Source organism: Enoplosus armatus, chromosome 6 (genome assembly GCF_043641665.1).
Source record: "Enoplosus armatus isolate fEnoArm2 chromosome 6, fEnoArm2.hap1, whole genome shotgun sequence".
Lineage (NCBI taxonomy): Eukaryota > Metazoa > Chordata > Actinopteri > Centrarchiformes > Enoplosidae > Enoplosus > Enoplosus armatus.
This window is the reverse complement of record NC_092185.1, coordinates 6,022,482-6,265,139: the sequence shown is the minus strand read 5'-3', so window position 1 is coordinate 6,265,139 and position 242,658 is coordinate 6,022,482. Positions and strand designations below refer to the sequence as shown.

Sequence of the window (242,658 nt, the reverse complement as noted above, 5' to 3'; positions counted from 1 at the left end):
GCTGTCTTTACAGCCTGACCTCTGACCTCTGACCCAGACTGGCGAGGGAGTAGTATTGAGGTCAGAGGTCACTTAATCCTCATGTCTAATTCCTCTGCTTCCTTCCTTGTCCGGGAGATCCACTGGAGCTTTTTCCAAACTCTGAAATGTTAATGATCTGAGATAGAAATTTGGATGTCAGTTTATCTGGCATTGTATTTATTTAGTATTGAAATATTTTAATATTCTTTGATCTGTCATGAACATCCAGACACAAATTACTGCTGGAGAGTGAAATTTAAAATAGCTGCTGCAGTGCCCCCATGTGGTGTTTCAGAGAAGTGACCCACGGCTTTACTGTCATTTACTTAACTGTGTATTATTTTACTGGGGTGAAACGACTTTGAAGCTTGTTGAGCGTACAGAGACGTGGATTATAAATCCTGACAGACCACCGCCTCCGTCCTCTGATCCCAGTCATCTCTGAAGTCTTCTGTAGGTGAGCGATTCACACTGAAACATACACACATGCAAAGTGTCATTTTCATGACAACCACCACACTGCACATTCAATTAGTCACTAAAGCGTTTAATTGTAGATTTTTCAAATGAGTATTTAAGTATAATGAGAATTTACTTAAAGTATTAAAAGCAGTAAATTGTCCCCTGTGACTGTTATACTATTAAAGCATGTTAAACTATATGTTTTATCATTATTGTTATTTGTCATGCATTAATGTAAAAGCAGGATTTTACTGTAGTTGGTTGAGCTGGAGCTCATTTTGAACTATTGTATCAGACTGCAACTAATGATTATTTTCATTATGGATTAATCTGCTGATTATTTCCTCCATTGATTGATTGATTGTAAAAATTCTTAAAATAGTGAGAAATGCCGTCACAATGACCCAGAGCCCAAAGTGACACCTTCACAATGCTTGTTTTGTCCAACCAACAGTCCAAACCTCAACATCATTAACAACACATTACAATTATTACAATCATAAAAAGGAAAAGCAGCAAAGTTATGAGAATAATATGTCTGCAAAGTAACTAAAGTTATCACAATAATTGAAGCGAAGTAAAAAGTGCAATATTTCCCTCTGAGATGTGGTGATTATCAAAGTAGTTGCCTATTAATTCATTCATTCATTAATTTGGCATGAAAAGAAAAAGATGGACCATTCTGGTGATATTCTATATTTTTCTTCTTGTCATCAAGTCAAATGTTCAGACTCAAACCAACAGTGAATGTATCTACTAAGAAGTGTGCGTATCACAGCCTGATATATCTTCTTCCTCGGTGCCATAAATCAGTGAGCCATGAACACACACACTGTAGTTTATTTTGACACAGTCCCACATACACCGTCCTGCTGCCACCAATACTCACTGGAGTACCAAATGTGGATTAATCCGCCGCTGAAAATAGTCCCCCAAAAAATGCACTATTTCCTGTTTGTTTGAAACTACAGTGAGCTGCTGTTCGAGGAAATTACCGAGCCTTTTTAAACACGAAAATATATATTTGTGAGGTGTTTTTAAAGATGTACGTCTTCAGTAGGAACCAATGGGCTTGGAGCTGAGAGCCACAGACAGGAAGTCAGACAGTGTTGAGAGGCGGACTAACATGTTGTTGGTTTCTGAACGAGATTAATCAACACACAGGAAGAATTTAGAGCAACACTACGAATGTTTTGATGCTATTCGAGGAGACAACGTGTGTGATGATAATCTGATGTTCACTGTAATTAAAGACAAGTGAGGAGATGGAAATGTGTTTATTAGTGATTTTTGTATTACAGCCAGAACTACAATATGAGTTGAAAGAGAAACTCCAGTGTGACATCTGAACAGCACCATGTCCTTCCTCATCCTGCAAAAAAACTCCTACCTCCATCTTTTCCAGCCTGTAAGCGCGTCACATATAAACTCTTCACTTCAGCCGTATCGATCCACCGCGTGCACTAACATGTTACTGTATATTTATTCTCCAACAGGCAGCGTCAAGGTGTTTTCTACACAGGAGTCCAGCTCTGGTAAATCATCACCTGTTCTTTATCAACATTTCCGTCATACAAACACATCGTTTCACAGATTTGGCACAGAAAAACAAAATCATCTCAAAAGTGCAGAAGGATTCAGGTTCACATTTAGGGGAAGTGACAGATTTACTCTCAACATTCAACCTTTTAGGAGGAAAATGGCTTGAATTCTCCACTTAATAATTATTAAAAATGATATCGCAGAATACATTGTGAATTTAAGGCAGCAATTAGACTTAATCTGAGTCGACCTTTACTGATTTTTGTGTTTTACAGATGATATTCTAAATTCTGGCACTTTGTATATCTTTAAAAGTCTGACTTCTAATATTAGATATGAGATATGAATGAAAATGGCGAGAGAAACACAACAACTATAGAGCAGTGAAGTGGGCGGAGCTGCAGGTTCCAGAGGAAGAACATTAATTTGCATTTGAGAGTTTTCTTTAATTAATAACTTAAATGTTTCTCAACGTAGCAACACTCCTGGATAATTTAATAATACTTACTGAGGGATGTTACAACCATCAGATATACATATTTTAACTTAGGTTCTGGGTGGTGATGGAAAAAAAGTTTATAAACTGAGAACTTTCTTTATAAAGAAAGTTGTGCTGTTGCAGCTACAGATATTTCATCTTTTTTAGTGGATGTTTCTTACAGCAATGTTTCTGGGAGATGTAGTAGAATCTCTACCTGGGGTTTGTGTCTTTTTATCAAAGAGCCAAATATTTTCTAACACAGTTGTCTTTTGCACTGATAATTCAACCAGGCATAAAAACTGTGGACATAAAAACTGAAGGAGTCAACTACGACTCCCAAGGTGCACTTTGGCAGGAAACGTCCAATCACAGAGCTTCACATTCTGTTACGCGCACCGGTAACTGTCACACCTGACTGGCTTCTTCTCCATAGCAACAGCAGGTGAGGCTCATGGGTGAAATATTTCAAACTGGTGATCAGAACATAAACCTGTATGATGTTTACATTATCCAGGAGGCAGCAGCTCCTCCCAACTCCAACTCCTGTCTCATCACATCCAACAGTGTCTGCATAAAAACATGTTTAACCTGAAGTACTCACACAGACCTAACAGTCAGTGGGTATTAGTATAAGACACACACACACACACACACACACACACACACACACACACACACACACACACCAGTGATTTCAGTCTGCTTCACAGGAAAAATCTACATCTCAGTTATGTTACAGTTCGTTGTCATTTCTCCAGCCTCCTGACCTCCACGTGACCTCTACGTGTCCACTCAGACACTTTGTCCTGAGAGGTCAGAGCTCAGTCTACTGTGTCTGTTGACTATTGTGACGTCTCTATGGTAACCAGGTCGCGGCGGGGTCAGAGTTCAGCTGCTGACTGCCGCTGCAGTCGTCTGTCTCCTCCTGAGAGCCGCCTCCTCTCGCCGCCGCCCCCTAACGGGAAGTCTATGTAAGTGCAGATCTCTTCTTCTTTACTCCCCGATTGGCTTCAGCATCAGGTTCCTGTCCTCTGATTGGCCAGCCAGCAGGGCACCTCTCCACACCTGGAGAAAGGAAAAAAGCGTTTAAATAACTCTGTTAAACTTCATTTTGGTACAACCCATCGATTCATTTCCTGTGGTACAAAACAAGATCCTGCAGCTCCTTTTCTGTTTCAATGCTCTTACTTACATATACAGCAGTGGAACAAGTACTCAGATCCTTTACTTTAGTAAAAGTAGAAATGCATTAGTATAAGTATACTCCATTACTAGTAAAAGTCCTTCAAAATGTAAAGTATCAAAAGCAAAAGTGCTTATTATGCATAATGGCTCCTTTCACAGTGTTATATTATTATAGATTATATTACATGTATTTGTTAGTGATAAAAACAGAATGATATAAGAGCATTTTAATGTTAGAGTCCCTCAATGTGGAGCTTATTTTTGAGACTTTGTATACTACTAGTACCGTATGTAGTGCAGTAGAAGTATAAAATAGGATAGAATGGAAATAACAAAAATAAGGTCAAAGTCAGGTCAGGTAAATGTACTTAGTTACTTTATAAAATTATTCTTTCAAAAGCATTAAAAATACAATACTATAAGTTAGCTAACGATACAGATAATCTTTTAAGGGATGAAAAAAACAAAACCTGCTTTAATGTTTTCTTTAAAGTTTCCGGTTGGAAGCGTTTCAGAAGAATCTGTTCTTCAGCAGCCGCATTTAGAATACAGTTACAACATATCTCCTCTTTTACAGCGATGTTGTAATGAATGTACACTCCACTGCAGCCCTGGCTTTCTCTTCTGTGACGATAGACTTTAGCAATCAAGAGAAGTCAGCTAACAGAGCCAGGCTAGCTGTTTCTCCCTGCTTCCAGTCTTTATGCTAAGCTAGGCTAACCACGCCCTGACTCCAGCTCAGTACTGAACACACAGACGTCAGATCATGTCACTGTCAGGGAGAAAGCAAAGAAGTGTATTTCCCAAAATGTTGAACTGTTGCTTTAAAATTAAATTTTTTTTAGGTTTAGCAGCTAGGAAATGTCAACGAGTGTCCTTACAAATGTGTACATTTGTGTGTGTGTGTGTGTGTGTGTGTGTTTGTACCTCTCTCTCAGTGTCGGCTGGCTGCTCAGGAAGCTCAGCTGCTGCTCCAGACGACAAACTCTGAAGGCCAGATAGCAGGACGACAGGACCAACAGGAAGACACTGAGGGACACAGACAGGTAGATAAACAGAAATTACACCAATAATATATCAATAAATATGCACGCTACGACAAAAAAGACTTACTAAAGTTAAAGGAGGCCAAACCTGATCAAAGTGATGTAATATTAACACAGTAACTGTGTTTAGATACACACAGAGGAAACAGTTTATTCCACTGAGTGAAGCTGCACACTTTTTGACATAATATGTATCAATGAACTGTTACAGTCAAAAGTTCAAGGCCTCTTGCTTTCTGTCACATAGATAAATAATCATTTTTATTACATTTCTGAGACATGTGGCTGGAGACACAAGCGTCTTTTATCAAACAGGCACCGCAGCCTGGAGGGCCACCATATAAAACGAATAATCTCACTTTCTGCTCGTGGTTTTTAAGCCAGATAGTTTTGGTTTCATGTGCCAACGTGTCTCCATGTCTAAGAAACACTGACACTGTTTCTGGAAAGACATGTTGCTGTCGGGTTTGTGGTAATGCTTTATTTTACTGATCTGTTATTACCTAATAATTTCCTGGAAAGATATTTGTCATTAATAACTAATTATAAAGGGAACCAGACCAAGAGTCTGCAGTCATGCTAGCAGCTCTGATGCTGTACTTAGACACATTTCCTTCAATTTAATTCAAACCCCAGTAAACATTATTTATTATTAATGTATTAATAGATACTTTATTCTTCACATACTGTATATTGTTTATACTTGACTTCAGACAAACGACTAAAGACTCTACAGGTTAGCTAGCTTGGCATTTAATTTGACTTTATTAATTTGAAGTGTATTTCAAGCTAATTTCATAGCTCTTTACACTAAACGTCCTAGTAAATTAGACAGCGGCACACACAAAACTTAATTCCTCTCTGTTGTATTTGGGTGGAGACAGATATCTCAAAACCTGGACAAATAAAACCAAAACTATCTGCATGGAGAGACACAACAGACTAATATATAGTCTCACTTTAAAGTGAGACTGCAGTGCCCTCCTGTATTTTTGCATGTGGCTATATGAACAAGCTGCTATACAGAACATCAACCAGCAGGTGGCAGCACACACCAAAAATAAAATATATTTCAGTTTTTCAGTTTAGAGATCTGAGACAAAGCTGGAAAATACAGGAGACTGTAAACACACCTCAGACTTAATAACACTACTAATACTGATGCTAATATTAACACAACCTCTGCTGTTCTCTCTGTGTTTCTCGTTACATCCTGGATGTTTTTGGGATGATACATTTATGAGTTTGAAGTTTTGAATGAGGATATTTGTGTTATTATCTTATGTGCACAAGATTAAACACATTTGGGGGCTTCGTAGTTTCATCAACTTTTTGCGTGTTTTCTGAAGTTTTCTGGAGAATTCTGCCTGTTTCTGTGTGTTGTGTGTAATGTTCTGTGTATTTTCTGGTTAATGTGGGACTCACAGCAGGATGAAGAGTTTCAGCAGCTGGTACTCCATGTGACCCAGTTCAGGTACTGGTTCTGTCAGCAGGATCTTCTCTGTTTCCAAACTGCTGTCTACACACACACACACAAGGAAACACAGATTACGCTGCATATTAAAAGAGTCTCAGCATCTCACTGTCTGTAAACAGCAGGATTTCCTGTGACTGTTGATCGACAGGTGGGTGGGCCTACCGGTAAGCGTGTGCGTGCTGAAGGGCGCGTCTGCGGTGAGGCTGGGGGAGGAGTTCCCCAGCAGGTCAGGGAGAGACGAGGAGACGGCGGGGAGCGAGGGCTTCCTCCTCCACTTCAACACCTCTGGAAACTCGTCCTGACAGAGAGACGAAGAGGAAAGACAGAAAAAAGACAAACTTTCAATCCAAGAACAAAAATAAGAGAATACTGCAGTTTTTGATGTACAGTGTTGGGACAGGATACATCGGTGTGTTAGAAGTGTTTACGGTGCAGACTACTACTATAATTCATTGCAAATAATAGAGTATTTTATTATAGTCATTAAATCTCATGTTCAGACTCAAACCGACAGTGAATGTATTGACTAACAAGTGTTGTGTGTATCACAGCCTGATATATCTTCTTCCTCTGTGCCATAAAAACTATTAAAAATACATCAGTGAGCCACACTGTTGCACTGGGTGACATGTTCCTTCATTACCATGAACACACACACTGTAGTTTATTTAGACTCAGTCCCACATACACCATCCTGCTGCCACAAATACTCACTAAACCACCAAATGTGGATTAATGCGCCACTGAAAATAGTCCCTGACAAATGCACAGTATTTCAGGCAGAACCTGAAGGCAACGCAGGGAAAGCCTCTTATCCAGGGAGCATGACGGGGTCACAGATGGTCTCTGCGGGACCAAAACAACAGCTTCTGGTATTCCACTAAGCCTGTTTTACTGACTGGTGACTCATATCTAATACAACAATCATCGTCACGCTGAGGAGTAACTTCTGCTTCTGCTGTTTTTATATCTCATCCACATCCAACAGCACACGTTTCCCTCCTTCCTGTATTAGTCAATATGTATATGCAGAGCAGGACTGGGTATCGAATCTTAATCTTAGTCTATAAAATGTTAAAAAATAGTGAAAAATTTTAATTTCCCAGAACTCGAGATGCTTGTTTTGTCCGAACAGATATTCAGATATATCAAAAATATAAAGATATATATAAAATATAAAAAGACAAGCAGCAAATCCTCACATATGAGAAGCTGAAACCTTCAAATGTCAAAACAATTCATCGATAATCAAAATAGATGCGGATTAATCAAGTAATTGTCTGAAGTAAGAAAAGTTGGCACGAAATGGTTCAATTGGTCGTTTTCTTTACTTGTTCTTTGATCAGATAGTTTCTGATTTAAATCATAGAAATTTTAGACTTTATTTTATTTAGGTTAAGTTATTGTACGGCTGCTTGTGTTTAGACAATCTAACTTTGAAAAAAACTTCTTTCATTAAGTAAATCAGCAGATTAATCCATAATGAAAATAATCATCAGTTTCGGTCAGATACAAAATAGTTCAAAATGAGCTCTACCTCAACCAACAGCAGTAAAATCCTGATTTTACATTAATGCATGAGTAATAATAATGTAATGATATAATATATAATAGTATAACAATCACAGGGGACATTTTACTGCTTTTAATACTTTAAGCACATTTTCTTGATTATACTTACATACGTTTACTGAAGTAACATTTTCAAGTGTGCTGCTCTTTAGGGGCTGTATAAAGGTAATGTGATGTAGTTGGTTGACATATAAATGCAGTTTAATGTGAATGTGCTGTTACCATAGACAGAGAGCTGGGCTCCTCCAGGTACTGCTTCAGACTCAGACTCTTCCCGTTCACCTACGAACAGAGAAACAGTCAGGTGGGAGGTCAGGATGAAACTGGAATACATTCTGTAATATCAACAGGAGTTATCGACCTCTGTTTGTGCTGGGTGAGTCAGGTGTTAAACATGATTGGCTGACGGTGACTTGATTTTGATACTGAACACTTCCCCTCATCTGTTTATCAGGAGAATAGATGGAGACGATCCACAAACCTGCAGGTGAGTGCAGATCCTCCTGAGGACGTCATAGACACTGTCTCTGGACAGCAGGGACACAAATACATACTGCAGAGAGACAGACAGACAGACAGACAGGCAGAAACCAGGTTATATATAAAGTGTATATACCTCTATGAATACCCCACGAGAAGCAAGCACATAGCTTTAGGAATACCTGTGTCAGCTGCTTTGTTAAACTGTCAGTATACTCCCTCAGAACTACGCAGTAAGCACCTATATGTGTAATAATGTGGTGTCTTTGGTGTGTACTAGTACTGTGTGGTACCTTCTGTCCGGTGTCCATGGTGATAGCCAGGCCGTTTGGCACCAGACCGGCCGTCTTGTGTTTCTTCACCAGCCGAACTGACACCACTGGGATACAGACCTGCAGGTTCAGAAAAGAAAAATATTTCAATTCTACATTTTGGTGTGAAAGTCAGAAAAATCACTTCCTGTTGCCTGTTGCTGTTTTACAATAAATAAATCACATTACAAGCACTGATACTGAGGTGCATGACCTTTCACCTGGACTCTGGGCCAACAGAATAAACAAATGTCTAGATCAAACACAAACATACACAAGTTGACTCAGTGGAGTCATATGGGGATCATGTATGCATGTACAGTATGTTGGTCATTTACCATTTCTCCTCACTGGACAAATATGAAGCTGTTTTAAGGACAAGAACGAGTTGTAAGGTTTTAACTGAAAAAAAACAACTTATAACTTCGCTGAAAGAACAGCAGAACTAAACTTGGCTGACTAACTAAACACACACACAAGTAAACTAATATTATTATTTCACCATTTATGTAATGGGAGTTAATTCTTAGCTGACCTTGATGTCTTTACCAAACAGGTTTGCGTAGAAACACAGCCAGTTCCTGGAGATGTAGAGTCGTCCCTGCAGCAGGATGTCTCTCAACAACGCACACGAATACACTGCAGAAGAAGAAGAAGAAGAGGAGAGCAGGGAGACAGGAAGAGAGACGGTTGACTTTTTACTGCATCTCTGATCAAATCAGGAGCTGGAAACAAATATAAAAACTGTTCCAATAGAAACAACATACAGCACATATGAGCTAACACCAGCTGATAGACAGTGCAGCTGTGGTGAAACATCTATCCTGTCAGTTTGTTTGTTTGTTTAGATCCCCATTAGCTAAAGTAACAACAACAGTAGCTACTCTTCCTGGGGTCCATATAAACAAAAAAAACCCCCATAACATCTGACATCCATGAACACCACAAGACTCAACAATCCTGACGATAAACAACAGAATAATTTAAAATCAAGGATTAAGGACAAGAATCAAGGACCTATTTTCAGCTGCTCCATTTCTTGAGTAAATGAAAACAATCTTAAAACTTTATGAAAGCGTGTTTTGCTACTTTCCATGTACCTTTCATCAGGATCTCCTCTTTAGGGACGGTCTGGAACAGTTTGTGGTACTGAGAGTTGTACTTGCTGACAGTCTGTGGAGGAACAGATTATTGATTTTTAACAGAGTTAGTCACAGACAGATTCAGCTGTTTATGTTTCTGTAATTAATAATTATGTAATTTAGTGCCACTCAAGCCTAGCACTGGGAGAATATGGTTGAAATAAATATAATAAATTATCTGAAAATCATAATTACAAGGAGAACTTGCAGTGCACAGTAATGGGGTGCCACATGGGTCTATCCTTGGCCCATTATCATTTACATAATACAGAAATAACATTATTCCTCCTAATCAGTACTTCAGTTTTTATGCAGATTTTATTCCACACATCCATCAGTGTCTCTGACTGTCCTGCCACTCAAACTTTAATTGTTACCTGTATCACTCTTTCAAAAGTTAGGCATTTGGTTTAATGTACATATGTATAGAGGTAATATATAAATAACAATAAGGAGTAGATATGAATACGCTAAGATATGTACAGTATGAACGTGTGCAGCAGTTACAGTAGGAAGTGCCGGTAAGTATAAAATATACAATGCAGGTATAAGTACAAGTAATGCTAATAGTTAGACATTATATACAGAATAAACAGCTAGAGGTATAAGAAGGTTGATGAGGATGGATGGACTTCCTCACTGAGAAGAAGAAATAATTAGCTTGTGATATTTATCTACAAAACTCTACTGTTAAATCGACTTCACATCTCTTCTCTCATTTAAATCTTGCAGCCACACAATCTAATAATACTAAACCGTAGATATTCCTGACTATGAATATTCCTCACTCCCAGTCTTGTTCTCTGATCTCTGTCTCACAATCCGATTAAATAAAGTTAAATACAAATGTATATATTAGTCATATCTGTCCTATTATCAATATATATCACTATATGCCAGATGTCTGAGAGCTATTCTCTAGTTTTGAGTGGACTGATGTGCTGTATATCCACTTTAAATATATTTTGCTGTACTTTTACTTTAGTAAAGGATGTGAATACTTCTTCCATCTCAGCTGACTACAAACTAAACCACTACTTTCTGGAATATTCTGCCTCAGTATTGTTTTGGTTCCTAATATGTGGGTCAGATGTTACATGATCTAAACCCCCCTCATACACCTGTGTGTCTTTATTCTCTGAGACGGTGACTTCCTTCCTTCCTCTTCCTGTCTGAAACAACAAAGACTAAAACAACAGAAACAGCAGCAGCAGCAGCTAGACGCCTTCTCCATCTGAAGCCCCTGAGGCCAGTTTGAACATTTGGGTCAAACTGGCAACTTTGACATTAAAGACGTTTTAAAAAATGAAGTTGTGTCTCTCTTGATACTGGAGTTTCTGAGGAGCCTGATACATTATTTAAAACATTGTAAGGTCAGATCCAAATGAACAGGATCCAGTATGATAACACAGCCAAACTGCACAGCGCCTCAAGGACACATTAAGGAAGCAAAGTTCATAAATACAGAATTCATCAGTCAGGGCCAGATTTACTAAGAAATGATGCACAAGACAGAAGAGTGCAGCTGCATCCTGTAGTGAGCTTCAACAATCACAGTCATGTTCAAAATTCAAGTTGAATGATTGTTTGCTACAGAATGATACAAGTATTGCTCGACTTTTCTTTCTAAAAATCTGATTTTTGTTCATTGTTAATTATATCAGAATTTCTTATTCATTGATACAGTGCAGCTCTCTGAAGAATAAATAGGAAGTTCTCTTTTCCCCACCAAAACCTTCCTGGTGGCTCCTGTAAATCCCATCTGGGCTCTATTTACGTCTGCTCCTCAGATCCTCATTTAAGAGGGACGAAAACTGCGACTCCAGCCTGGTTAATGTTAATGTCTGATGGTAGACTGTAACTTTCTGTTTTCTGTCTGCTGAAACAGACCCCCAACCCAACACACACACACACACACACACACACACACACCCCTGACCGTGTTCCCATGGAGACGAGACAGACGCCGGAAACTTCTGCAGAGACTTTAAAAAAAGATTTAAAAGGACTCCTGCTGTCCTGTCGTCATCTCTGGACTACTGAAAACAACTACAGAGCTGAGTGTGTGTGTGTGTGTGTGTGTGTGAGTGTGTGGTTTTATATCAGCCACATGCATCTGTAGGTGTGGTGTGCTCAGAGCTCAGCAGTGTTGACATGTCGTCATTTTTAGGTCAGTTCACATTGTTTTGCTGAGTGTTTGTATTGTTGAGTGAAGGACTCACTGATCCTCTGTAACACTTCTTCACATCTTCGTAGGACAGGTCGTCGATCAGCTGCAGCCTGCAGGACACATCACATCACATCACATCACATCAGATTCTGTCAGAATAGACAAAAACTACAGTTTCTGCAGCAGGAGAGACCAGAACATCAGCAGTGAGGAGTGTGGTTTAGTGCTGGGTATCGAGAACCAGCTCCAGGCTGGAGTTTTTAAGATTAAGAAAAACTTCATTTTCTGACCCAAAGAAACTGTAATGTGTCAAAATCTTGGTAAAAAAGTTTTTTTCCCAATATAAAAAAAAACATATTGGATTACAAAAGTAGAATAAATATGTGCAAGAAGTACAAAAATACAAAAAAACATGCAAGAACCTGGGATTTGTTAAGAAACATATTATAAACATGGAGAGTGTTTATAATATGGCAGACCACACAGAGAGAGCTTCACAGAAGACAGAAATGATGCAGCAAAAATAATGTAACGCAGGGAGGAGGGAGGTCTGAAGCATTTCCTGCATTGTGTTGTGAGAATACAGCATTCTTACTTGATGGAATAAAGTGAACCAGCAGGACGTTCTCTCTTTAATTGGATAACAGAGGGAAACTGAAATATATATGAAGGTATAAGAGCCAAGTTGTGTGGCATGAAGACTCCTTCTTCATGAGTGAACAGACTGGGAGTCTACAGTCCTGCAAGCAGCTCCTAGTGCTAACGTCAGCATGCTAACATGCTCACAATGGCAATGCTAACAAGCAGATGTTAAGCAGGTATAATGTTTACTATCTTAGTTTAGCGTGTTATCATGCTAGCATTAGCTAATTAACAGTAAACACAAAGTGCAGCTGAGGCTGATGGGAAGGTCATTAGTTCTGCAGATATTTGGTCATAAACCAAAGTATTGGACACATGAAAATGTTGACCTGATGATGGCGCTAGATGAAAAGTCAGAGGATCACCAAAGTTATTACAGTTCATCCTGAGGGGAACATGAATGTCTGAACCAGATTTCATCACAATCCATCCAATACTTGTTGAGATATTTCAGTCTGGACCAAAGACAGACGCAGTCCTCCACAGAGCTGGTTTGAGGGGGGGCTCTGATGAAAGTTTGTGGGTTTTTGTGGCAGTGTTGCACTCTCAGACTTTTATTTATTATTTAACTCAATAATAATAATAACAATTACAATAACAATAAATAACTAAGTATGTTTTTTCTGTTTTAATTATTTCGTCATAAATATGTGACGTTACAGAGAAATACCAAAGGTTTCAGGGGGTTTAAGGGGAACAAGAATGTTATGAATGAAGATTGCTTGCCATCCGCTGAGGAGGACCATGTGTGTGAAAGCTCCAGAAATAACAATAACAACTTTTTTAAACTTTCAATTCACGTTCGAGGTAGAAAACCTCAACAGTGAATTAGGAGGAAAATTCTGTCACTTTAATCAAATCAGGGAATTTATTTTAAAGATTTAATACTGCTTCAAGGTTTTTAATTTTACCTGCCGAGGGTCAGTCCATGATATTTATATTGTAGAACACAAAGATTTTGTTTTACTGTGTAACATTTTTAGAGAAACTGAGGATGAATTTGTCAGAATAACTGAATGTTTTCGACTGCAGAGACAAACTCAAACACTCACTTTGACGAACTCTGTTTAATAACAAAAAAATCATACAAAATAACAATAATAACAAAAGTGCTTCACTCCTTAGGTGCAGCTGTCATATCATTACATCATGCAGAAGGTTAATCACACTGTTTCCTCGTGTTTTCAGGGGCCTCGTGAATGTGAGGATGTAAATGTGACCACAGATAAATGTGACACTGATGCGTCGACCAACAGACAGGCTGCACACATGACACGCTGTGACGGCAGCAGATCAAAACCAGCGGCTGTCTGAGAGGCTAACCAGCCAGTTTACTGAAATACTGCAGTTTGTGGATGAACAGGGACCACGGTTTATTCTTCTTTAAAGTTATAATCATTGTGTTTTCAGTCCTGGGTGAATTGGCGACACCTGTGGACAATGGTGGTAACAACGAGTGTGTTTTAATAATACAAGTTATAAACGATACGTATGTTGTTGTTCAATTAAGTTTAAATGACCGTTACTATTATGTTCCACTTCATTTTTTCAGCCTGACAAGGTGTTCATGTTAGGCGATTTCTGCTTGAGGGGGGAAGGGTTTTTTTTTTGTTTTGTTTTGTTTTAGTGCCCATCAGCACTACAGAGTGACACGTTCATCACGTCGACATCATTTTCAGTCGACACAGCAGCTGTTCAGTTTGACCTTTTTCACCTACTCTATCCTGTGTTTCATTGGCCTAAAGTAGTCAAATTCGTATATATTGAGTCGAAAAAAGTAGAATCTGTCTATAAAATACAACTATGTTTTTCCTAATTACCCAAAGGTTTCTAAAATGACCAGATATAAAAATACAAAATACACAGAACATGACCCCTATATGTTGTTAATGAAAGCTACACAGAGAGGCAATAACAGAATGCAAATACAATGCGCGGCTGTTGCTGGAAAAATGCCGACCATGTGTAACATCAAAAATGCGCTTTGATATCATGAAAATCTTCTGTATTATAACTTGAACTGTTTCCATAAAAACAAATAAAAGGGTTGTACAGATGTTTCTCCACCTGTCGTGTCTCTCCTCATCCATCCGGACTCCTGCTCTCATCCTGAGGTCAACCTTTTTAATACATTTAAAAATCTGTTTTTACTGAAGCACACACACACACACACACACACACACACACACACACGCACACACACGCAAACTTATTTGCATTAGATTTCATGGAAGATGTTCATGTAAATGGAGTCATGACAAGGAAGCAAATCAACATGAAGTTCATGCAAAAATAAAAACTGACAAACACTGAACACAGAGCAGGTCAACGATCAGACTATTATCATCATCATTAGTAGTAGTATTAGTATCAATAGTGTAAATGTGAAGAACATAAAATAGAAATGATGTGAAAATTCCCATCAGCCACTGGTTTTAGTTTCATGGAGTTCAGTGTGTGTGTGTGTGTGTGTGTGTGTGTGTGTGTGTGTGTGTGTGTGTGTGGGTGTATGAAAGGAGTGATTGTCCACAGGAGCTACTGGGAGGCAGACATGGTTTTCTCTCACTCACACACACACACTCACACACACACACACACACACACACACAGATAAAAGAACTAATTATGCAAACAGTTTCAGCCTGAATGTGAAAACTGGAGCAGAGAAAGAGGCCGTGTTCACACTCAGACAGACGGATCTGAAAACTGTTGTTTACGTGTCAAACAGGGTTGAGCTGACTGTTTTCTAAAAAGTGCAGCCATCATGAGGTCAGCAGCGTGGTGGGACAGACGGACACGTCTGGATGTTCTCGTCAGTCTCAGCCGTTCAAAGTTAGAAGATGATGATTTACATTTTATTAAACCCCATTTTTTAATTGCCCCTCTACAGTATAGTAGTTTCCATTGTTATTCGTCCTGCACGGGATTGAAAGTGTCTTCAAATGGATTCACAGGAAAAGATGCCTGTTCGTACTGGACAACGTTCAAGGCTTCGTCATCCTACGCCGTCCACTTTTTCACTAGTGAGGATTTAATCATTTAAAACGGATGTTTTGAAAGTTTTTTAAAGCCACGTTGTTTCTGAGCTTCTACTAAATAAAACTAAACTGGATTGTTCAGCGGCGGTCGCACTCGTCCACGTGAAAACAGTGTGGGGCGGGAAGTTTGGTGACTTCTCGCAGGGCTAGCTGGTGAGCTAACAATTAAGTCGCTAGCCAGCCTGACGGGGCTAATGCCAGTCAGTCACAATGGCTCCCACAGCTTCCCTCTACGCTCTCCCCACTGTTCTGTTTACATCCTGGCCTTTTGTTAGTTATTGAAGACTGAAAATACTCAACAGTATCTCATGTTGAGTACTTCATAATAGAAGTACTAGAGTCATATAACAGCAGAGGAGGTGTTTGCTAACTTTGGACACTTTCGGGTAATTGATTTTTAACTTGATACATGATTTGAGTTGTTTTAAAATCAAGACTTTAATTTAATAAACAGAGTTTGTTGGTTCATGGTCAGAAGTTTTGTTTATGTCTCTTTTGATGCATGAAAATCTGATATTTGTATATATTGTATTTGTTTTATATGTATTTGCCCAGACTTTTACACGGTAAGTTATATATGCAGCTATAAGGGAACAGTATCAGGTTTATAATGAAAATTGATTTAGAAAACCCTTAAGTTGACTTTGAAATTGCTGCTTTTATGTAATTTATGTTTCCAGCACACTTTAATATCTATTATCACTCCCAGAAATTTATTTTCAGACTCTCTTTCAAGCTCAACAACATCATTTATCAGGAGTTTGCTTTGTGTTTTTGTTGCATGATTCCCAAAAAAATATGAATTCAGTCCGACTGAACTTCAGCAACAGTTTGTTAAACACGCAGGTCCTGATGTGTCCCGGCCTTCAGTGTGCGGTTGTTTGTGGGTTTTAAGGGAACATTAGGTCCGTGTCAGCAGAAGTGAATTAAGGCTTTACACCACACACACACACACACACACACACACACACACACACACACACACACACACACCTCCTTCCCATCAGCCTCTCTGTCTCTCTCTGAGCTCTGCTGCCTGGAAACGTGAGCTGACTGCACGTGCTGCAGGCAAACACACACTCAAACACACACACACACACACACACACACACACACACACACACACACACACACAGCTTCTGATTCTGCAGCTTCTCCTGCAGCTTGTTTTGTACGTGACAGGAATAACAGAGCAGTGAGAGAGACAGTGAGGCTTTCCCTCTATGTGTATTGTCTGTCCTGCACGTCTCCTCAGCTTTCATCTCCTGCCAAACACCCCAACACACACACACACACACACACATACACACACACACACACACACACACACACACACACTTTGTCAGGACTAATGAGGGAGTTGGTTGATTACGAGGAGGGAGGGTTCTTGAAGTGAATCATCCACATGACGTTTGTTCACACTTGGTATCATGTATTACTGAGTCTCCGGCAGCCTTCCTGCACCAACATGCAGGTTAACTCAGCGTGTGGACGCCACTGTCTGTCCACAACATCTGGATTCATCTGTGCTCCAGCTGTGAGCCTTGTCCACCTCCAGCAGCTGCTGGAGGTTTCCACCTGCAGCCTGACCACATCTGCTTCCTCAGATCAAAACTGAGCGCTGCTTCTCTTTCCGGTGACCATATTGAGATCGTAACATGTGCCAGGAAGTATTTCATAACACAAAGTAACACAAAGCTTTATTCGTCACAAAAATATCTACATTTGTATTTGCATTTTTAAGCAAGTGGTCGAGCCCTACACCAGAAGTCATGGAGGTTGCTTTCCTTTCGGGGTTTTCTACTGCCAGATATGCTCCTCATATGTATAAGCTGCCAACAAAATAACATATTTTTAAAGAATGTACCTAAACTAATCAAATATTAAGATACGAAAGGGACAGGTGCATGCAGGTACTCTAAAAACAACAGGAAGTTATTGTAGTTTGGCTGCTTATCAACACAGTCAGCAGTTGGAGCTGCAGCGGTGACACACAGCACACATGGTTCACATATTCCTGGAACACTAACACTCATATACTGATATTTGCCCCGTGTGGAAGACTTATAAACTTGTTTGCACTCGTGGTTGCTGGGAGCATTTAACGTTTGTCAGGTCGATCAAATAATTAAAGTTAATCGACTTACAACAACCTCAACAGCCGTACCCCCGCTCCTAATCCTGCCTACAAAAATCATCTTAGTTTGAATATTTCTTTTATTTCGTCAGGTTGCATCCCTCTGATTGCTTGGTGTTTGTGGTTAAACTGCAGCTCCTCACCTGAAGGGCAGGGGGCAGTGCCCATCCTCCTCCCTGGGGGGCTCCACCTCATGGGGGGTCAGGACGCTGACATCATCACTCTGCTCCAAATTCTCTGACATCATCATTATTGGCCTGGAAGGTCGGAGGGAAAAATGTCAAACAACAACAATTGGAATATTTCTGATCAGATTTATTCTGCAGGTAGATCCGCTGCAACGTGATGTTTTTAATGTACTGTGTGTCGCATTAACACTGTCCTGAAAGACTGTGAAATGATGAAGAGGAGGTGGTGACGTGGAGGGACAAGGAGGGACGCAGCATCAGATAACAAGCTCTAAATATAGAGGTGCGACCAACATCCAGTGAGTTAACAAAGAAGCAAACACGAGGGCGACGAGACGACCAGCTTCCCTCTGAAACCACGTAACACTGAGATTAACAGCAAACAAACAGAAACTCCCCTTTTCTTCTCGTCTACCCTGAACGGTTAGAGAGCTGCTGAGTAAAAACAAAACATATTAACCTGACAGCTTAGACGAAGTTCACACCTTCACACTGCTGTTTGTTTGTCCAACATTATTAACAAAACATTACAATTATTAAAATCATTTAAAGGAAAAGCAGCAAATCTTCAAACCATGAAATGATTATCAAAATAATACATTTTCTGTCAATCGACTAATCGATTTATCGACTAATCCTTCCAGCACTTGTATAAACTGTTGGAGTTTAATTTATAGCTAAAGCTGAACAATATTTCCCTCTAAGATGTAGCGGAGCAGAAGTAGAAAGTAGCGTGAAAAGAAAATACAAGTAGTAAAGAACAAGTACCTCAAATGTGTACTTGAGTAAATGTACTTACTAGGACTGGTGCTAGAGCGGGCACTTGCATCAGCTAGTATTAGTATTAGAGTTAATACTGGGGCTGATACTAGCGTGAGTAATAGATTTGGCACTGAGGTTAGTATGAATAATACTACTGCAGTACGCTCTACAATTAATACTATGATCGTATTAAAGTAAGTACTGGATTTCAAAGTGGAGCTACTACAGTTAGTTCTAGATTTTTGGTCGATACTAGGTCGAGTACTGGATCAGTACTACAGTTGGCCACTAAACTGAGTCATTAGAAGTAAGTGTGGCAGAACGGCGAGTACTTGTACTTGTATTGGTACTACGTTCTTTCAGTGAGATGTCAAAGGGGTGTAGACGATGAAGAGCTCTGATTGGTCGAAGGACTGCAGAGAAAACCTTTGATCTGGAGCTCTGACGACGCTCACAGACGCTCACAGACCCCCTCAGACACTCAAATCGAACACACGCTCAAACACGTGCCGAACACCACACATGGCAGTGAGGATATTCTCTCCTCTGTTGCCATGGCAACGGCATGAAAAGAGGCTGTTCAGATCAAGCATTTTAGCTCCTCGTCTCCGTGTCGGCAGAATTCGGGGCGGAAAAGCAATTTTCTAACACACATCTACAAGATGACTGTGAAAATAAGATGAAGTGTTTACTGGTTTGTGGTGACCTGATTTCCTGCAGCGACTCGAGTTTACATTTGTTCTATGATTGGATCAATGCCCAGAGGAATGTGTTGTAGTTTATCTCCCCCAAAAAAAGAGCACTTCTCATATGAATGTATTTCATTCACTCGTTGTGGGTTTTTTCCACCCCAGCGACCTCGGCCATGCTGCTGTTTGTGTATCAAACAGCTGCTTTGCATGCCCTTCGCTGGGCGACCTCTGTGGTGAATGTGTAAATCAAAAACAGAAAGGACTCAGACTGAGGTGTACACATGTCAAGCCACAACAATTTGAGACAGTCGTGTGATCTGCTAATCAGGTTCGGTTTACTCCAATTTCAACCTTAACTTGACTGAGATTACTACTGTTCAGGATTCTCTCTCCAGAGAGTCCTCCAATGTAAAAGTACCGACACCATGATGGAAAAAAGTACAGTTACTCGTAGTGTAGAAGACCAGGTTTAGTGTCCTCTTCAGGTAAAAACCTCACATGCAGTTTGGGGGATTTTCTGCTGATTCCTGATGATACATACATACTTTTACTATTTTCACAGTGTGGTATTATTACTGTTATTATTAGTAAAGGATCTGAATACTTCCTCCACCTCTGAAAAAGAGTGTAGTTTTCTCGTCAGGTAACATATGGTGTGACATAAAAGTCCATCTGGGATTTTACAAGCATTTATTCAGGAACTGGAAGGTTTCAGTGGATCTTTAGTTGAGTGTTTTTGCAGCTCTGTTAGATGAATGGTTCGTTTACCATCATGGTGACCCACTCTGCCCCCGGATACATACAGTACACCTGTACATACAGTGATCAGCTGGGTCTGTCGTCTCAGCCTGCTGCTGCAGACACATTTCACGCTTTCACGTTTTGCAGATGATTGGCAGATTGATGAATCTTATAATCTTTGACGGCGACAGAAAGTTACAGTACATACTGTATTTCAGCTTCTATGTACTTACACACATGCAGAGAACCAGCAGCTGGCTGTGATGAGGAGGAGCAGCAAACACCTCTGAAGAGATGAATAACTAATCTTCACAGGACGAGGCTACAGCTGATTTTTCATTGTGAGAATTTCTTTCAGCAGCTTCACACTCGCCTGTTTCTTATCCTCCATTTTCAGGAGACGAGCTGTGCACAAATTTTCTGCTTCATAACCTGAACGGAACCTTGAATCAACATTTATGCACATTTGACCTCCAAACATCCAACAATGAAAAAGACCGTGTGCACATTAAGACACAGGAGCTCATACAAATCTCATGGTTCGTGTTATCATAACAGAGACTGAGGTGAGCAGTAGCCACCACAGATGTATTTGGAAGCCAGATGTGACACAAAGATCTTCATCAGGACCAAACTTTGAATATTTTATGATGATGAGATCTGAGGATGTCGGCAGGTAACTGATTCCACCTGTGCAGACATTTCTACAACACACTGAGGGACCAATGGTGGAAATGAACCACAGTTGCCATGGTGATAGGCATGATCTTCACACACAGCTGACAGCAGGTACTTCTTGTCCTCCCCCCTCCTCCTCCTCCTCCTCCTCCTCCTCCTCCTCCTCCCCCTGGTTTCCATGGAGACGTCTGTTGGTTCCCTCTGGAAGGAGTCTCACCCCGCTGATTAAATCAGGCAGCACCTCAGGGAGACGCAGGGCGTCTGTTGTAATGGGAACACTTTAGATCTTCACTTAGACGTCCTGCTGTCATGCATCAGGTTGAGCATTTATCTGAGAAAACGGATCAGGTTGACTGAGTCTTGCAGGACGTCCCATAAAGTCTTCTGAGAACCAGACGGAGAAAAGTGCTGTTAAAAACGCAGCTCGAAGCTTTAAGTTCTGTTTCCAGTCTCATTATCAAAGAGAAACGGCTTCATCATAAAGCTGCATCAACATTCAACAGTCGCACAGGGAGACGGTCATTGAAGACGCACAGAGACAAGTCTGATCCTAAGACCCTGCTGAAGGTCTTCAGTCATTTCAGAAACCAGACTGCGAGTCTACAGCTCTGTGAGGCTGTACTTAGACCCAGCTGTGCTTTTTGGCTATATGCTAACATGCTAAAGTTTAGCAGGTATAATGTTAACAGGAATATCTGTGCTTCCAGGGTGTTATGGGTCTTCCTCCGGTCCAGGAGTGATCCTGATCAGATTCTGAACCACCTCAACACCCGACACCTTTAATGCAAAGGACCTCGAAGCTCCTTCCAGATATCTGAGCCCGAACACCACGCAGAGGAAACACCTTCAGTCTAGTTGTGTCTCATGCTTTTGGTCACCTTCTTCTTCACAATGACAGCCCGGTTCATGTGTGTATTGTATTTTATTAATATTACATTTTTTATTATGATTATTTCTTGGTTGCTTTTATGTTCCTGACTGTTGACTGTTGTTGTTCATTGTTCCTGTGACCTGTGTGTTTAGTGTCTAGTGAGTGGACCTTTTAATTTCTAAGATCAGGATCAAGAACGTTCAAGAACAAGAAGTTCCAGAGTAACTATGAAACAGCTGCTGAGCTCGTGTCAACAGGTCCGTCTCCATGGCAACAGTGCAAACCCCAATCATCTGATGAAGATGATGTGATGTGGTTGAAAGCTCTAGAAAAAGCTCTAAAAAGTAAATGGACCTTCAGTTTGGACTTTCTGTATTATGTCAACATTTCAGCCTCTACGAGTCGTTTTACACTTCTTCTTCTTCTGAAACTTCTTTGGTAACTTTTTGATGCAGTGGCATGCGAAGACGTGCTTGAGATACTGTTGAGTACTTCATAATAGAAGTACTAGAGTCATGTAACAGCAGAGGAGGTGTTCGCTAATATACACAAGTCTTCTAAATTGATAAAACAAGACTCTAATATGATATTTGACACTGTGTGTTGGTCTGGCTGCTGATGTGAAACCAGTCAATTTGCTTTTTTCTGATGGTTAGACTTTCTCCACCACAGCAGCGTCCTCTTCAATGAAATGTATGCAAACCATAAGAAAATAATATTCCTCTAAAACCACAATTCATTTTCACTTCCTCTGTCCAAACAACACAGTTCACCTCACGAGGTCTTTTATAGCGAAGGACAGAAGCTTTTAATGCAGAAGTCCGGAAACCAATAAATCTCATGTTGAGACTCAAACCAACAACATGTTAGTCCACCTCTCAATACTGTCTGACTTCCTGTCTTCCCATTGGTTCCTACTGAAGATGTAAATCTTTAAAAACACCTCACAAATATCTAGAAATGAGATCTCATTAAAAGATCACTAATGAGAGACTTTAAAGGGAGGCAGTTAAGGAGGTGATGAGTGGTAACAGTGAGTAATTATCCAGGTGATTTGAGTTTATCATTGACCAGAAGAGGAGGTGAAAGCGTCTCTCTGGTTGGAGGACTGTGTGTTGCTCTGGGATGCCTGACTGGCTCTGCAGCTCCTCACTGAGAGAGGCGTTGTGTTTGCGGTTCTCGACCGCCCCGAGAGCCTCTGAACGCACACCAGGCAACAGAAAACACACCGCGGCTGAACACCCACAGCGGGCCGAGCCAAAACACACGAGATGCTGCGTATTCAGAGCCGCTGGAGCGAACGGAGGCCGAGAGCTGCATGTTAACTCCTGCAGCCGAGAGGAGGCCACACAGGGACGGAGGGCTCCCTGGAACTGGTTCATAGTGAATCTCAAATACTAGGACCAGAGAGTCGCCTCTCAGGGGAACCACCAGCTACAGAAACTCTGCAGCTGAGTGTATTTATTAAGTACCGCACTTCAGTATTTCCATTTTCTGCCACTTCATACTTCTACTTCATACATTTCAGAGGGAAATGCTGTTTTATACTTATTTAACAGCTGTAGTTACGAGTTACAACCCAGCAGCAGAGCTCCACCTTTACCAGCTGTAATATAATATGTAATATTCTGAAATGAGCCATTCTGCATAATGAATACTTTTACTTTTGGTACTTTAAGTATGTTTAGATGCTATTATTAGGTACTCTTACTTGAGAAAACTGTTGAATGCAGGAGTATTTCCACACTGTGGTAATACTACTTTTACTTCAGTAAAGGATCGGAGTACTTCTCCCACCTCTGCAAAGCACCATATGGTAGTAATCAGTGGTGGGAGAAGTACTCAGATCCTTTACTGAAGTAAAAGTAGCGATACCACAGTGTAGAAATACTTTGTTACAAGTTCAAAATTCTACTTGAGTAAAAGTACAGCAAGTATAATCAGCAAAATGTACTTATCCATAATCGTATCGTACGCAATCATTTGTGCAAAAGATAATATTGTGTGCACACAAGTTATCATCTCGTACAAAAATATAAATTATTAATATTTTCAGCGACTCTGTTAGTTTTGTTGCAGGACAAATCATCTTTACAAAAAATAATTTTGTTTCTTGACAAATCATTCTTATTGGTGAGCTCACGTAAATACCATAATACGTAGTTTTGCACAATTTCAGCCTTTAATCTATAATAATGCATCATATTTTATAGGTTAATCATGTGTTTTGTGTGTCGAAATTAAAGTAACCAGTAACTATAACTGTCAGATAAATGTAGCCAAGTAAAAGTACAATATCTTTTATGTGCTTTGCAAAGATGGAAGAAGATATTTTACTCAAGTAAAAGAAGTAATAGCACAGTGTAGAAATACTCTGTTTCAAGTAAAACGCCTGCAATCAAAATCTTACTAAAGTAAAAGTACAGAAGTATTATCAGAGAAATGTACTTAAAGTACCAAAAGTAAAAGTAGAATGACCCATTTCATGACAATGTATATTACAGGATTATAACTATGGATCCATCACATTAATGTTCTTGGATACAGCTGGATAGTTTAATCTTTAATCATCATCATCATCATTATTTGTTGATTATATTTTGTATTAATAACCTGAATCTGTAAAGTAACTAAAGCTGTCAGATAAATGTAGTGCAGCTAAAGTACAATATTTCCCTCTGCGATGTGGTGGAGTAGAAGCAGAAAGTAACATAAAATGGAAATATTCAAGTACAAGTACCTCACTGAAGTTACAGTACTTGAGTAAATGTATTTAGTTACTTTCCACCAGCATCTGCTGAGCGAGCTGTTCATTGATACAATTACTATATATACACATATAATTGCTATTAAAACTACTACTCCCAGTACTGCTACTAATACTACAGATAACTTAATGCTGCTTCTTCAACAATACTGCTGCTAGTAATATTATTACTACAGTCGATAATACGTGCAGTATCTGTTACTGACAGTAAAGGGTACCAGCAGTACTACTACATATACATCAGTGATGACATCAGCGGCGTGTGTCCTCACACACCTACATGTTTACACAACAGAGACAGTCTTACCTGTCTTTACTATGCAGTCTTCAATCAGGTCCGCTGAGGTATAGCAGGGACTCGGTCTGTCCGGTGACCCTCCGTCCGTCCGTCCGTCCGTCCGCCCGCCCGACAGCACCGACACACCGACCGGAGCGAGCCGCTGAGTCCGCTGCAGCAGCTGAGTCAAGTTCACACCATTTATCAGACACAATACCGGAAGTGGCCGGAAGTGGCCTTCAGAATAAAAGCATGTCGCATGGGAAAAATCCAAATAAAAGCGTGGGAAAAGGTGGAATAGTGACCAGACATGGCTGGAGGTCGACTGTTACATGGGACATTACTCTCCCTCTACATTGTCTCTCTGTTGAGACTGATACACAAGGACTGCACCAAACACACGTTTATTATACTTTATAACATATTATGCTATATTTATAATTCAGTATGTATTAGTTATACTATAATATGTCAATTTGTTATACTGTTTTATTACATTATGGACTATATTACATTTCTATATTAATGGAGACATATGCTATCGTATCATTACTTAATAATGTTGTATATGACTCTGGTGTTTGCTGTTATAGTATCATGTTACCTTTACGTATACTATACTTTGCTGCTACTAATCTCACCACAGTACTGCAGCATTAGTTTAAGTACTGTGTGTATGTGTACGGCTCGCCTTGTCATTTTCAGTATTTTTTCATAGTAATACTATTTTTCTTTTATACATTTTTAATTATTTATTATTTACTTTTCTCTACTTATACATAGTATAGTATTGGAACAGATAGACTTAAAATACTGACATCACCAAACTTTTGCATTCTTCTTTTCTGATGCTTTTCCAGGCATCCCTTCAGTCTCCTCTTTAGCAGGTAAAATGCATGCTCCATAGGGTTTAAGTCTGGAGATTGACTTGGCCAGTCTAAAACCTTCCACTTCTCTCCCCTTTGCTGTTTTGGCAGCGTGTTTTGGGTCATTATCTTGCTGCACGATGAAGGATCTCCCAATCAGTTTGGTTGCATCTTTCTTTAAATTGACAGACAAAATGTTTCTGTAGACTTCTGAGTTCATTTTGCTGCTGCCATCATGTGTTACATCATCAATGAAGATTAATGAGCCCGTCCCAGAAGAAGCCATGCGAGCCCAAGCCATGACATTACCTCCGCTGTGTTTCACAGATGAGCTTGTATGTTTGGGATCATGAGCAGATCTTTTCTTTCTCCAAACTTAAGCCTTTCCATCACTTTGGTAAAGGTTAATCTTTGTCTCATCAGTCAGTAAAACAGAATTTTTCAAATTTCAGCTTGGACCTCCTGTTCTTCTTGCTAATGAGCGGTTTGCATCTTCTGGTGTAGCCTCTGTACTTTTGTTCATGAAGTCTTCTGCGAACAGTAGATTGTGATACCTTCACTCCTGCCCTCTGGAGGTTGCTGCTGGTGTCACTAACAGTTGTTTTAGGGTCTTTCTTTACAGCTCTCACAATGTTTCTGTCGTCAACTGCTGCTGTTTTCCTTGGTCTACCCGTTCGACGTCTGTTACTTAGTACACCAGTGGTTTCTTTCTTCTTCAGGACATTCCAAATGGTTGTACTGGCTATGGCCAATGTTTGTGCAATGGCTCTGATTGATTTTCCATCTTCTCTCAGCTTCACAATTGCTTGTTTTTCACCCATAGACAGCTCTCTGGTTTTCATGTTGGTTACACCTCTAACTATAAATGCAGTCTGCACAGGCAAAACCCAAATCTGAAACTGAACGTAGACATTCAGCGCTATTTATTGTTTGAATAATCAATGTAATAGGACACACTAGGGCAACAAAACACACCTGTCAGTCACATGTTCCAATACTTTTGCTCACATGAAAAATGGGTGGGTTCAAACAAAAGGTGCTATCTTCTAAGTTGTGTATCAGATCCAGATGTAAATACCTGGAAATAAAAGCTGAAATGTTGACCTCTTGTCTCATCCTTTGATGTCAAACCCAAATGTTTTCAGTCTACAGCAAAAATAAAGGAATTGGCCTCACTGTTCCAATACCTTTGGAGGGGAGTGTGTGTAGTTATTTGTGCCCTTGTGCTGCTGCAGCACCTGGATTTCTCCTCTCACTAACGTCTCATAAAACACTGAACTTCAGTGTCTCTGCAGGCTAAAGGATTTTGATAATATGCTTTAAAACATTTAAGACTCACAATATTATCAGAAGGTTTCTGGAATCATTTCGGAGAACAGAAGTCTGTTGTTACAGAAGAGAAAACCACATTTTGTAATCTTGTTCTAAATCTGCACTGAAACATCCTGTGAGATTACAAATAACTGAAAAGAAGCTCGGAGGCGAGCAGAGTCAAAGTATCAACAACAGATAAATCCCATAATCCAATGCAGTTAGTGAACCACCCAATTCACAAAATAAACTCAAAACATTTTCTCCCCGAGACATGCAGATAGTTTTATGAGCTGCTGCCTCAGAATATGGAGGAGAACTGGATTTTGTTTGCTCCTCATTATATTGGGGTCCATAACTGTCTACATGGCTACATAAACTTGAGGTAAGTGGGAAAATACAGCTTCGTTTATATGTGTGTTTGTAAGTGAGATTTGGGTGAACTCACCCTTTAATCGTTCTGCTGCTGAGACATTTAATGGAGCAGCAGCGCCTCTCTGAGGCTAAACAGCCACACTATATGAGAAAATGTTAGACCCCCCCGCAGGCAGAATTAACCCTCCATAACATGATGCTTTGTGGATGTAAACAGGCACTATAATGTCACCATGGAGTCATTTAATCATGCTGTGGGCTACAACTTGAGCCCATATTTGTTTACATTTAGTCAGATGGTGTCCAGTAAAAGTACGCTGAATTAGCTGTTAGCATCTCCTGTTTGCAGTGCACACATGGACGCACAGACAACTCAAACCTGATTACTTTGACACTGAAAAAAAACTTAAAAACATGATGATTCTCAGGCAAGTTCTGCAGTTATAAGGAGCGTCTTTTTTTCTGTGATTTCTAAGTGGATTTATGGACATTTATTGGAGATGGACATCAGAGACAATTGTGTCTTCAGGAAGTGGAAGTCACACTGAATCTAAAAATATGTGTTTCATGACTGTGTTCAGATTTGACTGAGTTATGTTGGTGAGCTCACAAATCAGCAGCCAAACTACAATAACTAACTTCCTGTTGTTTTTTTTGTTGTTTTTCATGCACTTGTCCCTTTCACCTCACACAGTGTCTCACCTCTCTCCCTCCTGGGGGAGATGTGTCACAGTTTAAAAAAAACCAACCTCTGATTTAGAGCAACAGGCTGCAGAGTAGCTCCACTCTAAAACTCAGCAGATCAACATCTGTGCTGCTGTAATGTTTTCTTGTCACCTGCTCACCATCCGGTTTTAGTAGATTTTAAACATTTTAGTGATTTTCTCTCCTTTTAAACTCTATATAAACTATATGAAGGATTTGAAGACTCACAAACTTGATATTCATCGGACAGAAATTGCACAATATACATGCCGGAAATTCTTGACAGATCACTTAGAGGGATTTTTTCATTTAAAGGTGCAGCCTATCAGCTCATACTGAATAATTAGTAATAATAATAATAATGAGCCACAAACTGAGACTTTCTGTATGTACATGTGCTGTTAAAGTCACTGGACAGTCTTCTGCTGCTGCCACTCTGTTTCTAATAAAAACATGTAATCGTAGATTTTATGGTACATAAAGGCGTCGTGGAGCCTGTTTAACTGCCGCTTTAACCTTTATGATGCCATGGAAACGGAGAGTACTTGTTTTCTGATTGGCTGGCTGGTGTCGGTTTAAAATCATACGACAGGACAACTCAAACAAAGACCAGGTCAAAAGTTTAACCAGTTTTACATGAGGGTGTATTAAAATTGCAGGTTACTATAGCAACAGGGCTTTTGCTTCACAACTCTCGCTGAAACTGAATTAGATATTAGAGAACGTTATAACAGAGGATGATACTGAACAGAGACCAGCTGTCCGAGTGACAATCCTCACGACTGAATAAACTGTGTTTACTGTATAAACATGAAATCTAAAAACTCTCAGTAACTCAGCAACCATGATGATGATAATATGAAGAACAGGATATTAGTTTTTCATTAAGTTTGTCTTTGCTATAAATTTTCTTTTAATCAGTTTCAGTATCATATTTCAACATCCATCTTACAGGTGACTTCTACGACAGGACCACTCATGAAATTTGTTCGAATCTGAGAGAGAAAATCTAATATTAATTTTATGCCAAGAGCCACTGAAAATAAAGCTAACCACTGAACTTTGAGGAAGTAGCTAATGAAAAGTATTAAAACCAGGTTTGCAGTCGTCACTGAAAACAAAGACCCCTTTTTGACCTGTTTTGAACTGTTGCAGGAAGTAAAGTAGAAACTAAAAGTCCCCTTTTCACGTTCCACTTTGCATTTCCAGACCTGTGATCTGTAGAACTGTGAAGATTAGTCCGATAACGATTACAAAGAACGTTATTTGACAAAATGTTCACTCACACTCACACACACACCTGAACGTGCACAGTCATCGTGGTGTTCACTGTTTGAATGACGAGTGATGAATGGATGCAAAAGGATGTTTTGGGCTTCAGGAACTAAATTCAAAGCTGAAAAAGTTCCCGTAGTGGAAGCAGGCGATAAATGTACTACTTTTAAATTAATTTGACTCTGAAAATTGTTGTGACGTGCTGATTCATAATCAAGTTGATTTGCCTACATTCTGTATGGAATTTGATTTTAGTAATTAGCAGCAACATATTTTGATTTTCATTGTGCAGACACTAAATACACCACTGTCCCAGCTTTTATTTTGAAAGAGACGTCTTCACTTCCTGGTCAAATCAAAGTAATTACGCTCTGGTCTCAGTTTGAGTTTGTGCTTCAGACAGCCTCAAAAAAGTTTTCAATGATTCAGTACTGATCCTCTTTTTCCTCATGTGAATATAAGTCTGAGCCTGCTCACATTTGTGTCACCGTCTCTCCATCCTTTGGTCGGCGATTTACTTCCACATGTTTCGGGGGAATAAATGACAACACTGAGCTTGGGCGCCGTTCCACCAGCTACAGGTTTAATATCAGATCAACAACAGTAGAAAAACAGAGGCAGAGGCTACCAGACAAAAAGAAGAGTAGGAAATCGAACAGCATCCAACAGGCTCTTTAAAATAATTCCTCTGTACAGTATTTACACACACACACACACACACATACACGCACACACAGAGTACAGTACAGCTACACACTGAGGAGGAGTCTGACACCGCCCGTCAGTCTGAGGATGCAGCGTCAGTACGAACGCTGCCCTCTGATTGGTCCGTCCTCCTCCGTCCACAGTATTTTTTATTTCCTGTGACGCTGAGATTCTTCCAGGCGAAAGTGTGACGACATCCGGTGGAGTCCAGGGCTGAGTCGCTGGTTCTCAGAGAGGTCAGAGGTCACTGCAGATATAGTCTGGGGGTCAGAGGACGTCGCGGAAATGTGAGGAGAAAATAAAACCCGTGAGACGACGTGCCGTCACACGACACAGAACTGAAGGCTCGGCGAGACAGGAAGTGACTGCCCCGTCCTTCCTCTACCGCAGCACAACGCCAACATGACTCTGAACGTCCCCCCGCTGCTGCACAGAACTGTCCCGACCCGCCTCCAAAACAACAGCAGCTGCTCCTCCGTACATCCCAACAGCACCAACGATCACCAGCATCTCATCATGTCTCCACCCACCAGGTTCTCTTTGTCCTCAGTCTGTGAGCCAAAACCCACCCGCCCGAGCACCATGGTACTGTCTGGAACCAGCAGGACCAACAGGACCAGTAGGACCAGTCGAATCAGGCCTTCAATCCTCCTGAAGTCTCAGCAGTCCAGCGAGGGGCGGAGCGGCTGGCTGGACATCCAGGCAGAGAAATCAAACGTACACAAACACCATTGAACTGATGTCGAAACAGAAATGCTTCCTCATGTGATCCAGTCACATGACTCCAGGCAGGGTGGAGGTCAGCCAATCAGGTGTGCCTGCAGACAGGTGAGAGGACATTATTGGTCAAAGGGGACGAGCACAAAGAGCAGCCTGAAAATCACATCAATACCCACAATTTCTGTTTCAGGTCTTTTCCACTACAGGAACGTAACACGAAGCCAGTGTCACGGGTTCTGCTTCTGTTTCCACTGTAGGTGGAGGAGGTACTAAATCCAAGTTATGGGGACCAGCAGCCGACCGGCTCTGGAGAGCTGGTCTGGAGTCCCATGCCGACTGCGGGTAGTAACGATACCGACATCTAAAAGTCACCACAGGTAAATGTTTCTGCTCCGTTTCCTCCGTCACTCAGCTGAGCTGCACGCGGCACACTCGCTTACCGAGCAGCGCAGATAAACGTTGACGTAGGTCCTGGTGTCTCCATACCATGTCGTCTTGTCAATGAAGTATATTAGAAACATTCTGGTTTGTACAACAGTGGAAAACAAGGCGGAACCCGGAACTTTACAGGTTCTTACAGGTTGAGTTTATTTAGTCCCAGTGGTGGAAAAGAGCCGCCATCTTCAGCTTCTTCTACTGATTATAAACTCACAATCTCCATTCACAGTTGGACTTGTGCTTTCATATACAGCCTGACTGGTACTTCAGGCGCAATTCAGACTAATTTAACACCTATGTTGTCTATGCAACAATAAGAACTGTTGCACCAACGTTTGAGCTCTGAGGGTTCAGGATTCACATCCAACACTGATGTAAACTTGTACTAAAAGTGCAAAAAGGGAAACATTTCCACCACATTTTTGAAAAAGATTTCTTGTCCTTCAGGAGAGCTGCTGATGTTTGCCACCAGGTGGTGCTACAGACTGTGCTACAGATAGTAAAACACATTCACTCTAGTGGACAGCAGAGGGCAGGAAGACACAAGTAGGTGTGTGTGTTTTAGTGCGTCTCTCTGACCTCTTCAGATATTTTAGTCAAAGTGAAGATGTTCTGTTGGGATGTAAATAATATAAAGTTTATATGGAGGAATATACAATAAGATTATAAAAGACGTAATAAAAAGGTGAGTGTGTCTTACCATTCTCACCTCCGTGCGGGGGGGTACATGGACGGAGCGGACGCTTGCTGACTGGCGACGATGGCTGAGGAGGAGAGGCCTGTGGGAGAGAGCCAATCATCAAACAGACCCAACATGGCTGACACATCACACTGACGAGGTGTGTCTGACTTGTTCAGTGTGTCAGGTTATAATTTCAGTTATTGTACAGTAAGACTTTATTTATCATGGAGGAGGATGTCTGTGCTCATTACAAGATCAAAGCCGCCCCATACTGAGCCTTCTGGTTCCCATAGAAACACATCAAGTGCCTTCATGAAGATTTTCTTTCAGACCCTTTTAAAAAAATAGTATCTACTAGTTTGACAGACTCTATGGACTAAAAGTAAGAACATCTCGGCCTCTGCTGCTTTGATTTTGACCATATAACGTTTTAAATCCAATCCAGCTTTATTGAAGTTAAATTTCTGGAGGAACCCTTAAAAACTACAAAGAACAAAGAAGAAAATACTTGTTTTTGGCAGTTTCTTTCTTTTTGTCTGACTCCAATGATCGTTGAAGATCAGTGCAAAATGGCTCTGAAAAGACTTTCTGATGGACTGACACTAACCACTAACCCATTCTCTGCAATCTAACTCAACTGCAGCAGCTGGAAATATCTGAATGTGTCGTCTCTTTTGTTTCATTGGCCACAGAAGAATGAACAGAAACAGTTGGACAGACTGACGTCTGTGTTACAGTGTTAACGAGTCTCACCTGAGGCGTAGGACAGGTCGTACTGTCCCGACAGCAGCGGGTATCCCAGGTGATGATGGGTAGGCAGCATGCGTTGGGACGGTGAGGATCGCGGCCGGTCGCCCTCTCTCTCCCGGTCTCTCTCTCGCTCCCTGTCTCGCTCTCTCTCCCTCTCGTGCGGGGTCTTGTTGTCTTGGATGGACGGGGATTTGCTCTTGTACTGGCTGGCGTGCTGCTGCAGCAGGTCCAGAGCTTTGGCCTCGCTGGGTGGCTTCACCGTGGGACTGGACCTGGAGGGCTTCTCCCCCTCCTCCCCTGCCGCCACCTTCCCTCCGTACGAGGGGAAGGAGTAACCGGCCGGCAGGTACGAGCCTGAGGACAGAGACATGTCTTAACGAGAGACGCAGCGTTCACATGCAACTTCGCTAACGATAAGTCTGTAGATTGTAGAAAACTTCCATCACATCCGACACCTGAGCCCAAAGTGAAGTAAAAGAAAGTGAATGTTTGCTTATGAAATGACAATGTTGTTGATTAAAGGATCAATATTTTGTAAAATTTGTTTCTTTCCTTTCTTTCACATGGTTACATGTTCGGATGGATATCAATCTAATGTCTACGTGTTAAATACAGAGCTTGAGTCAAGATGTGGCTAGCCTGTAAAATCCACCTACCAACACCTCTAAAGCTCACTAACAAGTTAATTATATTCTTTTAACCTGTATATATAAAATAATGTAAAAACTTCTATCTATTTGACAGCTAGCTGTTTCCCCCTGCCTCCAGATTTGATGCTAAGCTAACCTCATCCTGACTCCAGCTCTGTACTGAACACAGACATGAGACTGATATCAATCTGAACATTTCATTTCAGAGAAAGCAAACAGGCATATTTCCCAAACTGTTCCTGAACAATTCCTTTTATTTTTCTGTCGGTCGACTGATGTTTTAACACTACTCTTGTGACTCTCGTTGAGTAAAATAAACGTTATTTTAAATCATAAAGACACCTCTACATCCCTCTTCTTATTACCAGGGTAGTTCTGCATCATGACGGAGGGCATGCCTCTGTAGCCGGGGTGGCTGGGCTCGTAGCCATGGCTGTAGGCGTAAGGTCCATGCATGTAGGGCATGTAGCCCTGGTGCTGGGCCAAGGGGGAGGAGAACTGCATGTGGGGGGGACGCGGCTCCTTCCCTCCCCCCCGGTGTTCCTCTGGAGGCAGCTGAGTCCTGCCCTCAGCCCCTTCCTTCGCCTCCTCTTTCTGGAGGCCCTCCTTCGGCCGCTGCCTCTCCTCCTTCCCTTTCCTGTCGCGCTCTCTTTCCCTGTCGTCCTTCCACCTGTCCTCCTCCTGCGGTTTAGGAGCGTCTGAGTATTTGTTGGGGTAGACGTACGGCCACAAGCGCGAGTCTGGCTCCTGTGTAGAAGAAGAAATGTTAGCAAAGACAGCTGACGATGGTGATATCTGATGAAGATCTTTTAACACATTAACAGCCAATGTCCACTAGATCCATCTGTGTTACGGCTGCGGTAATGTCCACCGCCTCCGAGAGCAGAGCGTCTCACTCACGACTCCTTTCTCGTTTCGCTAAAATGATTTGCAAGCACGGTTTAAACGCAGATAGCAAATGGTGACCGTGTCCCGTTTCACAAATTGCAGATACATTTGTGAGACCCACAGTCCTCTTGCACATGCATAGATCACACACTGGTCTTTATCTTGATCAGTTAAACACGTCAAAAGTAACGTGAGAAAAACTGATCTCAAGTTGCAGCTTGTATGTTGCAAATTTGGTGAAATGTGCCAAGACATAAAATTTATGTTTAAAACAAGCTTTTTGTGTTTGTGGTTATTGAGGAAGACAGGGCGGGATTCTCAGCTTGTTAAACCGCCGTTCAGTTTCCTCCTGAAGTGAGGCGCACTGACATCACAGAAAGCAACATAAGGTCGTCATAGTAACGTACAGCCATAAAGCATCGGTTATCACATCTACATGAGCTGCAAACATGTTCTACAAATATGGCTACTGAAGAACAGACGATCAGCTCCTGATCCTTTCCTGCTGACACTGAAATCATGACAGAGCCGTGACGGGACACAGCTAGATGCTGAGGGCATTCAGGGTAAAAATGCAGTTACCTGTCTGTACCACATGGCAGGCTCTACACCTGCCGGCCTCCCAGACTCCACCCCTGGCTTGGCCTCCTCTTTCCCGTGATGCCCTGCCTCACTCAGCTTCATCTTCAGACCCTCAGGCTGGGCAGTGGGGGGCTTTTGGTCCTCTCCCTTCGCCATGATGACCGACTTGGCCTGTTCCGAAGCTGGCGGGGGCTCTTTGGGCTTTGTCGGGTTCAGCCCCCCCTTACAGCCCAGGTCAGTGAGGCTGGGGGCTCTGGACAGGGTGGGGGGCACCGAGGCTTTCTGCTTCCACTCCTCTTTCCCACAAGCTTCCCGCTCTTTGCCCTCGGCCTTCTTGTCGACATGACGCTGCCTCTCCTCGTACTGCTGGCGGTAGGCGGGGTTAGAGGCCAGCAGGTGGGCATGGTAGGCCTGGTCAGGTGAGTAGGAGTAGGGGGGGACGTAGTATTGGTTGTAGTACAGAGGCTGGGTGTACATATTGGAGCGCTGCTGGATGACTGACGGCTGCTGAGGCCCTGGCTCTGCCTTCCTCTCCTCCTGAGGCTCCACCTTCACTCTGCCCTCCTCCCCCACCTCCGGCTGCTCCTCCTCCTTCTTCACCTTCACCTGAGCTCCCTCCACATGAGGCGGCGCCGCAGGTGCTGCTCCTGGGCTGGGGTTGGGGTAGCTAGGAGAGTAGTAGGAGTCATAGTTGGGGTAATATGGTGATTCCTTACTGGGAGCCTGAGGGGGGAACAGTGCCTTTTTGGCCCCTTCACGAGGCCCCTGGTCAGGCTCAGTTTTGACCTTCACCCCCTCCGCCCTCCCCTCTCCGTCCTCCCCTGCATCAGAGATGTCAGAGTAGGCAGGGCTGCTGGTTTTGACAGATGCGTTGTCTGCCCCATTTTGGTTGTGGTGGAGGGGGGGCCCGAGGCCGGCCTCGATCCTGCTGGCCACGCCGATGGATGGGCTGGGCGCGTTGTCCGAGAAGCTGTACACCTTGTCGGCCTCGGCCTTGATGCTGGCCAGCCGGCTCTGATGAGCTTCTGAGGAGCCGTTGAGCAAAGCGTCATTCGCCTCCGAGTATGGGCTCTTCCCCTCCTCTGGCCTCCCCCCCTTACTCATCGACTTCGGACTGTCCCCCTCCTTCCCTCCCTCCCTTTTCTTCTTGTCCTTCTTTTTCTTGTCCTTGGCGAGGGTGGGGCTGGAGGCGGGGTCAGCGAGTGGAGGGGGTTTAGGTTGGACGTTCTTCAGCTGGGGGCTCTTGGGGATGGATTGTACCACTGAGCCCAGAGCAGGGGAGGATGCCTGCAAAGCGTAGGGTGAGGGGGCGCTGGGGGCAGCAGGAGCCACAGGGCGGGCCGGCTTTAAGCCTTTCTGGGTCAGTTTATCAGGCTTGCCTCCGGCTGCCATCTTCTTGGCCTTTCTGTCGTCCATCCCATCGTTGCTGGCCTCGTCTGTCAAACACGCCCCCTCCTCGCCGCCGTCCGTCACCTCAGGCTCAGCCTCTCCTGCCTTCTTCTTTCCCTTTGACGTCAGCTTCCCCGGTGAGGGGGATGGGGCGTCGAAGCCCCGTCCTTTCGGTGTAGTGGAGCGGGCGGGGGAGATGGCGGCACCATTGCAGGAGGCAAGGTCAGGGTGGAGGGCGGGGTCATCCCCATATTCACTGTCGCCATCCTGGTCCAATCGGACGTCGTGGTCGTTATGGGCTCGAGCCTGGTGGTACTTCAGTCCATTGATGTGCTTGTACTTCTTGTTGCAGTTGGGGTGAGGGCAGTCGATGAGTATGGGGGAGGGGCAGGTCCGGTCCAGCAGTGGAGGGGGCAGGGGGTCAGATTTGCCTCCAGGGAGAGGGAGTGCAGCGCCAGTGGAGTTGGTTCTCATTCGCTTTGAAGCCTTGGTGTCCTCTGAGCTGGAAGTGGGCTCCATATCAGAGGCAGGTTTGGTCTTCCTCTTGGTGGAAGACGGGCTGGCCTTGGCATCCTCGGTGCCACCGGCCGTCTGGCTGCCTCTCCGACCTTTGCTGTTCGCAGCAGCGCCACGCGTCTTGCTGCTGCCGCTGCCTTTGTTGTCTGAGGAGTTGCTGTTGTCGTTCAACGGCGTGTTGCTGCTGGGACGCATCCTCTTTCCCCGACCACGTCCGCTCCGCATTTCCACGTCACTGGTGGGAGACTCACAGAACCTGAAAACACACACAAAGTTAGCGAGCAACAAACAGAAGCAGGAAGGCTGAGGAGGAAACCTGGTTTAGGTCATTCAGAGAATCTGAACAAAGCAACCTTCCTTCACCTGCACAAAAGGTATCTGAAACTAAACAACAGACATTTTACCAACTCTCAGATTTTACCATTTCATTTCCACTAAGGTAGCTACGGTTTAATACCTCCAGTGCCATTAAGCCCCCGCAGGAAATGTTGTAAAACCATGAGCACAACAGTTTTATGGCAATATTGGATTTACAGCTTTGGTATCAAGTATCTTGTTTGTAGGCATTTAATTCACTGGATTATCTAAAAACAGACCCTCACATACAATTAACTGTACAGGCACTCTATTCGGGTGATCTGTCAGAAGGAATAACAGGAAATGAGAGATGCCTCCTGAAAATATTTACTGCAGCAGCAAAAAAAGCAATCACTCGTAAATGGTTACAGGCTTCTCCACCTACAGAAGATAACTGGCTTGAAATTATCAAAGAGATTCATGAGATGGAAAAACAGAGAAATTATTTGCAAGACGGACTAAATTGTGTCAAGCTGCATAAAGACCTACTGTCCATAATAAATTATATATGATGTTTGTGATGTGACTGTAGTAGATGTCATATGTCATATATATTTACAATCTATTCATCATTTTGTCATCATGATTGTCCATAATGTAATTTCACTGTTTGTCTATTCTGTCCACTTACTAAATATTTCATGATGTATACTGTTGTACGTATATTTACATTAATTCAGTGTGTGTGTGTGTGTGTGTGTGTACCTTGGAGGGGCCCAGTCATGTCTCGTGCAGTCCAGCAGGGTTCCAACATACGTCTTGTTCCTCCAAGTGACGTTAACAACCAGCATGCCTACAGACAGACAGACAGTTAAACTACACATGTACATTTACTGAACAAACACCAAAAGCCATGAAACCCACAGAATGTGTTACTGCAGCAGGAAACACACGAGTCAGAGGAGGTGTCCCTCCCTGCTGAGAAGCAGATGTTGAAGGGTTTCATACTAACATCGCACCCAGCAGGTTTCTGAGGTCGAGTCACATCAATGGTTCAGTAACAGTGTGATTAATTGCAGAGAGAAACTGAGTATTTTAGCAGAACTTTCCACCAACAGGAGTAGATCAAAGTGTCCGGCAGCAGAAATAGCTCAGTGTGCAGCTGATGTGTGAACAGCTTCCTGCCAGAGAGAGCAGAGGTCTGTCACCTCCACTTTGTCTCTTCAACACCTGCCACAGGGCGCTTACTGTGTGTGTGTGTGTGTGTGTGTGTGTGTGTGTGTGTGTGTGTGTGTGTGTGTGTGTGTGTGTGTGTGTGTTGACAGGTATGCTGGTGCCTAAAGGGACAGAATGAGACAGACTGCCAGCCGGGATCTTCTATCATATGAAGGCGAACTTCATTAGACATGAACACGAGCCACTGTGTTTGGGTTTTTCTTCCCAGTGTGACGTCTTGTTTGACATCGTATGCTGTGACTGGAGCAACACTGTGGCACAGTCACCGCAGTTTTCTGGAGTTTTATTCACACCTGGCAGCGATACAGGTCCCACACTCATAATGTAGGTCCCACAACACAACTCTAGACAAACCATTTGTTTTGAAATTCTGGCCTCCTCGTGGCTGAGCCTAAACTAAAGGCTGACAGGCTTTATGCAGATGGACTCCTTGTGTTTTAAGGTGTTCATCTGAGTATTTGTACATATACATATACATTAGTACAAGTCCTAATTTTCTTGTTACTGAAGTTAGGGTTACATGCAGTCCAGAAAAAGAAAACGGAAAAGATAACATGATGTGAGTCACATGATTAACCCAAAGAATATGTTGGAGAGGAGTTGTGTATTATAAACCACCCTTTGTAATTTGTATGCGAATTGCTTGCCTTCATTATTCATCCTATTCTATTCTATTTTGGGGGTGGAAGTCGGGGTGTGGCTGAGAGGGAGATGTTTGTTTTCACGTCTCCCCCTTTGCTGTTGATGTTTTTTTTAGTCTATATAGGCCGTTAATCTCACCGTCCTCAGTCTCCTGCCACACGATGCCCTCCAGGTTGACGCTGGTGCCTGGCTCACAAGGTCCCAGGCACTCCGGCTCGGTTGCCAGCGCGGCGTCCGCAGTGTTCACCGCTACAGAGCGCGTGCGAACCATGATCTGCTCACAGGGAGACGAGATGTCGCTGTTGGCGACGGGAGTGAGGAGGTGGAGAGGAGGAGGAGCAGGGGTGGAGACCGGAGACTCCATCTGGAGGAGGGAGACAGAGAGGAGAGCCGAGGGGTGAGACACACGTTCTGATGGTCTTCTGTAACAAAGGCTCAGAGGTGGACATGTCCACCAACAGTTAATGACAGACCAGTATGCAAAGCAGTTACAACACTTGATGATGTTTGAATGACAACTCACTTCGCTCTGCGGTCACCGTTACACCACTGATGTATTAATAAGACCGATACAGTGAGGCAGACTCACATTCTCTGGCATATCACGGTAGAGCAGCAAAAAAAATCCCCTGAAGCTCAGAAAGCATTTACCTCACAGGTCATAAGATAAACTACTACTACTTTGTGTATGAACACAGTTCCCCTGAGCCCAGAGAGCCACCTGTGCTGTGAAACCACATCTTCACCAAGCCTGCCACACACACAAACAACGAAAATGTCATTATGTAATGTTGAATGAGTGGACAAACAGCACTGTTATATCACAGATATTGGGGAGTTGTTGTTTGACTAATAGGCCAAAAATCAGAAGTAGTTTTCACTGATATATTACCATACGTAAAGACACATTAAAACCACTCAGGCAGAATCAAATGAAGAAATGTGATTAATATGGATAAGTGTAGTTAATGAGAGCCATGTTCCTTGTTACAGCTGCTATAATCAATACTCTTATATTAACCATGGATCAAGTGACTCTGTAATGTGAAAGGTGTCACTCATATAGATGAACCAACAGAACCAACATCAGTTGACATTGCGTTTCCTCTCAGCTCTACAGAGCAGCTTTCAACTTATTGTTTTGCTTTTAGAGTCTGTAACATTTTCTTTGGTTCACTCTCATCAACTTCATTTCTAGCAGCAGCTGTTTTCTGATAAAGCCACTGTACACCACCTGCTCAGCAGCAAACAGCAGACAGACACAGTTAGAGACTAGCTGCTGAACAAAGTGGAGCATTTAGCAGCTAAAGAGCCAGATATTTAAGTCAGGAGCTGGTAGAGACCAAAAACAGAGCTACAAGAGAGTGAATATTGGGGACACAAACATGGCTCTAATGAGATGATCAAGTTGCTCTGTGTCTGCTGGATGTGGACGTAGGCAGCAGTTTGCAAACATGTTCACCATGTCAACGTTATAAAAGGTGATAAAGATATATATGATAACACATAAAATATCAATTAATGCTTGAACTACACTCATCATTCTGAACGGTATTTTTTGCAGTGCAGAATTCTTCATCACACATGACCCTCTCCCTTTGTCAAGAGCCTAGAGAAGCCTGTTGTGCATGACATCATGTCAGTGTAAAGCCTCTGGGGAGGTGAGATGGGCTGTATCAGACTCTAATTCCCATGTGCAGTGGGCCACACAATATGGCAGACAACCAGGAAGAAAGAAATACCTTCCTGGTGTATGCTGCGGGTGAACAATCCTTATTTGAATGAACGGGCGCCATCATGGAACACATTCCCATAATACATTCATGACCTACACAAATACCCCCCAAAGCATTCTGGGAAATGTAGGACAACTTAAGATGAAGAATATATAGCAGTTTGAGTGACAGATGTATTTTTTATTGTACATTTCTATCTAATTTATCTTACTGTGTGAAAAACCTGATTCTGAGGGTGAGAGAGGAAGATAAAAGAAAATAGAGGAGGGAGGACGAAGAGATCAGTGAAAGGAGAGGAAGAGGAGGAAATAGGACAAAGAAGAAGAGAGGGAGGAGAGGAGGGAGGAGGAGGAGTACTGAGGACGAACCTAACCCTGTAATTATCAGGTGGGAAGCAGCTGGTGTGGGGGCAGAGCAGGGAGCACTGCAAAGGTGTCAGCCGTCACCACGGAAACACTCCCAAACCGCCTCCTTACCAGGAGGCAGGAAGAGATCTGAGAGCAGCTGGACAGACAGTCCTATTGACCTTCATCCTGCCTTCTGACCAGAGGTCAAAAGGTCAGACCTGACTCACTGGATCATTTAACCGCGGAGGTGACAACAGCTCCAGTCACTGAGGACACTCACAGGATCAGTTCATCCGTCACTTGAGTGTCTCTGCTACAAGTTTAAAATCCCAGCACTTCTCGAAGCGTGCTGCGAGGTTTCAGAGTGATTACTACTATCGAGGAAACCACAGGGTTTAGTTTGTCTCAGTGACACTTACAGAGACTGGGAAAGTGGGTAATTCATCATTTCATCACCTCAGGATTTCCCACAGAAAATTGGTGAGTGGAAGTGATGCCTTCAAGGGCGTTCTGACATCCGAGATAATTTGTAAAAAAGAATTCAGAACGAATTCAGATAATAAGCAGATTATTGAATGTAGTGAAATGACCCAGGGAATCTGGCTGTTGCTTGTATTAAAAAGGTCACAGTTTGACTTTGAAATCTAACACGCAAGAGCATCGTTGAATACACAAACAGTGAGTTTTAAAACCAGTCTTTCCTCGTAACAAAAAACTAAAACAAACAAATCACTGGAAGTTTGTTTTCATGGCGTCCAGAAAATAATTTTTGTATTTGAATACAGTTAAGTTGCTACTTTAAAAATATTGAGGTTTGATACCCAGCAGTTCTCAGTTCTGCTGCTGCCTGAAAGTAGGACAGAAACAACTCCTAATGATTTCCTTTATCGATTAATTCTATTGATTTTTTTTTATTTTTAGGTTCATTGAATAATTGTTTAAAAATGTCCCAGAATTGCATATATTCAAATATAATGGAGAGAAAAGCAGCAAATATTACTTAGCTTTATACCCGTCTTAAATGATTAATCGATTATCAAAAATGATTAATCTTTTGAGGACCGACTAATTGATTAAATGTTCAGGGCTACTTCAGACTGTTGTCTGTTCTGCTGGGGCAAATCAGAAGTGCAGTTTGATAGATTTATCAGTTATAACATTTGAGGTTAATTAATCTGAAAAGTAAAAAAGTATAATTGGTGTGTTGATGTAGGAAACATTTGTAGGTTCAGGCTGAACGTTTTTTAGGCAAAATAAGCAATTTTAAGAAGACTTTTATCCTTTTTCTAACATTTTTCTAGACTAATTAATCGAGAAGAGGAAAAAAAGATCTGATGACAATAACCATTAGTTGCAGCCCAGAACACAGTATGTGATGACCCTGTTGACTCCCTCCACAGAGCCTGAGAAACCACAAACCTCCGTCACCTGATTCTGTGGGGAAACACACAACAACTCCTGCTACCTGAGCAACACCAACCAGGAAGTTACAATAAAAATAAAACTCCAGTCAAGACTCATCCTGACACTTCCTGTCTCAAAGTCCTACATCTTATCTGTCTGACCAGACAGACCAACAGGAAGTGAGACACAGCTGTTGTTACCTGGACAGACGTGTCGTCCTGAATGACTGCTGCCATGCAACAGAGGGAGGGGGAGAAGAGACAAAGAGATCCCAGGAGGAGTGCTAACCTGGCCAACACCTGAGCAGTGACTGACAGCCAATAGAAGACACCCGATGCAGTGGTGTCCTGGGAGTTTAGTAGTCTTTGTTTGCAACATACAGGCTGGAAAAATTGCACACGTTTACACTGATAGTGATGCTGCAAATCCAAGTTGAACAAGCGAAAAGCTTTTTTGCTTGAATTGATGTAAACGATTGATCCACTATCAAAATCCACTTGCCGCATAAATGCAACGTCACCAGTTCGATTCCAGCCGATGACTTTCTCTCTCCCTGTTTCCCGTCTGCCCCTTTACTCAAGCTGTCCAATAAAGACAAACAACAAAATAAATCTGAAGTCTGTGACAGTACCTTTTTGTGCATTATCTGTCCTCTGGGTTTGATTTTAGGCCAAAATACAGCAGCGTGTGAATGCAACGCCGTTTAGTGGTTGACTTGGAAATCCCAGATATCGGCAAAAACAAATGGTTCCAGTCATGAATTAAAAACCAAATCAAAGAACATGATCATTACTTGAACCAAGAGCCAACAGTATGTCGCTTTTTTAAAATAAGTTGCTGTCAGTGAAATCAAGTGATAAGACTACTTCCTTTGTAGGTAAATGCATGTTTTACCTTGTTTTTACAGGCTGTGACACATTGCAGAAAATCGTCTTCCTCCCTGCAGACGTCCTGACAGCAGACCTGGGGAACATGATGAAGACTGCCAGGCACTGGGTGTGTAGCTGACTGGTTTACCGACTGGTTAAGAGAGAGTTGCCATGGTAACGAGAGAGACCAGCTTTCCAGCTCCTATCCTTCTCCTCTTTAAGAACAAAAAACATGGCTGCCTAGAATGCTGGGAAACCCCCTGAAGAGCAGAAAACCCACCAACCAACTCTCTCTCACACACCCTCGACTCCTCTCACAGGGGGGAGGGGTCTATTTTATATCTCCGCTATTGGCTGCAGAGTTTAAACCAACAAACGCACTCACAGCTCTGATACGATGCTGCCTGGGCTGGGAAACACCAACCCCCCGCTCCTCCTCCTCCTTCTCCTCTCCATTCAGTCAGAGAGGTATTCATTACAACAACAAGCCACATTCCTTTCAAGGTCACTCACTCGCTGTGAGAGAGAGATTAGTGATACTGATCAGCACTTCTGAAAGACTCTCTGTCTCGGATGCAGGCGGAGAGTTGATGCTTGTTTAATGTGTCACTTAATAGAGAAGTGAAGTGGGCGAGGTTATAAGAGGCAGCCAGACTTCAAGAGATAAAAGTCCCATTTCATTTTCTTCTCTTAGATCGCGTTAGGTGGCTGTTCAAACATTTCAAACACTCAGAGGGACATTAAACTCTCGTTGTTGAGTCATCAGGACAAACAATGAGACACTGTGCTGAACTAATTATGGTTCATTGATAGTTGTGAGGTGAAAAGCACAAGACTGTGTAATAGATTCAGGGAAGAAATTAACTACAAGTCCAGGTAAATGCACTGCAGTAAGGCACATCCAACCAGCTTGGGGTATACCAAGGAGGCCCAGTCTTCAATTGGTGACAGTTCCTGATTTGTCAAAATCAGCGTATTGTGGTGATCGCTGCATTCTAACGCACACACACCCACACCCACACCCACACCCACACACACACACACCCACCCACCAGTCAGCTCAGGGAATATCTCTGCCGGTATTTCAAACCAAAATGGCGCACATCTACTCACCAGTAGAGGAGGCACAGTCCGTCCTAAGCATGTGCTACATATATATTTGTCTATTAAGCTGTACAGACTCAATTTCAATTATTTTGACATTTAAACATCGAGTCACTTTTCACAGTTTTTCAGTATTTTGAGGAAGATCTTGCAAGTTTACCATCAACCCACCTCTGATCGTGTAACTGTTATCAAGCATCACAGCAGAGACATTTTATTGCTGATGTCATCTCACAACAGAGAACTGAGCAGTCAGAAAACACCTGGAATCAACTGTTGTCCACTTGCCATGCACGAAATTAAATGAATCAAGAACCTCAATTTTCCTTTTATTTTCATTTTTTCTATCATCCCGCCCACCTTTTAGGTGTCACACAGAGTATCAAACAACTCATGAAAACTCAGACTACAGGGAAAGCTGGTTACTGGAAACCACGCGATGGCTTTGAACCATTACTTTAATATGGTTATTGAGAGTAAGCACATTATTTGTGTGCATATAAAATGACTATGACTCAGAGAGAGAGAGACCTTGAAGATAAGTGGACCACACATGGCCGCCCCCCCTCATAAAGACATTCTTCTCCTATCAGGAGTCGTCCTGGACACGTGTCCAGAGTGCCACGTCAGGAATGTTTCATGCATACACACATGTTGAAGGCCATGATGAGGAGGCCTTCAAAGGGAAGATGGGAGCAATAAGAGGATCGAAGCACGATTTTTCACCCCAAACATTCTCCAAGGACACCTGGAAATCCCTTAACATGTGCCCAAAATCCCTCAAGGCCGTTAAAACTCCCTAAAACCCATCAAACACCCAAGGAACTTCCTCAAGGACCTCCCTCCAAAACACATTCACCCCTAACCCCTTCGCTCAATGACCCTTGAAACCCCCACAAGGACTACTTTTCTTCATGTTCCTCATTCTCTACTCAGACGGCCTTCGCTGCTCTCACACAAACTCAGAGGAATGCTAGAAATGAACAACAGGTTGGCAGTTATTCCTCCACGGGATGCCGAGACACTGCAATAACATGTGGGCTGGAGGGAGGGAGAGAGACCTGGAGAGAACAGAGTGATCTCTCTCTCTCTTTGGATGGGGGCCCAGGACTGTAACTCCTAGAATGACAGTGTGGTCTGACAGAAAAAGAAGAAATCTAGAGGTTTCACAAGGCTAAATTCTTACTATTAAAACCTTTTTCACGGAGCCTGGGTATAAATTTAAGCCCAACTCAAAAACCAAAGTTAACATACGAGGAGGACAAACAGCCGACATGTGTTTGATCAGTTTTGGAACAAGTCTAAGACTCGACATCAGATCAGACAGGAGATTGAGTCAGATGAGGTCTCTTGTTGTAAAGGACAATTTCCTATTCTGAACAGGTTGTCCACCTCCTGCTGACTCAGGAGCTGTTGCAAGGTTCAGACATGTGACCTGCTCTGTTCAACACACTTCCAGGAACTCTGGGGGCCTGTTAGCTTCTCGAGATGCTTTACTTTTTCAGTGAATGCACTTCCCCCTCAACCCACCTCGTCTTCTTCTACTTCTATTTCCCAGAAAGTCTTTGGAGAACCCCCAGAGAGCAGAGCCTGCTGCTCTCTGCTGTAGGTTTAATGTGCAGTGGAGAGTCAGCCTGGGCAGGAGCCACTTCGTCATACCTTTATACCTTCCAGGCTGGAGTTTACGGTATTTGGCCGGTATTAAATGGTCTCTTTAGCAGAAGAAAAGTGAAACTGCAGTGGAAAGAAATAATTCAGGATATTGTCAGCAATACAAAAATATATGCTGAGCTATAAAAACAACAAGACTGAACTAAATCAAACGTCAAACGAACTGTGCACATACAGTAGATCCTCCATGAAGGTTTAATGTTTCAAAGACGTGTTGATTCAACTGTGGGATCATTTTGGAGGTTGTAGTTGGTGCTTCTGTTGTTTAGCCATCATTGATATAAATGAGGTGGACAAAATAATAGAGACACCTGTCAGTGTAACGCAATACAATTCAACAGCACCACAAAATGATCATACAGTTGAATCACCACGTCTCTAAAACAGTTTCAACACAAATTGAACATTATAACCTTCATGAAGGGGGAATTTACTGTAGGACTGTTGGATCGGACTACATTTGTTTTAGCTAGTTAGACCTAATAAACTGGAAATTGACTATGTCTGCCAATAAGTCCACAGAATGGGACTGTAAACTATCATATTCACTACATATTAGGGTTTGGTTCCAGAAGCCGGATGCATTAACCTAAACCTTTTATCTTTTCTTGTCCTTTTTCATTATCAAAATGTAGAAAACGTTCAGGTAGCAGCTTCTCATTTCTAACTGTTACTGACCATTGCTTTCACATTCACTTGCAAATGTTATACGTTATTACCTAATTAGATTCATTAAGCAGATTTGAAATTGATTTCAACTGCCATCCAACCTCAACTCTATTACTTATCTTCATAATTCTTTAAAAAGCAAATGTCTTTATTAGTTTTTTTATTTAATATCTGACAGCAGACTCGTAAAAACCCAAAGCTTAATCACAGTGTCAAGATAACAAAAAACCTTAGATGATAGCTATTTTATCAATATATTGGCAAGCTCCAGCCTGTTCACATTTTTATCTGATCTGAATCCAAAATAATTTATTTCTGATTTCATCTCTCAGCAGTCACTGCTTTAAGTTTGACTGAACACTTTTGTTGCAAGCTGTGCACTGCATGCTATCACCTCAACAGAGCAGCTTTGTTGAGGCATTTTCACAACTGAATTCACCCTCAAACACAGTGGAGAGATCAGCAATAATAGTGAAGCGTGCAAGTCCAGACTAGCTGACACTCATCGCTAAACATTAGTTTAAAACAGCAGCTCTAAAAAGAAATTCACTGAGCGACTAACACAAAACCTTGATGTTAATTGCCGTTTTAGATAACTGAAGATTAGTTTAGCTGTTGAACACCCCACCCCCATCTGTAATCTTTCCTGCCTGTCTTCATTGTAAACTGTCCAACGGGAAGAGAATGCTTCTCTCCTTTTCCACGGTCTTCACTTTGTGTTTAGTCTGAGTTTACGTACATGTGGTGTCATCGGCTTCTGTCGGTGGTGTTGAAATAGACTCGCAGTGTCTCCTGTCTGGGGTGATTTGGCTGCAGTGCTTCCAACAGAAAGTGGCACTTTGAAATGTCAAGCAGCAACACTGAACTATGAATCGTTTCTATTGTGAAATTTAAACAAGTAGTCAGCTGACAGCAGCTTGGTCTGTGTCAAATTAAGATACTTTAACACTTTGCCTCAGTTATGTTTCACAGAGTAAAACCACAATTTATCAACCAAAGACACTCGGGAGCAGCAATGCTTTGTTTAACCAGAAATTTACAGCCTGTTAACCATCATTAACCTTGAATCAACACCCCATTTAACCTTGAATCCAAAGCCTGTTTAACCCTAAATGGAAGGCCTACCAAGCCTTGAATCACCAACCAATTTAACCTTAACTCAACAGCCTGCATAACCTTGAATCAATTAACAGCCTGTTCAGTTAATTGACAGCCTGTTTGATGCTGAATTAACAGCCCGTGTAAACCGAAATCAACAGCTTGTCTGTTTAACCTGGACTCCACAGCCTGTTTAACCTGGACTCCACAGCCTGTTTAACCTAAAATCAACAGCTTGTTTAAATTTAAACCAGTCTATTTAACCCTGAATCAGCAGCCTGTTAAAAGGTGGAAGAGTTGGTTCAACAGGGACTGAACAGCAGGTCAGACAAAACGTTTCCAGGATCAGCTGGAAGGACCAACAACAGTAGCATTACCAAACAGTCAAACAGATCTGGGTTAGATTAGAGGACTCCGTAAATAGCTCATTCTCAGATGATGTTAGTTTTAGCTTCCACATAAAAACACATTTGTATACCAGTCCTGTGCAATAACTGCCTGGGACACAAGATAAGCAATGGTTGCACACTGTTTGAAGATTGTTGTTATGAGTTGTCACTTCTATTCATTAATGAAAGAAATGGCTTTCCACCTCCAGACACGAACAGATTTAGATTTAAACCTTTGACCCAACGTAGTGTGACTCAGGTGTTAACCCTGATTAGGACTAGCCGTCGTTTAGTAAACTCTTCACACAAGCTGCTGTTCACATATATTGCTACTCAATACATCCTATTGTTGTAATTCTCCAACATATAATGAACAGCTTAAAGCATGAAATTCCTCACCTGGGGGTTTATCTAACGGCATTCTGGGAAACAACAAAGTGAAGTAGATTGTGCACATTTTCCCAAAATGTTCATCCCAAATTAAATCCTGCAGTGTATTAAATATCACAGACTGACGAGATGTAACACAACAAGGAAAGACTTTGGGGATGTTTTCGTTCTAGCCAAAACAGATTAATCACATGATAGATGACAGTTTAAAGGTTTTGGTGGTCGAGCAATTATGAGGTCAAGATACTGCGACACCAGCAGCCAGCAGTAAAATCTGTGTGACGGACAGAGAAGGTCAGCCAGCTGGATGAAGGAAACAGAGCACAAGTGCTGGAACTTGGCAGCAGACTTCCACGGTGCTGGATAACAGGCAGCTCTGAACGGCTGATAGCTGCAGCCTGGAGCGCAGGCCAGCAGGACGGTTTGGCAGAGCGGGATACCTCAACACTAAGCTAAATTTGGTAAGAAGATGAGGAAAGCTGGGCTGAACAGCAGCTGTGGAGGAGATACAAGCTGAGGACTTCCATGTGGAAAACCACAGATCTGCATTAACAGACTAAATGGTGCGACTTTCCTTATCCCTTGCTTTCCCCTCAGGGAATACTTTTTTTTTTTCTTCCAAAAGAAAATATTCTGACATTTAAGGACCAGAATACTGTTGAAACGTCACAAAGCACAAGAGGATGATGGCAGCAACTTAAGGTTGTGTCAAATCTACTTTTACCGTTTTTCTGGAGTATTAGCTGTGCTGTTTATTTATTTGTTTGTTTATTTGTTATTTATTCTGGAGAGTAAAAATGAAAATGTAATAACAGCTTGTTTTGCTCAACAGACCATAAGGGAACTGCTCATTGCATTGTGTACACCTTGTCCATCTCTACAGACGGACTGAATTAAGTAAGAATAATAAAAGACCTGAAGCAGCTGCAAGGGTGTCATCATTATGCATATTCAAAAAATACAGCTACAGACTGTCAGTACCAGATGCTTCAGCTAAACAGAACACAGACACACACTTTATTAGTTTCAGCACAGGCAGAGCGGAAAAGTCCTCACACTAATTAATTGAACATACTCATACTGTGTACTTTTGCATATTCCTGCATGAAACTGTAGAGCTCTTCACTTCTTTAAGACAGTTATATTGTACAGATTATTTATCACATATTTTCTTATATTACGCTCTACAAACCAATGCACACAAAATGCAAGGGAATAAAGGGAAGAGTACAAAAGCAGGACATTAAAACCCACCATTTTACTGGGAGACTGGCACCCAAAACGTGCCCAAGTGTCCTTTACCAAGGCATACTGTACCAACAAGAGCAAGGAGTAATAAAAACGTTTGAATTCCTCTTACCTTCACACCGACGACTTTCTTCAGATTTCGGCATTCACCGTTGTCTACCTCCTCTTGCTCTGTTGTCATGGCGACAGGCTGGCCAATCCCTGCAGAGTCCAGTGCCATATTCCCAAGCTGCTCAGCTGCAGCTAACTCAGGGTTTTGTTGGCCCTCGAACGAGCCACTGCGAGGGGCCCCTAACGGCAGGATGGGGGCCACAGGCTCTTTCTCAGTGTTAACCACTCCTGTGGCCACAACCTCCATTTTCTCCTTCTTACTTTTCCCAGAAACCCCATCCTTGTCCTTTTTCACAGCAGGGAGGGTACGGGAGGGTTTACTAGACTTGTCAGTTCCTTTACTGGGGGTAGAGTTGGGGTTCTGGGGTGGTGGGTCCCCGGGGGCCCGACCCTGAACCTCCTTCTTAGCTCCGTCTGAGACCGGGGCCTTAACGCTCTCCTTAGAGTTTTTACTACGTTTGGATTTGGATTTGCTCTCTTTGCCCTGCGTGGCAGCTACAGGACTAACAAACTTTATATTGTCAGGTAAAGCAGCCACAGCGCTGGGAGGGGCGGTCATGCCCCCTCCCTCCTTACTGCTCGACATCTCTAGTTTGTCCTTCTCCAAGTCGGCGTCCAGGTCAATGATCAGATTGCCAACACCGATATCCCACTCATCGCCACTGTCGTACGTGTCCACCGCGTTGGAGTCCACACCTTTCCCGCCTGCAGGGCCGCTGCTGAGGGACATCTTAGTAGGAGCGTCCCGGAGCGCCGCAGGAGGGCCACAGGAGGGCCACGCTCCTCCCAGCCGCAGGACGCCTCCTCAGGGCTGGACCCCGCGCCTCCTCCCTGCTCCCCACATCGTCTCCTGCACACAGGACAAACAACAGGTTAGACCCAACCAGACAGACATTCTTGTTGTCCGATAACACAGCTGTTGGTATGTGACATCAACACTGGGCTGAAACGAATGAATGTCCCTTTAAAAAGGGACAAAAAATCCCCCGCTCCTATATAAACACACATCAGGAGCAATTTGAGGCTCAATGTTTGTTTACAAGCACTTAGTTACCAGGTTACTGTAAATCTGTACATACATGCAGCCAGTCAGCCAAGCATTTCTAACTTATTGACTGTATAAGGGATAGGCATTGCTTCCTTTATTTTGGGGCTGTAGGTCAGAGCCCATTCATTGGCCCTTACACAGATTATGATCACAGTGCACTGTCCATATAAAAATAAAATAAAAAGAACATGGTCTAGAGAAGCCAGAATTTAGTACAAATGTATACGCGAGATGAAAAACACACCCAAAACATTTAAAATTACTTTTTTATAAATGCATTCTCATCAGTTTCATGGTGTTATATGGAAGTGGTCAAAGCCCTAATCTTGTGATTCAGTAGTATATCTGAAACCTTAGACTGATGCAGCCCTAAAAAGCAGGTAACATTAGAGGAATAATTTTCCCACAGTATCCCATATAAGAAGGGGTCCTGGTGGAAAAACATTACAGATATGAAGTCAGCATGTGGATGAACCCAGTTTTTTTTCAACTGTATATACAGACAAGTTGCCCTGACTCATCTATACAACAGTACATGTGGGGGAAAAAAAAAAACATGCAGCCCTACACGAGTTTGATGGCGCATTTTTACGATTAGACTCTGCAAAGATTCTGCCTCCAAATAGCTTCCTTCCCTAGTGACTACACCGGCAAAGTAATTGTAGCTGCCATAAGTGTCAGTTTAAGTTAATTTAATGATTTTGAGTTAAACATAAGAATAATTTACATTTTAATAAGCATATTTTTGGTCATTAACATAAATACAATACAAGCATTCACAGAAGAATACATGTGTTAAAAGACCAACCTAATGTTTACCCTGCGGAACCAATGTTGGTGTGTTGCAGTGAGGTCCAGTTAGTAATTGGTGGCGCTCTTCGTATCGCCACGAGAGGCAGAGCGCCAACCAAGAGGAAGAGGTTTACATTGTTGCTGTAGTAATTCTCATGAATATTTTATTAAGTGAAGACTCGTGAAGTTTCCTTTACTCCCCTTGAGTTAATGTGGCCAATGAGGTATGGAACGTTTGTGTGTGTTTCTGAATTGTTTATGGCTAGTTGATATGTTAATTGACCTGAAAGTTCATGTGATAGCATACCTGTGTCACTGTAAATGTTCAGCAAATTAATTCTGTAAGTTTAACAGTTTATAGCCTTAAAGGTTAATGTCTTAAATAAGCTATATTTTGTTTGTGAGATATTCATTTAAAAAAAATGAAAACTGCACAACGCCATCGGTGTCTAAGTGGCATCGGATAACTGCATTGATTTGTCTGACTAGTGCTTTAAAAATAAGTTTATTGATTGAGATTAATGAAGCCATAATTAATTACTTAAACTTAGTTAATCAAGTATAAAAGTTGATTTTAAGACTTAGTTTCAATCATATGCATGCATAATCATATAAAAAAAAGAAGAGAGATGGCTGTAGTACAGCACAGTCTACCCACTAATCAGCTTATCACAGTCCCCAACCAGGTGGGGTTCAAGCAAAAAGATGATAGAGCGAGTCCTGGAACAGGAGAAAGCCACAGCCCATGCCAGAGGAGAAAAGCCGGCACCTTGTGCACACATGGCAAGACATCAATGTATTAGTCAGTGAATGAGTGAAAGCCGTGAAACTACTGCAAGATTTCACTGACGCCCTGTCTGTGGAAGCGTACATATGATTGTAACATGCCTTAAGTCAGTGGCAGTAAACAGGCTTGTTTGCAAAAAACATTACAAGCACCTCATGTATGGTTTTGTTATTTAGCATGCAAATAACATGTTTAATTTTGTTTTTTCTTCAGGGATATTTCAAGAGGCACCTTTTATTTGTTAGAAAAAAGGTTTGGTGAAATTTAGGTTAACTTAACTTCCTTAAATCCATTTGTCTTGTAGTGTTTTTAAAAAACTATTAAAATTGTGTGTGTGTGTGTGTGTGTGTGTGTGTGAAAAGATGGTATATTTTATTTGTAGGCTATTTGTGGCCCAGACCTACTCCGACGACTGTTTGTTGTGATCTGAAAGCAGGACTGTTACTTCCTGTTGTACATTTCCTTGGGACAGACTGGTAAGTGGGTGGAGGTGGTTTATTGCTCCCGACATAAAGGCTGTATTGACGATGGATCACAGCCATTCACTATAAGGCTTTTTCCCAGCAGCACTCTGCAGCAATCCAGTCCACTTATCATATGAATGGAGCAGCGTGACCCCTGACCTCCTCTGACAATACAGGGCTGTTGGCAGAGCCATGGGAGCGGATGGAGGGGGGGTAATGTTAACAGCCTACAGCCTGACTGACTCAACACTGATGCTAATTAAGGTTCTGATGAACACAGCATGAAGCAGAGACGACGCAAGAGTTTATTCAGGTTGAACTTCTACTTTGATTTTTCTCCTCTGAAGCTATTCGCCTTAAAGAGCGTTATTTACTCCTTTATACCAGAGAAGTGGGCAAACTGGAAGGTAGGCATCACGGGATTAAGTTTGTTAGATTCATATATGTCATCACATAGTTGTTTTTGTTTAAGCATGACCTCTCTATTGTCCTCTACCCACCCAATACATAAAAGCAAGCAATCAAATCCGCCTGTTAAAGGGCAACACATTATACTTAAAGACTTTGCTTCAATAGGAACACGCATTTACAGTTTTTGTGGCAAGTGTCATAGTTACATGAACCTGACTTATAAGAGCTGTAGAGAAATTATCGTAGCTTCAGAAACGTTTCACAACTCCCCAAACACACTCCTACTTGAAGCCTTTCAACAGGACTGCTTCAGTTAGATGGATTCTGGTCCGGCTGCATAAATAACAACATGACTTCATCTTTCTTTAGTTTATCTGTTTTAGCCTCCATCATTCACACCTGCCTCAGTAACCCTGATGCACACAGCCATCTGCCAAAATGATTACTCCACCTGAGGAAGGCATGTTTCCACCCACCACTGAGCCTGTTTGTCTGTCAGCAGGATCATTTGAAAACATATTACAGATCACCATAAAATTCACTTGACAGGAAGGCAAGGAACAGCTGATTAGATTAAGGCCTGACTTGGATTTTTTTATTTTTAGCCCAAACAAAAACAAAGATCTGATCCTGAATCCTGCTTGTTGTTTTAAAATGGCAAGAAATCAATTTCTAAAACTAAGTGATGCTAATGATGAACTGTTCTATGTTGTGAAGGTTTGTGTTTAAAAAAAGGGGGTTTTAGTGATTTTAGTCAGGACGCTGCTTTAGAACTTATAACTTTATAACTATATCATACCTTCCATAATAAAAAGGTGTAAAGTAAGTGGAAAGACAGTCACACTGAAACAATTGAAATAAAAACACAGTAAGGAGCTTAAGACTGTAATGGAAAGTCAAAGGTTAATTTCAATATATTTAAACCTCATGCAAAATTAAAACAACTACAAAATATATCTTTGGCATGATTTTAAGCCATTTTGTGCTCTAGAAGGCATCCTATTTTTGCTGACTCTACTTTTCAGGCCACACCTAGCAGGCTGACCTTTGACCCCGTGCGGCAGGAGCGTTACTTACCCTAACTGCTCAGCACGGCCAATCAGACGTTGAAGCCTGTGCCGCCTGTGGCTGAGAAGCCAGATGGTCAGACAGGAGGGGGGCAGTGCTAATCCTGCTGCTAATAACACGACTTCAAATGCTCCAACAAAACACACAGCGCGCACACCAACAACACAGAGCAAACACAGACAACACACACGGGAGCGTCAGGCAGACAGACACCAAACTGGACTGAACGGCTGTAAATTATGATCAATTTCATTACAGATGAATCTCTTGGATGTCTAAGAAAAATCAGTGTAGTCAATGTGCCAGGGCCTAAAGTGTCCGACCAACAGTCAAAACCGCACAAATAGTAAATTAACAATAATGTAAAACAGTGGGGCCGTGACTAATGATTATTTTCATTATCGATAAATCTGCTGATTTTAGTAAATAAAATGTCAGAAAATACAGAAAACATCCATTACAATCTCCCGACCCCTCGCTGATATATTCCAACTGCTTGTTTTAGCCGGACAACATTTTACAACCCAAAAGATATTCAATTTGCTACCAAAGAAGAAGAAATCAAATTAATTGATTAAGCTAATCGACTAATGGTTTTAGCGCTATAAGAGAACAGAGAAAAAGCAAAACATTCTGACATTTGAGAACTTGAACTTTGATAGCCTAAATGAATTAAACAATAAATCATTCATTTTATGTCGATGGATTAGGTCTGGGTATCACGCTTCAACACTTTTTTTGGAACAGGCTTAAATGTGTAGCACAGAGTAGGGCTGTAATCACAGTTTCATTATCAATGAATCAGACGATTATTTTCTCAATTATTCCATTGTCTAGCTCATAAAACGTTTCCTAAGATGACATCTTTGTTTTGGCCGGCCAACAGTCCAAACGAAGATGTACAATTTACCTTGATATAAAAAAAAATTGCAAAAGAAATAGCAAATCCTCACATTTTAGAGGCTGGAAACAGAGATTGCTTAACATCTTTGCTTGTAAAATGACTCAAATGGTTGATCAATTAGTTAAAATACTAACAGTGTTTCCAATTAATTACCTAGACTGTGGCGGCTCGCCATAAAACATCTCTAACATCGTGTTTAAAGTAAATGCAGGGCGGGAGCAGCAAGCTAACGTTAGCGCCACCCCTAGCAGCGAAGAGCCTGAGTAATACACACCCCAACATGGGAATAAGGGGAGTACTGGCACAATTGTATCATTATCACTGCACAACAGCAAACAGATTACAGATGTTACCTTTGATAATTAACGTTAATGTAACGTTAGCTTAGTTTAAGCAGTTCAACTCAGGTAACCACTTCATTTCTTTGATGGCTCAAATGTATGCTCTAGTCGATTTTGTGTTTTGACCATCACCGTTCATATCTATTCGACCAATGTGTTCATGACTAAATTGTTTACTAGAGCACAAAGTTCTTAATAGATCTAGTCTCTTAATTTTGCTCTCAAAGTGCACCAGATTGATGCATTTAACTTTGAAATGTACAAAATGTCCTTCTTTCTCTAACATTTCAAACAATACGCAGCCCTGTGATTGCTTCATTGATTATCATTTCAGAACTAAAATGCTGTAAACAACATGTAAATGTTATTGGAGGTAACTATGATTTGATCAGAGTTAAATGTGCTGTATCTCTGAATGGCAGCTGTGTTGTACGTTAAGCAGCCAACATGAACAAGTCTATAGAGTTCCCATGCTGAGCCTCTGGTGTTCGGACTTGCACACTAATTCCTAAGCTGCTTGTGTTAAAACGACTGAGTGGATTAGCTGGTGGCATCCAGACTGCAGAGCTGTTCTCAGATCAGACTTTCTGCTCAACTGCCCCTAATGCCACACTTAATTAAAGGCGGCATCGTGGCAGGACCTCCACAGGCTGCCCGCTCCTCTGAGCACTCCGCCCTGCTGTCAGCCGGAGAGGAGCCTCTTTATATGGAAATGAGCCTGAGACGCTTCTGCCCCGCCAAGCCCAGCCAGGCAGGCTTCTCACCAACAGCAGGACAAATCATCCAGGCTGCTCTGATGGAAACTTGGCCTGAACGATTCCACAACTCAACACAGAAGAGCCAGCAAGCATCTTCTGACTCTGCTGGGCTATAAACTACATGTCCCAGGCAGGGTGAATCCTCGCCCAGATATTAACACGCTGTCAGTACTCCTGATGATTTACACCAGACTGTGCTGCGCTGCAGGAGGAGGAAGACGAGGCTGGGAAAACGCCAGCTTCAGCTGCTGCTACTCTGGCTCTGTGAGGACTGCTGGTAAACTGGCTCTGGGTAAAACTGGTCCTATATAAACTGGTACAGAAGTGCATTTACCACTTCGGTTTCAGGTAGGACAAGTTTAGTGGACCACATCATCAACAACAGATTCCAACTAGTGCTGAAATGATTAGTCAGTAAATCAATTGGGAGTTTCATCTGATGGATACTTTAGCTGTCTGGAATGAAACAATTCAGACCAGAGTGTTTCAACCAGGAAATAAAGATTAATGCATTTAAGTAAAGAAACAGCAGGGAAGCAATGAAAAGTTGTTAACAAAACACTTCTCAAGTTGATGACAGCGCCGCCAACACAATTAACAACTATCTAATTTCACATGCTGCTACTGAATGTACAGCTACTAGCTACGATCATCATCATCATCACCAACAACAACACCTGGTGCTGAAGTGTACCTCTACAGTGAGCTTGCAGTATTTCAACCAGTTAGACACCACAGACCTGCACTCACCCTCTAACATGTCTCAATACGAGAGATAAATCAGCCTTATAGGAATTATAACTGCTGTGGGACACGTCGCTGCAGGCAGAGGTCTCACTGAGACGTTTGTTTGTTTAAGCCTCGGACATACGTTCACTGACAGATGCTGACTTGTACCGACCGTGATGCGCTTCAATTCATAGTACAATTGAGGGTCTGCGCCAGCCTGGCGTTCCACACTCCTTTCCAATGTGTGGCGGTAATGCACTATAACGTTTGCCAACCGCCATAAAAATGAAAAATGAAGTTTGTTGTTTTTGGCTAAACACGAAGAAAAAGGCAAAAAGAGAAAATATAATGTGCGACCGCTTAACGAGAATGGGACCAGGGACGGGGAATACAGTACATCGGTGCAAGAGAAGCATCAATGAGGAGAAGCATCACCAGTAACCTAGCGCATGTACAGTCGGCACGCAGCCCAAACTTTGTGAGTGCGCAGGCCGTACGCATTAGGGTCCACGCAGACATTGGCAGATGACGACATTTACGTCACGCAGACAGTATGAAGCAAGCTTTAGTGACACACTGCAGGATGAAGGCATTTGTAAATCGCAAGTCCACAATGAAAATGGGAGGCGTCTGTGAATTTATAGTTTCTAGTGTCATACTAGACCACAAAGTATATTAACATTCACTGTGGTCATATAATCTGATTGACCACAAGGACTCACAGATCTCACGCCTCAATGCATGACAAGTTAAAAGATTATTAGTACTTTTTTGAATTATCATATTTTCATTTCATAAAGCTGTATAATCCTTTTGTCTTTTGTCTGCATGGAACTTTTTTCCCTTGAGCTTCAAACACTTCAGTGAATATTGTCACATACTGATAATGCTAATACTGTGATGATTATAGCAAAATTAATTTGACCCATGCTCCAAATCATTACCAGTCAGCAAGTCTATTCTCAGACCAATTCATCTTGGAAATAATCTCAAAAGTAGAACACACGCTGAATTAACATTAAATTATTAATTAAATTAAAAGGTCCCATATTGTAGAAAGTGAAATTTCCATGTCTTCTTTGATTATAAAGCAGGTCTACATGCTATATATACAGCCCAATTTCGAAAATCTGAATAAAGACCAGATCCTACTTTACTGAAAAGACTGATCACAGCACTGCTCTCTTTAAAATAACACTAACTCAATTGAGTACACACATCTTAACCTTTTTCTGTGTAAACTAAATAAAGATTAAATTATAATGAAATGATATGAAACATTCTATTATTGACAGCCATTGTCAAAGGCAAAGCCAGTGTAGAAAGACACGGCTGACAGCAGCAGCGCCGTCTGTGTGGACACCACAAGCCTGCGAGACGCAGTAGTTCAGTGAGGTGGCCGTCACACACCGCTCATGCAAGACGTGTGACCCGGCCGTTAGATGTGTTGATAGGTGGATATCCAGTTCTTACTGCCTTCCCTCTCCCTGTAGGTCAAAAGGTCACACTTTAAGGGTCTGTTGTGCTCAAACCACCAGCTCTGCTCTAGCAGAGGTCAAAGGTCAGGGGTTAACCAATACTGCGTTACCTAAGGACAATCATGTTGGATGCCATGTCGAGCTGAACATAAATGTGTCTGATTCCGAGAACCAAAAGGACTGTGCTCTTCAATGTTTGTGTATGCAAGTATTTACCTACAGGATGTTGTTAACAGAGTATTACAGGGTGAATTAAATGTTCATTGTGTTGATTAAGACGAAGTCACTGGACCTCTGTTGCCAAGACTAACCACAGACGCAGCCTTTCTGTGGCTACTTTGCTAAATTGGCTAGATTTCAATTTCTATCAGAGTCTGCCCTGAACTAATTTTAACTTTTTGTTTGCGGTGGGCGATAAATCCCATAATCCACTAACCACTTTCACTCCTTCAGCAGCCTGGTAGATGTTTACACTGCGTCTCCAAATGATGTCTGCTGGCTGTTACCTGCAGGGACACAAACCGAGTTATTCTTCATATTTACTTACTGATATGAAACTTGCATTGACCTAGTATTGATCCCAGAATGACAAACTATTCCTTTAGCACAAAAGAACTAAGGATGGTGTGACGACATAGCAGGAGGATTTTCTACTTCGCACGAAATGAACATTTTCTTCAGAAATTCTCTTGCAACAACACTTTTAAAGTCAAAATGGCTTCAACAACTAAATTTATGAACACTGAGCTGCAACAAGGCACAATAACACCTTTTCTGTTTTTGTGTACTCACTCAAGGTACAAATAACATTCAACCTTTAACTAAAAGCTCCACTAACACTAGGTTAAAACAAGTCTAACATATCACCAACAAAACACAGGAAATCAATGTGATGGTGACACAGCAGCAGGGCGAGATGTCAACATAACGTCAGCTCAGAGCAGTGAGAGCAGTGGTTCAGCCCTGTGTTTTAACAGGAGGATCCTCCCTGCAGGGCAGCTCTGGGGTCAGCGCTCAGACTGAAGCAGCTAATGTTTCACACAGCCATCCTGCTCCGGCTCTGTCCCTGGTTTAACCCCTGAACCTGCTGATGTCCAGCCAACAACACATCCAGCCTGAGTCACTGCAGGGCAACACTCATGTCAGCCCAAGATACTTTATGGCCTTTTTAAAAAGAACTGTCAACTAAATACACACACAAAAAGCTGAGTTCTGTTCACAACAAATATGATAACCAATTAACCATGTTAATTTTGATCACCCTGCTCTCAGATCTGTGCAGTGGCTTTCTGTTTATCAAATAATTGATTTTAATACTACTGACTTGTACTGCTGGTTTATAAAACACTGAATGGTTTAGGGCCAAAATACATTTTCTGTCATTTTTGGACTCAAATTTGGGATCATTCATTTATATATAGCACTGCACTTTTGTGCACTTTGGATTGCCTTGTTGTTGATAAGTGCTATACAAATACAGCACACAAATGAACTTGCCTTTCATTCTAGCTTGTCCAGTGGGGGGGAATTGCTGCTTTTCTTTGTCTTATGTCACAGTAAACTGAATATATTTGGGTTTTGGACTGTTGGTCGAAAAAAACAAGACATTTGAAGACGTCACATTGGGAAAATGTGATGGTTAATTTAATTGACTAAAACATAACAAATGGACTAAAACACAAATAATCAGATTAACTGATAATGACAATCGATAGTTGACTGTTATTACTGTAGCAGCAACACAACAAAAGATGCATTTTCAGGCAGTGTTTTTAATCTTTTATGAACCCAACGTAATCTTGTTTACACCTTCTCATTCACGAAGAGTGACGATCAGTGCGAGGAGGAGGTTTGCACTGGAAATAGTTTTTGACCCTTTCGTCAACCTGCTACAGCAATATTGGTTTTGGCCTTGTTGACAAAAAGAAAAATATGGAACAGTAGCAGACTTAGCCTTTAAATACCAGCAACACTATCAGCAGTTGTATAAATGAGGAGCTCTCTGACCATTTTACTGAACTCTGAAACTGCACAGACATCTCAAAGGTAAAGTTTAAAAAGTTTAGACAGACAACTCCATCAAAGCAGCATAATGTAAAACTCACAGCCAATATAAAATATGTATTTACATTCTTTCTCTGTAAAATTCAATATTCAATGTGTCTGAAGTGAATGAAGACCTTTCTGAGTTTAGATAATTAGACCTGCAGACAGAGCTGCCTGCAAGTTTTCTGATTGAATCAGTATTCCCTGAAGAAGAAATGATCAGTAGGGGAGCTGGTCGACTTCAGATCTGTCCTGTTTCTCTCTCTCTGCTGTCTGTTTGTACATCGATCTGGCCTCCCTTCTGCAGAGCCCCGTTCAGACTGGTTGTTATTGTTTTTTTGTGTATGCAGGTCAGTTCTTGTCTGATACTGGCCACTTTGTGAACAAACAACCCAAACCATTAGACCTCAGAAATAACTTGAATTGAGAGGTGTTCTCGCTGTCTAAATGAACACTGACAGATAGAACAGGATATCAATCAGATCAGTTATCAGCTGTTAGACAAGTGCACTGAATCTTAAAACTATGAGCACCATCAATCATCCATTTGCAGGAAATGAAAGAAATATGAGCTACACAGCAAGTGTAAAGTGTTCATTTTGAAGGTATGACTGCGCAAAAGGAAAACACCGACGAATTCTATTCACAATTAATAAAAACTGATGTCAGGTGGGAAACGTGACACGATTTTATGTGTGTTGAACTGCAGCAGAGATCCAGGGCCTCTGTTTCAGACTCTGTGATCAAACTGTTGAAGTCAGAGCTTTCAGGACTGTTTGGATTCTGTGAGTAGCTCCTCTGGGAAAACTGTAGCTCTGCTTTCTACTGCTCAATCAGCAGAGTTGCAGTAAAGGTAGGTGAGGCAAAGTGTCGAAATGCAGCTTTAACAATACAAAGTAACCTATCAGGAAATGTGTGCTTGCCAGATGGAGTTACATTGAGCCAGGTTCAACCTTTTCGCCAGACGGCCCTGAGGTGTTTTGCTGGAGCCCTCTGTGTTGGCACTCCCGCTGCATTGACTGGGTGGCCCCATTCCAGTGAATGAGGACTGCATTTTTTCACACAAGGCTGAAGTCGGTCTGAACACAGCCTAAGGCAGACGACCACAACTCTGCTGTTCCACACTGAAGATCACATTCAGTCATGTGAAAGTATATTAGTACCCAGTACATCAATGCAGCTCACCACCAACATCATTAAACTGCAAATTACAGAGTTACAGCAGCAGACACGGTGCCATTTTCTTAACCCAATAGGTTCGTTTGTACTTCTTACTTGTAGTGGAGAGCTCTCGTATATAATAAAAGCATAGAATAGATATAGGTTGTTGTGTCTTCCCACTGAACTATCTTTGTAGATAATTTATTTGCAGATGCAACCATAGTACAGCAGCTCAAAAAGGGGAACCACAGGGTCATACTCTGTCTGTACACCCATGGGTAAATCCCAACTCTTGACGTTTGTGGAGGTTTGACTTATGGTGATGTCAACCGCTGTCAGTCAGACGATTGTTAACATATTGCCACACCCCTTGTATACATAGAAACACAATGAAAGCAGGCTCATAGAGAAGCTAATAAAGAAGAAACCACCAGCTGCACTGACACTTCTGCCTTCACACATTTTCACATTTTGTTGGGCTTTTTAAAAAAAAGGTGTAGCAGTATGCAGCTATCAGCACTGAAGACTGAACACCACACTGAGACTGACCATCCCGCTGGCAGTCAATCACAACCAACTGGGACACAGCAAAGGCCTTCTTCAGTCACAACTCCACTTCCCACCAGCAGCACCAATGTGCATTTGTTTACTAATGAGAGCAGGAGGGTGAAGGAAGTGAAAGCTAAACCACTACACCTGAGCCTCTGAATCAGGTCTCTCACTCTCTACATAAAAGGGGACATCCTCCATTTTGTGGATACGGTTTTCTCAAGAAAAAAAAAAGAAAAAAGAAAACCATCACCTGCAAGCTTTGTCATGCAGCTGCCACTGCCAGCGGTGGAAACTCCCGCATCCGGTTTCAGCACATACAGATCAATATGTGATAAGAAATGAAGTGAAATCAGACTTAAACAAACAAAATGAAAAAAGTTGTAATTGCTGTTCAAGTTTAAAAATAAATACAATGTTAAATCTCAGGCTGAGCAGTTTTACATGCTTATCTTGTATTAAACCTCTTCAAACTGGTACTCGACCATGGAAGCAACTCTGAAGCCTTGAAATGTGAATCCTCGACAGGCATGAAAACAACAACCCACAAACTCCACCAGCAACACAATGAGATCGCCAAAATAAAAAAGGCCTGGAGCCTTCGGCTGCTACCTGAAAAAGGAACCATATCATGAAACTCTGTCTCGATCTACTGTTGACCTGCTCAGGCAAACAGCTGCGGGGTCCAAAGCACCTCATTTAAATGGTATCATGGTTGTGTCAAGTGACTTGACTTTCAGCAGTTCCTTGAAACCTGTGAAAATACTGGTAGGGTTTAAAAATGAATGGGTGTAACATTGCTACTTTTTTTTTTGTTTTTTGTTTTTTTTACAGCTTTGTGCTTTTATCAATCCATTAGCAGAGGTGGATATATTCAAATATTTAAAGGTTAACAATACAGTGCAGCCTGATGACTAATGAATTACTGCAACAATTCATCAAGACTATTTCATTTAGACCCTTAACATAACGTCTATTAAAATAATACAAATTAATAGTGAAAGATTTTACACAGCACTAAAGACCAGTCAAGAACCTGAGGTTTGATACTAATGATGGGTGAACAAAGTTAAAGCCAGGTGCACACTTTGTTAATACTATTTATAGCTCAGTGTCACTGACAAACAGATCTGCAGCTGGAATTTTCAACTGCCTTATGTATTGAGTTTGTTTGATTGTTGATAAATTGACATCAAATTTCTATCATTACCTAGCTACCTAAACGTTACCGTCAAAGCAGCAGCAATGTTTTATTGAACTAGCTGAGGTTTAAATGGCCACAGACTGGGTATCCTGATGGCTAATCCAAGTCAGACCAGAAGGTGGCAAAGCAAACTTAATTTGCATGTCCTCATGAAATAGGCGTTTGTGCAAAGCTTGGTGAAGTAATGACTAGCTGGTGAGCTAACCTGTAGCATGCTAGCCAGCCGCTAACAAGCTAGCGCTGGTCAGCCATGTTAGTCTGGCGAGTTGCTAACCAAACAGTAAAAGTAAATCAATACAACATATTACTTCAAACCCTGCCTCTTTAGTGGAGCAGTTTATACTCAAACAAAGCAAAGCGGCTACAAAAAGTCTAAAGTGAAATGATATTCAATTGTGTTTTATGACAGACACGAAACCCAATTGCCCAGACAGTCAATTTGTTCTGCATCAGCAACCATGTTCAGCCTGCATCCATCAGGACTCTCTCTCCACTTGACATTACAGAGGACACTCCACCTTATTGATCATCCACCGGGTGTGTAGCTCCGTCAGCTGCTCTGCTCTCAGCACACTGCTGAGCTTTAACAGCAAACTTCATACTGAACATCGGAACATGGGAACCTACTGTTAAAGAGTTCTGCTACAAAATCAAAGTGACAATCTGCTCCACATGCTAAAATCTACATACTAACACAGAAAATGAGATGTTCTTAAGCCCTACACTCCTTATTGGTTTCAGATAGGAGTTTAAACTTAAGCTATTCGTATGTTAAAAGGAAAGATAAGCATGTTGATAAAGAGACGAGTCATGCAAACACACCCCAATCTGCTTTATCAGTTTAAGTGCTCCCACATGTATTCATTCTGTTTGTTTCCACCCTCAACCGTCAATACACATTTGGCTATGTACTTGTTATTTTAGTGATTTACCATCAACATATTTGTAATTTATCAATAATGAGCAATGTTGAAACACCAGCAAGACATTTTATATGAGTAGGGAACAAAGATGTTTCATCAACTTATATTTCAGACAATAAAAGACCTTTTAATGGCAACTGGAACTGAAAATAGAAAAACGAACGAATAGAAAACGAAAGCAACTGTTGACCTGATAATATCTTAATTACATTTTCACCGTCCACCAGAAAACTCAAGAAACTGAATTTAAGGTATAAAAACATCACTTTAGTGTTTTCAAATAATTAAAAGCCTTGAATTAGGAAAACAATGAGTTGAAATGAAAACCTGATGTTGGTTTCCACAATTATTTTCATTGTTGAATGATCTGCTGATTTTGGTGATTAATCAATAGCATATCGAAAAATTTCAAAAATTGGTTTAAACTTCCTGTCACAATTTCCCCAGAGCTGAAAGCTGTTTTGTCCAAAACCGAGAAACAACTCAGTGTTTAACCGATTTTCAATATAGTTGCCAACTAATTTCTGTTGATCATATTCAGTAATAAATGTTCCACTGTGTAACATTAACGGTCATCTTTCCACCACATTTGTACATGTTGGTGTATTCTTGAATTTCATGTTGCTGCATCTAGAAGTGATGGCATTCATCGCTGTCAATTGATTATAAATTAATGTCTTTCTGTTGCAGTGATAATGTGGAGGACGAACCGACAGCCATATTCATCTACTGCACCACTACCACTCCACCCAGCATTGTCAGTCTCTCTCTCTCTCTCTCTCTCGCTCGCTCTGAGGCGGAGTTCAGTCAGTGGCCAGGAGATGCAACAGCTAAACTCCAGTTAACACCCTAAGATCTGCACCGCCCTGGCCTTTATCTCCTTCTCACTCTCACATGTGACTTACAGAACATGTCCGTTTCTGAGTGAAACATAAATTATCAAAGCGTTTTCAGTTTAACTGCTTTATCTCCACCTAGTTGCGTAACTGCCGGTGAAACAGAGGCCTCAACACAACTGGACCAAAATGGAAGCATGTTCAAATATAGTGCAAGATACAAAGATGTGTAAATGTACTACAGCTTTGTTTGTTTAGGTTATGCTTGCTTTCTGCGACCAATGCTTGGCCATCTTTTCAGGTAAGATTGAAGATACTTTACTGAAAAATAGAGATGTCTCGAGCTGGGGTGATACATATATTAACGGATCAGGATGGGTTAACTCTAACCCCATCAAATGTAAAGTGAGGTTTTCAGCATTACATGTTAAGACGGAGCAAACAGCAACCACACTCTTAACATATAAAGGCTTCTGTTGTGTGGTTCCAGCCTTTTAAAATGTAAGGATTTGCTGCTTCTGCATGTCATAATGTAGGATGTGATGCAGCTGAAAACATGTCATGGTCATGAAAGCTAAGTCTGCCCCAAGTCTCTGTCATTGTAGCTAATGTTAAGATAACTAGCTGAGGCCAATTGTATATTTGCTGCGACTGTGACAAGCTGAGGCTGTGTCTGGGATTAGACTATGGACATGGCCATAGATTGTCATTGCTGTGACTATAGTTATAGCTATTGCTGTTATGATTAGCGAGCAACTGCGTGCCGGTGTGAACTGACATGGTTTCATTGCCTGAGAGTTGTGGGCGAGCTACTCCTGAACCCCTGCGGTGCATCATATTTGATAGAGGTACCAGGTTCAAATGCAGCCTGGGGTGTCTGGCTTTATAACGCGGTCTTGTCCGACCCTTCAGCGTGCTGCTCTGACTCTCTGGAGGACATGGCAGAGCTGCTGGTGTTTGCAGCAGTTCAACAGCTCAGGTAACTCCACTGAAATTTTTTGAGTCATTCAACACTGCAGCCGTCACTGAAGGACCTCCAGGGCTGTTTGTGACAGAGCGCTGGGCAGGCTGGTTGGGGTGATAGGAGGTCATGTGGCTCTCAGCTCCTCTCACCGCTCAGCAGTGCTTTCTTCCTGTCTGACCAGCCTCCCAGGAGGAGCAGACAGATCGGCTCATTTCAGCTTCCTGTTGGTGTCCTTCTCCAGGGCAGACTGGCTCAGCGATCCGGCTGTCAACCCGACCGTCACATAACACTACACAAGTTTGCACTGTGCTGCAGATAATAATAATCTGGAACTATATGTGTCCACAGCTATTACGAAGTGGATTGACGTCCATCATCCACACAGTAAGATTGACATGACTTGGCACCTGCTGTTTGAAGTGGAAATAAGTTAAATGTAAGTGTAATGAGTAAAATGTGTGGTAAAAAGTAAGTTCCCACTTTTCTTCACAAAGCAGAACTCAAACCTGCCTTGTACGTATTCACTGTATTATGATGAGCATTATAGAAAACTGAGATAAAACACTTTGCACCTAAGTTCAAAGAATATAAACACATTACTAGACATTACTTTATCCCAACAAAAGTGTTTCTGGTTGCTGGAGGACATATGTGTCTGTTATCCAACAGTAATGGAAACCAGTATGCAGACATGAACTTTTACAGCCATAACATGATCAGCATACAAGGATGAACCTCTAATCCTCCAGGTATGGGAATCTGAATTTTTACCTATTTATATTCTTATAGTCTCACAGTCATTCTGACTTCACAGTCAGAGTCCAAATAGTTTCTCAAAAGAAACACTTGAGAAAGTCTGTTGTAGCTTGATAATATTGGAAATTTTGACTATTTGACTATGCCGCCGGGTGTGTTTGCTGACTGACGCAGTCAAATTTATTTGTGCAGCAACCCCCACGGTATGACCCTCTGTGATTGGTTTAAAAAAATCACATGAAAAACCTCAGACAAGCCTCTCTCCTCTTTTGCGGTTCACCACTTTTGTTTACATTTTTCAGTACTTGGTGCAGGAAAAACAGCTTTATGATACTCCATTTCCTCTCATCGTCTACAACCATTGCCGCTGCTTTTGTCAAAGTGCTGGTCACTACTAGTTATGTTTCCTCTTGGTTACAATGCGTCTACATGCGTTCCACAACTGCCACTAACATACAGCATATATAAATGAAAAAATAAGACCAATGGCACTGTATTTGAGTGCATCACACTTCTGAGTTCAGGTTCATCCTTATGTACAAACTACCTCGACTCTCAAGGCCACAAATTCACTGGCGCACAATATCGAAAGAAGACAGCAACAAATAATTTAGTATCATACTGGATAAGCAGATTGAGTCATATGGTTCAACAGGACATAGTCAAACGAATGTCAGACACTTACAGAATACACCTCCCACAAGAGTAACCAGTATCCTGTATGTGTCAATATATTTAGTAGAAAGATATACATGCATTGCCTATTGTGTCCTTTCATGTTCATTCACAGATATAATTCCTTATACTGCTTCAGAGATCAATTAGTGTCCTGTTAGTGGATTTAAAACACAATGCAGCACTAAAAGGTGGACAAATATTGAGCTTACTTTAGGTTAAATGACTATCACACATCTTGTCGATGTAACTTTAAATAGGCATTTAAAATAAACTACTGCAACTGAGAAGTATTTTTCTTCCTAGCAGTTTAGCCTAATAACTAATGTTACAGGCCTTCAATCACTGTTATGCAATCACGCTCAAAATTGTATCCACGAGCCTATAGGTCATATTACTTGTAGCATGCTTTACTAACAGCAATAGAAACCGTATCTTTTGTGTCACTTGTGCTGCAAGTTACAAGTAAAGTTGAACCAGGTAACCCAGTTCAGGAGATATCTGTATCATGTCGTTAGCCTGCATTTATATTAGCCATGTTACTGATCTTTGGACGGTTGCCTGTTTAGGTCGTGGGGACAATAAACAAAAGAATTGCGTAAAATGCTAATAATCTGTGGGGGTTCCCTAGCTAATTGCATATGTAAAGAAACAGATAATTGTTGCTAACACACCAGTGCCATGGGGCTAACTAACCTAGCAACCGTTAGCTGAATTAATCGGAAGGCTAGCTGGCGGTGGCTGACTCGTCGGCCCCGATCTCACTACCCTTCAGCGCAAACCTAACATGCACACTAATAACGTCTTACAGTGGCTTTAGCTTAATAATATCGGTTTCAAATAAACAACACAACATTTAATCAAGAGTCCAGCATTGAATAATATGAAGATATTTGGAACAACTTGTGCAGCTAGTCCGAGGCCCACCGTGGCCCGCTACAAGGCTAACGAGATCCATTATCGGACGCCCTGCACCTTAGCTCCAACGGTGATATTTCTGTATTCTCGGTGTAGCTTTGCAGTGAACCAACCATTTGACAAGAACTACAACAGCATTTACAGCTGACACTACAGACGTCAAACCAGGTCTAAACCCTAACGTACAACGTTGTACAGATCGTTTATATAACTGTTGACCTAACGTCCTATTTGTCGTGTGATGGACAATTACCGATGCGGCGCTTTCAGCCTCCCTGTCAAAAATATAGATCCATTATCGGACAAGCGTTTTCCGAGATCTTCCTTGACCCTTCATGTTGTTTTAACCTATATACCACCGATTCCAGTTTCCAGCAGGTTTACTGCCATATTTGACAATAGAAGTATCCAGACTGGGTTAAATTGCTGATCAGGAGTTTATAAAACGCCACAATAGCTTGAAAACATGCTAAACGTCCCAGTGCTGGTTTAAACCGACGGTTACACAGATATCAAACGGGCATTGTAACGTAACGTTAGCAATTAAAATGTGTGACTAACTGTTACACACACAGTGAAACGTAGCTGATAATACGTTTAAAATGAATGTGGAGGTAGTGGTTCAGAATTTTCTGATAAAAAGGAAACAAGCAGGTCAGACGGGGACGTGTCCGATGATGGACGCATGCCCCTTAGCTCCCCGGTCTCTCCAGACAAAGACAGCAGCTAGCCTGCTGAGCTAACCCCCGGGATAGCTAGCAGGCTATCCCGCGTTTCAAAAAAGTGGATCCAAATCCCACCAAGAAAGCCAACTTCAACATGTCCACTTACCTCGTTTGAAATCCCTATCTGACAAATGTTCATGTACACTCCATAGGTTCGGATAATCCCAGTAAAAACAGTTAAGACAAGCTCCCAAACTGGTGGATTGAACAGGCAGACCAGTCAACGTGCTCCCAGTTCACTGGACCGCAGCCATCACACGGTCACATCCCGGAGAAAACTGGAAAACAGCGGGAAACACCGACATTTTGGAGTCAGTTCTCTGGTCTGGATGAAAATAAAACTAATCCCAGGTATTCCATGACTGGATGTGACATTCCCAGAGTTTCCAGAACAACGTCATCCCTGTTAACAGACACACAGACAGCAACAGACAGACAAACAGCACTGTGGGGCTAAATGGCTGTTAGGTACAATGCAACCAAACCCCGGAACACTGGATCATTGGAGTCACTGGACCTGGACTGGGTTCGCTGGATTTCAGGCACATACTGGACCTGGATTCAGTGAACGAAAGTCACTCACACTTTGGACTTGATTCATACCATCACATTGGACTGACCAGCTACTGTAAATAAAATATATAAATGGAAATGTACTATTTTACATTTCGTCTCCAACCCATTATTTTCTTTTGACTACTATATTTATGGATATCGGCAAAATGAGTGGTTTGATATGGGCAACACTTCATTGTAACTTCAGATAAACGTTTGAATACGTCTTTGCACAGAGCGAGGACTGTGGGTTTTGGCCCCCATCACTTCCATTGAAAGCCCATTAGGAGGGGATCTCTTCATGGCCAGTGTGGCCAGGAAGAATTATAAGCAATAAGCAGCAATTTCAGTGTTCATATGGAAACCTGACTATTGCTATATTGAGAGCTATAGTTGTTGAACAAACTGATTATTATTTTTGTTTATTTTGTTAAAAACAAGTAGACATTCACTGCCCTGAAAGAATTTACATGAAAAAGAATGATAATTGAAGGTTTGACTTTCAGTTTCTTCATGTTTCAAACCAAACTGTTTGCACATACTTTACATTACAGAGCTCCGGCTAATGTGCAAGCCAACGGATCAGACAGATGAGTCTCATGAGAAACATGTTTGAGCTCCATCTATTTCAACAGAAGCGAGGGTGCAGGTAGGGTAAGGAAGTTCTGTTCTGTGTTTTTTTTGTCACAGGGCACAAGATGAAAGAAGATGAATATTGTTAGATTAGTTTCAAGCTTTTACTTTTGAGGAAATAAAGCGTGGATTACACTTCATACCACATCAGGCTACTAATGAGCGAATCAATCTGCACGCCCTCCTGGGTTTCTGTCACAGCTGTAACTCGTCCTCACTTGACTGGACTCACTGGATTTATAGTCAACTGGTGTCATCATGTCCTGCTGCCATTTGTCTTTCCCACTCAAACAAGTCTCTGCTTTCTCTCCTCACACACACACACACACACACACACACACACACACACACACACACACACACACACACACACACACACACGCACTTGAGTTTAATGTAGGGATTCCAGATTGGTTACCCCAGCAACAAGGATATGATAGTGTTGCCTTTGACATGACATGACTATCTTTGTCTCTGTACTTCTTACCTCCTTCACACACACACACACATACACACTCACTTTTAATCAATATCCTCTGCAGAAAGAGAGAAAGAGCAACAATTACTTTTTTTATGTGAATCCTCTCTCCTTTTGTTCATTAAGGACGGAAGGTACAGAGCACAGTGAAGAAATAATAAAGGTATAATGAAGGAGTGATATGAACTGACACATATGGGTTCATGTACAGTTTTTTACACTATGAAACTGCTGATTCCCGATCAAATGTACAAGCATCCCACTGGTCAATCACTTTCTGTCCCATTTCAAAGGTCCGTCCAAATGTGGTCAAATGTGTGCCAGATATAGAAGTTTGAATGTAACGTCAGCCAACCCAACTCAATAAGCCTTGAAAAAACAGGAGAGAAGGGAATGTAACAAAATGGCAGCTAACACGGCTCACCTAAGGAGCTTCCTGGCAAGGAGTCAAAGGTAGTTGTTTAGATATAAAGAAACAGGTGACATTGACTTAAAACAACTGATTGATCTAACAGCAAAACAACAACCTTTCTAACCTCACAACAACATAAAAAAGAGCTCTGAACTATGTTCGGACTATATAGCTCACAGTACATTTACAGACATTTTAGTTTGCCCAGTACTTTGGTTTACGACCAAATACCTGCAGAACTAACGACATTCCCATCAGCCACCGCTGTACATTGTGTTGATAATTAGCTAATATTAGCATGCAAACATGTTAAACTATGTGGTGAACATTGTAAACATTACAACTGCTAAACATCAGCCTTACAGACTCTCTAGTGTGACTGAAAACTCTTAGACCCAGTCGACCCCTGAACCACTTCAGTAGGTGTGGCCCATGGATGTATTGTAACAACTGGATTCAGGACTCCAAGATGGCCCCCATTCATTCCAATATAAGTTGCTCACCCATACACCAAAATAGTTTTTTCTCTCTCTAGTTGAGTTCGGTGTTGTGCTGCCAGGTGGTCCCAATTATTATTATTATTATTACTATTATTATTATTATAATTTTTTTTTTTTACAGATTTTAAATCTTCATGGTTTAAAGAGTAATCATTGGCCTTGTTTGCAGTTTGAGTGTACCGCCAAGAGTTTTACAGACGTCTCTTTTATAATTATGATCTGTGGGAAAAATACTTTTTGGGTTGCAGGGGATTTTTGTTGCAGTACAGCTGTTTTCCACTGGGGCAAATCTCTGTGGTGTATCCAGCTCTCTACACCCCGGGCGTGGCCTCTCATATTCAATTTGACTGACGCACTGTTGATGTAAACAAATGGCAAGAAAATGATCTGGTTCCCTCAAAAACTTTTCATTTTTCCCTGAGAGGCATGTGTGAGTGTGTTCACATGTGTGGGAAGAGGTGATTGACAAGTTAATCACTTGCCACCTGAAATTAGAGTGTGAATCAATCAGGATTATGTTTGCATGGTAATTTAGAGTGGCAGTTTGTCAGAATGACGTCATAGACTTAGACAGATTAGCTGGAGGAGCTGCATAAGCATTGATCAGATCAGATCAGTGTAAACACACACTCGATCAGTGACTCTGATTACTCTAATCTCAGATTCCATTGATAAAAAGACATCTGAGCCTCAAAATAAAATGAAAAAATACTGCCTTCATTTTCCACTATAGTCATTGAGCATTGAGGCCAAACAGATTTCATCTCTCTCTCTCCTCCACTCCCCTAGAATGCCTCTCATCCATCCTGTCTCTCTCCACTGTAGAGCATAATAAGCAGACTTCAGAATAAATGGATTCCCCACGGCGTTTCATCACAGCAAGAGAAGAGAACACACACCCACTCAGTAGCAAAACATGCTCAATTAATCCTGCACACACACACACACACACACACACACACACACACACACACACAAATGGAATCAAAGGACATGGTGTCCTGAATGCAGTGCTGAGCAGCATATTGAACTATTCTTTGAAATCTGCTTCTGGCATCCAGTTTTATCTGTATTCAGAGGAGAAACTGGAGAATGAAAATTAGTGGATTTTATATTCCAGTCATTTCTGTTCTTCCACTCACGCCAACATCACAATTGTGTAATTAAACAAGTGGAAGAGAAGTCAAAGATCACAACAAGAAAGTCCACTCCAGCATTGTTTATTAGACGAGCTTCACAGAAATGTTTTTTTATAATTACACTGAAAAACAGTTCAGAAATGGACAGATCTCAAGAGTCTGCAAGGTCAAAGGTTCATGTGTCAGTGTCATGTTTACAACATATTGTACAGACCATAATTTCAAGCATGTAAGTGGGAAAAAAAGCTAAGTCCAATATTAACACATGTACAATTGATTCAGCCAATTCAAAATGAGGTCACACTTGTTTTCATTTGGTTTCACTTATGAAACCTGCGTTCATTGATTTATTGACCAACAGCACAACCAGCTGTAAACACAGCATTAACATATTATCATCTTATTAAGTAGTCGTGGTGAACATGTTAGTAAGCCAAAAGTCCTCCAAATAAAATGATGTTCCATTGTCCACGGCCTCGAGAACGTTACATAGAAGCATTTGCTGCATCTGACCCCTCTATCAGCAGAACCACATCATCTGTCTGTGTCTTCAAATACTGTTACGCATCACTGTGTCTTCTTTCAAACACAAGTATTTGTCAGTTTTAGAGAGAGAAAGGAAAAGACTAAATGGATGAAGACTAACTGGTTGGTTTGGCAAAAGCCAAGTTAACTTCCTCACCACAGATAAACAGCAGCACTCACCCGCTTCCCTGAGCTTTTCTATGGGAACCATCTGGAACTGTCTCCCATGCAGTGAATGAGACAGTCCCAAACGGAGTCACTCACTACTGATGGGTTAGGGCAAAACAAAATAAAACAACTGTCCTCCTCCATCATGACACGATGTCAGACGTCAGAATGTCAGCATGAATGAAGTGAAACAAAAGTATATTCTGTCTAGTTTTCAGGCTATCCCATCGCATGCTTGTTAGATGTTATGTATAACCAGCAAAGCTTTATGTAATGCTCTCATCCTAGGCTTTACCTTGCACAACATATGCATGCCTGCACGTTTGGGGGTGTGGAGTTAGAAAGAAGTGAGCTTACCAGACTTCTGCAGCCCGCTGCTCATCTCTGCTGCAAGCTAGAGGCTCCAGGCTACTTTAGCCGCTATTAGCACAAGACACCCCAAACTTCCACCCTACTGTCGGCGGTTAATTTGCATTGTGGGTAATGTAGGTGCCAGGTTTTGACAAGGAAGAAGAATGAATGTGTGGGATAAAAAAAGACGATATCTCTGGTTCTGCTGCATCGATTTTGATTCCTTTTTTTAAACTGTCCGTCATGAGTCTGACAATGTTATAGGAGTACAATGATAAATCAGTGAAGTACTTACCAAAACATCAACACCCGGTAACACTGAGGCACTTTAATTTTTGAAATACCCTACTCTGCCGAAAGCACCACTGTGTCCCTCCTGTAAAAATAGCCAGTTGGCACCTTAAAGGACCGTCCCACAAATATCTTACTGCAACCACCAAACCTGGCCGTCCTACCTGAATAATTATGTTCTCTTGGATGTGAGATTGGACTGAGGAGGCATCACTGAGGCTACAACTAACTGTGAAATAGATGACTGAGGTTTTGGTTTCATACCAGCTACACCTGCCAAGAAACACAGTCCTCTTCAGAGTGAGAAGCCTGGCTCGCTGCACAGATCTCTCCTTCAGTTTAACCCGAGCTGACGGCTTAATAAAAGGAGAGAGTTGTTTGTCTGTGAGCTTGTCTGTCGTCATTATTTCCGTCTCTGGGCTTCAGTCTTCATGGGGAGACTGTGTGGAGGAATCTCCTCGTACACATGGTCTCTGCTGAGTTTTGAAGTTAAACTCAGGTCACATTAATCTCTCTTACATCTCATTTATTCTGCAATAGACGCCATGATATGCTGTTTATTTTGTTTCATAAAAGAGGTAAATAAAAAAAAGACTTTAATAGGATGAAGTCACACAGAACATAGGCTTTCTTCCTACTGCTGCCAAGTTGAATTTACATCATATTTAGGCTTATTTTCATCAACATTTGTCCAAATTTGGGCAATGCTATTGTTTCAAAATCCCATTGTGTTGCTATTATCACATGTTTTTTTCTTCCATTCTGTTTGTCACTTTTCCATCTATATGGTCACAGATGTATTTACATGTCAAATCAGTGAAACAAGCTGACACTGATACTGAGAGGGAGAAATAATTGACAGTGTCAGGTTGCTGGTTCAAATCCCTCTGCAGGTCTGTGCACTCACACCATATGAGTGCAGTCCAGCAGACTGACTGCATGGCGCCCCCTATACAGCTCAACATGGAACTGCAGGAGAAACAATGACAGGCTGTAAAAATACAGGCTAAATATGATAACATGATGATTATGTCACAGGTGACAACAGTCCACAGCACAAATATAAAAAAACACTCACTGAATCACAGCAAACCTCATGTACAAACACTGCTCCTGTCAATTAGTGACAGTTAAATTTGAATAATTTAAAGAGAAAATACATTACATTAGATGTTGATAAAAACAAAATATAATCGATAGAAGTTCAAAGTAATAAATCTACAAGTGTAACTGTCAGATGATCATTTAATTTCTTTACAAATGTTTCTCTAAATGAGTTACATATTACATGTTTGTTAAAACACTGTTGATTATTGCCCCTAAGAAGTAAAATTAGCTTTTTTCTTTTTAACATCATCTTTGAGTCCAGGGTGTGTTCAGTCCTCAGTCTTCATTACGTCTTCAAGCCAGTTAGTGGAACATTTTAATGCATTTTTATACTCTATTATCTGACTGTTATTACACTATTATTATGTGTTACAGGATCTATGTCAGTAGTACTGAATATTATATTATATTATGGTCTTTCTTTCATTAATTAATTCTTTCCTTCTGTCTTTTTTCTTTCTTTCTTTCTTTCTTTCTTTCTTTCTTTCTTTTAAATGTATTCATTTATTAACATTTTTTCAGACTAACTTGTGGCATTTTAATTTATGGTAGTGTTCAATCAGGTCAGTTTGCAGAATTTAACCACAGAGGCCTTCACTTAGCAGGTTTTCCTTGTTTTATTAAATGTACTGCTTTGAGTGCATTTAGTTTAAATATTTTTTAGACTACTTTAGAGTGCAATATTATTCTCATCCAAATATCCAGATATCCAAAATAAAATAGTGGAAAAGATGAATGTTGCATGTGATGTTTAATGCTATAATCTATAGCCACACGTACGTAAATGAATATCAGGAGTGTATGAGTGTGTGTGCATGCCTCCTCAATTCAGTAATAATTAATAGGAACCTTATCTGGCTGCAATGAGATAAAGAGGGGTACATCTCCATGGTGACAAACCCCCAGGCCTGCAAACAACACACACACACACACACACACACACACACACACACACACACACACACACACACACACACACACACACACACACATCTCCTGCTGGGTTGGACTGAGAGTCTGTGAATGAGTGAGTGTGAGGTTATCATCAGAGGTGCAGCATGCACAGGTCCTACCAGCCGTTCAAGCCCGTCACCAACCGCTATCTGCAGCAGCGATGGGACCAGAACAACTACGAAAAGCACCGCAGGAAGGTAGGAGGATGAAGATAAATGCGGAGGACTGGGTGGGGAAGGACTGCTGGTCCTGCAGGCTCATGTGTTGGTGATGGAGGGCTGCTGAAGGATTGGCTTCCGATAGAGATGGAGTCTTGGCTTGGAGGAGCAGAGGGTTGGGGATGGATTAGTTTTGGTGTTGGACTTGTGGGTTGGAAATGAAGGTAAGTGTAAGATTGGTGGGTTTGACATAGAGGATTGGTTGGTAGGTTGCAGATGGATTAGTGGTGGGAGGTGGATTGGTTATAGTGATGGATTAGTGCGCTGAACTAGACATGATGTTAGATCAGTGGATTGGAAAAGGAGAGCTGATGGTTTGAAGGGTTAAACTTATCTAAACCATGTATGGGATGAACCCATATCTAATACAGGTGGCACTCAGGCCTGTTTTTGGTCTCCACCAACTCCTGAGGGAGATATCTGTCTCTTTTGCTCTTTAATGTTTCACTGTGTTCACCAGCTAGTCTCTAACTGTGTCTGCCTGCTGTTTGTGTTCAGTCAGCTTTTTTGCTAAAATCAACTGCCTGCTGAGGCTGGAAACAAGGTTGAATAGAGCGGTGAGAAGCTGTAAAACCAAACGAGCCAATGAGCTAAAACACTAAAACACATGATAGAGCTGATACTTATAAAATAATTTTGTATAGCGGAGGCTAGTGGAACAGAGACTAGCTTAAAACGAAGGTGAACACAGACTACAGTCACTAAAGTAACGGTACAATTACTTCATTAACAAACACAACATCACAAAATACAACAAGCCTATCTTTAACAGCGCATTCGCAGACTAACGTTAAATATTAACATTAATTGTGATCCTAAAATTAATTGCTAATATTAGTAACAAACATCTATATGAAAGACTGAAGATAAAGTTCTATCTTCCCAGACCTGAACATTTCACTCTTTGTTTGTCTCTCTTGGATTTTTATTTCACTTACAGCAGATTTTTATTCACTCATTCTGAACGAAAAGGAGTTAAATTGACCTGTAAAACTAGTAACTTGTTTGTGACCTTCCAAAAAGGAAGTGATGCATCTCACGTATGGGGACCTCAGTCTGGATCCACTGGCTGTCAGATCTTAGGTCAGTAGGTGGACCCTCTCGGCATTTTGTGATGAATAAACGTGAACTGCACAAACAAAACAGTGTTCAAATTTGTACAAATAAAGAAAATGGTACATTGCTTCCGTCTGAATGTACCGAATTTGAAAAACCTGAGTGTACATATAATCTGTAGATTTAGCAGGTTTGAGTTGCTGTACTTAGGCAAGTTAGGCCACATCCACATTGAGCTTACCTGTGGTTTTCTGTCCAGGTGAGCTCTGCCCTTCCAGAAGTGGACACTAAGGGCATGAGGACACCAGCTCACGTCCAGCTCAAACTCAAGAAACTGCAGGTTAGTGGACACACACACACACACACACACACACGCACACACACACACACGTGAGGGTTTTAAATGTCAGAACACGATGCCATCACAATCATCATCTCTTCAATTTGTGTTGAAATTGAAACAGCGTTGAGTCTCAGAAATCACATATGAGTTGGAAAGAAAACTGTCTTCTGGTTCTGGTGCCTTCATTAAAGTAATCAGTGTGAGTTAAATGTCATTCAGCCTTAATGAAGTGGAACGTGAAGCCTTTCGAAGTTGAAGATTTGTCCTTTGACTGTCAATCAATCCACCAACTTTCATTCAAATCAGGCCAGTGTCGGAGATGTGGTGTTTGACTGACAGAAAGAGGGTTCAGCCTGATCTTTATGAAGTCTGAAATGTCCTCTGTCTCTGTTTTAACTCTTGGTTTTTATGATTCAGCTGCAGGATGAGCGGCTGTCGATCATTGACAGAGACAACCGCCTCCTGGCCTCCAAACTGGCCGACATTGTTTGCTCTAAAGGGCTGGTGGACCATCGGAACCATTACCACCTGAGGAGGTAGGAACCTACTGACACATAACACACAACATACTCATGTCATGTCATGTCATGTAATGTCCTGTCTTGTTCTGTGATATTCTGATAGTTTATCCTGTCATGTCATCTCATGCTATGTCAAGTCCTGTCTTATCTTGTCATATAATGTCATGACATGTCATGAAATATTACTGCAATGATGATTATTTCCAATTTTCATGTGATCAGCAACACAGGCAGCCAGAGTATAAACAATAACAACACCTTATTTATATTTAACTGTATATTTCACAAAGGTGACATTTATTCTATGACTGAAAACCTTCATCCAGCTGTGCTGTTTGTATGCTGTCATGGTGACCTTGTTTTTCTTGACTCAGTGTTAAAACTTCCGTCTCCTCCCACTGAGGTCTTTAACATTGCTAAGATGATGCCAGTGTGCCTTGTTGGACCTTTAAATAATTGATGTGACCAGTCCTGCTCTGTTACGGTGTTGAATTATTGATCTGGATGTGGATGTGTGATGGTGGTGACAGTCTCTGCTATTTATCTGCCCTCACACTGGGCTGTAAAATATTTCTTTTGACAGGAGCTGTAAAGCTTCTCTGAAATCTTTTATTCTGTGACTCAGGGTAACTTAAAGCTGCAATAAATCCACTGCAACAACCAGAAACAGTAACAAAATGACTCTTGTTTAGTAAAAGAAAGTATTACTTTGGGTGTAGAACAATTAAGTTGTTAAAAATCTATCTCCTTGTGCTGAGTCAGTGCTTACAGTGGACCTACCAACCTGACTTCAAACTTAAACCTGCAATAACTTGGGGGCAACAGAAACAACTAGTTGGCACAACACACGACACGTGGCATCACCTTTTTGAGTTGATATGTCGAACTCGTCAGCAGACAGTTGCTTATTTCCGCATTCAGCAGTTACAGAGCAACATGGTCATTAATCTAGAGTCGTGTTTGTGTCAACTGATAAATGTAAGTCCAATATTCTCTCTCTTTTAGCTCTGTTTTTGGTCTCTACCAACCCCTGATGGCCCTTTAGCAGCTAAATGCTGCACTATGTTCACCAGCTAGTCTCTAACGCCGTGTCTACACAGGGTTTGTTCAGGCACAGTATTGAGTGTTTGGACCCAACACGCAATCACTGTGTTTATGCCAAAAAAATGACTTGAAAATAGACTTGAAGTGTAAAAATAAAGCATTTATGCACATATTGAGTCATATATCTGAGGCTGGACCAGACAGGAAATGTGCCTGTGGTTTCGTCTTGTGGTTTTGGACTTTCTTTTTGGTCATTATAAAGTAAACAAAGCTTTATGGCCTTCAATGCTATCGCAGGCTGATCATCTCCTCATAGCCATCAAAGTGCATTTCACATAAATGTATGCTGTATCAATACGCCTCTGAAATTAATCTTTCTCCTTTCACTCTTCTTCCTCTGTGTTTCCTCCTCAGTCTGAATGCTGACAAGAGGAGGGAGGAGCTTCTACTGGTCAGCCATCAGAATCAGGCGATCTACCAGCGGATCACGTCTCGCCAGTCAGAGTACCGCCGCCAGCTGTGGTTGGATGACTGGGAGAGGGTGGAGCATCGGCGGAACGACATTTCCCGATACTCCAGAGGGCTCGCAGATAAACAGGTGAGTCCAAACAGGGAAATATGTGACAACATTATGATTTCCTCACAGCTTTGAATATGTAATGTGCTGGTAAAATGCACAAACACACACCGACACCATACAAAAATAATCTCCCACAGACTTTTTTTTGTTCTTTGTGTCTTTGTAGAGATGCATTATGGGTAAAACTTCTGAATCTTTAGAAAGAACCCAACACATGTTACACATAATCCACTAAACAACATTTTCACATTAAGATTTCAACCGATTTTCAACCTCCCATTCAGTTTTCTTCACAACAAAATGCACCACAGAGTGAGTCAGCAAGCAGCGAGGACCACTTATGAAAGATTTAAGTTTCTGGTGGACTGAATGAACTCTGAAGTGGCTCTCACAGATTCATAAAAGGCCTTTGAGCAGGAAATGCAGTGGATCGATCTACAGCGCTCCTCCAGCCTGATTGTTGTGTGTCAGAGATAATGCACTTCAAACTGGTTGTAATCTCAGGATGAACCCTGAAGCGGAGGATGTGTGATCAGCGTTGTGTGTTTGTGTCTGCAGAGGTCGCACAGGAAGGTGAAGTTCGCAGCTGTGGAGGGCAGCGAGCGGTCGACGAGCTGCAGCAACACCGACACTGACGGGACCAATAGAGAAACCTGAAACACCAACAAACACACTAAATTAGACAAACTATCTTCAGCTAACTGTGCTATAAAAATATCCCAAATTTGACATGCATGGCTCAAAAACACACAGATTTCAACTACAGCAGAGGTAGAGCCATCAGTCTGCAGGTACTGACTCCAATCAGTAGGTGCACCTGCAGTCTGTCGGCTCTCCATCCCTGAAGTATAGCATCAGTTAGCACAGGAACTTGCTAATATTTCAACATTCAAACTGCTTCAACATTACATGCTAACCATGAGCATGTAAATCTGCTAATGTCAGCATGGTATCATGCTAACGTGCTTAACTTTGTGTCTGAACTTTAGCATGTTAAGATGCTAATATGTTCATGTTTTATTGTCCTTATGCTGTTTGTTTAGTCACTCTCCCTCAGTCCTCCACTTTGGTCCAGACTGAAATATCTCAACAACTATTGGATGAACTATTGTGATGAAATGTGGTTCAGACATTCATGTTCCCCTCAGGTAATAACTGATCCTCTGACTTCTCATCTAGCGCCACCATCAGCAGCCTGACAGAGCTGCTTGCAGGGCTGTAGACTAGTTTTGATGTGAGTTATGTGACTGTAAAAACGTATCTCCTATTGGTATTAATAAAGTTCTCTATTATAACTAAACCTATACACTAGTGGGTAAGATTTAAGAACAGGAAAGATCTCCCTCCATCTTTAATCTATCCAACAATTGTTGATGAAGCATGCTGTTATGTCCCATGTCCAAGTAGTCTAGCCTCGGAGATGAGGTGTTTTTGTGGTGTATGCTTATTTAAATCCAATAAAAAAGCTCCTGGTTTACTGGCTAAGAATGAATTCTATCACATCCTGACTTTTGGAGCCACTTTATCTTACTCTCCATCATGAATCTGGTCTCATCATCTTGGGAAAGGAGCATTATGTGCTGTGTCTCAGGCTCGACCACCTATCTGTGAGAGTGATAAATGGAGTTGTCAAGTTCTCATATTGCTTTATGCACGGTGCCCTTTAGAAGCACAGAGGATATAAATCCACAATGATTAGACATGATGGCACATTTCAAACCAATTAAATACATTTTTGCGTTAATAATATGCCAAGAAGACACCAATATATAGGCCTCATGCTGTTTTCTCCACTAGGTGGCAGTAAACACATGTCTGCTCTGCGGCGTCTTCTGTGGTAATTAAAGCTGAGACTGGGTGAGACGGAGGGAGAGAGAGAAGATTAATGACTGCTCTTACAAGGACAGGAAAGTGTTGGAGTGAAACTGTGCTTATAAATGAGACGAGCTCCATCCCTCAGCTCATTTGGTTTCTATTATCAGAATCTCATTAAACACAGAGGCCAAGAAAATGTGCTGAAAGTTCTGCAGAGACACAGCAACAGGGCCTCATATACTATCATGTCCCATTCACAATATATATTCTGTATAATTTAACATACACACTAAACATTCAGTCAATATATGCGCTACAAAAGTCTATCTTAAGAAATAATACTTTTATTAAACTGAATCTGTTTGGATTCAGGAATGTTGGTCGGACCACACAAGCAATTTGATGACATCACCTTGGGCTTTGGGAAATTATAATGAGCATTATTTACTATTTTTTGACATTTTATAGATGTTTAACCAATCAAATAATCTTCAGATTCAATAATAATGAAAAAGATTGCTAGTTGCAGGTGATCTTCCAACTTTTTTATTGTCATTGTGCTCTTTTCCAGCTTTTAACCAGCTTCACATTCAGACTAACCACAGTTTGATAGTTTGGAGCAGCTGAAGGTTCAGTGTCTTGTAACCTTATAAAACGTGACATTTGACAAAATAAATGGCAGGTGATATCACTTAGGTTGATCAGATGGTCACTGATGAGCATGGATGGAATCCAAATCTGAGTTTAACACGTGGACGCACCTGCAGGATTTATGACATCACGACTAGTTTGGAGCCAATCAGGGACCAGTATGAAACTTACACTGTGTGATGTGGAAACTTGAAGCCTCCAGGTCACAAACACTGAGACAATGAAGTAGGAGACATCTTGTGTCCAGCTGTTAAACTTTAGCAATCAACAAGATTCAGAGATTTGGGGTTTTTACATTCTTAATCATTTTTAATCATCATATCAGGCATAAATTATTATTCAAATAATTCTATATTTTTAAAACATGTCTGGAGGGGATCTTTAAGTGTTCTTATCATAATGAGCATAATAACTGATGTTCTTTTCCATACACACACATCAAGAGCAGTTTGTGATTCAGTATTTTGCTCAATGACACATCGACATATGAACAAACACCGAACCAAACCATCAAACCACATCATTAATGACTGATCATTGAGTGGCTGCTCAAAAATACATACGGTATCTGATAAAAAAAAAAAGACATTAGGCATCCCAGGAAAATTTCATCTCAGACTGACGACTACAAGCAAGAACATCAGGTGGAGACACTTCTTGCTTTGAGGCACAAAGAAAGAGAAAGCTCACTTTCTCCAACTACACCAAGTTTTACTACATCAGACTGAAGCAGCAGCCTTCAGGTCCTTCTCTTTTCTGAGTTGAGGATTTGTGATTGTGACAGTTTGACAGTAAAGTAATGAAAAAATCGCAGAGAGATTGCAGGTCAGAATAAAACCAGGAATGTCACAGATACATGGTTTACATTTCAAACCACTCAACCACTAGGAAAGTACATATACACAAATACTGTACTACAGCACAATTCTGAGGTACATGTTAGTATTTTAACTCTTTTAATTGTACTTTGTACTTTTTACTAATTACTTGATAACTTCATTTACCAGTCACTTTCCAGATTCAGATTGATAATACAAAACATAATCAACAAATAAATTGTGCATTAATTAATGCATCAAGAATGACAATATATATTGTTCTGAGATGGGCCACTTTTAAGTAAAATGCATTTTTACAGTATTTTTACACAGTGGTAGTAATACTTTGATCAGAGAACTTCTTCCACCTCTGACTACTTTAAAACAAGTACTTTAAATGTAGTTTAATCACTAATTTAAGTGTCAAATTAATGCTGTCAAATTTTTGCCTACAGCATCATTTCAGCTATTTTCATAGAATACAGTGGACATATCAGCTTGTGGAATATTTGTTAGATACTCCAAGTACTGCAAGTCGATTTATATAAAATCTCCAGCCCCTAACAAACAAAAATCAGATATATCCCACATTGTGTCCCACTCAAACATCCTCAAAATGCTGTTTCACTGTGACGTCACAAGAGAAATCGATTTAATGGATCACCATCCCACTTTGTAAACCAGAAAACATTATGATAATTTCTATTCACATTGCAGCAGAAATGAAGGGGTCAGTGCGATGAGAGAGTTACATGTAAGAACAATATGTGGAGTAAATATATGTGAGGTGGAAAAGCCCTTTAACGCCGTCAGTCTGTCCTGATGCCGAGCTCCACTGGAAGTCTCCTCAGGCCAGGACACTGGACCATCTGGGAACAGTTAACCAGCGTCTGTAGCCGGAAACCAGACCAGCTCCCCCCGGCACCAAACACTGTGTTAATAACCATTACTCTATTCTTTTCAAAGCTGAACTGGTGACATATAAAAGAGCTATAAACATACTGTACATATATATATATATATATACATTTATATATGTTTGCATCTGTTGCATATTTCCTCAGAAACATAACCAAGCAGAGCAGACAACAGTGTTATTGGTTTATTGGAGAGCAGTCGTCCTTCCCTGTTTTACAACGTTTCACTTTATTAAGATCAGAGGGGGCAGCACACAGACCTGCTCCACCAGCTTTATTAGAGCTGCTCTCTACAAACTGTAATGCAAAACACAGTAATAAACAGAGAACCTGCGACTGAAATAGATAAAAGCAGTTTGTGGAGTTGTAATTGTCAGCTCCATCTATGAATGAGTTACTGCTGCAACAAATAAAACAGCTGACGTGATCTACACGACAGGTAAAGGTGAAACAGTGAGCAGGACTTTGGACTCATAAAGGCTCCAAAGATCAATGGTGGAACGCTCAAGTACTGTACTTTTTGAGTTTTATTTCCAGTATTATATACTACTTTATACTTCTACTCCACTACATCTCGGAGGGAAATACTGTACTTTTCATTTATCTGACAGCTTTCGTTACTTTCCAGATTCAGATTCTTAATGCTAAATATAAATCAACTAATAAATGATGATGTAGTATTACAGATGAAACCACCAAGCAGTATATAAAGAACTCCACATTTACAAGCTGCATCATTAAAGTGATCACATTAATGCATCAATAATTATACTCCAATACTATAATCTACATTATTCTGAAATGGGCCATTCAGCATGATGAGTAGTTTACTTTTGGTACTTTAAGTATATTTTGATGCTGATTCTACAGTGTGGTATTACTACTTTTACTTGAGTAAAAGATCTGAGTACTTCTTCCACCTCTGCCAAAGATACAGTCCATTTTGACAATTCTGTAACTGGCCTATTTTGTTTCATTGTCTTTTGTTATGGTGTGTTCCACGGCAACTGTGCACCAGATTAAAATCTTCTTTGACCAAAAGTTATGTCACTGTTATCACATTCAAGCCTATAAGGCCGGAGCAACACTGGAGGAGGTTTGATATTATCAAATAAAACTGAACATTTGTCTGAGCAACAGCAGAGCTGCAGTTGAGTTCTGAACTGAAACTGAGTCCATCAGGATTTTCTCAAAACACAGGAGAGTTCAGCTCTACTCACTTCATACTGACACTTCCAAGTCCTGCTTGGTGTGTCTGTTGTGTGTCTTTATGCTCTGGATGGTTTTAGACCACAAGATGCACGATGCAGTAGAATATGAAGGAAAGAAGGCCGAGCTGGGGAAGACAGAGGCTAAAATTCAGCAGATGATCCAGAAGGGACGACTGAAGATTCAGGAGATCAAATGCTCAGATAGCAGATGGTGTTCAGGTCTTCACCGCTCTGAAGGAGTCTGTTGAGAGAAGCCAGGCTGAACTCATCGACACGATCAAAGACAAGCAGGGAAAGACAGAGAAACAGGCTGAAGGCTTCATCAAAGAGCTGGAACAGGAAATCTCTGAGCTGAAGAAGAGAAGCACCGAGGTGGAGCAGACTTCCTGGTGCATTTGGGGGGCAGAATGGAGGTGATCAGCCTGGACAAGCACTAAACATATCCATGTACATGGATCGGTTGAATAAAACTCTGTTACATCATATCAAGTCATGCTGTGTCATGTTGTGATTTTTATTATGTATATGTATATGTATATATGTATATCATGTCATTTGTCATGTTCATTCAAAGTATGTTAAAGAGCATCTTAACACCCACTGAACATCTTGTCTTTGCTGACCTCCGGTGGTTGATGTCACGGTGTACTCCAGTTCACCGTGACATCACTGTTGAGTGTGGTTACAGGTGCAACCATAGCTACTGTGATGTCACCCATTGGTTTGTGGACTACCGTTTGAAGCCTTCGAGTTTGGCGTTTTGTCTGTCGCCATTTTGTTTTTTTGGAACCAGAAGTGACCATATTTGGACGAGAGGGTGGAACTGGGGAACTGAGAACCCAAAGACAATATGTACGTCTACCTACACCGGCAACCTGACTGCACCTGGCTCCTGGCTACGCTGTGCGAAGCAGCTGCAAACAAAGTTACCTTGTAAATGTACTTAATCGAAAAAATGAACAGCCGACTCCTAGAGTGTCTTTTAGTGTAATCAAACACCGCTATCACAAGGTAGCCACGCCCTAAAGCATACCCTGCATTATTTTACTGTAAACCATAATTTACAAAATTAACCTCATGCTATATATATAGACTTGAAACTAGTGATTGAGACCATAAACTCATCAGGAAAATATTTACTGAGGTAATAAATCAAGTGAGAAGTAGGGTCATTTTCTCATAGACTTCTATACAATCTGACTTCTTTTTGCAACCAGTGGAGTCGCCCCGGGCTGGCCATTAAAAAGAATGCAGGTTTAAGGCACTTTCACAGTGGCTTTACTTTTCAGACCTGGAGGTTGGTGCTTGGGGGCAACAGAGGACACTTCTGACCACAGCCAACCACAGCCATCAGTGTTGCTGGGTGAGGTCAGAGCTGAAACAGACAGGGCAGCAAAACACTGACTTTAGATGAAACTCACAGGCCTGATGACACTTTTTGCAGTTATTTTTAAAATGTCATGTTAATCACCCCATAATACTTTTAAGGTTGTTAAGCTTGTTAACTTTGGGTTGAATTAAAGAAACAATGCATCTGACTGCTGCATTCTGGGATTGACGGTGATTGATTTAAATGTGAAGAAAAGTTAAACTTCCAAAAAAGGTGACATATTTGATCCTGATGAAGACTTCATTACCCAGAGTAACACCTTCACAATGCTTGTGTTGTCCAACCAACAATCAAAACCTCAACATTATTAACAATACATTACAATTATTAAAACCATTCAAAGGAAAAGCATCTGCACATTTCAGAAGCTGGAACCAGGAAATGTTTTTACAGGAAAAATGACTTAAATGATTATTAAAATAATACATTTTTAATTCAGTTTATACCTATAACAAAATATTATATCTTATAAACTCTTCTTATGTTTTGTGCAAAAACTTTATTAGTAAAGTAACTAGTAACTAAAGCTGCAGTGAAGTAAAAATTATTACCTAACATTTGTGCTGAAGTACAGTACTTGAGTAAATTTACTTAGTTACATTCCTCCACTGATGATGATGATTAACTGACAATTGATGGAGATTCCTCCTCCTTCCTCCTCCTCCCTGTTCTTCCTCACACTGTGGTCCTCCAGACAGCATCAAGCCCAAAGCTCCATTTTCTGTTGGAATGTAACATTCAACCAACATCTGCCATCTTTAACTGCTTTTCATTATTATTCAAGTTTCCTTCCGCCTCATAACTTGCTGTCAGCTGCTCTTTTTTAATGCTTCCTTTGTCTCTTTATTCAGGCTACGGCCCGTCCTGGTCTCTGTAGCTGCTGCCTGCATGAACACACATTGTGATTAAGCTAAAGTTAACACAGCGGAGATTATCTGTCACCTCGAGGCTGAAATACTTAAGTTTGTGCAGTGCTACTGTATCTGTAGGCCCTGAAGACGGCGATGAATGAATATTCATGGTCTGCAGAGGATGAACCCACATCATTTTGATGATGCCATGACCTTTCCTCTGGTGTCAGTGTTAGTGTTAGTTTATGGATAGTTGTTAGTTAGCTAACTGTTAAATAAGACATACACAGCTCCAGGCTTGAAGAATAGAGGGTTTTCTATGTTGTACAGATTTTAAAGCCTCTGAGACAAATGATTTTGGGCTACAAATGAAATGACTTGAGTGGACAGATGTTTTTTTTTCTGTGATGAACGTGTTATTTTTCCAATATTCAGTGGAGCTTGTTGAGTGTCAGGAAATTAAACAGCTCTGTTCAGACGTTCATTATGGCAGTATTTTTAGTCTGCAGTCTGGTTATTTGTTTTGTGGTTGAAATGATCTCAGAGCAGTTTATTCTCTTGGCTGTGACATTTTTGTGGCTGTTTGTCTGTATTTGTCACCAAGTTGTTGTGAATCAGTTTGTCTCTGAGTGTCTGACTTACTTCATGTTCATTTTGCTCTTTTTGTTTTGGTCTGTCTGAGTGTGTTACAGATGACAGGACTTTATATTTTCTACTTTTCCTGCACATTTATGAAAGGTTTAATCCAACTAATTCAAGACTAACTTGGTCACAGTCCTCAATCACATTCACTTTAAATAATTCAACTCTTGAACAGTTTGTTGTTGTTATAAATTCCAATCAGACAAAACCAGACAAAAGACATGACACTGAACTTAAAATGGTGGACATGTCCATGTGACATCACGTTATGTGATGTCCACAGGAAGAGGAAACTGGCACCAAACTATTAAATAGACAAATTAGATGATTGGTTTTAGGGATTTTATTTTATTTTCCTAAAATATCCCAGATGCTATTTGCACCGGGGGTGGAACCTGACTAGACTGCGACTGTTTCACAACGTTAACCACGTGGTTAATGTTAGAAAGCCTTTCCTTAGGTTAGGAAAAGATAATGTTTTGGGTAAACCCTGAACCCCAAAAGCATTAACAGTCTCCCAGGTGAAAGACCTGAGTTTGATCCTTTCATCCTGCTGGCGAGAGGACAGGTCAGCTCCCACCTGTCCATCAGTCCGTCTGTATGTACAGTACATGTGTTGGACAGTAACAGGGTGTTGTGTTCACTGACTGACCCTCAGGCTGATTTAAAGGTCGTTTTACCGTCTGTTTCACTTTAACTCCGCTGCTTTGACTCTGACTTTCCACTTGTTATTTCCAGCAGCCTGCTGCCGTCCAGCTCTCAGCACTGCAGTATCTTTTTATTGACGGGGAGGGAGCTTGTCTGTGTGTGTGTGTGTGTCTATTACTCTCATTGTTGGAACAAAACGATGTAGACACAATTACATCTGGGGACAAGAAGCTGGTTTTCACAAGGTTAACCATTCGTTTTATGGTTCAGACTTGGTTACTGGTTAAGGTTAGAATTACTCAGGTTTGTGTTTCGGTCAGCTCAAAGTGTGTTTGTGTATGCGTGAGTTGGCAACACATTATATTAGATCCCCCTATTTAGTTTATTAATGAATTTGTCAACAATTATAACTCCTCCTGTGGACACCTGTAAGTGGAAGCTTCTGCATTAACAGATAATGAAGGAGAATAATAGTAAAACACAGTAGAAGTAATACATTTCTTCATGGGAGAAGTTATAATTGTTGGCAAATATTGTACATTAATGTACTACATTATATTGTGTAATAAACTACTTAAATGTTTGTATACTGCTCATAAACACTAAATAGGGGGACTTAAGGTGAAGGATTTCCAGAACAGCTCCAGGACCAGCTGTCCTCCCACTTCACAGCTCTATAATATAGTTATTAAGTGATCATACAACAGTTTTAATGATTTATAAACGTATGGATAAAAAATAGATATTTAAATGTATTTACAACCACTGTACTGTGTTATGTGTATTAAGTATTAACTGTTAATACTAATACTCGTCCAATTTAAATGCTTCGTGGAGGGAGTTAAGGTGTTACCCAGGGGCTCCTCAGTAACCTCCTCTCCAGGGTTATTGGACTGATGTTAACATCTGGTCTTCTGTGTGATCACAGACACAAATGGAGGCATTTCCTGTTTGTGCACCAATCGGGAGATTAAAGCTCCTGTTTTGAAAAGGAAAGGTGAGGTTAAAGGCTCTTTAAACACCAGAGATCTGTGTGCGTGTGTGGAGCAGACACATCAGGGAGGAGGAGGTATGTTTACTGCGCTCCTCCTCCTCCTCCTCCTCCTCCTCCTCCTCTCTCTCCTTCATCAGAGCAGCAGAGTTAAGTACCAACCCACCAACACACACACTCACACTCTATCTGTCTGTCTGTCTCACTATTTCTTTTTGCAAACACACTCATGGATTATTTCCACCTTCTTCTGCTGCTGTGGACCTGCAGCCTCCTGCCAGGTGAGCAAGTGAGCGAGCGAGCGAGCAACACACAGCACAGATCAGAGAGAGAGAGAGAGAGAGAGAGAGAGAGGGAGAGAGAGAGAGAGAGAGAGAGAGAGGTGAAAGGATGTTTATGTCAGGCGGGTGTTGCTGATGGATAGTTGACTAAATGTGAGTTTCAAGCCTCTAAATTGGACGTCCTTGTTGGAAACCTGTTGCCATGGCAACATATTGATTACAGTATGGAGAGTACAGTTGAGGGTTGCAGTGCAGGTCCACATCCATGTTCACAAGATGCACAGAGGGACATGAAAGGTGCCATATGTTGCTTATATTTTACCTTGTTTTACACTTGAAGGAGCATCGAGGCTTAGGGTAGAAAAAATGAATATGATGATCACTTTTGGAGTGATCATTTATTCATGTCATTCGTATAGTGCATGGATTAAAAGTCTTATTTTGACACTGCATGGTCCTTTAGAGTTACAGCCAACAGCTGGTGAAGTACTCACACCCTGACAGAGTCTCCAGCTTCACTAACAAACACTCAAACAGCTTTATCTGATGTTCTGTGTGTTGTCCTCTGACACTGACTGTGTGTCTGAAATCTGAGTGTGAGCGTGTTTTCATCTGCACATGTGTTTTTGTTTCTATGGGGAGATCTTTAAAGCAGAGCACGTGGGTTTGTTCAAAGCAATCGTAAGCCTTAACAACATTTATTGGCCTCTGTAAGACTTTAGAAACATTTAGACGCCTTTCTAAGCCTCTAAAAGCCTTTATAGTAAGAGTTTACAACTAACTGTGATTTGACAAGCCTTTGTCATCAGTACAAGTGGATTAACTGTCACTTGTAGTGTAGCAATAAGAAGTTCTGTGTTGTGTTGGTGGTTGAAAGCAGTTGGGGAAGTGGAAAAACTGTCAAACATCCTTCAGAATTCATATTCAAATCGGTATATGTTTATTAAATAAGACTTATAAAAGTTCCCTTGAGGCTCCAATGTTCCTTACACCCAACAGAATGAGCAACATATTGATGACAGTTCATTCTTGATCTTGGAAACAGCAGGTGACAAAACCCTCTCAACTCAAGGTCATCTTACTTGCTTATTCTGGCTTTCAATGAGGTCCCCATCACCTGATTGAGTTCGCTGATGAGGACCGTGAGATCAACAACATATTGATGGTTTTTGCTATTTTTAAAGCATGTGTGGCTAAAAGTGTAAAGTTTGTCCTGACAGGTGATGTTCATCCTCTGGGGGGGGGGGGGGGGGGGGGTCACTGAATGTCACTACAATCTTCCCTTTTTTCAGATATCTGTTGCACACAGTTGACAGTTTGAGAGTGGTGCTAGAGAAAAAAGCTTGTATAATGTCCTCAATGGAAAAGGTTCATCCTGTGAGGAGCATGAATGTGTTCAGCAAGTTAAAAGTATAATTTGTGAATTAAGATCTCAGTAGGCTTAAAGCGAACAAGCTCGCTCAATGTGTCGTTTGATGATGTATAAAGGCAAAACTGTTTTAGCTGTTTCAAACGGCCACACTTGAAGGAACAGCGTGAAAAGCCGTCATAGAAAAGAGGACAAGATTAAATTATATGTACAAAGAGGAGCAGCACTTCTGGATTAGAGGTGTAAATTACGTATCACTTTGATTCAAATCGTTTCGTTCAGTTCAGGTCAAAGATTTGTAGTCACTCACAATTCAGTTCTTTCACTTTTTTAACAAGCTGAGCTATCACATCTCCATTCAAAGGCATTTCAGTATGAACAGCAGTAAGTGAACGCATCACAGCTCATATGGTGGCAACATTCAGCGCTGATTCTAAATGTCTTCAGGTCAGTTCAGGTCTGTTGCTGGTTCAAACTGTTACAACAACCCCCATTAGTTTGACTGCTAAAGTCTCCTTCTTGCAGTAGCTTACAAACATGTCTTGTCCTGCACTTTAGCTTGCTGAACGAAAAGTGCAATGCTAACGTCAGATAGCTAATTAGCTGGTTAGCTGCAGCACATTAAACAGCATGTAAACTGACTTGCAAATGTCACTTCGGTCCGTTCAGATGCCGCTGTGGTCCTCACTCTTCAATACCTCTCACAACACGCTGTCTGCTCATAGCTTCTGTAGCTGTAGTTTACTACAGAACAAGTAGTCTAGTTCCCCTGTCTGAGCTCAGCCGGCCTGCTGCTGGCAATTACATTGTGTGGGCCAAAAATGAACAAACGATTCTTTTCTCCTGATACACCGAGCACTGCGTAAATTGGGCGTGAATGTTGGATTGTTGGTTTCATAAAGATTGCTGGAGGCAGCCAACTAATTCTGATGTCAGACAGTTGTTAGATGCTGTTAGTGTGTTTGAGGCACACTGACGCCTTTAAATTACAAGATTACGGTTCTCTGGGGACCATGAATATTCACACCAAATTTCATGGAAGTTCTGGCTATGTTTTCTTCATACAGCATTTAAATAAGATTTCCTCTTTGCCTAAGGGGAATCCCCTTCTTGGAACCGTTAATATCATACTAAATTTCATGGCAAACTGGCAAGTTGTTGGATAAAAGTGTTGGACGAGATCACAGCTAACACAATCTTTAGGCACAGTTACCAGTGGAGCAAAATTGAGCAGATTTATAAAGTAGAAAACTTTAGTCCCAGTGGATGAAGTCAGAGCCCATTTTCCTGTTTCACTCTGATTAAATTGTGTTTCCATACATTGAAGCTGGAGTATTATGATCCCACTGGTCCCTAAATTGAATTTGTGTAGAGTTTGGTGCGAAGGCTGTGAGGTTCTGGATGTTTCCCTGGAGTCTCACCCTGCAGGTCAGTGATCTCTCTCTATGAGGTGATGGGTATTTCTCCAGGAACTCAGATGGTGAAATGGTTTTTACAGCACGTCGTGGCTTTTATGCCGATCGTTAAACTCGTGCAGCAGCACATCAGTCATGACGATGGAGGGCATCAGTTACCACCTGCCTTGTTCAGGCTAATACAGTCAAGCTTCTCCCAAAAATCACTCCCATACTATTATTGAAGTTTAAAGTTGACTTAAACTTAACTGTTAGCACCTAACTGTTAAGTTAACTGTTAGCAGTCGATTTAACCTCCTTGATGTCCCAGACAGGTGGAGTTAATCACCTCTGGAAACAGGGTCCTGGCAGGACAATCCGAGTAAATTGTCTTTGAATGGACTCAAAAACTATCCTGTGAATCTCTTGTATTGAACTCCACCCATGTGGCACTCCACTATTACAAAACAAACCATAATAGAAATATTACTTGGCCAGGTCCGGCTGCCAGCTTGGCATCACAGCTGCACTTCATAGTAACCACAGTCATGCATGGTGGTTTTATTTTGTCTGTAACGAAGACACAGCTCTGCTTCAGGGACAGAACAGTCTGATAAATTTGTCTTATGCATAAAAAAGTTTTATATAACTAAAGAAAATAAAATGAGTCTTTAATTTTTAAGCCAGTACTGGGAATAACAGAGTGTACACTGGATGATGATCAAGCCAATTCTTGATACGTGTCGTCTTATGTAAGGAGAAACTTTCACACCAAGCTTCATTCAAAAAATTCAGAATTTAAAGTGTCCTTGCTCACTGGAAAAGATATTTACCCTGCAGTATGTGACACAGCACGTTTTCTGAACCAGTAGAAGTCACTTTTAAATTCTGTGCATATAAAATGCAAAAAATGCAAAATGCAACAGTAGTTTTTAAGGGAAATTGAAGTTTAAAGTTGACTCCTAACTCTTGAAAAGTCATTGACAAAACAATCTTAGCAAAAGGTCCATTTAGTTGCTGTTCTGGAGCTTTTGATCATATCACAAACAAACACTGACTGTGGCTATATGTTATTGTATGAGTGGAAGATTCTTAAAATTAGTGCTGATTTTGCCAAATTTAAGATTTGTGACTAAGGATGAAAAAAATCTTCTAAAGTATATCACAAGATTGATTAGCAAGATGTCCAGAAAATGTCCAGTCTTTTTTAAAGGAGTTCTTCATGTAATGTGGTTGCCAGATGCCACCAGTCACATCCTGCTGCATCTGTTCTAAAGTAAATCTGACAGGTCAAAAAACATTACACAGGCTGTCGGTTGTGACCGCTGACCTCTGCTGCCTGTCAGAAAGGTGAAGGGTTATCTGGCTGTGGTCAACGTGAGCGTCAGGCTGCAGTGATGCTGAGCCAATAGAGCCGTCTGCCTGCCTGCTGGAGGAAGTGACACAGACGGCGTTTGGCTGCGAGCTGCCTGACAAGAGCACTGTTCAGTAAATCACTCCCATCTTTGACCTGATTAGACTTATTTCCCACTGCTGCATCTGATTTGAAAACTGGAGATTTTGCAAAAACAGCACAGGCTTTGTTTCTCTTTTAACAAAAATATTCTCTCGGTTGCTGCAGTAGCTGTAGCTGTTATTAATCTGTTTCCAATTAGGACAGCAGCTAAGACTCAACACACACACACATACAACAAAGTCACAAAGCCTCCTCGGCTGTGTAAAACATTAGAAAAATGTGTCATCAGTGCCAGGGAGGATCATTCAAATCAGTCAAATCATCCAGCGGCAGCGATAGGAGACTGTCAGACTTGGATCTGGATCTTGTGTGTCTGCTCTGCCAAGTCTCTCTCCGTCTTTCGCCAACAGCTCAGATACATTGAATTGGTCTTTGGCTCGGCTCAGACAGGAGCAGATTCCTCTCAGCCGCGAGGAAACAAACACTCCTCAAAGGCTGAGACAATTCACCCATCTTTCCTTTCTTTTCCAATGTCCTTTATTTTTGTCCTCTGCAGCCAAATTCATCACTGCTGCCTTCGCTGGCAAACAGCACGCAGAGTTTTCCGAGCGTTGTGCTCATTTACACAGCTGGAGGAGACGAACCGGAGCGCTTAAAGGAAATACTTCAGCACACAGGGAAAGACCACAAAGGTCGCAGGGTCATGGTGGGGTCGAGGGGTCACAGGCTGGTAGGAAATTAATGTCTGGCTCAAGGACACCAAAGCAGAAGCAGTTAAGAGTTATGATGATCAAGGCTGGCACATTTCATTCACAGGGAAAACCTCTCTATGGTTCTATTCTTAAAATCTGATGAATATGATCCCTGAAGAAGAATTCCACAAGAACTGATTCAATTTAGTTCAATAACTTCACTTTAGATTAGACTAGAATACAGAGGAGGAAGATTAGATGAGACGAGTTAAGACGTGATATTAGACTGGACAGACTATACTAAAGTATAAAATCAGATTAAATGGAAAGGCAATAGGGAATGTGATGAAATTAAATGAGTTGAGAAAATGGATGAAAGATGACATGAGATGGCATGGATTGTGAAAAAATAAGATAAGATTCGATAGTAAGTAAAGATGAAATGAGGTTGAAGTTGTGATGAGATGAAACATGTTGAGACTGGGTGAGATGCGATAACATGCAATAAGATGAGAGGAGATGAGTTGAGATAGATTTGTTAGATTACATGAATCAGGTTATGTAAATTAAAGTAAATTACCTTAAGAGGACATTAAATTAGAGAATCAGAGGATTACAGAGATGAAATGATGAGACAAATTGAAATTCGATTAAATGAGATTACGCAAAGATTAGAAGCAAGGATAAATTTAAATGTGATTAAGATCAAATGTGAAGAGGTTAGAAGAGATCAGTTGATATTAAGTTAAAACAGACGAAGTGAGAAGAGACAAGACAACTTGAGATAAACTGAGACAAAGTTCTCTCCAAGAAAGTTCAAATCAAATGAGACATAAAATGAGACAAGTTGATAGGAGATTAATGGACAGTGATATGAGATAAATTGGCAGGAGAGGAGATTAGGTGAGATGGGACCTGACAAAAGATTTGATGAGATGAGATGAACAGAGTTTAAATGAGAAGTGAAAACAACACAAGTCACTTTAAAATAGGATACAATGAGATGAGGTTAGAAAAGATGAAAAAACGAAGGTCCAAACGGGGCATAAGACACAACAAAGCTGACGTTCAAAACTTTGTTTAGCAGAAAGATGAGCAGTAACATTGTGTATGAACCACTGTGGACTCAAAACAGCTTTGTTCAGTGAATTCAGACTTTCTCTGATCCAGTTGGTGCCTCAACTGTCAGATTCATTTGAGAATCACTATTTGCCAGACATCATAACTTTATAACTTTATAACTTTATAACGTCATATCCCACCAACACTCTGAATTTATGGAGCTCAGCTCTGAATGTTTTTCTGCAGTGATGCAGCTACTATGCTCCAGACTGTAAATCAGATTTTAAAAGCTGTTTCTAATGGTTTGCTTTTCTCTGTGTCTCATTTACAAATCCACTCTGCTAATTATGTAGCGTTCATTAGAAAAAACAGATCAAATTATAATAGAAGTGAAATGTGAAAAATAACAGATATAACATTAAGATTTATATAATATATTATAAACTTCGGTCTTTGCACAGCTGCTGTTATTTCAGAGAGAGTGACAGTTTCTGGAGAGCTGCCTGAGCTGAAAAGAAAAAAGCTGAAATAGTTGGAAGGTCACCGGAGCTCTGAGCAGAAAACCATGAGGAAGGAAAAAATAAGACCCTCTCCTTCTATCGAAATCTGTTTTTTTGATTTCTCTCTTGGTATGCCACACAAGTCATTGTAATGATCTGACAGAGGAAGAATGCCTTAGTCATAATTTTTTTTTTTTTGTCCTCGTTCATTTGGATGATACAGATTGAATTCACCCTATTGGACTTCTGTTGAAAGGATGAAATCATCTCTTTCCTCCATTTTCCAGGATGTTCTCAGTTTCCTGTCATGGAAAATCAACTTGAAAAAGCACAGTGACGTCATTTTCATCATCCATTATTATCTCTGTTTTTGTCAGACTTGGCAGCGTTACAAGGTCTTCCAGTCCTCAGTCAACCGACCTTCCCGATAAAGATTTTAATTGGAACCAGAGGAAGAGGAGGAGGAGAGGAAGAGGAGGGAGGTGTATAAGAGCGAGGTGAAGGGTTTCTGATGAGGTCCTGTTCTCTGTCAAGCTATAAAAGAAGCCTACACCCCCAGGTGTCTAGTTCAGGACCGATTTCATTAGTGTTACCTGAGAGATCTACAACTTTTATACTTCATGTCTATGCTAACAGAGTAGATAAAGACATACTAACATGTACTTTTCATTGTCTCTAAAAAGAAAACAAAATAAATGCAGAGTAAAGATCAACAACGAAATAGTTTGTTACTGAGTGACAAGGAAAGAACGCTGATTTAAATTCTGCTATTCTGCTAACTAACTAACTAACTAACTAGCTGTATCTACTGTAACTAACTTATTAAGGGTAAGACTAAATATGTTGTACACTGATGCTACTTTGTGAAGAGTATAATATACATTTTTTTTGTTTAAACTGTGACAGAGAAGCTTCATCTCCACCTTATTATTTGTGGCGTTGTTTAATTGATTGGTTTCGTGGTTGTTTTGGATTTTACAGGAAGGTGTTCACACAATATTTTGTCCCTCCACATACCTGTGGGGAAGGACAAAATATCAGGGACACCTGTGTGTGATTTAGTATTTTCTTCTCTGTTGGAAAGTGAAGCAGAAACAGAATCTGGATTCCAGGCCAGAGGGGCTCTTAGAGGACAGTTTGATTGCAGGAGATCTTTTACTGATGAAGTGTAATTTACATTTTGCGGAAGCCATTTTCCCTCATCATCTTCTTCAATTAGAAGCTTTTCCTACATTCCCTAGAGTCCCCTAACAGGAAAATAAACCTTCCCCATTTAGCATTGGCTTTAATGTGAAGGTGGACAGAGTGAGAGTGATAGAGTGATACCAGAGTGACAGTTTTTCCAAGAACTGAACGCAATCTCTGTTGTAGCTGCATTTGAGTTTTGCTCTACTTCCTGCTCATGTGGTTGTAGAAATTGATTTATTTTTCTGTTGTCAAACTAGAGCTGCTGGAAAATCCACTGACCACTTATCCACACAAAGACAAAAGATACATTAAGCAGGAGTTTTCTGTAGTTATTGCTGCGATTCATGTGGACTGGTTATACTGGGCAACCTCCAGTTTTCAAAGTGGATGTTCCTTCCCTTGAGAAATAAAGTTAGAACAGCCAACAGCTGCTAGGAGTCCTTTGTGTCAGCTGAGTTTCTTCTCTGTCTTTCAGATCTTCAGCTCTGCTTCAACTTCGACACAAAGAACTTCAAGATCTTCTCTGGTTCTAAAGAAAACCAGTTTGGCTACACAGTCCAGCAGCACGAGGCAGGAGGACGCCAGTGGTGAGAATCCCAGTTCACTATTCATATTCACATTAGTCTGTTACTGTCCATTCAGATCTCTATGTATTAGGGTTGGGCCGATGGACGATGGCTGACAGTTAACCTACAGAGCGTACTCTCCTGTTTTCTCCCAGGAACCTAAATTTCAGAAAGGTAGGAGTCAGACTACTACGCCTACCAAACATGAAGCAAAGAAAACAAAAAAATCCTAATCATAGCAAAGTACGTGGTATCCTTTTTAGTGACCAAGTCTGACGCTTCCATAACGCCACCGTCGCTGATCAATATCCATTCATGTCTGCAGGGCTGACTGCCCATTCTTTTTTTCCCCCACTGGTATATTCTGCAGTTTCATCACTATGACTCGTATTTGAAATACTTTTTATAATCAGATAATCTACTTAACAAGGTAGTTTAAGAACAGGCTATAGGGAGGAAAAGGAAGGAAAGACCGGGTGAGTAGGTGGGCTGTGAATGGGTTCAAATGTGTAAAAATTAGAAATAGTAATCAATATTAAACACACATATATACATACATATAAAAAGGATAAAAGAAAGTATGAAAAAAATGATAGTACCCCAACCCCTTACAACGATGTCATTGCCCATCGTGAAGTTTCACCGACGTCCAGTAGTGTTTAATGACAAGTTATTGGATGGCTATAAACCATGACAGCTGCTTGAATTTAAGTTAATAACTTAAACGTACCCGTTAGAAAGCAACGTGTTCAAAATATTATAACATAATTTGTTATTTTTTGATGGTGTTTGAGTGGAAATTTGAAAATGGCAAGTTGGTTGAGCTTGTGTTTACAAGTAAAGATTCCCAATGGTCAGAGCGGGTTGTAGTATGTCATATTTGGAGAAGACAATAGATCTTGAGCTATGACTAAACTGTCCAAAATAAATGCTACCCACTCCATTACTAACAAGGCTTGAAGGCGTTGGATCATATTTCCTTTTCAAGTTTTAGATAGTATTTGGAAGCCTTGGTTAGTCCCCTCTACAAGTACCTTGAGGTAAAGGCAGAATAGACATAGTCTGTCTGTCTGTCTGGTTAAAAATGAAAATTGCTGTTGAATTCTAGGATTTATTGGACACTGCGGCCTGTCCAAAGCAAAGTTCCATGTCCTGGGAAAGTGAGTCGAAAAACCTTCGACTTAGAAATGTTTCCAGGAAAGTTGGTTGTTGGTTTCTGTCCTCCCCATGCCGAGTGTCAGTGAATCATGTTGAGATGTCAGAATCGTGTTGGGACGACACATTTTCCACCGATGTGTCTGATAAATGGAACATATCTGCGGAGCGGCAGGACGTTATTTATAGTTCTTTCTGCTATAAATTAGGATTTCATGATATAGATCAGATCCTATGGCCACATAGCTTATTACTCTTTCTCTAGTTCTCGTTCACTCACATGGTGCTGTACAGTTTGTCCTTGGAACTTCATCAGTCTGCTGTGAGTGTTTGTCTGGTCTCTCATCCTTCATCTTTATGTTTCCAACCTGCTGTTGGGTTCTGAAATACCAGAAGACACATGTAAACTTCCAGCTGCTGCTTTCTGCTGCAAGGAAGACGAGACGAGATGAAATTAAGTGAGATGAGATAATAAAAGAGAAGAAGTGCGATAACATAAGAAAACACGAAGTGAGGTGAGATAAGATAAGATAAAATTAAGTGAGGTTGAGATGAACTGAGATGAAGTGAGATTAGAAAGATAAGATGAAGTCAGACGACACAAGAGATGATAAAATGAAGTGAGCTGAGATAACGAATGACAAAAAACTCACTCACTCACCTGGACTTGTTTAATCTCTTTTCATCACATCAAATCTGATTTCATTTTGTCCCACATAATCTAGTTTTCTTGATAAATCAATCAGCATAACGTACTTTATCTTTTGATTTTATGCTAAAATCATATCTACTATCTCCTTAATATCCAAATATACCAGAGACAGAGATCCCAAAGTGTGATTGACAGCTTTCACACACATTTTTCTGAACTAAACCAAAAACATTAGATGTGAAAGCACCCGTCATTTCCAGTAATGTCTAATGTAATGCAGTGTAATCCAATCTAATGTGGGGATCCTATAACTTTTGTCTCATTTTAAGCGCAGCAAGGCGCCACTGAAACGATCAAGAGAGATGAAATTTGAGTCTGAGAATCTTTGTTGTTGTCCTTTTATTGTCTGTCTGCGGTCGCAGGTGAGATTGTGCAACATTCCCGGTTCTCTGTGCTGTCTCATTTTTTTTTTTTATCTGGAAACATTTCAGCCATGATGAATACCTTGCAGTCTTCCAGGATTACAAAATCTCTCTGCCTTTGAAGTCGCAGGTAAATAAGTGGAAAGTATTTGCGTTGGTCTCGAGACCGGCTTCTCCTGCATCCCGAGGCAGAGCGGCGGATCTGGAAACTATGTGTTGCGGTTTGTTATTCCCCAACCTCCCTCTGGGAAGCCCATCACTCACACACACACACACACACACACATGCTCTGTGTGTGTTTTTAAAGGGGGGGGATTTGACATCGTTATTCTGCAGAGTTGTTTTTCTACACAGCCTGGTGACATTTACATCTCAGGTGTCTCAGGATAGATGTTTCTATCCAGACAGACACGCTGCGGTGGAATGATCCTTGTTTTCTGTCGCTCTTCCTAATCTTTCTTCCATGGCGGTTCTCGGAAATATTATTTGTACCCATGAACCATCAGAGTCCTGTGACGCAAGTGACCCAAAGAGGTACGCCACTACGCTTAGTACAATAAATGCTGCCTCCACCCGACCGAGTGCCTGAAGTGTACAATTGAGGGGGGGGGTCACACATTTATGTTTACCTTAACAAACGAAAATCATTGAAAATAAATAGGAAATAACAAGAGACAGAAAAGAAGGACATATTTAACATATTTTCTACTGTATATTGGGGGAGGACACGACCCCCCCAAAGAATGTGTGGTTACGCCCATGGCTATCTGACTATGGCGTCTGGACTTCCTGGATCGTATTTCTTTGTCTTGTCTTTCTGCAAGTGTGGTGTGCATTATCATGTGTGTGTGTGTGTGTGTGAGAGAGAGTGACAGAGCTGCTTAATGCAAATGGAAATTAACAGTTGACTTTTCAAACAATGTGTGAATGTTTTCTGTTCGAGCCAAAGCCTCCTCTAAAGCTTTATTTAGTTACAGTTTCAGTCTCTGAGCGCTGGACAACAGCCAGATTAAGAAAAGATAAATAAACCTCTGGAAAACTTGTCCATGTTGAGCCATGTGTGTTTATTGGGTTTAACAATGTTGTTGTGTCTGTTAGAGGTCAAACCTGTTGACCTGTGTTGACCTCTGAGGTCAAACCTCCGGCGGTTCATGTTTACAGAGCGGTTTCTGTAGCCTGCCAGCCTTCATGCTGGGATCTGTGTGTGTGTTTGTGTCTGAGTGACAGAGTGTGTTTGGTCTGCTTTAGGGTTTTTTCTCCTCACACATTCAACAAGCGGACAGTGTTTGACTGACCAACTAACACTGCCACTGCTGAAACCAAAGTGCCAGCATCGACCCACAATTGGTCAAACTAAAGAAAAGTGAAAGTGGGCAGCAGCGTCTGCTGCATTATATCAACAGAAGGTCAGAAGGCGCAGTGAACTTGACCCGTTATGTGAGCTGCTAAATGCGACTCATTTTATATTCACATTAAAGCATCAACTGAATCCTCACACTGGAAATGAAAATACAACTTTTGTCCATCCAGATTGAAACAAACAAATCTAAATTATTCAGCCTATATTGTGTGCATTATCAAACCTCACTGCATCAGTTAACATATACAACAACAAAAAAATGGCGTCATCATCATCACCATCAAATTCATTTTACATCTACACATCCATATTGCTGTGGAGTATTGGCAAATTTTCCCAATGGTGAAGTCTGCAGCCCAAGTGGACTCTCTGGAAGTCCGCAGACCGTCTTTTCTCTCTCTTTCTCTCAATATTGTTGCCTCCACCTTTATATAAAACCCTCTGCTGAATCATGCAGGTCCATACCCCTCACAGGGCTGTTATTGGAAATGCAGGAAATCAGTAATTCAGTAACAAATAGCCTAATAAAGTGTTAGCAGAAGAGGCAGGTATAGTTCTAAAGCTAAATGATCTCATCACCTGCTGAGGAAATGATCAGCATGATGGAGTGATGTCAGAGGATCAGAGGCAGGTCTCTGTGTGCTGCTGCAGGCTGCAGGATGTGGACTCTGGACTTTGGGATGTGGTTTATCAGCGCTGCTCTGCACCCGTTTGATGTGGATGGGAGACACATTAGCAGATTGGAGGTTAGCACTCTACTATGGCATCTCCTCTGGTATGTGACTCAGCCGTCTTCCCAGAACCGCCGTCCAGGCCACATGTGGTGGTGTTTACTCCGGTTTACACTAATAACCTGCTCGCTGTGTGACACTGTGGCATCAGGATCTGGGTTTAACACAACCGCAGTTGATCTCCCAGCAGCTGCTGCTGAAACAAGGACTGACCTCTGAGTGCAGGAGGGGAAAGTACAACCCAACATTCAAAGTGTTTTCATTTTCAGTATATGAAATTAAATCAGACAGTTTATCAGGTGTCTGTCTACATTTGATAACATGTTCCACATATCGGGATACTGTGCTAGAATCCAACCCAGGACGCCACAGTTAAAGTCAAAGGCTAGGCTTGTAAGCTTGAAAAGTTTATGTCTTGCTCAGCTTTTATTCACAGAAGTTACTATGAATTTCAAAGACTCAGAGTCTCAGTGACAAAGAAATCATCACAATGTCCACAGGAACTTCTCAAACCACTCCTGCAACTGCTCACTGTGACCATAACACTCATATTTTTGCCAAAATATGGCTTAACACACAGCTTTGATTTATTGCGAGTTCTGTTATCTGTTTACATCTGTTGCTTGTGATATGGTGCATTTAATTTTTATTAGATTAATCTGATTATTCCTTGATTTTTTCGTCTATAAAATGTCAGAAAATAGTGAAGAGCGCCTTTCACAATTTTCAGTTTCTGATATAAAACAGGAAATCCTCAAGAATTCCAGAAGCTGTAACTTGGGAATGTTTCTATATTCATCCTGTATTTTACTATCATTTATCATTTATATGATCCAGTGTTTTTATTCCAGGCTGCTGGTTGGAGCTCCCTTTGAATCTACAGGGAAGCAGCAGACTGGTGATGTGTACAGATGTCCGCTGGATACCAGAAACTCTGCAAACTGCACCCGACTCCACCTGGGTGAGCAACATGGCAGATATACGACATGTTCATCAAACTCTCAGCAGGCGTTTGTACTGAGGCTGTGCAGAGTGTTGAAGAAAAAATGATTACAGTAAAACCAGATACTGACAGCTGCACACTGAAGCATTGATGCATTAATCCCATTTCTATTTCTCATGTAATACTACAACGTAAAAACAATCTGTTACAAGTCCTGCATTCACAATAAAGTACAATTCACTCAAGTACAGTACAGTAAGTTTTCCTAAGTACTAATTATGCAGAATGGTACGTTTCAGAGAGTTAAATGATGGAGCTCCCCTGGCCTCCTGAAAGATGATTTTTAAAAATCTTAAGTGCACAAGATAATATTTAGTTATTAGATTGTACAAAAAGATGAATTAATCCTAATTTCTCGGGACTTCAGGGTCTCTCCTGTTAAGTTTTGTTTGTTACGACCTTACAGCTTAAACCTGAGCAGCCACAATAACTGAAAACACCATGCAGGGCCTTTAATCTATAATAATGCATCATATTAGTTAAGTAACCACAAGTTAATCATATGGTTTTTTTTTTCTGTAAAATCAAAGTAACTTGTAACAGTAGCTGTTACAAACATGTAGTTCAGTAAAAAGTAAAATCTTTCCCTCTGAAATTTAACTGGGTAGAAGTACAATATATTGAATACTCAATACACAAGTAAAGTACAGACACCTCAAGATTGTACTTAGTTCTTGAGTGAATTTAGTTAGTTATTTTCTGTGATTAACTGTGATGTGTTTTGAATCAGGGAAACTTTCTCTGGACAACGTGTCTGAGAGAAAAGACAGGATGAGGCTGGGAATGACGCTGACCTCAAACCCAAAAGACAACAGCTTTGTGGTGAGTCACATGACACAAAACACACAGAGGCAACCGCCACATCAACTTGACCGCAAATACCTGACAAAATGAAACCATCTCAACTCCTTTATCTTTAATGGATCTGTGTCCGTCCAATCATGACGTCACAAAAAATGTATTCAGAATTGAGACAAAACCTGAAAAGGTTTACTTCTTATACTTAACACAGTAATATTGTAATGTGAGCACTATAATGAAAAGTCAAAATGTCTAATTTGGATAGGTCATAACAGTTCACTCCTCATTTAAAATATGGCTCATATATTGATTATATCTATATTAGTACATTTACTCAAGCACTGTATTTTGTTATTGTACTTTTTACTACATTACATTTATCTGACATCAGTAGTTGCTGGTGACTTTACAGAGATTTTACATAAAAAATATGATCAGTTAATAAAATATGATGCAATATTAGAGATTAAAATATTCCCCACAACAGTATATTAAGTAGTTAAAATTAGCACCTCCATGACCTACATGCTGCTTTCATGTTAATGCATCAATAATAATAATACAATACACAACAATATAACACTGTAATGAGTGATTCTGCATAACGAGTACTTTACTTTACTGGCTGTGTGTGAATGTGTCCTCAGACCTGCGGTCCGCTCTGGTCTCATGAATGTGGAAGCTCCCTGTACAGCACAGGAATCTGCTCCAGAGTCAGCCGAAACTTCAGACTGTCCCACACCATCGCACCCGCCCTGCAGAGTAAACAATACGCATCCATCCCTTTGTCCATCCATCCATCCATCTAACCTTCCATCCATCCATCCATCCATCCATACCTGTCCTGTATCTATCTTGTTTTTGTGTTTTTTTAATCTTGCAGGGTGTGAGACGTTCATGGACATTGTGATTGTTCTGGATGGTTCTAACTCCATCTACCCCTGGTACGAGGTCCAGGACTTCCTCATCAACATCCTGCACAAGTTCTACATCAGCCCAGGTCAGACGCAGGTTGGTTCATCACAAAATTTTAAATCCAAAGGGATTCAATATGCAAAAATATAAAATGATGACAGAGATGACAAACTTTTTTTCTTCTTTAGGCTCATACTGTATTTGGCAATTCTCAGTTTCTAGTGCATTTGATCTATTTGTTTACTGTTAAATAGTGTTTTTTTTAATACATTTGTGGAGTTTTAGTGTCTCGTCATGATCTAAATGCTGGGTCAGAGGCTTTTCCTCTCATACATTTATAGGGAATACTTGGAATTCTTTGGCAAGATACTTTAAAAATGTGAAGATATTGAATATAACCACAAACTCTCAGTTTCTGGCAGCTTTCAGCCCTGAGAGACAGTGATCGTTGGTAGCATTTCTCTCACATTTCTCAACAGTTTACCTGAAATCAGGGCTATAACTGCCAGTGAGGACGAAGGTCATGTCTTTTGTAGTTGTAGTTTCATGTCCCTTTCCATTCACAGCTGCTGACCTCTTGACTTCGTTAAATACCGACCTCACATGTCAACACACATTTTTTTTTCCCTTAGTGGAGTTACTTTGTTCCCCATAATAATGCATCTAGTCAGGAACAGACCATACAACAGATGATTGACCTGATTGGATGCAAACAACACACACGGGGCTGTTATTAGTGTCTGCTTCTAATTTTCAAGCTGGAAAAACATGGCTTCTGTTCTGGAAACGTTGTCACTTTTAAATCACCTTTCTCAGTCAGAGGAAAATGTAGTTGTACAATCATGGGGCTCATTATGTTTGGCTTTTATTTTTTGTTCACAGCAGGTCAGCTGAGCATGCATGCATGCATACAAGTCAACATAAATGAAAAATATTTTTCCAGTAATGATTTAATGATAATGGAATATATATTTAATTGGGTTTAAATTGACCATGTTTTGCAAGGGAATTCAACTTTGTAAACTCAACACAACTAAATAAACTAAAATAACTGTTATATATATATGTGTATATATATAATAATTTGTCTCAATTGTTCCTATGATTAGTACCAAATAACATTAGCTAATTAGCAATAAACACAAAGTACAGCTGAGGCTGATGGGAATGTCATTAGATCTGCAGGTATTTCATCATAATACCAAAGTATTGGACATTAAAATGTTTACCTGCCTGATGATGGCGCTAGTATTCAACAAATATTTTTCAAAGCATTTTATCTATAATCTCTAGTTTAGATAATTAATCATGAGGTTATGTCTCACGTTATGTCCCAACATGTAACTGAGAACTGGGAAATCTGCAAAAGTAGTGGAAGCAGTGGGTGATGTTTTGAATCTGCAACTGGATTTAAACATCTTGGCCAGAAGACTAAATAGAAAAATATTCTTCCTTCAGTTCCCACTGACATGCCCTTGAGCAAAGATTCAAAACTTTATCTGCTGCAGTTGAGTTACCACCAGTAGCAGACTGGTTTTACTGGAAGCTGACCAACAGGCCGACTGAGGAAAAGGTTTCTGAGTATGTTAGTTAGATGTTGCAGCAGTGGTGTGGTGCCTTTCTGTGCAGGAGTTCTGGTTTGGACTGAGTTTTGGTGTGTTTTGGCTGCAGGTGGGTGTGGTTCAGTATGGCTCCACAGTGGTCCATGAGTTCAGTCTGGGTGAGTACCAGACGGTGGAGGAGGTGGTGGAGGCTGCCAGGAGTATCAACCAGCGAGGTGGCGAGGAGACGAGGACAGCGTTGGGCATCAATGTGGCGCGGTACGACACATAATAATATCCCTTGTGAATAATAAAACCTACACACTAACCAATCCGGTTCACTCACACACGGTCTGTTACTTTTCCTTGCCGTGCAGGTCTGAGGGGTTCAAGCGTGGCGGCCGGCCCGGCGCTCAAAAGGTGATGATTGTGATCACAGACGGAGAATCTCATGACAGTCCACAGCTGCTGCAGGCCGTCTCTGACAGCGAGAGAGACAACGTCACCATGTACGCCATTGCTGTGAGTCCGTCCCTCTTAACCTTTAACAACCCAAATACCTGGCTGACCCAGTCTGACTTCCTGTCTGATCCTGATTCAGCTTTCTGTTCCTGAGAGTGTGGGCTTCCCTCTTTACCTGCAACCTAAAATTTACTTCCTGCTGTCCCCATTTTTCTCCTAGAACATGCAGCAAAACCACTGTTATTTTTTGTCTCTGGACTTTAAAAAGCCTTAGCCTCTGTCCTGAGTGTTTCCTCTGGGTCTCATCCAGGTTCTGGGCTATTACAACCGTCGGGGAATCAACCCTGAAGCCTTTCTGAAGGAAATCAAGTTCATTGCTAGCGACCCGGATGAGAAGCACTTCTTCAATGTGACAGACGAGTCGGCACTGAAGGACATTGTGGACGCACTGGGAGAGAGGATTTTCTCTCTGGAAGGTCAGCTGACCCTCAACATGTTAAATTTTTGTTGATTGGTTAAATGTCTGACGCTGCATTTAGTTATTTTTTACTTTAAAGCTAGAAGTTAGCTGTAACATGAGTTATATTATCAGTGTTACAAATTAAATAGAATTAAACATTTCAACTTTATGAGGTCATAATATGTAATCTGTCTAGTTCTTTATTTTCATAAATCGTTTTAGGTACAATCTGCTTATGTGAACTTTTATGCTGGAAGTGGCTGCTTTCACTTTTATATGGGTCAGATGGTGAAAGCTATTGTAAATCAGCTGTACCTTCAGAGACCTAAAGGCTGCAGAGAGCTGTAATGTGGGCTGTTGATTCCCAGTGTGATCAGCACTGCTGGCACCACTTGTGACGCTTAAAATATCTTTAAATGGCATTCATTAAAATGTGAAAGTAACAGGATGATGTTGTTGCTGTGTGAAGATCAGTCTGCTGTATTTCTTCTTTTTTGCAGGAACCAGCAGTCAGGGTCGAGGCTTTGGTCTGCAGATGGCTCAGGCTGGTTTCTCCTCACATTTAGTCAAAGTGAGTAGCTCACGTTCTACTTTACTTCCTTTTACGGTGTTCTATTAGTTTCCATTAGGTATTACACTCGCAAAATTTTTATTTTAAGAGATTCTGTGTGTTGATGTCAGTAAAATGGTCCTTCATGATGTGTATCAACTGAAAAAATGACACTGATGAGTCCAACTTTGTAATTCATTACTTCGAATTGGACTCTTAAGTTTGGATCAGCCATTTCCGGTGTGGAGATTTCAAGACATCACAGCAAAAGTTTAGAGGCAGCTTTGTTGAAAGATTAGTACTGTATACTGGATGTTGGTACCAATTACGGTTTCCTCCAGTTTTGTCCAGTTGATTCTGAATCCAATCCACTGGTATTGGTATCATCCTCAAACATCCAATATTGGTCTGGTTCTGGTCCTGACAGATGTCTGAAGTTGCAGAATAAGAAGCTTCTAGAAATATTTCTGTTGTTTCTCATCCAGGGAAAATTGTATTCGACTGAATTCCAACGTCAGGGAGTGAAAAGGGTGTCGTGGAAACTTTCTATGTGTAACACAGAGCAGATGGTTTTCCTGAACGTAAAGCTGCCAACAAAACACTTACACACATTAATACATGCAAGAATGCATGGCAGAACTGACAAACAATTATGCACACCATCACATATGCAGACAAATATGCAAATAGTTTCCTGCTCTTCAGTTTCAGGATTAATAGGTAAAAACGTGAAATCAGGTCGAAGTCAGACTGATGTGGAAAACAGACGTCACAGTATCATCTCTGACCGAGTCATACTGCAGGAAGACCATCCTCCCCTCCCTCCTACAGGATTACAAAAGCAGCATTTTGACATTTAACAGTGAATCTGCAGATCCAGAGTCAGTCCATGTGCAGCCCAGATCCAGCAGGCGGGGTGCTTTGTGGAGCTGCCGTTGCCAAGGATTTGGTCATTCAATGTGGTCCTTGACTCTCTGGCCCGTAGAGACTATGACTCAAGGCCTTAATAACTTTCATATCTGGACTTTACAGCCGCCTGAGTTCATCTGAGTATGCGACTGACTGCACACGTGTTGTGAGACGCTTCAACTTAGTTTATGGACAATACTGAAGCTGCTGATGGCAGTTCAGTATCTGTAAATTATTTTGTACCAGAAATGCTGACAAAAAGATCAGTATTTTTACTGCCTCCTCCCCATCCTGGATCATAAGGTGTGGGAGACTAGAGGTCTACAGCACCAAACCGAGACCTGAACCAGGCCCTGTAGCCATGTTTTTAAAGGAACAGTTTGACATTTTGGGAAAGAAACTTTCTTTGGTTGGCTTAGCTAAACTAAGGTAACCCGCTTCTAGTTGTAGTATCATATTAAGAGAGTAGTATCAATCTTCCACTGATGAATCCAATCGGGATGGAAAGTTTGCAAACAACAACAACCTCTGATCAAAGTTCAGATTCAGTGCTTCAATGCTGAGACTTCTTCAGTCATGGGACTGCCAGTTTATGCATATTGACTTGTTTATGACCTGAGATCCAAGGAACACTTGACACTTGGTGTACTGCAGTCCTGCTGTCAACACTCAGCTACTCAACTACATGACTTGATTTACAGTTAAATGTTGTTTTTTATCATGAGTATGTTAACTGAACTGGATACCGTGTTCTAAAATGGAGCTCAATCCTGGATTTCCGTACTTCTGCCACCGCTGTCCTCAGGCTGCCTTTGGGTCCATAGAGCATTAGAGTCCTTCTCTGTATCATCTGAGTCACTTTATTGGCCCTGATAGATCAAGTTCTGCGTCGCCTCAGAGTGTTTGTGATGCTCAGCTTTCAGATGGTAAAACTGTGTAGCTGGAACATTTCTGTGCTACTGGAGCTGCACAATGGGAAGAATTCCCAGTGAGCATATGTGAAAATAAACAGTAAGCACCAAAACATCCCACTTGAAATTACAGCTTGCAGAAGCTTGTCATTGGCTCCACTGATGGATTCATTCGATACTAAAAACATGAACACTTCCAGGTTTTTGCATGTCATCCTGCTCTTTCAGTTATTTTCATGTTATGCAAATGTGGTATATTATGTTTGCGGTATTACAGTGATTTCCATTAAAAATCCAAGTTTTCCCCTCAGGATGGTGTTCTGCTCGGGGCGGTGGGCGCCTACGACTGGAACGGTGCCGTGCTGAAAGAAACTAAACACGGAAAAGTCGTTCCACCAAAATCCTCCTATAAGGACGAGTTTCCAGAGGAGCTGAAGAACCACGGGGCCTATCTGGGTAATGACATGTAAAATTATAGAACCTGTACTGCACTTATCTCTATTCCCATATTTCTTGGGTCTTTTTACGTTTGATACCTGATTAGTTTGAAAGCATCTGGTAAACTGTCTGTAAAAAGTGTTATACAGTAGTAGTTTTATGCCTCTAGCTTAAAAATTAAGTACTTTCAATTGAACGCACAATGTTGGACACAGTTCAACCAACTGACCTACATCACCATCTTCAGGCTGTGTTCACAAGGAAACATAAGGGAAAGAAATGAACTCCAATAGGTTTTTGTTTCTTTTGTGGTTTCAGGTTACTCTGTGGGTTCACTCGTTTCGTCACGTGGCTCTCAGCTCTACGTGGCCGGAGCTCCAAGGTTCAACCACACCGGCAAGGTCATCATCTTCACTCTGAAGAACACTGGAAACTTGACCATCCTGCAGGCACTGCTGGGAGAGCAGGTCACACACACACACACGCACACACACACACCCACACACACACACACACACACACACACACACACACACACACTGACAAGCTCTCAATAACACCAACAACAGATCTGATGGGACTACTTTAAGGCGTTTTTCACACTAGAGCTTATTGACGAGGTTTTTCCAAATGTGAGGCTGTCATCCCTGAGAGTTCGGTGCATTTGGTGAAAGTTGTTATTGAATTTGGAAACAGTCCAGTCTTTTGTCCAGTTCAGTGTGCTCTGTTGCAGTTCGACAGAGTCTGCACAAAATGTAAAAACAGCTTCATACGTTGACAGTTAAACAACGTGATTGGTCTACATGACATATTAACGTTGCCCAATGTTGTGGTCTGCAGATGACACGGTGGCTGCTTTGAATCTGGAATCAAAGAAATATCCAAACACATATGGTTAAACGACTTTCTTAAATATTTAAATATATATATCAGCCGACAACTAAAAGTGACACATGATGCAAACTCTTCACCTGGTTCGTCTTTATCTATGAGCGACGCACCCAGTTTGAAGGTCAGTCCCTGTGGTGCGTGGTGTAGTTTCACACTCTCATGTTAACATTTCATTGGTATTTTAGCAACAAAACAGGAGAGATAAAATATCTAACTGAACTCTGAGGTATAACAATCAGACTCAGTGGAAAAACTGCCTTACTCTATTCATCACTACTTTATACTGCTCTAATATACAATACAGTGTACAGTACACATACATATATATACGAAGTTGCCATTGTTTTTTTTCTCATGTTTTGTTTTCTTCTTTTCCAGATCGGGTCGTATTTCGGCAGTGAGTTGTTATCGATGGACGTAAATGGCGACGAACATACGGACATACTGCTAGTGGCAGCACCCATGTTCTACAGCCAGGGCTGGGAGAGAGGGAAGGTTTACATCTACACTGTAACACCACAGGTACATACACACTGCAGAGTCAACCACAAGAGCATTTCTTAAAGATGCAGAAGCAAAACAAATATCTTACAACAAAACCACATGCCGTTATCATAACATCAACAAACAAAATAACTTTTTTGGACTGGACACTGCAGCATGCTGGTAAAAACACAAATGTATCATAACAGAAGGTGGAGAGAAAGAGAAAACTAAACTAAATCTTCTTGCTCTAGACATCATTCATCCTGCAGGGGGCGCTGGAGGCTTCTGACCGCTCTCAGAACTCCCGGCTGGGTTCCGCGTTGGCCCAGATACCCGACATGAACGGGGACGGGTTCAGGGAGCTGGTGGTGGGAGCACCACTGGAGGACGACCACCAGGGTGCGGTCTACGTGTTTTATGGCCAGGACAAAACCATCCAACACCAGTACAGACAGGTGACAGATGCTGAACCAGTTCAGTCAATAGAAGCTCAGAATCTGAGCAGAACATAAAAAATCATTCTCCTTCTCTCTGCAGCGTCTGTCTGCAGCTGGTTTCTCTGCAGGTCTGCAGTATTTCGGTCAAAGTCTTCACGGCGTTTTGGATGTCAATGGAGACGGGCTTGTCGACCTCGCAGTGGGAGCACTAGGAGCTGCCATCATCGTCTGGTCAGATCCTATTTTAGCTATGCTAGCAGCATGTCTTTATGGATAGTCAGTCCACTACTTTGGTCCGACTGAAATGTCACAGTATCTACATCCATTACATTTTGTGCAGACATTCATGTTCCCCAGAGGATGATTACTACAGACTTTGATGATTCCCTGAACTTTACTTCCACCTTGAGGTTGACATTTGCCTTTTTTAGTGAAATATGGATTGTCAGATACTTTGGTTTATGACCAAATACCTGCAAAACAAATGATATTCCCATCAGCCTCTGCTGTACTTTTTAGTGCCAATTAGCAAATGTTAAATGCTAACACACTAAAGTTTAGTGTGTTAGCTAAAATGCTAACATCAACATGCTAACAAGTATCAGGTATAATATATACTAAGATGGTGAACATGGTATATATTATACCTGATACTTGTTAGCATGTTGATGTTAGCATTTTAGCTCAAAGCACTGTTGTATCGAAGTACAGCCTCACAGAGCTGCTAGCATGGCTGTAGACTCTTTTCGTCACTTAGGTAGACATTACATTCCTTTACAATAATTCACTAAAGACTCTATGTGTGACCCTGAAACATATCCATACCACTACTAACCCTAAAACCTAATTAATCTCAGGCTAATTTCAACCTCAATCTCACAAAACCAAGTCTTAACAAGTGGACAGACAGGGACAAACACAAATCCCTGATGATGGCGTCTTCCTCCCTCCAGGTCTCGTTGTGTGGTGCGGATACAGGCCAAGCTGACCTTTGAACCTGAGAAGGTCAATATCTTCAACAAAGACTGTCGGCGAGGAGGAAAGGAGGTCACCTGCATGTCTGTTACTGTCTGTCTGAGTCTGGACTCCAGAACAAAGACCAGGACAAAGACCAGGATGGATGTTGGTAGGTGGGAGACACACAATAACATACCAGTTTCTCTACGAATTTGTGATTTTATTGTCACGGTAACTACAGATTCAACCAATTCAAGCAGTGATGAGATGGTAAGCTTGTTAAACATCTGTAACCCAGACCAAGTTCAGGCATATTTTTACAAGCAGGTTGGGTTCGGTCCTAAAATAAATATTACTGTTAAACTTCCAATGTTACACAACTATTTGTGGTGCTTCCAGTGTTTAAGTCAAGCTTACATTGCCTTACCGAATAGCACAGAATAACATCTAAAGTCCATCTTGATGCCCAAAGTGGGATTACCAAACCTGGGCAAAGTGGGCAACTGCGACGAGTCCTCAGGTATTTGGAGGTGAAAAGGTATATGTCCAATAAGAGCCCCCTCTCTTATTGAACAGGGTGTCAATTGGGCCCAATAGCTCATTGTCAGCCCAGGACCCCCTAGTGAGTTAATCTGTTATGCCACATTTTATTTCCCAGGCGCTTGTTTTTCACTCCTTTGTGGCCGTCATGAATCGTTGTGCTCTCATGGCTTCACATCAGGCCATTGTTCTCTAGTTTCCCTGCGAATCTCAATTCGCACCATCCTTGTTTCTTGGTGATGGCGGTAAACAGCTGAACTTGATGAGGAAAGCAATACACAAATGTACCACAGATTAACATCAATAAACAAGTGTCAAAACAGACCAGTGGGGGTAGACAACTGAACTCAGATTTGAACTCAAATAAATGAGCTCAATGTGAAAATCTAATATGTGCCGGAGGAACAAAGTTCACAATGACAGCACCTACTCTGTGTTTTAGAGCGTGTTTACTCATTTAGTTACATTTCATCATGAGATCATGCTGGAATTGATTTCACTTGGCCAGTCATGGTGTGACAGGCTCTAACACTCCCTCCTAAACCTAGCAACTAATGTTGATGTGCCTTTGAAAGAAGCATTTAACTCCCAGCTGCTCAGTAGCAGGTTGTGGTGGTACCCAGCAGCTTCCACTGTAAAGGAGTGGAAGTGAATGTTGGGAAGAAATTTAATTCTATATATTATAACAGCTGTCCGGCCTTCCAGCTGTGTGAACGTTTGTGACAAGAGAATCATCCAGATGTTTGGTGCTTCGACCGTTTGTATGTGGAAAGTCTTGTCGTGGTCTTTTCCGCGCAGCAGAGATTACCCACAGTGCTTTGTGAAGCTGTTGTCGTGTCTCTGTGTAATTGGCTGCAGATGTGCGGGCCGGCTGCATGGAAACCTCGCTAACATGCTAACTCCAGCCAGCCGCCGTTAAACTGTGTCACTCCTCCTCCCTCCATCACTTCATACCTTCATACCTTCCTCTCTTCCATCAGCTCCTCACTTTCCCCCCCTGATCATCTGGACCGGATTAGACACACACATTAAGACACGCACACATACAGAGGCAGAGATGCATGCACATGTACACGCCAACAGGCCACATGGTATCAAACGAACATGCTTCAATGGACAGATACAGGACAGGAGCCATGGTTGACGAAATCCGAGCCTTTGTTTTGTGCAGACGTGGCGTTTCAAACATGAACTGTGTTGGACTGAAGCAGCTTACCTCAGCTCTCTGTGCTCTCATAAATCAAAACCCAACATCAGTTGTTAAACAGATGAGAATGAGCTCTGCAGTTATGCTCTCAGCAACGGCACCAAACAACTAATAAGGAAGCAGGAAATGCATCACTTTATTAATCAGTAACAAGAAGAAGTTATTAGCTTATTTAAAAAGTAGTTAGGAACACAACTGATTATATTACTTTGCTTTATATTTGGTTCAGTGTGTGCATTGTATTTGGACTTATACAGCAAAATTACTGATGCCAAAGTGACTTCCAAAGTTTAGCGGACGTTAATTTGAGGCTTTAACAGTCTGAATTGTACTGCAGTCCTTCTCACTACTAACTAAAAGTGTAGACAATCTTTTTGACTGCCTGCCTCCAACAACAATGATTTTCTCAGTACCAGTACAGCCGACAAAGTAATATTTCTTGCTACCATTTCCTGTTACTCCGCTTCTCAAGAAAGACAAGAAAAGGAAGAATTAAAACAGCAGGGGTGTCCTGGGGGTCTAGACACAAAGCCTACTATGTATCCCAAGTCCAACCAGGGACTTTTCTTGCATGTCAACACCTTTTAAAGCTCCATTCATTAAATTTACATGAATGCAAAATTGGAAACAGAGAATAAATGATGTAAGTTACTGGTGCTTGGTTACATAATCTTGTTGCCTCCTCTTGAATACATTCACAATAATAATAGTTGAAGGAAACATTTACTGATACATTTTTTATTTCGCCAACTTTTCAGAAATGCCATTAAAACTTTTGGAAACATAATAAGCGCAGTTTGCACTAATGAGCACACCAGGTGACATCACTTTCTTTCATATCACCTGAAAGACCTGTAAAGTCATGTCCCTGTGTATTTACAGTCTCATTGTGCTGCATGTGAGCTGGATAAGACTGGATTGCTTTGCCGCTTTTAAGCCCCCTTTTCTCCTCCTCCCCCTAGCTGTTTGGTACAGTCTGGTGTTGGATGAGAGGCGTTTTCCTCCTCGAGCTGTTCTGGACGAATCAGAACGGCAGCAACCCAGGAGTCTGTTTCTGCAGGCTGGAGGTCAGAACTGCCAACGCCTTGGCTTCTCCATCCAGGTCAGAACACAAATCCTAATTGCCTGCCAACTAAAAAGTCAAGCGAGCCAAATTCTGTGTGAATCCCTAAATACACAAACACCACTCGCACTGTGGCTGACCGTTTCTCTCAACAGGAGACGACTGATTACGGACGTCCCATTGTGGTTGTCCTGGAGACGGGGTTGCAGAGCCCAGACGAGGGGCCGGTGTTGGACCCTGACTGGCCGAGCATCCTGAGGACCGAGGTGAGAGCTTGTCATAGTATTTAGATCCAGGTGGGGTCTCATTTGTCTCTCAGAGTCTGACGTTGAGCTTTTGTTTATTAAGCTCCAGAGGAAGCTGATGTTAGCATTTAGCTCAAAGCACCGCTGTGTCTCAGTATAGCGTCACAGAGGTGCTAGCGTGGCTGTAGACTCACTGAATGTGCCGTCATATTAGAGTGTTTCTTGTCCATCATCAAAGAGAAATGAGCTAATCCTTGTTTCTTGTTTCTAGCTTCCCTTCTGGAACGGCTGTGAGCAGGAAGATACCTGCGTTCCCGACCTCATCCTCCACAGTCACACTGATCTCATGGATGTTCAGTGGGTCTACATAAACACACATGTATCATTATTATGTATTAAGGAACCCAGGTAATAGTTTCTGTGTTTCACCTAAAGGCAGTTCTGCAGTTCGAGGGACCGGGCCGCCTGGTCACTCTGCAGCCATCAGGTGGCGTCAGAGGGCTCTGTGTATGTTGTGGAGACCGGACGGAGGAGGATGGTGGTGTTTGCTCGACTGGAGAATCAGGGAGAGAATGCCTACGGAGCCTCCATCCATGTCTCCACCTCCTCCAACCTCCTCTTCTCCAGCCTCATAGTCAAGGTGTTGTAGTGCACTTTCTTGAAACCAGAAATCTTTCATAAAAATAAATGTCTGTTCTCTTCTCTGTCTGACAGTAAACATGCATCATAATAGTGGTCCAACCTACATTCAGTTCTTCAAAGCTTTTCCATTTGCTTTTCTGAATATATGCAGTCTGGTAGCTCTGGTAAGGATTTGGGAAGTAAAATACCCTTCTTGTAGGCAAGAATTTTGGGTAACTTGCAGCAGGAGCATTTCTAACACTGTCCCAGGTTTGTGTTACTTAGTGATGGGGGCCGGGTGGCACTTGGCCATGACCCAACGTCCTGAATTAGCTTCGACGTGTTCTGACGCTCATGCATTCTGTAACTTTTATGGAAGGTGACTCTATGACTTAGCAGGCCCCTCTCCTTCCCCCGCAGGACCAATCAGATATTCAGATCGAGTGCTATGCTGGGGACAGACTGGCCAATCAGAGGAGCTGTAACATCAGCGCTCCATTCATGAAATCCTTGTCCCAGGTATGTGCTGCATCTATACACCTCACCTCAGATTGACCCATACTAGAGAGTGAAAGTCACAGTATTTCAGCCTTTGCTGCACAGATTTTGACCATTCGCTTTACTTTTTATCTCTCTTGTGAGTCAATAAGCCAATACTACATTTCTGGAGTGCTCACAACATAAATTCATCAAACATAAAACGTACAGAACAACATCAGACTTCACAGATAATCAACATTCTTTTAAGTTAAATATCAGTTTGCTATAATTATAACTGCAGACAGCTTGTAAAACAGGTGTTATTAGACCATCATGCAGCTGTTATACAGTCAGACTAATGATAGTAATTAAACAGAGCAGGAAAATGCTTCGACCGACAGCCATTGACTGAAATCCTTCATTAGCCTAATGACCGTCCTGTAAACATGATCACGGCCCCGCCCTTCACTGTAATGCCCCGGAGGGTCCGCTGTACAGATGCCTGTCTGAATAAAGTCCAGTTTATTGGTCCAGACTGTGGTGCAGATTATTGTCGGCTTCCTCTTAACAAGGCTGTGGCTGCTGGATCAGGTGAGACGTATCCGGAGGGAAACACATGAGGCACAGCGTCAGTCTGCTCACAGAGATGATCAGAGACTGGAAGATCTGCAAAACCTCCAAAACAACAAGTTTCACATGTTGGGATGATGGACCAAACAGTTTTGATTTAGAATTTATATTTAGACATTTAGAATATCGTAAACTGATGAGATCTAATGGTAAAAGAGGATCAGAGGCTTGAATATTTATTAATATTAATAAATATTTCTTATTGTTGAAGTACCAATATGTACAGTAACTGAATGTGGTGCCATCAAGTTATTTAATCAGAGAAAGTGTCATTGTTTTGTTTTTAAAGCAACCTGCTCTCTTCCTGTCCAGGTATCTTTCCGTCTGGAGTTTGAGTTCAGTCGTTCTGTCTTCCTGGATCACATACGGGTCGTCATGGTGACCAGGAGGTGAGACAGCTGACGTAACTCTGATGTTTGTTTGATTTCTTTTTCAACACAAAAAAGACTTTTGGTGAGTTGTGGGGAGTTTGGAAGGTAGGAGTGAGAGAGAAAAGGTTATTTGCATTAACCAATGAAGTCCTCATGAAAAGCCAATATATGTTTTTTTTTTTACTGATGTATTTCTTGTTGAAACAGGATGTTGAGCGGGAATATAATTAACGCAGGGATCTTTTAAAAATGTCAGCCAGAGAAGACTATAATACAAAATATTGATTTCATTATATGCCTATTATTTTCAACAACTGGTACAATAAGAGGTCACCATTAAAAGCACTCTCGAAGAAGGACATGAAATGGGATTATGGAGACACAGGAACATAAATTATTTGTACATCTTTTGCTTATAATTTTTCTGGGGGTATATTTTGACTTAAAATGTAGCTATCAAGGCGAAAATTACATAATTTCATTTAAATTATAATATTACTCTTGATTTGCAATGTTGAATGTTTTAATGTCAGATAATATTTAAAAAGAACAAGTTCAAGATGATGTGAGCAGCAAACAAAACAAGAAGCAAGACTCAGAAAAATCAGAAAGGTTTGTTCAGTTCATGTCTTCAAAATGTGTTTTAGGGCTTAAATGACTGTTAAAGGTTTGTGCTCCTCACAAGTATAGAAGTACTAATGTGTGTGTCTGTGTGTACTAATCACATTGTGGAGGTAAAGATCTCTTCTCATAGTCAAATTATGAGGACACACAGCAAGTCCCCACAAGGTAAACCATTCATTTTAGGGTCCATACATTTGTTTTTGATTTAGGTTAATATGAGGACTATGGGTTCCAGGGAATGAATGCAAGTCAGTACAATCTCCTCACAAATCTGTTTGTCTGTGTGTGTGTGTGTGTGTGTGTGTGTGTGTTAATCAGTGAGGGAGAAGAGGGATACCCAGACGACAACATCAATGACATCTTCCTCCCTCTGAAGTACCAAGCTGACCTCCTCTTCACCAGGTGAGTGACAGTGAAAAACTTTTCATGTCATTTTATTGATCCTTTTTATTGTTATCATGGCAAGAAAGTCATAGGATGCAACAGACAAATAGATTATATATAGATACCGTCCAGTATGTAAACATTAGGAAATAGCTAAACCATTCTAAAAAAAGGTATGAAACAGCTGTCAGTCAATGTTTTTAAAGGCTCAAACTGGCTGCGATTCAGACATGTTTTGGGTCAAATGGCCTTTTCAAGATGGCTCTTCCTCTCTTCTCCTGTCAGAGACCCCAACCCTCCTCGTTTTGAAATCAGAGCAGACAGCTCTTCTTCCTCCTCTTCATCCTGGGACCAACCAGACAGCAGCTGTCCCACCTTCAACCTCACTTATCATGTGAGTTAAAGAAACAGAATCACTTCGTCCAGCTGGTCCCTGGACAGTTACAGGAAGTACCATCTTACTGCAGATCGGACCAACAGTAGATACATTTACATATATCAGTCCAGAAATGTCACATTTTAACCTGTTATTTGGAAAAATTCACCTGAAACAACCAGCTATTGGTGAATTTATAGTTTTTTGGTACATTTGTTGATTTGATGTCTGTCCAATAGGCCTTTTTCACTTTCTCAGGATAAGCACATAATATAATAAAATGAAGGCTTCAGTTTCAGGGTCCCTGTTGTCCATGCTGCCTCATTACGAGCCACTGTTAATGTTAATTTCTACTATGACAAGTCAAAATGTCTTCTGTGAAAAAGGACTATACTTAAGTCTATAGCACATGGGATTTGCTGTGGATATTCATGTTCCCCCGGAGGATGAATCCTAAGGATGATGGTGACCCCCTTGACTGTCTTTACGTAAACATAAAAATATCAAAATCCAATGTGTTAAACTTACTGAGCACATTCATGAAGATGAACTCTTTCCATTTCATGACAAACCGTTTAACTGAGGCCAAAATGTTTTCTTATCTAATCATCATCATCATCACTAAAGTTACTAATTGCACTCATCCTCCAAAACAGAAGAAAACATTTTTAATGAATCATTCATGTAATTCCATCCAGCGCTATAACAACTCAGGGTTGTTAAAAGGAATTCTTGGACATGTAGGAAATCTCTAACGAAGGCAGAGGTAGACAAGGGAGACTCGAGGACTACGGACATGTTCAGCTGGAGCTCCGTCCAACTGGTCAGCCGTGGTTGTTTTGAGCAGAAGTGAACTGAAACAGAAGGGGTCAGCTTTCTCTTGTTGTTTCAGGCTGTAGCGCCCCCTGGCTGCTACACTCAGACTGCACTTTGTGCTTGTGTTGCATTAGTATGACACACTCCTGAGCGTAATGACATGTGAAATCGATCTTGTGTAGCTCGAAGCGTCTGCGTTCACGTACTTGCAGGGACCATGTTTGTGCCCTTAGACATCCCATAACATATTTAGGGTTTACTATAAGTTTTCTTATTGTGTTTTTATTGACGTCTTGTACTTTGCGTGCAGATCCAGAACCTGGGCATCTTCTCTGTGCAGGACGTCCTGTTCAGGGCTGATATCTGGGCTGTGACAGGGCAGGAAAACCAGCTAGTGAACATCACAGACTACAGCATTGAGCAGGTACCGGGGGAAATGTTTCAATGTATTTTAGTCTTTTTAATAAATAAATGTAGGGAAGTTGTCTTGTTGTTGCTGCTGCTGCAAAACAGCAAACTTCAGTGAAAGATTATAACAACAAAAATAAAAGCACTTAACAATACATTTTAAAGCTTCAAAAACAAAAGAAAATATATGTGTATATTTATGCTGCCAACAGTTTTATCATGTTGCAGCGTGCAGAAGGAGAGACAGAATGACTTACATGTGTCAGTTTACACAGACAATTTAGAGAAAATAATATAATAGTCACATTTTAGCCTCCTCCTCTTCCTCTCAGCAGGTAGCTGGATCTCACTGCATGCTGCCTCAACCCAGAACAACCAATCAGGTGACAGCTGAAGACCTGTCTCACCTGTCGCAGCTGGTAAGACTGACGACGTTTCATAAAGGGTTAATCTCAGGAAGCCCGAGAAACGTCCAGGAATCCGACTTTGTTAAAGAAAGCCGTGTTTTTCTTCTGTCTGTGTGCAGAACCGCAGCAACAGTGTGAGTCTGGCAGTCGGCTGCAGACTGAACCTGCCGGCCTCCAGAGAGCTGAAGGTGACGCTCAGAGGACGACTTCAGCTTCCTGCTCTGCTCGCTGTGAGTCTGGCTCCCTAAGGAATCTGCATGTTTCTGGTTTCTGAGAAAATGAAATTGTAAATATAGAACGTAGATTGCAACCAAAAGGAAACCCGGAGAGGTTCTTTGAGGAACATCTGAAGTTTGACCTTCAACATCCACAAAAACTCTGTTTTTCTCTTGTTTTCTCTTTATCTGATGCCTGACACAAATCCTTGATGTTCTACATTTGTAGCCTTCTGGGTGCTTTTTTAACTGTGTGATAATCAGACGACTGACTGACTGACTGTTTCAGGTGAGCTTCAGGTCCTTGGAGTTACTGACTGCTGCCTCCATCCAACTGGAAGCGTCCAGTCCCATGTTCCTCCAGGAGGACAGAGCTGTCAGACAGGTAAAACTCTCACCAACTACCGAATAAATACACGAGTGAATGAACTAAATTGGCTGAAGAGGGCTGAGATTTCTTCAGAGTGTATTTCTTTCTTTCACAGCTCAGAGCATGACTACTACATATCTAATGGCATTAAGTTAGTTCAGTGACAAAAGGAAGTTTAATTACACATTTTTCCTACCCAGCATGGACTTCTGTCAACATTTTTAATAAAATGTTCTCATAGTCATATCAACCAAAGATTAAGTTGTGGTGTGACATTACTGTTTTATTGTTTAGGCCCAAGTGTTACTTCAGGAGCATCTAATCAATATGAAGGCTAAAGCAGCACCATAGATACACCAAAACACCAAAAAACGAACACGTTCAAGCACCTGCTGCAGCCAAACCTCCGATACTAGATGTGTAACTTTGCTGCCATCTGCTGTCAGAAATGATTATTAAAGTCAGTTATGAAGCACAACAGATATTCAACTATGTACAACTTATTTTACCCACGCATTGTGTGTAAAACGGGGTGGACAAAAAAAGAGAAACACCAGACAACAATCACCAGTGGCTCTGCAATAACTTCTGCCCTCATGAAAGTTGTTGTTGTGTTGATTTAATTTATCACTATTATTATTATTTTTATAATTTTTTTATAATTTTTTAATGTTTTTTTAGTTTTTTTATGTCAGTGTTGCCTGATGTGCAGTGATGGAAGAAGTAGATCTTTTACAATACTGTAGTGTAGGAATAAAGTAAAAGTACAAAAGTATTAGCATCAAAATATACTTAAAGTATCAAGTACTCATGATGTAGAATGGCCTATTTCAGAACAATGTATATTATATTAATGGATTATAATTATTGATGCATTAATGTGTTCATCACTCTAATGTTGCAGCTGGTAAAAGCTCATTTTAATGACTTTATATACTTTTGGGTAGCTGATCAATAAAGTTTTATCTTAATCTATAATAATAAATTATTTATTTGTTGATCATATTTTGTATTATTTATCTGACCCTGCAAAGTAACTAGTCACTAGAAATATCAAATATATGTAGGGCAGTAAAAAGTACAATATTTCTCTCGGAGATGTAGTGGAGTAGAAGTATAAAGTAGCAGAAAATGGAAATACTTTACTACTTTCCACCACTGCTAATATGTATATGCCTAGATATTCTCTCTCTTTTTTTAAATTAATAATTATTATTGTTTCTTATGTAAAGAAATGCTTGTGTTGTGTTACCAATATGTAGGTAACAATGATATCGTGGTAAATGATCTACGACTTCCAACACAAACAATAATTAGCTGCATTATAAACTTAACCCATAAGAACCCATGGTGACACCAGTGTAACACACACTTCAAAGGCCCCAGAATCTTCCTTATACAGCTTTGTGCTTGATCTTAACTCATTAAGTCCCTAAGAGACATATACGTAACATCCTGGTGTGGTGGTCATGTCACAGTCATGTGACTGTGGCAGGTCAGGACCTTTTCAAAATGGTGGTGTGACATGTAAACACAAGTGAAGGAAGCAACTAATTTCAAAAAGCCTGTATTTTGATACTGAAGGTAAGTTAAAACCCATTTAACAATTCTAATGCTTTAATCGTGTGTCCTGTATACAGTCAACCTGTTTTGACCATTTTTCTTGAACAAATTAATATAAAACAATAAAACGTAATAAAAAGTAAATTTACCATCAACGCCCAACGTAACGTATATGTAATATCACAGATCTTTGACATTAAGAGGTAGTATAAAAAAAAACCATGAGAAATGTCTTCAATGTGGTCCACTTGGTCTGTGGTGTATTCCCCATAATTGTCCTTTGAGGGGAAATGGGTCTGGGTTCTTATGGGTTAATGTTTCTTTCGCCCTTACTTCCACTGGTTTGAATCTACATGATGTGATGTCTAATATATTAATTATTTATAGGATATAAAGGTGAACTCTTCACACTTCCTCCTCATCAGATAATTTATTCCAGCATGTTGGAAGCTCAGAGCTATCAGAAGGTCAGAAGAGAATAAATCAAATTCAGTCAGTGGATGATATGAATGTGTTCTGTAACTGCAGATAATCCTGGAGTTGAGGAGGGAGGAGGATTACATCGTCCCCGTCTGGATTATACTGGGAAGCTCACTGGGAGGCCTGCTGCTACTGGCCTTACTGGTCCTGGCCCTGTGGAAGGTACGTACACACACACACACACACACACACACACACACACACACTCCAGTCACGGGTTTTATTCCTAGTTTTGTTTCATCATTTTCAATCATGGTTTGGTTCAGTTTAATACAAAAACTGTCCTGGTTTAGTCCACACAGGCTGCAATTTGTCATACATGTCTCAAATAATAGAAATTATAACACGTTACCTTTGGATCCAGTCTGTATGGTATCTGACTTATTCTTATTAGTCTGTTGTGGTTAACGTTGCGCTGTTTTCTTCTCAGCTCGGCTTCTTCAACAGACGCAGGAGACAGGAAGAGGAGGAGCAGCCTGTAGCCAATGGGAAGGCAGCAGAGGAGCTATAATGTGTGGGCGACGACGATGCTGGTTCTGGTCCTGGTTAACTTGTAAAGTCACAAGATTTATCACGAGTTCTGTTCATGTGTGGTTTTGCTTATGGCATGAACTGGAGCAGTTAAACGCCACTGTGAGGACCAAATAATGGGGGTCAAGTCCATTGTTTGTTGTTGTTGTTAGCAGCCGGGGCGAGTGGTTCATTACTAAATGGAACTTGTTCCAGGCGCTTACACACAGAGTTCACCATTAACTGTGGTCTAACACGCCTACCAGCTGACTGTAACTTCCTAGTGGGAAATTTCCGACTTTATGAGGTGATGAGGGTCACCTGAATGCATCGCGAGTCTCCACCCGTCACTCAGGGACCCTGATGCCCCGCCCCCCCAGCCAATCGCTCAACCATTTACAACTGTGGTTAGCCAATCAGCCAGTCAGCCCCTAAACATATGACCATGTTTCAATCAACCAAAAGGGTCTATCTGCAGCTTGTGGCTCTGTGTCTCCTGTTTGATGAACAAAACACGTCCACAAGCCCAGTTTAGTGTAAAGCTCATGAATCAGCACATCGGCCGACCAGCTTCAGCTCCAGTCAGTCAGCAAACGAGCAAACTGCTCACCAGCACCAACCACAAGAGTTATTTTCTGACAGAACACGTCAAAGTTTATTTGAAGTGTGTTAATAGACCAACATGCTTTTATTCATATTGTACAGGTTTCAAATAAATCCCCAGTTTTACCAAATTATCTAAACCATTTACTTTTGTTTATAAATGTTAGAGAGAAAGACACCAGATCTTCAGTTACTGTGTGTTTTATTCATATTTCAGATGTATGTCATTTTTTTCCCCAGTACAGTCAATTGGAACTCAGCACCCATCAAACTTAAACATTATTTTTAAAAAGAAGTTTGAAACTGCAGCGTAGGACCATGTATTCAAGTCCAAATGATGGATGTCTTGTATGGCATTGACTGTACGTCCTCTGAAGGGACAGCAGATACAAACGCTAAGCTTAACGCTAACTCCGGGACTGTTATTTTAATTGTAATAGAGTCTAAACTCGGGAAACAATTAAAACAATTAAACATGCGCTGTGTGTTAACGTCCATATAAGTGGTTTGGATAATGCGGCAAAACTGGACAAACCTGTCTGACCACGTGTGTCACCTCACTCTTTATGATGGAGGGAAATGTCCGAGGTCATGCTGAGTGAAGCTACCGAGCGCTCGAATCTCAACAATGAAGCTGGTGAGTAAAACCGATGGGAGTGATTTAAATAAGACCCAGGTTGTAAAATAAAACTTTTAAGATCCAATACATTTTATTCACAAGAGACAAACACACTCTGTCAGGAAAACATTAAAACAAACTGATACTATTGAATTCTGAGGGCATATACGAATATATGAATAAAACAAAAATACATGCGACAACACAAGACTACCTAAGATGGCTGATTTTATTTTATTTTACTTTTTTATACTAATGGAAATTGTAAATGCATCTTATTGTAACACATATTGTATATTATTTCCAAATTAATATCTGATGCACTTTTGTTGTATAAAGTCAAACTTGAAGTTTTTGTAAATATACACGTGTATGAATTAATAAGGATAGTGGCATTATTGTTTGATATGAAGCTGTTGTTTCTGCAGTTTGTACTGACGTGTGATGCCGCTCTGCCTGTGGGTGTACTCGTTTCACACACGTTTGATATGTTCACTATTTGTAATTGTTAATGTAATTTGTTGATATTGGAATAAAGAAAGAAATGTATAAGTTGTGTTGTGCTTCATATTTAAACATTAGACTTTTATTGATTTTGTGATGAAATGTTATAATTTACTGTTTCAGTGAACTTGTCTTCTGTCAGTCAGCCTCTTTTATGTCTGCTTCAGTTGCCTTATTTGCTCACATCTCGGACGAGGCTGACCTTTTTAAACTTTTCAGTTTAGTGTTTGGGCGGAGAGACACAGGGACTGCATGGTAACGAAAAAAGTCTCATTAAAATCAATATGGTTCATTCCTCTGAGAGAATCGATGTGACTTCATCGCAATCGGCCGGAGAGATTCATCTTCGTGTAGGGAGTTCATGTCCTGTGGGTGGTGAAAGTCATGGAAGGTATACAAACCGAAAGGATTGATTCACTGGGGTGCATGAATGTGCTTACAGTCAGCCCATTAGAGTTTCATATTTCTTGTGTATAAATGGACATTTGGCCTCATGATGGTGCTAGAGAAAGGAAGGGCTACCAAATTCATTAGGATTCATTCTCTGGGGAGCATGAATATCCACAGCAAAAGACACAAGCGGAGACACAACTAGTCATGGACAAAAGTGCAGGTCAAGAGTAAATTTTGGCCTGAAATGATCCTCTGGTAACTGCCCACAGCAACATTCAGTGCAACTTGGTCCACAGGATTTGACATATTGTCAGTTGGTTCAAACGCCACATACTGTGTGGTGTTCTGAATACTGCAGCCATGCTAGCAGAATGGCTTCAGCAACAAATATTCAATAGACTGGCATAAAACTGTGTACATACATTCATGGTCCAGAGGATGATTTATAATAACTTTGATGATCCCCTGACTTTTCCTTTAGCGCCACCATGAGGTTGACATTTGTGTGTTTTTTGTGAAATGTGTCTCATCAATTTGATGGATTGTGATCAAATGTGGTTCAGACATTCATGTTCCCCTCAGGATGAACTGTAATAACTTTGGTGATCCTCTGACTTTCCATCTAGCGCCATCATCAGGTCAACATTTTATTGATGTGTCCAATACTATATCAAATACCTGCAGAGCTACTGACATTCCCATCAGCCTCAGCTGTACTTTGTGTTTACGGCTAATTAGCTAATGTTACCATGCTAACTAAGATGGTGAACATAGTAAACATTGTATCTGCTTAACATCAGCATGTTAGCATTTAGCTCACTGTATCGCACAGCAAAGACTTCAAACTTTGAAGAAACTCGGAGCTCGTCTTTCTTTGTGGTATTGAAAAAGTTATTTGTTTGTGAAACTCAAAATGTCATATTGACAATAATCTGATGTGACTCAAACTGGCAGCCTCCTCTGGACTGTTTCTGTGTCCCTCCATCTACTACAGCAGGGCAGAGCCTGTGTTGGCGTCAGGATGGTTTTGAGGTTCCCACCCTGCCGGATGTGGATCATTCAGAGGAAACTGGACCCAGACGGGCATCATAGTCTCTGGTTTAGTTCATATTTCCTCTGCAGAGGAAATAAATTGTCAAATTTAAAGATATCTAATCTAACAAATGTCAGAATCGTCCTTTAAATCCAGCCTACTCTTCTGTCATCAAAGTGTGGATCTGTAGATGAGTAAATAAACAACAGAACGCTGGTGGATGCGGACAGGAAACTTTTAATTTGACAGCATTCATTCTGCAGGAAGTACACCACAGCTGACATCTTATAAAGTTTCCCCACACATGAAGAGAATCTTTGGCTTCATTTCAGCCACAGAAAATCATCCATCAGGATACAAACGTGCTCCTGCAGTGTTAAATAAAAACTGTTGAGTTAAAAAGTTAAATTAGCACTCTGAATGGCACATTATCATCACCTCAAACCCTTAAAACCTCCAGGCAGAAATCCCCTCTGACCACCTGTAATGCCCGATCACATGGTTTCTAAAAACACTGAGCTCTGCTGGACAGATGCAGTTATTGATTAGAAGGATAGATGCTGCGTTTACATGTTAACGGAGAAGTCTGACACATGGGGCTTCAAAATGAGTTCCAGCAGCATTCACATGCGGTTTTTGTTCGGATCATCAAACCCTGACAACAAATATTAAACACACATGGGCGTCCTTTGCCTCGCAACGCCAGCGCACAATTTCATTTGAACTTCCTCCAGCTGATTATCATATGATCACATGAACTCCGGCTCCAGAAAAACCAGCATCTAAAGAAAAGTGAGGTGGGAACAACTGCAGAATCATGATTCATTTTGGATCTACAGCAAACAGCTAAAATAGGTGTTTACAAAGTTTTAAAGAGTCACACTGACCCTGCAGTTTGCCGAGTGGTCCACGTGGAGTTAGGACGCACAGTCAAGAGATATACAAACAAGAAAATAAAGATGTAAGACCAAGTGTGTCTGAAATAAAATGTAATGGGGAAAGGTTTTTTTCCAAGACTCTGAACCTGCACGTTGATGGGAATGCATCTTCTGCCTCATCACTGCAGCAGCTCAGCCTCAGAGGATGAATTCATCCGTGAGATGAGCTGCTGCAGTGAAAACCAAAACAAAGTGATTCAGATGTTCCCTCTGTGGATCTGACTGCGAGAGGATGTGCACCGATACAACCTTCAGTATCATCAGTCTTTCTGGTTCAAAGACCACGGCTGACACAACAGCCACTTTGCAGAAGCTAGAAGCAGAGAATTAGTGCTGAAACTATCCGTTAGTTGATTGACTGTACATTATTCTGCAACTTTGATAATTCAGTATCATTTATTCATCAAACAAAAAATGACAAACGTTCTCTGGTTCCAGATTCTCAAATGTGAGTTTGTGGCTTTTCTGTTTTATATCATTTTAAAGTCATTGAGTGTTTTTGGATTTTTGACTGTTGGTGGAACAAAACAAGCGACCTGAAGAAATCACTTTGAGCTTTGGGAAACTGTGACGGACATTTTCATGTCAGGTCTAGACTAAGCAATAAATAAGTTATTTGAAAAAAAAAAAAATCTACAGACAATCAATAATAAAATAAATAGTTAGTTGAAGCCCTCACAGAGAATGTCTCAACCTCATGTTTGAGAAATGACTAAAACAATTAAAAGGAAGAGTTGGGACATGTTGGGAAATGTTTGTTTTGCCAGCAGCTGGTTAGCTTAGCTTAGCATAAAGACTTGAAACAGTGGGAAACAGCTAGCCTGTCTCTGTGCAAAGGTAACACCTACCAGCACCTCTGAAGCTCACTGATTAACATGTCATATCTTCATTTGTACAAAAACCGAAGTGTAATCTAAGGTATCGGTGCACCTCTAGAGATGAGACTGTCTGTTTGGTGAAGAGCTAATAAACCTCCTATAAAGAAGCACTTTTCCTCCCAGCAGGTTTCCACATGTACTACAGGGAACATCGAGTAAACAGCTTTGTTTTCAGCTCGGCGGCGGCGCGTTTTATGTGCGATCTACCAGGTTTTAATAGGGCTACGTAAAGACGGCGGCTGGTAAAGATTAACGAGCCCTCAAAGGAGCTCCTCATCCTTCAAACTCCAACCTGAGAAGTTGACTTAAAGTTTTTCACAGAACAGCAAGATTTTCACTTTTTCTGTCTCTACAGTCACAGAACAGAGACTCTCAGACAACTCAAAGGGAAAAATCTCCAACATTTTAAAATACAGAAATGTCAGTATTCTCCATCACTAATCTGGATGAGTTGACTGATATCCTGCTGCTATCCAGTAGGTTTTTTTCACAGATTTAGATTTTGTTTGGAAAATGAAGAAGTGGGGAGTTTTGCATCAGCACCAACAGCCACCTTACAGAGACTAAAACCTTCCTAACAGAATATTCAGATAAGACGTTACAGTCCGGACGGACCCCACTTCCTCTTGTTCTTCTTGCGCATTATCGTTAAGTTCCTGCTCATGGAGTCTCAGTATTTTCGAAAAAATAAACACCCAGCGATGTGTGAAAAACCCAGCGGCCCCTGCTGCCCTTAAAGACTCATTGAACCATCTGGATGAAAAATATTCTGTCTGCTGCACCATAAAAAAGATTTTGAACAAGTTTCTCAGTTTGCATTTATATTTTCTATCCATGTAGCCGGATGTGACATATATTCTTGCTCGATTTGCACAACAAATGAGAAATAAACACGTTATTTTGTATAAAATGATCAAATAATACTATGTAACATAAACACATAAATAATGCATTACTCATTATAACCCTTCCTGTTCAGCATCTATACACACTATATATAAACATTTTCTTTATAACACTATAATGTAGCTGTAAGCAGACATGAAGATATTCTTACGTGATTATTCCTTCCTGCCCTTCTCTATGAAGACGTGATATAATTACGACTGCGTTTGTCATTATCAGTAGCCTCCACCTAATAAAACTCTTAGTTGTGTTTCACATCAATCTCATATTCTTTCATTAGGAAACAATGGCGCAATTTGAGAAATGGGATAAAAATCTTTTGTATTGTGCAGCGGATGAAATATTATTTTCTTTCTGGGTTTTTACAAAGATCACTAGTTATTCATATTTTGGAAAATCAGATGCTTCACTCTGCGACTCAAAAATAACTTTCTCTACAATGCTGCAGTGTTGAGTCCACAGCTTCGCTCTCTAAAACACTGATTAGAGGTCCTCACGGGTAAAAAAAAAACAGTGTTGGACATCATCCGAAACATACCAATGGAAAAGTTGAGGACAGTGAGACCTGGTCCAAAGATCAACTTGGACAGAGAGAAAAGAACACCGTGTGTCCCAAAAAATAAATAAATGCTCAATGTTAAGTCAGAGAAAATAATTAAAAAAATAAGTTGTTCTTGCTTCAAAGACTAATTTAATGAAATAACAGAAAGTCTCATTTCCACCTCAAATAAACATTCTGCAATGATGGAGACAAACCAAGTGACTGGAGCTGATAAAGGATCCCACATATTGACACACAGACCCAACACCTTTGGTAACAGAACAGGACCCACTCAAACTGAATCTAACTTGGGTCTGGGTCTTGGTTACTACAAACCGAGTGGACCCCTGAAGACCTCTACCTGTGATGTTGTATATACTAAACATTAAAATTTCTTCATGTTTTTTCCCCCAGACAAAATGACCAAAGCTAATGACAGCAAAACGTAAACCAGGTGACATCGTCCTCGACGTCCAGGACTTCACCGTTTATTAAAAAGAAAAAAAAAATCATTTAAAATGTGGATTTCCCTCTGCGAGAACATTCAAAGTTTCTGTGCTTATGTCCTCGGACACATTTCAAAACAAAAGCTCACGTATGAACACAATCAAACTGACGGTTTAACGACTAGGAAAAGTACACTACATGGCCAAAAGTATGTGGACACCCGAACTTTACATACCAATGCGTTGTTGAACATGTGACTGGGACACCATAGACATCAATGTGCTGCTACAACAGCCTCCGTCATGTGAAATCCATGCATCTCCAAAATGCTCAAAACAAAACGGCTTAGTGACAACGCATTTTCAATAATGGTTTGTTAAGTTGAAGATGTAGGAGATTTTTTCTTAAACCGCAAAGAAACAGAAACAGAAAAGGGACAAACTGGTGTCACATAGCTGGAAGAACACTATTGTCTAAAACAGGTTCCCAACAAGGTAGGAGAGAATTAAAAAACAGTATGCAAAATTAGACTCATAATTCTGACTATTCTCTAATAATTCCCCCTTTTTCTTGTTAAATACTAGACAGCTTGACCATATCGGGCCTCTGAAAATTTGTCAAATTAATAGGTTTGGGGAAAAGTCACTTTTTATTAACCAGTCTCAGATACTGCTTCGCTTTAAAGGGGATAAGGCAAAAAGGTTGGGAACTAGTGGTCTAAAGTATCATCGTATGTTCCTTCATTAGAAACAAGGGGAAGACGACAAAAAGTACACAAACGTAAATGGACAGGAGTGTCTGCATACTTTGTGTCATGTAGTGCAGTTTCAGGGAAACAAGAGAAGAAAAACAAATCACAAATAATTGTGAAATAAAATATTAAAATAAAATATTATGCACTAAAAACCTGATTGTTAGTATAAATTCTGCCCAGCAGTCATATCATGCGTCCTCATTCTGTCTTCTCAGTTGATGTTGTTGTTACAGTAAAAACTAAAGCCAGTGAAAACTATTTTTCATGTTAAAAAATAATGATGTGTGACGGCTGACCTGTGGGGTGAACAAATGGAAAGCGGGCGAGTTCGGTTGTCTGTTGGCTTCTCTATAGACACTCATTCATTCATTCAGTCTCTCTAGCTTTTTCTGATCATCTCTCCTTCACACTCATTGACTCAGACTGTGGAATCACAGTAACATGGTGCACATGGCGGCTCCCCGGCATGGAGATAAGGCAAAACAAGAAGCAGCGTGGGGATATCACTGCTGTCCTCTCTCTGCTCTCACAGCACAAACTTGCTGCAGTCGGCTGGAGGTTTCCTCTGACGTCTCGCAGTGAACGAGCTGCAGCCACAATCTGCACATCAGCCCCAGAGATGCAGACAGACAGATGGACTGCCGTCTATGGCTGCTGGTACTTAGCAATTAATACTTAAAATAGAAAAAAAGCAACTCACTTTTTTTTTTTATAAAAATGCTCAAAAACTTTTCGTACTGAACCATCATCCTCAGCACCGTTTGGATTTGTTAGAAAATTATAAGAAATTCTTTAAAAAGAACAAAGAGTTTGTCGGCTCTCAGGTTCGTTTCAGTGGAACTCCACAAACTCCTCCAGCGTTTTGGGGATCTGGTTGCGGTAGGTGATCTGGTGCTGCCGGACGGCACGCGCTGCCAGGCACTTGAGGCTCATCTTCATCTGCGTCTTCAGCAGGATCTCTGACACGCCGGTGGTGCTCTTGTCCAGCGGAGTCTTCTTCTGCTTGTTGGTCATGTCCGTGTGGGCGCCGGCCTCCACCAGGTTGATGATGATGGCGTGCAGCGTGAGGAAGTCGCTGATGGGCCGGTTGTACTGGACGATGACGTGCAGCGGGGTGTTGCCTTCATGGTCGACAGCGTTGACCTGCGCGCCGCAGTCCAGCAGCAGCTTGGTGACCTGCGCGCTGGGGAAGCTGCAGACGTCGTTGGTGTGGAAGTCGTCGACCGGTGTGGTGGAGCTGATGGCCAGGTGGAGCAGAGAGGAGCCTTCACGCGACCGTGGGTCCAGCTGGATCAGGTTGTAGATATGTTTGTTGATGCGGGCGCGCTCATCTTCACTGCAGGTGGTCTTGGTGGAGATGCAGGCGAGGTACAGAAAGGTAAAAACATTTGACTCGTAACTGTCCATGGACTGCGGCAGCTCGGATTCGGCTGCCGTCTCCACTCGAGTCATGCTTCGCTGGATCTCCACCACGCTGCAGTTCAACACCTGCTCAACAGCCGAGGCCAACACCTGCTCCTTCAGGTGGACCATCTGGGAGAACACCTGGGCGAAGCGCAGCAGGTCCTTGTGTGTGTTCCGGTTGCCTTTCTGTCGCAGACGAAGGGCATGAAGCCACAGTTTGATGCACTGTTCAAACTCCATGTTGTCAGCATATACGGCACCGCGGTAGATGATGGGGTGTGACACGTCAATATTGTCCGAACCCAGGATACGCTCCCTAATCATCAACCCCTCCATGTGCAGAGCGTCCCGGTCCACCCGGATGGCCTCCAGTTCTTGAGGTGTCCGGCACTCACAACGCCCTCCGTAGGCCTCGATGGGCGGCAGCAGCTCCTTGGTGATGATGTTTTCTGGGTCGCGGTAGCGCTCCATCATGGCCATGTGCAGGTAGTGGTAGGTCCTCTGGATGTCGTAGTTCTCCCGGTCGTTGGCGAACGAGGCACCCAGCAGCTCCAGGGCCTCGATGCGGCTGCGTGGGTCACAGTCTGCGTGCGCCAGCAGCAGCTCCACCACATCTGCTTTGCAGCTCTCTGCGGCGACCTTCAGTGGCGTCATGCCATGTCCGTTCACCACCATAGCTGCCTGACATCGCACAAGCTCTTTTACAATTTCCAGATGGCCCGCCTCAGCTGCAAAGTGTAGGGCGGTGGCCCCGCAATGGGCCTTGGCATTGGGGTCTGCCCCCTGCTCCAATAGGAACTTTACTACGTCCGTGTGGCCCTTATAGGCGGCGATCATCAGGCAGGTGTTGTTGTACTTGTTGGTGATGCTAATGTCGGCGTTGTGTTCCACCAGGTAGCAGACGATGTCCAGGCGCCCGTCGAAACAGGCAGCCCGCAGGGGGGTGGAGTTGGTGATTGTGGTGTGGTTAACGTTGGCATGGTGACTCACCAGCAGGCGCACCACCTCAAAGTGCCCTGCTCCAGCTGCACACCACAGCGCTGTGGCCCCGTCGATGACGTAGCTGCAAGACAGACAGGAGACAAACAGGAGACAGTCAGGACACACTCAGCTGTGATCAGTTTCACTTTAAAAATTCAGAATGTGGTTTTCAAGACCAGAAGGCCCTGGTCTCAATCTGAAACATCATTTTATACCCATTTTAATTTAACTACTCAAAGACAAATGTCAAAAAAACACGAGTATTATGTTTATTATCACAGAGCTTCCCGCAGGTTGAGGTGGACTCACACTTTCCATGCAAACAACTGAAGGAAAGACATAAACACAAAGAAATCTTTCTTTGGGTGGACTATTGGGTGTATTATTCCAACACCAGTCAGAGCCGGACATTTAATTTGAAAACTGGGTCAAAACATCTGCTGTGACATCACGGAGTGGGTGTGGCCAGCTGAAAGTTTCAGCTCACAGAGAGCAGAGCAACAGCAGGTTTCTCTGGTGCGGCTGAGTTTCGCTTACATTTTTTTCCAATAATAAACGATAACCAACTTTCAGTACTGATAAACAATACTTTTTTTTGACAGCTTACTTTGAGAAATATAAATATTTTCCTTTAAAAACCCTTTTTGCATTTGACAAAAGAAACCATAAGGCCTCAAATGTTAAATGTTGTCAAAACAAAAGCAGCCGTACAAGAATGTTGCCTAAAATAAAACAATCTAAATAATAATTAAAATAAATCTAAAACTGGCTAAATTACTGTCTGATCAAAGAATAACTGAACAAGATCATGAGTTTGTCTTCTGATGTCAGTTTTTGATACTCAGTGCAACAGAAACATTTTGGTCAGTGCCAAAGAGGCATTGAGGTTCGATATCCAGCCCTGTGGCTCTGTATTTTCTGTAATGGGGCTTCTTTTGAGGTGGGATATAGATCAATGGTCGTTTATCTACTGCCAACATAGCAATATCTTTACAGTCATACACAAGTTATGTGCGTTATAATGTGGGCTCTTTCTAATATTGAGTCTACCCTCATTGATATAAATGGGATGGACAAAAAACACCTGTTAGTTTAACACAACAACAACAACTTCAACAGCAGCACAAACTAAAACCTAAAATGATCAGTTTCAACAGAAACTGATGATGAATATTTCCTCACTTGCCTCTCTCTGGTTGTATCTGTCCATGCTGATAGTTTGGGTTATATTTGTCTCAATTGTGTCAGCTTACAGCGCTACATTAAAAAAAAAAATCAACAGCAACCTCTCTTCCCAGAAACAAAGTGCCTGTTTCTCGGGATAATCTGCAGAACACACTGTCAACAGCTTTTGGTAGAAAGTAGTTCCAGTGAAAACTGTTCACAGTGAGGTCTGTGAACTAGGATCATTTAAGATTCAAAATAAAACATTTTCATAAGCGTGATTTGGTACATTAGGCCTTGACAAAATGTTACACTGCTTTTTTTTGGAGGCAGAGATTTGATATATTGTTTCAGGCAGAGATGAAACAGTCAGAAGATTAATCGGCAACTACTTTGATAATTGATTAATTGTTTAAGTCATTGGTTTCAGCTTGTAAAATGTACCGATTTAGCTTCTCTGTGTTTTATATCATAGTAAACTGAATATCTTGGGACTGTTAGTCGGACAAAATGATATTTTACAGACCAAAGACAATGAACATAATCATTGGTTGTAGCCCTAGTCTCATTGCTTAATGAGATTAATCGCCTTATCTGTGTCTGAACATTGTTTGTCCACAGTTAACAAAGCAAGTAGTACTTGACTATACTAGCAAGTAGAAAGTGAAGAGTTGGTGTAACAGAGACACCGTTTCTGGAGAGAGGTTTTTGCAGAAATTTCAAAACCAGGACAAATAATTCCAAAATGATCTTTATGGCTGAATACCAGTGAGAAACTTAACCTTTAACTCTGCCAACATAAATGATAAAGTGAATACGGCAGCTCTTACCCGTCGAACCGAACCGTGCCAGTCTGTTCAGTGTCCACTCTGTAGTGGTCCAAGAGCAGCCGGACCACTTTGTCGTGTCCGTTCCGGGCTGCGATGATCAGAGGAGTGGACCTCTGACCGGCGAGCTGGGTCACATAGCTCAGCAGGTACTGGGTCTCCACCTCCGAGTGGTTGAGCAGCAGCGCGGCCAGGGTCAGGACTCGGCCCTCGCTGGCTGCCTTGTACACGTAGCCGGCCAGAGACTCCATCTGAGCCCGACAGGTAGCCAGGACCTCCGCTTTCTTTGCAACTGGCGCCCGCAATGTCCAATCCTCCAAAGCAAGCCGCCTCCCATTAAAATGTCGAAACCGGCCCCAGTGCACACATGAAAAATTTATTTTCTCCGTTATGGCTACAGGAGAAACGTTACTAATACCGACTGGGGAAGCTTTACAGCTTAATTGTCCGATACTGAGCGTCCAGCGACTGGGTTTCTGTCTTCGGACGCCGAGTATCAGGCGTCAGCTGAGTGAGCTAGCCGGTTAGCTAGTCTGCTAACGTGAGCGAGCTGGTCAACACACCGACACTCTTTAGCTCCAGGTTGGATTAAATTAAGCGGGTACCTTGTTGTTCGCCTTAGAAAGTCATCTCCTGATGGTGTTTCTGTCTAAAAAAAACCCAACGCGTCAAAGGAATCAAAAACAAACACAAGCACTTTCACCCTTCGCTATCTACTTATTTGCCGGAAGTTGACGTTCAACTTAAAAATACCTCCGACTGGAACTCTCTCCAGCAAATATGTGTTCCACTGCTCTGACTTCCTCTTTATTTCACCTTTCAATGAATAAAAAAATGTATAGAGGAATAAAAACAGAAAAATAAAGATAAAAAGTCCATGACACTATTTAAACAGTCCTAATAAATAATAAAAATAATAAAAAATAAATAAAAAGCAGGAGGAAGTTTAGATTAAAACATATTAAAGACATTTTTTAAAATACTATTTGTTAAGAGATGATTCAATAGACTGAAAATAACAACAATAAAACAATAAAATGTTTAGATAAAAATATAGTACCTTCTACTACAGCATTTTATAAAATCTGAGTCCTTTTTAAATTCCTTATTGGGTTCAGCTTTCAACAAACCATAACTCATGTGTGTTAACTGAGCTGTGATCAGCCAGATGTTGCAGACTACGTTTTCTCTCGGTCCGCAGTCTCTTCATTCAGCTCTCAGTTGACATGTTTACAGGTATTCATGGTATTTACAGTGAGCCCCAGTTGGAGCATAAGCTTCTAAATGTGTTCATGTGAAACCAGATTAATGCTGTCTAATAAAACATTGGGAGGAGGTTTATAGAGATTACAGGCTTAACTGCTGGCAGATCAACTTGCAGTTTAACTCCTGCACAGAGGCCGTGGTATTTTATCATGAAATGACTCGGCTCTGTTTCAGTCCAAGGGCGACTGCGAGGACCCGTGTTCAGCTTCAACACCGACGCAAGGACTCGTCAAGAGAGGAAACAATGAGGAAGGGACATTTCAGAACACACCACAAGACCGTGTAAAAGCTAATCAAGATCAATGACCGCAGTGGATGGCTATGTGAAAGCAGCAGGATTTTCACTACTGTTGATCTGACTGGCTCTCATTGAGATTGAGACACACACACTGCTTCAGGTGTGTGGTATCAGGCCTGTGATACTGTAGCTATTTCAACTGTATCTTAGTATAAATACCAAATTTTTAGTGAAACAAACAGGCGGTCAGCTGGGGAAGAGAGATGCAGCCATCCATCCGGAAGAGACAGACCTCAGCTCTGCATGCAGCAACTTTCATGTGCAGGTCCGTAAAATGAATTTTTCATAATTAGTCCCACCCTTAATCAACTGTTCCGGTCATCTTTAAGTAATCGCACAGCTCTGTCATGCTTAAATATGCACTTCCTTCCTGGTTTCATTTTGGCATCTGAACCACAGATGGTCCTCCTAGCTCTCTATTGAGAAACAACTCAGATTACAATTGTGTTTACAAACAAAAGAGTCATTTTTTACTCTGTTCAGGTGAAGTAAACCTCCTGAGTGGATGCTTTACAGGTCAAAAGCTGCAAACTGGTTTGATTGGATGGATTTCAGTCATTCTTCTGTGGTGGGACAAAACCTTACCATGAGGATTGGACGCTCTCTAGGAAAAAAACATGAGAATAAAACCAGATTGTTTGGAGAAAAAAGTCCCAATCTTCCACCTCTGCCACATTACCAGAGTTCGTGCATTTCCAACATCAAATTAACATAAAGTTAATGTTTCCATCCACCTGTTTTTATACATTTTTTCAATGTGTCCATAAAAACGCAGGTGAGGCACCGGAAATGAAAAGTCAAAATATTGCAATGGCTGAGGATAAAATCAGAAACAGTGAATAAATACTGATGTACATGAAGCATGTGACGTAAAGTGAAGAGCTGAAAACATCAGATCTGTGTGGAGAGATGAGGAAACTGTAACCTTCCTCACATTAATACATGAAACTAACAGAAATGTCATATTTCCATCATGTTCTCCACATTGTTTTTCATCGTTTGAGCTCATATATGATGGAAACAAGCAGCAAGTCATGTTTTCGTTTAAACATTTTCAGGAAATTCCATTAATATTTGTATTACATTTGGATGGGAACCTGACTACTGTCATATGCAGACATTTTCATTCATGCATCTCATCTCATGAAGACTGGACTATTGTAACGTGCTCTTCTCAGTTCTTTCACTCAATAAAAAACTCCTTTTCAGTCTCACTAAAACTAAAGTGACACTTGAGCACATAACACAGGATCTGTCCTCACTCCTCTGGCTTCCTGTTTCATCAGGTCAGACTGCAAACTGTGACGTATTACCTAGAAAACTCCTCACACTCTCATTATTCCAAAGATTAATAAGAAATCTGTTGCTGGCAGAGCCTTTTCTTCCACTGCTGTGGAATACTTTACCTCGACCAGAGAGACAAACATCACTTTTTAAATCAATTTTAAAATCCGGACTGAAAACCTAATTATTTCTGTTCTTCTATTTGTTGTTTGAACGTATATTTTAGTTTTATGAACTTTAAATTTTATTATCTTCTCTTTCTGTAAATATCTCTGTAGTGAGACACACCCTCAAAATAAACACAGTTTAATTACTTACTAACGTTAAGAGAATAAGGTCTATGAAGTTGAGCTTTTCTACCTCGTTGGTGAGAAAGATAATATTTCCTTCAGCTGTATTTTTTTTTTTTTACAGTTGATTTATTTTACAAAAAAAGTTATGACATTATTTTCATGATAATAATAATGACTTTAATCTCTGATTATTTCCCCAGTGTTTCCAATACTCTGACGTCCAATCAGCACTGAGCCCAGCTGAGTGTGTGACCTGGAGTCAGTTTAGAGTTTAAATTTGAATCCTTCAACATGACTTTTCACCAATATATCAAACTATTATTTTTGTTTACATCTGACTATAAAAAGAGAAAGTCTGAATGTTGTTCTGTGCTGCTGGTTTCCATCTGTTAAGTTGGTCCTGCTGATGTATTGGTGGCTGGCTCCTCTCTGAAAACGAGATTGTGGACGTCAGTGGGACCAACCTGATTACATAATGCTGAACCCAAATGAAAGCAGCAGGACATTAGCCTGCCCTCCGCTGGGTGTGTGACAGATGAACAGATGAGATTAAAGCTATTAGTTATTAAGAAAAGTTATTACAGAGTTATTACAGTTCATTCTGAGGGGAACATGAAGGTCTGAACCACATTTCATCACAATCCATCCAATAGTTGTTGAGATATTTCAGTAAAAAACACTAATGTTAACCTGCTGGTGGCATTAGAGGAAAAAGTCAGTTGGATTCATCCTCTGGGGATCGAGAATGTCTGCCGCTGCCACAGAGCCACACAGCTAGCAGAAAACAACATTATATTGTGTCTTGTGACTGTGGTGACTGCGCTCTCTTGATTCGACTTTTACATTTCAGAGGCTGTATCATATTTATTTGCAATCTATTATTTGGCTCATGTTTTTATTTTTCTTAGTTTGAGTTGATTTGGTGCTTTAATAAATGTCTTTGGATCTCATTGCTCTTTTTTGATTTCAGCTACATTTTGGTTTCTTTTGCGAGCTGCTGATCTCAGACAGATCCCATCACTGCATTACAGCATTTTTAGCTCCCCTTAATTGCATCTCGAAGGCAGTCGGAGCTGCTGAGTGCATAATGAGCTGCCGCTTTAGTAAATCAGATGCCAGTTCTGTTGAATAAACAATCTTTGTGCTCGCCTGTCTTCTGTAACATCATTCTGTGTTCTGCAGCCGGTCGGCTGGTTCTGCGGAGGTGGAGTCGGTTCTGTCAAAGCCTCGGTTCCACCTGGACCTCTGGCTCGGATTCACTGTCCAGAACTGGATCCTGGATGTGGGCCAGCCTGTTGTCATGGTAACAGGATGATAACAGGATGTGTTTAGTCCTGCAAGATGAATGTGTTGTTTTACTAATCAATTTGACTTTATTGAGGACATTATGTTTCCTGCCTCCTAAATCTTTTGCAGCTTGTCCTCCCAGCAGACTGGTTTCCTCTGAACCGTCCCAGTGCTGCAGAATATCTCCACATACTGTACAACATCAGCACACCTCTCATACTGCTCAAAGTAACTGAGACACATCACACCGCTACACACTCTGAATAATAAACTCATGTAAAGATGCTTTTGTTTTCTTGTTCAGATCACAGTCAAACATCTGTTCTCCTGTCGCAGATGCTTGAACGCAGCCCCAGAACGCTGCCCCGGCCCGCCGTCCACCTCGGCATCATCGCCGTGGTCATGGGAACCAGCCTCCACATGGCGGCCGACTCTATCACCCGACGGCTCCTGCTGATTGGCTACCAGCTGCACCTGTCGGTCAGAGAGAATCCACTCATGAAGAACCTCAAACCCTCGTCCCTGGTGGGTGCTGCATCGGAGAAAAGCTTAATAATAATATTGATATATTATTATTCACTAGATTTTAGAAGGAGGAAAACATATTTCTACCTCTAACACACCCAAAATCACAGCTGGGTGTAGTCTGTTGTACTTGTGACCACGCCCAGCAGTGATGTAGACTGGTGCTATAGTCCGATGTTACATCACAGCTGCTCAGGGATGTTGTCACCACTAGTGGGCAGGCCGGATTATTAGACTGGCTCTTTAGTTACTCTTTAACCTGCACTTTTACTTCAGTTTTACTTCAGTTCAATCTCCTACATTTCCCACAATGCCTTTCAACAGCCATCTGAAAACAGGTTTGACATTGACATTATTGTAATCATGACTTCAATCTGTTATTGACTATTAACTCATTGGTTTAGTCAGTTATCAAGTAGAATTACACATTTACATTTAGGTCCACTTACCAGCTTTTCTGGAAATGAAATTAATTAAACAAAACAAATGTTAAGATAAAAGTAAATGAATGAAATGTTTTTACTAATTCAAAATAATAATTGATAAAGTCAGTAACGACAATAAGGGTCAGATGCATTTCTGCTTTTAACTGTGAATTTTATGTACCTTATAGTATATGCACAAAAAGAAAATTAATTGGCAGCTATTTTGATAATTGATTCATCGTTTAAGTCAATCAGGTTCTCAAATGTGAGAATTCACTTCTTCTGTTGGTCTTATATACAGAGCCGTTTGAATATCTTTTGGTTTTGGACTGTTGGTCAGACAAAACAAGACGTTTGAAGATGTCACCTCTTTTGTAGAAGAAATTATGAATTTAAAATAGAGATGATGAAAATAATCAGTAGTTGCAGCAGAGCAATAAAAACATTTCCTGCTGTGGTTCCTAACTCAGTTTGTTCCTGCTGTCCCACACAATTGAGACTAAGTGCAATAAAATAACATAAAAACAAGACAAACAGAGAAGAATAAAAGCCACAAGTTTGACAAAAATAGTTTTTATATAATAGGGCCAAACAACACACCTTTTTTTGTGAAGTGCGTAGCAAAAAGTATAAAGCATTTGACAGAAAACAATAATTAAATGTAAACAGAAACAGAAAGCACAGAATTTCAAGGGCAGACATAAGAGACGGGTTAATGGTTACACTTCAGAAGAAAGAGATATCTGTATAATTATGTTTCCCTCCACAGCAAGTTATTCAGCAAGAAAGCAAAGTCATATTGCAATCAATTTATTATGATATCCAATTCATGTACAGTATGTGTCTGATGCAACCTCGGCCGTGTGGGAAATTAACAACTGAAATTGAATTTGTGAAACATATGAGGTGACCTGTGTGTGAGGACATGTCAGGAATAAGAACAACAAGCGACCAAACAACAAAACAGACCCTCAAATTCAGGTACATCAGTTAAAAGCTGGATTTCTCCTTTAAAGATACAGTAAAGAAAGAGATCAGCTCTGTTGAATCTCAAGTCTGTAAGAGTGATGAACATTATTTTATTTTGCAGATCGATGCTTTCGAGCTTCTGCTTTACTATGACGACACTCTTGGTCATCTGATGTGGTAAGAAAATGTGTTTTTTTTTTAAATCGAATTTAATTTTCAGTGCAATTTAGTGAATAGTCAGATTTGGTTTTACCTCTGAGGTAGTCGTCACGCTGTGGAGTCCAAAATGACTCACATTTAGTTCTTCTCTAGAATAAAAATTTCAGTGCTGGAGCCCTGTGGTGTGGTTTTCTGACAGTAGATGTTTGAACTGTGTGTTTTTGAAGCCCCTGCATACCTCACCCATGCAGGCAATCTCACCTCACCCCCCGAGATCACGCCTCTCCTCCTGTGTGGGTGTGTGCTTCATTTCTCTCTCTCTGCTGTTAGATGTCTTTCTTATTAGTACATTTCAATATATCTGTGCACCTATTGCCCTTACTGTAATGTATATTTAGAATTAGAATTAGATAGAATGGCAAATATCTACATCACTGCATATGCATAGCTTTCCTTGATATACATACATTAAATATCACACAAGAGACCATGTCATCTCAAGAGCTAACCTGTGAGCAAAAGCTAGCTTGCCCTGCCAGCAGGCAGCCACGTCTCCGAAAGCGCCTGAGCGAGTCGGCATCACTTTGTTTAACATCCTCTCCTTGATGCAAAACAGAAATCTTTTCTAAATCTTGTCAAAGTTCACAAAAGTGAGCTCCCAACGTGTCCTTGATAAAATGTTTGAAGCAAGAACTCTTTGGACCTTTCTCGGCTAAATGAGGACTTGGAATTGGAACAGTATTTGGGTCGTGACTGATGGCGTTACGTCAATTTGTCTTTCAAGTATCACCTGTGATTATTCTTTTTCTCCTCTATCTTTCTCCTCCAGGTATATTCCTCTGTTCCTCGTCCTCTTCCTCTTCTTCAGCGGTTGTTTCAGTGATGGGAAACAGGAGGAGAAGATGCCGCCGGCAGCGTGGGTGCTACTTGTTCCCAGCGCCTCCTACTACTGGTCAGACTGCTTTACAGCTAGATCACCCAGAGAGTCTGTCCTGTAACTGATGGCCACAGGTTCAGTCTCTTTAATGTTTACTGGGATCCCCATTAGTTGTTGTCTTGGCAAATAAAACACCTACAGTCAGCAATGTTTGCACTTCATTCAGTAAAGTTACAACATTAACTTTGCATCCAACAATAAAATGACATCAAAACGCTACATATACAAACCATTAAAACATTAACTCGACTGAAAAGTAACACTTTTAACCTCAGTTCATCTCAATATCCATATTACAAAAACATTTTTGTTTATTTTGCAGGCCTGTAGATATATTTCTGCAGCCACTGTGTCCTGTTAAAGTGGACGAGAGGTGCAGATCACTATAATTTCATGTGTTGTGTGTCATCTACATCTCACCTCAGAGGAACCGCTGTCACAGCGAGAAACAGACGGAGTCACTGAGGGAAACCTGTGTTTTGCTGGAAGTGGTGATTATGTCCATTAGCAGGCTGCAGGTGCATAAATCTACATTTAGTTTGTGTTAAGAGCGTTGTGCTCGTCTTACTTTCTACACTCATTTATATTCTGAGACGCTCTCATCCAGACAGACGTCCAGTGAGGCCAACAGCAGAAAGAGATCAGATTCCTTCCTCATCAACATAAACACAAGGACATCAAACTAGAAGTACTCAAAAGAAAATATTATAGAAGCCATGACAAGCTGTGAAGTTATCAGAAAACTACATGGAGGCTAATAACCACCGAGTGTGTTATTTTTTAATAATCACACGGGTAAGAGTGTGTTATACAGCAAATCGATGATTTGAGGTCATATGTTTTTAAATATGTTGACACTCTCTTTTTCAAGCTATCCTCCTCCTGCTGAAACCTTCCAGCTATCAGGATGAATTTAGACCACTGAAGGTGTCGATGATACTGCCGTGAGGTGATCTAAATATGATGCACACTCTCTGGCCAATCAGAATCCATTATTCTCAATGGCCATACTATAAAAAAGTGTGAACTAACTTTAGCAGGCTAAAGAAAACTATAAACATAGGCAGGTTAAAGTTCGGTTACATATTCAGGTGTTTATAGGTGTTTCTGTTTTTTTTTTATAATATTGTGAAGCTTTTTAAAACTCCTGTACAAATAAATGAGTATTGGATTACTAAATTAGGAAAATGTACTATATTCTGTATGTCAGTATGTGGTAAGTCTGCAGAAACAAACATTGCTTCCTGGCTTTAGGTTGACTTTTATTTTACAGTGTGGTGTTGCATTGTTGGAGAGGTGGCGTCAGACTGTTCACCACCAGATATCATCTGAACTGAAACTATAATGTCTGATGAACAATACACCAGCAGGCTGTGTGTGTGTGTGAGGCTGTGTGTGTGTGTGTGCCTCCAGGTGTTAGTAATAATTGATTAGGTAGTTCTCAGGTGTTGCTGACTAATTACTTTACTCAATGAGGACAGCACTTAAGGATGAAAGCAGAATTCAAGAACCACGTCAGGGGTTTTGAGTGCTTTTCCCTTTAAATACAAACAGTACATCCTTCACATTACTGCCGACTATAGTTTCCAAATTCATTTTTTACAGCCGCTACCTTTATAATTTTTAGTTTTTCTTTCAAAATCAAATTTCAACATCAACATCCGATGTTTCCAGATCGGCCAAATTGAAATGTGCTTAAAAACAGGTGGATGGGAACACACCAACCCTGTCAACGTCCTGCCACAACAGAACCAACAGAAGGTTCTTGTGAATACCTGATACACGGAGGCCATATTGTTATTGATATTTTGGTTTCAAAACACTGTGGGGATCGAACTTGTGACCCTCTGCTCACAGTACAGTGAACAGACCCACTGACCCTCCATGTTTCACCTGCCAGGTACCTGATCACTGAGGGACAGACCTTCATCCTCTTCATCTTCACCTTCTTTGCCATGACCGCCACAGTGATGCACCAGAGGAGGCGAGGCTTGGTTCCCGACGGCAACGGACTCTTTATGCTCTACAGGTACAAATGAGCAGATGCAGCTCTGAAAAGCAATGAAAGCTAACTTCATGGACTACATTACCCAGAAATCTTGTAAGGTGATGCGTCAGGGTGGAGGTGGCGAAGTCCAGGTTTCCCCCTTAGGTTTAAAGTTTGGATCTGTTACTTCCCGTGTGGAAAGAGTTCTCCAACATGAAACCAAATTTCATGACAATCCATCCAAGTTGTTGAGTCACTTTACACAAAACCAACAAAAAAGATGACAAATTCAGATGTGAAAATGTGTTTTTGCAGATTTGGTAAAGCTCTCTGGTTGGTAGCTTCTCTGCAGCTCTGTTCCTGGTGGCGGTCTGGGTGGTCTGTCTGTGGAACGACGGCGTCCTGAGGAAGAAGCACCCTGGGCTGATCTACGTCCCACAGCCTCGTGCCGTGTATACACTCCACGTCCGTCAGGACAGCAGGACATAACAGAAGTGCTCATTTAATAACAGCTTCCTCCAACAGACACACACTGTCAGTGACTCAATGTTTCTTTCATGCACCAGGTCCCAAATCTTGCACCAGCATTGTGTCTCTTTCTTTAAATGTCCTTTCATGTCTCTATAAAACCCTTCATGTAAAAGTCACGCAAGTCTGAATGGCAGGAAGCCATCACAAAAAGGTGAAGGCACTAAAGGTCTGAATAAAACTGAACTAATTAAAACACTTGGTTGCCCGACTGTGTGTGATGTTCAGCTGCAGTTTATTTAATCGGTGGTTCATCACAGCGTCACAGGAGCTAATCTCCGTTTCCTGCCGATATCTGTGTTTTCTCTGCTTGCCTGTTGATCTCTTTATGATAAATTACGTTGCTTATTTTTGAGGAGGCGTGTGGCGAACCGCAGCTGAGTCATTCATATTTTGGAAGGGAAAAACATCTTGCATATGGAACATTAAGGTGGATTGAATTCAGCGTCTATACGTTATATTATACTTTAAGAAATCCACCTTATAGAGGAAGCACAGACACAGATTACTACACCCACAGCAGCAGAAAATAGACCATAATACAGTAATGAGGATTGTGGGGGTTTGTTTATCTTACAAAGAGAGGACACACAATTTCTCCGCTGGCAAGGACACAACCACCTCTCCATCTCCACAGCTCAAAACATCAGTTCTTCAACATGACAGAATAAGCATATTTCTGAGTTTTTTTCCCCATTCGGCTGCTTTGTCCATTGAATATGGTATATAATGCACAACAAGTTTACATCTCTTTTCTGGGGATTGCATTCTGGGAAATGCAAGAAAAGTGAAAAGTTTTCCACAGATTTATTATTGCACATAATATTGTGGTTGGCCAGTTAAAAAAAAGGATTAAAAATCGATGCAGCAGAACCAGAGATATCATCTTTTTTATTCCACTTTGTCAAAACCTGGGACCTGACATCCATTGAGGACATTTATCAGACTTCACACAGCTCCCTCTGCAGACACTTTTTTCACATATGCAGTAGAACTCCCCAACACCTGGAAACACACGCTGATGTGGGAGTTCATGCATGAAAAATTAAACCAGGTCTGAATAAAGTGTCACACACTGAGCTCTAACAGCAGAGGGAGGGATGTGTCCTGTACATGTCCTGCCCTCCACATGGAGTCCCAGTCAGGATCCTCCATCCACTTCCATTACGTTCCTCATCTTACACCGGCCTGGATCAGTTTCCTGAGCTGAGTAACATCCGGCAGAGTTCAGACCCGCCGCCCGCTCACACACAGCCACAATGGTGAGATAATTACCGAGCCCTCTTTGAAGCTTCACGCTTCCAGATTTCACCTGCAACCTACTTCCTGCGTTTTCACCGTTCACTCATGCTGTTTTCCTCCTTTCATCCCAGGCGAAGTTCCTGACACAGGATCAGATTAATGGTAAGACTCTCATACATTTCACATTACACCTGGGTGGAGACAGAAATGAGTCATGACACGAATTACTGCTTCCAGTTAGTGGAATAAAAACAGCCGCTTTACAGATCACTGGTACATATCTTTTGGTGGAATAGCTTTTTTGGCAGCGCAGGGAACAAATTCAGTAGCTTTTATGAGATTATTTCTCTTTCACAGTCAAACCCAGCCAGGAGCAGCAGTGTTGGTATTTAATCAGACAGCAGAGTTTTCTGTGTGCCCGCCTCAGTACAAAGCAGCACTTGTTCCTGTTCAAGCTGAGCAGATTCACGCAGTGATCTGTTGGCTGACTTCCCTGACCTGCTAATGTGATTAAATATAAAGGTTCTCTATCTGAGCACAGTTTTTAGACTAATGAGGAGACATTAAATTCAGATTATTGTCTCTGCTTGAAAGGATACGGGAGCAATTGAGGGGTTTGTGGCTTTGTTTCTATGATAGTTCAACAGCTAAAAAAAGTTTGTATCCACTGGGTAATTAATTGGCAGTCTGTCAGGGACTGTCCTCGTTAGTCATCTAGAGGAATAGATTCATCATTTGTTAAATGTCAGAAAACAGGGAATAATATCCGTCACAATTTCCGGAAGTCAAATATCTGTCTGTATACATACGTACTGTCTATATGTTCACCAGCTGGTCTCTAACTGTGTCTGTCTGCTGTTTGCCGCTGAGCAGGTAGCGAATAATCCTCTCTGAGCCTTCATCACGTTTTCATCTCATGTTAATTCATTCTGGATGTGTGTGTGTGTGTGTGTGTGTGTGTGTGTGTGTGTGTGCTGTTGCAGAGTTTAAGGAGTGTTTCTCTTTGTACGACCGCCAGCGTAAAGGGAAGATTGAAGCCCAGGAGCTGATCACAGTGATGCGATGCCTCGGGTCAAACCCCACTCCCTCTGAGGTCCAACGGCACCTGCTGAGCTACAACATAGGTACGCCCACAGGCGCCTGAGCAATGGAGCAAGTGCAGCAAATGCATCCCTGTTATTCATTTAGGGGGAGCAGAGTTATGGTTTTGCCACCCCACGTTTTGTCTTTATGAAAATAAAGTTACGATCATACAGTTCCTGCAACCAGGTGATTATATTCAAGCAGCCTATATCGATGAACATTGTTTGAGATGATTACTATTTTCAGCAACTGACAAAAACAATTTAAAAAATCCCTTTGAGTTGGCTCAGTTGAACCTGTTCCGCTGACTGTCAGTCACAGCATGCTTTGGCTGTCAGTCACGGTCAATCCACACAGGAGTCTGACTGTTGACAGGTGAGAAACGTGCCATTTAGCCTAACTGCCATCATGGACTAAAGATAGAACATATGTATGTTGAATGAACCTTTTATAGGGAAAATTAATGGAATACCCCTCTACACTGTGCGATTCTGGGCGATGTTCAGAGACAGAAGTTGTCATTGTGAAAGAAAATGTGTTGAAATATTTGGTCATCACTCAAACTGTCCTTCATCTCACTGTGAGACACGTCCATCGATTTAGAGCTTTGGTGAACGACCCACATCTACAAACCGACCAATCCAACCATGCAATGGTGCAAAATATACCGGCCATCGCAACAAACGCTGTAAGCTTCACTTTTTGAAAAAAGGTGAAAAAAATAACTGTCCTGCTCTTTGGCCAAACATGAGAGTGGAGCAGATGCAAGTTGATGACGTGTCACTACTTCTTGTATATTTTCTTTCCTGATTGTACAGTCTGACGCAGATGATGACAGTTTGATCAGACCCATCTCACACAGTGTGATGTGCAATAAACCTGCCAGATCTGTCTTATCTCGCAGTGTGTACTGGGCTTTGGTTGTGACCAATTTATTCCTTGAGTGTATATTTCTGAGATGTAAACTAGATGTTTACTAAATGTAAACTAGGGCTGCAACTAGCAACAAATCTTCACATCTGAAAGTTGGAATCAGCAGATCTTTTGCTTCAATATCTAACCAAATATAAATTGTTGGTGGTTAATTTTCTATCAACTAATTGATGAATCAACAAAACTAATAGTTTCAGCTCTAATATGAACACACACACGGAGGAGAAGGAAGTCCAGTCATGTTGCATTAAAACGCTCTCCATGTCTCTGCATGACAGCACATGTCATCACCTCGCATTACAGTACACTCCTGTGGATGACTGCAGGGCTGCTCAACAAGACAGAGTTACAAATAAAGCAAATGATAACGTAACACAACACGACACCCTAAGGTGAACATAGGGGAGCACACACCGTGAACACACTGGTGCTTGTCCTCCTCAGATCACAGATCCTCTCTGATCTCATTTCAGCTGTTCTCCATCCTCATGATTGTGTCTCTGCACGCGCTGTCGTCATCCGTCGTCATCCGTCCTCATTGTAGGATCACAGGAAAACTCAGCAGGAGCATTGGCCTTAAATAACGGGAGCAGAAAAGACAACAGCAAAACGAACCTCTGCCAAGACACAATCCTCAACATTTGTCTTTAATTGTAGCATGAGGTGGCTGATTTTAAATATTTCTCTTATTATCCACAAATCTCATTTGCAAAACCAACAACACACCAATGTCTGTGGCTTTCACCTCCAAGCCCATTGGTTCTTACTGAAATAGTGCATTTGTTGGGGACTATTTTCAGAGGCGGATTAATTCACATTTGGTGCTCAAGTGAGTATTTGGGGCAGCAGGACGGTGTATGGGGGATTGGGTCCAAATAAACTACAGTGTGTGTGTAGTAATGAAGGAACATGTCACCCAGTGCAACAGTGTGGCTCTCTGATGTGCTTTCAATAGAAGAAACTTATATGCTTATATGTTGTCTGTTATTACCAACTTTTTTCAAAGCCAGTAAGATAAACTGAAAAACATCCGGACGTCATGCTGAAACAGTTTTCTTCCAAGTTCCTCTTAAATTTAATAAAACGTTCCCTTGACAGCAGCAATATATTCATTTCATTTTTATTATGGTTTTAATATTTCTGTCTGTGTACATAAAGGCCACTGATATTTGACTTCTTGTCAAATATCAGTGGCCTGGTATGATACATATACATATAAGTCTGAAGGGAAATTCTGTTTGCTGTAATACACAGCTCACAGTTTCCACCCATACAGTTTATTCAACATGTTTAAATTGTCACCAGCTTATCTAACAGCACCGCTCTTTACATCCTGTTTTATTGCTTTTCTGTTTGTACAACTAATTTCACATTCGCTGTGTGATATTACTTTTTTTTCCCTTCACTGAATCGTCTAACTTTTCCTTGTGCAGTGTCCTCATTTCTCCTGCAGATATCAATAAAGCGTCATCTTATCTAACCACCTGGTGACATTATAGATGATTGGACCTGTCATGTAAATGTAGATTTCTTCCTGCAGATTGGGGCGGAGAACTGGACTTCTCCACCTTCCTGAGCGTCATGCACCGGCAGATCCAGCAGGAGGCGCCGGAGGCGGAGATCCTGGAGGCCATGAGGATGGCCGACAAGGAGCAGAAAGGCTTTATCCTCGCTTGCGAGCTGCGAGCCAAACTCACAGGGCTGGGAGAGAAACTGACGGATCGAGAGGGTGAGAGTGGTGGAAGCATTTATACACACCTGAACATTTTCATCTTTTAAATCGGGAATTTAAATTAGAATAATGTCACATAGTTTTAATTTTTAATCCCCTGGGTTCGGTTTTTAATCCCCCTGCATTTTATTGTTTTGCTGTTAACTTTGTACTGTTGTTACGAAACATTATCTTTCTTCTATTATTCTGCTTTTTTAATCCTGTCATGTGTTGCCTCGTAGACATCCACAGAATTTAAGAGGTTTTAAATCTGGTGATAAACGATGAAGCTTCCAATTGGGGGGATTTTAATTACTGCAGATAATTTGAAAAAGGAGAAAAGTAGAACAGAAACATTCACATTAAATAAGAATATGTTTAATGTAAAAACTACTGAGGCCAGTCTTAGCCTCAGTCCAGTCAAAAGGAAGTTAGACAGATAAACATTTCCAAAAATCAACATTAAAGTCTTATTTTCTTAAAACAAGTGACCAGTCTGTCAGTGCTGAGACGCTTGTGACCCTTTTCCACTTCCAGCCCACCAAAGGTCATCACTGCATTGTCTATTAAAGCGTTCCACAGCGAGCACAAACACACTTAATTACTTTGAATGATGGACTTTAGTTGACGTGAGTTAAACATATTAGTTTGGGTTTCACGTTCTTTGGGTTTCCCAGTCGTAAAAGAGTGCTGCAGGAATGAGTCCTTAATCCCTGAAACTAGTTTGCATTTTTACACTTCTGCTTCCCTCGTCTCGAAATCAAGGGATTTTTGGTTAGATGCTTGAAATAAGGTCTGTGGTTAACACAAGCTTAAGAGATTTTCACGTTTTGTTCTACGACATAAAATACGCCACCTGTGAATTTTGAAGGTTTTATGTGTCTTAAAAAAGGCGGTGGCTAAATGAGACTACAGTTGTTGTCGTGGACATTAAACGTCTTCATGCCAAACACAGAAACTCATTTACTCACTAGTCCGCCTTCACAGCCTTGTTGTGTTTATACTCTATATCTATCTATATATCTATATCTATCTATATTCTCTTAAAAGTTGGAAGCTTAGTGGTGGTGACGTTTAAGTAATGCGACCGTGGTGTAGTTCGTTTATAGCCGTTAGCTTTTTACTTCTGGCGATTCCATTTACGCTTCAAAAATCATAAAAGTGGTGTTCATTTGTGAAGATTATCTTGCTGAACCAACCGTATCATAAACTTTTGTTTTGCCACAGAGGATGGATGGATGATGACAAGAGCATTGTTTGCAGGTGGAAACTGGTAATGATATGACATGAACAGGACACAAGTCTCTTGGCATATGGCCTCAACATGAATACCTGTACAAGTGATCGGAGGCGTACGTGCACACCAAAAAAAAACACAATTGAATGCATGCAACGGCTCCTACAATGTCATTTGAGAGTAGAATTTTTTAGGAACAAGTTAAAACATCAACATACAGTTTCATTAAACAAACTTTGATTGACAGCTGTGTCACTCTGCTTTCAGTGGACGAGCTTCTGAAGGAGGCGGGTGTTGGAGCTGACGGGCGGGTCCACTGCGAGCAGTTTGCTAAAGCAGTGACACGCTCCTGTGCAAAGCGCTGACGTCGCGATCAACATCACCGCTGCTGTGGAGACACCGAGCTGCTACTCAAGACTTTAGTTATAATTACATAAACTGAAAGAAGTCAATTACGTTTTGTTCCTTTTAATAAAGTTTGGATCCCTGATAGAGAACCGAAGCCCTGACGTCACGTCCAGGCTAACCTCTGTTCCCCTAGCAACTGTAACTCAATGCAATCTCTCAATTAGCATTTTTTTCATCTGTCATGCTGAAAAAATAAAGTGTGTTCCTGGACTTTCCATATTCGCAGACAAATCACCTTTTTAAAAACAGAAGAGTGTGTTTATCTGCACTCAATTATGCTGCAAAACGTTAGCATGTCCATCTAAGTAGCTTACCACCCACAGTAGTCACCTGGCGTTACTCCCAAAGCCGAGGAGCGCATCATGAGCTAACGTTACATTATTTAGTGACATAAGTTAAAAAGGTAGAAAATGCCCCAGTGAGGACGTGAACATCCACTGTGTGGCAGCTGGTCCTGGATGCTACATCAGAGGCTAACTTTAGCAGGCCTCTCCTAGATCTTTAGTCTGGTAAACATAACGCAATCTCAAGTAACGAGCATACACTTCCTCAAACACATACATCCTCAATCTCAAAGCCTTTAATGTGGTAAAGGTGAAACATATCGTTGGAATAAACAAACAAAAGCATACATCTAACCTCTCTGTCGCTTGTCCAAGCATGTCTTTCTATATACTTTTTGCCTGGGACCTGTTAGCTGTAGCGTCAGTCTTATAGCATGGTATCATTTATGTTGCCATCAAGTGCATATTGAAGACCTTTAAAGGGTTCAAGTTTTAAAACGAGCCAGTTGGAAACAAAAGTCAGCTGGAGTCAGACTTTTTTAAACCAGCTAGAGCAGATAAAATCTGCTTGCAACTGTTCTCATTTCAGCCATCAAAATCAAAGGGTTTTGGCTAGAAATGAAAAGCCTGTTTATGTTTCCTCCTGTCTGAAATCAAGGACCCATTGTTTCAAAAATGACGAAGAATTTCAAGTTTTACCTTAATTATTGTTGTTATTGTGCCGTGCGAGAACAGAAAGAAACAGGGAGTCGCGGATTAAAAGGTTAAATTAAATGGCTTTTTAACTTCAATATTGTAATGTGTCAGACTAAGATTACGGGAGACATTTTTATGGGAGATAATTATTTCATCAACCTCAGGCTTATTGGTGTTTCCAAGATGCAACGTCCCTGCAAAGTTTCAGGTACCTGACACATTGAAAACATCTTCTCTTTCTGCATGATGATATATTTGCTCTGCAAACACAGTTTGGAACATTTTATGAAGGGGAAGATTATTTCACTGTAAACCATCCCGTCATTTCCTGTTAGAAGAGCATCATGCATGGAAAACCCATCAGACGGGTTTTGACTTGGCTGTAGTGAGGATACAAAACACTGGAACCTTACTCTAGTAATTCACAGTGACATCTCTTACGGTCTTATGTAATCGCTCTAGCAGAGCATGGATTTAGGAATATATTGCTCTGTCAGATTTTTCTCTGGAGCTGGTTTGAACCTGTTTCTGAGGGATGTTCAGATGATGAAACCTCACTCTCCTTTCTAGTCGAATGTCTTTTCTCTCTTTGAGCCTTCAGAAGCAGCCGGGTCTGAATCTAGTTGTGAAGTGTGCTGCTTCATTATTATTCACAATGAATCACTGTCACCTCAAGGCTTCACCAGCCGGTCACCTTTGACCTCATAAATGCTGATTATTGGACACTTCACCCAGTTCATCCAGGCGTTACACTCAGCCAGACTGTACGCTGCCTTGATCTTCAGTCAGCCTGACTAAACCTGTCTCACACTGAAGTCACTGGAGGGCACCCTTTTGTATATTAGTGAAGCAGATTCTGAGTTAAAGTAATAATCTGCAACTGTGTCACAGAAATGCCAGAAAGGTTGGAGTCAAATCCAAATCCAGTATCGAATCCTCTTTGTTAGGACTGTACCTCCCTAGCAGTGTTCCCAGTGTTCCCAGTGCTCCCCTGTCAGTCTCTCTCTGTTTGTTTGTATCGGCGTGGGCTCTGATGGGTCCCGGCTCTGCTCTCCATACACACCTGTCTGCTATCAGCTCATCACCTCGCAGTCTGCTCACCTGCCTCTCATCAGTCCATCTGCCTGCAGTATGTATATCTGCACCAGCTCTTCAACCACTCTTTGCCAGATTGTTGTTTCAACCACAAGTGGTAGCTGTGCTTCGGCCAGTTAGTCGTATTTCTAGTAGAGCCTGAATCCTCGTGTTTGTGTGATGTTACCAACCTGTCTCTCCTGTGTCCCAGGACCATCGCTCGCCTTTCCTCCACCAGCAGTAACGGCCTGTCTGCCAGCCACGCTTCCCTCATTCCCTCTGCTCACGCCAGCTGCTCCGTCACCTACATTCCCACTGCCATTGGACACGGCTACCCTGCCACCGGGCCCCATCCAAAGTCCCCTGCTTCAATAAACTCTTATCTCTCCAACTCCACTCTGTCCGTGTCCTGCGTTTGGGTTCCTCCTGAGTTCATAACACCTCTCACTGAAGCCTAATCCTTTTGAATCTTGTCTGAATTAAAGTTCAGCTTTCAACATTTGTAAGCTGAACTTTTGCATTTCCTTTTTGGCTAAAATGTGACATATTTTGACAGCCTTTAGCTCCAACCTGAAAATTATATCAAGTTATGCAATGTTGATGTAACTGACACAATGAAATAACAGGTGTACCTTTACTTACTTCTACACCAAGCTCCAAATACAATATCCTGATCCACAAGTTGGTGATCTTAAGATTTAATAAGAATAAAAGTTTAGCTAACGATTCTCTTGAAATTGATGTGATCAGCTAGAACATTTCTTTAAAGATTTGCCATTCTGTTGTCTTCTACAGAATTAACGCTATAGCAACAGATAATATAATAATTTCAGCCTAAACCTTTGGAACAGTCAGTGCCAGCTAAACACGAGAAGTCTACGTAATGTTCAACATTTACTACATTGCTCTTTGCAAAAAAAAAATAGTAAAGAAAGATTTCTATGAAAGTGTTAGATCTTAGAGAATCCGGTACTTCACCAACTGGAAACCAGATCCAAAATGAAACACTTTATCAGAGGACCCTTTTTCCTCCAGAAAAAGAAATGCAGGCAAATAAACAAAAGCATAATTCTCATTTATTACAATATGGATCTTATGTAAAGAAAAAACAAAAAGAACTGAACTACAAATTGAATATCTGTGAGTTTCGATCTGTTGATTCAGGCCACAGCGCTATGTGTCGTGTTTGAAGCAATCTGAAGAGGTCACCATGGGCTCCGGGAACTGGTGATGTGAGTTTTTGCAGAGAATACCGGCGACAGTAACGGTGGATGGCATTGCTAAAATAATTGTTAAAATAATCTAACTTTTTGCCGTCCTCCACGACGGAATTTGCCACCGGATGTTACGTAGCTCCCTCACACAGGGAGAAAACATCTGGACAACGAGAAGCTAAAAATGTCTCTTTTTCAGACAAACATAAAGAAGTGCAGTTCTCTTTTCACTATCCATGTTGGAAATGAATGAAGGACCTCACGTCCTGGAGGGAATTTAACATTCACTTTAAGTTTGCAATAGAATATTAAGAGAAAGCTGCATTTTATAGCTAACATTATGCATTACTAGAATAATTACATAAGATAATACTCTTTTTTTTATCAAAATTTTATCTTTTCTTCTAAATTTTATCATCTGTTCTTGGTAAACAACACTACATCACCATAGCCGTCCTGCCATTCGGTCGGACTGTTTGTTTTTCCCGTGCCGTCCAGAAGGTGTTATCCGTCTGCCGTCTGCCAGAATCCGTGTGAATGCAGCATTACTTTGTCAAAAGTGTGAGCGAACACAACAAGTGAACCAGTGCGGAGTCTCAGTCTCACTCTGTCTCTCATATGTTGGAGGAGAGTCTTTTGCAGTCACTTTAACTTGAGTTAAAGAAGGAGACCAATGTTGGGGACCAAGTTACACCCACTGGATGTTTTCACGACACGATTCTACACACAAAACTCAGTAATTCATCTTATGAGGTGACAAAATCTGAAGCTCACAGCCACATTCAACTGTGAAAACACTTCAGACTGAGAGATGAGTTCAACTGCGAAAGGTTAGTTTTGGTGATAAATGAGGATGAAGTCACCTCAGTGTGACCGAGCGCTGGTGATGGAGGAGCTGCACCACGATGACAACGGAGACCTGCATGAGGTCTTCGCTTCAGGAGTCTCCTGTTGAGGTGGATGTATTTGTCATAGTTGACAAAGAGTGTTAACAGGGTTGTTATTGCGCCCACAGAGTTTCATATCACATCATTACTTTCAGATGGAACGAGCGCTCAGCTGGCCGGCCCACTGGCTCGGCAGTAATCATCGCTACCCGACATGACACATAAAATCATTCCTCTTGCTACATGAAACCTTGTTAGACGGCCGAAATTACGAGATGACGCCCCGGAGCTTTGACCTGACGGAGGCTGTATTTTTCACTTCCACTCAGAGTTCATGACCTGCAATAACGGTGAAGTACAAACACCAGGGGGCGACTGTCTGTCCACTGCCTGCCGAGGAAATAAACACTGTGTTGACAGTGCTGCGGAGAGAAGAACACATTACAGCACACTCGTGAGTTTGGCTTTAATGACACAAATACTCTCACTCTGACTCTGTCTCTTTATCACAATAAACACAATGCAGTTTTAGTTATTTTATAAGGTTATGAGGTAGTCTTAATGTCTTAATTACCACCTTGAAAACAAATGTCTCATCACCTTGAGATAACAGGGCCTCGTGGGCTCTCCAAGTCTGTTTCATCATGCAGACAACAGAGAAAGAAATTAATGAGGTTCTTTAACAAACACATAACGTTTGTGTTGTGACAACTGTTTGTTATCCTGAGATAATTAGATGAAGAAGGTTAAATTGTAATCACAAGAGAACAGTTGAGGCAACGAGATAAATCTGATCTCAATCGTTATCTTGGACTTAAAAGTTGACATGAGCACCACAGAAACGTGTTTCCAGAATTTACTATAAGCACCATAAAAACATGTTTCTGTTAAGTAAACTGTTGTTCAGTTTTCTTTGGTATGCTAACAGCGTGGTAATAAGACTCTAAAGCCACGCTAGCAGGCCACAATATCTACTCTTCACACACAAACGTACCCCCAATTACAACCAGCGAGCTTCACTTGGAGCTTACTTTGTGATGAGATAATCAAGTTGAGGTTAACAAATTCCAAGACAACAAAAACATAACAGAAAGTAATGTTTTATTATAATGACCTCATCTAATTTATCCGAGATGACAAAAGCTTTTTGGTATCTTGAGATTTAACAATATAATTAACCACAACCGCTCTCAACTTCCATGCTGTCCTATCATGTCTTACCAAAATATTTGTTTTTCTATGTGAGTCCTCCAGTCTAAGCAGCCCCTTGCTCAAGGACACTTCAGAGGGTTTGAACCCGTTTTGGAGGAGCAGCTGTGTCTACATCCAACTGTGAAGTGTGTTTTCTCCTGCTTTCATCATTCACAGTGAACACGCTCATATTTTCAGGGTCGGGCTAAACAACTTTCACTGCGAACAGTCACCTCAGGGCCTCAGCAGCGTGTTGTTTTTGTTCTCATTAATGTTGATTATGGACTGAAGTCCACAAGGGCACTTCACCCCGAAAACAGAGTTAATCCGGGAATTGTACGGTACGTTTGGCTTTACAGTAGAATCGGACTGATCACGCACTAGTTTCCTTGTTTCTGGGCCGTGCAGCTTTATGCGATGAAAGATTCATGGAGTCGCCTCTGCAGGCTCGTAAGGGAGGAGCAAAGTCCACGTCAGTGTTTATAGGCTGGACTGTCTTTACATAATGTGCAGTATGTGCTGCTCTTTGTTCTGTCCTGGTTTTATTCATCTAGTCCTGGATTGTCTTTTTTTATGTGAAGCCCTTTCCAACATAACATTTGATAAGTGCTTTATGAATAAACATTACGTTAGTTCCTGCAGCTCTCAAACAGTCACATGAGTTATTTTATCTTCATTACAACATAGTCTCCATGTTTTTCTGCATCCCCCAAATTATCCAAAAGTGAGAATAATGTGGCAGCATGTTTGTGCTATTAAAAATAACGCCATACTGGACAGACATGGAAAGAACTTATTTAATCAATATTTAAGCAATCTTCATTTCTTCCAACAGATGGAAAATGACTCTGCAGCCTGTTACTGCAAACATTTCTACCATTCAGCCTGAACTCATGTGAAGTTTGTGCTTATTTGTGTAATTTACATTTGTCTTGAGTGAGTTTTCTTTTTTTTGACATGAACCTGAAGACCAGCCTATTTATCAAACTGAACTCTAATTGGTTCACAGCAGCAGCTCCTCTATTTCAAAATGTAAATCAAAGATTCAAGGATTTCAACTTCAAATGCTGCAAAAAGGGTTGGCATGACTGGGCAGACATGGACAGAGCCAAGCAGGGTGCATTTAAAAAAAAACATCATACCAGTAGAAGGAAATTAGAAATGTACTCTTGAAAATGACTCTCTGTATCATTAAGGTTGGTTTAATTTGTGCTTATTTGTAAAAAACAAAAAACCCTTTCTTTTCAGTGAAGGTGAAATCACGACCACCCAAAGTCCAAATATCTTTGCATAACCTTTCCTCCCAAACATGAACTAAAAACTGGAAACTTTTTTGTACTAATTAGATGAAAAAACAGGTAATTCAAGATAGGGACATAACTTTTCACAGTGCATTTGCAGAAAACCACACATTTCTAATACAACATACATCTCTTCATTTGTTTGTTTTAGAGCTGAAATGATTAGTCGATTAATTGATTAGTTGACAGACCTTTAATTAATCAGCAATTATTGAGTCATTTTTTAAGCGAAAAAAACAAACGTTCACTGATTCCAACTTCTTAAATGTGAGGACTTGCTGCTTTTCTTTGTCTTATGTGATAGAAAACTGAATATATTTTGGTTTTGGACGGTTGGTCTGAAAGAAACAAGAGATTTGAAGGCATCAACTTAGGGTTTAGGAAATTATGTAGAAAAAAATCACTAGTTTTATTACATCTTGGACCAAACGATGAATCGAGAGAATAAGCGGTTAATTGAAATTAATTGTCGGTTTTTACTTACATTCATATGAACAATGTACGTGATGATGTTTCCCAATCATTGTAATTTAGTTAAAAGTGAATTGTTGGCATTCTATCAATATTTATAGCTCTGGGCCCTGATTGGTTGACAAAATGTCTAAATTAAACATTTGATCTTCAATGGAACAGAAGATATTTACATTCCCATCCCCTCCTTTAAGTGCCCTGCTGCCAACAGAAACACGAGTCTTAAACACTTAAAAATAAACATTTATCTTCATCTTCTCAAATGAAAGTCATCCCTGTTCAGCCCTGTTAGGATTATCTTCACAGCACAGGGAGTCAGATACAGTGCAGCCCTGAGGCCGCTGGCATGTAAACATTCATTCCCTATATTTTTGCCAGTAAATCAGATTCACAGACCACACAGACTGAAGCCCTGAGAGCATCACAGCCTGTTTCCAGATGTAAACACAAACCTTAAACAACACAAATTAAACATTTTATTCTCCAAACATTGTTTTTAAGGTTGCATTGGCAGTTGTTTTACATTCACTTACTCAAGCTTGTACATTTTACACATCAGCCACAACAAACGTCAATAATACTGCACAGAGCGATGCTTGAAGAAGCAGCAGCAGCAGCTGAATCCTCCCTGCAGCACAATGACCGGACAGTGACCGGACGTGGAACATAAAGTCTGCACAGAGAGCACTTTAGAGAGCGAAGCAGCACTGGATGATACACTGAGCCTTCATTCCATTTATAGTAAAGACAAAAAAAACAAAGAGTCAGCTTTCCAAACCAAACAACAACATCAGCATTACTGTGATGTGAGGTCCTCTTCGGACTCAGCGCTGTCCGGTGAAGCAGAAACGCAGCTGGATGGCTTTACGCACCGCGACTCCTGGCGCGCAATTTACGCGCGATTGTTATTTCTCTCCTTTGATGTTTCAAATCTTTTAAACTGTGATAAAATATATGAAATCCACTTGATACAAAGTCAAAAAACATCACATAAAATGTATCCCGTCCTTTGTTTTGGACGGGCGTTGAATTTGGCACAGTCTGCACGGAGTGTTCCGTTGAAAACATGAGACAAGAGGTCAAAACTCCAGCAGCACTTGTAGTATAAAGACGTTACTGTGTGAAAAGCTGAGACAAATCAGCAGGACTCAAGAGGAAAGTAGGTGTTCCTCGGAGTGGTTAGTTTGAGGCTTTTATAATATCGATCAGTCGTCATTCAGACGTTGATGTCAGCAGGTTTTCAATATCATCTGTTAAATGCAATGACGTTTGACTTTTAGTTTAAAGTCCGCTTCACCCCTGCCGCGCGTCTGTGTCGCACTGGTCCGTTAAAACAGACAGTCTGCAGTTCTCTGTCTCCACGTTGTTCAGCGGGATGACGATCTGCGTGTCGTCCGGCTCAGCTCTCACCGTCCCGGAGAACGGCCGCAGGGGGCAGGTGTTCGTCCCGGTGGGCGAGGAGATCCTCCAGAACAGATCCTTCATCTTCTTCCTGAACTCCCGGCGCATGAGGCAGTACAGCACCGGGTTCAGGCAGCTGTTGGTATGAGCCAGGCACACGGTCACCGGGTGGACGTACGTGTGCACCATGTAGTACGTCTTATCCCAGTTGACCACGTTGAATTTCACTAGGACGCCCCAGAAGGTGATGGCGTGGTTGGGCATCCAACAGATGAAGAAGGAGAGGACGACGATGGTGACCGAGCGGGTCACCCTGGACCTCCGCTTCACCTGGTTGTTGTTCATGCTGCGCAGGCGGACGAAGCGCAACAGCAGCAGGTAGCACACGGTGACAATCAGCATGGGGAACACGAAGGCCACCAGGATCTTCTGGAGGTGGTACAGCGCCAGCCACGACTGGCCGTCCGGGAAGCCCAGCAGACACAGCCTCTCCCCGGCCACGCTCTTCGCCGTGGAGAAAATAGCGGTGGGCAAAGAGGCCACCGTGGCGGAGACCCAGAGCCCGGCGATCACCCAGCGCACGGGGCACACCCGTCGCCGGGTCCGGTCCTTCAGCGCCGAGGCCACCGACCAGTACCGGGTGACGCTCATGGCAGTGAGGAAAAACACGCTGGCGTACATGTTCATCACGGTCACAGAGAGGATGATCTTGCACATGGCGTTTCCAAACGGCCAGCTGAAGTCCAGAGCCGTGTCCACCGCCCAGAACGGCAGGGTCAGCACGAACTGGAAGTCCGTCACCGCCAGGTTGAGGATGAACAGGTTGATGCTGGAGCGTTTCTTCCTGCCTCGGCGCACTTTCATCAAGAAGAACACCAGCAGGTTGCCGACCAGCCCGGCGGCGCACACCACCGAGTACACGATGGAGATGAGGATGCGCAGGGTCGGGGAGCCCGGCACGTCGATGTCATCCAGGCTGCTGAACCGGTCCTGTCCCGCAGCGGACCGGTTCCAGGAGGACGTGGTGTTATGGTTCCACAGCTCCGCCATCCTCTCCGGTAACAGACCCGACCCGAGTCCCACAGGGCGCATCACCTCCTGCGCTCCCGGAGAAAAGAAACTTCCAGCGCGGTCAGGTGAGCAGAGTTCCCGTCTTTCATGTCAACCCTGCGGTGTGTTTTCTCTTCCGCCCTCACCGGGCCCTCTGAACTCACCGGAGCTGCTCTCTCACCGCCGCTGGTTACCGGTTCACTGCTGAGCCCCGTGCGCGCGAAGCTCATTTTATGTTCTGCTGGTGCCCGAGAAGGCGCGTGCCCGACCGGGGACTGGCGTGTCATTTCAAGATCAAACTACAGCAGAAGGAAGAGCCAAGGCAGAAGGCAGGGCTGCCCCCAGAGATTTAAGGGCCTGAGGACAACTTCCTGTCCCTCCACCCACACCGGCCCCGTGTGTCCTATAAAACACCAGGTTAAGTCACCTGTTCAGAACTAAAAGGAAACCTGTAAATCATGCAGTAAGTGCATATTATATGAGGGACTGTATTGAGATTATAGTGTCTTCAAAATGACTTAAGGAGCAACATAAATGGAATTTATTTATTTATTTTTGGTGTAAAACTAATGTTTTGACCGTTTAAATTGCAGATTTATTCACATATATGAATAAAAAAATGACTTATGTGTCACAGCTGGTTTCCCACCTGTGTTCTTAAAGATACTGAAATAAACAAACCTTTATCAAAACATCAATAGCATATTAATTTGTCGAATATTATCTGTTATCAAAGGTCTAATCGTCTATCTGTCGGTCTGTTTACAGCAGCGTTTAATCAGAAATATGGACAAAAGTTGGACATTTTCCAGTGATTCAATCCATTAAAATAATCTTCCGCTTATTAAAGATGAAAATTTTCCCACATGAAGGGCACAATTACATCATTTCTCTGCTCTTTATGAACACACATAATAGAATTATATATTTCCTCACAGTTTCATCAGTAAATCTTTACATCAAATGAAATTAAGGCGAGCCAAGAGCTTAATGTGGCAGAAAACCATTAGAAATCTTTTTTTCTGGCAGCAGAGGGGATGAAAATGTGATTTGAGTTGTTATGAAATCAGTTGGATGGACAAAAAGTTAAGCCAATTAAAAATGAATATGTGCTTAATGTAGCTTTCCGCCTCAAACAGAGTATTCAGGAGAGTCAGGAAGTGAGTAAGTGAATTACTTACTTGACGCAGATTCAGTCAGTTAATGATGAATCCACACGGAGACGACAGTCCAGCAGCCAGATGGCCCACGGCAACATTTTCCCCCCATCATGCTCCTCTGTGATCCAGCTGGTTGGTGCCAACAGGCTTCACTGATCCCCGTCCACAGCTTCAACTCTCCGCAGGGAAAACTGGCCTGTAGGTTTCAGACTGGAGGAACGTGTTTAACACACGACAGGCAGCAACTCCACATGAAACGTTTCCTGTGCTGTTTTAATGACCAGATCTATTTTAAAGTGTAGAGGAAGATGTGATACATGCCCTCAGTTTAACACTTTCCCCTCCTTTTCTTTATTTTTAACACGCCTCCACCTCTTCTTCATTGTTGGACAAGCATCTGTAGTCTTTATCATTAGTTGTAGTTTTTAACAATGGTCCTTTCCTCCTTTACTCTATTCATGAAACTGAATGTATCTGTAGTAGTGAAGAAAAGAAAAGCAAGCCTCCACCAAACTGCATTCAAGTATGTCTAATATTTCAGTTGATTATCAGTTCATCACCACCCCTCTGCCATCAATCAGCATCTGTCTGTCCTTGACATTAGTTTGTTCAGGTTTGAATTATTGTTATTCTAAATCATTCTGCATGTTTGTGTTTTTCATTTCTCACCACCACTGTGTTTATACATTTTGCTGCATGTCCAGCTGTGCTTTGATACTACAACCCTTTGGTCCAGAGCAGAGCCACTAGAGAGATAATGATTGAATGTCACTGGTACAGAATCTGCACAAAGGAGACTGTTGAAGACCTTAAATATGTGATAATTGATTTGTGGCAAATTGTTTTTCTTTTTACACCAGGTTGCAACAATGCCGACTGTGTTAGCAAACAGCTCCTCACTCACCCAGCAGACACAGAGCCACATCATCATCATCGTCATTTGCAGACTTCTCTTTTTAGCTCTGGTTGGTGCTGGCCAAAACTGAGTGAACAAATCTTCAAGTTCAAGTTGTGCTGCGTCTGAACTGGTACGTACCGCCTCCAGGAAATAGCCACATGCTCGCAACATCAACATGACAAAAGCGCTTGCCTTCTCCCGCCTACTCAGCTTTTATATCTTACAAACTGCCTCATAAATGGAAGCGTTACAACCTTAAACAGTGTCACAAACTCACTCGAGTGCGGTCTGACACTACAAACCTGATTTAAACGCGTGATTTAAACACTTTTACCATCTCCAGGTTATTTCTTATTTCTGCTGCCGTCATGATGCAACATACATACAAGTTGGTAGATTTCTGTTTATTCACCTTAAAAATAAACACAATTATCACAGTAAGTTAAGTAATAACACTAATTGATTTCATAAGTTATCATCTTCATGTCGGCCACAGTTTCATTTTTTGGAAGGATAAAGAAGCATAAATTGCTTTACTTCCACTTGATACCAACACAATCTGTTTCCATTCACATTCACTCTTGTCGTCGGAGAGGTGTGCAAAGCTAAACTCGAAAGTTTGATATATTTAGAGGCCTGGACCCAAGTATCTTCCTGTCGCTAGTTTCCTGAGGGAATTATCAGGCTCTTCAGTTGCCAAATGTTCCACTGTGTTCACCAGTTGGTCTCTAACTGTGTCTGAGCAGGTAGTGTACAGTGGCTTTATATTTAAATTGTTTGATGAAAACTGCTGCTTCTGCTGCTTTTCACACTGTCTCCTCCTCTGCCGACCACCATATTGCCATAATTCCAACATATAAATTCCACAGCTGCATTAGTTTTTTAGAGGTCCTCAGTTTGTCCTGCAGAGCAGCTGGTGTCCAGAAGGAGAAGCAGCCACATTCAAGGACAACTATGTCCCCAGACATATTAGCTGTTTGGCAAAAAAGGAGTCAGGGCCCCCTGTGGCTCACATGGCAGAAAAAGACAAGTGAAGTGGAAATTCGTATCCCATTAATTTGAAAACTTTACCCATAAATCAGTTTGTGCTTCACATGAGGAGTTTGTGTCCCTGGACTTTTTCTTCAGATCATTAGATGAGTCCTTTGCCTCCCATTAAACCAGCACTAAGTAAGTCTGTTTTAATGATGCATCATTATGCACTAGGTGTCTTAACATAATTTAATTAATGTTAAATGTTAAAAGTAATTTCCTGGCTGGGAGCGGAGCCTCACTGACGAGCAGTCTGTCCATCCAACATTTTGGTTCAACTACTGGCCAGATTGCTTTGAAGTTTGTTGTGGACTTTCGCGGTCCACAGAAGTTCATTCCTTTCCATTTTGGACACTCCACCTCTAGCATCGAACTCAGTAAGGGCTATTTTGTGCCTCCTTGTCTCCTCTGTCCTCCTGCCTCTGACCCGGAAATCGATCTCAGCCCGCCACCTTGAAGGATGTCTCAAAAAGACTAGTATGTCAACAAGTATGTCCTCTGTGCTTGTTTTGACTTCATCATGATTTTAATTACCAAAAAGAAGAAATGTATGTTTTATTTTCTGCAGCAACAGCGCTCCCCACATTAGCGTCCTCCAGGGGGCATGAATCTTTGCTTCCTACTGACCAAGTTGGTGCTGTCATTTGATTGGTCCAATATCTGTGCAGACGGGCACTAGAAATACTTAATAACATGTAAATATTAATACATTCATATTACTACAGTTTCAATGGCCACAGAAGCCCCATTTGGACTGGATTTATTTCTGTAGGGGAGGGTGGGGGATTTTATAATTATATGAATTACATGCGCTGTTCAGTGATTTTAATCCCATCTGGAGCCATTTTTCACCCCCACCCCGCTGACATCACAAAATGGCTGAAGAGTTTGTCAGACAGGTTTTGTTTTCTTCTCTCCATCTGGGGCCTTACTACATCTCACTCAGCGTCAGCTGTGAACTGTATTTTGGTCAGCGGAAATGACTTCCCAGCGGGGGCCGGTCGGTTTCTTTCTGTATTTGGTTCAGGACTGAACTTCCCAGATGGTAAAACGTTTTTTTCTCTCCTGGCATGTTGCCTTTGTCTACTATTTGGACCCACATTAATCCCCCAAATGACAGAAATTTCAGCACAGATTGCTTGTGTGGCAACTTTTTGTCCCCCGCTGAACTTTCTTCCACAAGTCCTTCCCTTTTCTGCCCTCAGGGAGCTTTAGCTGGTAGAGTTATGAGTGAGTGACAAATCCTCAGCCAGAACAGAAGACGAAAACTCCAGAGACACTTGTAGTATATTTGAAACAATAGATTATTGCGTCCTGTCCCTTTGCACCTTTGCAGTGGGTGAAATTGTACCTGAATCTTATCTTTTAGATGAAAAGACTAAAGAACAAAAGCTCCAACCGCAGAGAACAGAGGTCTGCGATACAACTTTAAACCCTTTACAACATTTCATATTGGGAATAAGGTATTTTGTGTATCATGACTGAATGTCATCCTGAATACACCAAAGACAAGTCTGAATGGTTGCTTTATCCTCCTTGGTCTACACTGACATTAAAGGCATACTATGAAGGATTTTCCTAAGAATGAAACAAAAAAGAACAAATGTACAGACTCATATAAAATAATTCCTCTCAATCATCACTTATAACCCACTAGAAGTTTTACATTTTTTCGTTCTAACACAACAAACAACAACGTGAGCCATTTAAACACACGAATAAACAAACAATATATCTTCCAATCATGGCCTCTGCATTTATTTACATTTTGACTGTTTTGTAGATTAATTTATGGAGTATTTCTGTCAGAGATATTTGGTTCTATTGATGGAACAAGCAGATGGTTGTTTTGATACTTAAAATCACTTAAAGAAGAAGTGCTGTGTGTGGCAGCTTTGTGTCGCTGTTTGAGTCCACTGAGAATCTCAGAGCAAGATGTCTGATGTGCACTCAGGTCAAATGCTTGAACCCTCTTTACTGTAAATCACAAATGAATCTCCCAGGAGACCTGTTATTGTGCAGCGATGCGAGGACAAGCTGCTTCTGAATCGTGGGGACAATGAAACGCTCCAACAGTCAGTAATAACCAGCAGACGTGATTCTAAGACGCAGCCCCACCTGGAGAAAACACATTAGTGACTACCACTGCGACAGATAGTGGCCTTCAGTGGTCAGACTCAAGTGTTAGAGACGTTAAGTGCTTCCCTCTGCAGAGTCTAAAGGCACCGAGGACTGACGATGGGTGTTTTGTACCTCAGAGGGACACTTAACCCGCAGCCTTCATCCAACAACAGAGATGGACAGTAGCAGAGTTTTTGTGGAGCCTCTTTGTGTTGAAATACAACAAAGCGACAACAAGATTTAAGGCTCCATGAAATACATTTTTTTCCCACAAAATTTCCCATAAATTTCTCTATCATCTTTTTAACAAACTCACTTATTTTTTCCAGACATGCCTTTATGTAATGACGTTTTTATTACTGTCTTTAACATCTATTTTATGATTCCATTTAATTGCAGTTATTTATTTTCCTGGTTGACTGCTGTAACATATTTAGACTCACAATTCATTCAGATTAAAGCGTCATACTAATTTGTAAGTCAAACTGTTTCTCCATCCCGTACGGCAGGTCTGCACACATACATTTTAGTCATACGAAAGAGAAAACTACGATTGGAGGAGAGTGGTTCTTGCATGAGAAACACTGCATGTAGTTCATAGAAATCTCCACAGGACACCTTTAATTTTGTCTGATTTTTAGACTCTGCAAAGCACTTAGTTTGTGTATCAATGCACCAAAATCTTCTCCCCCTTCAATCTTCATCTCTAATCATTATATTATTCTAATTACTGTATTAATAACTGTATAATTATTCTGATTTTTCATCATTAAAGGGACATTTTCTGCATCAGAAATTAAAGAACGAAGCACATTCAGGGTTCATTCTGTCATCTATGACATCACCCTGTCCCCTGTGGAGCAGGTCCAGATTTGAGTTTTTATTTTGTTTTCACAGATATTGACCTGAACTGTCCTATAATTTAATGATGTTCTCAGCGGACGCCTCGCATCAGAAATGGCAGAGCCATCTCGTAGTGTCTTAGGGCTCCACGGGTCGATGAGGCAGAAGGTATGAATAATAAGCAAAATGTGTTTCTGTAGTTGGAAGATAGCCTTATTCTTACAGCCAAAAACCCCAGAGGGACCAGAGAGACACGGCAGAGCAGCCAGTTCTCTCGTCAGATTAATGCACTTAATAAGACTACGAATAAGAGACCCCCTGAAGGAAAACAAGGAGGACAACCACAGAAATAGTTCTACAAAAATAAAAAATTTCAAACACAGAAAAAGATTATGATAACAGCGAGGGTCTCACACTCATTTTCAAACATTTACTCACAACAGAAGTGTTGGGATAACAGTTCTTATCTGTTTCAGTTTGTGAACTGTTTCTAACACAAAGGTAACGTTATGCGTTTATTTCAAGTAGGCTGGAGCTCTTTCTCCTGGTATATCTAAAAGAGCCCGTGCACAACTCCAGCGTATTCAAAATGCGGCTGCCAGAGTCCTCATAAGTATGATCACATTACTCCAGTTCTCAGATCATTACACTGGCTTCCAGTCCGCCAGAGAATCAACTTCAAAATGCTTCTGCTTGCCTTCAAGACACAAATGCATCTCTGATATATTAATACCCTATGAACCCCCACGAACTCTCAGATCATCGTCTACTTAAAGTTCATTGGGTTAAAATCAAACGTGATGACACAGCGTTTAATTTCTCTGCCACATCTGCCTGGAACAGACTTCCAGAGGAGCTTAGATATGCTCCAACCTTTACCACTTTTAAATCTAAAATCTTTTCACTGCCTTTGACTCTTAGTCTGAGGGTGTGTTGCTTGCCATTGCTTTTAGTTAATTTTATTTTAAATCAAATTTATGTTAGTTCATTTTTATTGTTTTTACTCATGTTGTTTATGGTGTTGTCTGTTGTCTATTGCCTGTTTTCTCTATTGTTTTAATTCTGTGTGTCTTTGCCGGCTGCTTTTATTGTCGTTTCTTGTGCGTTTGCCTGTGAACTCTGCAAAGCACTTTGGGTTGCCTTTGGGTATGAAATGTGCTATATGAATAAATGGGCCTATTTTCTATTCATAGCCTGTTGTAAAATGTATTTTGATGTTTAAATTATCAAAAGATGAGGAGCACCGCCACAGACAATGCAGCTGACAGTGAACATGCAGCTAATGTAGCAGCTGACATGGATACCAGCGTAGGTTGTAATGACTGAATGACTGCGTACAAGGAAATAGGAATGAGGACCCAGATGCATACACTGACACAGAACGGGCTGAAGAAAATTATCAATCAGGTGCGAGACGGAAGTCCAAACAAGTAAACCAATCCAGGCACTCAGGCGGGTAATAAACAGGCAGCAGATATGAGGCAGAAAATCAGGAGTACAGGTACAGGTAGCTGGAACTGAGTGCACAACACTGACAAATATGACGCGCTGGCAAAGAGAAACACTGAAGGACTGAAGAGATAATGAGAGGCAGCTGTGGGAAGCTGCTCACAATTGCATGGTGGGCCTGGGGGAAGTGAGGAGTGGCTGGAGGCTGAGGGGCGGACTGAACAAAATTAAAACAATTGAGGCAGCTGTCGGGACAAAAACAAGATGACCCTTTTGATTCCAGCAGGAAAAGTTTTCTGCTAAATGTAATGTAATTCACAGAGAGATAAAGAATTTAACCAGCCAACAGGAATCTGATCAATGCCCGATGAGTGAGGGCACAGTGTGGATGAGACTATATAAAGTCCGCTCATCACGTCGCCTTCTCTCCCTCATGGCTGCTGTGAAAGAATATGGCTGCCAGAGGCCACTGAACCAATCACTGTCAAGAATATGAGCACAATTAATATGCAACAATCAGTTTCACTCGTTACTGATAAGACGTCGCTTCCTGCTGCTTCACAAGGCCACACTTTATCTGATGGGTTAAACGTATTCGAGAGTTTGTGGACGTGGCAGGATGGCTCTGATTGGTTGAAGCGTGAGGGAGGTCTTGGTCTTTCCTCTGGTGCCGCCCTCATGGCACATGTGGTCCAGTTCAGTGGTTCCCAACCTCGTCTGTTCCACATACCTGCCCAGAAGTCCTTCATCCACTCATCTGTGTTCAACTGACCTGATTTTCAAACTGGATGTTATTTCATACTATTAATTATTTAAAAGTGGTTACAGTCTCTCTTGAAAAAGAGACCAACAATTCCAGAGTCACTATGTCTTGTACTTTTTGAAACGAGACATAGTGACTCTGGAGTTGTTGGTCTCTTTTTCAACAGGTTCAGTCAGGTTTGCATTTGTAGCGCTGTCATTTGGAGAGGCAGCAGCTTCAAACATTCATCAGTTCCTTTTAGCTTTCTATACTTCTCTGCTCACTTGCTAACTGTCATGTAACTCTAAAAGGGGACATGCTATAGATATATATCTATATCTATGGTCTTAGTTAGCTGACTCTAACCATCTGACTCTCGGAGCCCGGGCCTTCTCCCGGCGGTCCAAAGCTCCTGAGCTGGTGGTGTAAACAACAACAAGAGCAGCTACAGTTGGCAGCAGTTAGCAGTTACTTTATAAAGCTTTCTGTTCATCAGGAAACTCCGTAAATCACAGAGAGTTGAGGCAGAGCAGCCGGAGGACATCAGAGGGAAAACCAGAAAACATTTTCTCCTTAAAATGAGAGTTGAATTCACCAGAATCAGTGAATAAAGTTGCGTGTTTTTGTACAGTAATCAGTGAGGCCCAGCCCCCCGAAACACTCCAGCAGCATCTATTGCTTTTCCAACCTACTTCTTGTCTCATTTGTGGTCTGATAAACAGTAAGTTCATCTAATTCAGTGCCCCATATCGCTAAAAAAGATATTGGATATTGAATTATTGTCCTGCCCTCGTGCATAGTACACAAGGAAATCTTTATGATGGGAGGCTGTGACCTGGGTATGTATTCTAAAATATTCCTGTATTTGCGGTACGTGAGGAAGATTCTCTTTACTTTATTCTGCTGTTTTGAACACATATTGAATCGTGGCACGACTGTAATGTATAAAATAAAACCATGAATTATGTAAATCTTAACACCCTGGTGGTGTACACATCTCCAGCCCCAGGAGTGGACAGAGCCATGTGGTCCACATCTGATAACATGACCCCATGCTGCTTCTTACTGTCCACACTGATTAGGAAGTGTCACATGTGGTTACATGTAAGCAAAAGTGGATGTGAATTTACACAAACACACTTACTAATGAGCGGTCATTACCGCTATATGTGCTGCTCGGAGAGCAGAGTATAGTTGACCCCAGTGGGACCTGAACATGCTGCAGTCAGAGCCTTTCTTTACATACTGTAAAACGGACCTCCCATTTATCATCAGTGAGGTTTGTGTTTAAGTCCTCTTGCCATATGTTTTTGACTCGTTAGTTGCTAGCTTTACTGAGTTCTGAATAAAATGTCTGATCTGGAAGAAACAAGGGAGTTAGAAAGATTTTTTTCCTTATATATTTTTTTAATTTAACACCTCTTGTACAATGAGAAATGTTTTTTAGTTTTGTGATGTAACTACAAAAAAAGTAGTTACAAAAAATGTGTTTCACATGTGATGAATTCATATGCTTTTTTTTCTTTCGATACAAGAAACAAATTCAGAATAAAACACTACTACTAATAAAAAATATTCAGACATGAAGTGATAGACAATAAAATAATATTTCAGTGCATGTGAGAATTAAAAAAGCCAAAAGGTTGCAGCCACTAACAGCATTAAATGTGATTATTGTTGGTGTAACAACACATGAGGGGTTAAATGTGAAGTGAAATTAAGTTGAGTCAGACATTCTGACTTGACACAGCTGTAACTAATGACATATCAATAACTGCACTGCTTTGCAATAATGGCTAATCGCTATTTGTTCCATTTGTGCTTTTCCTGCCATGACAAGTTAAAATGTCTGCTGCGAGGACATCAAGATTTATTCAGAAAGCAAAATGACATTTAAAGAGAAAAAGATGGCGAGAGTCTTGACAAGGAAGAAAAAACGCAGGTGATGCTCATCAATCAAAAATGTCAGTCAAATCCAAAATATGGAGAAGCCTCTCTTGCTCTCTAGTCCACTAACAATATTATGATGGAGCCTTGTGTCTTTATAAAACTGGCAGTTTGGATTTCATTTCAAATTGCATTTCAATTGCACAGCAGAGACTAATAAGAAATCTGTAAAAATAAGCATGCAATTCATGTTCTTGATAATGTTACTACCCTGAGACACCTGGGTAGAATGAATCAGCTGTTTGTTATTTGAAAGAGAAGGAACCTTTTAACGTCCTGAGTCAGATGTAAAAGCAGTATGAATTCAGATTTATAGACTAAGATGTGCGTCAGATTCAGGACCTTTTTAGATCTTTTAGTCAGAATTGAAATAGTCAGATTAAATGTGCTTAATTTTCTGTTCACTGTCAATAAAAGACAGATTTGTGTCACATATGTAAGGAAATAAAATCCAGGTATGGGTCCTTTTTAACCTGCAAACTGAAGGCAATTCAAGCCTTACCCCCACAGATATTCCCAGGTGGTGTTGAAGAGCTGCTTTTCATTGAGCTGCCGCCTTGACGTCTTGGCAGGTCGGAGCCGCTGAGTGTAATGATGCCACCAGAGGAAGCTAATAGGTAAAACAATAGAGGTAAGGGAGAACACGCTGGGTGTGGAGTTAACAGGTCGGTTCATCAGAAATAATGATGCCTCACCTGGTCCTGAAAGACAAGATTATATTTTCTACTCTGCTCTGAAACTTCAGTTAGACTGCAATGAAATGAAACCATGCTTCAATCAATCTTCAGACTTTTCAATTTAATCAAATCTGAACTACATTAAAGCCTCCACAATGTTCAGGTACAAGACAAACTCTAAATGCTTTTTTATTCAAACATCCAAACCTAAATTTAACCTAAATTTAATATGGGATTTTTGTTAACAGAAGACCAATGGAGGACATTTTACAGAGAGATTCAGTGAAGTCCTTCTGAGAAGCTTCTGTCAAGGCAGAAAAGCACCGTTCAATAACCACATTCACAGTGTAATTAGGATTTCTTTTATCCATCAATGCTGCACTGTGATGGAGGCCAAGTTGAATGACAGGAAGTGGAGCTGCAGGTTTCTGTTTCCTGCTCAGACTGTCAGCATGTCGAAGACCACTGGAGGTTTTAGGAGAGAAGCTGTAACTCATTGTTCGCTGTTCATTATTTTCATTATTAATATTAAATTCATATTAAGTTTTGCAAGACGAAGCAATATTTTGCCCCATTCAGCTGACACGACGTGGTTGGTATTTATGACTCTCATCCTCCACTTTCTGTCACTCACTGTGTGTTTTTTAAAGGTTAACTTTGTTTTCCTCTGTGAGCAGTGAAGTGTTTCTGCCAAATACCTGAGAACCAACATTACTTCCACACCTGCCAAGTGTCTGTGACCTCGCAGTACCAAAGTGGAAAAGCAAACTGCATTATCACAACTAACTGAGCTCAAACTATTTAACAATTAGCTCAGTATAGAAAGCACAGGTTGAAATGTGATGTATTCATTACTGCCTGTGTTGATTGTCCAGGTGACAATCAAAAGTCGTTGAGACAGAAAGGTCTGTGATGAGACGGCTCTTCATGAGGATCTTCAACCCTCCAGCTGGTACCGTGATATGACAAGATGACCACATGTAAACATCAACTCTGCTGTAACACGTGTACCAAACAACAGTTCAAAGGAGCTAAATAACCTCCAACAAGCACTTTGTTTAAAGCATACTGAGACCTTTGGTGTAACCGAAAAAAAATGATTGCTGCACAGCGTCAATTGTCCTCTTCAGTGTAAATTAACTTAATATTCCATCAGATTTCTGTGAAAAAGCTTGTTCATATCTTCAACATAAACTGGTCTTCTTCACATGCATCTCATAAAAGCTACCTTTTCAAGTTTCATCTGTCATTAAGAAATGGTAAAAGTGAAAAGTACATGAATCATAACTGTAGTCCTGCATGTGTGGACAAAGAGATTTTTGTGACACTCAGTATTTTCTACATTTTGTGAAGCGATTGCACGCGGTTTCACACATTTATTAAACGTTTTGTACAACACACTTCACAAATCCCTTCACAAACACAGGTCGAACAATGTGCTTATTCAGAAAGCTCCAACACTCAGTGAAATTAGCTCTCAACCTGAACTCAATTAACACTCAATTCTCCAGGCGCAATCTCTCACCTGTCCGCCTGTCAGCCTGAATGAAACAGGGCCACATCAGGGTGCGTTCAACATTCTGCGCAGCGTTTTTTCTGGTTGAACGATGTGTTTCCTCCCAACGGTGCAGCAGCTTTTACTGTGTTGACTCTCACTGATGTAGGTAACAAAGGTGAAAATCCATCGGAGCAGTGACGTGTAGAAATGCTGTTAGAGTACATTTATAGATTTATATTTACAGGATTGACTGCTTTGACACTAAACCCTCCCTATTTATCATTTTTAAGCACTATGTAAACAAGTAATACATGGTTTATAACACACTATGCTGCAACTTCAGTAGCTGCTCTGCGTCCTAACTGTATCCTACTTGTATCACGCCACATCTCAAACTAGGGCTCTGTTAATGATGCTGTTGGGGTGGATGAAATTATTCACTGTTTACATTTCCATGTCTGAAACACACATTTATGAGTGAAACAACTCTTCAGTTTCGTACTTTTTCGTCCCACAAGTGACATTGGATTTGCAGACAATATGTCATTAAAAAGACAATTAGCTCAGATGGAGTATTTATCAGATAATTAAATGTGCTACATTTACAGGTATCAGAATGAATAAAGTTCTTACTTCTATCTTCAACAGATTTATGCATTTTGCAGTTTCCGTGTTACAGCACACTGTGCTGTGTGCACAGGTAAACTGCTGAAAATACACAATGAACAAATTCATAGCTGCAACAGAAACTGCATTTTTTTCCTAACGCTGCATTTTAATGTGCTGCACATGCAGATCCAGTACTTAATGTACTTAACAAAATGCTGCTCAGGGAGTATATAAAATACATTTTGACGTGTCACAGCAGGAAAAGCACAAGTGGAACCAATAACATTAATGATGGCTCAGTGACATTCTTGTGTCCCAGTGAGCCAAACCAACGAAGCAGCATTCACAATACCAGGTCTCAAGATACACCTAAACAGGATGCAGCCAGTGTTAATGATATTAGTTCCACCTGTGCTTCTCCTGCTGCAAGAAAGGCTGAAGCTGTGTTTTAGTCCCTCAACACACTAACAGTATCCAGTATGTATTATATCAAAATGCTGTTTCATTGTACTTTACCATTTTGTACTGGAAATGATACATGTGCAGACAGGTGTCAATCAAACTGTGGCTTTAGAATTAAACTTAAGAGAAAGCAAAGGTTTTTCCAAAGATTTATTTATTTCTTAGATCTTCCTGTAGCAGTTTCAACGCCATTCACAACTTCCTACTCTGAGCAGCTCCTTCATTTCCTTTGTACATTTGGCTGCTCCTCTGTATGTACGTGTGCCCATTGACGACTATTTCCTCTGTTTATTGACCAACCAGGGCTTTGCAGGCGGAATTAACAATGGAGACGATATCTTTCTGCATAGCTAGTTAGCTACGTAGCTAAATACATGAAAACGTGCATCAGGAAAATGGACACAAAAATGTTGACAAGCGTGGATGAGATTTGGATTTTCTTTCCACTGGACAGAGACAGGCTAGCTGTTTCCCCTTGTTCCCAGTCTTTATGCTAAGCTAAGACAATCAGCTGCAAATCAGCAAATAAGTGTATTTCCAAAAATGTTGAACTTTTCCTTGAACTACCTTAATTAACTCCTTGCAACAGTTACAGAAGTTTCTGAAAGTGTAATGTCGTAGTAAGTGACTGCAGACCTGGGACAAAGTTTGAGAGGTTGTGTATATGCTGAAGTAATTAGTAAAAAAAGAGTTTGATCCTCCTATTTGCCTCCGCCCACAGCTCTTCGTTCCTCCATCAGTCGCGGGAAGTCGAGCAGCTTCTCCAGCCCACATCTATATCACCACATCACGACATCACCTGGAGAAGACGTAGGTGCTTGTGCAGTTGGTGGTCCTTTCATTAGCATCCTGAATACAACTCCTGCCTGGGACCTGGAGAGGGTGAATGTGGTGAGCAATCTGTGGACCAGCTGAGCATCAGAGCAGCCTGGAGGAAACTCAGGCTGTGACAGAGGATGACAAGCATTGACTGCTCTGTCTGCACAGCTGGTGAGACAACATGGTGCAGTGTCAACACAGGAAAGACATTGAAACAGTCTTGATTTAAGGCTCTAACTGGAGCCACAAACAGAGGATGATGTGGATGATGATCGCCATGGTTCTAAACAAAGAAAGAAGACAATTTCAATATTTTGCTCAGACAAATCATAAATCCAGCCTTTAAATCATGTTAAATATTTGCACATATAAGTACCATAAATATTTTAAAATAATGAGCCAAATGCATACTTCATCATAATATTATTTAACAAATTATGTCAAAGACTATCCATTAACCTTCATGTCAATTGTTACGCACACCATAATACCAATCAGAAAGAAACTGCTATCTACATTGAAGGTTATTCAAAAGAGGCAAAAGAGGTACAAGTACACTGAACCACCATTTGGTTACTCCTTGTGGAGATGAGGGGAAATAAACTTGCAGTTTCTAACAAACACAATATAATTAATTATAAAAGGCAAATTTTTGAAAACCGGCCAATTAGGTTCCTTCCCTGCTGACTTATTTTTGCAGGTCAAAGCTAAACTCAGCAGTTATGAGTCCTACTTCCCCAACACAAAAGACAGTTTTGAATGGGCAGCAAAATTAGTCCATCTACTGAATGAACTACCCAGTGGTGGAATGTAAGTACATTTAGTAAGTAAGTACTGTACTTAAGTGAAAATTGGTATTTGTACTTTTACTGCTGTAAAGGATCTGAATACTTCCTCTACTTCCCCCATCACTGGAGCTACCACAGTATTATGTTTCAGCTTTTAGAAAGACTGATTTAACAACAAATATTTAATTAATGTAACATTACACAGTTGTATGTCAGCACTTCCACAGATAGAAAAATAATGACAAGAAATATTAATATTAAATGATTACTGTGAAAATTTGAAAGGCATTTTAGTTTCTTCTTTCTGTCTATTAATCTAATCTGACCGACTTTAATGTAATCTTTATATCAGCAGGTAAAATCATATCGAGGCCTGATGAAAACAGCAGAAAAACATAAAGTTGGTGGTTGTGACATCCAAAACAATAAAAGAAAAAAATTGTATAAAAAGAAGACAGAGACAGATGGAATATGGCCGGGGGGGGGAAGACGGACGCTGAGGGTGGGCCACAAAGAGTTTCAGGTTGGCGATTTATCACAGTCCCTCAGGAAATTATGTCTCCGTCCGGATGGCTGACTGAAATAACCAGTGTGCAGGAGGGAAATCATCTCGCTGAGCTCCCCTGGTAATACTAATGGCATCCAGAGAGGGATTCATGCTGCATTCACATGCAGGTAAATGGACAACTCCTTCGGGACGGGAAAAACAAACAAACAAAAAGTCCGACGGATGGCAGGACAGCAAAACAAAACACCCATATGTTGCTATGGTGATGTTGTATTGTTTCCAAATAATGGAATAAAATATATCAAAATAATGGACACGAAATAATTTTATATATGTTGTATGTTATTATTCTAGTAATGTATGTATCTATAAAATGCAGCTTTTTAAGCAAACTTAAAATTTGTGTTAAATTCCCCTGAAAACACAAGGTCATTCAATCATTTCCAACATGGACAGTGAAAGCAGATCTGCACTCGTTTACGTTTGTCTGAAAAAGAGATGTTTTTAGCTTCTCGTTGTCCAGATCGCCCATGTTTTCTCCTTGTGTGAGGGAGCTACGTAACATCCGGTTGCAAATTCTGTGCTAAAGGTTGAAATATTTTAACTTTGGGTGGCTATTTTGTCTGTCGCCAGTATTCTCTGCCGGCCTCAGCTAATTTTACCGTCCTGCTGTCGTCCACTAAAATGATATCTGGTTTGCCGACTACCGTCTTCCTGAATCCATGTGAATGCAGCATTACTCTCATTTCTGTCCACTGAGGGCTTCTGACTCTCACCGTCCCTGCAGACACAAAAAAATACACCTTCACGACAGCTAAATTTAGTAATTCAGTAGTTAGAGTTAAGATCTCTGGCATTGCAGCGACGTCACCGCATTTGTGAAAATGTCTTCTGATTGGTCGGTACCTGAGTCCGTCAGGGAGGTGAAAGCTGCCAAAGCTTGAAGATCAGTCTGAACTCCAAGGTGTGATAATGAGGCCTGACAGGCCACATCTGCTGCTGACAGTGAAGGTGTCCTGCTTTGACGAACGGACGGAGAGGCGTTCAGGAGCAGATGTCACCCTGGCAGTGAGGAGGAACCCGAACACAGCCTGTACTAATACTCACTATACTTATGGTTATTTTCACCCTGAGGAAATGAACATCCATTTGCTGCACAGTTTGTTCTTTGTACACATTATCGCCGAGCCAGCCCACAGTGAGAGAAGATTATGATCTGGCAAAGCCACCGATAAATGTTCTTGCGATAGATGCCATCTATGGCAGAGTAGTAGATGACTGAAAATTCAGTAATTCACAAAAAGGAGTCTGTGCCGAGTCCTTGGAAAACGATAGAATTTGTCAGGGACTTTTGGACTGCATGAGCAATGAGGGACCACAGAGGAGGTGTGGAGCATTTTTCTTCCTTTTACTGTCAGCGACAGAAACCACAGATGAGAATGAACAAACTCAGTCGGCCTCTAAATCATTACTTCAATGCAACATTTCTTTGAACTTCACTTGTATTCATTTTCTTCTGAATATTTCTCGAGATGAATATTGTGTTTAGTGTTTTCTCATGAGGCACTTGGGCAATATTTGTCACATTACCTTCATACAAATAAAGCTTGTTGAAAGAAAGTGAATTTTATGTGTTTTTCTTTTTTCTTTTCCTCACATATATCCCAAATCACACATACACATGCATGACATATAACACACTTTCACACATGCTCACGATCACATAGTGTCAGTCACATTTTGTAGCCCGTACGTCTGTTTAATTTGTGCCACTGCACAAGTAATAAACATTATTCATAAGGCTTACGAGGGAGATTCATTAGTAAGCAGCTGGTAATTGATGCTGTGAGGCTGCCAGCTGTGAGGCTGAGAAACCACGAGCTGCTGTCTGCTGTGAGTGTTTTTTTGGGTCCGGCCAGGAGCAGAGCCACAGGAGGACGGATGGAAGTGAGGCGTTTTCTGTTTTAATGCTGAGAAGAGTCTTAGGAGAGTCTCACTTTGATCAGTTTACTTTAATTACTGCTCTGCCTCCGCTGTGAGTTTCAACAAGTCCTCAAAGCTAAAAGATGAAATTGCGCCGTCCAACAAATTCCCAAAATACAGTTTGAAAAATTAGCTTTTTGTGATCCAGGTCTGGTTTAGTTTAGGCAACTAAAACTACTTGGTTAAGGTTAGAAAAAAAATCACCTTCATGGTAAAAAGAGGCAAGAGAACAGCCATCAACCCAACCCGACCACCTCCATGATGATTTTGAGAGTAGTCATTATACGCACCCCTATAAAAAAGGCCAGGAAACAAAAACATAGTCAATGGTGGAAGAAGCACTCAGATTCTTTACTCAAGTAAAAGTACCAATCCAACAATATAAATACTCCATTTCAAGTCCCGCATTAAAAATCCTACTTTATTAAAAGTACAGAAGTATTATCAGCTTCATTTAGTTTCAGTATCAGCAGTAAAAGAACTGGCTCTGGAGTAAAATGTCTCCTGTGACTGATATCATAGCATTTGTGTACTGGGCTTTAAATATGTTGAGTGATTTAAATGCTACTTATTGCTTTGAAGGTAGTTAATTCTTATTCATGTTATTTGTAACTATACTGTGATGTTCCTTTGTAGACGGCTCATGAATATGAAAAGATATTATGGAGCAGGAACCATCCTGTGTATTGGTCAGTATGTTGTTATGAGTCATCCTGTCCTCAGCTAACCTTGCCTGAAACTGTCTTTCACTATATTGTATCACCTGACTGAGACGAGATACAGAAGAACAGAAGAAAGGGAATGAACAGGCTTTTTCAAGTCAAAATTGGCCTCGTTGAGCCTAATCAGAGTTGTGATGTTGAGGCTTTTGATGAGATATTGAAGCTTTGGTTCACTTTGAAGCAGTGGAAACATTAACAGGCTGCTCGTCCATCCAGTGCTGGCTCTTTCTTACCCAGATTCCTCTGCCGTGCCTTCCTGACAGAGCTGAACAGCTTCGTTCGCCCACATGATCGCCCTTCAGCAGCAGGAACTCCCTCCAGGATGTTGCAGGCCGATCACTGTCACTATGAGGTAAATAAAGGAGATAATGAGGTAAAATATTGGATTCTGGAGCATTGATACAGTTGTTTGGGCACAAAACACTGTGATTTAGTGCTTCCAGTGGCTTTAAATAGCAACAGCTCTTTTAACTTTTCAACAACTACTGTACTGAAAACTGCTGTGGATACTCCTGTCCACTTGCTCACGTTCCCCTGAGGATAAACCCTTTCACTTTTGGACACTCCATGACCTTTTCCTCCTTTTTCTATTATCAAAATGTCAAATTTGCAATTTCTAGATATCAAATAGACGGATTGCTGTGACGGTTCCTGAGCGCATTCATGCCGGCAAAGGAGATACATCTTTTGATTTGATACTGAATGTGATGAACGTAGTAGCCTCCAGAGGCCTCTAGAGCAGCGGTTACCAACCTTTCTTTGGCTTGTGACCCTTTAAAAAATGAAGCAATATCAACTCCTGACCTCTTCATCACAAGTGATGGCTTTAGTGTGGACAAGTTCAACTACAGAGTGACTTTTCCTTCTCAGGCTGGTTCATTTAAAAATGTTTAAAGGCACCGAGAAGTTGTAAAATAAACCAACATTTCACAAAGAAATAGACTAAGTAAACCTGGTTATGAAACAGGCTTTGGGAAGTAATAATTCCATCTCCGTCCACTCGCACTACTTGCTGGCTTAAGATTATAAATGATCAAACTTCCAATCCATTACTTCTTACATGTTATACCATGGCCACTGAGAATTCAGGATTTGGATTGGCTGAAGGTGTGAATTTACTTTTAGTAACCGGAAGTATATGTTATGGTATTTTAATCAGAAAAGTGAGACGAGGGGTCATGGTACAAGCTTTACATCGGGTGGCTCTGAGCCTCCGCGTCAACTATTACAATCATGGAGCTTGTCGGATATTATCCCTTACATAATCAGAACACATAATTTAATGAAAATCTGAAACATACGATGCTGTAAAAGTGAAATCCTGGCCAAGAAACACAAGACAATACCAAAGCTAGCAAGAGATCGGCGGGGTGGCGGTTCATTGTCGCCCCCTCTGTAGGTGGACCGCTCGGTCTAATGGTCCGTGATGATGTCTGTTGTCGGCATGTTATTTAACTGCAATCAAAACATAAGGATTCAATGGAGATTAATTCAAGTGAAATTCATTTCATGGTGCAGAGGCTTTTTAGATTTTGCTTTCAGTGTTTTTGGAGCAGCTGACAACAGCACAGGACAGAGAAGATGTCTAGACTTTTACCCACATCACAAAAAAATTGGGCTGTACCCGTTTTGGCTGTTCATTACAAATATTCGGCTATTCGTTTATTGGTTTTTTCCTCATAGACTGTCATATTAACACTTTATTTAACTGCCAGATTTTTGAACGGGGTTTGGCGGGACGTTCAGGGTGACAGCGACATTCAGTAATATAGTAAACAAGTCAGCCCTTCGACTTACCCCTATAGTGGAACAGCTGGAACTACTTTATTCTAAAGAAGTAGTCTACATGACAATAACAGTGTGTTATGAGGATTATCCAGAGTAACACAGAGGCTGTTTCTGTTGCTACATTGTTTTTTATGCTCTGGTGCTCCGGTGCTCTGACGTGTTGCAGTTCATTAGATGTTAGGAGGTGTTCCTGTTTTTGTGTCCACCTCCTCTCTTTCACGTTCTCTATGCAACCATTAAAACATTCTCCCTCTTTATTGAAACAAACACCATGTAGGCAGAAGTACTTTCTGACCTGTAGAGACAACATAATTAAACTAAACCACCGACTGATCTCCTGCTGCACTCTGCTGCCTGGAGGATACCGCTAATGGACTTCATTTTGAGATAAAGAGACAAAGAGAATATTTCATATGTGACATTCATAATCACTGATGTTATTTTCCAAGTGTATACTTACATACTGTGTGTGTGGAGGAAAGAAGGGTTTGAAGTATCTATTACATGCAGCTGTTTGGTTCAGTCCCGTTGCCCCCGTTGAATTGGAAATCTCTTCAAACCCTCCGGCAAAAAATGACAGTTACAGTTAACTTGCCCCTGCGCCGGGGATTCAGTGCTAACACGTCGTTATGGTGCATTAGGTTGGTAGATAATGATGTGGAATGGATGCTTCAGACCTGGAGGGATATAATGACACGCCGTGTTTGCACGGTGATTATGAGGGGTAAAGCGCAGGGGACGACCTCGATGAACCTCAAAGATGTTGCCACTCGACCCGAAAACAGCCCAAAATATCTGCAGGCGTCATCATAGTCAATTAAAAGATTCACCTTCTGTCTTTTTCAGATCATCATACACAGACCTCTTCGTCCTCAGACCTGCGCTGAAAGGCTCTCGTGTGTTAAAGGAACCATTAGTCACAATCTCCACAGGAAGAAGTTGGTAACCTTGTGATTCAATGATAGGTGAAACAATGAAAACAGGTCACAATGCAACAACTTAGACATGACAACAAAGACACAGAAAGTGTCTCTTTCTCTGGCTGTCCAGCTGCCAAAATCCAGATGAGAGAGTCGATACAAATATTGCAACACTCATCTGAGTTGCCTTCAATTATTAGTGTGCGCTCGGAGCAGAAAGCAGCCTGTGGAGAAGCCAGTTCTTTGCAGAGCTTTCTGGGGTTTTGCCTCACAGTCTACAAACAGGCAGCTCTGCCCTATTGATGAATGTTTTTGCGGTTGTTGTCCCTGCAGACTAGTCTAGCAACCAGACAAATCTGCAAGCTCCTGTTTTATTTGCTCTGGCAGATACGTCTGGCCCCCATCCCGTTCAGACAGATTTCCATCCGGCCGAATGTGGAGCAGTTTTAAGCGCCGTTGAGGCATCGTAAACAACCAAGATGGCTACCGCTGATGTGGAGCGCTCTGAATACGCTGTCACATCAGTATTAAACGAACTGGACGGCAGTTCACGTTGTGTACAAATGGTAAGTGATGGCTCCTCAATCATGTCAGGCCAAACGTCTAGAGGTCATATGAATTGGATGTTGGAACTAGCTACCTAACCCTGCAGCCCAGCACTACGTCACGCTTTTCCTTGCTCTGATTGGTTGTAGCGTCCAGAGCCGGCGGCCATTGATAACGCCCCTCGAAAATCAAAAATTTACGACTAATTTGCATTTGCGAATTGGTCTGGCGATGCCAGGCTACCTGCAGACACTACTCAGGCCTGAAAAGGAGCAGGCGAAGTATGTTTTTGTTTAACAGTTAATATTGTCCTTAAAAGACACTACAATAAGAAAATAAGAAAGTAAAGCTCAGAGCTCTTTGGTGGTCAAGATACAACAGTTATCTATCAGGAAGTATTAGGTATCTACAAAGGAAACAACAAATTCACACTAAATGTTACCATTCAATATTATATAATATACACAGACTGCATGTTTAAGGGTGTGTTATCAGTGGGGGGAGGATTAAAGACTTTGTCTTTGTGTTTTATGTTGGTCAGAGCTGAATAACTATTTATGTCTCAACATTTAATTGGATTTGAAACTGAGGCCGGATTTACGTTTTGTCTTTATTTTTCCTGGATGTACAAAAATGAATATCTTTAGAGGAAAACAGGAAGGATGTCTTTTAATTTTATTCATTTATTTACAAGGACAATTCTCATTAATCATCATCGCACAGACCACTTTGAGTTATAGACCTTAAGAGTGAGGACATTTTTGGAAAGTGACAACATTATGTTTGGTCCTCCGTCTATAAACAGCTGTTAGAATTCATTTCAGGTTCAGATCTGCTTGAGAGAAGACAAATGTGTTGTTTTTCACAGTGGAAATTTTTAACTTGTCAAACACAGCTGTGACCAATAACACCACTAATTGCCACATTGCAATATTTGCTGGAACAGAGCCTTTGTTAATGTTATCAGTTCCACCTGCACAGTCAAAATGCCTGCTGTGAAAAAGGTCAATAAAGAAACAGAGTGCTCTGATGCTGCAAGCCTTCAAGGTTCAGACTGGAGAGATTTATTCAAAAAACAAAAAAGTACAATTGTTTTTACAGGTGATGCTCATGAAACAAACAGATCAGTCGAATCCAAAATACAAGCTTGTGTTCACTGTCAGTGTAGCTGAAGAACAGCTGAAGGCAGCTTGAAAAGCAACATGCAGCTCGTGTGTGTGTGTGTGTGTGTGTGTGTTATATCAATGAAGGTCTCCACAAGTATAGAAGTGCAATCATTTGTGTGCCTGTATATGGAAAGTGCTGCCTGGAGCTCATTTTGTGAGCTGATCACACACCTTGTTTCCGTAACAGGTGTGTCTGATTCACCTGCTCAGTTTGCTACAGATTATTAAACAATATTCCTTTATACTAAAATAACCTGTTTCTCCACTGATGCTTTCCCTCTGTTTGACTTCGTTTACTGAGAAACAAATAGTTTCATCACCTGCTGCTTTCCTAAAAAATGTAATATTTCGTGGGTTTTTCTTTGAAGCTCTGCCAGAAAAGCAGCAGCCAAGTTCAGAACCTTTTAAAGACTGGACGTGTTTTTGTGTTAAATTTCTCAACCACGTCTTCTGAGCTGAGCTTTAAATATCTGACCAGCCAAACCATCCAGAGGTGTTTTTTTTAAAGCTCTGCCATCTGTTTAACTTCCACTTATTTATTTTCATGTCCGGCCTTGTACAGTCTTTTCCAACATTTTAATGAATTGGCTCTTTGTGAATGTTGCATTCGTATTCAAAAATGGCAGCAAGTGCGTCAGCAATTATTTTTTGTAATAAAAAAGGAAGCTACAAAGACATTACCTTACCTTATCCTTTGATATTATAAGATAGCACCTTTCCACTTTTTTCTCATGAACTACATGAGCTAAAATCACGTATGTTTGGATCCAGATTAAAATGTGTAAATTTTATATCATTAAATAGCAGATTTAGAGGACAGCCATGATGGAGCTTCTTTCTCTCCGAGTGTTTTCTAGTTTTGCCTCAAAAACAAGATGTGTTATTCCTCCAGAAGTGCATTTTTCTCAGGGTGGAAAAGCTTAAACTGGATTTGGACCATCATGGGACACTAAAACTCTCCGCTGATGCAGGAAATGAAATTGTTTCAGGATTAGAAGCTGCTTCACAGGGCACAAAGTAATTTTGAACGTTACCAAACCAGACAACTAGGCAGAAAATGAATTCTATATTATTATCTATATTACTACAGTATTCTGAATAATACTGGTCAAGTCTCCATCTGAAAGTACTATAATGGTCTTTTTGTGATATGCGGCAGTGCCTCTCAATACACCTTTGGAGATCTAATCTTAGAGATAATATCACATGTTGAGTGACATTGTGGAACCTGAAGAGAGTGTCACCAAACATTTGATCAAAGGCGAGTTGTGAGGGAAAGATCTTTTATTCATGCAGAGCAGCTTTGATGCCATATGATCTGCCCAGCAGCAGAAAATGAGACCGTGAACATGAAATACTGTATTACTTTTTGCCTCTGCAGCCTAATTCCAAAGGTTCTGAGTTAAAAAAAAAAACTCTTTGATCCGGAAATATCATAAAAAATATTATGTTCGTTAATCAGTTGAAATATTTGAGCAGAGAGATTGAATGAATTCAAATGAATTATATATATATATATATAATCTAGCCACTTCACATTTTATTTTTATTTCACGTCAGGGTAAAAATGAATGAGCAGAGGTTTCATCTCTTCTTGATTTTATCTCTCCATGTTCAAAACAACAGCAGAAATCCTTTCCTATGTCAAAAGTTCAGAAATATTAACCTGCCTTTGGGTCCATCTCTCATGTTGCAGCCAAATATTGTTCAAAACACTCTTGACAGCCGAAACAGGAAGACACATGAACGGTAACACCTAACATTGTGTGATGGGCAGAATAGAAACACAAGAAAGCTGGCTTCTTTCAACTCTTTTTTGTTTTTATAATAATTTCCAAGGAGGTGTACTGGAAAGAGATTCAATACCAGAAAGATGCATACTAATTACTTACTAATTACTAATTAAGGAAAATAGAGATTCATTTTAGTTAAAATTTAGTTAGTTGTGTTCAGTTGACAAGCACTTGTAGATTTCCTTGAAAGAACTGCTTCATTTAAACCCAGGTAACTATTTATACCTTATTCATTTATTATCAGAAAGACCACACACACACACACACAGACACACACAGACATACATACATGAGGTTTCTGATACAAATACGGCCTTCTGTGTTCAGACGTTTCCCCCAGTAGAATCTGATACAGTTTCAGTAGAGCAGATAAGAGTTCAGCAGGGGTCACACAGTATATGTGAGGCGATTAAGGAGACATTTAAGCAAAGCATTTTAGTTCAAGAGCCCCATTTGTGATCTCACCTCTCCATGATTTAGTCACGTAATGTCTCCTGAGTATTTCTGTGATCTGACAGACGTTTACAGTCAGCCTAGATTGATACCATGTCTGCTCAAGGCAAAACCAAGGTTTAAATCCAAGAATTCCACAGATGCTGCTCCACTTTGCCCTTCTACTTTGCTGGACGTACATTACATCAACTGCTTTAACCTGTCACAGTCTATAAAGTATTAAAACGTTGGTTTTACCCGATGCAAACATTGCAAATTCTAAATGTTTCATTGTACGGAAATGTCTAAAGAGGGCATGCAGCACAGTGGTAGATCTTTACCTCAAAACTGACTGAAAAACTCACAGACATCTTTTAAAAAGATTAAAATGATGAAAGAGACAGTCTGCCTGGAGCCAGAGCAACACAAGCTAACTTATGAAACCGGCACCATTTTGTGCCGTTTGCGTCATCGGTCGCTGTTCACTGAAGAGAAGACTGTGCTCATGTGGAACTGGTGTCTGTATGACTTGTTGAAGTGACACTGTGCCAACAGAAATAATAAATCCTGCAGCAGCGAGATGAGAGGTAAGCAGACATAAACTGTTGGGAGTTCAGCTGCCTCCAACAGCTGAGTCTGCTTCACAGACAACAATAGAAAAGAAAGAGCAGTGACACAACAGAGGGGGAGTGTTTACAATCCGTGTCCCAGGAGGTGTAGCACTGCTCATATTTTGGCATTATGCTGCTTTCTGTCACCAAAGAGGATTTATTTTTGCCAAAACATGTCTCACACACAAGCTTCACCTGAAACTGGGACTTCAGGATGTGAGGTGCGTTCACTGCCAGCATGTTTATGTGAACTCAGTATTTTCTCCTTTTGTTTGTCCAGGTGAGAGTGATGCCGTTTGAATCTTTTAGACAGAGAAACACAAAGAAGTCCAACAACAGAACTGCTGTGTGGCATATTAAGAGTGAGAACAACGCAATCACCAAACTAACCCTTTCTCCTTAAGCAATGCCTTATGGGTAGAGGGAGGGGGGCGTAGGTGGTACACCACGACTGGTTCATATGCGGATCGGGTTCCACCGGTATACTGTTTCCTAGTGGTAAGTATCTGTCAGTGCCCAGATTTCCTTTTCTTTCTTTAAATATGCAGCTGCATTTCGGGCACTAATGCAGCTCGTACATTGTTCGTAGCTCGTTTGGGTATGATGGATCTGCTCCAATCACAGACAGCTGTTACAGGAAGAATACAGTTGTTAGACTTGTTTTTGAAACAGACGTGGCTCTCAGACGTCTTTCAGCACGAAGTCTAAGATACATTTTCATTCCAACAACTCACTTTGCATTTGAATAAACATCTCATATTTGTTCCTCTCCTCCCGCCTGTGCACTCTGCGCTCTGCCCTGGGAACCTAAATACCACACAGACGGCCAAAGTCAATCTCAAGGCAACAGAAAACAGTCGAACATCGCTGGTCGAAAATATGTCGGGAAACATTCACTTCCACTTTCCTTCTTGTAATAAAGACTTTTATGTTCCCAGGATGTGGGCACAGTTCAGCCTAGGATGTTGAATGTGTGTTATTGACTGACATACATTTTGTACATGTCTCTGTTCAGTTTATTCACTAAGATTGAACATTTTTCTTTACCTTGGAAACAATAGTTGACAAAGCAGTCTCACCACAAAGTCGATTTAATAGCTGTTCTGAAGCTCCAGCATAGCTACTGAATAAGTTATTCATTGCTTGTAATGTGGACCACAGTAACTGGTGCCCTGCACCGAGCACCAACCTCAGGGTCTGAAAAGTGAAGCCAATGCAGAAGTGCTATAAACCTGCATTCTTTCTAATGACCAGCAGAGGGCGACTCCACTGGTTGCAAAAAGAATCCAATTGTATAGAAGTCTATGAGAAAATGACCCTACTTCTCACTTGATTTATTACCTCAGTAAACATTTCCCTAATGAGTTTACAGTCTCAATCACTAGTTTCAAGTCTTCTTCAATGCAGCATGATGTTCATTTTGTTAAATACGGTCCCATTTAGTATAAAATAGACGATAAAGTAGGGTATGCTTTACGTCGTGGCTAACCCTATTTAGGTAAATATAAGTATTGGATAGGATACAAAAAAAATTATTGGGCCTTCCACACAGGGATAAATGTCTGTATCACATGGGAATCTTTCAAATAACAGACCAACAAACAGACCAACGTCTCCATTCCTAGAAAAACCAATCACATTAAGGACGTTGCTTGATCATGCAGCGCTGCTTCCAGGACTTTCGACCTTGCAGCTTGTGCTGCCACTGCAGTGTCTCCAATTTATTAACGCGGCAACATCTGATCTGCTGCTGCTCACCTCCATTTTATTTAAGGGTCACAACAAGTTAGGTGATTCGAGTCGAGTGTTTTAAAGGGAGCAGGGATTATTTTCTCTTATTCTTTGTAGGCTCATACATTATGTGCAGCACTGATCATTCGTTTGATTGTCTTCTTCAGAGGTCCATCAGCTGGCAGTTTGATAAAAACTACAGTGACCAGCTGTTTTAGGAAATTACTGAGCCTTTTCAAAAATGAAACTATATTTGTGTGAGATGAAGATTTGCGTCTTCAGTGGGAACCAATGGGCTTGGAGTTGAGAGCCACAGACAGGAAGTCAGATTGAGGATTGAGAGATGCACTAACATGTTATCAAGAGATTTACTGACAGTAAGAAATATACAGAATAATACCAGACAGTGCTTAGCCAATCAAGCGCAGAGCAGATAATGGGAGGGAGGCAGAGAGCAGCACGGTCAGCTTTGGAAGTGCGGGAAGCGTTTTTCTAAAAGTTTGGTCAGTTCTGTTGCTTTTTATTACATCTGCTGCTGACTGATGTAACTCTCTGTTCTGCTGCCAGAGATGGGAAAACTGTGCTAATGGTGCAGAATTCAGTGGCTGCAGGCTTTTTAACTGGAGTTAAAGTCTTCACTTCAGCTCATCGGCACCGTCTGCCAGTTGGACTTATTGTCCCTTTTAAAATGTGACCGATTTGAAATCATCAAAGGTTAGACCCTGCTATCACAGAGCTTTAATCTGCTCCTGTCCAAATGTGTTATAGGTGCAAACACACCTATACTGACTGATCTATCCATATGTGTCTGGATATCTTATCTTTTATAGCTTGTGTCTAAATTTGTATTTTATTTTTCATTAATCTCCTGGAGATAACAATATTAATCTACGGCTGAAGTAAATCAGAATCAAGTTGACCTCGTATCGTAACACACACGTGTGTGTCTCCAGTCTCGTAGTTAAACAGATTTGATTTGCCAAATGAGTTTTAACACAAGCTGCTGTGACTCTGTTAGCCCTCTGACACAATCCTAAAACAGAATCGTTTTTATTCTTATATTAATTAAAACAACAATTGAAAGGTCACTTAACTCAGTCTGTTCCTGCTATCTGAATCTGCCATGAAAAACAAACAGTCCCTTCATTCATTTCAATGGGCTTCAGAGAAAAGACAGTGTCATACAACATGATGTCCGATGTCCTACATTTTGGTGCAGTTTTAAAATTGAGTACTATGTGTGTGTTTTTGTATATATATGTGTATATATATATATATATTTGCCGCAGATTTGTCTGCTTATTGATTGAAAATAAATGTAAAATATGGTATTGGTATTTGATAATTAAACTCATAGTTCTGTCACTCAAACCAGCCCTCCTGGATCTTCATCGGACCCGTACCTGAAACTACACGCACGACTACTCAGCAAAAAGAAATTACAAGTAGCATAATTTACTTTGGCCTGGGACACATCATGTTTGTTGTCCACCTGATTTGCACATTCACAATGTGGGCAGAATCGAGATAACAAGAACCCTTATCAACACCAGGCGTAAATACAAAGATCAGAAGGAAACATATCTAGAAACAGATCATAAGTTACCATGTGGGAATGTTGTCTTGTAGTCTCTATGTCCCTTTATGAATATTTCACATGCAATTTTAGTTATTTGTTTCTTGACTGTCACAAGCTGGCTCAAGGCTGGACAAAGGAGGGGAGACCACACATGAGTTCTAACTAAAACTGAAAAAAGTCAAATTAAAAGTTTATTTTACAAAACTAAAAGGGAAATCAATGAAAGACAAACTAAATACAACAAAAGGGTGGACACTGAGAAAGAGACTGAGTGTCTGCCACCAGTTTATATAATCCAGAGGTGAGCTGAATCTCCCTGACGACCCGAGAAACAGATGTACCCCTTCTAACACCATGCATGCACAAGTTTAGGAAAAATAATGAAGTGAAATTGAACCAGAGCCAATCAGCCTGAGAACAACAAGAGAAATTAAACTCGGGTCTAAACCTCTTGGTTCAATCATGTTTTAGGCTGAGAATCAGAGCTCTAAACAAGACGTATAACATGGAACAACGTGTGCAAAATATGAATTATTACAATTATAGAGACTGAGAGACACTTTTTCTTTGACACAGAATCTATATGAGGTTTTATGCATCAGGCCCCAGACAACATGCAGAGAACATACAGATTTGTATAATGTGACCCAGTTTCCAAATGAGGAAGAGAAGAAGAAAACAGAGTCTACGCGATGAAGCTTCATCATCATACCGGAGGTGCAGGAAAGACAGAGAGGAAATAATGAAATTCTGGGGAAGGGACAAACCCTGATATTGGTGAACTTATCTGCAGGTCTGTCATAATTTCTACCTCATAAATACTGAGTTCAGAAGTACATTATCCTGAAGATCTCCACTGGATGTGCTGACATTTTGAACTAAACTGTTTTAGCACTCCAATCGCTCATATAATATTGTCATTAGGTTTATAAATTTGGAGATTTATCAGCGCTGTTAAGTTTCCTGGAGGGATGAGATAGTTCAGCACATGGTTCATTTCTGTGTAGACGGTGCGTCTCCATCTGCACCGTCCACTTCATAAATCACTGACCTCGTTTTGGGACTACAGTGCTGCAGAATTAGTGTAAATTATTAAGTGTTATTCTTGGCTGTGAGGAGTCTGTTTCACATCAGACTGAATGAATAATGTAAAGATCAGTGTGAAAATATTTACTTCTCCATGTTCCGATCTACAGACGTGATGTATTAGTGCACACATGTTCTAATCAAAGTGAAAATTAAATCATGCCAGTTCCAAATATTTTTTTTGAACTTTAGAATAACAGAAATTAAATCTTAATTTAAATCAGACAAAATGGAAAAACTTTGTTTGCATCACATCAAATTAATGACATTAAGCTGTTAACTGCAAATTTGTGTCATATATAATATGAAAAATGACATATAGTATATCAGCGTTATTTTTTCAGCATCTTTCATTAGGGATTAAAAACATAGCCGGTTTGATTCCAGCCGGCAACCTTGTTGCACCCCTCCCACTCCCCCGCCTGGGGTGGGCTAAGAAATACCAGCATTTTACTGTGGATGACTAGAAAAAGTCTAATTTGGAGTTGGACACCTGCACCGAATCAACTACACCCTGACCAAGAAGAAGTACCACTCCATTCTTCAGAGACATGCTTTACCCGCTGGTCACCTAAGTCTGCCTCTGCTATCTAATAAAGGTGAAAAAAATCCCAAAACACATATATTGAAATACAACAGCACAAGATATGCATCATAAATCAGAGAATTAAAATAAAAACAAAGTAATAAGAGTCTACAGCCATGATAGTGGCTTTTTGAGGCTGTACTTAAGCACAGCAGTGCTTTGAGCTAAATGCTATCTTATTTAGCATGTTAGCATGCTAACATTTGCTAACTAGTACTAAACAAAAAGTCCAGCTGAGGCTGATGGGAATGTCATTAGTTCTGCAGGTATTTGGTCATAAACCAAAGTATTGGAAAGTATTGGAAAATGTTGACCCGATGATGGCGCTAGATGAAAAGTCAGAAGATCACCAAAGATATTACAATTCATCCTGAGGGGAACAATGACTCACATACAGATTCAAGTCAATGACCAGCGCAGTTGATGTTAAAATCACCCCATCTCCCCTACAGACATGAATCCAGTCTGAATGGGGGTTTAGTCCTGTTTTCTTCTGTTGCTTTGCAGCAGTGCAACTCATCAATCACGACCCAACCAGAAACAGAACAGGATGCTTTGATCAAACTTCAGTGACAGTTGAACAGTTTAAGTTGTGGTCTGTGGTGTGTTCTCACAGAGAGCTAAAGTTATGCTGCATTCTGGTTGTCCGTGACAATAAATTCTGAATCTAATTATTCTTCCTGCAGCAGCTTCATCACAGGTCTGCTCAATGTGATTCATTTACCGACTGACTGAGCGAGTGACTCACCAGCCGCTTGAGGACAAACGACCATTTTCTGACGTTTTCAAGGATCCACAAAGGATCCCATGATTTGTGTCCTCAAAATTCAGAAATATTGTTGCTAATCTCAATCACATTTGTCTGAGCCGTTGAAAAAGGGACGGCAGACCCAACACAGTACTTTGTATTCGGTCTTTATATGCAGAGGATGCGGCCCCTTAAACGGGAGACAGATTAGAATTAAATGAGTTCTTAATCAGACCATCAGTGATTAAAAGAGCCAGTTAATGAGAACTTAAACTGCTGTGCGTCCTTTGTCAGTTCACAGGACAGTCTCTTCTTGTGTTGTTCAGCCAATTGTGTGTCATTCATGATGAAACATTAAAGCTTCCGCACGTGTTTCCAATCCCTCAGTCTGTCCAGCTGCTTGAGTCATCCTCTTTACAACCACTAATGGACTGCACACAACAGTTCGTGCCTCTTGTTTCTGACTGACGGGTCCATTGTTCTGAACCGACAAAGATTACATTTTGTATTCAGTCTCTGCTCCTCCGCTCTCTGCCAACCGTACTGACTTTGGTGATCCTCTGAGTCGTCCTCTAGCGCCACCATGAGGTTGACAGTTGAGGTTTTGAGTGAAATATCTCAACAACTATTGGATGGATTGTCATGTTATTTTCTTTTTTTTCTGATATTAGCACTGATTGTTGGCATTAGACACAACATTAAGTCCCATCTTGCAGAAGTGACCAGTATGAACTTACAGCAGTTCATTTGGAGATTAGGCTGCCTACATATGTGCAATGATATATTTCTATTAATACTGTTTATGATTTCTTATCATAAGTGAGTTTGTCTTGAATTTGCAGCCAACTAGTTTAAGTTTTGTCTCAGCTTTACTGAAGTTTTGGGTTTCATTTATAAAAACACACATCTCTCACGAGTACGATGTTCCTGTTTTATCAGACGCACAGTGGGACATCACAGTTTGGACATTTATTTTGTTAATCTGTCTGTTAGCAGGAAAAGTTTTAAATGGATTTGCATCCAGCTTTGTGTGGAGGCTCCAGTGAAGATCTTGACATTTGCACTGGGTTGTAGGATGAATGCGATGGGGATTTATTTTTAAATTGCAGCACATCCATACTTTTATTCAATCCCTGGCTTGTGCTTTTTCTTATCTGCTGATTAGAAACCCATCCGCCTGAACCCTCAAGCAGAAAGGTCACGTTGACAACCTTTTTCACCTCTATGGAGGAGGAGATTCCCCCGTCAGTCATGACATTTCTCCAGCCCTTCACATTCAGATGGAGGAAACTATATGCTGCAGTTAAGATCTGTAGCTTCATCTTCAGCTGAGGGTGGAATATATTTCATATTCAGCTGATGCTGTTTAAAGTGTACATCTGCTGCTGATGGGCTTTTTCATCCCCAATATGTCAGAAACACTTCATTATTCTCCTCCATAAAAGCACTCAAAGCTCACCTGTTCACAGTTGATACCTGTTTTCATATTAATAGAATTCTTTTCTTTTCTTAAATTCTGCTTTGGATTTTTTTAAATGTAAATTATACTGCTTTTAATACATTATTTATTGCTGTGAAGTATCCTGGACAAACACAATAATAAGGCTGAAGATTATTTTTGTACTCTCACTTCAACTGTAACATTTTTATCCAAATGATTTTTGGTTGAGCAAACTTCCAGTGTGAGATTGCTAGTTTACACAAGCAGCCATTTTCCTACTATTTACTTTTTTGTTATAAGTTGTGTTGCAAAAAGTGTGTGGAGAGTTGTGAAACTGTATCTCAATCATTATGTGTGCAATCTGTAAAATAATCCAAATATATGTACTAAAAAAGCTGAATGTAAATGATCTTTTATTAATAAATGAAAAGTGTTTAGCTCCAAGAGTTCTTCACCTCAGGTACAGTGACTTTGTTATTGTTTTCATCACCCTGAGCCAGGGCTCACAGGCACATGCTGCCGGAGACTCTCGAGGGGCCGCTGTCATCCACCTTTCATACATATGGACTCAAAGAGGGGAGATGTGACAGGATGCCAGTCATTATTAGCTGAACGTCAACACGCAATCCGGTGCTGCTCATTGAGACTGACGGGCTCAAAAGAGGTGGTTTAAGGTGAGAGAAGTGGACTCCAGACTGGAGAGCTGCAACCAGTAGAATAAACCTGGGTGGGTAACATTAAAGGGCAGCACTTGTCCTTTCCTGCCCTTGAGCAAAGCCCTTAACACCGACTGGTTGAGTGGAGCTGCTCAGTGTCCATCAAATCAGACTGTTGCCACAATTAGGTTAAACAATTGTTGGGGTGGCACTCGGGGCGGTGCTTGCCTCCCTGTTGTTCTTATTGGAGCCTTGTGATCTGCTCTTGCTGTCCATGGTTCTTGTCTCCCCTCGCCTTGCCCTCTCCCCCTCGCGGAGACCATCATTCAGTGCGTTTACATGAACCCAAGTAATCAGGTTACACTCGGTTTTTTTTCCAGTAAGCTGATTTCTGAAATGCCATTTAAACAAAAAACCTGCTTTCTGTAATCAGTGCAGTTGATTAGAGAAACCAGACTACCCAGCGAGATTTCTCCTGGAGAGCACAGGTTTCTTGGCCATGTAATCGGGTTTCTAGTCGGCTTTTTACAGCAACTGATGTAGATGACAAGGACTTCAAACAGAAACAACACGTAGCGATATGTCCTTGTATTTTAAATAATTCTATTGAAACATGAAATGGCCTCTGGAAGCAGAAATAAGTCGGTTTCGACCGCTCTGTTTGTCTGCCCTCTCACTGTCTGCCAGTCAAAAGTAAGGTCTTGGGTAGGAGAGAAATCTGATTACTGACCTGCTACATGTATACGTGGATCTGCAGCAACCAGGTTACTACAGTCTCTCTTCTGATTACCTGCGTAAAACGGATTTCTCTGAGTAACCTGGTTTCTTGTACACAGTCTGATCCTAAATGCACAGGATTAGAAAGAAGGAAAGCTTTGATTCCTAGAAATGTGTCATAAAACCTTCAATGAATACACAAACATCCGATAACAAAAATGCAACTACACATGTATGCAAAATAATAATCACAGCAAAAATGTGCAGCTCAGGTGTAAACAGCCACAGTATTTAGGCTTCTATGTGAAAACTCTTGTTTATAGACCCTTGAATTGTTGCCTATATAACACTGAGTTAAACGGTTAATCCACATTGTAAAGGCAAAGTACTTACTGTGCAGCGGAGAAACATACAATAATAATGAGTAATAAAAAAGGGAACTGACAGAGTTGCTTTTAAGGGGACATTGAGCATGCAGAGGGAATTATGTATTCAGGTCAGAGCCTAGGAGAAGCTTCTTTCCTGCCATCACACCACTGAGCACCAGGGATTCGAGTTGGACCGGAGGAAACCATCCGACGCCAAAGAACGAGCGCCGGCCCGGCTGGTGTCGCCTCGCCAGCCTCACCTCTTCCACCTCGCAGGAAACGCTTGGCTCCCTGACATGATTCTGCTGCTGGATCGCTTCACCTCACAAACAAACAAAAATATACATATAAGACCCTCAGAAGCACTGTGGGATGTCAGTCTAGTCAAGTTAGTCCAATTAGTCCAGTCTGAGGGGTCATGAGATGATTAACGGGGGAGAAAGAAGAAGAAACAAAGTTCTGATACACAAACTTGTATTCATTTCTCAGACTTTTTCTCTAGCTGTTGCCTCTTTTGTGAAATGTTACAACTTGAGAGCAGACTGAAAGGTAAATCCAGCCTGTTGCTGACGTACTTTGAATAGCATGGTCCATTCAGTCATTTGCTTTTTCTTCCCTTTGGTGACTAACAGGCCAAAAATAAATTATAGGGACATCAAATCAAAATATTTCCAGCAGGTGAAAGAAAAGTTTGACTCAGGAAAGACTTCAGCGACCTAAAACATCAAATGTAAATGTCAGATTTTGAAGTCAGACCCTGAAAGAGTGACGGATGTAATCTTCCCTCCTCTTCATCGTGTCTATGTAGAGATTCTTTTGTAGTGTGACTACACTGTTGGACAGTGATTCTTTGTTAGCAAAGATGTTAGCATGCAATCATATAGATTGTGTTCTATCAAGTCACGACTAAACTCATGTAAACATCATATTAACAGCCAGAACTGAATTAAACTGACGACTAATATTTGTTGAAATCATCTTGACCCAAAGATCAATCTTTGTGTAAAAGGCAGATGAAAACATTCTTAAATTAAACAACATGAATATCACATGAATGCACCCTTGAAAAGAAACCTCAATCTAAATCAAGTTGTTTGATATGGTAGAAAGATAACCCTTAATTCGTCCATTACTTAAAAAAAAGGCAAAAAATAAACTGCTTAAAAAGGCATTCAAATTTCAAAAGCAGATTTTTAGGGATACAGATATTTTTTCAGGAGCAAATTAATTATATTTTTAGGGATTCGTATTCAGTATTTAGGTATTTAATGGTTTAAATTATTGGATTGTAATATATTTTTAATGGGTTTTCTGCATGGATTAAGAGGGTTCCTAAGGGGAAAAACCTCTAAAACCTAATCTATGAAAAATACCCCATTGTAAATCAATCCATTATACTTAAGAGATCCTTGTATTTATGCCAAAATGTGTTGCAATTCTTGTGTTGAACCTTGTCAAAGTGCTGGACCCTGAGAGGTCTACTCTCCAACAGCCAACAAAAGTAGTCCTCTTTGAAGGATTATGGATAATGCATACCAATGATGTATTGTAGTGAAAAGCACAAGGTCGGTGTGTTAATGTAGCTCAGACATAATGACATTCCCTCCTCACTGGCTTCAAGGACTATTTTCCCCTTCAGATGTAATAACCTCTCAGCTTCGGCCTTTTTACAGTGGAGTTCAAGACCAGAGTGATCTCTCAGAGTGGTGGCCGGAGTGTGAATGCTCCTCATTCATGCTGCTCCTTCACAGCTCAACAGAGGCCAACGTCTCCATCAGAGTCCAGATGATGTTACCGTCCATGTGGGCGTCCCGTCTTGTTTTCGGTGTCACCAGGGGACGCTAAACTTCGCCCTTCAACAATGTATATATTTTTATGCTTTTCTCGATCTTAATAATTCAAACAATGACTAAAACGCGTTTTCTTCGCAGCTGTAGAGATCAGAGGCCTAAACGGGGTGATGAAAGAACTTGCGAACATCAGTGTTTTGTCAGAGTGATTGATATCAGCTGATTCTCCCTCCCGCTCATCAGCGCATGGAGAGCTACCTTTTTTCCGTCCTCTGCTCCTCGCTGGACTGTTACAGAGCGTAACCATCGTAACCATCTTCTTGGCTTGACCTTCAATTTTTTTTTTTCTTTGTGGCTTTGTTGGAATAGGTTGTTATTTCTTATTTTCCTACCGTCTAGGCGTTCAGTTCTTTAAGAGTTTGTATCGTTTTGGGCCTGTTTATTCTGATCGCGGTGTTAAATTAATGAACTCTGGTTAATTGTTAAATGCATGGTAAAATGTTAATGTTGTTTGTTTTAAATGAAGTTCCATGAAGACATTCTTGTGTTTTCAATTCATGAGCCAGGGGTCCCGGTGTTTACATGTGCTTCTTTTTGTTTTTAACACTTTTCTGAAGGGAGAAACTCCCATTACTGCATCACAAGTTGATTTCACAGTTTTAACAGAATAAAACTCATTGTTCACCCACAGCCACGCTCAGGTGCCTCAGTGCAATCTATTTAAAAGTACAAAACAGGCTTATCGCTAAAGGCACTTCAGAGAGCCGCTGCTGGAGTATTAATTTTGTTTTGAAGCAAATTCAGGGATTTTAGATATGAAGCGCATCTGTTTACAGTTGATTATTTTGAAGGAACGTGGAGAGAGAAACCACGAAGGAAACAGGCCGTCGTCATGCTTCGAGAGACCATCTGCAGTAAAAGCTGCTCCGAGGCCTCTAAAGTCTGGATTGAACAACAAAAGACGGCGAAATCATTCTTTTTTTTATTATTATGTCAAAGTTCAGGTTGCTGTTTAAAGGAAGGACGATCACCTGCTGGAGTAAAGGGCAGTTTGTTTTTACACCTGGCCATGTCATGCAACTTGTAACTAGATTGTATTTAGATTTAGAGTCATACATACACTCACATGAATGGTGCTTACATGACTAAACATCAGATGTAAACTCACACAACCACAGTTAAATCAGGGTTGGGTTTGAGGCAGGTGAAGGTGCCTGATTTCCTTATCTTCATAAACTTGTTAAAAGTATTCATTAGACCAGTAGTTGTTTGTCTTTTCCAAGAGAAAATCAAGTAATACTACCCTGTAAACGGAAAAATAATCTTTAAAAAATGTATGATGTTGCCACAGAACAACGCTACACAGCCGGCACAGACATTAAAACGAGAGTTCAGTGACGTTCTGGATGTAGATGGCCACTTTATGCAGACATTCATGTTCCCCAGAGGATGTGTTACCAAGAAATCTGATACAAATATTCAAGGTCAAGAATGCAAAACACTGGAGAAAATGGCTGAACATGAACTTTACATTCATTGCAGATGTTTTCTGGTCAATACCAGCTGTACAGGTGTTTCATCTGCACACAGTCAACATGTCTGCACGCATCGCGTTGTGTTGTCCTACTTTGTAGCCTAGCAGCCCCGTGCCAGAAGCCTCTCCCCTTCTGATGCCGGTTAGGATCTTTTAAGCGCTTTCATGCCCAGACCAGGTGCACCTCATTAGGCAATTACGATGTATAACACCTGGGCAGAGCAAGAGAGGGCAAAAGTTTACCGCTTTACGCACCCAATGACAGTGATCGTGTGTTGGGCTCTGTGTTGCCAAAGCACGGTCGACCTACAGTCAATACTGTGCTTGAACGCATCGTGTAAACGCAGAGAATAGTTAGAATAGTTCCCTAATGTTTGTGGCCTGTTTATCTGTTTATCTTTTGTGTTTTACGTGTGCTGTAATATATATTAACTAAATAATGAAGAATTCTGTGAATAGTGTGTTTTATACTTGTGTTCAGTGTCATTACATGTATGAAGGCCAGATGTTGGGCGTAAAAAGTACAAAGTGTTTGACTGTCACCAGTCAGTGAGTGTATGTTTAGATTAACAAGTTAGTTTAATCATGACCAGAATTTTTCACTAACCTGAACCAGGTAGTTTTAGTTTCCTAAACTTAACCAGACCTTAACCACAGAGGTGACATCTAATGGGTCATTGTGACAAGTGAACTGTGTTGTTTAGATACAAGAGCTTCTAGTTTGTCTATTCACTTCTCAGGCTGCCGTTGTTGTCTCACTATATTGTGCTCTTCAACGTCAACCACTTTGTTTAAGAGTTGATAAGAGTTTGAAACACTCATCGGCCCATTTAATGTCTCTTTATTCCCATTTGAATCGCTGACGTGCTTCTTCTTTGTTTGCATCAGAAATGTGCATCTGTCTGAATCAGCAGAGAAAGTGACTCAGCAGAAGTTAACTGCACAGCTTTGTCTTTCCTCCTTTGCCTCAAAACAAAAGATGTTTGCTGAAAGACATAGAAGTCAGAAGAATTTGACAGGTGTTGTGGAGGTTTTTGTTAACAGAAAAAAAAGTGTCTGCTGATCAATAATTGTATTTTCTGTTTTTGTCGTGCTCAAACACTCTGAGCTAAAACCCTGAAGGGACGGCAGATAAAGTCTGATGGGAGGTTACTGTCTCCAGGATGACATCGGGGATGGATTGACCACAGTCTGTCCAGCTGTCCCTTCGTCACGCACAATATCTCACAGCTAATGACTGGATTTTCATTAATCTTAGGGAATGATGATGAATGGAGCAGTGGCATTAAGGCAGGGCTACAGTATTTGTGTATGTCATGGGATATCGCTGATGCTGTTAATCAGATTTACCCTTTTTCCAAACTGTGTAAAGATGTCACAGATGTTCTGCAGCTCCTGGTTCCAACAGCTTGGCTACTTAATCTGTCTCTGAAAGATCCTCTAGAAAACAAAACAAACCTCGGACTTGAAGAAAAAAGTTGGCTAATATTGTATTGTAATAATATTGTGGTAATGGATAGGTTTGTCCTACCAAGGCCACCATACTACAGCTTAATGTAAACAACAAGAAGATGAAAAAAGTCGGAGCACAAAGATCAATGTGGCCCCTTGTATTGAGTGGTGTTGAATTAGTGTTTACTGCATAGCTGGGACGGCACCCATTAGGAAAGAAAATACAAAATAGACTTAATGATTTCATACTGTATAACTTAATTTAAAGTAAAAGAAAAAAGTTGATTTGTGCCAAGAAGAAAAATGCCACAAACTTTCCAGAGTCACCTTGGCTCCTTGGTGAGTGTTTGGGTAAGTTACTGTTTTGTCTCCTGTGAGTTCGAGACAGAGGAGACAAACTCTGGATAGGCAGCAGGGAGCTCAATGAGAGAAAGCAGGGGTCTGACGTTAGCTCTATTTACTGCTGTCACTCTGCTCTCGAGGAAGACAGGCATGGGAGAACGCAATATAACACAGTGAGATTGTGAGCGTGATTGGATCTGACTCGTGTCCTCGTCGTCTCTTTGATTCCTCCATTAGACGACGGCCTCCTACGACATCTCTCATCCTGAAATGAAAACCTCATCTGACTGCCCGAGCTTGTGAAAAGAAGTACCTGTCACTCAACTTTTATACACATTCACACACCAAACTTCTTCTAAAGCTGTTAGTACAATAAGCGGCTCCACGGCTTAATGTGATGCTGTTAATCATCCCACAGTAAGAGGTTGTCCTTTCTGATTATACACTAATCACACAGATATGGGATAGCAAAGCTCTAATGGCAGCTCATCTTTTTCCATCTGTGCAGCACCATTGTTTCTAATTGCTAAAAATTAACTTGAGTAATGACAATTACTCATTTGCATGCTTGTTGCTAAGAGGAACATTAAGGCTGACTGGAGGCGTCTCGGTGCAGGTAAGGCCAAGTCACCAGTCGCCGCTGTCACGAATTCAGTGATATTTCAATTATTTTTTCTGTCTCCTGAGGTCCCACCAGCCTCAGAGGAAGCTATTTATCTTAGCATGAAGAGGTACATACTGCATTCATGGTAGTGATGGGAAGTTCGGCTCTTTTCAGAGAGCCGGCTCTTTTGGCTCAGCTCCCAAAGAAGAGCCGGCTCTTTTGACTCCTGAACGGCTCTTAATTTAGGATTTTTTGTAGGCCTTTATTTTACCATAACTTTGCAAAAATTAATGGTTTGTGTGTTGAAAACCCTTTAATGTTCAATGTTTTTATGAGAAGCCTTATAATTGCCTAATTTTGTGCATTTATTCTGTTACAAAACCATTCTTTTGTTTAATATTTTAATCAAACATTTTATTGCACAAATTAACAACAAAACTGCAAATAAATCCACAGAACAGAACCAAACTCAACCAAACAGTATTATAACAGCCTTATAAGACAGTGTCTAACTTGCAGTGGAGCGCCCCCCTCTCTGTTTTCACATAATGGTATGATCCTATATCCTCACATCTGATTGGCCACAATGCTGACCAATCAAAACAAAGTTCTGCCTTGAGCAGAGCTCAGGCTGAGCACTGAGGTAAGCAGCGAAAGGAAAAAAACTGGGAGCCGGCTCTTCTGATTCACTACAAAGCATCGGCTCTCAGAGCCGCACCTTTTGTGCATGACACATCACTAATTCATGGTGAATTTAAAACACGTCAAATTTCCCATCGACACTCGTCTACAGTGCATCGTAAAAGCAGAATGTCAGCAGCACAACAGCAGCGGCTGGAGTCGTCCATCAGTGTCACACCGGATCTGTTATGCCACAGTACTGCTGTGCAAATACACAATCACATGTCAAGAAAATAGACTCAAGATATAATTAGCTTTCATCTTTATGAGACTGAGCTGTTCTTTTCTGTTCATTTCCTCCGTGGATATCATTTTGGGACAAAACAGTTTCAAGTATGTGATATAAGTCTCATCTCATGTTGTGACACATTCAGGAGATTTTGAAGATAAGAAAAACAGCCAGATCTCAGCAAAAATGGGTGTTTTGTATTCATTGTTTATATGTTGCCTTCTTGGCCAGGTCTCTCCTGAATGAGAGATTTTAAAAGCGACTTGGGCCTGGTTGAGCATTTTTAGTGATTGAATTGAAGAGATCAGAGAATGGAGAACTCAAGAACCAACAAGCTGACCATTGACCTCTTTGAGATCTATCAGAGTCCTTTACTAGAACATTGAGGCACTTCAGCTGGAGAATGAGGAGTTCTACAAAGCACTGATCTCAGCTGAGAAGAAGGGCCAAGAGGTCATGCTCCTGAAATTGGAAGGAAAAGCTCCAGAAAGCTGTTTGCCCCTTAACAGACATTTGTTGAGTTTTCTTTGCAAAACTTTTTTGAAATAAAAAAAAATTACATCTCTGAGAAAATGTACCATCTGTCCAGTATTTTTCTTGATCTTGCAAATAGTAGTTTTATTTTGTTTTTGTTTTTTTCTCAGTGTAATGACACTTCGGTCTACACAAAGCAATGCAGGGACAGACGGTTGGAGACAAAATACAACTGTCTTGTTTGATCCACAGTGACTGTCCCAGGTCAGGTATAATAGCCTCACCCAAACAATGTTCTTTCATCAGCCTTTCGTACATTTTAACTGACCACAGCTGCTGTTTTAACAGGTTCTTTTTACTTTTACTACTTTCCAGGGCATGCTATATTTAGATGTTTTACAATGACCTTGTTTCAGTGTGCAAAATACAGGGGGGTCTCGGACTCCTTATTAACACATACAACCCCCCAAATTAAGCTAATTATTTTCTATTTATCTATATTGTAAAATGTATTTTTATGTTTAAATGCTCACACTGTAGGCTGTCGCAGAAAGAGAGCAGTGCTGCAACACTTGCAGGCTGCTAAGAACACAGTACAGTAAAGAAAGGATCAGCATTTGATCAACTTTATTTTAGCCGATATTGATCCATTAAAATAGTATCAAGACATCTCACCTCACAGAGTCCCAGCTACAAAGCATAAATGACAGCATGTCTCTCAGATGGGTTACGAATGATATCAAATCAAACAAGCTTTGATATCGTCTGTAGAAGAAGCCAGTCAATCGGCCTGTACTGACAGCACGTGCAGCTGAAGCATGAAGCCTTTGGGGAATATTGTGGCTTTCAAGAAGTCCTTTTACTTTACTTCCACCAGCAGGTAGACGGACAGCTCTGATTAAACGCACAGTAAATTCTGCTGCATTCAGCTGTTGCTGAAAAATTGGAAAGCGGTTTCTCCAAACTAGACTCAATTGAGCCTCATGTGAGGCAGTAGCAAATTTCAGAATAAAAGAAGAACCAGAAGTTGTTTACTGTGAGAGTGTGAAAAATGTGCTGCTGTTACATCAGCAGTGTTTCTCGCTGGATTCAGTTCACCTAAATGGAATAGTCACAATCATCAGAGTCACCCAGAGTTGCACACACAGCACATTGCTGCACAACAAGCCATACACTTTACACTGAAACTATCTAACACAAAAAACACCTTGACAAGGTTTGCAAATTAGAGCTGAAATGATTGTTGGATTACTCAATTAGTTGATCAACAAATAAAGTGAGCAAATATTATATATATAAGTAATTTTAAACAAAAGAAAATGGAAAACAAGACAATATCAACAATTCTTCAATTCAAACAATATCTTTGGGACTGTTGGTGACACTAAACAAGGTATTTAAAAACTGCCCCTAACATTTTATATTGTTATATTGTTTATTGATCGATTAGTTGAGAAAAGGTGAAAGAATGCTGTTCATCCCCCCAGTAGAGTTCAGAGACTTGGATGATCTACGACAAGGAGCAGTAAAGCTGTTCTATAGGTTTGTGGTGGACCACATCTTAAGTTAACTTAGGCGCTTCACTTTTTCCTTTAATTTGTCACCCATCAGGATGTTTACACACTCTGTGAGCAAAATATTGTATGATAATAAAGGTGTTCTTGGCAAAAATAAATTACTTTATGACAGGGCAGAATTGCACTGTGATTTTTATGATGTGATGACACTATTAAAATCTGGTCCGTTATCTCTGTATTGCTGTAATGTGAGCCTGTTAAAGCTGAAGTTAACGATTGCTGTGGTGGTTTCGGAACTTGTTTTTTGTGTTAACAAATAACCTGTTTGCTATTGTCTTTAGCATAAAGTAGTTGTGTGCGAAGGAGTCTCACCTGCTCACCTCAGAATATTGTGGGTTTTATTTGTATAGCGATCATTGCTAGGTGGCTCCAATAACAGTGAAACTTGGTATATCAAATGTGTGAATTGTCATGCTATTTTATTGCCTTTCCAAACCCTAAAGCGCACAAGCAAAATTGTAAGAAATTGACTGAACAGTGTGTTGCTCTAATGCAAGCTACTTGTGTTAGCATGCCTGATTATACTAACTACAACTACCAATGAGCGGCAATAAGCTACTACCTGCAGTAATAACCTACATTAAGAGTGTTTATTGGCAAATTGGGAAGCTGGACTCAGGCCACTCTTGGTTCAAGACCTACAATTAGTTATGACACCCTATCATAACCCATAAATCTCATCCCAAATAATCAAATCTTTGGAGTGAATATTCCTCAGATGAGACTGCAGACATCTCACAGAAATGAGGGTGATACAAGATTAGATTTCCATGTAATAAAAATGAGTCCTTCCATTTTCATCATCCACATCAGTGCCAATAATACCTCTGTCAAGACAGGAAATGATGAAGATGAAGATAATGAAGTAATTACTCTTCTTTTACTCTGTCTTGGTCAGATGTCACCCTTTTCTCTGTGTAGAGAAGATTAGTGAGTAGCTGTGGGCAAACATCTTTCTCAAAGTTTCACTCGCACCTGTCTGTCTTATTTCTCCTCGTCTTCCACATAAATGCAATCATCATCAATCCCCAGGTCAGCTACTAAACTCTATCACCTGATCTCCATATCCATCACCTCCTGGAGTGCGGGACCTTAAAGTGGCTGTTTGCCAGCTACATGTTCTGGATGAAAAAGCTGAGAGAGCTGAACAGAATGCAGATCAGAGCTGTCTCGTCAAGACACCAAGACAAGGGAACTGAAATTGTTTTTCCCAGTGCCCACCGAACTATCTATGGTGTTTTTCATCTCCCCTCGCCCCCAGGGAAGGCAACAAAATCCAATCTGCCTTTAACTTAAATTAGTTGTATTTATGAATCTCAAGGAGTCTGGGGCCGAACATCTGCGCTGTTGTAATTTAAAACACAACGCAACAGTCCGCCTCAGATTAGCTCTATACCCTCTCCACCTTGTGTGCCCGAGAGATAAGCTCCAATCTGTTTAACTTTATTTAGTCAGTTACTGAAAGTTAATCAAGTCACCCCTTTACAGTACGACTGAAGCTAACTTGAACAAACCAGATGCTTTTTTCATTACATTTGACGACTGTTTGACATGTCTGACTCTTCATCATTCAGTTATCAGGAAAATGTCGATCTCAAATGAAGCAAAGCTAAAAGTTAGATTTTAGACTTTATTGTCCCAGAGGGAAGTTTGTTTTCATGGCCAGTTCAACACAGAAAGGATATAAGCCCAGCAGCATACAGATAACGACAATACATAGATACAATTTCTGAACCTTGACAGTGTTTTAGTGACATAAACGGAGCAACACATGGGACGCACGTAGCCCCCGTATCTGGTGTCAGTCCTGAGCTAATTTGCCACCTACCTACAATTTCTGTGCAGTAAGGGTCCAACTCCTGGATTGAAACAAGCTTCCCAGTTCCCTAAATTAATTTGGCAAAGTAATGTAATTGTATATAAAGTCAAATCAAATGTTTTTAATTGAAAGTAATTAATACATAGATTTTTGAAACATATTCTGCAAGAAAACAAATAGGACAAAAAGAGTTCACAAAGAGCTTTGTGTTAATGCAGCCGCTGTAAGAAACTCGCCTCTATGTTTGAGGTATATGTAAATGAAAGCTGACTGCTGAAATGTCTTCAGGCATGAACCCAACTGTGAAACGGTCTGAAAGGAGAGGTGAGGTAGTTCTTACCACTGTAATTTTATTATTATTAATCAGTTTTTTCAACTCAGCCAAAAATAATGACACTTACTTTGCTAGACTTTAATTTCATTTAATCAAGTGTTTTCCCCTTGGTGCCAATATTGTTTGAGTCCTTCAGTGTTTGTTGGCTCTTCTGTGTGATCGCCCTCAAGCCGAGACTCTCAGCCAGTCATAAATAATTGGTGAGCCGCAGAGTTCGGCTCTTTGACTTTGTTCCTTAACGCCAGAGGATTTCAGCAGATGAACCCAAACAGCCGATCATCAGCCTTCACACACAAACAGGCTTTCACACTAGAGAGACCAAGCTGTGCTGTTTTGAATTTCAGAGTCGCTCCACATCAGGACCTGGAATCAGGGCACAGGGCAGGGAGAGAGGAGAAAACAGACAAAGACCCTGGAAATTAAAATAAAGTCTGCCGAAATCGATCTGCCGATTCTCTGCTTACACCCAGCCGCTCACAGTGTTAGACCTTTCTCATGGCAGACATCTTGACGTGCCTTGGCAAGAAAAGTTTGGGTGTAACAAATAACATAGAGCGCTCCGCGCCTATTTGTTATATTAAAAATAGTAATAGTTCAGATTTTTAGCCATGCTAGCAGCTTCGCTCTATGGATGGCAATGTTTGTGGACTTTGGTTAAGACTGAAATATCTCAACAACTATTGATGGATTGTCATGAAATTTTGTACAGGCATTTGTGGTCCCCAGAGTATGAACCCTACTGACTTTGATGATTCTCTGCCTTTTCCTCTAGCGCCACCATGAGGTTGACATCTGTGAATCAGAGTGAAACATTAGTATAAAAGTTGAATGAATTGCCATGAAATATGCTAACAAGTATTGTGTGTGGGTGACGTGTTCCTTTATTACCATGAACACACACATTGTAGTTTATCTTGACTCAATCCCACATACACCTGCTGCCCCAAATACTCACTCGATGTGGAGTAATCTGCCACTGAAAATAGTCCCCAACAAATGCACTATTTCCACCTGTTTGTTTGATAAAAACGACAGTGAGCAGCTGCTTTAGCAAAATTATGTATTAGATAAAGGCAAAACTACACACTGCTTTTAATACTTCTAATTACTTTTGTGGCAGAACAGGACGTGACACATCTCATGCCTGGGGACTTTCTTCCCATTGACTCACAGACCTGGGATCCCCAGTTGTGAGGTCTGCCTCGAACGTCCCTCTGACTGGAGTCAAGTCCTCCTGTGTTCCCATCTATTCCAACATTCATTTTTAAAAATGTTCATTTCATATCAAGTCCCTAGACTAATATTATAATAATGTATTATTATTATTATTATAATAATACATTAAAACTGATAACTGAGTTTCCCTATGATACGAGGACATACTATACTATTTAAATCAGCTAGTGTGATTTAAATAGTATGAGAAAGAACCATCACTTCTGAATGTGTTAAGACCTTTTCCAGACTGCAACTTTTGAATTTTAATTTGCCTACCTCAGATTGTTGAAGCAACCAAATGTACATATGAGCATGTCAGTATTGTTTGAGGGCACCTAAAAATATGAAGACTTTATGGTGTCCAAAATTAAAAAGAGTTAATTGATCTTGAATACTTGATACTGGGACGCATCATCTATTCAGAATATGAAGATAAATTCTCCCTGTTTGCCATCAGGTGTTGACGCAGTGTCCATTGCAGTCTGTTGGGTCGAATCGCTCACAGTTTGTTCACAACACGATCAGTCAGCTCAGTGTTTGAAAGGCACAATGCAGCCTGCCAAAGGAAATCTGTTGCTGAGAGAAATATGGACTCCAGAGATGAATTATGGCCTCACCACACACACACCCCAGTACACAGTCATTCAGCCTGTCTGCAGCAGAACTACCACACAGCTTGGGTTTTTGTTTTTATCCTTTGGTGTTAGTGCAGGCCAACAGGCCCACCAAGAGAACAGCTGAGACTCCAGATGTTAAACGTGGCCCCGCTGACACCACAAACCTCTGATTTACCAACTAAAGTTGAACTCAGACTCAGGATCATACAGGCTTTGATACTGGGAATTCTTTTGGGACTGATTGTGGAGGCCAAGTGCAGATGATTACTTCATTGGGCTTCATCATATACTGCTCTGTGAACTCTCCGAGTTGAACGTTACCACTTATCTGCGATAAAATCAGCTAAATTCAAGGTTCATGTCCTTGCTTTTTCTGACCATATCCCAAGGCCTTCTCCAGCGAGTGGAGCTTGATGTAGGGCAGTGCTTAAATAGTGTGATTTAGATTTAAGATAGATTTAGGTTTTAGATTTAACATATAGATTTATAACTGTTGTATACTCAATATTTACATTTAGATTTTACATTAAGATATAAAATTAGTTGTGAATGTTGACTATCGCTGGCGGGTAATGTGTTTGAGGTACAATTGTAATATTTTCGTCATTAAATCTTTGTTGTATATGAATGAGAAACAATCTATTCTTGTGGTGATGATTCAGATAAAATAAGATGTGGACTAGGTAGGTTGAGAAACAATGATCATGTTGCCTCACCCTCACTCTCGTTCTGTCATTTAACAGACAGATTTTCATAGTCAAACGCTGATTTGTAACAGCAACATTTTGGAAGCACAAGTTTTAAGAAAGCATGAAAATTATGTCCAAGAATTTTACTACCTTGGTTTTTTATTTAATTGAGTAATTAAGATGTTGTCCTTACGAAAAAACTGAGTGACTTAATTTTACAGCAATAATTATGGCCCATGACACACTTAGTGTTTACATTTTTTTAAATGATTTCAAAGAGATTTTAGAGTTGGCATATATTTTGCCAGTCTTGAAGTGTCAGACTTTGAAAACCCCTGCTTCAGAGCGACCACTAACTACAAAAGCCAATTATCCCAAGATAAGACATTTAAATCATTGCAATAACATTGAAATAAAATATTTACCACAGGATAACTATCCTAAAAAACTAAAATTTAGCACTAGCTATATGTTTTGAGATAATTATGTATATTTTGGTGTGTGTTGTGTTTTTGTTTAAAACCACAGTGAGGACATTTCTGCATTGTGAGGACATTTGTCTAGTCCTCATTACTTCAGGTTTAGGATTAGGTTTAGGTTAAAGTTAGGGTTAGAAATTGGGATTTAGGCATTTAGCTGTGATGGTTAAGGTTAGAGTTATGTCGAGGGTATAGACACAAATGTAATGTGTGTAATGTAATTTTACCCATTTCACTGAAAAACATTAGTGACATTAGATACTCTGAACAGCTCGAGCTGTTGGAATCCGCCAGCATCACTGATATTCAAAAAAATCAAAACCTGTATGACTTAAACTACATAAAAGCATCTCTCCTGCAGCTACAAGTACTTTGCGTGGGCAGCAGATGCTGCTTCACAGTTTAAATAAACATCCATTTTCACTGCCTGGCTTTCTACTTCAGCATAAGAGTGAAATGTGGCTCTGGTGTATTTAGCAACAGCTGTTTTGGGTTTGATGTCAAAATACAAACTAAATGTTCTCACTGCTGGTGTATTATCATGTGTTCCGGTCTCAGTAGGTGCTAAAACATTTGCAGGAACAGACATGTGCCACATAATAGTGCATTCACCCATTTTCAGCTTCCAGTTAGTGGAAAATGTGGCTGTACTCAGTGTGTGTGTGTAGGATCTGTTGTAATTCAGAAGCCTGTGCATCATAGCCTGCTTGCTGTCGGGTTGCCAGGTTGGAGCCGAGCCCGAGACTGCTGCACTAGATGGATGGCCGGTGCCTGCTGTTGGGGTGCCGTTGGAGCAAAGCCCAGGCTGCTGGACCTGTGGGAGATTTCATTGATCTGTCCTCTAGGGGTTGTTTGCATTTCATCAAATCACGACAACTCAAGGTGACATGCTGTGAATCTCCAGGGCGTCATCAGTCATCCCGTCAGTTTGTTGAATTTATGATTCATTTTAAAGACATATGCAACAGATTTGTATGTAATTCGCTCATAAATCTGCCTATAAACCAGTCAATATGACAGAATGTGGAATCACACACATATTGTATAATGAGATTATCTCTTTGGCGCGTCACAGATGTCAGGACAGCTAATCCTGTGGGAAGTTGCATGTTCCAATTAGAGCCAATATGTACATATGCACAGAGATGCAAGCTGTATTAAAACGCATTTAAATCAAACAAAGGTGTGCAGCCTTTATTGGACAAATATTAACTCTAGTTCACTGGTTTCCAAATTATCCTAATGAATTGTATTTTTTTATATTCAATTACAATTTATGATGTCATAAAATTAAAATGAATCCAGTAGTAAATACCAAACATATGCTGGGGAAATTTACAGACAATAGACATCAATAAATTCCTCTCTAAGGACATGTCTATTTTCTCATTGAACCATTGACAGGATTTTTAGGAACTGACCCAGATGCAGACAAACAGACAGACGCAGAGAGTCAAATGAAAAAAGACTTTAATGGAAAGGCACCTGGGAGAGGAGAGACTATAGCTCAACGGGAAAAGGTCAGCTGAATACAAAGAAAATGGACTGGGGACATTAAACTGCTGGCGGACCGCTGAGTAAGACTAATGGCGCAGGAGAAAATCTTTCAGGTGACTGTTGAATACGTCATGTGGGAGTCACTGCAATTACCAGTTTCCAACTTGGAAGTAGCACCTGACCAAGTCATGACTTTAGTGTGTTTTTAGGTCTCTGGGATCTTTTTTTTAACTTGTCGTGTAAAGCATCTTTAAGTATCTTCTATAAAAACAGTGCTCTATAAAAAAAAGTGCACTGCTTACGTCAGTTTGCAGGCTAGATAGCTAATTAGCTAAAAACTAACAAAACAAAAAGGAGCTCTTTAAATAACTAAAAGCAGGAACTTAAGAGTTTTCCTCATTTTATTCTAGTGCAAGCAGCTGCAACTGAAGGTGTGAATTGGGTTATGGAGACGTTGCACGAATCCTAGTTATGTTAATCATTATTCATGACAGTTTTTTTCAATATTTATGGATCACCAGATGAAGTTCTATCAGCATAATAATGCAGCATGACGATCTCCAGTTCGTAGCGCACCTCAAAAGGGAGATGAAAGAGAGCTAATAACACAATTGATAGAAGTTTATCTGGTTTGACTTGTTAACTAACAGCTAGAAATATATGTATGATTTCACAATTCCATTTATATGGACTGTGGCTAACCACCTTGGAGTTAAACTACTTCAGAACAATAGGCAGTCTCATGCTTTTAAATTTTGTCTAATCTCGCACAGCTAATAACAATGAATCAACCATATTAATGATATTAATTATCAATATTAATGTCATAAGTTACAATTGTGATTTAGGTCAATCGAAATACTGTTTTTTACAATTATAAGGGGAAAAAGATCTGTGCGGGAGATGTATCTGAATTGAGTATATATTATAAATGAAAATTTGCAGAACAACATCTTCATTCATTTGGAGTCATGTTTGTGCCTGAGATTTTCTACTCTATAGGAGGCTGATGAGAGCCATGAGACTAATACAGTTTGTGTGTAGCTGGTGAGCCAAAGCTCGGAGCTAAAAGAGTAAAAAGCTCCATAGAGTTGCAGAGTTGGTCTTAATTCTGAATGTGTTCAGCACAAGCGACATTTTAGCTTTACATAGATTTAATATCCATCTCAAAAGGTAAAGGTTTGAAGGACTTCTTTCTCGGACCACATGATATATAATATATGTGAAACCTGTATGAATTTGTATTTGAATCTCCTGATTTCGCCATCATTTCATTATGAGGGAGTATACAATCCTTCGCCCCCTTATGGGTTTTCTTCGATGATTCACCTGCAGCTGCAGTCTTGACTCTAATTCATCTTTTTCTTTGTGAGCTCTGAGCTGTTCAGGTCACCTGAGAAGATAAATAAAACCTATAACCTCGGTCCATGTCTGTCACCAAAAAGAAACTTTGTTTTGATTTTCCCTGGCAACACAAAGTATGACAGTGTGACAGGATGGCAGTCCAGTGAATGACCTGTCAGTCTGTATGACTTATATTTACAGCGCTTGGTTGGTTTGAAAAGAAGCACTGGTGAACTCAGAACAGACTAAGTCCAAACTCCCACAATGGAACTGTGGCATGAAAACTAGACAAAAAAACACCTATAAATATGATCACATCCTCGAATGGGACTCGGCAGGATTTTACAGTAAAGGCTGGGCTGTCCATCACAAACCTTAGCACACTACAAAAATACACCATTCAGTTATTGATGCCATTAGAGAAAATATACCATCCCACTGCAGTTCATGAGGGTGGAGTTTTCAAATATTTATGAGTTTCTGTGTTCAATTCCTCCTTTGAGCCCATTCTTTTGTATTGATTTGACACAAATTGAACTGCACCTTATGTATTTTTGATACTGATCACACGAGAAATGGTCTGCATTTTTTAAAACTGGACTTTAAATAAACCATACATATACCACATGGCCCTTCTGTATTCTGATGGAAAGTCCAGGCTGCAACCTTATACCCCAGAGTCCCATTAAGACCCAGGCAGCTGATAGAGAGAGTCCACTGCTTCTGAGCAGTTCAGTCAGATAACTTACCAGGTAACACCAACATTTCTTCGTCATAAGTTCACAGTACACATTACATCACAGGAACAGATGAGCATACTTGTGCCGGAGTATGCTAGCCTCCATCAACAGTGAAAAACACACCTTCCAACTATTCCAAAATCTTGCTGTGTTGACTGTTGGCGCTAATGTGAAGAAAGCGATGAGCTGCTGTATATGATATAAAGACTTTGTTCAATCTGGCAAAAACTGCGTCCCCCTCATTCATTTCAAACTGTTCAACTCCTCCCTCTGAGTGTCAGACACTCAACAGACTGGACATCTTCTACATATACTACATCACTATTACTTATTCTTAAATGTCAGTGCAATACATATATGGTCATACACAATATACATACATATATATATATTTACATACATATACATTGCTATTGTATATATTTTTTACTTTTATTTTTTACTTACATATTGTAAATGTGTATTTTCTATTTCTTATTTTTTTTATATTTTGTACATACTTTTATTTCTAATTTATGCTACTTTCTACTCTTGAATGGGAGCATTCTGATGCAGCGGATTTGCAAATGCAGATGAGCAAAGCAAACCTTGTTGAACCTGACAAAACATCCAGCACGGCACTGTTATGGCCAATCAGCTCTTCAAGTTATAATCCTTAACATTTCAGTCCTGGTTGATTTGGCAGCACCTTTGGTTATGTGGTATCTGTATGTGCAGTTTAGTACTACAGGTCCCAGAATTCAAGAGGCAGTAAACACCTGTTGATCAACAACTTTGTCAAAAATACAACAGAAGAGAAACTGGTGCATCCGTTTACAGTGCAGCCAAACAAATTTGTATAGTGGGTAAGCGTAAGTAGCCAGTTTGTAGTCATTTCATCGCGGGAAGGGCGGACTCCACCACTGACAATGAAAACCACTAGATATTACAGGATGTTATGCTGAGAAGCAATAGCAAATAGTGAATTTCTATTTGACTGTACACATGTAATTTACACCTGGCTGAGATCTGATCACGTGTTAATACCTGGTGTAAATGGAGTCAAGTTGACAAGTAGTGTTACTAATTACTCTTCTTCGAATAGCAAAATTGATTACAATGCGTTAATGAAAATGAACCTGAAGCCGATTCACTGTTAACTTGTTTTGAGACTTTGGAAATCACATTTTAAAGTGGCTGAATGAGCAGTAAAATCAGTCTGAGCTCTGTAAGGACAACAGAGGAGGCGGACCAAGGACACACTGATGGATTACACAACACATACTTGACAAAGAGTGTAAGAGTGTCCATAAAACATGAATAGTCTGTTGCCTTCAGGGAGACGGCAAAAGGAAAATGCTGAAGAGACTCCAGCTATGAATTATGGGTAAAATGCACTGGTTTGTTAATGAGAGAACGGGAGAACTGATTAATACATGTTCTAAGAGAGGATAAATTAAACTGCCAATATCTATAATTGAAGCAGTTCCCTCCTGATTAGCTCCGAGAACAGATTGCTGCACTTCCAAGTGTTTAGTCCATCAGCCTGATGGTCCTGCAGGTCCTCTTTTCCCAGGGTTTCCGACAAGAAATCCCAGTGACGGGAGCTTTCTTCTACTTCTTCTTGAATTGAAGGTTGGCATATCGTTTTCATAATCTGAAGCCCTTTGAGATTTAAATAAACTCTCTCTGGTCTCACAGGACAGTGGACATAAAATTGAGTTTGCACGTTTGCATTTTGAATCTATGTGTCCGTCCTCCGGACACAAGGTGATAGAATGAGCTATGAAACAGGACTTCAAACCTCCCTTAGTTTTATGGATATGAATGCGAGTTCTTGACCTATTTCAGTCTGTACCAAAGGATAGACCAACATTTCCACCCATACAGCCATGCTGCCAGCACTGTTAAAACAGGTTTAGTGATCATTTGTGACGAAATATGTTAATAACTTAATAACATGCACTTGAAAATGTTCACACAATAAGCTAGTTGAGGTATTTGTAAACTAGTTAACATCGTGGGTGACAAATATCGTCCTTTTAATCTGATATCTGTGGTGGAGGGCTTGGTGTCAGGTCACATGACCTCCTCATAATATGGACGTGTGTTCCCAGCGTCAAGGTGTTTATAGGCAGTGTAAACCAATCAGGACCAAAAGACAGCCAGCAATAGTGACTGACTGGATATGAAACAGATGAAAAAGTGGATTGACAGTAAGAGGTCAACAGTGTTCAAGGGCACTTATGAATCTGAGGATCTATAGTATTGTGAGTGACTGAATCTGTAGTTTGAGGGATAGATTAATAAAATATTTCCCCGCTGACATTTTTTCTGCTACTTTTAGTGCCAGGAAAAGAAATCCCAGACCAGTATCAGTCTCCTTTATTGCTCTGTATTGTGCTTTGGTTGGAGGGGTTAATTTTCTCTTGATCCTCGGCCTGGTGGCTGTTTTTTATGGACCGGCCTGTGTTAACTTCTCTTATCTCTGATACACTCTCTCCGGCACAGAGGCTATCTGTGTCTCACCCAAACGCGCAACTGATAGCAGCATTTTCCAATGGCAGGTGTTAACTTGCCCGCTCTTTTCCTTATCTGTGTTTGTTAATTAACCCGGTGAGGGACGCTCAGCTCCGCCATGAGATAAATAAATAAAATGAATGAAAATGCAGGGGGAGTGCCCAGATACTCTGAGCTAACTGGAGGAGTTCTGTAAATTGCTTTGCTTATCACCGTCTGTTGACACTCACCGTGCCTGTGGTGTGTTTATATTCTGGTCATGATGCTGTTATAACTGACTCTGGAACTAACATTGCACAGGAAGTAATCAGCTCTACGTCCCCCTGCGTTCCTCCTGCCTCACAGGAAATTAATTGCAGCACAGGGAAGTCCACTTTATCCTCCCTGTTCATGTTGAATTTGATTTATGTCACTTTTGGAGAACCTATAAATACAGCTCTGTAAATTTGTGCTAAATCGGCTCATTTGTTTTTTAATTTGTCCCCTTCATTTGTGTTTTTTCACTCTGGTTTTGGCTTGCTCCTCTTCATACTGAAGCAATTTCATCATCTCTGTATTTTCTCTCTTTTCACAAGATTGTCAGGTTTGTTTGTCTTACCAGCACAGTTGGGTTTTCTTATCTTTTTCCAGTTGTTATCCTTTTTTGAGCCTCCCTTCAAAAGTGTAACAGGTGGGAGCAAAAAGACACAGAGCAGAGGAAATGTGCGTGTCTGTGTTAAAGCAAAATGCCGGTGGTCAGCACATAACTCATGACCACGCATACCAGAAATGTTTTCACTGATTTCCTTCCAGACACTGGTTTCAGTTCATCTCCATATACTATGAAATGAGCTGGCAGAGACTTTAATCTGTTACAGTGAAGATTTTGTGGTCTGCACAGGGGTGTCCACGTATTTTTGTGCATATAGTGTAAATGTTGTAAAGATGATGTAAAAATGTAAGCATCATACTTTAATTAAGTAATAACGAGTCTACACCTTTTGTCAGATGTACCCTCACAGCCCTGTCAGATGAACTCAAGTACCCCTTCATCAACACCACCCGTCATGTTCAAAATCTGCTCATTAGAATAGATTTTAAGCATTTCAACCATACGTTATAGCTATGTACATTTATCCAATACTTTTAGCTAACTTTGTCAACCATTTATCTAATACTTTTAGCTAGGGTTGCCACCTTCAATGAGAAAAAAATAAGGGACAACATGAATCTAAAGGAAATTAAAAGTCAATAAGAGTAGTTGTAGGCATTATAAAATAAATCTCACATATGCAGAAGTACTTCCAGATAGAAGTGTCCCTGGTTGGGATTCGTCTACACAATATCTGTGACATTGTCATTCAGCATGGAAACATCTAAATTAAAACGGGATATTTAAAAAAACAAAACAAAAAAACTTTAATTCACTAAGTAGACCCCCTGAAGTTGAGCAGGTATGAGGGGCACCTTCCCTTTAAAAGCTCCCAATCCTGAAAGAATTTCATCACTCTGGCTGAAATGGAGCGTCTCGATGTCCCACGACGGCTCAAACGCCGTTTCACAGGCTTTAAAAGGCTCACAGAGTGGCTCTGTGCCTCATGTGTAAACTCTACTCAACAAGCCATGAAACTTCAAGGACCATTCAAAGCACAGAGCCGCAAATCACTGAGGCGTTACCTCAACAAGCCTGACTGATGAGCTGACACATAGAGGTAATAGCCAATACATTATACCACCAAAAGTATGTGGACACCCCTTCTAGTTGGTTCAACTGCCTCATCAGCCGCACTTATCGCTAAGAATTGACAAACATATGCAGAACACATTGTAGTGACTTTCAACCTGCTACTGTCGTGGGATTCCAACTGTAACTTGCAGTCTGATGGATGAATGCACACAACTGTAAAGTTGATTGAGGAGGAGTTATGATCCGGGGTCGCTTTTCACGGTTTGAGCCAGGTCCCTTGGTGCCAATTAAGGGAAATCTCAAAACTTCTCAGGTTGGCATCCCCAGTAAATCAATCAAAAAAATAGATTTGCTTAATATAACCTTCAGTGACATTTGGACTCATTTGTTACAGTAGTTTTCATGTCCAACCAAACAGAGAAATTGGACGTAAAAGAGAGAGCAGTCAGGCAAAGTCAGCTTGGTGTGGAAGAACTTGACTGGCCTGCACAGAGTTCTCTGACATCAACCCTCAGCACCTCTGGGATGAACTGGAAGGCCGGCTGCAACATATGTATGTTGTACAGGTTGTAAAGCCCCTTCAGGCAAATTTGTGGTTTGTGATGCTGTACTATATAAATAATATTGACTTGACCTCACTGATATTCTTGTGTCTGAGTGGGAGTGAATCCCTGCAGCCAGAAAAGTGGAGGCTGTTAGCAGCAGATAAATGCCCGAAATCACGTTCGCACATATCAGAGTGTGATGTCCGGGTGTCAACATACTTTTGATGTGTGCATTTAAGATGTCATGTTCACACAGTGCTGTGTTTTGTTTGTATGTTAATGGCCTGCAATCAAAAAAAGTTGATGAAACTTGAGCAAACTATTAAATATTTAATTTCAATTAGTTTTGGGAAATGTGGGTTTGGTTAATAACTGATTTTGTTTCCAATCTGTTGTTTGATGTGTAGCTTTGGTACAGTTTGTAATGAGCTTTTTTTTTAAATAGTATTTTGTTTGAGGTGGAGTATAAAACATAAGCCTTAGCTGTGTTTGGCATTGATAAACATTGAATTGTTGATTTATTTGTATCTTATGCAGGTTCATGCTATGTGCGTGCTTAGACACTCAAATGGTTGTGAAATACCGTTTACTGTTGCTGGTCTCTTGTCTTGTCTTGATATTTTGAGAAATGCTCAACTTAACACATTCTGTTTGTGTAACTGTGTAAGAGAAGTGTGAGAAACGAGATAAATGATTTCCTCAGCAGGAAAAGATTACACGAAGGACTGAAAACAAGACAGGAAGGCCATGGAGAGTTTGGAGGTGTCGTTCCATCCCGAACTTGGACCAAAAAGACTTCTGCTCGAGGATTTTTTATTTACCAAAACTTTTTCCTGAATCTTTACCAAAACTAATTCAGCATAAATTCTACACTTAATACAGTTTAATACTCTCTGACGTGAGCAGAAGGTGGAACCTTCCATTTAATACGAATGAGGATCCACCAAGGTAGTTATGCTAAGCTTATGTTGCTTGAACAGGGATTCCCTACAGGGCAGGAAGGGGATTAGGATCAAACATCATGTGCCAAACTGTTTGTTCATAATTGGACAGAGTTAATATTAAATCAGCTGTGGGAAGTAATGAGTCTGGTGGTAAATAGTTAATATCTATGTCAGCCTGAATTAAATTGGGACAGATTTTCTCTACATTTGGCGTAAAGACAGGATTGAACCAGCAGCACAATATGTTCTCGCTGTTCATTCGACTAAAGTCCTGCAATCAACGAGTTAATAGTGTTTGAGTGCCATAAAGCTAACCCTGCATTTAAAATACTATTAAAGTAAAAGCACAGAAGTATGGTCAGCTGATTGTACCTACGCTATCCCCTGTGACTGATATTCCATTGTATATTATACGACTTCGGCAGCATTTTACTGTTATAGCTATAGTTAGTTCTGCCACACAAATATTCTTCTTTTGGACTTTTCTCACATCTTTGCTTTTATTGTGAAATGTTGGGTATTTTTTACCTTTTTGTGCCTCATACAGTTATTTAAATGAAACCATCTGAGAAGTGCAGAGGGGAAATGTTTGTTGGGTGGAGCTGATAATGGCTTGTAACTCGTGGTCACAAGCCAAAAAGTCTGTATTTTATAACAATATCAAATGTTTTGTTTGTTTGTTTGTTTGTAAAATCTTAATCTGAAAGGTAGCTAGTAACTAAAGCTGTTAAATAAACGTAGTGGAGTACAATATTTTCTGGATCATATATACTGCATAGTTCCACAAATATTCAGGTAAGGCACAACTTGATGTGGCACTCTGGTCTAACAATGACTGTGACTGACTGAGTTCAAAGTTATTGAAAAGAAGTTTGTTCCTGACTGTGTCAATATTCACTGTTTATGGCAGATTGGAGTGGACGGTCTGATCTGCATTTAATGTCTGCTATCTTAATGACATCTGGCAAATATTGCTACTAACCCCTGAATAATGTCAAGACTTCATAGGGACACGAAAATAAACAAGAGATAATTATACTCTGCCTGAAATAGATTTTTTTAGACGCCAGTACCTTCAAGGGTCCAGAATTTAACAGCTTTGGATATTGAAGATTTCTTCAAGCTGACAGACACTCACACTCCTCCCTAGGGATAGTTTTCATCCAAAATACACATTTTAGGTCATCCTCTAAGCACAGCAGCACTTTTACCTCAAGGAGAGAAAATGCAACCCAAATCTTTTTAGTCCCTCCAGCAAACAAAGTCATTCCAGGACGGAGCTGAAAGCTGCCAGACTCAACTACTAATACATCTCTAATACCACCTCAGTTTGGTGACTGGTCACTTAAGGATATTATTATATTGGAGAATATTATACTTGGACTGGCTGAATTATAGATTCTCTTGGACAATCAGAAACGACTTAACGAAGGCAGTCTGTCCACCACACTGACCTGTGGTGAGCTGAAAAAAGAAAAAAAAAATCAGCAAACTTCTCTGCACATATTTCAGGCAAGAAAATGTTTTTTTATTTTCAAATATTTTTATTTCGGTGAATATTCTTTTAAAAAGATGCTCCAACTGACCATCAATCAGCACAGTAAAAGACAGTGATTTGTAATAATTTTAAGTATTTATCCTAAAGTCAATGCTGGTTTCTGTGGACGTTTTACTCTCATGCAGTGTGTCCATCCTCCATGAGGGAGCAGGATTCAAACTTTTCAGAGCCACCTTTCAAGGCTAGAGGGGGGCAGTATTTGATACTAGTAGTATTGAAAATAAGATGTTTGAGAACTAGCGATATTTTATTGTATTTTTCCTAGTTGGGGTATAGAGGGAATTCAGTACCAGGTTATAACCAACTTCATTCAACCTTTTCATTTTTTATTATTCCAAGCTGTTGTCTTTGCTTTGCTCCCTCCTCCGAGTCTCTTGTTCATTAGTTCAGGACTTGCACCTGTGTGATTGTTTGCACCTGTTAACCAGGTTATATACACATCCTATTGTTGGCGTGTCCAGCTTCAGTAGCTGGACCCTCTGATGTTAGGGATTCCTGCACCAGGGATTTCATTTTAATCACAGGGTGTTATAGACACATAGAAGTTATGTGGCCTTTCCATCATGACATGTTTGATCTTTTGAAGGCAAAAGAAATAAACTTTTTGAGGTTGAATTTGACTGTTTGGCCTCCCCTCTACATTTTAAAATACACCTAATAAGTTTGATTATCTTACAAGGCTACACATGAAAGATTAGTTCAATGACTGTGAAAAAACTAGATTTGTCATCCCAGTTGAAATTACATTTAGCTTCCAGCGGTGAAACTCAATCGTGTTTGATTAAATCATGATTCTGCGTTGTTTTTCACAGACGATTCAGCCTCTTCGTGATGTTGAAATCTGTCATGGCTGTCACTCTGCCATTATAATCAGTCTTCATAATGTGCGGTGTGTTCCCCGCTTTATACTCTGCTTCAGTTGTGCCAAGCTGTTTTCTTTCTCTGAGTTTCAGCCAGTTCTGCTCGGCAGTCATGTTATTTTCTGCCTGATTGATGCCGTACAAAAGGCCAGACTTCAGTCAATCACAAGTCTTTTACTTTTCAGCACCTCAGTTCCTTAAACTTTCAACCCTAACTGAACTCAACATGTGGTCACTTATCCTTAAAATACCACTAACAAGCATCATTCTGATTTGCTCAGCAAGCTTCAATTTATATTTAATCCATATTAGCTGCTGGCTGCTCCTCTTTCAGCATTTACATCCACAAAATCATGGACAGACCGATTGCTTGCTGATGGTTAAGTTGAGAAGCCCAGAACCGAAGCAAATGTTAGTACAAAAATAAAACAATGAAAACAATATAGAAAAGTTTAATATCACAAGATTATTCCTGGGAAACCACAAAAATATTAGACCATACTTAAAAACTATGATCAAGATGAAGCCACAGCAGGAGGCCACATGCAAATGTTTAAAAGAGTTTATATGAACTTCTTTGCACATAAAGTTTCCTCATCTGTTAGATGAATTCGGGACTGAACTACCTGAAACAACTTCAGCTACTCCGGAGCAGGATTAGCAGTGCAGGTTACCGTGGTGATCTAAAAAAAGAACTCACATTCAACTTTATCCCATTAGAGAGCAGACTTCAAATTAAAAATCCAATAAGCTTCTCTCTGCTTCTCCTGAGGGCATCGATGTCACCCTAGCTATAGAGGTAGAGAAAGAATGGCCGGCCTTGCTAAATAAAATCTAAATAAAATCCTATTTCCTTTTGAAGCTGCAAAACATTTACTCCAGAATCAAATAATGAAAGTTTACGGTTCCTAAAACCTTTTGTCCACCAACTTATGGCCACACTCTTCTGTTCTTCCTTCCTGCAATAACATAGCATACAATGAAGAAATAATCTGCTGAATGTTGAAACAATATAAATGTGAAGAAGCAGGCAACTTCATAGTCGTAGTATACGCATAGCCCATACATGTCAGATAGAATAAAACAAACAGACATTGTGTCAAAAGTTGAGCAACTTGCTGGTGGTCGAGAGGAAAAACAAAACAGATAGGTTCAGTGTAGAGGCAGAGTGCTGAAGACGTGACTTTGCAATGACTTTGCAAGATCATGATCTGCTCTCATTTTTAAAGTTGACATTGAGCGGGGATCAGATTTTGAGCTTTGAATAATTCGTGTTATTTTTCATTCATCATTTATCTCTATTTTGATTGGCTGTTGTCCGGTTTCCTTGCAAGAACTGTGGCTCTGAATCATAGTTGGGAGATTATTTAGCCGAGCTCGTAGCTGGTGACGTTGAAGGGCAATATGTGAAACAATTAGTATACAGCCTTTGGTGTCTCCAGATGGAGCTGTGTGAAGTCACTGTTACCTGGTGACCATCAGCCGAATGCATCTTTGGTTGCTCGTAGTGATGTTGGCTGTTGAAAACAGGAAGAGAAAACACAGCTGTCCTTGTGAATGCCTCATTATCTGTTTTTCATTATATCTTATCCTATATAGTGACGTGGCAATCTTTGCGCAGTTTTTATATAGATTGATGTGGAAAAATATATTCGCCACCTATCAGTGTTTCCAGCTGTTTTCAATAAAAAGTAGCTTTAGACTGCTTGAAAAGTTACAACTGCATCTATTACTGCTATTATTATTGTTAATATTATTATTATTCAACCTGCTATCATCCCATCAATATACAATATATAATATACTAAGAGTATCTATAATTTCACAAATGTATTTAGTCTATAAAACACTGGAATAACTAATAACAACTATTTTAACACTTAAAACTAAACACTAAAATTGTAATGAAGTGAAAAAAACTACCGTAGCTTTTGTTTTGCTCTGAATTAAATTACTTGACTATCTGCCACAACCATTGTCACTTAAAAGTCACAAAATATGTTGCTAGTCTTTGTTTCTTTTACAAAACAGGTCTTAAAATATGTTGCATTGTTATAAACTGGAAGGAACGTTTTTCAAAATACACAAAACATCTCATTTAATAGTTAATAACCAAAATAATGCCAATAATAAAGTTAAGCTTGTGTCAAAGTTGGAACACCTTAGAGCTCCCTCCACTGCCAAACTCATTCACATCCTCCTGCTGGCATTAATATTTCATGCAGAACCTACAGGATTTGTTTTACTTCTCTCATTTCAAATGAACCAACAGAAGGCCTCCTGCCTGCCAGCAGCACAGAGAGCCTGAAACATAATCAAGTACAACTCAGCTGTCAGCGTAACTGTGGTTCGTTTCTGCAGCGGAGCTGTGGAGGAATGCCCAGCGGCCGCGATGCTGCACGCCACCGACAGCTTGACGTGCTAATGAAACCCTGGAAAGTATTATCTTTGAAGCCTAATGACTAGCTGTTAGCTAACTGTATCAGTTAATTATGAGTTTGTTGTGCTTAGGAATAAATGTTTTTTTTATGAAGCTCCAGAAGGTGTGTGGGCGGAGAAGGAATGATTACAAACGACCAAACAAACGGTGAAAACAGCTTGTTTGTATTCCTTTCACTTTACATTTAAATCACTTAGTTTACACTCAGATTCTCTGCACCTGTCAACAACTTTATAATGGAGACGGTCAAAGGTCCAACAGTCTGCTGTCAAAACAAGAGCTGTAAAGTGAATTTAGGGACTTCACTTTAAGTGAAAGAGAGACTTAACGGTTAATTGGAAACTCTAAATGTGAACGAATTTGTCCACATGCGTGTGAGTCCTGTGATAAACTGAGCCGTCCAGGGTGTACCCATAGACTGTATATAAAGATGGACGACGCGTCTCCACTTCCACTCCCACTGTACACTGTCCCGCCCCAAACACCTGCCCGACCCAATCGCTAGCACCCCACAGTCAATCACAGCTGTCAATCATGGCGTTTCACCCCTTTTTATAGCTTCAAATAACGAATTAAAACCAAACGTATCAGAAAAATGAAGACTTGAACAAACATCAGTGTGATAAGAACTACCTAAAAGACAGAAGCCATCTTTGGGAAAAATTAATTGGATTTTTTTTTGTTTGTCCCATGTCCCATCTACTAACATGGAGGGGGCGGGATTTATGACACAGCACCTACACAGCAGCCAGCCACCGGGGGGCAATCGAGATGTTTCCGCTTCACTTTTGGGGAGCCATCACGTCGTCCATCTTTATATAGTCTATGGATGTACCTCGCCTCTTACTCACTGCATGCTGGGAAAAATATTATTTGGTTAGGGATGCTCTCTCCTGGCATTTAAGATTAGTCAGTCAACGTGACGGACTTCTTTGCTGAAACAAAACCTCACAAAAGGACGCACACTAATCAGAATGTACACCCTACACATTAACCAAAGGAGGCTGGTAGCGAGTTGAGGTGTCAGTCAGTCAGACCCTGGGGCTGAGCTGGGGTCACAGAACCCCGACTCCACCCTGCTGTTCCTGAGTGCCTCAGCCCACTCTGGAGCCAGGCCCTTCTGTCACCAGCAGGTACAATGAGGACACTGGGGTTTTTGTCCTCTGTATTTCTTTTCATAGAAATAGGGGCATTTAGCAACCTGGGGGAAGTTTATATTCCACAATTTGAATGGTGAGTGTTTTATAGGATGACTCGAGGGCAAAATAAATGAGGTTGGCTTTAAGTAGTTGATTAAAAACTAATCATTTGAAACAGCATTTAGACCTTCCTCTACCTGAGTTTTATCTGCAGCTATTTTTAATTCAGTAACTGCAATGAGAAAAGGCCCAAGTAAAGTTTCAGTTGAATTTGCTTGACTTGTCTCTCATATCCAGTCTCCTGTGCTGTCTGTCTTTTGACTTTGACCAACAACAAAAAAACAGCACACTGAGCGATAGATCAGAGAAGGGAGGAAAAGTGTCTTCCTCAACAAATACTGGTAGAGGGTTGCTGGGATTGGTTAAACAAAGACTGTAGTTCAAATCTAAGTGTGATACACCAGCATGTGTACGGCGGCTTCTTTGCGTATCCTGAAAGTTCTCTTGAAGCGTTGGTTGTGCTCGTCCTCAGAAATGAAGTAAAGCTTTGTGGCCACTGGGACACTGGGTGGAACTGAGCCATCGTTGACAAAGTTTCTTTCACCTGAACTTTTCTTGCAATGACGAGTCAAAATGTCTGTAGTGGAAAAAGGTCTTTTCCCTGTGGATGGCCGGGCATTGCAGCCTTTAACTGGTGAAGTTGTCATGAAACTTCTGGATATTTCTGATCCCCAGAGGATGATCCCCTTGACTTTGACCCTGCAGGAAGCTAAAATGTTTTCTATCTCAACACCTGAGTCCATTACAAGGTATCTTAAAATAATGGCTGGATTAACATAAAATATACAGAGCAAAACACGTCAACTTTGCACTCAAGATATTATGGAACCTGATAAGCCGATTAGCATAAAATTGACATTGGCATTTTGATTTTAAGGGCCACCCTCAGGACTAAACTTTACATTTTTACCTGAATGCTGTTATTTTTCTGTTAATGTGGAGTGTAATGAACATTGCCAATAAACAGAGTTTTAAGGATAGCACTTTGTATGAGACACACAAGGACATGAGGGAGACAGAGATCACAAATAAACTTCCACAAATCTGCTTAGAAATTGTAGAAAAATAACTCCAGACCTTGACTGAGAATTAGCACATTTTTAAGTTTATTTCTGTATCAAAATAATCCAGTGATAGTTGTCTGTATATTCATGGATACATTGCAAACAGGAAATACTAAAAGCTAATTCTGCACACTTAATGGTAGTGTTGTCTCATTTTTCAGTGTCAGAGTGTGAAAATGAAAAATCCTGTCAAAAAATACTTGATGGATTTCCTGTTTCTGTTTTGGTGCATCAACATGCATGAATTTGTGTTCTCACAGGATTTTAGTGTTGCCATTAGTTGATCAATAAGTGCTCCTGTTTGACCATCAAGACTAAAAATTCTGTGCCTCTTGGTGGAAATTATATCATTATGTCATATTTTGGGTGTTCAGTCTTTGTAGGTTTCAGTAATCTTGTCTGTTACCAGCTTGAGATTGAGACATCTTGTGTCCAAGGGGCCTGATGGTCGGATTCATCCTCTTAGGTTCAAGCCAAAATTCATGGCAATCTGACTGGTAGTTGAGATATTTTGTTTATATGACTGAGTGACTAACGTCACCGTCCTTAGGCCCCATTCCCCACAGTAACAAAAAAAACCCAGAAGCAGCCGTACGTCCAGCTTTAAATGACAAACTGGGTTTACAACAGAGACAACAGCATCTCAGGCAGTGTTACTTTCCCAGTAACACCGCCTGAGATAGATTTGGAAATGAAAATATCTTTTCTGGTGTCAGTTTGATCGCTGGTGTGAAATGTCCTCCAACAGTGAGTGTAAAATCAAAACCAGACATATGAAAATACATGTCAGACTGTTACCTTGGTCTCTTTCTGTTGAAAACATTAGATGACATATATTCATTGTGATTTAAGGCCAGCTGGGTTTCTGTGCTGTTTCAGCGCCTCGCATGAATTCTAGATATAAAGATGGATAAAGAGCCGCTATATCGCCTAACCCCCAACATTTAATCAATGCAGGCAAACTTTTAGCAAGCTACTAATACTAAATCAGTGGTACCTGCCCCCTCCTGGTGTCAGGCCCAACAGATGCAACTTTAGACCCAGCAGCCCTGTCTCCCCATCCCCATACCCCTACCAATGAACCAGCCCTACTCCCAACTGAAGAATGAGGTGAGCAGCATTGTGTTGAATGACACGTCAGTTGGCGTAATTGCAGGGAGTCCCCGGAAATTTCTTTTTTTTATCATCATGGAAAAAAAGAAAAAATATTAATTCCTTTTCAATGATGACAATTCAAACACTGTAATTAGTTTTGCACATAATGATCATTGTATGAAACAAAAGCAGCCTATAGTCTGTGTGGGATGCTGGACAGTTTGAAGCATTGAGTGACTCAGTCTGCTTTCAGAGTGACGGCTGATGTTAAAATAATACCTTTAAGTCATTTGGCCAAGGTTTGTCTCCATGTTTTGATGCAGACTGAAATATAGTCATTTACTGACGCAGTGTTGGTGTGGTCTGGAGTGGTGGGGCCCCACATTATATCTTTTCATGGGGCCCAAAATCCCTGGCGGCGCCCCTGTGAGGTTTTGACATAGCGACTTTCCTGGAGTTTTTCCTGGTGAATGAATTTCCCGTTCGTGTGGGGGTGGAAACTGGTCTGGTGTTTACAGCTGCTGCATGCAAAACCAATTTCCCCATTGGGACCAACAAAATGTATCTTGTTCTTGAAACAAGAACTTTGCAAAGCTGCATTAACTGTCAGTTTGCCGTAGTTATTATTTTTATTCACCACTAAGCAGGCAAAGACAGCTGTTTCCGTGGTAACCAAATGTTGCTGGATGAGGATGCAGAGAGAGGACTGGTCTAATGGGCTTTCCAAGGGAGTTTCGGGAGTTTCGCAGGGGAGGATGAAAATTCCCAGCGCCTCAGAAAGAAGAAGCTCTGAATGTCATCGAGCTCACCCACTCAAGTGTCTGCTTTTGTAACTGTTTTCTCTTTCACCTTAATGGTTCAATTCCTTTTTAAGTTTGTTTCCCCTTTTTTCTTTTCTTTCCTTTAGTGTATGAGTGACACATTTTTGTATGCTCAAAGTCTGGATCTGAAAAGAAACAAACAAAAAAAGCTGTCTCTTTGTGAAGAGATGATCTTTCAGAAGTGAAGATGTGTTTCATCATTTCCTTTTGGTAAAAAAAAATGGTAAAGCACATTGATTCCTTGTATGACGACTTCAGAAACACAATCTGGCAATTAATTTTGCATATAGTCCGCCCTTCTGCCAAATACTTTTTGAAGGGAAACGTAATTGCTGATTATGTTTCCTGGCAACGTTTTTTTACATTTATGTACCCCACACAGCTCGTAAGGAGGAGGTCGGGTTGATAGTGGGCATCAAAAGAACTGGAATTCACACATCTAAACCACATCCTGCGTACCGAGTGTGGTTAGGTTTAGGCAACAAAAGCACTTTATTTTTATTGTTTATAGAAAACATGAAGGAGAGTTGGGAAAAGCGGAGGCAAATGGCTGAATCAACTACAGTCAGGTGAGGAAAAACTCACCGCTGCACTGCAGTTTGACAATCACCAGCTGCTGGAAACATGTCTCTCAACTCATCTTATCTGTTACAGCAAGCAGCAGTACAGCAGTGCGTGCAGCCTGAAGGAAGTGAGCAAACACGCAGTGAGCACGCAGTGATATTTACACAGCGGCTCTAATTAGATCTATCCTCCGTCCACACAGTGCTGGGATCAGCTGCTCGTGTTACTGTTACAAAAGTCATGGTGACTGGTCACAGTGTGTTTATAACAATAGTGTTAATACATTTCTTCATCAAAAACACAGAGTCACAGTGGAGACTCATCAGGTTTTAGTTACAAATGGTCCAGTTTTCTATGACATGGCCTATTGATAACAAGCCAGTTATTCCAAATGAAATGATCAATAAAACATGTTTATACATACATGTAATGTTAATAACTTAATAACCTGCCTCATCAGAGCTCTTGAATATTTTCACCATAGAAACAGCTGCCTCAACTCACAGTAAGCTAGTTGTGAGCTAGCTGCTAAACACGGAGCGTAACTGGTAATTGGTGGGCCACCCGGGGGAGACCCTGCCTACTTCTCATTTCTCTCTGTATATAGTAATATATAATATTCAAACCTGTTTTTATGACTCTTGTAGTTAATAAATCTTTGTGTCGCTGATTTTTGGTTGTCTGACTTTATTTATGTTGTTTTTTTTATGCTTTTTGTTCATATTTCTTCTCATTTCTCTCATGAAAAAACAATCTCGATCTAACTGATCTAATCAAGAGACTATTAATGTAGTATGGAAGTGGAAACAGCATTAGTGTCTGAGTTGGTTCATATAATAAAATGGTGCTTTTGGTCAGGACTCGGTCAGATCCTGTTCTTTCTCAGCACGTGATAGGTCCAACATGTTTCTGCAGTGGGTGGGGCTTTAACGCTGCTCAGCGATGTGACGTCTTGTTGTCTAAATTTGTCCGACTACAATAAACAACCAAATGGAGCCAGAAATGTACAGTGGACATCCCCAGAGGCTGTTGTAGAGTGTTTTAGTATTTAAGGCTTACGTTTCCTTGTAGGATAGATTTAGCGGACTTGGATCAGGGATGAGAATTGGACTGACAGCTGTAGCAAAGTAAATCGTGTTAATACTGTCTGCTGAACAGGAAGAACCAGGAGATGAAGCCTGAGAATGAAAGAAGCACATTAACATGGTGACATGAGCCAGTTTGTTTTTTCTTTCCAAATGAAATCAATCCGATGGACAATTCCCATGAAAGTATTTATATGAGCAGTAAATCAGATGAAGAGATAATGTGTCCTGTTTACATGCTGCATAGTCACTAATCAGACAGAATCACTGTGGCCAAGTCCAGCTCTGCAACACGTCAGACCTTTTGAAAAAGATGGATGAACCTGCACCGAGCTCCCGGCATCATTACGGGATTACTGCTTCATACTGAAAACAATCTGTTTCATTAATGAGAATTATTCAATATGAATAGAATAATTTCTGCAGTTATTAAACTGGAGAGGGGGAGCCACAATTCCTCTAAAGATTTGATACTTTATTTTTTGTTTTCCAGGATCTTCCTGGAGCTGCATTAACACCTTCACAGTCCCGCATTCAAAAAGTAAAAGTATAAATGTATTAGCCTCAAATGTGGAGTAAAAATACAATTATCTCATTATCTTTCATACACAGTATATTATTAAAATATTATAACTGATGCATTAACATGTAATCATACTAACTATACTTTAATATCTTTACGTACTGTTGGGTAGTTTGATATATAATAAAAGATCATATGTTCACATGTAAAATCTTGAAGTTTCCAGAGAGAGGTTTTCTGACCTCACACTCAACATGCCAAGAGAAGCTGCAATGTGCCAACAAAGGAGGGAAGAAGAAGACCGCAGGCACGTAAACATGATGCAAACAAGGCAGGATTAAAATACTGTTTTATGAAGAAGGAAAAGCATTCAGCACATTTGTCAGAGCTCAAGGATCGACACACAAAAAACAGGCAGTGTACTCCACCTGCGTTATCAGTTTGATGACATATTTATTATGGAAGTGATGCATTAATAATTCACAGGTTTTCTGGGCAAAGACCTTTTATTTGATTCATGAGATCAGATCCAACAGCATATTATTATCATTATTGTCCCTGTGCTGGCTTTCACTGGAGACTATTAGTGTCTCTTCAATGTGACACTTATGTGTCAAGTCAATTTTATTTATATAGCTCAATATCACAAATCACAGATCTGCCTCTCGGGACTTTACAATCTGATTCACACACGTTGAAAGTACTACTAGTGGCCCCTAAAGGCTGACATGGTCAATACACCACACATTATCTACGTTTTAGACAGAACTAACAAGACACAGTTGGTCGTTGGTCGGTCCATCACTTTGTTGCAGACTGAAATATCTCAACAACTACTGGATGGATTGCCATGAAATTTCGTTCAGACATTCATGATCCCCAGAAGATGAATCCTACTCACATTGGTTTGAATTGGTTGAATGACATTGGATCATTGGTCACAAAATGGGGTTGAGATCTTCATGTTCCCCTCAGGATGAATTGTAATAACTTTGGTGATCCTCTGACTTTTCATCTAGCGCCATCATCAGGTCAACATTTTAATGTGTCCAATACTTTGGTTTATGACCAAATACCTGCAGAACTAATGGCATTCCCATCAGCCTCAGCTGCACTTTATGTTTACTGTTAATTAGCAAATATTAGCATGCTAACATGCTAAACAATAATGTGTAAGCATTTAGCTCAAAGTTTAACAGAACCACCAGCATGACTGTAGACCCCTTACCAGTTTGTTTTGTCCCGCAGGTGTCGTTTGTAGTTGACATGGAAATTGTGGTAGCGCTTGCTAGAGGCGATTAACATTTTTCAAGACAATTGATGTTGATTTAAGAGTTGTTTCACAGTATCTCACTGAGGACCAAAGTGTTGAAAGAACAGACAGACCTGCTGACATCGCCTCCCTCGGTTGTGAGATAAAAATAAACAAATTAGTGAAATCACATCATGCACAAACAACACTCACAGCTGGGTAATTACCTTCAGCCTGTAGAGGAAATGAACAATTCCTGTCCAGAGAGATTGCTTTAGACCACCACCGGCCCCGAAGCAGAAGAAATCATGCAGCCTGTTATCAGAGCAGATCTCATATCCATGAAGCAAAACACAAACATTATGTTAACCCTTTCAGAGTCCTCTTCAGTAATCACATGCAGATAAGAGCTGACAGGAGGATGCAGGAAATGTGCTGGACAGAGCTCCAACTCTGCCTCCTCCACCTTTTCAACCTCATCTCAATGTACAGATTTGTTTTTCTACCCACAAACACTATCTATTTTACATTAATTATTTATATATATATATATATATATATATATATATATATATATATACATATATATATATATAACAAAAAACAAACAATACATGCTGCATAGTCACTAATACAAACAAAAAAAAAACAGCAACCATAAGACTCTTAACCCTCCTCCACATCAGCCAGAGATTCCAGGAAACTTGAAACAATTTCCACGCTGTCAAAAGACAAAGGATGAGCTTATCAGAGCCGTATAGTGCCTGTATGTCCTCTCTTATCTCACAGAGTCGATCTTATTACATCCCAGAATAGTTTCACAGGAAAGCTCCCATCCAGCTGCATAATTGACAGGTACGATTCAGGCAGCCGGGTTCACACACCAGAGAGTAGGGAGAATTAGCTTGTTAATTGTGAGTCATTGGGATTTATTGGTGACTCACCGCGGCTCCACACAACGTAGCTTCGGTTTCACGTTGGTGTAAAAGAACCAAAACCTGTGATTCCAAGAAAATAACAGTGTTTTCATTTTGACATCTTTACCGCCACAGTCAGGCTGATGTGAGTGAAGGGATGAATGTGCAATTTGAAGTTATATCGCCGACTGCTCTCCATGAGATGCCACTCAGTTTTATATTCAGCCTATGATTACAGATTTGGGACAGCTATTTCTCAGTGTGTTGAATCTAAATGTCTGCAGAGACATTTCTGCATCCAGCCGAGATGAAACTGTGAGTGCCTCTCAGGCTGCATACAGGTTACTGTCCTCGCCTGTGATTATAATTGGAGCCTGAGAGAAAGACTGCGGGCTCTACTCAGGACTGGAAAGAATACTGAAAACAGTTTTCGGTAAAATAAAAAACCAGCAACAACAACTTTTAATCTCTATTTTTATGTACAATCAATATTCTCCAAAACAAATTTTTTTTTGTTAGAACTAGAACATGAAAATGAAAACTAATTGTGATATAAATATATATATAAATGTGTATACCATTTCAAATTATTTTTATGGAGTGTCTATTTGCACAGTCACGTGGCAGCAGTTTGGGTATTTACACCCAGCGTGAGTGTCGACCGCGGGTGATTATTGACTGGCGCAGGTGTTTATCATCTGCCCTGGGTGTTTAGTGCCGGATAAGAACGTAGTGTACGTAGTATAAACAGGGACAAAGTCCATGGTGGAAGCATGTTGGGGTGGATGGATGAATGGATCAAACACACTTTCACCTGGGAGACCACTGTTTGAGTCCTATGTGAAGCTGAAAGTTATAGCTTTTTCTTTTTTTTTTACTTTTCCTAAACCCAACTAAAGGCTTTCTAACACGTGGTTAACGTTGTGGTTGCAGTTTGGTCAGGTTCCACCCCAGGTGCAAGTAGCATCTGCCTTCTTTTTATTAGACTACCATTCATCTGGAAAGCCCCATAACCAATTACATAATAACGTATTATTTGCTAGATTGTGTAACAGCGTATAAAACCTTCTCCTACAACACCTGAAGCATCCAACGAGCACGGCCTCGTCACACAGCAATATATTCTTAGCAGAACTACTTCTGTCACTTTTCTTGTACGACCGAGTGCAACAACATGGTGCCTTTAAGGGTCCGGTTGTGCTAGAAAATAACATGGTTGGTTTGTACAATGTGGTGTTCGACCGCATCTTAAAGCAAAAGTGGAGAGAAAACCCAGCCGCCATAGAGAGGGGAGAGACACAACAATCGTTTGAACATGGGGATAATGGTGCACATTTTCAGATAGTCTCCCCTGGAAGATGTTCATGTTGTTGCACTTTGTTCTGTTGGTTTTGTGATGAAGCCAAGAAGGCAGGCCTTTTGCTTCCAAATAAGCATTTTGACATTTTTTAAATGATTGCATCTAGTTTGTTTCAGGAAAACCGTCTTTGGACTGTGGGGCAGTGGAAACCTCACTAATGCTCTTCTACCTTTCTTTATTTTGCCCACCACTTTTTCAATTCTTTCAAATATTCATACGTGGAATGATTTACCATTTATTCAACTTTAGTGATATTTATATGTGGACACAAAAATGCATTTTTGATTGTTCATCTTCCAGTTGTTGTATGCTTTTATAAATCTGTGTTATTATTAAAACAAACGTGACCCCACAGACACACCCTGATCATGCTCTGCAACACGGTAATATTTACACCATATAAATATTCATGACGTGAGTGTCTGCACTGCACACACAACCATCATAATTCTGGTTTCAGCTCCTGGTTGATTGTTAGTTTGGGGACTGAATTGAAACGGAGACGAAAATTATGATCAGGAAAACCTCATGAAATGGGTTTTGAGCACATAAATGGTATTTAAATTCCATCCCTACATCACAAACAGGGCAATTTGACAGTAGGATATGCTGAAAAGGCTGATTACCACACCCCTGGGATGTCAAAGGATCCCACTGAGAGGAGAGAGGGGAGCCTGAGCTGCTCTCCATGGCTGCTGTCTGGCTTCAACTGCAGCTCACACGGCCAAAATGTACCAGAATAAAATTGGAAGTGAGGCTGGATATGTGTCTGATGATCTTGAATACCTTTAATGAAAGGAACATGGTTATTAATAAATCAGTGCAGAGCTCAGATGTACCACAGGACTAATTACTGCAGACTCAGTGATTCTGACTTTCCTCATTGGTTCAGTGCCTAACGTATGTATTAATTTACACCCCAGCTGTAGAGGTACAGTAATTGGTGAATTGGCTCTCACTCAGTCTTTCTGGCGTAGGGGGGGGGGGGGGGGTAACAGGGCTGGATTTTCAACCGGGGAAAACCAGCTTGCCCCAAGGGGCCTCAAAAGTCCCATGCCCAATGTGTGTCGATACGTTTTTGGTAATTTCATTAATTTCTTAACAAACTGCACAATGTGTACAAAAGTACAAAAACATCAAAGGCAGGTCCTGCATTATTAGTTAATCCCTGTTCTGTAAAGGGGTCCTGTGCCTAAACCTACTTTAGAGCTTTATTATTTTAGTAAGTTGGGGGGGTTTGATAGGGGCCCAACAGTAAACGTTTTCCCTGGGTAAAGTTCACAAGTTAATCCAGCAATGAGGGCTTTAATTTACACTGAAGACATTTGGACATTTTAAATCTCATTACAGACATTGGAAAGATGACAGGAAATGAGGGACTTCGTAGGCCTTTTGTCATAAAATACAAAAACTTCAGATGAACCCACTCATTAAATAAATAAATGAGATGAGATGAGGCTGTGGTACTCGGCCGTCACTCCAGGTTGAGAGTGAGTTGTGAAGAAGTGCAAGTATCTTAGGGTCTTGTAGGACAACGTCGCTGTCCATCCTCAGTGTCAATGTCACACTTGTCCTCCGTTTGATTCTCTCCTGAGCTCGTTATGTTAATTTGAGTCCCATGAGCTCTTTTTACTAAATTCTATGGGATTGTGGACACTGCAGTTACTGTGGATATAAAGTGATTCTTATCTTATCAGTGGACTGAGGTTGTTAGTGCAGCTGCTGTCAGACGCCGTCCAAACGTCCACTGAAGCAACTTGGACTCCAAAATCGCATTCAGGCCTCGTCTCCTCTGCGCCTTCATATGTAATCAAACAGTCCAATAATCAATCAATCCACAACCAATAAGATAACAACCTAATGGTAAACGGTCTTCATTGCCATACTTTAACATTGTGTCTGAAAATTAGCTGCAGGTCTTTTTTCACAGCTGCTTCAGGCAAAATGTGTATAATAAGAAATTGACTGACGGTTAATGTCGTCTAAGCCACTTTGGGGCATCAAGCAAGTCAGCACTAACATCACTTTCTGGATAAAGGAGGAAGGAAGGAAGTAGAGGAGAGAAGCAGCATACAGGACAGAAGAAAGGAGACAAAAGGATGAGGTAGCCACAAATAGGAGAAAGAAAGGAAAGGATGGAATACAAGAGAAAGGGAACAGGAACATGAGGAGGACAAAGAGGATCAGATGAAGAGGTAGGGGGGCAAAGGTTGAGGTAGAGGAGGACATTTTGAGGTTGAGGTTTGAAAAGAGAAGGTAGAGGATGAAAGGAGGAGACAAGGAAAGTATGAGGTGGAGCAAGAGTGGGAAATAAGGTGGAAGGAGGATAAAAGGAAGTAGGATAAAATGGAGAAAGGGATGATATACAGTCAGAAAAAGAGATAAACAAAAGGAGGAAAGAAAGAGGTAAAAGCAAATGATAACAGTGGAGAAAATGAAGAAACTGAAAAGAATACATCAAAATGAGATAAGATGAGCTTTGGGAAGGCAAATTTATTTGTACAGCATCTTTCAACATCATGGCAATTCATTTGTATGAGACAGAAAGGCATTAACACAAGACATAAAAGAAATGCAAGGGAATATGAAAAGACAAACAAAAGTAGGATTTAAAAAAAGTAGAAGATAAGTATAAGACAGTAGAATAGAAATTACAGCTGCAGTGAAGATTTGAGCCCGGATTTAAAAAGAACTGAGAGTTGCAGAAGATCTCAAGTTTTCTGGGAGTTTGTTCCAGATATGTGGAGCATATAAACTGAATGCTGCTTCTCCATGTTTAAATTGGACTCTGGGCAGACCTGATCCCATTTGAGAGGTCTGGGCGGCTCATGACGAAGCAGCCGATCAGAAATGTATTTTGGTCCTAAGCCATTCAGTGCCTTACGGACCAATTTAAAGTCAGTTCTTTGACAAACGGAAAGCCAGTTTAAAGATCTGAGATCTGTGGTCTTAGTGACCTATGAAGACAGCGTTACAGTAGTCGAGTCTACTGAAGATAAACATATGGACAGGTTTTTCTAAATCCTGCTGAGAGAGAACTCCTCTGATTCTTGATATATTCTTAAGGTGAAAGTCGAGTCTACACCAGGATCGCCTGCCTGGTTTGTGGTCTTTAACATTAGCGAGCACTTTTAATCATTCTTCTTTGAGACAATTATTCCTGTTTCATCTTTGTGAAACTGGAGGACATTTTAGCACATCCAGTCATTGATTTGCTGAATGCACCAATGAGTGCTTTTATGGGACCATAGCCACCTGCTGATACCGTTTTATATAAATCTGTACATGGTCTGCATAATTATGGTAAGATGTTTTGTTGTTTTACATAATCTGTGCTAGTGGGAGCATGTCGATGTTGAAGCCATCCACGTGTTATTTTTGTACTCAGATGTTGAAGAAAAAGAAAGAAATAAAGAAGAAAGCAGGAAAAGGTGGGGTAAAGTGTGGTGTGTGTGTGTGTGTGTGTGTGTGTGTGTGTGTGTTTGTGTGTGCCTTGCTCGAGGGCATCTTGACAAAGCTTGTTAAGAGCGTGTCATCATTTGGATCATTTGGTCGGATTCGGTTCAAGACGCCCTCTCACATCACAGGCCTCACTAACAGGGAAGTAACAGCCTGATGAAAAGTCCTCAGTTTATTGTAGGTCACCCTGAGTCACAGCCTTCCACGGCGAGGATTCGAACCAACGCCTGATGGAGGAACATCAATCAACTGCATAAAGTTGTAGAAAAGACTTTGATGTTACTGTGCAGGGAGTAGCGGATCAAAAGCCTCTCCACGTCAGAGATTATTCCCCACGCTTTGATTCACTCTACAGCCCCGAAAGCTGAAAGTTTGACCCTGTAGCGCTCGGCCGCTGATGGGCACCCTGGGGTGGGGAGAATTAGATCGGCGAGGGGTCAGCGAGGGACACTAACAACACTGCTGCCATCTGATCTAACTTTCTCTTGGTGATTAAGTGCAACAGTACAGTTTTTTTTGGATATTATTTCATCTCTTTTTCCTGTTTTTCTAAGTTTTGAATTGACACATAAAAACACCTGAGTGGAAATAGCAGCCAAAATATTACAAGAAAAATGTTTACGCTTGGCTGAGGTGGAAAAATTGGTGTAGATAAAAAGAAAATGCAACAAAGTGCAATGGAAACTGACTTGAATAAATGATAAAACATCAGGTCAGTATGGACTGAATAATTAATACATGAAACTTAATAGAAATGTCATATTTCCATCATGTTTTCCGCACAGTTTTCCATCGTTTGAGCTTTGACTGGAGCTCTTTTAATGAAGTCATCCCGTTGTGTCCTCTTCTTTGAGTAGACATTTTACTCATTGTGCAAAAACAAGACTTTTATTTCTATATGTCTCCCATTCTATTTTTTTTCAGCCAGAACTTTTTCTTATCCTGTCTCTGTGTCGTACATCTGCATCCTCGTCTCCCCTGAATCTCTACAACGGAGGTGACGAGTGCAAAGTTAGCATGACCCATAGAGTCACAGTGACCACATTTATGGGACATACACCAGTAGGCCTTCACCAACATATATATTCCTTTTGAGGAGGGAGGCAGTAGTATCACACAGATCAGTTAAGAGGCAACCGAGTGCCAAGAAGCAGCAGGTTTTCATAACACAAGTGCAGACCATTTTATTTATGAATATCTCCTGAAGATTTTTAATCAGTGAAATCCGCTGATGTTGTCTTGGGTAGAATAATAAACCTGAAGACTCTCAGCCCTCCATATTCGCCTCTTCTCAGACTCTTCTCCTATCAGATGATTGACTGAATTAGATCAAAAACAGCCGAACCATTGAAGTGAAGCGATAAGCTGTAATGAGTCCGGCTGTCTCACTTGTTGCTATTGAGGGGACGCTTTTGTGTGTTTGGATTCGATTCCTGGAAGAGAGGGCAGAACAAAAAACAACAACAAGAGCACACACGGCACTACAGTTGTAACAGTGGAGAAGATTAAAATATTTCAGACCGGCCTTCAATCACACAGACATCGTGCGTCCAGTATGTCAACATTTAATACTGTCAATACTAAATAACCACCATCCACCAGCTGCTTTGTTTGTTTAGATTTGTTCGGCTATGGATGTGCTTAAAACCGTGAATTTTTCACAACTCACTGAGTGAGCCAGCAGGAAAATGTTAGGCTGTTACTGCATCGATCCCTCGCTGCAGAACCTTTTCTTCCAATATTTGTTATGTGAAATGTAGGGCCTTAAAGTGTTGCAAATGAGTGTAAATAAATATATACATTGTAATGCACACAGTAAACTTGATGTGCAAAGTAAAAGTAGGAAACCTGGAGCTCCGAGTTTTCAAGCAGGTACAAACAAAGTGAATGAAGTGTCTAACCACCATAACAATGGGACCTGCTGATGAAGCTGACTACAGTTGTGAGACACAAAACAAACAAAACACTTCTCAAAACTAGCTGACAGAACCCTAAAATCCTTTGACAGCATTACAATATTCTTGCACACGCTTTTGAGATAAAACATAAACTTTAGTGTGTGTCACAGAAGCCCTTCCTACTGTGGACTATTTCATATTAGTACAACTATTATCGAGAAAGCTGTTTTTATTCAACTCACCCAGTTTTGGGGTCTAAATGGCATTTTGGAAAAATGTCAGTCTGGCTTCAGCCCTGAGACTGCACTGATAAAGGTTTTAAATTATATTAGTCTGTATAATAATTCAAGTAAAATATCACAACCTCTACATGATTCTGTCATGAGGCCAAATCCTGCAAGACAAGAAGACATAAAGTCGTACGCAGACGACACCCAGATTTACTTTCCTCTTTCAAAGAACAACTATCGTCCTGTAGACTCACTGCGTCAAGGCTTAAAGCAAGTAAATAACTGGTTGCAACAAAATTGTTTCATTAAGTAGAGACAAGACGCAAACAACAGACTCAAGTGAATGACTTGATGTAAATCGTCTTCTTCTTCAGTGGTCAACTTGCAGTGTTTTTTGTCTGTGTTTGGGGCACAGGCTGCGTAGTTACATGAAAACGTAATTAAAATTTAATTAAATTAAACATTTGACTATTTATTTCTGCATTATAATTGCTTTGAAGTTGTACCATATTTTTTATTCCATGTCTATTGTCTTTTTTTGTTCTATTTTAGCGTAAGACATTTTGCCTTAGATTTGATGTTTTCCAACAATCCTTGACAAGAAAAAGGTACATAATAAAAAAATATAACTTGCTCAGTTGGGAAAACTTAAAATAAAAGTACAAGATTATACATGATGACTTCTCCTCCAACAGTTTGTCAACATGAGAACAAACAGCAGATCAGTTCACAAGAAGGGACTGTACTATTCTGTGTCATCCCGCTGAGAGCTTTTAGTCTGTGTTCTCTGTTGAAGCTGAACTTCAACCCAGCAACGCAGCACAATGTTACTATGCTCTGCATATTAATGAATTAAATAGAGTCACTCTAAAAACAGAATATAAAAGTAAAATTACAGATGAAAACAGCCTCTCTGTAAATTCTGTCACATTTACAGCAATGTTTATTAATGTGCACTGTCCCTGTTTAAAACATAAAATCAATGGTGGAATGTTTTTTTTTTTTACAATTAGCTCCTAGGTTCTCGGTTTAGGATAAAAAAAGAGGCAGAAACTCCTGCACACAAATCAGCCAACACACACACATACAAAGTAATTAGGTCGGAGCTTTAAAGAGTTCGGGATGAAAATCAACCTATTTAGGGATAAAATCAATGGTGGAGTCTAATTTCACTTTAGTTCCAGATTTGTCAGCTGCACAGTAACAGATGTTTTCAGGAGGCAGCAGGACCAAAGACCAATTCAGAGGCTTAAAGAAATACTGGTTATCTGTGATGACGTGAGTGCAGAGAGCAGTGTGTTGGAGTTTTCTGTCAGCACAAGTCCAGGTCCAGGTACGTTTGGGCTGACAAAGTCACATCAAGTGCAGCTCTGACTTTTAGAACAAACAGGAACTTTAAAGCCATACTATGTGGGATTTGTAGGTTGTTATTAGTGAACACACCATTCAAAGTTGGTCCCTCCTCCATCTCTATCACTTTCTAAAAACACTCACAGTTTGGACTTGATTGAGATAATTTGCAAAGAAATCTTGTCTGCCTGCATGAGGACCAAAGTGAGTCTGAACTATACGGTGCCCACAATCTGTTATTACTGCCATTATAACTCTCTGTGACGGAGTACGTCAGCTGAGCATATCGACCTGAACACAGAGCTAAAATGTAAAACAAACGGCAAAAGTCTGAGTCCTGTAGCTTTTTAGACAACAAAA

At 40.8% G+C, this 242,658-nt stretch overlaps 8 protein-coding genes and 1 long non-coding RNA gene across 10 annotated transcripts; 5 read left to right on the top strand and 4 right to left on the bottom strand.

Moving 5' to 3' along the window:
• Positions 1-3,522: 3,522 nt before the first annotated feature.
• On the bottom strand, positions 3,523-20,598 carry LOC139287074 (GRAM domain-containing protein 2A). The gene is made up of 12 exons (XM_070908051.1): positions 20,561-20,598; positions 17,850-17,963; positions 11,942-11,999; positions 9,678-9,750; positions 9,113-9,216; positions 8,560-8,658; positions 8,268-8,339; positions 8,009-8,068; positions 6,377-6,512; positions 6,163-6,256; positions 4,619-4,720; positions 3,523-3,571 (listed from the first exon to the last, which is right to left on the bottom strand). The coding sequence occupies exons 1-12, from the start codon at positions 20,596-20,598 to the stop codon at positions 3,523-3,525; spliced, it is 999 nt and encodes a 332-aa protein (XP_070764152.1).
• Positions 4,647-6,815, top strand: LOC139287075 (uncharacterized). The gene is made up of 3 exons (XR_011597394.1): positions 4,647-4,737; positions 6,165-6,211; positions 6,363-6,815. It is a non-coding gene; the product is annotated as an uncharacterized lncRNA (long non-coding RNA).
• Positions 20,599-29,782: 9,184 nt separating the features above from the next.
• znf609a (zinc finger protein 609a) lies at positions 29,783-69,724 on the bottom strand. 2 transcript variants are annotated; one of them, XM_070907122.1, is made up of 9 exons: positions 69,389-69,724; positions 49,747-50,595; positions 38,848-39,073; positions 37,597-37,684; positions 34,630-36,790; positions 33,525-33,906; positions 32,513-32,863; positions 31,778-31,856; positions 29,783-30,737 (listed from the first exon to the last, which is right to left on the bottom strand). In XM_070907122.1, the coding sequence occupies exons 2-8, from the start codon at positions 50,473-50,475 to the stop codon at positions 31,783-31,785; spliced, it is 4,011 nt and encodes a 1,336-aa protein (XP_070763223.1). In that variant the 5' UTR covers positions 50,476-50,595; positions 69,389-69,724; the 3' UTR covers positions 29,783-30,737; positions 31,778-31,782. The 2 variants fall into 2 exon arrangements, with proteins under 2 accessions (XP_070763223.1, XP_070763224.1); XM_070907123.1 differs by having other exon boundaries at positions 33,525-33,903.
• A 6,775-nt stretch (positions 69,725-76,499) lies between these two features.
• LOC139286234 (uncharacterized protein CFAP97D2) lies at positions 76,500-80,814 on the top strand. Its single transcript, XM_070906973.1, has 5 exons — positions 76,500-76,592; positions 77,929-78,009; positions 78,430-78,548; positions 79,992-80,175; positions 80,716-80,814. The coding sequence occupies exons 1-5, from the start codon at positions 76,500-76,502 to the stop codon at positions 80,812-80,814; spliced, it is 576 nt and encodes a 191-aa protein (XP_070763074.1).
• Positions 80,815-90,320: 9,506 nt separating this feature from the next.
• On the top strand, positions 90,321-124,991 carry itga11b (integrin, alpha 11b). Its single transcript, XM_070907260.1, has 30 exons — positions 90,321-90,372; positions 98,509-98,620; positions 103,771-103,880; positions 104,653-104,744; positions 105,371-105,485; positions 105,607-105,734; positions 107,310-107,458; positions 107,557-107,701; positions 107,952-108,117; positions 108,602-108,672; positions 110,783-110,927; positions 111,228-111,376; positions 112,179-112,322; positions 112,538-112,741; positions 112,824-112,954; positions 113,677-113,849; positions 116,390-116,529; positions 116,646-116,756; positions 117,007-117,092; positions 117,171-117,375; positions 117,777-117,875; positions 118,779-118,855; positions 119,780-119,863; positions 120,131-120,239; positions 121,348-121,461; positions 121,778-121,864; positions 121,972-122,082; positions 122,357-122,452; positions 124,529-124,642; positions 124,911-124,991. Exons 1-30 carry the CDS (start codon positions 90,321-90,323, stop codon positions 124,989-124,991), a joined length of 3,600 nt encoding a protein of 1,199 aa, XP_070763361.1.
• Positions 124,992-133,437: 8,446 nt separating this feature from the next.
• fem1b (fem-1 homolog b) lies at positions 133,438-137,233 on the bottom strand. Its single transcript, XM_070907917.1, has 2 exons — positions 136,986-137,233; positions 133,438-135,073 (listed from the first exon to the last, which is right to left on the bottom strand). The coding sequence occupies exons 1-2, from the start codon at positions 137,231-137,233 to the stop codon at positions 133,438-133,440; spliced, it is 1,884 nt and encodes a 627-aa protein (XP_070764018.1).
• A 1,516-nt stretch (positions 137,234-138,749) lies between these two features.
• cln6b (CLN6 transmembrane ER protein b) lies at positions 138,750-146,901 on the top strand. Its single transcript, XM_070907899.1, has 8 exons — positions 138,750-138,811; positions 141,306-141,426; positions 141,540-141,638; positions 141,747-141,935; positions 143,451-143,506; positions 144,318-144,440; positions 146,326-146,454; positions 146,754-146,901. The coding sequence occupies exons 1-8, from the start codon at positions 138,750-138,752 to the stop codon at positions 146,899-146,901; spliced, it is 927 nt and encodes a 308-aa protein (XP_070764000.1).
• A 1,152-nt stretch (positions 146,902-148,053) lies between these two features.
• Positions 148,054-153,511, top strand: calml4b (calmodulin-like 4b). Its single transcript, XM_070906972.1, has 5 exons — positions 148,054-148,182; positions 148,314-148,344; positions 149,166-149,306; positions 151,739-151,927; positions 153,414-153,511. The coding sequence occupies exons 1-5, from the start codon at positions 148,054-148,056 to the stop codon at positions 153,509-153,511; spliced, it is 588 nt and encodes a 195-aa protein (XP_070763073.1).
• Positions 153,512-161,965: 8,454 nt separating this feature from the next.
• Positions 161,966-163,165, bottom strand: rxfp3.3b (relaxin family peptide receptor 3.3b). Its single transcript, XM_070907767.1, has one exon. It carries the CDS (start codon positions 163,163-163,165, stop codon positions 161,966-161,968), a length of 1,200 nt encoding a protein of 399 aa, XP_070763868.1.
• Positions 163,166-242,658: the final 79,493 nt, after the last annotated feature.

Coding starts and splice junctions, on each gene's coding strand:
- LOC139287074 (XM_070908051.1), bottom strand. CDS start 20,598: ATGTGCACACGGTCTTTTTCATTGTTGGATGTTTGGAG. Junction 9,217..9,677: donor AGAGGAGATCCTGATGAAAG/GTACATGGAAAG, acceptor CTTCTTCTGCAG/TGTATTCGTGTGCGTTGTTG. Junction 8,340..8,559: donor CCATGGACACCGGACAGAAG/GTACCACACAGT, acceptor GTCTCTCTGCAG/TATGTATTTGTGTCCCTGCT.
- rxfp3.3b (XM_070907767.1), bottom strand. CDS start 163,165: ATGCGCCCTGTGGGACTCGGGTCGGGTCTGTTACCGGAGAGGATGGCG.
- LOC139286234 (XM_070906973.1), top strand. CDS start 76,500: ATGCACAGGTCCTACCAGCCGTTCAAGCCCGTCACCAACCGCTATCTG. Junction 78,549..79,991: donor AACCATTACCACCTGAGGAG/GTAGGAACCTAC, acceptor TTTCCTCCTCAG/TCTGAATGCTGACAAGAGGA. Junction 80,176..80,715: donor GAGGGCTCGCAGATAAACAG/GTGAGTCCAAAC, acceptor TTGTGTCTGCAG/AGGTCGCACAGGAAGGTGAA.
- cln6b (XM_070907899.1), top strand. CDS start 138,750: ATGCAGCCATCCATCCGGAAGAGACAGACCTCAGCTCTGCATGCAGCA. Junction 138,812..141,305: donor GCAGCAACTTTCATGTGCAG/GTCCGTAAAATG, acceptor TGTGTTCTGCAG/CCGGTCGGCTGGTTCTGCGG. Junction 144,441..146,325: donor CCCAGCGCCTCCTACTACTG/GTCAGACTGCTT, acceptor TTCACCTGCCAG/GTACCTGATCACTGAGGGAC.
- itga11b (XM_070907260.1), top strand. CDS start 90,321: ATGGATTATTTCCACCTTCTTCTGCTGCTGTGGACCTGCAGCCTCCTG. Junction 108,673..110,782: donor TCTCCTCACATTTAGTCAAA/GTGAGTAGCTCA, acceptor TTTTCCCCTCAG/GATGGTGTTCTGCTCGGGGC. Junction 118,856..119,779: donor GTCGTCATGGTGACCAGGAG/GTGAGACAGCTG, acceptor TGTGTTAATCAG/TGAGGGAGAAGAGGGATACC.
- fem1b (XM_070907917.1), bottom strand. CDS start 137,233: ATGGAGTCTCTGGCCGGCTACGTGTACAAGGCAGCCAGCGAGGGCCGA. Junction 135,074..136,985: donor GGCACGGTTCGGTTCGACGG/GTAAGAGCTGCC, acceptor TCTGTCTTGCAG/CTACGTCATCGACGGGGCCA.
- znf609a (XM_070907122.1), bottom strand. CDS start 50,475: ATGTCCCTCAGCAGCGGCCCTGCAGGCGGGAAAGGTGTGGACTCCAAC. Junction 33,907..34,629: donor CTGCCATGTGGTACAGACAG/GTAACTGCATTT, acceptor TCTTCTACACAG/GAGCCAGACTCGCGCTTGTG. Junction 32,864..33,524: donor CATGATGCAGAACTACCCTG/GTAATAAGAAGA, acceptor CTCTGTCCTCAG/GCTCGTACCTGCCGGCCGGT.
- calml4b (XM_070906972.1), top strand. CDS start 148,054: ATGTCCTGCCCTCCACATGGAGTCCCAGTCAGGATCCTCCATCCACTT. Junction 148,183..148,313: donor AGAGTTCAGACCCGCCGCCC/GCTCACACACAG, acceptor CTTTCATCCCAG/GCGAAGTTCCTGACACAGGA. Junction 149,307..151,738: donor CCTGCTGAGCTACAACATAG/GTACGCCCACAG, acceptor TTCTTCCTGCAG/ATTGGGGCGGAGAACTGGAC.